Source organism: Hippoglossus hippoglossus, chromosome 4, assembly GCF_009819705.1.
Source record: "Hippoglossus hippoglossus isolate fHipHip1 chromosome 4, fHipHip1.pri, whole genome shotgun sequence".
NCBI classification, from domain to species: domain Eukaryota; kingdom Metazoa; phylum Chordata; class Actinopteri; order Pleuronectiformes; family Pleuronectidae; genus Hippoglossus; species Hippoglossus hippoglossus.
Genome location: NC_047154.1, coordinates 19,165,553 through 19,435,265, shown reverse-complemented (window position 1 = coordinate 19,435,265; position 269,713 = coordinate 19,165,553). Strand labels below are relative to the sequence as shown.

At 40.7% G+C, this 269,713-nt stretch overlaps 21 protein-coding genes and 2 pseudogenes across 34 annotated transcripts; 4 read left to right on the top strand and 19 right to left on the bottom strand.

The window, feature by feature from the left end:
• Positions 1–3,137: 3,137 nt before the first annotated feature.
• On the top strand, positions 3,138–7,584 carry gamt (guanidinoacetate N-methyltransferase). Its single transcript, XM_034582021.1, has 6 exons — positions 3,138–3,427; positions 5,207–5,352; positions 5,483–5,546; positions 5,838–5,905; positions 6,305–6,415; positions 7,334–7,584. The coding sequence occupies exons 1-6, from the start codon at positions 3,250–3,252 to the stop codon at positions 7,472–7,474; spliced, it is 708 nt and encodes a 235-aa protein (XP_034437912.1). The 5' UTR covers positions 3,138–3,249; the 3' UTR covers positions 7,475–7,584.
• A 2,172-nt stretch (positions 7,585–9,756) lies between these two features.
• Positions 9,757–14,147, bottom strand: ndufs7 (NADH:ubiquinone oxidoreductase core subunit S7). The gene is made up of 8 exons (XM_034583489.1): positions 14,079–14,147; positions 13,132–13,168; positions 12,494–12,565; positions 12,267–12,396; positions 11,136–11,315; positions 10,798–10,844; positions 10,482–10,570; positions 9,757–10,029 (listed from the first exon to the last, which is right to left on the bottom strand). The coding sequence occupies exons 1-8, from the start codon at positions 14,092–14,094 to the stop codon at positions 9,932–9,934; spliced, it is 669 nt and encodes a 222-aa protein (XP_034439380.1). The 5' UTR covers positions 14,095–14,147; the 3' UTR covers positions 9,757–9,931.
• A 2,684-nt stretch (positions 14,148–16,831) lies between these two features.
• On the bottom strand, positions 16,832–24,919 carry LOC117760453 (transmembrane protein 79-like). The gene is made up of 5 exons (XM_034583486.1): positions 24,697–24,919; positions 21,593–21,877; positions 19,460–20,026; positions 18,642–18,855; positions 16,832–17,538 (listed from the first exon to the last, which is right to left on the bottom strand). The coding sequence occupies exons 2-5, from the start codon at positions 21,864–21,866 to the stop codon at positions 17,283–17,285; spliced, it is 1,311 nt and encodes a 436-aa protein (XP_034439377.1). The 5' UTR covers positions 21,867–21,877; positions 24,697–24,919; the 3' UTR covers positions 16,832–17,282.
• Positions 24,920–26,438: 1,519 nt separating this feature from the next.
• On the bottom strand, positions 26,439–33,944 carry ctdspl3 (CTD (carboxy-terminal domain, RNA polymerase II, polypeptide A) small phosphatase like 3). Its single transcript, XM_034583488.1, has 11 exons — positions 33,642–33,944; positions 31,321–31,444; positions 31,093–31,233; positions 30,030–30,141; positions 29,634–29,745; positions 29,042–29,128; positions 28,650–28,712; positions 28,381–28,460; positions 27,998–28,124; positions 27,697–27,792; positions 26,439–26,975 (listed from the first exon to the last, which is right to left on the bottom strand). Exons 1-11 carry the CDS (start codon positions 33,762–33,764, stop codon positions 26,910–26,912), a joined length of 1,131 nt encoding a protein of 376 aa, XP_034439379.1. The 5' UTR covers positions 33,765–33,944; the 3' UTR covers positions 26,439–26,909.
• Positions 33,945–35,921: 1,977 nt separating this feature from the next.
• Positions 35,922–79,258, bottom strand: arid3a (AT rich interactive domain 3A (BRIGHT-like)). 2 transcript variants are annotated; one of them, XM_034583484.1, is made up of 9 exons: positions 78,907–79,258; positions 64,947–65,720; positions 64,569–64,851; positions 47,392–47,464; positions 45,904–46,087; positions 45,451–45,698; positions 44,500–44,787; positions 43,735–43,824; positions 35,922–43,129 (listed from the first exon to the last, which is right to left on the bottom strand). In XM_034583484.1, exons 2-9 carry the CDS (start codon positions 65,285–65,287, stop codon positions 43,008–43,010), a joined length of 1,629 nt encoding a protein of 542 aa, XP_034439375.1. In that variant the 5' UTR covers positions 65,288–65,720; positions 78,907–79,258; the 3' UTR covers positions 35,922–43,007. The 2 variants fall into 2 exon arrangements, with proteins under 2 accessions (XP_034439375.1, XP_034439376.1); XM_034583485.1 differs by having other exon boundaries at positions 39,040–43,129; positions 44,500–44,784.
• A 4,448-nt stretch (positions 79,259–83,706) lies between these two features.
• Positions 83,707–91,711, bottom strand: r3hdm4 (R3H domain containing 4). The gene is made up of 8 exons (XM_034583482.1): positions 91,521–91,711; positions 89,541–89,698; positions 89,172–89,293; positions 88,796–88,913; positions 88,626–88,711; positions 88,180–88,265; positions 87,121–87,176; positions 83,707–86,735 (listed from the first exon to the last, which is right to left on the bottom strand). Exons 1-8 carry the CDS (start codon positions 91,559–91,561, stop codon positions 86,632–86,634), a joined length of 771 nt encoding a protein of 256 aa, XP_034439373.1. The 5' UTR covers positions 91,562–91,711; the 3' UTR covers positions 83,707–86,631.
• A 907-nt stretch (positions 91,712–92,618) lies between these two features.
• On the top strand, positions 92,619–94,723 carry LOC117760449. The gene is made up of 3 exons (XM_034583481.1): positions 92,619–93,566; positions 94,122–94,330; positions 94,568–94,723. The coding sequence occupies exons 1-3, from the start codon at positions 92,928–92,930 to the stop codon at positions 94,692–94,694; spliced, it is 975 nt and encodes a 324-aa protein (XP_034439372.1). The 5' UTR covers positions 92,619–92,927; the 3' UTR covers positions 94,695–94,723.
• A 9-nt stretch (positions 94,724–94,732) lies between these two features.
• Positions 94,733–120,561, bottom strand: zgc:172302 (phospholipid-transporting ATPase ABCA1). Of its 2 annotated transcripts, XM_034583472.1 has the most exons (50): positions 120,449–120,561; positions 118,881–118,979; positions 118,554–118,647; positions 117,915–118,056; positions 117,505–117,629; positions 116,064–116,182; positions 115,467–115,664; positions 115,263–115,355; positions 114,316–114,553; positions 113,920–114,059; positions 113,233–113,349; positions 112,961–113,158; positions 112,567–112,772; positions 112,240–112,416; positions 111,799–112,021; positions 111,486–111,707; positions 111,143–111,347; positions 110,174–110,287; positions 109,476–109,647; positions 109,124–109,255; positions 108,812–108,951; positions 108,547–108,684; positions 107,769–108,010; positions 107,564–107,621; positions 107,178–107,380; positions 105,945–106,074; positions 105,812–105,835; positions 105,364–105,509; positions 105,025–105,149; positions 104,759–104,866; positions 104,311–104,503; positions 104,065–104,159; positions 103,453–103,485; positions 103,191–103,296; positions 103,033–103,107; positions 102,760–102,929; positions 102,387–102,564; positions 102,037–102,152; positions 101,638–101,782; positions 101,203–101,326; positions 100,747–100,876; positions 100,425–100,551; positions 100,044–100,106; positions 99,559–99,665; positions 99,152–99,293; positions 98,377–98,511; positions 97,928–98,031; positions 97,599–97,691; positions 96,874–97,123; positions 94,733–96,604 (listed from the first exon to the last, which is right to left on the bottom strand). In XM_034583472.1, the coding sequence occupies exons 2-50, from the start codon at positions 118,944–118,946 to the stop codon at positions 96,107–96,109; spliced, it is 7,179 nt and encodes a 2,392-aa protein (XP_034439363.1). In that variant the 5' UTR covers positions 118,947–118,979; positions 120,449–120,561; the 3' UTR covers positions 94,733–96,106. The 2 variants fall into 2 exon arrangements, with proteins under 2 accessions (XP_034439363.1, XP_034439364.1); XM_034583473.1 differs by lacking the exon at positions 105,812–105,835.
• Positions 120,562–120,759: 198 nt separating this feature from the next.
• Positions 120,760–129,738, bottom strand: si:ch73-40i7.5 (amyloid-beta A4 precursor protein-binding family A member 3). 2 transcript variants are annotated; one of them, XM_034583474.1, is made up of 11 exons: positions 129,420–129,738; positions 127,148–128,141; positions 126,968–127,001; positions 126,735–126,880; positions 126,334–126,420; positions 124,980–125,171; positions 123,968–124,147; positions 123,481–123,693; positions 122,798–122,917; positions 122,152–122,292; positions 120,760–122,056 (listed from the first exon to the last, which is right to left on the bottom strand). In XM_034583474.1, exons 2-11 carry the CDS (start codon positions 128,126–128,128, stop codon positions 121,985–121,987), a joined length of 2,166 nt encoding a protein of 721 aa, XP_034439365.1. In that variant the 5' UTR covers positions 128,129–128,141; positions 129,420–129,738; the 3' UTR covers positions 120,760–121,984. The 2 variants fall into 2 exon arrangements, with proteins under 2 accessions (XP_034439365.1, XP_034439366.1); XM_034583475.1 differs by having other exon boundaries at positions 126,968–126,998; positions 129,420–129,687.
• Positions 129,739–130,254: 516 nt separating this feature from the next.
• On the bottom strand, positions 130,255–133,779 carry pex11g (peroxisomal biogenesis factor 11 gamma). Its single transcript, XM_034583483.1, has 5 exons — positions 133,445–133,779; positions 132,397–132,594; positions 131,996–132,174; positions 131,651–131,719; positions 130,255–131,548 (listed from the first exon to the last, which is right to left on the bottom strand). The coding sequence occupies exons 1-5, from the start codon at positions 133,505–133,507 to the stop codon at positions 131,356–131,358; spliced, it is 702 nt and encodes a 233-aa protein (XP_034439374.1). The 5' UTR covers positions 133,508–133,779; the 3' UTR covers positions 130,255–131,355.
• Positions 133,780–135,446: 1,667 nt separating this feature from the next.
• On the bottom strand, positions 135,447–146,910 carry si:ch73-40i7.2 (FYN-binding protein 1). Of its 3 annotated transcripts, none has more exons than XM_034583476.1 (17): positions 146,848–146,910; positions 146,618–146,696; positions 142,184–142,823; positions 141,539–141,650; positions 141,268–141,323; positions 141,084–141,121; positions 140,882–140,913; positions 139,909–140,041; positions 139,396–139,558; positions 138,183–138,324; positions 137,916–137,932; positions 137,616–137,676; positions 137,453–137,495; positions 137,045–137,207; positions 136,752–136,785; positions 136,052–136,089; positions 135,447–135,915 (listed from the first exon to the last, which is right to left on the bottom strand). In XM_034583476.1, the coding sequence occupies exons 2-17, from the start codon at positions 146,618–146,620 to the stop codon at positions 135,878–135,880; spliced, it is 1,713 nt and encodes a 570-aa protein (XP_034439367.1). In that variant the 5' UTR covers positions 146,621–146,696; positions 146,848–146,910; the 3' UTR covers positions 135,447–135,877. The 3 variants fall into 3 exon arrangements, with proteins under 3 accessions (XP_034439367.1, XP_034439368.1, XP_034439369.1); XM_034583477.1 differs by lacking the exon at positions 146,848–146,910 and having other exon boundaries at positions 135,447–135,810; positions 135,841–135,915; positions 146,618–146,792; XM_034583478.1 differs by lacking the exon at positions 146,848–146,910 and having other exon boundaries at positions 135,447–135,836; positions 135,867–135,915; positions 146,618–146,792.
• A 1,104-nt stretch (positions 146,911–148,014) lies between these two features.
• On the bottom strand, positions 148,015–155,191 carry LOC117760448 (disabled homolog 1-like). Its single transcript, XM_034583480.1, has 9 exons — positions 154,863–155,191; positions 152,336–152,475; positions 151,577–151,675; positions 150,980–151,111; positions 150,663–150,756; positions 150,525–150,568; positions 150,357–150,419; positions 149,865–149,958; positions 148,015–148,577 (listed from the first exon to the last, which is right to left on the bottom strand). The coding sequence occupies exons 1-9, from the start codon at positions 154,945–154,947 to the stop codon at positions 148,171–148,173; spliced, it is 1,158 nt and encodes a 385-aa protein (XP_034439371.1). The 5' UTR covers positions 154,948–155,191; the 3' UTR covers positions 148,015–148,170.
• A 15,207-nt stretch (positions 155,192–170,398) lies between these two features.
• LOC117760271 (prostaglandin E2 receptor EP4 subtype-like) lies at positions 170,399–174,323 on the top strand. Its single transcript, XM_034583163.1, has 2 exons — positions 170,399–171,434; positions 173,478–174,323. Exons 1-2 carry the CDS (start codon positions 170,583–170,585, stop codon positions 173,829–173,831), a joined length of 1,206 nt encoding a protein of 401 aa, XP_034439054.1. The 5' UTR covers positions 170,399–170,582; the 3' UTR covers positions 173,832–174,323.
• Positions 174,324–175,635: 1,312 nt separating this feature from the next.
• On the bottom strand, positions 175,636–187,236 carry slc35e1 (solute carrier family 35 member E1). The gene is made up of 6 exons (XM_034583164.1): positions 186,546–187,236; positions 184,509–184,579; positions 180,912–181,049; positions 180,583–180,708; positions 180,116–180,361; positions 175,636–179,888 (listed from the first exon to the last, which is right to left on the bottom strand). The coding sequence occupies exons 1-6, from the start codon at positions 186,871–186,873 to the stop codon at positions 179,655–179,657; spliced, it is 1,143 nt and encodes a 380-aa protein (XP_034439055.1). The 5' UTR covers positions 186,874–187,236; the 3' UTR covers positions 175,636–179,654.
• A 2,223-nt stretch (positions 187,237–189,459) lies between these two features.
• On the bottom strand, positions 189,460–193,728 carry LOC117760270 (mediator of RNA polymerase II transcription subunit 26-like). Of its 2 annotated transcripts, none has more exons than XM_034583160.1 (3): positions 193,372–193,728; positions 191,622–191,699; positions 189,460–191,506 (listed from the first exon to the last, which is right to left on the bottom strand). In XM_034583160.1, exons 1-3 carry the CDS (start codon positions 193,441–193,443, stop codon positions 189,953–189,955), a joined length of 1,704 nt encoding a protein of 567 aa, XP_034439051.1. In that variant the 5' UTR covers positions 193,444–193,728; the 3' UTR covers positions 189,460–189,952. The 2 variants fall into 2 exon arrangements, with proteins under 2 accessions (XP_034439051.1, XP_034439052.1); XM_034583161.1 differs by having other exon boundaries at positions 191,622–191,696.
• A 562-nt stretch (positions 193,729–194,290) lies between these two features.
• On the bottom strand, positions 194,291–199,571 carry cluap1 (clusterin associated protein 1). 3 transcript variants are annotated; one of them, XM_034583157.1, is made up of 13 exons: positions 199,447–199,571; positions 198,972–199,147; positions 198,777–198,888; positions 198,340–198,424; positions 198,074–198,253; positions 197,675–197,770; positions 197,256–197,339; positions 196,998–197,131; positions 196,679–196,820; positions 196,062–196,134; positions 195,865–195,975; positions 195,619–195,665; positions 194,369–194,646 (listed from the first exon to the last, which is right to left on the bottom strand). In XM_034583157.1, exons 2-13 carry the CDS (start codon positions 198,991–198,993, stop codon positions 194,467–194,469), a joined length of 1,266 nt encoding a protein of 421 aa, XP_034439048.1. In that variant the 5' UTR covers positions 198,994–199,147; positions 199,447–199,571; the 3' UTR covers positions 194,369–194,466. The 3 variants fall into 3 exon arrangements, with proteins under 3 accessions (XP_034439049.1, XP_034439048.1, XP_034439050.1); XM_034583159.1 differs by lacking the exon at positions 199,447–199,571 and adding an exon at positions 195,286–195,343 and having other exon boundaries at positions 194,471–194,646; positions 198,972–199,169; XM_034583158.1 differs by lacking the exon at positions 199,447–199,571 and having other exon boundaries at positions 194,291–194,646; positions 198,972–199,169.
• A 4,229-nt stretch (positions 199,572–203,800) lies between these two features.
• slc5a5 (solute carrier family 5 member 5) lies at positions 203,801–215,245 on the bottom strand. Of its 2 annotated transcripts, none has more exons than XM_034583153.1 (17): positions 215,213–215,245; positions 213,080–213,490; positions 212,017–212,082; positions 211,754–211,805; positions 210,570–210,637; positions 209,788–209,942; positions 209,245–209,385; positions 208,884–209,013; positions 208,016–208,104; positions 207,380–207,492; positions 207,181–207,251; positions 206,767–206,853; positions 206,210–206,412; positions 206,028–206,125; positions 205,665–205,750; positions 204,973–205,065; positions 203,801–204,667 (listed from the first exon to the last, which is right to left on the bottom strand). In XM_034583153.1, the coding sequence occupies exons 2-17, from the start codon at positions 213,431–213,433 to the stop codon at positions 204,554–204,556; spliced, it is 1,920 nt and encodes a 639-aa protein (XP_034439044.1). In that variant the 5' UTR covers positions 213,434–213,490; positions 215,213–215,245; the 3' UTR covers positions 203,801–204,553. The 2 variants fall into 2 exon arrangements, with proteins under 2 accessions (XP_034439044.1, XP_034439045.1); XM_034583154.1 differs by having other exon boundaries at positions 209,245–209,388; positions 209,791–209,942.
• Positions 215,246–217,388: 2,143 nt separating this feature from the next.
• On the top strand, positions 217,389–232,885 carry jak3 (Janus kinase 3 (a protein tyrosine kinase, leukocyte)). Its single transcript, XM_034583156.1, is given in 27 exon segments — positions 217,389–218,090; positions 219,092–219,154; positions 219,428–219,638; positions 220,617–220,734; positions 220,917–221,034; positions 221,336–221,481; positions 221,653–221,912; positions 221,915–221,955; positions 222,247–222,376; positions 222,464–222,623; positions 222,708–222,775; positions 222,778–222,818; positions 223,097–223,277; positions 225,512–225,636; positions 225,802–225,933; positions 226,033–226,120; positions 226,662–226,786; positions 226,905–227,034; positions 227,260–227,411; positions 227,688–227,838; positions 228,304–228,428; positions 228,554–228,743; positions 229,589–229,713; positions 230,509–230,681; positions 231,138–231,255; positions 231,346–231,459; positions 231,892–232,885. Coding segments are annotated over 25 exon segments (3,330 nt in total). The 5' UTR covers positions 217,389–218,090; positions 219,092–219,154; positions 219,428–219,439; the 3' UTR covers positions 232,012–232,885.
• A 1,613-nt stretch (positions 232,886–234,498) lies between these two features.
• LOC117760577 (N-acetyllactosaminide beta-1,3-N-acetylglucosaminyltransferase 3-like) lies at positions 234,499–246,789 on the bottom strand. Its single transcript, XM_034583698.1, has 2 exons — positions 246,785–246,789; positions 234,499–236,142 (listed from the first exon to the last, which is right to left on the bottom strand). The coding sequence occupies exon 2, from the start codon at positions 235,678–235,680 to the stop codon at positions 234,499–234,501; it is 1,182 nt and encodes a 393-aa protein (XP_034439589.1). The 5' UTR covers positions 235,681–236,142; positions 246,785–246,789.
• LOC117760576 lies at positions 240,875–244,771 on the bottom strand (annotated as a pseudogene).
• A 972-nt stretch (positions 246,790–247,761) lies between the features above and the next one.
• LOC117760265 lies at positions 247,762–251,071 on the bottom strand (annotated as a pseudogene).
• Positions 251,072–252,906: 1,835 nt separating this feature from the next.
• Positions 252,907–264,903, bottom strand: LOC117760263 (low-density lipoprotein receptor-like). 4 transcript variants are annotated; one of them, XM_034583152.1, is made up of 15 exons: positions 264,651–264,903; positions 263,953–264,087; positions 261,972–262,349; positions 260,586–260,705; positions 260,383–260,508; positions 260,079–260,250; positions 258,205–258,420; positions 257,434–257,552; positions 257,063–257,196; positions 256,705–256,846; positions 256,363–256,560; positions 255,787–255,919; positions 255,635–255,647; positions 255,290–255,297; positions 252,907–254,907 (listed from the first exon to the last, which is right to left on the bottom strand). In XM_034583152.1, the coding sequence occupies exons 1-15, from the start codon at positions 264,709–264,711 to the stop codon at positions 254,886–254,888; spliced, it is 1,977 nt and encodes a 658-aa protein (XP_034439043.1). In that variant the 5' UTR covers positions 264,712–264,903; the 3' UTR covers positions 252,907–254,885. The 4 variants fall into 4 exon arrangements, with proteins under 4 accessions (XP_034439043.1, XP_034439040.1, XP_034439039.1 ...); XM_034583149.1 differs by lacking the exon at positions 255,290–255,297 and having other exon boundaries at positions 252,907–254,920; positions 255,636–255,647; XM_034583148.1 differs by lacking the exon at positions 255,290–255,297 and having other exon boundaries at positions 252,907–254,924; positions 255,637–255,647.
• Positions 264,904–266,120: 1,217 nt separating this feature from the next.
• ndufa7 (NADH:ubiquinone oxidoreductase subunit A7) lies at positions 266,121–267,982 on the bottom strand. 2 transcript variants are annotated; one of them, XR_004613649.1, is made up of 5 exons: positions 267,859–267,982; positions 267,591–267,640; positions 267,057–267,194; positions 266,422–266,562; positions 266,121–266,275 (listed from the first exon to the last, which is right to left on the bottom strand). XR_004613649.1 is itself a non-coding variant. In XM_034583155.1 (4 exons), exons 1-4 carry the CDS (start codon positions 267,907–267,909, stop codon positions 266,475–266,477), a joined length of 327 nt encoding a protein of 108 aa, XP_034439046.1. In that variant the 5' UTR covers positions 267,910–267,980; the 3' UTR covers positions 266,344–266,474. The 2 variants fall into 2 exon arrangements, 1 of the variants encoding a protein (XP_034439046.1); XM_034583155.1 differs by lacking the exon at positions 266,121–266,275 and having other exon boundaries at positions 266,344–266,562; positions 267,859–267,980.
• Between the last annotated feature and the right edge of the window lie 1,731 nt (positions 267,983–269,713).

The window sequence follows — 269,713 nt, the reverse complement described above, 5'->3', positions numbered from 1 at the left end:
AACTGCTTTCTGTCTGCAGGTCTGACACTGTGAACATGGGTCACTGCACCGGCTATAAATCAACAACAGGGTTATAAAGTAACTTTCTGATGGAGGCACTATCACGTACATGCTGGAATCAATTTCTCAGATGTACTTTACACTTTTTCATAACTTGTTTTCCTGTGAATTGATATTCGAGTGACAAACCACCCACACACGACTTAGCATTAAGTACCACTAGGGGGTTTGAGTGCATGGTTTTCCAATTGGAAAAACCTAATTTCAGGAAATTGAGTGTGACGTAACAATGTGTTGCGTTATTTAAGTCAAACTAATTTGTCAGAAACCTGATGAAATGAGTCAAACCAGTTACCATCAGACATCAAACTATCGGACATCAGACTATCGGACCTCATAAAGCAGATGCTATAACAGTTTTACAGGAAACAGAATATATCAATAACTAAAAGGATGATATACTGATTTGTGTTAAGATTTTTTCTATATTAAGAGCATATTGTTCACCACAGTTTTATTTGTCATGCTGCCTCTGATTTTGGGCCCACCACATTCTGTAAAATTTAAGTCACATTCTTGATGTAATGTCTATCTTCTGGAATGTGAACTGAATAACACCAGGGACCTCTGTCCTGACAGATAGTGAAATGAGAGATTATCTTGCTGACTTGTGGAAGCAGTGCCTCCTCTGCCCTTTGACCTTTAATGTGACACTGCTGGAGAATTTCAGAGGGCAGCACTGTGTTAAATATCAGTGACAAAACGGTGAAAGAGCAAAGCAGGAGACCTGTGATGAAATATGTCACTGAATAAAACCAGTAGTCGCATATTGACACAGCATTGTTCGGAAAAATAGGGTAAGAGTAAAACAAAGAGGGAGTAAGATAAAGCACATTTAGTTTGTTCCTTTCTGATGATGTTAAATGTAAATGTAAACACTACAATTCAACCGCATCACAAACTGCAGCCTGCAAAATGACCATAAAGTTCAATTAAAACTTCCCTAACACAGCTTCAGCACAAACTGAAGCCTTCACGTTGGGAGGAACTCTTCTAATGCTGGTGTAGCACACTGCATACGTTTTAGCTAGGTGTACCTAATAAACTGCTAACTGAGTATATTCACATGCACAACAATGGAATGAGATTCTTGAGATGCTTTTTAAATGTTTTGCTGTGCTTAAGTCGTCATGTGACTTAAAGAAAGGAATCCCCTTTTGGGTTTAGGCCTGTTCTGAGCACAAGAGGGTCTTAACTTCGGTGTGAAGAATCAATAATGTTTTGCAAGTCATATGATGCATTGGATACAACAGAGATCTTTCAAACTGCTGTAGCTGAAATCCGTGGAAATGATCCTCGTCATGTTTGACTCTCGTGTGCCAGAGTGGTGCAGAAATTCAATATCAACCTTTACCAAAGTGAGACATTTCCTGCGACTACAACAGAATTTTGAGGTTCATGGTTTATTGTTTCCTGCTTCAGGCAGCATGCGGTTGCTGCATGAATGACTTTCTGTGGAAACAAGTGTGAGAGAAGAGCCTTGTATAAGAGTGGTAGGTGGATGAAAACCAGCAGTTTGATGAGGACCCTCACCGAGGAGCGGGCCCCACTCAGCTTCACCTAATGGGAGTGAAGTGGATGATGGGTAACCAGGGCAGAGGCACTGTGGAAATGATCGGATGATACATTTTTGACTGTCACGCCTTCTCACCGCGCTGGGAGTCATGTAACACACAAATAAAGGCTGAGTGATGGTCAAAAGTACAGACATTCAGGGTTTAATGAGGGATTGTGTCTGTCAGTTTAAGTAAAACATTGGATTCTATGGATACATGTTTATTTAAAAACACATTACTTTGTCTTTGTATTATTCAGGACAAAACTACATCCAGTGCTATTGGGGCTGCAACTAATCATAAATAAATATACAGATGAATTTATAATGTCTCAGAGTTAATTTGTTCAAATATCCTGTCAACACCTCCTCCTGTGATACACGTAGAGAAATATCCAGTGTCTGTGTTCATCAGAAGTAAATGTATTGGGACATTATTGATCCGTATTGTCCCAACAGGAATCATACCAAAATGAAAGAGCTTTACATGAATGTGCATGTTTTTACTCATAAAAACTCCATATCCAGTTAATCAGGCTGCTCAGATTACGTTTTACAACAGGAGCAAATGCATAACATGCCTGAATGACATACAGTGCTGTGGTTGACTTCAGCTGTTCGTGCCAAGACTCAGAGCAGGAAAAAACAAAGAGCTCTCACTCTGCTGCGAGCTCTGGGCACCACACAAATCCTCCAGAGTCTATGGCTGAAGCACTAACCTTTAGATGCAGTTTTAAGGAGAGATGATAACACTCAAGATTCTCTCAGCATTATATTTTACAGCCGGCAACTTCACGGTTTTATTCACTCTCACCACTTGAATCAACCTTGTTTCCAGTCGCAATAAAATAAAATAATCCTGGTTGTCTAAATGTAACCCTAACCCTAACATTTCTTTGTCATAAGGACATAACAACATCTTAGGAATCACCACTACATTTTAGATAAAGCCTATATATTGGTCATTATATAGGTCATTTTCTTAATCCCTTGAATTTGTATCTGCATTGACCATATCGGCCCCGCTCTAGAACAAAGTATTGTTCACTGTTACATAACAATATCACCAAAATTAAGTTGAATTCAAAGTCAATGTCTAATTCAAAGTCAACTCTATTTTCAGTTCAGCCATATGTCGAGGACATAGGTGGGATAGAAATGTAATTTCTCTCTAATCCCGTATAAATAGACAGAACATATAAGTACATATACAAGAACTCAAGTGATATAAGTACATAACATAGTACACAGTCAAAAGGCACAGGGTAAATAGGATGAGTATAGCTTGAAGGGATAGTTCCCCGAAAAATTTAAATTCACTCATGATCTACTCACCACTACTTTAATGGTGTTTTTAAGTTTTCCTCAAAGCAAAACCAAAGGCGATAAAACATTTCTAGGACTTGATTGACCGGATCGATCCAGTGCAGAGGAAACATGAGAGAAGAAACTGCCTGAGCTTTATGCCCGCAGAGTGAGGCCTCCTGTCTGCAGAGGTCCACTCTCGGTATGTTTGTCCGGTGCAGTCTCGCGGTGTCAGCACCTTTGCTCCTCATATAAACCGCGGCCTCCTCCTCCGGAGTCTCTCCCTCTTCTGTCTCCAGGACACTCCGCTCCTCCACCCACAGCTCAGCATGACCTCCGCCGCCCAGCCCATCTTCTCCCAGGGGGAGGACTGTAAGGCCGCCTGGCACGACGCGAGCGCCGGCTACAACGAGGCCGACACGCACCTGGAGATCATGGGCAAGCCCGTCATGGAGCGCTGGGAGACCCCGTACATGCACTCCCTCGCCACGGTCGCTGCCTCAAAAGGTAACGCGAGCGGGTTGAGGGGCTGCATCCATTATCGGACGCGTTCTCTTTGGATGATGTGTCCGAAAATAGGCTCATAGGCTACTTCTTGTTTGTTTTTTTGAGGATTTGCATTCGCAACAACATGCTAATGTGATTTACTTTTATAAATGACTGATGATCATTTTGCAAACAGCTATATGCCATTCATATATATTATTTAATGTGTTGCCGGCAGGTGAATTACACACAAATTAAAAATTTGAAATGAGTATTAGTGTACATTAATGTTGAATCTCACTGTTGCATTTATATAGATACAATTTAGATCATTTAAAAAAAGTACAAGGGGAATAAATTTACAATGTTGAATCACACATTTGAACTACTATCATACTTTGGTCTACTTTATACGATTATAGAATTTGAAAAATCCCACAAGCAATCTTTGATGTGGATTTGTGTATGTATATATTGATATAAATATAACACGTGTGTACACACATACAATAATAATAATAAATTTCCCTCGGGATCAATATAGTATGTTTTGAGTGTTGGCACACTTATTTGGCTTCCTCTGCTATTTCATGCTGAGCTGTGTTGAGGACACGTGTGCGCGGTGTGAGGGGCATGGTGGAGCTGAGAGCAGCTGTTCCACTACTCCAAAGAAATCTGCAGGGGGGGAAACGTCTCATCTGCTTGTAATGTGAAAATAGACTGATCCACACCCTCGCAGACGTACGAAAAAAGAACAGGCATGTGCACCAAAAACTGTGTGCACAACATTGCAAAAATGCACATTTCACCTGCAATTTTGCATTTACATTGATGTAGTAGTTTTGACAATGAAAATGTATTTTCTTTCCTTAATATTTATTCTGTCCACTAAGATACAGCATTTGTACAGGTGTATCCAAGATACATTCCTGTTTTCTCATGTTTGTCAGCAAATGCATGTTTGAATTCATAATTTGATTCCAGACGTCCCTTAAAATACTGACACAAGGCAATTTAAAGCATTTTAGACGGATTTATACATTTTAAGAGATTTTATTTTTTAAGTTACTTCAAAGACGGTACTTCATGTGACACTTTACTTGATGCGTTTTCTATTCGATTTTTTTGTCTTAATGCAAAAAAAGTTATTATGCACACTGATGATGTAAACTTTATTTTCACATGTGACATGTCATATTTTCCCTTTGAGCTTCTATACAAAATAAACATATTAGCGTGTGCAGCTGACTATAGGCCCAATAAATCGATATGAAGGCTTGAAGTAATAACAATTAACCTTTATCCCTCATCTATGTATATGCCTCTAAGCAACTAAACACTTTGGCCTCTCGGTTCAACCAGATTGCGAACAACTGGCTTTCCCTCACGCAGCAAAGGGAGAAAACTTGAACTAGTAAAAGTCACAGTTATATCAAAAGCAATACATCCAGTCAGTAATAGCTCAAAAGTAATGCTCCTCTTGTCCACCAGTTTCAGTGTAGGTGTGATTGTAGCACTGGAACCAGATCGACTTTGGTAGAACCAAACCATGTTTTATTTGTATGTGCTGAGATACCGGATGCTGGAAATTTGATGGACAAAAAATGCCACAGACAGTTTCACAGACATGTAACAGTTGTACAAATATGTCACAAATGATTTAAATACACAAATGTCCTAATGCTGAGAATGTTCTAACATAATCACACCTGCTCACAGTAGAAAGTAGAAAGATATTCTGACTCCAAAAACCTGGAAAGCTCCAGCAGATTTTAGTTTCTGCTCTGATCTGAATTGCAGGTGGTCGGGTTCTGGAGATCGGTTTCGGCATGGCCATCGCCGCCACTAAAATCGAGTCTTTCCCCATCGAGGAGCACTGGATCATCGAGTGTAACGACGGTGTGTTCGCCAGACTGGAGAACTGGGCCAAATCTCAGCCACATAAGGTCAGTAGGCTGATATCATCTACCTGTGCTGGTTGAAATCTGGTGTAACTGCTTGTTTCCACAGTGTTTATCTGCTCTTGTCCTTCAATATGAAGATGCTAATTATTGGAGCTGGTGTTTGTTACTGCAGGTCGTCCCTCTGAAGGGTCTTTGGGAAAACGTTGTCCCTACCCTGCCAGACAACCACTTCGATGGTAAGAACTTGTGAAGACATGCAGATAATACTGTTTCACTTAATGCACAATCCTGGATTTACAGTTTGAAAAATCTGTCTTGATGACCTTTGTGACACGCAATAATCACATGAAACATCCCGTGAAGTTGTCATCACCTCACCCTGACAACACGGTGTGAAGATGTATCATCCATGTTGACTTAGAGGGACAGATGGGTGCAGCTCAGGGCATTTTCAGATTCACTGCAATTTAAAAAAAACGGTACCTTGTTTTAAATAGAGTACTAACACTGTGTCTCTGCTCTCTCAGGTATCCTGTATGACACATACCCTCTGTCAGAGGACACATGGCACACTCACCAGTTTGACTTCATCAAGGTGAGTAGCTCAAATCCACACACAGTAAGTAGCATTAGCATTATTGTTTTTACATATTTCATAACTAAAATAATTGATTTCAATTGACTTCTTATACAGTATGTTCAATTCAGCACAAAGGAAGCACCAAGAATCTAAGGGCAGGAAGAACATCTTCGATATATGGACATTTATGTTAAATCGTGCCAGTGAGACTCCAGATGGTTAAAGTTCTGAATACCTGGAAATGTTTGCAAGAAAATTGGATTAAATGTAAATGAATATTGGTACAAGACATGACATGAATTGAATTAAATTTGGTTCACACACCGGACCAGTTTGTCTTCTTTAGCTCATATCACAACGGGACTTGAAGGATTGATTATTGTTTGATTTGCTGACGTGTGCGTTCTGCTGCAGGCTCACGCTCACAGGATGCTGAAACCAGGCGGCGTCCTCACCTACTGCAACCTGACCTCCTGGGGCGAGCTGCTCAAGACCAAATTCGACAACATTGAAAAGATGTTCGAGGTTCGTCCCCTTCACTACTAATCCAACTGAACCTATTAAAACCATATTAGACGTACTAGCCTGTAAAAGCCATTTTCAGACATGAAGACACATGAACATGATCTTGCTTTTCACATATGAAGAACGCAGCAGTAGACACGGGTCAGACACGTTCACAAAGGAAAATGTCCAGAACATTTAGACTAAGGGTGGCACTTGTGTAGAGCATGCAGGAGGCGGGACATAACATAGACATTCCACTATGTAAATTAAATGTTTTTATCATCAAAAGCTCTCAAATCTCATTGTCTTTCCAAGTTGACATCTTTGTCAGCGTCGTCTACTACTACTTCTAAACCTCTTTTTCTTCCTGAGGTGTTTGTATTCTTTTTGTTTTTTTTGTTTTTCATCATCAACATAACCAACTCAGACATTTTCACGACATTTTACATGAGGGCTTGCAGGAAAAGTTCCAGAAAATGTCTGCAGCAACTGACTGACTGTTACATCCTCAATGTTCCGAGTTCAGGGCCTGTCTGAAAGCAGCTCTAGTGCTGCTTTAGATACCTGCTAACTGTAATTAGTTTGATTTCAGTATTAGTCACCTGTGGTGCCATAAATAAAGTAGTTTGCAGTTCTGGCAGTAGAAAGGTTCAAGTTACTGAGAAGTGATATCAGTATAATCACCTAATTCCTGGAGTTGTTTGAAGTGGATCTATTCTCTCTGTCCTGCAACATGTGTTTCGACAGAACTGTTCAAAATGTGACTGTATTTATCTGTGAGCCACATGGTGCTAAGTGCACACGTTGGTTGAGTGGAGGGCAACGTTTAAAATAACGCACAGCAGTAATTCCGAGGCTAATGATAAACTGGGCCAGGTTGATAAAGCTGTGAGCCGCCCCTCAGACCGATCAACTCTGTCTGTCAATGATTTCCAGGAATCTCAGGTGCCTCATCTGCTCCAGGCTGGATTCAAGAAGGAGAAGATTAGCACCACCACCATGGACATCGCCCCCCCCAGTGAATGCAAATACTACTCCTTCAAGAAGATGATCACTCCCACAATTGTCAAGGAGTAAAGTCTGAACACACACTTTTTTTTAACTCATGTGCCTTCTCAGCTGAACCTCCTTACCTCTCACTGTGCTTCACTGACATTTCTCAATAAAGCCAAGTCCCTCCCAACTCACTTCTGAGCTGGTTGTTTTGTATTTTATACATTTATTTTGACATCAGTTCATTCTGCTGTGTGATTTCAGTTTCATAATAACAGCCTGTATCTTATTGATTTGAGGTGATTTTCTTCAGTGAGCTCCTGCAGCTTCTGTCCCAGCAGACTTGTGTTCATCTCTTCACTGATAAAGTTTATTCTTCCCAGTAACAAATATGGAACAGCAGCAGACTGAAAGCACATAGAGATTTGTCATGCATGACCCAGTTTTAGACCAAGCAGCAGATTTATCTCTACATGTTTCAATGCAGCCGTTGTCATGCACCTCAGAAAGTTTAGTCTCTTCTCCATGTTCACGGTTCAACTCTGCAGAATCACGTTACTCCAGCCAGAATGTAACGACAAATCAGAAGTGTGGTTTCCTAAATTAAATGTCCAGTTTTCACAATTAACAATAAAATAAATAAAATGTAAGGAATCATGTATGAATTATTCTGAAAACTGGTCAAAATCTGAACCTGCAAAAATCTTTAATTTCACGAATTTTTGTGAAACACCAGTAAACTGAGAATTCTACTACTGACACTATGTGTAGTTGTGTAATGCATTGGTTACATACGTGTTAAACAAGTGCTTAACTTCCTGCATAATAGCAATATGTGTTGGAATAGTCTAGGGAGGTGGAAACAGGACAGTATCTTCATTAACAGCTGCAGAAAAAGCTGCATGTTATCTGAACACGTGGGCACAAGTTCCCACCTGGTGAGGACACATTAATCATTAGATGGATGATGCAACACTCAGCTGCAGTAAAGAGGGAAACTACAGCAGCTGGCGCTGCTCGGATCTGAACCCTGAGCACGTGACCCTTTTATTTTAGGAAGTGAGACGTCGCACTTAGAGAAACATGAAGAGGCAAAAGCAAGAGACTGGAACTGCAATAATCAGTCAGTTGTTTTTTAGGCAAAAAAAATCCAAATCTTTTCTGGTTTCAGCCTCTCGAACGTGACGATTTGTTGTTTTTCTTCACATGACGCATACAACTGAGTAACTGGGATCTTCGGGTTGTTGGTCCAATGGTTGTCAGGGTGACTCATTGTGCTCTGGGAAATTAGAATTCACACTAGTTTCTGACAGTTGGGGACAAAACAGTGGATCAATAAAAAAATCAGTGGACTGAATAATGAAAACTGTTCAGCCACCAACATCCACCAGTTTTCTCCTAATGTGATCTGCAGGGATGGGACACATTTTTATACAGTAGGGATATCTCTTTGGTGGTATATGGTCTTTTGTGATATACTGACTGGCACTGCAGATATTTGACTCATCAGTGAGTCTAAAAGTACTTGAAACACAGTAAATATGTTTTTTTGGATTGATCCCTGCTTTATGGAGAGCAGACATCCTGCTGAATCTTTAATGTGTGAGAGAATCCCAGTAACTGTTTTAAAACCCGTCACAACATCTAACTTGTATGATAATTATCAACATGTGTTTTATTTCAACCTTTTAGAAGCTGCACAACCAGGGAGTCTCCCACTCAAAAACTTTGCTGTTGCAGTGTTGAACCCGTTTTTAATGTTGATTCAGACAAAGCTGCATAACAGCAACTCTTAATAGGAAGTAATGGGGAGTGCTATAGTAGATATGTGTAGCCACAGATACTGAAGTGCTAATGCAGCATACACAATGTACATGATTAAAAAATTCCACATGGCATAGTTCACAGAGATTCACCCCTCACTTGAATACCTGGCATTTGATGACCTCAGTAAACATTCCATCTGATCACTGCTGAACGTGGAGATAGAGCAGTCAAGGTCAGAGTTGGTCACAGGAGCCACCTAGTGGCTGAAACCTGTGTGTGGGAGTGTGAAGTTGCATATTGCCACTGAATCCTCCTCGCCTCACCCTGCTCTTTAAAGCACGAAGGAGAAACTACGTTGGCCTTCAGGAAAGTCAGTGTTTGGTTTGTTTCTACTGGGCTGTAGAAACATTGCGGACTCTGTGAAAGAGGACCTGCGCCAGAAGCAAATATAAAGGGGTCGTCCTAACAAGGATTATTGGTTTCAAATAATGATCTACTAATGAAAACATAATTATAAATATTATATTAAATTTCTGCTGATACACTTCCCCCAAATCATAAACTGGACCTTTATTGACAGAACAGATGTTACGAGAATCCATTTTCATGTAAGCCAACTTTATTGAAAATTATGTTCATTGAACTGTCTCTAAATTACAACAATGATTTAATTGAAGTTAGTTCTTGCAGCTCTACTTGAAGGAGGAGCAGAGCTCCAAATGAAGCCAGGAATACAGCATTTACATAGGAGATACACTCATTTAATTTACACATTCACTTCCGATACCAGATCCTCATCTTCTTCTCACGTTTGATTTTCTTCTGCAGCTGTAAAGTCCCATAGAGGAGAGCCTCTGCAGTGGGAGGACAACCTGAGGACAGACGGGATGAAAACAGATTCACTCTTACATGTTGTTTGGAGGAGATTTTAACCAATAATAACGTATTTGAGGTAATAATTATATTAAATATACTGCAGCTTCATTACAGCTACCCAAAAAAATAACTACTGCATCTTTCACTGATTTATTACTACTGGTACTACAAATATTGTCTCTACTGTCAAATGTACTACTTTTCCTAAGCTACTGACCAGAGCTACCATGAGTGCTGTATTACAGCTACAAGGAAACTGCTAACTTAACCTAGCTAGTAAAGATAAAAGTTAACCCGAGAGCATGAACAAACTGTGACCAAAAGAGTCAGGTATGAGCATGTATGTGTGTTGAGAAGTCGATATTTTAACAAACAGCACTTCTATCACTATTCATAAGGATTTTCTTTTTTTTTATTTGATCATTTCCACATTATGCTGTTTGTTTACCTGGAACATAAATATCCACTGGTACAATTCTGTCGCAGCCTCTGACGACAGCGTAGGAGTAGTGGTAGTAGCCTCCTCCATTAGCACAGCTGAGAGAGGGACACAGGGACATTTCTGAAGTTATTACACTTGCTGTAAAGGTTTAGACCGTAACCCTCAACTCATAAAGTAGGAACTACGGCCATGAAAGTACAAACAAATTGATTTGCATTAGTTAATGACTAAACTAATAATGGGTAAAACTTTCATATATGATAGTATAAACTATCATATGGAGAATATATATAATAAGAAATCTCTTCAGGAGGTAACTCACCTTCCCATAGAAATGACGTATCTGGGCTCAGGCATCTGGTCGTACACCTGTAAGAGAGAGGGAGTTCAGTCGCTGTTACATAAAGTCTGACTAAGAACTAATCCGTCCTTTGAGCTCGATGGAGGCTTCATTCAACTCCACCGATCCACCAGCAGATGGGTGATAATCCAGCCAGCATTTACACAGATATACTGTTCTCAGCGTTGTCAAACAGAAACATCTGAACGAGAAAGTACCACAGTGTCTCTGAAAAAGAACAGCTTCTTCCTCCGTTACAGAGATCACACACACACAACTTCCTTCACTGATGTTACATCCCCCTCTTTCACTACTCTCACCTTCCGCAGAGCCGGAGCCATCTTATTGGTCAGCGTTCCTGCCACGATCATGACGTCAGACTGCCGGGGGCTCGCTCTGAACACGACTCCGAAGCGGTCCATGTCGTAACGGGGCGCCGCCATGTGCATCATCTCCACCGCGCAACACGCCAGCCCAAAGGTCATAGGCCACAGAGAGCTCTGAGGGGGAAACACAGCGACGATTAGCTCACACAAGCCTGATAGAGCAGACACAAGGACACAGTTACTCATGGTGCGGCGCAAAAAACACAATACCGCCAAATAACAGGGTGATGGAGGGTCGATTAATTGGCTCTGGCCTTCAGTCACCATATTTTGAACTTTAGTTTTTCACCGCTCTGTATATTGATTTTATTCTCTCTGCTGATATTTGGCATGTTGTGATTTTTGTAAAGATTAGATTGTTTTTTCCAATGGAAAAAGGGGATATGAGCAAAATGAGAACTGAAAACACAACAGCTGAGCGACAGATACTTTATTCAGAATGATGTTTTGTCTGGTTGTCCAGCAAACAGCCCATAACTGGGGAGGCCTCAGTCAGTTGTTGATGAGACATTTGAGACGTCCCTTGTTTCCATGTGGTATAGTCATGCTGTGAATGTTACAAATGTTCATTCAAGCAACAACTCCGGTCTGTTTTTGTCTCTCAATCTGCATTTTGACGCCTTGAAAATTGAAATGTGTGACGGTCAGGCCACAGTGATGACTGACTGTACAATGAAGTTTAACATAATGAGTCATGTGTTTAGCTGCCTTTACTATTATTGCCTTAATTAGAGGTTTAAAATAACAATCATACTGCACCAGCAAACAATTAATATAAAAAGTACTTTTTCAACAGTCTCTAGTAAATAAACTGAGCAGCTAGAAGGTTGACTTAAATAACAAGCTCAGAAAAGATTCACCTACACATGACTAAAAGATCAAATAATGGTAATTCAAGTGAAAGAAAAATCACCAACCATGTGATATTTTAGACCAAACTGCCACATATAATGCTAGATTCACATCTTACGTCTCTAGACAAAAAACAAACAAGGATCCAGACATTCATTCATCTGCTCCACACAGGCTGGACGTTAACGCCGCCGCCGCCGCCGACCGACTCACCCTGCGTGCCCAGTTGACCAGATCATCCAGCTTGGTGATAACATACTCCCCCTTGCTGCTGGCTACAGCCGCTGGTTGGGCTGCTGCTACTGCTGCCACCGCCGTGCTCTTCTCTCTGACTGGAACCAGACTGCAACAGAAGGACAGCTTTACCGTGTGCAGAGTGTTTACAGGATGTCTGTTCTTCATTCTAATATTTACAGCAGGGCCGCGTTTGGAAATCTCACCTCGTGCAGGTTTTGTCACTTTTAGCCCAGCTGTGCAGACTCTTCTGTTGAACAGCAAACACCGAGATGGATCTGTTGGCAGGTCAGAGAAGGAAGTTACGAATGATGGGAAGAAAGAGCTGAAACTATTATCATAGCATATTTATGTTATAATGTTTAAAAAGAATGAAAAGCACCAACAGAACAATAAACACAGATCACCTGGTAACTGGTTTAAATGTTGCGGCTGATTAGTGTTTAGATGTGAAATCTAAATCATTAAAAACACTGAACAATGTGTGATGGACATATTTTATTTTGAAAGATGCTGTTTTCGTCTTAGCCTCCTGAACTTGATGCTTTAACAGCAAATGTTTCAGCCCGAGGTTTTGATTGGAACAGTTTCAATAGACATCAACACAGTAACTGATAAATTGTGAACAAAACTAAATTTGGATGAGTTGGTTACTTGTTGATGTGTCAGATGTGTAAATATATCTAATTTTGAGAGACTGAAGGAAACTAGCTGGAATATAAAAAATGAAGAATAAACCCAACTCCTGCAAAGGATCTGGATACTGAAGCAGAGACAGGACCAATAGGACTGAGCTGGATTGAATTAGGTTTGGAAACAAGGACCAGGATTAGTAGGTGCTTACCTTGTTGAAAAGGAGCCAAACATGGCCAGGCGAGGCGCTGCAAAACAAAACAACAGACCAACTGAGGAAAACATTATAACCACAGCCATTAACTGAGTATATCAGAGGTTTGATATCATGCATTGTCCAAGTGGGGATCTTCTTTGGACAATTGATTCAGAAGTGATAGAAATCAGTCCTTTGCTTTGCTAGAATAAAAGACAACATTGGATTGTCAGTGGGATGACATCATGCAAACACTTCTACAAAGTTTGGTCAAACTATTTTCTATGAAGCCTGAGACTTGTCAATGTAAACATATAACAAGCCTGAATAATCTATATATTCATGATCGAATGATGCAGCAGGAGACCTCTTCTAACACTGTCCACACTGCACTCCCATGTTTGATATGCACTCATTCTAACGGTATTAAATGGAGTATTGTGTGTTTAAAATGTGCCGAATTATGGATCAGAGCCTAATGTATTTATAAAAGCAGTTAAATGATACTTCAATTGTCATAATGTGTGTAAATACGGGTGTTGACACTAAAACCAGTCTGTTTCAATGAGGAGTTTGGTTTGACGAGGTGTTCTTTGCTGATGGATCACACTGGACCACACGACACTTCTCGTGTATTAGTCCACGAACAAGACAGATTCAATAAGTAAGTGACCGAGACTCTGAGATGTTTAAATACAGCGAACATCGTTAAATATGTCCGCTGATGCTCCTGCTAACATCCCAGTTCGTGTTAGCTAACCCGGTTAGCCGCTGTGCTAATGCAGACGGAGCAAGGTCAGCGTGCGCATTCACTAAAAGTCCCTGGTTCGAGCCCGGAAACAGTCGCAACACCGACAGGTGCGTGGCCACGTGTCTGTTGTTTGAGGTCTGTGAACATCGTGAGTCTGGAAACACAGGAACGTTCATTAAAAACGAGTCTTTTAGGTCAAAACATCACTCACCGACCAACGCCGCCATCTTTGGAATTCTGGTTACGTCAAACTGGTTCCTGTGCGTTTCAGAGGTCGAACGGTTGGTGGCGCTGTTGTAACCAAAGTTCGAATATTATACTTTCATAATACATTTTTTTTTCTGTGCACGATGGCGTCGATTTGTATTTTCTTGGTTAAAGTTTTAGTTGAAGCAGAAACAACTTTCTTCAGCGTTTATGGGACATTGATGTGAAATGATGGGGAGAATGTATTTGTGTGAGTGTTGTCCAGATGATGTCCAGATCATCAGGTGATGTCCAGAGAAAACTATTGTTGAAATGTTTTTACCAAATATAAAACTAGTTGGAAAATAAACACTGGCCCGTGAAACAGACATAACAACGACTGTCAAGTGATTTAAATTCTACTTTTAAACCACAATTATACATTGAATTTCATAAAATATATCAAATATTATGTAGCCTGTAATTGTTAACATTTGTTGTGTATATAATTATGTTGTTGTGTTTTGTTATATTATGTTGTTATGTTGTGTTATGTTTTGTTAAGTAATGTTGTATGTTATATTATATATTATGTTGTATTATGTTGTGTTATCTTATGTTATTTTGTGTTGTGTTATGTTGTTGTGTTGTGTTGTGTTGTGTTGTGTTGTTGTGTTATGTTGTTATGCTTTGTTATGTTTTGTTATGTTATGTTATGTTATGCTATGCTATGCTATGCTATGCTATGCTATGCTATGCTATGCTATGCTGTGTTATGTTGTGTTGTGTTGTGTTGTTATGTTATTTTATGTTGTTGACAGATAGAAAGTCTTCATTGTCCCTTTACAAGAGAAGACAATACAACGAAATCAGAGGTGCTTCTTCTGAAAACAGCGCAGATTGTATCTTATGTTGCTGTTTGGTTCTGAATTCTCACAATGACCTTTATAAGAAATGATTTAATGACTTGATATAAATGTCAGAACTTGAGTTTGACCCAGAAAATCAATCTGGAGCCTGCTCTGCTAGTCGAGCTGCATTCAGTCGTGTGGTGTCATAAAACTGATCATGTCACGTAGAGAATATGAGCTATGACCCATTATGTGAAACATCTTAACATGTTAGGACTGGTTTTTATTTTCGTGTGCTGTTAATGTGTTCAAACTGTTTTTGATCACAGTTCCAGTAATCCAGTGGTTATCTGAAACATTTTCTATGTAGTGCAGAATTTGTTTTGTATTAGTAACTATTGAATGTTCAAAAAACCACACAGGCAGCAGTGATGTGTTCACGGCCCTACAGACACTGACAGCTCAGTTTCCAGAGCAGAGCACTGATGAATGTGAAGTGATGATCATCTGTCTTTCTATGGATTTAGATTATATCCTAAATCCCATTAAGCCGTAGCGACACAGTGTTACCAGCATGGAGAAGAGGACTCAAATAATCCAACAGTTATTTTTTATGATCCATTTAGTCCAACACAGGAGTTTCAGGTAAAATAATCTGGTGGAAAAAAATAAAACTCTAGTCGAAAGTCAGGTTTTGACTGCAGAGCTTTCACCTTTATCGCACAATCTAAATCAGCAGATATTCGTAAAAATGAGACGTTCAAATTTCAATCTAGAGACAATGTTGTTTGTATATTTTTGTACATATATCAGCAGCATGTCTTTTCCATCATGTGCCCTCATACCTGTCACATTGCTCTGTATGATGCAATGCTTTATGGACCATACTGTTTGTAATCAGTCCTCTCTTTACACTCTGTCCCACAGGTCGACCTGTGTGCTGCAGTAAATCTGAGTAAAGTCCTTCTGCTGATTTCTATTGATTACTTTTTATTACTTTATTGTTTTTTCTTTGCTGTTATATTTTTGTGCTGGTTCAATCCCTGTATTCAGCACAGACCAAATCAATTCCCTCTTATGTGTAATAAGCTGATTTCAGTGCATGTGTCTGAATAATAAGCTGCATGTTCAGGTTCAGATTGTTAAATGTACTTTTTTTTTTTTAAATAACTCAGATTCACCATTTTGCCTAAAGATTAGATGATTGAAATAAAGAGAAATTATCTGAGAGATGAAGCATCTAAATTGGATCATTTGTACGATTGCAAAATAATTTAAAAATAGATTATCTCATAGGCCACGTAAGATATATAATAAGATATAAAATATATAATAACATATATAAGATTTAAAATTAAATCATTCAGTGTTTTTGCTGTGACTCCGAAGTTATGAGGTCAACTTTTAAAACGGATGAACTAATTTGACCTGCAGCCAAAACCACCTATAACAATATTGTTTCTCTCATCTATTGCACACCTGAAAAAAAAGTGAAGAGGAAAATATTATAAAGACAGAAAACGGTCAGTTTTGGTCATGGCCTTCGGTCGGGGATCTCAGAAAGTAAAACCTGACATTTGAGGCTGAAAAATCTCTATTTTTACTTGATAAATGCCCTTTTGTCCTACAACCTCCCTGTAATTACAGTCATTTGAATCGCTCATTAATCTTTCTCTCAACATGCTGTTTTTGTGTTGGCCTGGTTTCGCTGTCACAGACGGAGCGAGCAGCAGCAGCAGCAGCAGCAGCAGCAGCGTGGACGCCAGCAGGGTGGAGATGGAGAGCGAGCAGAGATCATGGAGAGCATGGTATCATATAATGACAGCCCCGGCGCTGTAAACACACGCTGCCCTTTCTCCAGGAATAGCTGCTCAGTCAAAGCAAGAAGCATCAACGGGTCAAAACAAATGGAACAGATGAGAAGGGATTTTTTACAAATGGCTTTAATTCTTCCTTCATCATGTACAATCCTTTAGGACAGTTAAAATAATAATAACGTCTCAGCTTTGAAGTTGCTTTGCTCGTGGTTTTTTAGGGTCAAACCTAATTCAGCCATATATAGTACATATATATAGCAGAGTTTTTAAGTACTTGGGAGTTTAAAACATTAAATATAGGCACTGGAATAGCTTAAAAGGACACGCGTCTTAAGACTACAGCATTGTTCAAAGGCTTCGTCCACCACTAGAGCTCTTACATTACAGATAATAAGCATGAATCCACATAAAAAACAGTCCTGTATAGGAGGAGCAAAAGTAGAAGTTGAGCCGTCACACACTTGGAGGTTATAGTGGCAGCGTGCTGAACTACAGACCACAGGAATGGCCTATTTTTGGAAGGATCTCCTCCTCTGGAAGAAGAAAGCGCAGCTCGCCTCCTCACTGAGAGTCCAGGATGTCTGTGGGTAGGATGTCTGGTTTGCCACTCGCGCTCTGTGATGTCTCCCCTGACCAGGAAGAGGGGGTGACCTGATTATAGAGGACGTCCTGCGAGCCAAAGAGGGGCTCTTTGAGATTCTGCATGTACATGAGGAACAGATTGAGAGCCACCATGGCGAGGAGCGGGAAGACGGTCAGGCCGGAGCCGAAGCCCCGCCAGGAGCTGCACACGTTCAGGCTGACCCAGTAAACGAGCCTGCAGAGGATCAAAGGAAACCAAGACAGCAAATCAGAACAAGGTCAAAAACCTCAGAGCGGCTCTGATGGTGATGTTTCAGAAAGCAAGCACCAGTTAGACCAGACTCAAACCACTCAGTTAGGCTTAATATCAGGAAACGTTGCTTCAGAAAGGAGGTTTAGTTTAGTCTGACTAGTTTATAGGTTTAACTTTGCTTGTTCCTTATGTTGTTGCTTTTACAGGGAAAGGTGTTGATATTGTGACTTCATCTATTTAGGGTTAGGGTTAGTATCTGCACTGGGTTAGGGTTAGGGTTAGGGTTAGGGTTAGTGAACAGCTCCAATATCTGCAATTAAAATACATGCACTTGTACAGAAAATGCTAACTGTCACTAAAATAGAATTAAAGAAAGAGTTTCATTTGTTGGGAAATACAGCTGAACGTGTCTTAGCATAGTTTAGCATAAATACTATGAACAGAAGGAAACCGTCAGCCTCTTTGAAGGCAACTTGAACTCACTTCTTATCAACACATTACATCGAGTTTTCTTAATCCATAAAACCCAGTCAAGCTAAATTAAAGAAACAGAAACACAGAAACCTGCCACATGTTTGTTGTGTCTCTTTCTCAAACGGATAGAAAACTTCTGTTTTAATAAAATTGGATTCTATATTTCTCATGGGCCAGTTGTTTGTTCTTTCAAGTTAAAGTGCTATGTTGTATTTCATTGTTAAACCAAACTCACATGGCTCATACTGGACTTGAATGCACAGTGACTGAGTAAAAGAATAAGAAGAATATAGAGTAGAAGCAGAGCTCGGAGACAGAATGAGAAACCAGAGGCATGTGAAGGAGCTGAGTTCATCTCAACTTGTGTCAAACTCTGCGATATGCTGCCAAAACTCCCTTCGGCTGTGCTAATGACAGTGGCTGTGTTTGTTTTTAGCCATGTGAGCGGCACGGCTGTGTTGGCCTGTCACTCCACCACTTTTAAAATATCTAAACATCCACTGGACGCTGTAACTTGTGCAGAAACGTAAGGTCCTCAGAGCAGGAGGCCTAATGACTTCAATGATCCTCTTCTCAACAACTCACTCCTCTGCTCCACTTGTAGGCCTCACCTTCCAAAGATAAACATGGCAACCAGTATGGGAACCAACTGCAGCTGGTCTTGAGGCAGTAAAGTGGCCATAACGACGAGGTTGAGGACATAGAGGAGTAACTGCTCCAAGGAGGCTGTGACGAACAGCTGCTGAACGGCCCGTCTTCTTGGGAAAGACTCCTGCAGGCCGAAGGAGCCGGTGCAGAACTGGCACACCGCGCCCATGAGCATCGCTGCGAGGGAGTAAAGAGCAGTACGTCAGTTAGCAAATTGAATCTGAGCCATTTTTCCACAAACAAGTCTCTGCTTTCAGCAACTTCTAGCTGCACTTGATCTCATCTGACAGTCTGCTTTGTCTTCCCTAATTTCCTCATTTGAATACAGCAACTGCCAGCAGAGTGGCCCACATGCAAGATACTCCTCACTGTCATCAGCCTGACAAATAGTTGAGAGGAAAATGATCTGGATGAGCCTCGGTTCTGGATGTGTTTGCCACCTGCCCTCTGGTTCTGGTTGCCCAGGTTGGGAAGTGATTAAAATATTCTGAAACAATTAGGTCAAAGCCTGGGAGACAGGACACACAGCCAACCCCTTATTGTAGTTTCCATTTAAAGCTATGCACAGGAGAAGGAAATTATGCTTCTCTCCAGAGGCCTGAGGAGACGTCTGCTGCACGGAGGTTGAAAGCGCATGAAATTAAAGGGGACAGGAGACATTGAAACATTCCGAGACGAGGCGGCCAGACAAACCAAATCCTCTCTTAATCTGTATCTTTCATTTGTGGTGCACACACAGCTGCTGCTAGAAGTCAGAGGAGTGCAGGTGGTTGAAGCCTACCGAGCAGGATGGGGACGGCGGCCACCACGCAGCAGCAGAGGGTGAAAATGATGCGGCTGGCCACGTCGGGGCAGTCGGGGGGCTTGATGGGGACATAGAAATAGAGTGCATAGAGGATCCCGGTTGCACACAGCAGAGAGGCCACGACTGAGACGAAAGCAGGGACTCGGCCACTCTGGCAGCATTTACACTGGCAGCAGCGGCAGCAGCATGGCCCCCGCGCCGCAGCCTCCGCCGTGGCCTCGCAAGTCTCTCCCCGCCCCTGCGAGCTCCACACTGTCAGCTCCACGCTCTCCGGTGGAGGGCCTATCAGAGGTCGGCCCTCGTCCGCAGTGCAGTCCAGATTGGTGGACTCCGGACTCCATCTCGGGGCGTCTGTGCCGTTGGGGAGGTCTCCCTGGGAGGCCGGGGTTGGAGTGCTGATGCAGTTTTCCGTGGCGGCGTCCAAGTTGTGCTCTGTGATGATGGGACTGGAAAGAGTTTGATCCGGTTCCCCCCCCTCCGTCTGATCCGCTTGTGGCTCCTCTGGGAGGCCCTCGCTGGGGGGCTGGTGGCAGGGAGCAGAGCCTGTTCAAAGCAGAGCAGAGGTTTTAATACCAGATGCCACTGTCTGGGCCCCAGTTACATCAGGGGGTTACTAACTCTGTATGCTCAACCTACACTTGCTAGTAGCTCCATAAGGCTGGTTACTGAGGGTGACTACCAGGGCCTCAAGGCTCTGGAACCTGCATGTACATACCTTTTAATGTCTGATTTTTAAATGTGTTGTTTGTTTTTCACACATTTTCTTTATATATATTCTTTCCTTTTTTTGTTTTGTCTTGTTTTGTTCTGAGTTGTTTTATTCCCATGTATTTCGTAAAGCACTTTGTAAATAAGTGCTATAGAAATAGAGTTTTCCCAATCATTATTATCATTATTATACTTACAACCTTCAGCTGCAGGTTTACTCTAACCCCTCATCTACTTCTTTGTGTTCCCCGTGCAAAGCAGACACCTGAGTCTCATGTAACCTCTCAGAGACTTTTGTACGAGGCTTTGTTAAAGATTAGTGTGACCACATCATATATGTATCTTCTAAAATACCATCGAAAGACCCAAACCAGCAATGAATGGATTCCAGTATCTGTGGCCAAAACCTAATTCCTCCTCGGTGACTCTGAGCTTCAGTGGTTTGTTGACGTGTCCCTTCATTAAGAGGAGTACGTTCCCTCTTTTTTGTTTTTATTGATTCAGACCCATGCACAACATCCTGCCGCTGTAAACACTGCACCAAATGTGTATTAATCCACAGCTGGTTGAGTAATATTTGAAAAGTTACAGTGTCCTGTGGTTTTAGGAAACTGCTGAGAAACTACTGGAAAAAGAAATAAAAGTGTATTGGTGATCTGTTTGTTTAGATTTACGTCTTCAGGGGGAGCGAGTGGGCTCAGAGCTGCAAGACAGAGACAGACAGAGAAGTCGAGAGAATAACACGCTGCTGGTGTTTCGTGGCATTTGTTTGAGTAAGACAAATATAAAACATTATCAGCCTCATCCTAAATTCATAAAATCCTTTTTCATCTTTAGGTTTATCATTCATTTCAGTTAATTATTACATTTATCATCAAGCAAAAAAGACCAGATCATCATCGATGCCCACAGCAGGAACTAAAGCTCCTTAAAGTCCAGATAGAAATAAAATGTTTGACTTCCAATATAAAGATAACGCTGATTTCAACGATTCGTGGTGGAGCGTCTGCAGATGTTGTCTCACCTCTCACCCAGGTGATCAACAACATCAGCATCCAAACATCTGCATCTCTTCTCTAGCATAAACTATCAGGAATATTTGTGTTGAGGTCACAAACATTCACCCACTTCAGATTATAGATGAGGTTCCCTCCTGCAGGACAGTAGATCTTCTGACTCTGCCTCTAAACACGTCTCTGCCTCTTAAACTTTGTCTCTGCCTCTTAAACTTTGTCTCTGCCTCACGTCTTGACTTGAAACCAATAAACAACCTTTTTCTAAGTAAATCACTTAGTTAGTTGTCCCCACACTTGCAACTCCAGTTGGACTCTTTGCAAATTTGCTCTGGACTCAGATCCTACAGCTCCATCAGACAGTAAACAAGTCCCAGTAATAACTCACTCTTTGGCTGAAGCGTCGCTGGTGGTGGTTCAAGGGAGCGCTGGGAGCCGGAGACGGAGTGGGAGGACGAGTGCAGCTCCTCCATGGAGGACTCGGGGCTGTCTGACACAGGCGCCAAAGAGATCTGAGTGTCCAGGTCCAGGAAGGGGGAGAAGGAGAGCCTGGCCGGGTCGATGTCCTGGAGCTGGTTGATGATGTCGCTGATGGACTCCTTCATGCTGTCGAGCTCCTTCACGTTCTCCCGGTTGGTGTCCTGAAGCCCTGAGGTGCTCATAGTCACTCAGCCTGGTGGTCGCAGGGAGAAAGGAGAATCAAAGTTACAGTCACCTAACCAGAGAAATGTGGCCAGTGACATGAACACAGGGATCATACACGCCTTAAAAGCCCCTTTCTGTAAAACCCCCATATGCTTTATATAAATAGAGCCATTTACTACAGCCACTGGTGGCACAGAGAGATGCCACATCACCATAGATCCTGACAAAACTTCTAAGGTCATTCATTAAGAATACTGGAAAACTGTTAAAGTATTATTCTAATCCTGATTTCATGGAGCAACAGTGGAAGTCTCTAGAAGTTGCAGATATTTTTTTTCTTTTTACAAATTGCCATCTCTCTCTCTCTCCTTTATTCCCATTTTCTTCGACCACTTTACAACCTCTGTTCTGACAAATGTGGCTTGCTTTTTTTGTTTTCTTGAGACTTTTTCTAAAATCTAGACCTTTGTTTTTGTCCTCTGTTAAGGCTTCTGTGAATCTGTGAGTTAAACAACCTGCTTCAGAGCTGCTGGTGGGTTTTTCAGCGACAAGAGACAGACCCAAGCTAGCTGTTCCCCTCTGTTTCCAGTCTGTATGCTAAGCTAACAGAGTCCTGGCCCTGCTTCAGATATGAGAGTGAGGAGCAATCAGTCGCGTCAGGAAAGCTAATAAACGTATACCCCAACATGTCAAACCTTTTCTTAAACGAATCAGACTGATCAGTGAGTCAGTGTTCAATTAAAAAAACACAAAAAACTTTGCCTGAATGATCAGTGAGTTAAAGTTAGAAAAGTTTCCTGCTTCAAAGCCAAGAATCTGACCAAACATTCAATAGCTGTCAGGTCTCGATACCTGATGCAACAAACACATTGAGGAACATATTGAGGCTCAATACAGAGTCTGGTAAATTATAATTTCCTATCAATGTGTTGAAGGGTTTAAATCAGAAGGTTTTCCCTCATTACTCAAGTAAAATACAGAAAAATATCATTCAACCAATAAATATAATATGTGAAAAACAGATCCAGGAGGGTTTCACTGAGGAGGAACATCTGCTCTCAGTATTTTTTCAATCTTGACTTCTGCCCTGGATACAATGGTGGCACACTATTAGCACTACATTTATAGCTGGCCTGATAGCAGACTGGCTCATGACCTTTTTGACCTTTGACCCCTTATCTCAGGCTATGGCCTTGCAGGCTTGTGCCACATATTATTAAACAAAGTAAGAAATCCTTCTGTCACAGATGTTTTCCATTGTTTCTTTAATCATCTGGTGACCAATCCGATTTATCCAAGGACCAGTTTGTGTGGCTGGGAGTCACTGTGATGTCATATTCAGTAGCAGATACATGTTGGTCAGACATGACACGAGGCGACGTCAGGTTGGGGACGTCAGTGATAATAGTAGAAAAAAAAAAACTAAAGTCCCAGAGACGCATTCCACCAGTGCTGGAAAGTAACTAACTACATGTACTCAAGTACTGTACTTAAGCACAATTTACTTTACTTGCAACCCTTTGATACTCCTTTATACTCAGAGGGAAATATTTCACTTCTTAACTCCACTGACATTACACAACAGCTGATATGATTTTTCTTTTTGAAAAAACAAAAAGAGTAATGATCCAAATTAGTGTCTTTCTGCATAATGAGGACTTTTATAAACTACTTTTAGAGTTTTGTACATTTTTAGTATAGGTTTGATTTCAGGACATTAGAATAGAATAGAATAGCTCTTTATTGTCATGTTTTTAAAAAAAATTAATCTGTTTAGCAGCTCTTCAAGAATTGTACAGTAAAATGAAACCTACAAATAAAGAGCAGGAGAAAATACAGATAATAAACATAAACACATATTTAAGGCACATAAAAGGTTGCAGATACATAAATAGTACTCAGTAGCTGCTTGAGTGTGTATGGGTGAATGTACTCAGTAGTCCGTTCTTTAGTAATTGATTTATATTATTAAATGTATTTGTAATTAGTGAACTATTCTTTAACAACGTGGTATTTCTGTTTTTTGTCTCCTGCACGATCTGAATCTGTGTTTTTCAATCACTTGTAGCTGAATCCCACTGACGGTCTGTCGCTGTGAGTCTCTGGGAGCTGTGAGTGTAGAATAACACCAGTGACGCGTCTTTCTTTTGTTGCTCCGCCGTTATCTGAGCCGCGAGGTGATTTTCTCTGATGATCATGTGCAGTCTGGAGCTGGAGCGTTTCCTTCTGCGCTCTTTTTTTTGGGGGGGGGGGGGATTTTTATGTTTTTGGCGCACATCCAGCTGTGGCGCACGCAATAAAAAAGAAGCAAAAGAAATCAGCGTCGAGGATCTTTCTCCAAACACCGAGGACTTCTCCATGTATAGAGCGCAACGGTGACGGGGGGGGGGGGGGGGGGGGGTGTAAATCGGCGCTTCTCGGGGACTGGCGTGGATGTGGAAACGCGCGTATGGAGGCAACGTGCTTCTCCAGAGCCCCCGAGGCTAAAGAGCCCCTCTCCCGCTGCGGAGCCAATCTCTCAGATACAAAAAAAAAAAGAAAAAAGCCTTTTGAATTCCATCCCCCCCCCCCCCCCCCCCAGAAACCACATGGACTTTTACCTTGACTGGTTTAGTACAAAGGCTGCAGGAGAATGCGTAACTTGGTCCTAAATGCGCCAGAACCCGCACGAATCTGTGCGTAAAAGTCCTTCTGTGTTTGATCTTATATTCTGCGGCCACTCAGCAGCAGCTCCAGCAGCTCACTGGTTTAACTGCAGAGACCCTGAGGTTTTGTGTTTGGCTCCAATAAATGCACAGATGAGAGTTTTCATGCAATGAGATGCATTAGTTGTATAAATGAACTTACTTTGGTCGGAGGCTGCAGAGTATTTGGTGCCTTTACTCCTCTGGCAGTAGAGAAAAAAAAAACCCTGCACTCCGTCCGTCTGAGCCTTTCTGCCCTCCCCCTCCGTTTGCTTTTTGTCTTCCAGGATCCTGAACTTCTGAATCAAATTTCAGGACGGACAAAATACGAGGCTTTTCCTCCGCCCACACAGGATTTTTTTTTTCTTTTCTCCCTGGGTACCATGTCAAACACCATATGGAGCAAATAAAACCAGGGGAGCAGGAGGAGGAGCAGGGGGGAGCAGCAGCAGGAGGGGGAGGCTCGTGCTGCAGTTTACCTTCACTTTCAACAGGAACAATCACATCAGCAACAGGACTTGGTCTAAACACGACAGTAAACATTTACACTGAAGCTGAGCCTAATGTTCATCCTCACTCTGCTTTGTTATCATAACATCATTCATTGATAACCAACTCTCTCCTTAGTACAGACTCAGTGGTATATAACTTTACTCTAGGATTATTAATAAACAGTAATCTTATATACTTAAAAAAAGCTTTTATATTATACACTTTTAATAATTGCATAATTGTTTAACATATATATGAAGCTCAAATACCAAACACTTGAAACTTGAAGATTGAATCTTCTTTATTGTGAAAGGTTGCTTTTTTTTCTTCTTTTAAATCATTGTAAAATTAATATCTGGTCTATTTGTTCAACAAAAAAATATTTCCACTTTGAAGACATCCCCTTTGCTATTTTCCACATTATTATAACTATTTATAAACTGGAATCAAATATCTGTTCCAAAGACAGAATCTGTTATTTCCCCTTAACATTTTTGGAAAGTTTCCTGGAAAGAAACAGTTTGAAATAAATTACAAGGAAAATAGAGACAAACTCTGATACTGTTGATTCGTTGGTTCAATAAGTTGTGCGGACCACTAAAACATTGGTTAATATATATTACTCGTCCATTTGTTATCAACTTTATCCATCCAACCTGAGTCGCTTGTTTGTGGACACAATTCAAAAGTCAGGTTCACCTGTTAATTAAAGTCTCACAGTTGTTCCAGCTTATCACATTTAGAGAAAGTGTAACAACTGATCAATGTGCATTTCACCTGGAATAATTAGAACCAGATTGTTTATTTTCTCCAGGAAACTTTTGAAATTTGGAAATAAATGGAAATTTATCAGATCAGTTAAAGTGTTTTTGAAATGAAACTTTCTCACACTCATGTTTGTATGGGACCTAAAATGTCCCACCAACTCAATATGCTGTGAAATCAGGTAGGTTTTTGTACTCGTAGTATTCTCATATTATTACACCGTCTCACTCTTCCTCTTACACCGTATTACCCCAAATCTTTCCAATTGTTCTTCTGTATGTTTGATTTCCTGCAGCACAGGAAGGGATGAGTTTTGTAATAACAGCAGGAACCTTTTTGAGGATGAGCCTGTAGTTATCACCAAAGAGACTTATTAAAAAAGAGAAGATTAAAACAAACTGCCTATTACTCATCAGTTTGATCAAACACACCAGCGTGGAATCTGTGTAAAATCATGATTCTACCAGACGATGACACAGACATGAAGCTGGATTCTGCCGTATCACTGTTGCCTCAGTGACGATATTAACAGCTGTCAAGTTAACATCCTCCTCAGTCTGACCTGCAGCAGATTTCAAGACTAATTTCTCAGCTCACACTTTTCAAAATTCCACCATTCAGCTCAAAGCTGAAACACAAAAGTCACAATGACGACTTCAGTGTTTAATTCTCCCGTTAATATTAGGGTAATTTTATTGCATAAAAAAAAAAGCATATCTGAAATATACAGAGATAACAGCTGTTGATTAGTAATTTAATCAATAAATAAAAGATAATTTCTATAAACATATTTCAAGTTTTTTCTCATGAATAAACAAACATTGGGTGGCATTTTACTTCCCTGTGGAATGAGACTTGGACAAAAGAGTTCGAGGTGATGAACGATCAGCAGACATGTTTGAAATACCGATGTCGCGTCCTTTTAAGTCATCAGGGAGGACAGAGGAGGACGAGTGTGTCCACCACAACACAGCACAATACAAAAGGGCCTCAGGTCGGCCAATTCAAAATGGATTCTGCTTTTTTTAAACCAAAGCACAACACGAATGCAAACACAAGCTGTGAAAGTCACGTAAAGTAGTTGAAAGTGAGGGGCGGGGTGGACGAGAGGCGGTTGTGTCAGTCCTCCGACAGCAGCCTGTGGAAATGATCCTTCCTCTTCTTCAGCACCTCCCGACAATCCTCCTGAAAAAACACAGCCAGAGATATTGGGCCAGAACGATGGAACCGGGGGAGGAAAGAGAGCGGGCAGATGCTGCTGCAGATAAGCAGCTGTTTTATTCACAGCTGCACTTTGACTGGAAGAGTGAGAGTGACCCACAAAAACTGTCTCTTCAAACAGTGATAATGAAACCATGTTGAAGTCAGAATTTACAGTAAAAAACCTCCAAACCTCTTTTTAGATAAAGAGCATTGATTCAATGCTGATCAGATAATGAATAACTTAAATCAGTGTCATGGAGGTAATGTGAGGACAGTGATATCTGTGGCATTCACCAGTACGACCGCTGTGACTGGATGAAGGAGACTGATGGCGTCAACACTAAATATTAGAAGTCCCATCCACACCTGATCTACTTGTTAGGGTTTGGGGCGTCTGTATAACTTAAAGCTAAAGTATATAATTTGTTAAAAATATATATCTTTTAGTTGAAATATGCTCCAAAATATGTGGTGATAGAGAGAAGTTGTGAGCTGGACTCTTTGAACAGCCTGTCAGCAGTGTACATGTTCCCTCAGAGTTCATGAGCAAGCTCTGTCCCATTAACCAACCAGAGAAACCTCAGCCAAGGAAGGAGGTTCAATACCTGAAGGCATCTGCTCTTTCTGCACAGAGGCTTCAAACTAAACTTGTGTGTGTGTGTGTGTGTGTGTGTGTGTGTGTGTGATGATGTGACAGACGTACCGCTGCAGACAGTTTCTCCATGTAAGAGATGAGTTTGTGGAGCTCTCTGTCCGCTGACTCTCCCGACCAGCTCTTAATGGGAATCGTGTTCATCAGCTGTGGAAACACCAAAAACCTGTTAATTACATCACCTTTCACTGTGAAGAGGTGAGATGACACGGGGGCTTCAGAACTTCACCTTCAAAAAACAATCTATAATATATTCAGTGGTATTTTAAGTGTATGACTGGTGATGTATTTTTGTCAATAAATACCAGGATAATGTCTAATGTAGCCAAAGTCACAGCTCTGCAGTGCTTACGTGGTACGGGTAAGTGTGTGGTGCGTTATCCAGGACCACGGTCTTAGCCAGGTCCCTCCCCAGGATGCTGAGATCTTTGATGTAGTGGCCGAGGATGCAGGCGCAGTCGTCCTGAAACAGTCGATGTCTACAAGAATAAAAAATTACAAGGTTATAAACATTTACACTCGTTTCGGTGAACCACAGTCGCACTCTAACATGAAAGCCACAAACTAATGGTCCGAACACAAACGGAGCATGTGACGCTCACGAGTGCCGTCCACAGGTCAGTGCACTGCTCACAGTCGGGTCGGCAGCAGACTGACACGTGCCGGCCCAGTCAGATAAACCCAGAGCAAATAGTTTATGAAACACAAGTGGAGGAAGACGTCAGGGAGACATACCGAAACAGTTTCCTCTGCGGGTCCAGGACGTCCAGAATCTTCTCAGCATATTCCTTCTTTGCACATGTGTAAACAACCAGCTGGAAGAGAACACAAACAGCAGCTGGAACCGACTCCACACAAACCAGAGCTCAGTGGGCATCAGGGCAACATGGAAACTACATACACACTTCAATTTATTTTAATGTTCAAAGAAAAATAAGAAAGTAGTGGAGTTAAATTGATTGAGCTGAATTAAATGAAAATAAAAGGGGGAGTTCAACACAAACCTCATAGACTTTTGACATGGACTGAAGAAACTCTTTCAAATGTGGTCGAAGGATCATGTGCACCTGACGAGAACAAAGAAAGATGAAAGTATAAATCAACTTGTAAATATTTGTTTTCTCACTTTCTTCCCTCGTTTCTTTTTGAATATCTAAACCTCTTTTAGACAAAGCATTTTAAATAATCAAATTTCATGCTGTGAATGTAATTCTTCTTTTTTTTATCTGGTTTAATGAATATTAATCTGAATACGCCACAGAAAATTTCAAAACTGTCTTGTTGTCAATCTTTATGTACAGCCAATGTTTTATAATGTTTAATCCAACTGATTACAGAATAAAATTCTGTTAAACTATAATAGTAACAAAAATTGTGAGCAGCAGCGTGCAGTCACCTTGTATTGATTGTCCTGGAACGCCGTGTGGAAGGTGTACGCCGCGTCTTCGATCACGCTCAGAGAGCTGAACATCAGCGTCTCCTCCTGGAAGGACAAAGATCAATCTGACTTAGTCTACTTTACTTCTTTTAAGACTGCTTTCTCCTTGTGTGTGCAATGGTGACAGTGCACAGACACACAAAGAAAACTGCCAGTCTGACCATGCCACAGTAAACTTGCCAGGCCCCCACTTGATGGAAAAAGACCCAAGGTTTACTCTGGTCTGAATCCGGGTTATATCCATACCACTTAAGTTATTTCACGAAACAAACCAGTTGCACTAGTTTTATTATCACTATCTTAGCTCCACCTTTGGTCATGCAGTGTGACAGATGATGTTCTCTATAATTTCTGGATTATACAGCAAAAGGGGGAAAAACTGATTTAAGACACATGGACATAAAAAAAGAAACAACCATGTGTGTTCAGAAAACAATACGCAGCTTTTGTGGGGGAACTGGTTTACCACTTATTGCATGATGATATTCATGTGTGGGACTTATTTTGTCCATGTCCCGAGAGTAAGAATCCACACAGAAAGTCAACTCACCAGGTCGAGCACCAGCGTGGCCTCTGGAGTGCTCCTGGTCTTGGGGGGAATGACTCTGAGTCGCGGTGGGGAATACTCAGACTGTGACGGTATGTTCTTGATGAAGGTAAATCTGGAAATAAAATAACACTCTTAGGAACAGAAACAAACACCGATACCGGGAGAGTTGTGTGCAAAATGGTGTTGAGTTCTACAGAAGTCAATTATAATAGTTAAACTCACACATGACAAAATACCTGTGACATTTTTAATTGAAAGAACTAGGTTTCTATTAATTTTCCACCCAGGTGTTTGCTTTCTTTGATGAAGAAAAGTCCTTACTCATTTTATTAACTATAACTTCAATATCAGTTGTGTGGTATGAAGTTGTAGAAACAGTAAGAGACATTTACTCACGGGTTGAAGATGTCGTCCTCGTCCTCATCTCCGGCCAGAAGTTCACCGGAGCCGAAACCAAATACACCTTGTTCTGGACTCAACAAAATGCTCTTTCCAGTACCATTCGAATCTGGACAGAGAAAAACAACATGTATAAAAAGTGAGACGCAAAAGAATGTGAGCAGACTGAACAAACAGGGAAACTTGATACTTTGATCTTGTAGCTGCAACACAACACAACACAGATGCAAGTAAAGCCTCTCAAGTGCACAGTGAGAATCATATATTAAATCTGTTTACAGCATCAACATTGATTCTGACTTCTGCAGAAGGGAGTGGTTATGACTCGTACTGGCTCTGACAATGAGGCTGTTTTATAACAACTCCCTCACGCAACCAGATATGGTCGTTGTCATGTTTGTTCTCAGCTGCTGGAAATTTGGCTTTTGAACGAGGTGGCACTTTGTCTGCAGGAGAAATTATTGAACATGTCCCGTCACTCAATGTGAATTCTCAAGACAGTTACCATCTTTCCTCACATTGTCTCAAGTGAACATTACACAAAGTTTAAGTTCCGGGGCTAACAGGGTAAATATCCAGTTGCCCTGATTCAGATATTCGTATTCATACATACAGAGCTCCTCCAAGCAATGTCTAGAAAAGTCCAGAGTTGCAGTGCACGTGTGAAAGCAGCTCGAGTCTGTCACCAGTAAAGTAGAGACAAACTGTCAGCTTACCACATTAATACGAGCTGAGCGGTTCAAGAGTCTCACGCTGTTCTTTTTTATTTGATGCACTTACAGTGGGAATTTGCCACCATCCACCAGAAAGATGCTGACACATTTAAGCCGTGGTCAGTTTACACCACCGATCTCTTTCATCACGAGGAGGAAAGAAAACAAACAAACTCAGACGTGAGGTGGTCAGGACCTTTCCCAAAGTGGATCAAAGAGCAGTTTAAGTGCAAAGTGAATTGTTAATGTCCCAGAACACTCAAAGTGTTGATGATGACAGCTTTTCCTTTTTTTTGTGTTTTCATCAAGTCCAGATTGTTGAAACTCATAACAGAAGCTGCACTCACTCTCTTTGCTGGGTGTGAGGAAACGCACAATGGGCGAGTAAATGTTTCTGGTTGTTGAGTTGCTTGGAGACGCCGGGTCGATCTCGGACAGTATGCGCTCTTGGCGCAGGACGGGTCTGACCGGAGTCTTGAAGGCCAAATCTAGACCACAAAAAGACGATCAGTCAGAGAAACACAAGAGCAGAAAATGAAAGGGATCATCCTTGAGAAAATCTGGGCGCTGCGAACCAGTTTCTCTGTCCTCAACAGCGATGGCCCTCTTCCTTGGTCGGCCGCGAGGGAGCCGCCGCCTCATCATTAGGGGAACTTCATCATCTGAGTGGTGGGATTCTTTATCCAAAGTTTCTTCAACCTACAAAGTAAAAGAGCATTTCCTTATAAAAACATGAGTCAATTCCATTTAAGTGTTTCAATTTGGATGTGAAATTGTGAAGATTAACACAATTCGGATCTTTTACTAGGAGTTAACACCAGTATGCCAGTAGATATGCTGTGGATATGGCAGAAGATAAACTGTTATGATGTGTCGATGTTCATGATGTGCAACTATTCCAGCCTCAAAACAGACGAGAGAAAATCATTAGTAATCATGTTGAGGCCTTTACTGTTTTGTTTTTTTTTGGAGTCAGATAAGTCAGAAGTTGAAATCCCTCAATGATTGTGCAGCTTTTAACATTCAAGCTCTATTAAACCCCAATCACCCGAATACCATTTTATAATTATTTACAACTGATTATTTGGTTTCAAGTCCTCTGTTGGGGTCAAATTCAAATCACATCAAGGCCAGGTTTCAAACTGTTAAACTCATGAAAACTAGACAAGTGCGATTGTTTGGATGGTTTCACACCAAAATACCACAAACGTTGCCCTCAAAAGGTCTTTTATCCTGGAGAGCAATGAGCATTGAGGTCGCCCTACTTCTCTACAGCTGTGGAAATGGTCAGAACCACTCACAACAGGATACTTTTAAAACAGACAAAAAACAAAATGCATACAAGATTGAGCCATTATTTTAAATTCAAAGCAGACACAAAAGACAAAGGTGTAACCAAACAAAGCAGAACCAGTTTGGAGTTGAAAGTCTGCTGGAAGGAAAGGAGGCAAACAGGAAGGTTGGTTCAGCCCTGATTCACTAACAGAAAAACACAGGCTTACATTATATATCTATTTATTGTATTTAACTTGCTGTTGCACAAAAGGAAATTGCCCACTATGAGCCATAAACCAAACTATAGAGATTCACAGCTCCGGTCTGAATGTTAACAGTCAGGGTGCTTGTGTCTTGGTGACCTACTTTTAACTGGGACCCTCTCTCATATGGAACTGGTCTATTTAACCCCCAGCTTCCAACCCACGTCACAGCGTTGTATACTCTGAACCTCACAAACCCATACAGGGATGTACTGCAGCCATAAACACAGGCACAGCTTAAACACTGAAGGCTGATTTGTAGCCTAGTGATGAGCAAGACTGGTTTACTTCATACTTCATTTCCAAAAATCCCCCACTGCTAAAGTAAAACTGTTAATTTTACATTTAAGATCCAATAGAGATAGTAGTCCCTAGATTAAATCAGGAAGAGCTGTGATCTCTAGTTGATTTAAAGATTGAATAAACAGGGTCAGTGTATTGTTAATGAATTCTTTTGAAGTTACTTTTCCAAGCATAAATACATAAAACCCTTGTTTATATAAATATTATTGTACATAGAGCATCAGTCCATTAAAGATTGTTGCTTAGAAACATCTGAAGTTTCCACTTTGGAAACAGGTCTCTGATATTTTACAGAGTAGCACAGTACATCAGTTGAAGTAAAACAAGTAAATGTGCAATTTAAACGCAGGTAAATATTAAAAGAATATAAACAACACATACATCGTTAGCAGGAAATACACAGAGCAACAGGATTGCACATTAGCCATTAAATTGCACAGATAGAAATGAGTATCTCACAGTTACATGAGTTAAACCTGCAATTCTACAGCACCACGAGTTACGACGTTCAAAATGACAACAAACCTTCAGGGAAGTAGCATTTCATGTTAGCTACATTAGCAATTAGCCAACTATGCTTCATTATATATTAATATATATAAAAATAAGACCAGTACAACCATGCAGGCACAGAGTAACGTTATGATTAGATGAGAAGTAAAGTATGATTGTTATGGATTAAACGCTATTTGAGAACAGGAATCTAAGAAGCATATGGAACCTGGTACTTTATTTAACTCTAATTCAACATTCAGTTTCTGTGGATTAAATCATGAATTTGTAAAAACACACAACAACACATAAAGTTGTGTTGTTGTTGTATCAGTGGTGGAAAAGCCTCCTTCAGTCCAGACACTGCTCCATCACAACAACAGCGAGCTAACGCTAGCTGCCTCCGTGATGGGGGCGCTAGCTAGCTAACGTCCGGCTAACTAGCATCTTAGCACCCAGGCGACCGTGTACACCCCCGAATCTGAGGCTAACACGGCGGACACCGTTCACAATGACCCGGTGAGCGATGGATGAAACAACCGTAACACCCAGTCGGTCGGTACCTTGGTCGGCAGCGGGCTCTCGGGCACCGCCGCGCGGGCTCGTCTCGGCGTCGCTTTGACGGACGGACGGCGGTTGGTCCTCGGAGTGTCCGGAGAGGTCGTTTTGTGAGACCTGAGTCTCATCTTATTTCTTCATACGAGACTGGAAACTATTTAAAACCCAAACCTCCTCCAACGTGTCGGTGATGCCACGTCTGTCTCTGTCTCTTTTGGTTTTGTTTTGTTCCACTCCACCAGGCTTCAGCGCTTTCAAGAGTTGACTCCGCCCTCCCCGATCAGCCCCGCGTCCTCTCGAACCGCTGTTTAAATCTGCCGGGTGCGATAGGTTCGCGACTGCGGACACGCTCAGTGGGCGGTGCTTCACGCAGTTCAAGCGTCAACGTGAGACTCGAGTCACGTTCACAGGTCACGTTGCGAGACAAAAACCAATGTAGGTCAATTTATAATCAAGTGTGCGGATGGTTTTCATTCAGTTTAGAGCTTTTACACGTTAATTCCCATTTCAATTCAAAGATATAACAAACTGTCATGTCAGTTTTTAAAATACAATAATGTCTAAAGCCTAAAACCAGGGGGGTGTTAACAGAAACCTTATTTAATTGCCATTTCCCATTAAAAGGTTCAGTGTGTAGAATTTAGTGACCTCTAGTGGTGAAGTGTCATGTTGCAGCTGAATACCCCCTCACCTCACCCTCCCCTTCCAAACATGACAGAGAACCTGTGGTATCCTTCAGTTGTCATAAAAACGCAAAAGGTGTTTAGTTTGTCCAGTCTGGGCTACTGTAAAATAAACCTGGCTGCCTCCGTAGAGAGGACCCGCTCCTAATGTAAGTATAAAGTATTTAAATATAAAGGACACATTCCAGGGTGAAGAAAACAAGAATTTAGATGAAACACACCAGTGAAAACATCACTAGGATTATTTTATAGATCCCTTTCACCTAAATCTTACACACTGAACCTTTAAACCATTTTAAATTTCAAATACATAAGATCACGTTTTTTTAATACAGTGTAAAACCTTAGGCCCAAGACAAGACATTTTTATTTTACAGTAACAAAATTCTATTTTCCCTGAAAAACCTTTTTTAAATCAAATGTATAGGAAGATAGCATGCCAGTCTTGAAATATTGTATCATATCTAAGGCCTTAAACAAGACATTTTATTTTCACATTTATTTAGAGCAACACATAAACCTTATCTAAATGCTGTTTCCCCTCAAAACGAAACTTAAATATCAAATAAATAATACGATTCCCCCCCAAAATACCTTTTTTTATATTTAAAAGTACTAGATAACACGTCAGTTTACAGACTGGTTAAAAACTAGGCCTGAAACAATGAGATTTTGTCATATTTGAGTCTCGAAGGCTAGAAGAAGAACACAATAATTCAGAAATCCGAGAAACCAGAGCAGGGAGCAGTGTCAACTGGATTCAGATTCAGGTAAAGTAAAATGTTCTGATATGTAAAACACATCAAGGAGAATCCTCTGGAAGCTTCACCACTCTTGTTCCTCTGTCATAATCACAGACAGCCCCTGTCAGGGTTAAATTATTATATTGCTGATCTTGATGCATTAACATGTTGCAGTGCTTTAATGTTGACATTGTTGTAACCTCCAACAAATAGGTTATGTTTTCACCCCTGTCCATTGGTCTCGTTTGTTTACCAGTATGATTTCGCAAAAACTACTTATCTACACAACTTGGTGAAAGGATGCAACACGGGCCAGGAAAGAACTCATCACATTTTCCACAGATCCGGACAAACAGTAACACTGAGATCCCATCTGTCTGTTTAGCAGAGCTATGTGCTGAACAGTGGATGTGTTGATTTTTTAAAATTCTTAAAATTCTGTTAAAGCAAAGCATTATACATTTATAAATTGATCATATTGTTTTGTATGAAACATTTTAATTTGAAAAGTAAAAGTATAAAGTCATACACGAGTAATTGCACTGAATTCTGACCAACTACTTCCATTTCCTAACCCTTACTTAATACTTCTACTATATGATGATATGATGATTTTATAAAACATGATTTTTTGTTTGTTATAGATTATAAGAGACTGCGGACATAAGCTGCTGTTAACTATAAATGGTAATAAGACTGATGAGGTTTAAGTGCTTAGTTACTTTGTGGAGACGACATAAATGTGAACAATAACAGATCAGCTAATGAATTCAAATGGAGGGAATATGTTTTTGAATGTACTGATAAACAGGTTTACCAACTTACCTCAACATGAATAATAACACATCCGAAGCTCTGCTGACATTTAAGAAAGGTGATATTTTATTAATATCAGATTCAAAATAAAAGTATTCACACAAACACATATTGAGTAAATATATGTGTAGAAGAATAGCTCTTCACCCTTCAAAAAATCAGAAAGAAACAAAAGAATAAAACAAAACAGTTGCATTGCCCGTCGCCACTTCACTGTTACCATGGTTACCGGGACACATCCCATTCATCAAAGAAAATAAAATAAAAGTAATTTAAAAGTATTTATAGAAAAAGGAGGAATAAACACACATTAACAGACTGAGAAATGACTTGCAGTACTAACAGTGGTACTAGAAGCAGTACTTGTTGCAGCACTAGTAGTATTTAGCTGTTGAGCTGGAGGTTCCCTGTTGTTGGTGCTTAATTAAACGGAACAGCAGAAGTGTTAAGAACCTGTAACACAGAGAGAAGGAGAGGGACAGAGGAAAACACCTCAGGGTCCAAAATGAGCCTTTTATTCACCAACCAGGGTGAAACAAATATCCACTGAGGATATTTAGATATTCATATTCAGCCAATGTAACATTATAAATACACCAGAGTTTTTTCCCCCCCAATCCATGTTACAGTTCATTTCGGACCCTGGCGTTGACCCTCGTGCCCTCATTGGGTGTACCCACTACACTGTAACTGGAGCCCTCACTGGGTTAAATGCATCAAACTGGAGGCAGAGGTAGATTTTCCTGAGAAGTTGTAAGAGACAAAAAGACAGAGCCTTGTTTCAGTTCTGAAGTTGACGCAGAGACACACGAAGCACGCACACACACACACACACGATTACGTCACACGCTTCCCTAAAATAATGACTTTGTTATCATCATGATTATCGCTATATTAATAAATCTGCTCTAAATGTAATCTCTGTGTGCCACGGTGGCTACAGCATATCAAGAAAACAAAAAGCAAAGACAGCAAAAACAAACAAACAATATAAACATGATATAATCCAGAGCCCTAAAAAGCCATATTTCAGAAATAATCTATTAAATGAATCTCGGTAATACAGGTTAATAAATTCATATTACAATTGTCACAGCAGAAGGCATCTTGTTATTTTCTCAACATCATCCTTTTCCCTTCCTCCACCTTCCACCTGACGGAGGTGAAGTCAGTGGCGAAGTCCAGTCCAAAAGCCCCTGAACCCACAGACACCCACACACACCCGTAAAATGCTCTGGCTAAAGTTCAACGCCTGCAGCGAGTGGGACCTGGTAAGAGGTTGTTTTAGCTACAGCTCCGGTGGGAGTGAAAGCAGCAATATTTCAAGAAGAACAGACCAGAAGCTTTGATGTGTGAGATTTGGGGATCAACTCCTGAACAGCACAACGTTTACTACTTATATTGTCGAGAAAATCAAGCTCCAAGACAAACAAAAAATGCAATTTGCATTAAGACAATAAGTCCGGCTGCGAGGCATTGATCTGATCTGTGGCCTCAAACAAAGCAGACTGAAACGGAAATCAATCCAAGCTTTTAACTGCATTACCACAACAACAACAACAATAATGTAACCATGACAAACAGAGACATGGCCCGAGAACTGCAGATGCAAAGTCTTTGCGCTGATCTAATGAGGAGAACCACCTGCAAACAGACACATGACGCAGCTGGGAGCATTCAGACAAAACACAGCGGGGCGAGCCAGAGTCTGCTCCGACCTCAACACTCACTTGGTGCCAACAGAGTTAAGGCTGACTCCGTTTTCACAGCTGCACTGTCCCAACGTTTCTTCACATATAAGCTCCCTCTGATACACGGGGAAACCTGCCTGAGCGCAGATCCAGAGAAACAGACAAGACCGGAGATCTGATTATTGATTATTCACCGATTGTGTCTTTGATTTCTGAAAGAATCCTGATTATTTAAGTGTCGCTTGATGATTGAAAGAAAACTCTGGAAACACTGGAAGGAAATTAAGACATGAACACTTAAAATATGTCATTTGTTTTGCTGCATATGAATCATCCAGCCTTCAATTAAAACCATGTCATTCCATTTAGGAGATCTAAATTGATTGTGCGTCGTAACAAAAAACCACCACTGAGGGGAGCTCTTACTGCAGAGGTTGAAGCATCTCGAGGATACTGACTTCCCTTGATTCCCCCTCCACCTTCGATTAAAAGGTGATTGTCTGCGGTCTCTACAATCTCTTTCATAGTCAACGATTAATAACCCAGCATCAACTACATCTGGATTCGTTTCCTTGTGTGAACACAGCCCTCAACAGGATCCTCTGTTGCGGCTGGTGCAGAGAAATCTGCCAAAGCTTTTTCGTCTTTGAGGTAGAAATGGGGCGTGATTGTGTTTGAAGGGATGTCAAAGTGTTTGGAGGTAAACTGTGTTTTCATAGCATCTCCTGATTGTCGCTACCACGCAATTAAATACATGCCAGCTTCCCCTGAGGACGCTGCCGAGCACACACAGAGAGAGAGAGAGAGAGAAAGAGAGAGAGAGACATACAGAGAGCTGCAGTACCTCCGCTTTTCAAATGCAAATATCCCACAGGTCAATAGATATACGATAAACATGGATCTGCTGAAGTGTGTGTGTGGGGGGGGCAGGTGCTTGAGTGTTGCCTCAGGGGCCAAAGGGTCAAGGGGTCAAATCTTAAGAAGAAATGTTGATCCTTTAGATTTAGATTGATTGAAGTTTGGCTTTCTCTAGCAGCCCCCCCCCCCCTCTCCTCCGACCTGAAGCTCTGCAGCCACGACAGGCCTTTATGTGATTGTCAGTCATTACAAGCAAATGTGACATCTGATCCTCAGGAAGAGGCAGAGAGACAAATGCAGGGCTCTCAGCGAGTCACTAAACTGACCAACAAGAATGAACACATCCTTTTATACTGTAATATGTGACACTGTTTACAGCAGCTTCTGTTAAACAGAGGTGACTGAATTTCCTTCTTTCTGTTTGTTCAGGCTGTGACTGAAGGTTAGCATAGCATGTAAACACCAACTTTACTGTAGAGACTACGCTGCCCTACGACGACACCACGCAATAACGAAATACTTGGTCAGATTTGAGTTCAAAACCTGAATCTGATTTTCGGACATTTTACATTCTCAAAGTAATTATAACATCGTCTAATCTATACTTACTGAGTAACATAAATAAGATGATAGCTAAATGTTTTATCATCAGGGAAAAATCATGTGATTTCATTGGTTAAACTATGTTTGAATCACAAATTCAAAAGGTCTTTTGTAAATATTAATTTACTAAACTACTTGGTTAGTACAAATGTACAGGGGGGCTGTAGTAAAACTTTTGTATCTTCTATGTTTTTCATTATATTATTACATTTCAAGATATTTATGTACACTGCATGATTATTTGAATAATGAAACGTTTTTCATTGTAGAACGGACCTCTGTAAGTAGTCTTATCAATATTTCTAACAGGGTTCTGAGTCTTTACGTCAGGCTCCATCATATGAATCACAACTGCATAAAAATCATTCACATGTTAAAAGGCAAAATGGTTTCGGGCTGATTGATGTGCGAGTTGTTCACAAATAAGGAACCAGGTATTGTATCATCTCTATGTAAAGCTGTAACCCTGCACAAACTGGACTTTCACTTCTGCAAAATACCCCAAAATGTTTTTGTTGTTTAAAATAAACCTCTGCTGTCAAAGAGTCACTGTTTTTAAATAAGCATCAGGCTGATTTCCAGAGAGAATATGTAGAGGTAGGAGAGGAGGAAACTTTTATCTCTGTTTCCTGCTCGGCGTCGATATGATCGTACATCAAACTAGCTTCAAGACGTCTGGCTGGCCTGCTGGTTTTCCATTCATTAGCAGTAACTGTAACTCAGTCTTCTGAAGAAGAACACACAGTGTCACTGATGTGAAGCAAATGAAACCAGGCCCAGTGTTCAGTCACAGCAGCAGCAGCAGTTTCAAACCTGCAGGTGCAGTTCAAGCTGCAGCAGCTTTAAGAGCTGCGGTTCAGGCTGCGTTAATCTCAATGGGATTCACAATTAATAACTAACTGCACAATTAATAATTAACACACGTGGTGGGGCTGAAGAATCCTCTCACCACAAGGTCCAATTTTACAGTTTTTCTGGAGCTTTCAACTGTGTCTCATGATCTCGTTCATTGGTAAAATAATTAACATGAAAGGTTAGTGTGAAACAATGATTCTCCACGTTTATCCTTGTCTACCTGAGTGAAATGTTCTGCCTCTGATCACAAGTTATTTTAACTGGCATGTTGTATAATTGTCCAAACTACACACAAATACAACAGCAGCTACACAAACTGCTGCTGTTGAGTCTTTGCCTGCAGGTAGTGTCCATCTGCGCATCTAAACTGTTGCTGCTGCTATATTTCTTGCCTGTAGGTGGCGCAGGCTGGTATGCATTGAGCCGGTCTGTGAGTAAGTGAGTCGATGATAGTTTTGTTTGCATCTTTGAATCTATAACGAATTGATGATGATTGGTATTTAAACTTTCTGTCATTATTTTGTTTCTTAAGTAAACTTGCCCTGACACACTATGAAAAACTGAGGCTCTGTGTCTCTTTAAGATGGAACACGACCAATGAGAAGCTGTTTCTGGAAAACATTTAGTAAAATACAACTTAAGCTCAGATTTTCATTTTTTTCTTCTCTTAACTTTCACTTTCTCTTCACTTAAACACCAGTGTTTGATGACTGGGTTTCTGAATGGGAGTTGTTGGTTATCTGAGCATAAAGAGAACTTTCCAGAACTGACCAGTGTTTGTGCAGCAGCTGGTGGTGATTTCCCACCGAGAGCCGCGTCCAGAATCAAAGCCTCGACAGCCATCTGGTGATTTTTGACTGTAACAGTAAAACGTGATTAGATGGAGGTACTGTTCGCTCTCTGGTCATCTCATGCTGCGTTAAGGCCTCAGAACAGAACCCACGTACAAAGCCTGATTTAGTTCCTAACGTCGGTAGGAATGAGGCTGCTTTGCGTCGGGGGTCGGGGGTGGGGTTGCGTAACAATCTTTAACAGCCAACAAACCAGTGAAGTAACACGGGTTAAAGTTCAAAAAGCTAAATGATTGATCCACTTCAAAATGTGGAGACACGGTGAGGTGATGCGGCGTCTCCACGGTGGAAGATTGAACCTTTTATAAATCTAACTGCAGAGAGTGTTTATGCAAACACTAAGACACAAGCGAGTGCTCAGCCACAGCTATGATTATCTCTGATCATTCATTATCAAAAGCCCCAATTAAGCAAAATCTCAACAAAAAAACTGTCCGAGGATCACAAGACATTCTCTGTGTTATCCTTAATGGATGGCGAGCCAGTATCCAGAGGACCCCGCCCTCGTCACAGCACAGGATAAGAAGCACTTGGATCAGAATAAGCACTAAGTCATGCAAAAACACAAAGCTGAAACAAACAAGCGAAAGCATTTGTAATCTATGATACAAGAAAAACAAAAAAAAACATCAGATATGAGCTGAACTAATTGTCAGGATAAGTTTTTCCTGAAGATCAGATTGTTTCTCCTGACACCTGATTGTCCGTTGTGAGTGTCTCCACAATAACAGGGATTAAGCAGACACTCAACTCCTTTAAATCCTGGACAGGAAATCAAGAATTTTCCTGCACGCTGACGGACTTTTATCTACAAACACATGCATGCATCTGACCTTAAGACAATCACTCAACTAGAAGGCCAAGTATCATAAAAAAGATAAAAACAAATCTTTCCGCAGGGAAAGACATTGAAAAGCATTACTCTGTCAAGTGTAATAGAAGACTGCGGGATATTATACAAAGCAATGAGCAAGGGGGTGGGGCGGGGGGTGGGGAGGTTCACCTGAGAACAATGGAAAACGTGATATTCACAAAAAACGTCTGAACCCTGAACGGCACCAGGAACGGTCGGTGTGGACGCCGCCCGGGGCTCAGAAGATCCAGCATGTAACGAAAGGCTTCAGTTCATTTTCCCACCTGCTCAACAGACCTTATTCGTACAAACAGCCACTTTGAACATATACCTGCATACAGCCGCTTGACAATAAACCTGCATGATTGGCATAGATATGTATTGAACTGGCCTTATGTCAACAAACAGGTGAGCCGGGGGGGGGGGGGGGTTATATATCGTGCTGTTTCAGGAAGAGCAACAACACGACAACTGCATGAATTCAGCAAGGGCTGTCAGCCACGTAGCATTCCCACTAACTAGCCACTGCAGAAACTCTCTTTGTCGCAATCGATAATGGACCAAATATATTCAACAGTCGACCAACATCCTTGCAGATTCTTGAGATCCAGGCGTTTCTTATTTTGCGTTTCCCTGAAAAATCTGTGGCATAGATATGACGTGTGTCTCTACACAACACGAGTGCAGACCTGCACCAGACGCGCTCTTCCACATAGATATCCAAACTGGCTGCCATGTGAATAAGGTTATAAGGTTTTACACAAAATGAGGTCACAGCGGTACATTGTTATATGCCCTGAAGAAACAACATATACCTTTAAAGCTTTTCTGATTAAAAATAGAAGATATTCATTTTTTTTTTTTTATAGAATTCTAAATATATATACTTTTTTTCCTGCAGTGAGAGGATTGTAAAGATTTAAATGATAAACACAATAGAGAATAACAATAATTATAATAATTGACAATGAAAAGATAAAATAAAATAAAAAAAAATCTCTCCCCTAGAGGATCAAACATTACTGTCAGTCAGTAGCTGTGTTTGTATGTGTAAACAGTGCATTGCCCTTCCTGGTTATTACCTTCTCTTTTGTTCTCCGATAATCTGTACATTTATGCAGAAATAAATAATTCACAAGTTGTGCATTGTTAAGCATATACTGACTCTCAGTGGGGATAATTTTCTTTCAAAATTATTTTGGCTACGAAGAACAAAAGAGTGAGTTTGTGAGAGAAAACCTGAGATAGTGTACTTCAAGTGATCCGAGTTTCAGTTGGTGTCTTCTGTACGGTGTATGGGTCTTCTCTTTTTTGGCATAGATGATGTAGAAAATGAGGTTGGTTTTTGGCTTTACTTAGCGTGGTAATTTTTTTAAAAAGAGTAGAGGGGAAAGGCTGGGTGGGGGGGTGGGGGTTTGTTAAGACAACAGGCTGTTGGAGTTTGAGGTAGGTGTGTTCTGAGGGCCGACACGAGCGCCGGTGGCGGACAATCCAGACGCACCAGAAGAGGCTGAGCCTGCTGCCTGAGCAAAAAGAACGCCTGGAGAGGAAAAGACACACGCAGCACAGAAATTAAAGTTAGAACACAGAGGGATCCTGATTATCGTCATATCTATTGAAAAAGAAGCTTGAGCTGCTTTTAGACAGGAACTCCGGAAAATGTCCAGAGCAACTGACTCGGGCATTCGCGTTCTCACATACAGCGGGAAATCTGGAAATCTGTAAAATTTACTGTAAATGTCTGGACTTCAGATCATGTCTGAAAACATCTTCAAATGAACATTTTAGAAGATACTCTCTAGGGGTGGCACCTGGGTAGAGCGAGCAGGAGGGACAACATGACGTATGAATTCCACTGCAGAAATCAAATGTTTTAGTTTACAGCACATCGACCCGGACGTCGGCCCTCATCACTAAGAGCTCTAGAGTCTCTTTGTCTTCCCAAGTGGACATATCTTTGGAATTTCAGGAGAATATCCGGAGTTCAGTGAAAACAGCTCAAGACTCTGGAAAGCAACTGCACGTGACTTTTGTTAAACAAGAAGCTGTTCATTTACTTATCATTGGTTTATCTGTAATCTGCAGTTGTTACAATGTCACCCTGACAAAAAAGGTCCCATCCCGTGACAGGACAGCGACACTCACCAGTGTACACCACTCCGTTGAGCTCCACTGACATGCTGATGCTGCTCGTGCCATTGGTGGTGAGGTTCAGGGCGGAGTTCTGCCTGCTCTCTGTGAGACAAACAGAAAGTAAAGCTGACCAATCGTTTTAACTCACACTAGTTTTCTTTAATATAAACACTGTGCAAATTGCCTTTTTAACACTTTTCCAAAGTTGACTCTTCCTTTAATTTATCATATAAAGTCCACAAAATTATCTCTCAGGAAAATCTACTTAGTTTGTGAATTTTGCAGAAACGTCCAGTCTGTCCAGTGACTTTCTCTGAAGTCACCTGGATTATCAGTGTTGAGAAACAGTTTGCGTGTTCAATCAGATAGAGATAAGATCAAAGTGCACAGCTGCATTAGAGAATCCCCGTGCAGACAAACACACACATGTTCAGTATGAGCGGGTGCATGAAGGGCGCTTCTTTAAACTAAACAGGCCAACCTACAGGCCAACCTACAGGGCCACTGTGAATTACTTCCTGGTGGTGTGGTTTGTGGCAAGATTACAAGAAAGTCTCAAGATACTAGCTGCCAGGAAGCGGGAGAATGTGTGAAATTCACCTCATATTAATTTGAGAATTATGATGACATATAAGTCTATTTTTAGTTGGTTAAGATTCTTAACAAGAAGGAAGAACACATTTGGTTTTGTTCCTCCATTTGAACATGAAAATCTAATCTAGTTGTTTTGTTTTCCTCGTATTAGCTGATTGTAAAACTCCCCTGTGTGTTCAGTACCTTGGTTATTGATTCGGATGTTCATGGGTAGCTGGGCAGTCATGGCCAGAAGGTTGTGTTGCAGCGCTCTCTGCAAAAGTCGGTGGTGATCCTCAGGCGGCAGCGCCATCTTCTTCTCCGGAGGCTCGCCAGCCTCCAGCTTGTCCCTCAGCTGCTCCAGAGCAGCCACCTGAGCAGCCATTGCTGCCTGGGCTGCCGCTGCCTGCACAGCAGCCAACGAGTGACCCGCCAGGGCCCCCGATGACAAACGAGCCATGCTAAGCCCCGGCAGCAGGTGGACTCCATCTTCTTTTGGTCAGAGAGCACAGAGAGGGAAAGAAGGTGGAACTGAGTATATTGTGTTATCAATATAAATTGTGTTCTTCTCTGGCAAATATGACAGTTTGTCTAAGATGCACATGATGTTACGGTTATATCAGTTTAAGATCTGACAGCAAATCCATTTATTCATTCAGATTAATTGGGAGACAGATTCATATTTTGTCACTGTTAACTAGGGGTTTGTGGTTTAGCTAGTTGAGGCTAACGTGCCATCTTTTTGGATCAGTTTGTCTTTTCCTACAGAATCTCAAATGACATTGAGATTGTTTTTTTAGTGTACAAACTTATATTTTGTTTAATACTTCATCATATATGTACTTTGGCAGGATTGGGATTCAGGTCTTGTTACTATGGCAACAGCACCCAGTGAATTTTAAAGCAGCTTCCTGAACAACTCTGTGAACCACAAATGAAGAACATGGCCCTGGTGTGTTTTATCATTAACACAATATTACACTGTAATGTTGAGGACAACCCATCTGCTCGTTGTATTTGTCATTTCTGTGTTTGAAGTTTTGAAAAATTTTAAAAAACAAATCAAAATCTTCAGCCATTTAAACTTCTGATGACTCAAAATGCCCAACATGACCTCGCTCTAACAATTATCAGCAGCATGATAAACAAAGTCACCTTTCTTGATCTTCTGGATAGGCGTCAGCGAGGCGCCGTTGGTGCCCAGAGTCAGGCCCATACTGGATGTGTGGAGCTTCGGCGAGGACAGCATGGTGGGTGTCCCGTTGGGCGAGTAGGTGAAGAGGGAGCTTCCAAAGCTCTGTCGTCGGCCCTCCCGCCGATTGCTGTCAATGGCTGCCTGGAGCTCGTTGGGGTTGCTCAGACCCCTCTTATCACATTCATATGGGTACAGGTACTTCATGTATCTGAGAGGAACACAATGGATTTATTCACACAGTGATCACCTGAACTCAGTCTATGAGACATTTGAATACAACGTTTTGAGAGTCGAGTTTGATAGACAGTTACCAGACAGTGAAACCTGACAGCTCTCAATCATGCATGAAATCAACTGATTAGCTTTATATGACTGGTGTGTGAGGGTGTGTGTGAATGTGTGTGTGTACTGACTGTGTGCGTAGGGTGAAGGCTGCACTGGTGATTGAGGTAGGCAGGTTGAGTCCCTTGGTGATCTCCCTCCACAGCTTCTTGTTGATGACCTCCACCAGGCCGCCCTTCTCTGTCACCAGCCTGTAGAGCATGTGCAGATCCAGGACCTGTTTGGCCATGATGGGAATACGATTCACCGGGGTTCCTAAAACCACACACACACACATAGACAGATACAGATGGGCAATGTCAACAGAGAAATAACAAACAGTCATAAGAAGAAACTGCTTTCTTGCATGCATCGTCCTGCACAGTGGCAGCAGAGAGAAAAGACAAGTAAATGTTTTCCTACATAAAATCGGTATTGGCATCGGTCCCCAAAATCCATATCAGTCAGGCTTTAATTTCAACTTTATATTATCTTTTAATTTACTTAACTTAATATAATATTGTTTAAATGTTTCTCAAACCATATACTAACCAGCATTTGTTTGCCATGACGAAACCTGACCAGGCTGGTTTCTTGTCTTTAAAATGGAGGTGATGTGAGTGCAGATAAATAAAAGACTATAATAATAAATTATAATATATAATAAAACACCTTAGGACAACATCCGTCAGTACTTACAGTTTTATATTAATCCATGACAAATTATTTTCCCAGCAGAGAAAAATTAAGCTTTTAATACTGTGATCATCATATTACATGACTTCAAATAATGAGTGATCCTAGATACAGTCCCCAGGCCCCACATGTAACATAAAATATGATTAATCCTTGATTTGCCTTTTAAGGAGCAATGCATCATTTATGAATATGGCCTGCAGATGGCACTCTCACATTCTCACAGAGGACTTGGGAGACCCGCCCATTGTTGGTGGCTCTGACAGTGTAAACATCTAGTGCTGGTTTTTCAGTTGTGAGGGCATGCCTGTTGTCTCCCGCCCTCTGATCTGATTAAATCAGCCATGAGTCCCCTAACCCTTCTTGGTACTTATGAGAGAATCATCTGGAATGAGCTACTGGCCATTAATGTACCTAATACACAAAAATACAACATTACACAATCCATGTTTCCAAAGTGTGACAATAAGTTTGCAGTTTTGGCGTTATGTGTGTGTCATCAGTGTGAAGATCCTGCACGACGGCTGAGTCAGTGTTTCTGAGTGTGTGTGTGTGCGGTAATTGAAGTGTGGGCAGGGCCATTCCCAGGCATTGATACGATGTGTTCCCTCTAGTTATAGCCTGGGAACGACGAGGGTCTGCAAGACCATAAAGCAATCGTCTCCAAAATGAATGAAGACCCCCCCACCCCTCTGCGTGTAAGATGAGAAGACAGCAGTGTGTCGTATGTCAGGGAGAGATGGGGGAGACCATCCTGTCTATGTCCAACTATTAAAAGCCTCTATATGACACAATGAGGAGATATAATATGACACGATAGGAAACTGAATGGAAAGAGGAAGCAGTGTTCATGGATGTAAAAATATTCATGCACAGTTACAAACCTCTTTTTTGCATGAAGCTGAAGAGGTCATCCAGGAACTCCTTTCTCTTTGGGTCTCCGTCCAGTTCATACAGCTGCGAAGCAGAAGAAGAGGGAAACTCATGAAGACAAGAGATGTTTTCGTATCTAACATGTTTGAGATCTGACATTGGAAAACCAAAACCAGCACAGCTGTCACATGTGCTATGACAGCGAGATGCTCCAGCTAAATAAACTAATAAGATCTGGCCACTTCTAAATGGACAGAAACCAAACAGTTGCCTCCTTCTGATCACCAGAGGAGACGACGGATGGGGGAAATAGAGAAATGCAGTGGACCAGTCTGGCATGATGAGAACCTGATGTGGGTCCAGCTGCTAGCAGGGCCCCAGGATCTGGAAAGTTCAGTGAAAGTTAGCAGTAAAAATTGGGGCACCCACTCGGGGGAGTACAGTGAGACCATTGAGCCCGTGGTTTTTTTTCCAGCCCAGTTTGCCAGCGTGATAGTGAAATCTCCCCTTCGATGCATTTCTATTTATGCGTCACACACTTCAATCTAACAGTGACTTGTATGCTGCATGAAGGTTTTACCAAGTACACCTCATCCATTTGAGGTCATGCAGTTTCACCATGTGTTATTGAAGATGGCAGGTTGTGAAAAACAATGTACCTGAGTGAGCATCAAACCAAACCACAGAGGATTGAACCAAGACGACTGACACAACAGCCCACAGTGAGCAAGCAGGCCATTACTAGCTTTTGGTGATAAGGCGCCACACTTGTGTCGAGTGATTTCCGCAGTGGAATTTATACATCATGTTCTGCCTCCTGCAGGATCTACCCAGGCGCCACCGCTTATCTGAATGATCTAGACATGTTTCTGTTGGTGTGAACACGTCTGACGCTGCTGCCGTCTTCATACGTGAAAGACAAACTGCGGAGAAATTCTTTTTAAAACTCACACATGTTTTTTCACAGAGTTCATTTCTGAAAACAACTTTGCTTAGACTCAAAAAGCACTTGGAGGTGTTTTTCACTACTTTCCCAACAACACAAAAGACCATCGAAAGATTTTCCAAAATTCAATCTGTGCCGACGAGGAACCTTTGACGTTTTATTCAGTTTTTCACCATGTCCCTCTTCATGCATGGTATAAATGTTGCCTTCGTGGAGCCTCTTTCACATTTTAGTCAGCGTGTGGGTAGCTTATCTATGAATGGGGCTTTTACATTTTGGCCGTGCTCTCTGACACAATCTTTTCAAATGCCTGGATTCAAACCCTGAAACAAACACACTGATTCAAGCACTTTATAGCGAAAAACTGCAAATTACTGAGTGGTGAAGCTGAACCCATAGAATGTTACCCATATAAATTAATAAATAGCTACTTATTCCTTTTCTGTTTATTCTTCATTGAATGATTTATTTATGATATTTAAATAGTATCATATGAGCTGTGAGCTGCATGACTAGTAACATCATGAGCAAACAAACCTGAAAGTCAAACAAGACGTCTGGTAGAAGAAACTATATGTTCATTTGACATTTGGATTGTGCACACAGGGATTAATCCTGACTCTGGAAAACACTGAAGCTACTCTGCCACCTCATCGATGAAAGGGAATGATGCGACGTTCCCCACCCACCTACAGGATGAGCTGACAGAAAAAGAAAAAAAAACTGTTGTCACTCCGTAGAAGATTTCGGTGTTTACTTTAGGCGCCAGCTCGGAGCAAATTAAAATGAAAGGCTCCTCCAGATGAAGTTTGGTGACAGTCGTGGTTTCTAACGACTAACAGACTGTCCCTCATTGTGGCATTCAGCCCTCATTAGTGATGCCAAGCTGCCATAAGATCTTATTATCTAGTGGGTGGGGACTGTTAAACTGAAGAGAGCTGAGGTGGACGGGGGGATGTCAGTAATGTACAGGACTGCTAGAGGCAAGGGGGAGTTTTAATTACAGGATGCATGCGTTTCGTGAAGTGCCGCGCCATAAATCTCGGAAATTGCCCCCCCCCCCCCCCCCCTTAACTCCCATCCCCCAATGTTGCTTTATTCCCCCTCTATCCCTTTCTGTCCTAAACATACAAACATCTCCTCTGGTGGGTGTGAATAAGGTCCAATGCTCAGCTCCCAATGCCTCCAGATGTGTTAAGACAGCTGGATACTAAAGTTCATAAAATGAAAAATTTGTGCAGTTATCACATCAAACAACAGCAGCTGTCATTTAAATTGTCGCTGGTGTCGGCGTTGACACAAGTCACAGGAAATGCAAAATGTGACTTATGGTAAACAGGCGGAATTTCCAGTTCGGTTACTGTTTCTGTGTTAACTCCGCCCCCAGCCGTTGCCGTGAGGTCTTGAAGGTGCAGCTGCAGGCTACCTGTAAGCTGCTATTTGCTAATGCTACATTCAGTGTTTACTTCTAAGTGCTTTTTCTATGTCTTCGGACGCATGCTGGATGCAACCAAGTAGGATCCATTTTCGATTTAGAATCATCATCATCAATTTGTTGGCATTTTTTAGACCAAAAGATAAAATCGATTGAGAACATTATCAGCAGATTACTTGATGGTGAAAATAACAGTTAGTTGCAGCTCTGAGGGAGAAAAGTGTCTGAAAACCACTCAACAGTCATGGAAAGAGGTGAAATCATGAAAGTGGGAGGCCTGTTTGACTAAAGCCACTGACACCACAAGAGCCAGCCAATCAGGATCCTGTCCAACCGGCAAGACCACTGCCCTGCCCACCCACCCAACCCTCCTCTCATGATATCCTTTCTCGTGGTCTGTTTGTCTTTATCTGTTTTTCCCTTCATTGTTTTCCTCCACACAATTGTCTCTTTTAGACTCTCTCCATTTGTCCCTCAACTTCTATCAGATTGTCTCTTTGTTTTTTTTCTCTTGCCCTCCCTCAGCTCCATGTATATAACCCTTATATACACATTATAACTCCCCTGCCACTACCCCCCCAACACACGCACACACACATTACATACAGACCTTATCAGGCGGAGGTGGGTGTGGTTGTTGGAGGCTCATATATGTTTTCAAGTCTATAGTATGAAGGGCTGGGGCAGGGGCCCCTCCTGGATTAAAGCTCTGTTATTCAGATAAACAAGAAACGAGATAAACTAGAAACTGGGCCAACTAGTTACGCTGGGAGCCTGTTCCAACCCCTTCACCAAACCCCTGCTACAAAAAGGAGACTGCCGAGCTGATCAGAAGGCAGCAACTGTCAGGACCCTTTATAAATAAGATGCTGGGTTTTCAAAATTGAACAAACAAAAGAGGAATAGTTCTACGATTTGGTGAAGATCAAGTTTGATCTTTTTGAAGCATCAAAGAGATCCGTTTGTTCTGGTGTCTGAGTTAAGTCACAACATGCTGTTTAAAGCATAACAACTTCAGAGCCACATTAAAGCAAGTATTTAGGGTTTGTTCATTGATCATTTCTCACTGTGTCTGTGTATGTAGGTCAGCGACAGCCTGTCTGCAGAACAATTATACACAGAAGAAAAAGCAGTTTTGTGTAGCAAATCAGCAGTGACCAAAGAGCAGCCTGTTGCTGCAGCTTCACAGCCATTGAAGCAGTGGTGGTGTTAGTAGGTAAAACTGTATTTGTGTGTGTGTGTGTGTGTGTGTGTGGGGGGGGAGGGGTTCACTCCACTGTTAATGCAAATGGCAGTTAGTGAGCCAGTGGCACACGAGTGTCACATAGCACATAATAGAGGCTTTGCAACTGAAAACCAAAACTGAGAGGAGGCCGGGGTATCGTCTGCATGTTCCTTTACACCTGCTGATCACCTCGAGGTGAAGGGGACACAAACAAACAAACATTCACACACACACACACACACACACACACACACACACACACACACACACACACACACACACACACACACACACACACACACACACACACACACACACACACACACACACACACACACACACACACACACACACACACACAGTATAAAAATGTGCTTTCATTTTATGTGCAAATTTAAATTTTAGGATTGGACATATCCTTCTGAATGTTTGACCTAAATCCTGTTGCTATACAAATGGTTTTTCCAGTGCGAGCCGACCTCTCAGAGGAAGTGACACAGCACACAGCTGCACATATATGTACCTGGGTACTTGTGCATGTATGTGCACTGGTACATCTAACACTAACACCTGGTATCAACATATGTTTTGAGGGATTGAATTGTAGTCGGATATAGAGCCTGACCACATAAAAGTTAGTGTTTAAATGTACCAAAAACACTCTGAGGATGGATTGTGATCTGATTGTATTGTGACCACATTCACCAACATGAATGCAAATGTGTTGCCAATTCACATGTGGCAGCTAAGTGGGCTGAAATAGTGGGATTGTTCCAAACCAGCGAGGTTGCAGCAACTATACTGTTAGTCCTCATTTTTAAAACACCTGTGGATGGAGTGAAGTGGAGACTTTTGAAAAGCAAGTGTACACAGTAGCTGTGAGACCAATAAGTGGCTGCATCTATGATTGAGCAACATGTCCATATAAGCATATATTTAAGTTGGGGGGGAATCACCTTCACCCAGACGTGCCTCACATCCTTTATGCTATATATAAGACAGTAAAGTGGGTTGTGAGTGTATCTACGTCTGCCTGGTTAAAATGAGTGGATATAATTGGTTAAGTTTTTACAGGTTGCTACTATACAGATCCAAGTTGAGTGATTACAACACTTTTATAGAATGTGGTAACCGTTTTTTATCCTCCCCTTTTAAATAGTGTGTGTTTATTTTAGGCAAAGCCTGCATGTTATTTTTTGTAGACAGCCGAAACCCAGTTACACTGAGACTAAATCCCCTTTAATCCAATGCTGAAGGACCAGTTTCACAACTTCATATTAATCTGTGTCCCTGAGTTATTTCTTCTCATGAAAGAGATTAGTATGAACGTGTTTTCTTCATATCCTCCTGTCGGACTCGAATGGAAACACGCAGCCGTCTCATTTATGTAAGGTTGCTGTGTGCAACACTTGTAAGCGTGACTAGATCAAATTAAATCTGCTTATCTGGGGTAGGGGCCAAACAAAAAGAAGAGCCTGATGACGGAGGACTGTCTCACAAAACTAATTTATAAACATGAATACAGCTGATAAGAATGTAAACACACACGTACACATGCAGTATATATATGAGAGGGGGAGGGGAGGCTATAGCCAGCAGGGAGAGGAGGTTGACGGAGGGGGGGTGGTGGTGAGGAGGGGGGTCTTGATACGGCTCCTGAACACATGATCAGCAATATTCAAACACTGCATTGTTCCAGGCCAAAGCCCCTCTCTGAGTGTCATTAATGTACCAAAGCCAACACACAGCGTCGCTTCACTGTTCTTCACAAAGAAAATACACACACTTTGATCGCACAATGCAATGTCACGCCTTTATTTCCTCCATGTCACAATTATGTATCTGCAAAATGTCAGTGGTGACATAGAATTATGTAGGATTGATTAGTGTCACACTTAATTTATGGCTCGCTACAAAGCAAATTGTTGGCTATCTATCATATTATTCATTAATTGGGCGCAACATCCACAAACAGTCAGAAACACCCACCACAGTTGCCCGTCATGAGGTTTCTTATCCTGTTCAGTCCAACTTTCCAAAAAAAACTTAAATGAAATATTATGTGATGTCAGGAAGAGCAACAAATGTTTGGCACTTTTGTTTACACAATAACAAAGAAATGGCAACAAATATAACTGCTGATTAATTCTCTGTCAATTTCTTTCGTTTTCGTAAACCATGTTCAATCCCAATAAAAAAATATTTCTATTCCCTTTAAAATAAATTTGAATGTTCTAGCTGAAGGCTGGATGTGACAAGTCTCCGCTGGATACCAGATGAGGTCCAGGCTAAATTTAATCCTGGATTGTTAATGTGCTCCATCAGCTTTGGCTTCATGTATTTGGCCTCAGTTAAAACACAGTTTCTTCTGTGTACAGAAGGAATTTCATGGAGGAGGTTTACATGCAAGCCCTTAATTCAATGTCACCGCAACGAATGCAATATACCAATGATTGAAGCTATTACGTGATTACCTTCAACACAGTGAGGTCGTGAACAGAATTGGCAGAGAACTGCATCTCTGTAGCCAAATGTCGTTTTTTGTTTTCTTCTGCTAAAGATTTGGTCTGGGATGCATTTGGCCAAATTCTTTTACCTGTGTGAACCATACACTGTATATAAAGATGGAAGACATGACTTTCCCCCAAAAGTGAAGCCGAAGCATCTCAATCCCCCATCAAATATAATATATATAAAAATATTTTTTACACTTTTCAGTTTTGCTGATATACTGATTTATTTGTGGCCACTGCTACATATTGATTTTCTTTTCTTTCAATTAGATCACACCTAATTTCACTGTAAAGTGCATAGTGCATTGATTCACGACAAATGATGTGTGTTGTGTATTTGCATATAGATCAGGAGAGACAGATCCGATAGTAAATGGTGAACTGAGAAGCAGGTGGAGATGCAGTCTAATGTCAGGTGTGAACCGATGTACTCTGTCGACTCGTGTTTAGATCACAAACAACACATGTTAGTTCCAGGTATGAACAGGGCCTTTGTTTCCTCTACACCCCACCCTGCCCTTCCCCTTCCATCCCCCACATGCACACAATTAATCACAATAGAGCTGTCCAATTACAGATGCATTGAACGGTGTTATATTGACAGGCAGGATCAAATGCATCATAATCCTAACTGATCGGCTGACCTCTATTGACTGAGGATGAGGAGCAAACATCCTGCTGAGACAAACAACCCTGCTGAGTGTGATTTCCTATCTATTTATTACATTACATATAATTTAGCTGAAGCTTTTATCCCAAGCAACTTAAAATAAGTGCATTCAACCATGAGGGTACAAACCCAAATCAGCAAGAATCATGTACAATTAGCTTAAAAAAGCCAAACTACAAGTGCTACATTTAAGTGCAATTTTTTAAGTAAACACCAGAGTTGACGATGGTTATTAGACATTATTATCTTAACCAAGGTGTAGTGGAAAGAGGTGTGTCTTTAGCCTGGGGGGGAGATATGTAGACTTTCTGCTGTCCTGATGTCAATGGGGAGCTCATTCCACCATTTGAGAGCAAACCGTCGTGATTTTGTTGAGTGGCTCTTGTGTCGCTGGCACAATGTGCAACTGGCACATTCAACCCCAGGTGATAAAAGACGAGTGAGCCAGTGAAAGAACCAGATAGTTTGCATGTGTTTGAATGTGTAAACCTTGGCACGAAACCAAGCAGGACTGATTCGTAAAACCCCTGCAGCTGTATGTTCTTTAAGCTGCCAAAGATTTGATTGGACTTGATTTATGATTTCCCACGGATACAAAAAAAAAAATCTTGTCCTGATGTTTTTTCACTCCAGTTAGACCGAATCCTTTTCATTTCCTGGTGCTGGTACATACTGTACCTCTGGAAATTCAAGGATCTTTGAGGACGTGCTTTCCTTTTTGGTGTGAGAGGTTGTAAGTTGGGCCTCAGCCTGCAGCGCTGCGCTAAAGGATTTTTTATGCTTGGCTTCAGTTGGGTTTACTCGGATAAACAGTATCTCCTGCTGACATGAGGAAAAAGGTGAAAATCTGTTGATGTAGACGAGACATTAAACCAGAATGAGCACTATCCCGTGGTTACATGCACATCATTCCTGTCTGCTTCTGTCAGCTGCCAGGGCTTTGGATAAGAATCAGAAATAACAGCCAGCTTTCCCAGGGCCAGTTTTATGTTGCAGTTAGCCAGCTAAAACCGCTCTGCTCTTGAATGCTATCACAACGATGGCCACCTGATCTGGGAAGGGCGAAGCTGAGCGGACCGAAGGAGGGGAAGTGGGTGGGGCAGGAATTCAGCATCATAAAATTATGTGTTGGAAGGGAGCAGCCCAACAAATGATAAAGTGCTATTACGTATTTGGTAATTGTCACTGGTTCAAAGGCTTTTTCACTGGTATTTCCCTCACAACGCGTTTCTTCAAACCAGACTTTTCTGAAAATGTTAAAAAAAGTCTGACCATGACAATAATCTAATGAGCGCTTGTTTGAAAAGCTGAAGTTATTTATTCAGTAGCAGTGCAGATGCCATGATAAGGGTCTCGTCTCAAGGCAGAAAGATGGAGACAGAGATAGAGGAGAGGTTGAAGGTTCAGTGGAAGGTCTGTAATCTGTAATCTGGCCTAGAAAGGCTAAGAAGAGCTACACTGCTGCATCTCAGCCCCTCGCTGGGCGGATCGGAGCAGACACATGGCCGGGCGCTCGCTCCGTCAATCAGAGTGATGGATGGGCAGGGGATGAATTTACTGCTTGACAACGTGGCCTTAAAAACATATCTGGTTCGCCCAGCCCCGTGGAGGGCAGATATCCTGTGGCCATGTGGCCAATCCCGCCCAAATCAATAGGTGGACAGGCTGCAGTTTGACCTCAAGCAATTTCTGGGTTTGTCCTCTGCATGGAGCGGCAAGAGCAGTGTTCAAATTTGGATGAGAGCACAAAATGAAACCTTAAGACAAGCAGCTGACATGGGACTCAAAGGTACCCAGAGGAGTTTGTTATCCTGTAAACAAAGTGACGGTTAAAATCACTGTTTCCACTCAACATTCATTATGTGTGAATGCATGTCCTTTCTCATGAAACAAAGGCTTGGGAGTCCTTTGTGGAAAAACCAAAACTACACTGTTTAAGTCCATGTTTGCTTATTTGCAGACATAAATGTAAAGAGTGGAAATGTTTTTATACATCCAGTTTTTACAAGTAGAAAAAGACATCTCTACTGTTACAGATCTTCTTGCGGACCTTCACCGAGCGTCTCTATCTCTTTTCCCTCTTCTTTGTTGGTGCATTACCATATTTACTGACCTCTATCAACTGTCACTCAATTCAAATCAATGTCAAAATAACAACTGGCCTGAGACGGTTTCTGTCTTGAAACGTTAATTCTACACACTGACAAAAAATGTGTCGCAATCAGCAGCCTCCACAAAGTACATTGTCGCTCTTTCCCTCTATCCATCACACAAACACATTGACAAAGAACCTTCTGTGAACTCTGGCTCAAAAAATCCTAATTTGTTCATCCCAAACAGAAAGGACATGTGACTATTTACCTACAGAGTGGTGAAGTGAGATCCAGTCACAAGTGGTCACAGGGCACAGATGTGGAGGCAATTTCTAATACCAGGTGTGAACTGACGAACTCAGACCTGTCCACTTGTCATGGGCTCTCTCAGGACGGATGTTAACAACAGGTCTGAACGAAGCCACGGCCACGAAAGGGCAGCGAGTGTCACCTCAGGGGGCAAATGTGCCTCGAAGATTATGGATGAAAACACTTACAGACTCTTTCAGACGAGTGTGCCCTGCTCTGCATAATGTTTGACCTATAAGCTGCACAGCCTCCTGCATCCAACATTTCAAAACATGCATATTTGATTTGCAATCCACTTCCATGCAGTCGAGTTTCATCTCACATGGGGACAAAGAGCGAGTCAGACCTTGGAAATGTGTAGCTAAAGAATCTTTATCTATGTTTGACCTATTTCTTAATTGATTCTTTCAAGAAAGCAAGCTTTCAACACACGCTACCTTTTCAGAAGCATCTGAAGGTTAAATCACACATGCAATGCTTTTGTAGAAATGAATGCCTCCCACTGGCTCATTGTATGAAAAAATGTGAGTGAGGGTTTTGTTTGCTGCCAACCATTCAGTGCAGATCAACACAGTGCAGTTGACAGTGTAGCTAACACTAATGCAGGCTACTTCAAATGCCTTGCTATAAATTCTGCCTAAATGAATGTTTTTTACCTGCGCCAAGGAGGATAGGTTATCACCCCTGACTGTCTGTTTGTTTGTAAGCAAGATTACACAAAAACCTATTAGACACATTACCACACAACTTGGTTTCAGATGCAGTATGGGTCTGGGAAGAACCCATCAAATTTTTGTGTTTAATACAGAGAGATATTTCTGTTATTTAGCCTTCCCTCAATGAAAACACCTCAGTGTAATAACATAAAAATCATCAGCACCACAAACTCGGCCTAAAATAAGTCCTTATAAACGCCTCTAATAAACTGCAGACTGAGTGTTTCTGAGTTTAAATTTAGAAATTGGCCTAAAGGGAAGAGTTCCTTATGCAGGGACAAAGAGGCAGGAAACAGATGAAGCAGGATTCACATATTTCCTTTGGAAAGCAAGAAGAAAGCGTTCAAAAATAACATTCACACATAACAGTGACAATCATTGCCGTGGGTCTTATTTCTCCCCAGCCAACAATAATCATTTCCCCTTTCTATATTAAGGTGCTGACATTTTATAGTCAGGAGGAAGCTGGAGGGTTTTGCTGACAAGTTATCAGCGAATGTGCCAAAATAAAATGAATACTGTTCAAATAAAAAAACAAAAGCCAAAGAAAAAGTCAGAATAAAAGAGCTGGCCTCAGCCTTTACGCAATCTTTGTTTACATTCCTGCTTCAACCCCCTTTTCCTCTTCCATACTGAGCCGCTGCCAATTTCTAGAATCCCCGTGGCTGTACAGTTTCTGACATCAGCTCCATGCCGCACGCTTAGTGTTGGACACAATTCAAATGCTCGGCATTGCTTCAGACAAAATGAGCATGTACTAACACTCCACTTGGCAGTGGTTCAAAGCCCAGCGCCAACTGAATGGCTTTTTTCTCTTCCCTCAGTCACACCTACCCTTTCCCCCTCCCGCACGGCTCCTCCTGACAGGAAGACTTGCAGAGGCCTTCCCTTACTGCCTCAGCCTTTGTTTTTGGCCTTTTGTTTTCATGACATGAACAAGGCCCATTAACCCCTCGTTTTCTTTTTGTTAATCATAGACCACTGCACACAGAGCTCACTCCTGGCACAAAGTCATAAATTAAATAAGAACTCCTCCGCGCTGATTAATCCAACCCCGATGACTCGCTTTACAGAAGTTCAAATATCATTTCTTGGTGCTCTGAAATGAAGGAATTGAAACCAAGCAAATGGACTAGTGTGAAAACTGGAGAGAGGTGTGTAAAACACAGCCTGAATAATGACCAAATCATGCAGGGACACAGCTTGACATAGTTTCACATGTATTATTATATTATATTTTGTCTTTGTTGCTTCATTATCAGAAAGGGGTATTTAACCTAGATTAAATTGATATTGAACACCACAACAGTAGTTTGAAAAGAGGGTGGGTGCACAACGACCCATGAACAAATTTTAGGAATTTGAAATACCTGCCTGAGCAGACAGACAAATCTTCAGCTGCGAAAAATGTGAGAAACGACATGATCCAACCTGTTTATACAACCTGGAGGCAGATCAAAAGGCCTCACGGTGGAATATAAACCCAACAAGCACTTATCAGACAGCTGTATCAGCAGAAACCTGACGGCAATCCCAATAAGTGTCGCTCCCAATTGGCTCTCGTTCCAGCTACACTTCCTGTAGTCACTAACAGCACCCTCCCCCCACTCCTAGTGTGTGTGTGTGTGTGTGTGTGTGTGTGTGTGTGTGTGTGTGTGTGTGTGTGTGTGTGTGAGAGCAATTTAATGTTTAATGCCAACTCCCCCCATTCACCCTGATCATGGTGAGTGCCATGAATTTTTAAAGACGTCCCTGCTTTACTGTCCATCTGGGCTCCATCTGCCCAGCTGCTGGTGTTTAAAGGCGGCAGAGACACAGGAGAGGAGACTTCAAAGCCTCTGCATGGCCTCTGGACAATTTCTGGCCTGAGGACGATATTGTTTATAAAGGGGGGGCAGGGGCGCGGGGGCAGTTATATTAGATATATTCCATAGCATTGCACAGACCACACATTCATGAAGCCAGGTTGTAAAACTACTTCCACAAACATATCTTGAATACAGAGGCAAATAACTGAAACAAGGGAGGTCCTGTGAAGTTAAGTAAGAAATTACGTTAATACAGTTTGTTGGTTACTAATTTCTTCACATCTTCAAATTTTTGGAGTTCAGTAGATAACCAATGCAGATATCTAAATAGTGAGTAATATGTAGCCAATATGCTACAAACACGCGCAACATAAAATGGCTGGATCAACACCTGGAATTATAATGTATTATAATCCTGCTTAACTGTGTATTTAAAGCCTGCTGAGAGTTGTGTATATAATCATTTTATAATGGGCATATATTAAATGTATATTATATACATATATAAGTACATATACACATAAATATACACACCCACATTTGGTCAGATCTGCTGTAAGCCTATTGGCTGAGGGACAACACTTATATGATTAACTTTAAATGAATAAGCATAAACGTTTCCTGGAAACGTTTATGCTTCATAATCTAGAGAGTGATATTGATATGGATCTTTAAAAGGGTAGATGGTTATTGGGGGGGGGGCCTCGTGGTATATGAAGGACACCTCGAATGGAATCACTGAAATAGGCACTGCACCAGCAGCACAAATCAGTTTCAATAACAAAATAATCCAATGACGCTGCAATAATTTGATATCTGTGTAAATCCCTGACCTGTATTTATTTCTGCTGCTCTCTGCCAGAGCCAGATATGACACCACTGGCATAGTGCCTCGAATATTTTTGATTAATTCACTTAAAACCACAGTGTAATCAGACATCCGAACAGACAGCACCTCCTGGCTTGATTTAGTCTGACCTTTCAGCTGAGAGACGGAGAAAGGACAGAGGCCGACAGATCCAACAGGAATGCAGTTTGGGCCTTGGCATGATATATCTTAGCCAGACACATCCTGAGGCAAACCTGAACAAAAAGTAAGAGTTTGCCTGGATATTTCCCCACTTGCATGGAACCTTAAACCTGGACTTGTGTCAGGAATTGACTTAATTGTGGACTTTCCTGGATATTACTTTACTGGACCCATTCTTTGGATTTAGTATGCTGTTCTTATGGTGTATTCAGAACATAGTACCAGTTTTAAGCCTGTGTATTTTGTATTTCTTCAAACTGCTTAAACTTTCTGCTCAAATTGACATTATTCAAACGAATAGAGCCTATTGAATGCACAATTACACGAGGAGGGGGAATGCAGAGGTCTTTCCTCAGGCTGATTCTTGAACCATTGCTGTTATGGGCCCGTGATCACTGAGACACAGTTTGTGACATTGGGGCGAAAACAATTGATACGACATAAACACAAAGAAGAAAAAGACAGTTTTCAGTTTGGAAGAGCTCCAGCTGCTGCAGACTGATAGAGGCACACAAGGTTTCTGCTGAGAATCTGGGGTTCCTAGTGGCCACATTATCACCCTCCCTCAGGCACATTCCAACAGCCTCCACCCACCTGCTTAAAATAAACTGTACAGCCTTAACCCCTTCCTTCCCAGCCAAAGCCATCGAAAAAAACACTCAAGTCGACTCCAGAACACGTGTATGTGTGTAAGTTACAGGGTTTCCCACCCACAATTTTTTCAACAGATACCTCATAAGAACCTGTATAAAGGCCTCATCTGCACCGGGTTTGCTCGTGTTGAATGCAGCTTTAAAAAGGTGCCGTATATGAGGCTTCTCTGCCGCCGAATGTGGTTTCTTGCTGTGGCACGTGGTGATGGTCACTTGCCAACTTCAGCCATTGAAGCTACTTCATTGGGGCAGACTGGACAGTACAACAGTCCAATTAAATTAAGCCGATCAACAATATGCATGAATCCATGAATTGAAATTGGTGAAAATGACTTGCAATGTTAAGGAAGGTGAAAAGAATACCTGGATCCACACAAAAAGTTAACGAGTTCTTCCCAAACCCATAATGCATCCTACCACCAAGTATAGTGGAAATCCGTCCAATAGATTTTGTGGACAGGGGCAAAATCATAACCTCCTTGGTGGAGGTAAAAGGAGCTTTTGTCTTGTATATGTAACATCAGCTGGTTGTTTGGCAGGATGATGATCCCTGGCGGACTTAAATCACAGCCCCTGAAGTCTGGCTTTTCCTGGTTTTCATCAGGTTTTGCAGTAAACTGTGCACCAATCAGCTACAACATTAAAACCAGTCTCCAGTTTTAGATGCATTTGTGGTCTGGTGACATGGTCTTTGAGAGGCGCATCAAATTTAATTTATTGGTGATGTTTCAGACACATGTTCTTGTGTGCAGCACTCTTAATTTATATAATTTCTTTTCCAAAGATCTTTATGACTGTTGTGAAAACTCAAGTGTGCTCAAATCACCACTATTAAAGATAAAATATATGTATATATGTAAACCTGCTAATCAAGCAAAGAAAAACTAAGTTTGCAGTGAAAATACATTTCAAATAGTGGTCTGCAGATTTAACTACTGCCTCTTTCTCCAATAACAAGGAGAAACCACAAATGGCAGGTTCTGGTAAGAAAAGAAGAAGCGCAGTAAAACCAGCTCACGCCAAATATAAATTAAGGCTGAAATCATTGAGTTTGATTTTCATGGGGTTGGAATTATCAAGGGACAGACTGTGCTCATCATAACAGGTCGGTCATATTTACATTACTCACTGCAGACACAGCAGATTTACTGAGGATTATAATTAGAGGCCAGAGCGGCAATTATTACTAATCACTGTAATCATCCGAGGGCAAAATTTGTCCTGTATGAATGATGTGCAGGACTAAAACCCTGGATTCGTATATAAACTATCAGCAGCGAGGGAAGAGGCCGAACAAACAGATGTGAGCGTTGTTGCTGTGTCTATCTGACATGTTAAATTCAGAAGGTTTTTAAGGACAGTTTGGTTTGCCGTCCTCTCTCCAGTCTCCACAGTGAGAGCCTGGGAGGAGTTGGACATTAGGCGTGACAACAGATTGGGTAACACAGACATGATATTGGCTGTCGTATATAACCGTCAGCTACAGCCCATTCATGCTTGCATGATCTACCGCTGACTAGCTTGTCATGATAGAAATGTCCAGTATTTCCTACCTCACATACCACATGCTGCAGAGAGTATCAATTCAATTCATTCACACAAAACTTTACAGAGGGAGGTTCGGGCTATTTTGAGATGCAGCAGAGAGGTTTAAAGGGAGTTGTGTTCCTCACTCTCTGTAATTAAAAGAAATAGGCCTTAAATTACTAAATCCATGGTTAGGTTAAAAAATGAAGCGCATGCAGACTGCGTGCAGTGCGCTGGAGTTAATTTACTTCCAACGCATCAATAAAGAAATCTAAAATACCCCCCCACTCGCCTAACAACTCCTGAACCATCTCCCTCTTCTCAAAGAGTTTAATAATCTCTGCACAGATAAAAGATGAGCTGCTGCTCATATTGTCAAACATTGTTTTATGGCTTGAAACGTTGCTACAGGCCACAAGCCTGTTTGCATTTCAATGTGTCTCAGTGGCTTTCATACAGGCTGCATTTGCATGAAATGGTGGCTCGGAACAGGCCACCGTGAGATCTTCACAGATAAATGTATCCAATTATAGACCTCTTTATATCTTTGTCTTTTCTTTATTGGTTTATTTAAAGCAGGGACACTGTGATCTACAGCACCAGATTAGCACAGTGCTAATTTACATCTTGTCCCTGGGCCTGTATACAAAATGATAATTTTGTATAACACTAATAAACACACCTGAGGGACAGATCCGTATACATTCAGAGAGCATCATCAGACTGTAACATGACTTTATATGGTTACATGTCTTTCAACCATGTTTTAAAGCATTAGTGGGGGGGGGGGGGTGGTCGGGGACACGTGGCCACGTTCTTTTAGCTGCGTGGACAAAAAATCAAATATCCTGGTCCACATTGAAGGGCTACTCTGATGTCCTTTGACCCGCTACAGTTTCATAATAACCCCAAATTATGTTTATATTTCTCAGTAATTCTCGTACATTTCTTTGTAGCCACTGCCACAATTTTCCATTTTTGTCTACCGTTTAAAATGAGTAAAATTATATTTCATAGAGCTGCGCGCTGCATGTTTATTCTCTCTCTCTCTCTCTCTCTCTCTCTCTCTCTCTCTCTCTCTCTCTCTCTCTCTCTCTCTCTCTCTCTCTCTCTCTCTCTCTCTCTCTCTCTCTCTCTCTCTCTCTCTGACACACAGATACACGCAACACAACCCCATCTGTATAACCACACTGGCTTAAGAACATCATCACTTAGTCTTTGCGAACAGAAATGACGTACGTGTTTATTTCCATAGAAGGCAGGGAAGTGGGATCTGATCACAACTGGTCACTTGAGACACATATGGAGACTTACTCTAATACCAGAGCTGTCCACCTTTGAGCCGCTCACCTGAGACAGATGGTTATTATACCAGCTTTGAACAAGGCCTCGGAGTATTTTATCTTTTTTTTTTTCCACTGCTGATCCAATTTTACCCGAATAAACTTTTAAATCTCATTTTACACTGGACTGATGTCAATTTAAACAGCTAAATGTCATCACCTTGTGGAGCAAATATCATTAAGTGATTTAGTTATTTATAATCAGTGCTGAATTGATACATCATTCCTCACTTGGAGTCTTTTTTATCGACAGCAGCCCTCGATCTAAATTTGGCTGTTGACAGATTCAAATCTCTTTGCGTAAGCAGCCCGTCTTATTCCACTGAGGCCTCCCTCATCATATCCAGCCCACCAACATGTTTACAGTAAACGCCAGCATGGTAAAGCTATTAAAAAGCTCCCTATCCCCTCCTCCTCTTTCTCCTAGCTGCCCTCAGCCTCTCTTCCTCAGCTCACAGGAACTATTCATGACAGGAAACAACTATTTTCTTACTCGAAGGCCTCAGTTTGAAGCTGCTCCACCAGAAAAACTGACCAGATCCTAAACAACAGGCACCCGTCCAAAGTGTCTGCTGGCTCAGTTAAAGTTTTAAAGCCTCATCAACATTTATCCAGTGACTGGTGTAAAATTCCCACCCTGGTTGGATTACGTGTTGTACTTCTTAGAAAGTGTCATACAGTTTGATGTGAGGAGGGTGTGAAGGCCAGAAGTGGCTCCCTCGTCAGCATACAGCATTTCTGATGAATGTACTTTCTCAGAAAGAGACAGCAGCTGACTTTAGATTATGTAAGGATTTAGCTGATATGAGGGAAATTATATTTCACATGACTGTATCTGTAGTTGTGGGGTTAATTTATATGCAATTCTCTTTCAACAGAGAAGTACAGCCTCTAAGACACCAAGATACAACAGATCCTACCTGTCTAAACTGCTCCTCGTAGGTCCATTCTCCGTGGTCCTGCCCGCCCAGATGGCTGTGCGTGGCGTGGGGAGGCAAGATAGCTACACGGGGCTCCTGGTCGACACTAGGGCGCGCCTTCAGAACCTGGGAGTGGGGATGGAGCTGGCGGTGGGGCAACAGGAGGATGCCTTTCCCTGGGGCCACAGCATCATGGCCTGTTGGCAGATTTTCCTCTGCCAGGTCATCGTCAAAGTCTTCTTCCATCTCGCCTTCAAAGTCCTCCTCATCCCATTTCCGTTTGCTGTGTGTGTTAAAAACAGAATGAAATAGTTTAAAAGACATAAAAGAAATAAAAGAAGCTTTAAGACGACCAGAACAGAGACATTGGATACTTACATCTGTTCCTCCTCATCTGAGCCCATCATATCTTTGTATTGTTCCTCCCCTTCGTCATTGTCATCATCATCAACGTCATCCTCGCCGCCGCTGCTGCGCTCCGACATGGGGCTGTCAGACACTCTTTGCAGCCCGGCCGCCACGGCACGCATGGCCGCTAACGCCGCCATCTGGGCCTGCTCTGACTCAGGGGCCGGGCTCCCCATTGGCTCGTCCCTCCCTCCTCCACCTGTGCGCACCTGAGTGTGTTGAGCAGCAGCTTGCTGCTGTAGCTGCTGCTCCATCAGCAGCTTGGCCCTCTGCTGCCTGTGCAGGTTCTCCATGACGGCCTGCAGCTTCATCTCCAGGGAAAGCGGCACAGCGTTCAGCTGCTCTCCTTCCCCTCCCTCCCCCACTGAAGGAGCACCAGTTGGGGGCCAGTCGTGGGACAGTGGTCGATCCTTCTGCTCAGGCAGCGAAATCAACAACTGCGCCTGCGATGAAGCAGCTAGCAGCTGGATGGGGGTTTATAGGTTATGGCTATGTGGAAATGTGGGTCCTCGTGGAGACGTGGAAGGAGGAGGAGAACAGGGGTCGGTCAGAGCTCTGAGACATGCAGTCAGAGAGAGGCTTCACTTCTGGAGACAGAGGCCTCTCGCTTGTCTCGATGGTTTTTCCTGCAGCTGAGGGGGAAACCAAAGTTGTCGGCTGAGCTGAGTCGCACAGGGTTCAATGAGGCACAAGCAGTGGAAGAGAAGGTGGGAGTATGAGAGTACGCTGACAGACTACAAAGACCTGAGGGACAGAAAGAAAAACAGAGTGTCAGCCTGCTACTTCCCCACTGTCTGCTAACATCAGTAACTTCAGTTAAAAGGCAAAACCGTTTTGTTGTGGCTGCGACCAAACTGTGAAACAACTTTTCTCGAAGCATCAGATCAGAAAAACGTGTTTCTATTTTCAAACTTTCCCTTTGTTGGCCTTTCACTAAAGTGGACATATTCAGCTCGATCTGATTTCAAGCTATAAGGTACGCATGGTTAAAATCAAAACTATTTTGTGCATGTTTCATTCTTGTTGTTTGAGGAACTTGACCAATAATTTTGAATCAACTGCAGGACTTCTCAAAACCCTAACCGCTCTCAAATCACGTGTTGAGACAATGTGAAAGAGGAAATGCCCAATTTCACATAGCAAGCCTAAAATCAACATGAAGCATAAACACAGTGTCACTGAGTTCATGTTCACTATATAGCGTGGGCAGGATTAATCACACAACACACACACACACAACACACACAACACACACACACACACACACACACACACACACACACACACACACACACACACACACACACACACACACACACACACACACACACACACACACACACACACACACACACACACACACACACACACACACACACACACACCGGACAGGCACACTGCTCACATGGGACAAAATGTTTTAACCGCAATAACAACAGGAAGTGAAATCAAAGGGAGAACCGTCACTTTCTTTACCTGGTTGGCTCCAAGCCAGAGAGAACTTGAGCGCGACAGCAAACACAAGTACTACGAGTCAACACTGTTAAAACCCACACAATGTATATTCGGATCTGTGACTCCACTGAGGTATGACTGGTGTGTTTCTACCCCCCCTATTTTAAATGTCTGTAAGCGATAATGGTTCTCCTACATACCTGTTCCATGGAAGTGCTCAGGTATGCAGCGCAGTCTCGGTTTATCAGAAATAAGCTTCGAAGTCTGTTCTCTATTAATGAGTGTGGGGAGGTTGTGGCTCAGATCAGTCGCGCAGAGATAAGAGCTGCGAGCCAAGTCAACAGCACGTGGGGAAACTAAATTTGAGTGCAGGTGCTGGATATGTCGAAGCAGCAGTCATGACATGAGGCAGCAGTGACTGTGCACCACCACTCATTCAGCTACTCTGACTAATACATGAATAGACAGACCTCGCTAATCACTACCTGCCCTGATGCTTTCAGAAACTATAGGTTTTACATAGGACTTTTACACTGGGTACATTCTGGATGAATGCACGAATGACTCTCTCGTTAAAAAATCCATCGCATGAGTTACTTTTTAAGGGAAATGGGAATATTTGCTGGTTTTACTTGGGTTTTTTCAACTTGAGTCGGTCAACTTTGAAATTCTGAGATTTCGTAATATTAGGAAAATAAAGTCCGAATTTTAGGGTGAATATCAGACAATCAACTTGTCACCAGTATTGAAATAAGGAATGAAGCATCTTGTTAAGTTATACTCGAGTCAAGGTTTCACAAATAACAAAATACTTCATCATAACCTGACATCATCATAAGTATCAGGACTTTAAAAAGATTGTGCAAGAAACTGTCTAAGAATCATCACCCAACTCATCTAAAATGGCTGACATTGTAGACACAGTTGGAAAGTGTGAAGACAAGAAACAAGACAAATGCCTTGAGTCGTCACTTTCCTCAGCCACATACCCAACATGCAGTCAGCCTGCAGCTCCTCACTGTAGCTTAACTGGTCCGATTCCTCAGCTATAAAATGTATTTAAAAGCACCAAGTTCTGCCATGACTATTAAAAACTATAGAGAACTATAAGAAAGGCAAATATTGGTCAGTGATATAACCGCTGACAAGCAAAATGTTACGGGAAATAAAAGTAATCCTGCAGAAGTTTGTACGTCAGCATGGACAGGGGAAAAAAAAATCATCTGTCACCCTACACTACGTCTGTGTGTTAGAGAAATGTTGCGCAAGGAAACAAGAGCTGTGAAACTTGTATTTCTTCAGCGGGTGAAGGAAGTGACAACTGACGGAGCAGATAGAGCGAGGCAGCCGACAGATACTCAATATTGATTCATTACATTCTTTATATGCGACAGAGGCACGAATGAACAGCAGCAGTTGTCAGACGACGAATAGCAGCAGTGTAAGCAGGATTAAATCTGGTTTGACTTAGACAACTTGTCCTGTCGTGTCCTACGTGGAAAGACACAAATATTTACTGGTGGCACCTCTTGACAATCCAGTTGCATGAAGTGACACAGCAAATTCATGTCAGAACAGCCTGTGCATGCAGTGTTGGCATGTTTGCACACTATTATTTAGACTATCCATTACTCAACATGTCAAAAAGCCATGAGAACAGAGTGAGCCAAAGAGAAACAATGCGGCATCAGACAGCGCCTCCCTCCATGTGTCATACATGTAATTTCAAAGACAGAAGTGTCCATCAGAACAAAGCTGCTCGGATGACTATTCCTGTGCAGAGGGAAGGAGAAGTGGTCACTTCGTTTCATACCAGTGCTTTTTCACAAACCATCATGATTTCCTACATGTTGGATGGTGCAAATTACATTGCATCACTGTATGTGTTCGCCGCTTCCCCAAACAATGAGGCACGTTTTGCGAAAGCTTTTTATGCGGCTGTGATGTTGATCATGAGACGACAAAAATACTTGAATACATGGCATGCAACAATAAAATGAAGAGTCAAATGTTTACAGGGAGGATAGTCAGCTGTGGGTGCCTGAGTCTCATGTGGCCCAAACGTCTGCTGTTTTTTTACTTCCAACCAAACACTGCAGCAGCTGATCTCACCCTTTAACACTTGCGCTGAATAAATTCAAGCAACAGATGAACGCAGCCACCAAATGGTTTATGGTTCTCGCTCTTCGCTCAGTCTAAGTGGCACCTTACTGGTGACACATGTTGTAACATGTGTGTAAGGTTTTTTTCTGTCTGTGTTTGTTTGTTTGCCTGTTAATTACCAGGATTAAGCATTAACTACTGAACGGATTACCATGACACTAGGCCAAAGGATACAGAATAAGTCAGGGAAGAGCCATTTACTTTAAGATTGTGAGACAGGATGTTCTTGACATTTTCATCGATTTCTCAGAGAATAACTCAGGGATCTGAATGTTAAAGAACCAGTTATAGGTACAGAACTTTATCTTTTAAGCGAAATATTGACTTATACAATGTTCTAGGGTACAAACAGTTCTTTAGGAAGCTGGTAGAGCTCTGCGTTAACCCTTTCTGATTGGAACTCTACTCTGCAGATTGGCTGGTGGTTGCCTTTGGTATCTCGTTCTTACACATTACATTTAACCAGACCATGGCCAAAGTGATAAGGCCTTTAATATCTTAAACACAACTCTCTGTGAAACCGAGCACTCTCAAGAGGGAAAGGGCCAAATCCCCTAAAAAAACCCTGCTGGGTCGCATTTACACTGCAGCAGTGGTGGGAAAAACCACGTCCGTACATTTTCTGGACATTTCTTTACATTGACCCCTCGGGACAGTGACCAGCTGTTTTATGGAAGTCCTGCTTTATTCTCAAACTGCTGCATGGCTGACGAATTCTGAGAGGAAGTTGCTTTATGACCAAGGAGTAAACAGGTTTCACAGCATGTGTGCCACCCCCCCCCCCCCCCCCCCTTTTTCTTCCAGTCTCAAAAATGTTGTTAAAACTAAATTACAGAAACCTACTTCCTTCATGGTTTTGCTGCATTACTGGGTAAAATTCTAAATGTATGTATAGCTGCAGTAAAGGTCAGGGAAGATTTAGCAAACTAACTAATGATTTCCTCCACATTCAGAGCTTTATGAAGGTTTTCTGAATGTAGGCTGTCTCCGGATCAATATGACTTCTGCATCTTGCATTTGCAATTGACCAAAGGACAAATGTAAATCTTTGCGCGGTGGCTGACGTATGCTGATTTTCTGTCAATGGTCTGTTTCAGAGACCATTTTTCATGCAAAACAAAAACGTAGCTACTTCGAAGCAGAGTTTGATTAAATGTGTCCCTTATCTGCCTGCCGTTAACTGCTCCACCTCGACACTGCCTGTTCATCGGTTTGCTGTCTTCTTTTATTGTCTTTTCTTTCACACCCTCACATTCATATTTTCGCTCCCGGTCTATTGTCACAACTCTAGACTTAAATTTGCATTTAAAAAAACGAATGTGTGAGTACACAGAATTTGCTGTGTACACTGTGAGCTCAGGGTGAAGGAGTAATTGCCACAAGCTAAATTTCGCACAACATAACAGACAATCCCTTAAACTGCACAGCTAAAGTAAAGACACTTAGGGCCCATTTAACACCATAATTGGCTAAAGGAAGGCCGGCCTGCTGGTATAGGTGACGGTCGCCCATGTGGGGGTCAGAGAGGAGTGGCCGGGAAAGAAACTTTAACAGTTGGCAGAATGAGGGATCAAGTAGAAAAGATGAGAGCTAACGGGTTAATCCTCTTTCCTTTTTTTTTTAAACCCACATTTGTGAGGTGGAAGACTACAAGGTCTGAGCAAACACGACGGAGTGATAAGAACAAGAGCTACGGGTCTAATTCCAACTAGATAAAGGGACCTGCCCCACATACATGAACATATATACATACATACTGATAATGTACTCTGGTGAAAGCATCAAAGCATTCTCACACCACAAAAATATGGGATTCCATTTTCTTTTTTCAGAGAACTGCTGGTGTAACTCACACATGGCATTTCCGACAAGTGTGTAAAGAAGATAGTTTTGATATTTCATTAAAAAAGGTTAAATTCACCAGGGTTTTTCCTCAGTAGGTGGTTTTATTCTCATGTACCAACATCAGCACAGATACACATCTGGCTTTTTAATTCAAAGTCTTAAAAATACAAACCATCTCTTGCCTGATAAAGCCGAGTGGTTTCGAGATGAACTGGGTGAGGTCTTGTGAGACTTGAAACTGGCTATTAAAATCAAAAAGGTCTGTCTGTTCTGCATGACTGGAAATTCACAGAGAACTAGATTCTTAAAGTGGTAAGCCACAAGATTTATGTTTTTCTCTTTGTTAGTGCTCACTCTCCTAAAGACCACATATAAATCATAGTGGGTGGCACTGTGATGTCACCCTTGGTTTTCTGACAATGCAGGTTGGAGTCTCTGTGCTGCGTTTTCTTTATCACATCACCATGATGCTCATGCTACACTTGTTTTAAATAAAAGACTGTGTGCAACCAATGTGTCTACTGGAGTTTTCTATTTATACCAGCTTGAACGTGTGCAGTTTACGGGTTGACAGAAGCCTGTTGTTGGGCTTTATCGTATCATTACCGTGTCTGGTCATGTACCATGTATCAACGGGCTTTTACAGGAAAACTGGCTTTTTGATGATGCTATCTATACCAGCATTCCTGGACATATACTATACTGCAGCACAACTACAAAGTTTGTATCTTTTTATATATTTATCTTTCACAATTCGTTATTCGTTACCTTTATCTATAGCTGTAAATCATCATTGTTTACTGTGGGACAGCCCGTCTTATTTGAATAGCACAAATCAAACTTTGTTTAAAGATTATTTAGTCTTTGTTTGTACTTTACTCCCTAGAAATAACGTGAATACATAAAAGATGCTTACGACACACAACCACACCTCTCCTAATTCAAACTGTCAGTCCATTTCTGTTTACATGTGTTTACCTATGTTTGTAAATGGCAGCAGGACATACATTTACATAAACAAGCAAACTGCACGGCTTTCAAGGTATGAGATAAGAACCAGGAAGAAGCTACAGTCAAATTTTTTTGGCTTCAATTAAAAAGCTTGGAGGGTGCAGCCAAAATCAGAAAGGTGAGCTTCTAAATCTTAGAATAAATAAATAGGAGAATAAATAGTATGTGAGGTAAAAAAAAAAACTCACATACTGGCACTGTCCACTTTCTGGATAGTGAATAAATAATAAATGAATTCAACTATCTTAATCATCATGTCGTAACATTTTAATTGAGTAATGAATTAAATAAAAACCTAATCTCATTTTTAAATTATATTTCATTTGACCTAATGTCATGATAAAGAACATGTCCTTTTAAAAGCTTTGTTTGTTTACAGCACTCATCTCATCATGTCGACAGTTTTTCATTTAGTATCGAAGTGAAAGAGTAATTGTGAACAGAGAAATGAAACAGTTGCCATTCATGATGCTTTCTCCATAAAAAAGGAGAGAAAAAGGGATAAAACAAAAATTCAGTGGTGCTGGTCTTGATTAAGAGTCCCTCTCTCACATTCCTTGCACTATTACCTCGCGAGGCAATAACACAGGCTCCATTGAGCCCCGCTGCACCAACAACAAGATCATTGAGGAAGTGTCGCACAGGCTGGTCACGCACTTTCCACTGACCTCTTCCAGTGAGCTGGAGAAATGCAGCGAACCAAATCTGATTAGCCCCAGCTATGCCATAAATTAAGTGGGTATATAGCAAAAATAATCCAGTGATCTACTTCTCAGCAGTGAAACCTGTGGTTATCTATCAACCCACAGGACTCACCCGCCGGACAGAGAGGCGGATACATGTACGATCTGCTATGTGGTATAAAATATCTGGATTTATGAGTTTATTTTATTGTGAAAATAATCAAATGAAAGCAAGCAAAAGTCTTTTTCCTAGTAGGTGTGCATCTTGCATGTATTTATTTGGTCAATGCTCTTACTTGAAGTGTTTTAAACAAAGTGTAATATTAGATAAAGCTCAATCTTACTTTTCATTTGTCATTTCCAGTACTATTTTTTTCTATTCCGATATTCTTATGTTGTTTTTAGACTTATCTTATTTGTATTGTTATATATTTAGGTACTGGTCCTCTCTTACTCCTGATTACATTGGAAATTTCCATACTTCACTTATTTTCTAATTCTTTTGTATTATTCTTTGTTATTGTAACTTTGGAGCCAGATCTGGCACAAACATGTCCTTTGGGATTAATAAAGTTCAATCTCATCTTTTCTTATTCCCTCATTCAACAGCATTACTAGCAAGCAACACCAAGCAGAGCTGAATATATTTCAGTTAAATATTGATATATTGGAGATTCAGACAGCGCTGCGGGCCCATGATGATCAATGCCTCTGGGGATTTTCCACTCTGAAAACAGGGCGACGGGGAATGAAACAGATATGACACTTAATCATTCTTGATGTCTTGACTGAAAAGGGTGCTCTAAACATTCCTATGTGGGCTGAAAATAATCAAACTTATATATTAGATGTATTATACCAAAAAACCTTTAAACTCTGCTACATGGATGTCTTCTCACAGGGACAGTCATCAGACGAATAGTTCAAATAAAAGAAGAAAACAAAGTCTCTGCTGATTCTGCTGAAATGTTTGCACTCCTTCATGTCCACTGGTGGATATTGACCTCGCCATGTAACAGCCCTGCCTGTGGATTCACGTGGAGACTGCAGTATTATGACAGCAAACATAACTGATGACAGCTCTGGTTGAGAAACAGCTAAACACAGTCACTACCCAAGTAAAACAACGACCCTTGATGTCAGGTTTCCTTATAATTTTTGACTTGCATGTATTTGTTCCTTTTGTGGAGCTCAAGACAAAGTTCAATCAAAACCAAATAGACACAATCGTGACTTATGTTGCTCCACAATGAAGAAGTCGTACATGGCTTTTGGACTGGAATGCATTGCAACACTTATCAAGTACATTACTTGAACATGTACATTTCTATCCATTCCTTTATTACTCAATTCCATAGTTTCGTATTATGTAATAAGTCAGTTTTTACCAGAAAACCAACTATGGCTCAACAGGAGAAACGCATTTCTTAAAATGCACTTGTAACTTAAATAACTATAACTCCCCCAACATTAACATTTTTGCATTAACTATTTACTATTTTCATTTTAATGTGACATCCAGAAACAGCCTACCGAGTCAAATACCCGTGTTTAACACAACTATGCCATAAACAGTGAGGATTCAGGGGGCTGGGTCGTGTCGCTGCTTGCAGAGCTCAATGAATTTGCTATTGTAACTCTAGAACGATGGTGTGATGACAGTTCCTCTAGTGCAGGAGGTGGGTGGGGGTGATGGGAAGGGGAGGGGGTCGAATTTTCATTAAATGGCACGAACGTCCCAAACTGGATTAACTTGTTGGTTTATATTGTAAATGTGTGGTCATGTCATTGCATGTCTTTTGTCTGCAGAGAGGCGACAGACGAGTGGAAATCTTACATAAAGCGCTCTGTGAATTGTACGCGTAAAATTGCCACTGTGCTTAATCTGTGGTTGTTGGTTCACGTGCAGGTGCCCGGCCTAATAAAACCATAAAGGCTGCTCTGTCTGCTCATTAACTATGTGTATATCTATTGTCAGGAATCTGATTAGATGAGCTCTTGATTGCTTGGGAAGGCTGCCAGGAACCAGCGGACGCAAATATGAAAGACAAATGCTTCGGGTTTCACGGACATGTCAGCATGTTGCAGCTGTGTGCTGGTATCCAGGCAGAAAAGTACTAGGATAGATCACGGTGGCTGGCACAGCGTCAGCTGCTGACTGAATACACAGAACCTACAACAGCCTTGTTGAGAAACTGTAGGGCATCCCAAAACGTAAGACCCTTCCTTACTCCACTCTCCGGCTGCGTCACCGTCAGCCCTGCTGGGATTCCCCCATGGCTCCAGCCCAAGCAGTGAAGTAACTTGTGAGTTTTTTTTCCTGCATTTTTTGGCAGGATAACAAAGTTAAAGCCCCACGTGCTGCACAGGCCCTTCAGAAATGTAGTTTTTGGCACAGGAACAGCTGAAAGCCAGCCAAGCCACGCTGCTTCCCACTTCTGTAATGGCAGGAAAACTTGTGGTGTGAGAATGACAGTGGCATTCAGTGATACAATTCATGCTGATATTCACAGGTGGGTTATTACTGAAGCATTCGGATGACTCAATGTAGGCCCTCAGCACACGCCCTTAAGCTGTCAGGGAGATCTGAATGTATAGACAGCATAACAGCAGCCTTTATAAACCTGTAGAGGATTACAGGTTGAGAATCTGAAAACAAACTGACTCGTTTGTCTTGTCTGTGCATGCTTTTCTGTCATTAATCTACAGCCAGTAACCAGTTCAGTGGCTGACTGCGAGTGACTGGTGTTCACGCTGCCAAGACAAGACATGGGGGCAAACTGAGCACACACTTTGCATATTACACTTACTGCTTCCAAATGTTGTTCAAATACCTTTGGGCTGAGATCACATCTATGTGATGACAGGAAGCTTGTAAACGTTTGAATGATAACAAGGCCCGCCTCACATCTTGATATGTACATTTAACCGACTTGAACACGTTACCCAGTGAACTCCCAAAGCATCGCTAACCACTTGGAACACAAACTAAATTCTCTCTCTAATACACTGGACTTTATGTGAAGCTGAGTTAGTTGCAATACAGATCACAACATACACTTGATTTAGAGACATGGTCACAGGCAACAGTTTTCATGTCAAGAGAACGATGGCACAACGAATGTCAGGACAACATGACAGAAAGTAGACAAACTGCTTTAACCAAATCAATGATAAGACTGATTCATCACAGGTAAACTTCAGACATGACGCTTTCTCCCTGGATAGAAAGGCCAGAAAGAAAGGAGGAATTGGAGCTGCATTTATATTGTCTAATCTTTTGATTATTTTCTTTTTAAATCATCCATTAATTTAGCTTTTACATTGCCAGACAAAAGACCAAAATGCATATAAAAGATTTAAAATTCAAAGACTATTACTTCAAATTCACAATTTTATCTAATCAACAGTCAAAAACCCAAAGATATTTATGATGATCCTATTAAATAATTTCCTATTGACCAACTTTTACAGCACTAGAACAACTTGATTTTATGACATCAATAATAGGAGGTAATAGGTAGACACCGATAATATCGACTGATATGAGCCTTTCACAGACATATCAGTGTTTGTTTGCCCAAACACTGCGGCGGCGGCGGTTCAATCATCAGTCTTCGCTATCTGCATGCCCAAGTGTCCTGGGCAAGATACTGAATGGGCAAGATACTAAATCCCTAAATGGATAAAAGCGTCCGCCAAATGTAATGTAGTGTAATATTGACTCTCTGAAATGTTTACAAGCATTACTGAGGCTTGTAATAAGATGGTATCTATAGACAGATGTTCATGTCCATCAGCTTTAACAGACTAATATATGTAGAAACCTGCTTTGCATAACAACTGCAGCTTGATAACCAACTTCCTATTTAAGTCAGAATATCAGTTTCATAATGGCAGGTAAAGGTTTACCCCTATAGCATCATGCCGCGTTGATGGGAAGTAACAACACAAGCGCCAGTTATCCAAAGCAAGAGAAAAAACAAGCATCTTTATGTAAATGTGGTTGCATTACAAAGTGTGTTTCTCATTAGGGCCAACCTACATTATATGGAGACCTTTTAAGACCTGAGCGTCATCACTGGCCATACGTTTCTAATCCACAATGGGCCAATAACATTGTAAACACACACACACCCCACACACACAGCAGCCGTACTTTACTCCATTGGAAACACTGCGCTGATGCAGTTAGCTGGAGTTGGTCAAAGGAAACCATATGCCAGATTGGTCCAATCAGATTAGTGTGGCAATTTCTAGGCAAGCCTCTAATGTGATTGGAGGCTGGTGGGGTGCAAGTTGTAATAAGGCCTTGGGACTATCGCTGAAGATTTTCAGTGCTGAATAATCACACCGGGACACCACAGGTGGCACGTTCTCAAACATTTCACACCTCCTTTCCAATGGTCGACCACAACTTTAGAGAGTCGGTTTGTGTAGAAGAGCAACGTGCCAAGTCAAACATATTATCAAATTCGACTATCAGCTGAGTGGTTCCTCGCTGAAATGGCTGGTTTAGGAAACCCGGTGCAGTAAATCCTGACCAGTTTGCCACCAATGGCTGGTGGTAAATCCTCTCACAGAGTGAAAAGCCTCTTCTCAAATTCCTTTGCCATAAAGATCCACATGTGAACGTCCAAGTGAAAAGACGGCTGTTTAACCTGTCATACGCGTTTCTTCTTCATGTTTTCAGGTTTCAAAATCACATTTCCTCATCAATTGGTGATGTTACAGCAAACCGCAGATGTCTGTCTGAGACCTCATGTTAAATACATTTCTTCACGCCAAGGAAATTTCACAACGGTGTTACTGTCACTTCAGTTACACAGTAGATTGAAACATACGGGCCAAGGTCTTTCAATTTCACCATTTTTACATGATCAAATATTCTGCATTTTCACAAATATTTTCTGGATAGTGTGGGAAAAAACCCCTGAAACCAAATTTACATGACGCCAAGACATCTAAGATCTCCACTGAAACCAGGCAGTTAAACATGTGATTTCCAGAACAACACTGTATATGTTTAAGGTCATTATGACAAAGCACTATACACATGGCTTCAAAATACAACCGGCTTCCTGTGCCTGTTCTCCCCCACCCCCAATACTTTGTGAGAAACTACATCAACCACAAATCAAATGCCAGTCAGTTTCGGTTGTGGCTGTAAGTTTTGATCAGCTTGCGCCGACCAACCAGACTCCTGAAACACCCAATACAAAGACCTTTTGAACTCTTTTATTTTTTAATCCACTGCGGATAAAAAACGTTCTGTCTGTCTTTAGTGTCTGCTGACGTCATTGAGACGAATATGCAGCCGGTTGCAGACAGAGGATTCTCCCACCAGGCCTCTGTGCTACTGAAGGCATCTCATTGTGTACACGTCGGACTTGTGGAAGCTTTGACTTGACTTGTCCTGATCTCAGCCGCTAACAGACGCTGACAGACTCTTTTATCCACCTACTCCACCTTGGTTTTTCACTCCCCACAAAACAATTCAAGGGTTTTTACGTGAGAGAGTGAGATTATTACAGGGCCCCATAGTAACTCCTCTGGGGTCTCTTGAAAGGAGCTATATATAAATTTGAGGTTCTTATTATTAACCTTTATCTTATAACCCCATCTGCCAAAACCAATAACACCAAACTGTTGCATCTTTATCACTCTGCTTCTGGTGTTTACGTTGAATATGGCTGCTGCTAACAATTATTTCCACTACTGGTTAGTCTGCAGATTATAGTCTTGGTTAATCATTTAGACTAGAATACGTCGTAAAGCAGAAAAATAAATATCTATGACGGTTTCTTCAAATGTCTTGTTTTGACCAACGATCTAAAACCTGTCAACGTTCTCAGGACTATGACAACGAGCAGGAATAAGTACACGGACATTTGTTTGTTTGTTTATTTCATTCCGACCCTGAATGTGGGAATAATACTGATAAACCCCCTTAAATCAAGCTACTGTCACTAACCCGAGCCCCAGGGTGACATTTTGACAGAGCAGTCGTAGATGCTGTCACGTGCACTGACTTTATATCCAACTTGTCAATAGGATGTGCTGAAGTCATGCAACCAAACTGTAAATTCCAGAATGGTTTATTCATATTGTACAAGAGGGGCCATTTAAAAAATTAAAAAAAAGAAGAAATGACTTTAACAGGCTGTTGTAACTGCACATGTCTCACAGCTGGTTTCTTCTTCTTCTTCTACACTGAACGGGGACAGAACTGACGTAGCTCAGATGAAGTGAAGAAGCTAGCTAACTCCTGCTAGCACATTTGGAACGTTGGCAATTAAAAGCTGTTTGAAGTTAACGGCTCAAAAGTCGAAGGTTTTTTGGTTTTTTTTGCAGTTTGCCGCTATTTCCACAGCTGACAGCAAAACAGCATCACGTCATCGTTTCTGTTTCTTATCCCTTATGTCGCTGCTAAATTTGATTAAACCAACAAAAACCCACTAAAAACAAGGCGCAGGAATTAAATCACAGGCTCCTCCGTTTGGTTCCACTGCAGGAAATAGTGCCATGACACTCCGCGGACGTTGTTGGGTGACATGTAACCCTCCGCTGCCTCAGCTATGGCCAATTGATCAGTCGATGCGATAACGTATCGATAAAATTAAAAAAAAACCCGCTGCGTCCTGGAAGTGACGATTAAAAAAAGAGAAACACACACACAAACAACACACACACACACACACACACGCGGAAATTCTTCACGAGCGTGTACACATGTAAACAACGCAAAAATAAAAACGTCAACGTAAACTTACCACGTTGGCTTCCGTTGGCTTTTTTACGCTCTTTGGAACCGGAAGACACATTCCCCGTCTTCTGCCCCCTCCAGAGCTCCGGGGTCCGGGCTGCGCCTCCGGTCACACGCCGAGGAAAACACAGCGAGAAGAGGAGGAGGAAGAGGAGGAAGAAGAGGAGCAGCGGCGGAGGCGGCGGCGGCGGCTCGTGTGTTTATCAGCTCGGATTAACGCGGGTTTCATGTGACTGCATGATATCCACGCATTCGGCGTTTGCGTGTGATTGTGTTTTCACAGTTTGAGAGACCGCACCGCTCAGACTGAGGGGGGGCGGGCGGGGGGGGGGGGGAGCAGAGGCGTGGACAGCTCACTCACATCATTGGTTGACAAACAGCGATCAGATGCAAATTCCTAACCTCTGAATCAGCAGGGGCCGCCCCCCCCCCCCCCCCCCCCCCCCGGTACCCCCCACCACCACCTCCTCCTCCTCCTCCTCCTCCACCCGGAGCAGGGGCTGTCGGTAAATGCAAGAAGAGCAGAAGCAGCCAATGGGCGCAGAGAAGAGGCTTTATTTGCATCGTTTATTTGAATTTAATTAACTTAAAGAACACGGCTGGTGGCAGCTTTCTTTACCAAACAGAACAAAAGGGACCTGGGATCGAGTATAGTCAATGTTTTTTATAGTGCAGTGAATGTCTTTAACGTGCCAGTCTATGGTTCAGAGTGAATGTAGAACAAATTGTGTTCATCCTACCTGGTTTATCTGCAAGAAATATTTAAATGTCAATGTTGTGCAGTGCCTGTCCTTAACATGCAGTCTGGTGAAAGTCAACTTTATCTTCAATTCTGCTATATACAGGACATAGACGCGGTTGAAATGCAGTTTCTCTGTAATCCCCAGGGAAAACGTATAAGCAGACAGAACCTATAAGTACGCAACCTATTAAATACTCAAAACATAGTACATAGTACAAGGTAGTATGCAGTCAAAAGGCACACGGTGGATAGGATGAGAGTAGTGAAAACCGGAATAGTGCAAAAATGGATTGAGAGTGCAAAAATAGCAGTTAAGATAGCAGCAGTTGTAGTACAATGTGTCAATGGTGCAGAGTGAAGATAGAAAACTTTGTGTTCATTCTTCCTGGAGATTCTGAAATCAAGAATTTGTAGTAAATGTTTTACATAAAATATCAGCTATTTCAGCGGTCTGTTAAGCATTCAACACAGCAATCTTCAGACCAAAGTTCACAACTTTTCAAAAATAATTGGTCTGTAATTCCACTCAGTACAAAGGTTTACAGCAAGGAAATGAACATTGTTCTTTTACTCTGAAGATAACTTTTCTGAAAGAAACTTAGGAGGATTGTAGAAGCCGGCTCTTCGGTTTCACTTTCTCAACTGGCTGCAGAACATTCACATCCACAGTTTCATGGGAATATTATTCCATGGAATGTATTAGTCCCTCTATCCATGCAATGTTTTCTGGAGTAGAAATATACTGTGGTGTAGAGAGTAATTAAGTGTTCACATGATTATTAAGGGGTTAAGAAAGAAACGTAGGTACATAATTAGAGCTGAAACCGTCTTGTTGATTAAACAAGTTCCTTAGGGGCATTTCTCTATTTTTGGGACAATACGGAGCAAACCATTAAAAGAAACAAAATATGCTGATCTTTCTGGATTTCTTTTTAAATAATGTTTTGTTTTGTCTGTTGACCAGAGTATGACCTTAAGGGGCCACTGAAATATGTTAGAAGGTCAGGGCATCTTTATGAAGCTTCCTTAAAACCAAAACATTTAGAAATTTCAGTTGGTGAAATCCTGAAAAAAGAAAACACTTTTCACCATGAGGTTTGCATTATAAAGGACATATATTTTGTGTTTTCATGTCCTGTCAGTGTTGATTTTCATTGACAGTCCCTTGGTGGAGAGCCACTTTACAGCGGGGGGGGGGGGGAGTTTGGTGAATTAGTAATGTTTGATGTGAAAACTGCATAAAATAAACTGAAAAACAACTCATCTTATTTGATTTCAAACAAATATTACTGACTCATACTATTATGTCTAATTTAGTTTTATCAAAAATAATGAATTAAGTGACCTTTATCTCTATCAGCTTCACAAAACTCATGAAGATTTGAAGGTGGTTTATTTTAGGGGAAACTCACTAAAACTGACTTAGACCAACTTTTTACTCAGAGTTAACAGGAGCCCTGAAAACTAAAAGAAGAAGTAAGACAGAGATAAGTTGATTTTCAGTGCTGTTTGAATTTAACACAGAATGTAAGACAGACCAGTGTTTAACATCTTTATGAAGCCGTCTGCTCTTGTTGTTCTGTCAAAGTTTACCCATCAACAAATGCAAAACATCATGTACCATGATCAGTCATTAAGGCTGGATTAGCACCAAGGCCACCAGACACTCAGAGACCCCCCCCCCCCCCCAAAACTCAAGATATGTCCTCGACATTATTTGGGTCTACATCATTTGATCACAATTTTTTTAAGAGATACAAAATCTACAAGTAGTTACGTCTTCCATCTAATGTCCCTTCTTTGAGTTTGTTGCAAATTGTGTTTCCTTGAATTGTATCATTGTGTCTGTGTGTCGAGATTCACCCACAATAAATCATGGGGCAAGTTAGAATTAAATCATAGGAGTAGTGTAATGCTACAAAACTGTTTTTATTATTAATACATCTTAAAAAATGTTTCTTAATAACCAACTGTGCAAATCTATAGAATGTAAAAGAAAAAATATTTCTCTGACCAACTGTCAAAAAGTGAATTTTACCATCATAGACAAAAGGGAAAAGTGGCAAATATTCACACCAAAGAAATAAAAATGGTTCCATAGATTTTTTTTTTTTACAATGGTTTTACAATCAATCACTGATGTGCTGCTTTTTAATTTTTCTGTCAATCAACTAATTGATTATTCATCTCATCATTTAGATCTAAAGTGCTTCTTGGTCTCTGGGTGCCGGGGATATAAAGAACCCATCATATACCGTGAGAATCAACAGATAAACAACAAGGAAGTATAATTCTACACAAACAAAAACTATATAATTTATCAAGGTAAATAAAGGACTAGTGCATTCACACATAGACCGAACCCTGTGGTTAAAACTGTACATTTTAAGACAAGAAAAGAAAAACATTTGTTCAGCCACAGTTACATAAACTTCTCTCTGCCCTCATTCCATAATTGACAGCCTCCAACAGTCACCTGCCACGTTACATGTCTCCTCATATACAGTGAGTGCTGAGTGGCTACAGCTGTTTACTAAAATAAAGAGCTGGAAGATATTTAAAAGAGTAAACGATCCTCCCTCTGCCTCATCATGTGTAACAGGATCCCTGAGAGAAGCGCGTTCATGGCCCTGACGCAGTGACAGATGAGAATACATTCAAACAGGTCTCTGTGGGGAGGAAAACTATAATTTCACATGTGATACCAAAATAATTAAAGAGGGCTGATGTGCTTGAGCTGGAGCGAGTCTCTGCTGCAGGGTGTGGTCCCACACAGGACATGATGCATCAAAAAACAAGACAAGAACTGTCTATGACAGCAGGACAATGTGCAAAATAGATAAATTCACCTTGAGAAATAATCAAAAAGAACAAGTGTCTCCATACATTCATGCATTTATATTGCATATGTAGCCTATGTTTGATAAAATATAATATATCAAATATATTTTTGAATAATCAGACTTGTCTCTGATAAATGATGTCATGATAATTTTGAATAAATGCAGGTGAATGTTTCAGTATATATTTCAATAAGGAGCCAAATTCCTGTGAATACAAGACCTGAGGTCACATTCAGTTAAATACCAATCAGCAGCCTTTGTCAGACGCTACGAGTTCTCTACCGTTGTGAGATTCATGTGAGCTATAGTTGATCTTATTACTGCTACTTCTCTTTTTTCTATGCGGTTTCAGTTTGGTTTATACTAACGTCTTTTTTAGGGTTCTCCTCCACATTTTACAGTTTTTTTGTCATTTGGACAATGATGCCACTATTGACCTCTGATGACTGTTTGACTATCAATCAAATAGCAGATTTCCCTTCTTCTTAAACAGCTGAAAACATGTGATTATTGCCATTTATCCCAACTGTTGCATCCAACCTGAATAACTGGGTTTTTACATTATCTGTATATCTACCACCTGAAATAAACCATGTTTTAAAGCTGCTTCTTTGAAAAGCTGACAAAAGAAACTACACATACAAATAGTTGATACACGTTTTTATAAGATGATCACATTGGCTCTGTGATAAATTCAAAACCTTGTGGGAACTCTTGACCTGTATTTCTTGGCACTAGTGCGCCATCTACTGGTGAGAGGTGGCACAAACCCACAGGGCTTTCCTGTTACCAGTCAATCTGTCAGTGAGCTTTTTTAGAAACAGGGAAATTAGGTGCTGACTTTCACCAGCAGAGTTTACAAAAACAAAGAATCATCTTTTTACCAGGGATTTGTTTTTCAATCTAATATTTACAACATGATAATATAGTGTAAAACATATAATACTAAATACTGGAGGGAGCCAGTCTTACTTTAATTTTAAATGTACTTTACATACTTTCAGTACATTTTATATAATATGTGTGCACTTCAATGCAGGACTTGTATGACTGTTCAATTTATGTAGTGAGGTATTAGTACTTTAAGTCAAGTAGTAGATCTGTGAACTTCTCCCTGATATCTATACATATGTATGAAGCTAAGTCAGACAGCTGAAGACCATATTTAAAGACATGATTTCCAGTATATAAAGTAAAAAGTACACAGTGAAATGAAAGAAAAGAAGATCTTGAATCCTTTAATAGAAGCAGTGATACCTATAAATAGTGAAGATACTATTGCACACAACATTATATACACACAGAAGTTACAGTTGAGTGTAGAAAGCTTTTGTTTTTTTTTGTTGGCACAATTACGTCAGTTCATTATTTACAGCAGTACTACGTCTACAAGTATTTAAAAAGTTGGCAGCACCCCGGGGTTCTGGGGTGAACACGATCTAGATAAGTTCATCTTGATGAGTTTACAGTACACAGAAAAATGACACCATGTGAAATCACTACATGACATTCAGAGTGAGAAATTCAAAGCCTGAGAAGTTGAGAACAAACGCACAAACTTTGGTTGTTGACAAAATGCACCAATAAGTCAAGTTTTCTTGCACTGCAGGCAGCATCATAAAAGGAAATCTGGGATCAGATATTTTTATTTAAATAACCCGGATACCTCTTTCCTACATCCAGTCAAGTATAAATGTATAAATATCTATATACACCGAAGGAAACATGTGTACATAAGGCAGAAGTGCTTCTCTGGTGTAGTAACTGTTCAGACAGAAATGACTCGTATAGGAGAGTCAAACCTCTGCAGGTCTTTGCCATCAAAACATCTCAAATCTAGTTATTTCAGTCGAATTCATATCATTGGAATATACCTACTAAAGTAGGTACACACAGTTTACCCTCACACTCCATTATCAGCTCATATAAGAGGGAAGTTGTGTGTTTAGGTGTAAACTGAGTAAACGTTGTGCGTGTTGTAAAAATCCATCAGTAAATCTAAAAGTACATCTTTACTATATGATGGAGTATTAGGGCCATATTGAAGAAGAAATAACTGAGACCTTGAGAAAAACGTTGAAATTTAATGTCCTAACTTACAAGAATGATGAGAAAACATATTTAGCATAACCAGAACCATTGCTCGCTGGAGTTTTACTCTTTCTGGATCCAAAATCTTGATAATCAATCTCATTGTTACCAAACATTTCCTCCTCCACAAAAGAGACAATTTCCTCCAAGTCTGTGTTGTTCTTTCTTTGGAACAGACACAGTTTCTTACACAATCTTTTCAAAGTCCTGATACTTATGATAATGTGTATTTTGTTATTTGTGAAACCTTTGTACTTGTGCATTACTTAATAAGATGCTGCAGATATTAAAACCTTATTCTCAAATCAATTTTTTTTCCTCTTCAAGTGGCCCATATGCTCCATCCTATGGCTTTGCAGCTGCAGCCGTCTGCCTGTGTCTACACTGTTCCTCCACAGTGCTGCTGGGCTTTCATTAATTGAATCTTAAATGGGGAAAAAACTAAAAGAGATATTGTTTTATGTAACACTTATTATGCATGCTGTGCTTGGCTGTTTCAATATTGACCCTTTGGTTGAAAGAAAAGTGAGTGTACCCCTCAGATGATAACCATAAACCATAGCGGTGTGGACCAGGGTAGACAAAGCTATCAGAGAAAGATAAATAGAAAAGAAAAAAATCCCCCAAAAGCACATCCCGAAGAAATCGTACCCAAAGAGCAAACAGAGATGATTATGCAAACGAATCAGTTTACATGCCAAGATTATAAGAGTTTGTTATTTTACACTCCTGATGACAGACATTATTTACCTACGATGTTGAGTGACGAATCTGTGCATATAGAGACGATAAATATTCATGCTTCTTACTTCACTACTTACACAAATCCGACAGGCTAATCCAGTGATGCAGCAGAGCACTTGCTCCGTCTGAGCCCCTTTACGCAGCGTCAGACATTACGGGCCCTGCAGTGTCCAACAGCCTCAACAGAGACTTCACACATAGAAATGGGTTCAGAGTAAACTTTCAATTAATTTGTTTTTAATAGTAGTTATTTGCTATTATGAAATTGTGCATAATTGCAATAAATATAAAATATGAGCTCGCAAGACAGTTCTAACCAATCAGTGGGGGGAGATTGTTAAGGCATGACTTGAATGCGAGTCCCACTTTGTCTCAAGTTGTATCAAGTTGTATCAGACTGATATCAGTATCAACACGGTGAATCCTAGCACCGCGCCATGTAAACAGAAAGAACTGTATCTGAGAGAAGAGGCACGTCATCAGCTCAACGCCACGCTTACGCTCTGAAAACGTGACTCTGTCGTTTTATTCTGTGCCAGAGTCACAGACTTTTTCCTTTCTGCCACTTCCTTTGTTTTGGTTTCTGTGCACGCAAGCCTGTTTTCCTACATTTTGTTTTCCTTCTTGTGTTTTGTGAGACCAGTAGTCCATTTGCTCTTAAAGAAAATAAATTCATGATGCCATGAATTACACCAGAAAACAAAAATCTAAACATTTAGGACCATAGACTGTATGTAAATATGGACGACATGACTGCTCGACACCTTATCAACCCCCGCCTCACCCATGTTAGCAGATGGGACATTGACCAGACTAAAAAGTCAAAGTAAACATCAAATACATTTCGTCAAAGATGATTTTGTTTTTTTAGGTCGTTCTTATAGCACTGATATATGCACAAGTGCTCATTTATCCAATTAGTTGTTTTAATGAGTGAACCCCATGATTGACAGTTGGGACTGATTGGTGATATCGGTGTATCGGTGGGACCTCGCTGCCCCAGATCACTACTGCACAGACTCAAATACTTTTTTTCTTCATTTCTGGATTGTGCGAGAAGGTGGAGATGCGGCATCCGTCTTTATACACAGTCTATGGATATAGTCTTAGGATATATATATATATGCATATGCAGGTGTCAATGAAATATGGATCTATTAGTCAATCAAATTAATTGAAAGAAATTACCAGACCATCCATAAGGAAGCAGGTATCGTTCAGCACTGTTTGAGGACATTACACATTGCGCCCCTCATCTACATCTCCCGCCTGCAGCAGAGCCATGCAGGGGAAAGCGGGCGCGGCCCTGGTCTCAGCTCATCTGCTCCAGGTAGGCAGACAGCAGAAGTGCGGGAGGAAGAAACTCGTCTTGTTTGTTCACCACTTCAGTCTGACGCGACCCGTTGTGGTCGGTGCCTGAGGGTCCGACAAACAGCAAACAGACTTTATCTCTTTCAGGTGACTCAAAACACAAACAGGCTGAAACTGAAGAGTTAATGTAAACAAAAGATACATTTGCATGTTAAAAGTCTGTTGTATACAGACGTTAATGTGCTACAGTTGTGTCAATAACCCTTTAATGGCCAGTACATTAACTGATGTTTTCTGCTAGTAGCTTCATTAATGCATAAATACCTGTAAACTGTTATTTACAATATAAGGCAATGAACAAAAGAAGCAAAAACAGACTGAAGAATTGTTGCCTGATGTTCAGACAGGATTCTCTGTTGTATTTAAGGGGGGGAAAAAAATGACTGAACTAATATGATATACATGTGTGTTGGTTTGTGTTTCCACTCACTTGCAGAGACGAGGTCCATGTACTGGCAGACAGCGTGAAGCAGCAGCCTCTCAAAGCTGATTCACAAACAACAAACAGAGAGATTACTTTCCTCTCCCCAGTGTCCTCGTTCATTTGTTCACCACACAGATCCATAAATACACCGTATGTTTGTCTATTTTCTCTCACATCCTGTTTGTGATTGCTGCAATAAAGGTTTTGTGTAGTGTAATGTAATATGACTCCAGGTGGGGAGACTGTGTTTTGTTAGGAGCTGAGGGGGAGAGTAAGGTGTGTTAAAAGCATCCAAGAGGCTTTGGAAGTGGAGTCGTGTTGTTTCAGGCTCTGGTGAGATGTGAAATATGATCCAGGAAGCTCAATCAAACATTTATGAGTTTGAGAGCTTATCAGAACGAACCCCTGCACGGTCATTTATAAGACTCTGAGGCAGGATTTTATATCTCGTGATCGTGGCCTGGTAAATGCATCAGCAGCAGCCCCCCCCCCCCCACTGCGTCGCCACACAGTGGATTGACAGGGGCTGATGGTGAGGACGTGAACACAAACATTTAGAACGTTGCTGACAGAGCTAGATATTTAGGGCGACTCAAAACAACAACTGGTAATTATACATTTTTTTCCTACTAGAAACCTGTAAATGAATGTACAAGGGTTATTTTTCAGGGTTCAGATTCAATGTAGGAGAAAAGAGCTTTTAATACCATGTGGAACATAAGCTTTATGGTCAAACCAGCTAGGTCAAACACAATCAACAATACAGCCTAGATTAATTTCAGACCATTTTTTAAACCACTTTCCAGTAATATATGCCAATATTTCCGAATGATGTAATTGTTTCAATTAGTAGTAAAACAGTTAAAGCTGAATTCACCAATGAAAAATGTATACATTTTGCTTAAATCCACTCTCACCTATTGTGAAATGATGAACCTCCTTCATTAACAGATGATGGCGCTGACAGAATATTGCAATAATCTTTTGTTGAGGAAACTTGGTGAATATATATCACAGAAGACAAATCTTTGCATTAACATATTTATATATATGAAGGATTTCTACCTGCTGGCGAGGTTGGTTGTGTAAACTAAGCGAGGTTGAGTGTTGAAGAAGCTCAGGAGATTTTCCTCAAGTACTTCAAGAATTCCCTGTGAAGAGGAATAAACAACACAGTGGGTGTCAAGTGGGAAGAGACGCTAGAGGTTCCATCTACACAACAATCATATTACGGTTATTTTTATAATTGATAATCTCCTGATTAATCTGCTGGTTATTATCTCCAATCTAAAATTATGAAAAATACTAATTACCGAACACATCTGAAAATGTTTTTTTGGTCTAATAAACAAACGAGAGGATAACATCTCTTCATCGTGACCTGATGGAAAGAACGCTGACAAGAGATCGGATCACAATTCTGATTAGGTCTGAAGCTGCTGTACACGACACACACTCAAACCATTGCAACATTTAGTTTCCGAGCCCAATGAGAAGAAGACATTACCCACCATGGGGATCTGCTTCCTCTTCAGAGTGGCTCGCAGCCTGCGGTCGATTCTCTGGAAGCTGTCCTGAGCAGTGAAGGCAGGATTTACTGTGGAGAGATGAGTGATGGTCAAACAAAGGACTTTCCTTTCAACAACCGACTGACAGCCACAACACAAACTGAGACACTCACCATCCCTCTGGTCTTTGAGGAGCGGGTTGGGGTTTTTCTTCTTGGCCTCCTCCTGCTCGAGCAGAGACAGCAGCCTCTCCTGCTCCTCACCGGAGCAATTCATGAAGTCGCTCCATGGCTAGAAGAACAAGACAGGAAGTGACACTACTCAGTACAGAATCAGGCCTCACAATAGAGCAGTGCTGGATAAAAGTGAAAGAACTAATCTTTTCTACTGGTATTTTGTGAGTTCAGTCAGAATTGACTTTACATTGGTAAATAAAGCCTCCAAGAAATAGTCAGTGACATAATATAAAACCTTTTACATGTTACCGTACAAACTCCCTAAATAAAAGCCTAGTTTACCTGTAAGATGAGCAGGAGGGGACTATTTTACCTCTACGTAGTTTCTGTTGGTGCAGGCCTCGGTGAAGATGGAGGGGATGGCCGGGTTACTGCAAACCTCCAGATCATCTTTGGACCAATCATCCCTCTCGAGAAGATTTGCAAGAAAGCGTGCTGGTTTCCAGAGAAGGGGAGAAGAGGCAAATAGAGATTGATGATGCAAAACTTCACTGACAGATTTACATATTCAAAGTGTTAATTCTTCAGATAAAAACCAACAGAGAACTCAATGTAAATGCTCTTTTCACACATTTTTTTGCAGGTGAATAATTCCACTAATGGCATTTGAGACTAAACGGATCTTCTGGTGTAGTTCTTCCTGCAGCATCTTCTAATCGGATCATATGAAAAGAGAGCTCACTGTTCTCCTGGCGGCGGAGGCTCTTCTTCCCTTTGGCTCGAGGAGTGAGGTCCGAGTTGCGGATGGCTTGGTTGATAAAAAAAAGCTTCTTTTTGGTGGGAGACACTCGCTTGGCGGGAGAGCTAGGCAGAGAGGAGCATTTACGCTCCTCTATCAGGCTGAGGAGACAGAGAACAGGATGTCAATTCAGACAGTTTAATCACAATTATATCCTGAAGGGATGTAGCTGAATACCTTCTTCACATTGTTTTAAGTCAGTGATTTTTTATTTCTATTTCCAAAAATCATTCACCTGTATGTTACATAAACAGGTACACAGGGTGATTTGAGTGAGAATTAAAATACTGTAGCAGAGACTATTAGGAGATTATTATCCAAAGCTTGTTGGGAATAGGCTCAGCATATTGTGAGGTCATGGGACTCCCTTGATTCTATGTCATGTAGCCAAGAGGGCCAGTGCAAGACCGTGACAAGTAGAACTAATCTTTAACTGACAGGCAACCACTGTACAGACTGGTGTTGTTTGTTCTCTACCTTATCAGCATTCAAGCAGCAGAGCGCTTAATCAATAAAAACATATTTATAACTGTTTGGTTTAGATAGGATGGCATTATTAATCTATACTACTGGATATAAAAAGCGGGCATTAGTCTCTCTGTGTTGGTCTGAGAGAAATGGATGTTTATCTGCTGTATTACTAAGATGCTAAAAAGCAGATTTGGTGACATGGTTAAACTCCTCAAGTTTCAGGAGTCAAAATGAACACCTATCTTTCTTGCCTGCAGGCTCAGGACAAGTCCTGGAGAATAGAATTTTGTTGTCAGTTCTTCTCTGTGAGCCGTGTAACCTTTACATATATTTTAACATCAAAAACTAGAGCAAAATATATTTTGTTTCTTCCCTGACTCATACCACATAATTTCCACCGAGTTTCATGGAAATCCACTAATTTGTTTTAGTGTAACTTTGCTTACAATCAAACAAACCAACTCAGCAACTAGAATGGCACTCGGTTAAGTACCTCGGCAAAGGCCCCTTATGAAACCACATCTCAATTCACTACAGGTGTATGTTTGGATCTGCACCAAATTGCAAACACTCATAGATGCCAGTCCCCTGAATATGCCTGATGCTTATCACCAAGGTGGATGAATTATTCTCTGAGAAATCAAGGAAAATGTAGGAAAACGCTCCATCTTGCAATGTTACAGAAGGCGATAAAAATAGGGATCAACGTTATGTTCTCTCTCCGTCCTGTTATTTGTGCGTAACCCTGAAATCTCTGTGGTTGAGCATATGAATTGTTCCAGTGTCACCGGGAGACTCTGCAGTGTCTGAATGGATCAGAGCAGCATCCTGCAGCAGCTCCAGATGTAGGTCAGTGTTGTGTGAGGACTGTCTCATCATCTTCAGCCGAAAGGCCATTTTCAGGCTGCAGGTTATAAATCCCACTGCAGTGAGTAATAACCTCTGCCTGGATTATTCACGTTTCCCCACAACAATAATAAAACCCATAGTTCCACTCTGACATGTTCTTGACAGACAGATGGAGGTTTTAAACCGGTAGTAGATCTGTTTAGCCACCCTGTCCCCCTGCTGTCACTTCTCATGCTAACGAGGAAACCACCTGAATGTGACATGTTGTGGGAAACGCCCGGGATCCAGGATTTATTAGTAGAAACACAGATTTCACTGAATTCAATGCAAACCTCAACACACCCTGCTAGTTAGCTACACTACAAGTACACTGCTAACACAGGGACGAGGGGTTTCAACACGACTTGAACCTTCAATCTGAATATTAGCATCAAACCGAACTAAACAGGAGTTTGTGGAGTTTTGTTTATTGGAAGAACACCAGACAGGGTCTGAGCTGCTGTCGCCGCCCACAGCCCCTGACTTTAAAGCTCTCGAGCTATTTAAAGCCCGGCTAATGCTAACTAGCGTGCTAGCGTGTTATGACTCGTAATGGAGACTCACATATAATCCTGCTCTTCGTTGCTGTTGGACAGAACGACCATTGTTCTGGAGCGGAGCCACGCGGACAGGGCGGGTCAGCGTGAGGACGTGTTGGAGACAAATAGAGATAAATACTAATTTAAACAGGGACTGAGTTTAGCAGCTAACAGCACTCAGGCTCCTCCCACCACTGGCAAAGACAGGAGGAAGAGGCAGAGTCATCACTCCGTCTCCGCTGAGATTTTAAACATCTGTCACAAAGCCCCTCATTTTATTACTTTTAATCAAAGATAAGACGAGTTAAGTTGAGTAAAGTTGAGTTAAGTTTAGATATAATAAGATAAGACAAGTTAAGTTAAGTTAAGTTAAGTTAAGTTTGGATAAGATAAGATGTGGTAAGATAAGATAGATAAGATACATAAGACAGAAGGCAATCATAAGAATATATATGTAATATATATACAGGGCAGTATATAGAAAAAGAGGATGTGTAACAACAACTATACATAAGGATGTTTGTACGATAAGTGTCCAACATCTCTACTTCCTCCCTCTGCACAGATGCTTCCTGCCTCCACAGATATCACCAAATATTAACCCCTAGTAATCACCTTATAAATATAGCACCTATGGATCAATATTATCCTTTAATAGCGGTGCTTTTGATGGGGATCCTACATAAACTCTATTCTCAGCTCTGTTTTTAGTCTCTACCAACTGCAGAACCCTCGGAGACAAGGCTGAGAGGAGCAGCGAGCTCAAACCCTGTAAATGCCACAAAGCTCAATTACTTTTAAGCTCTCTCAGTGATTCATCGTTGACATACAACTCACCCTCCCCTTCCAAACATGTAAGAGAACCTGTTTTAGCTTTCAGTTGTTATAAAAACTCAAAAGGTGTTTAGTTTGTCCAGTCTGGGCTACTGTAAATAACATGGCAGCCTCCGTAGAGAGGACCCGCTCCTGATGTAAATATAAAGTATTTAAATATAAAGGGCCCATTCTCGGGTAAAGAAAACAACAATTAGTACAATTTAGATGAAACACACTAGTGAAAACATCACTTGGATTATTTTATATTCAGGTTCTGCCAACGGGTCCCTTCACCTAAATCTTACACACTGGACCTTTAAGCATTGATGTAAAATCTAAAATAACATTGTCTTGTTTCCACTCGTGCAATCAGTGAATGGAGTTTGTGTTCATGTTACCATAACAGCCAGTTTAATAGGCGGCCGCATCTGATTGTTCTGAGACTTCTCTCACTGCTGCCGGACTGAAAAGGAGCTGAGACGTTTCTGCCACTAAAACTAAATCCTGTTGAGTCTGAACAGTATTTTTAGAATCATTTCAAGAGCCTTTTTTGGGGGGGAGATGAGTGGACGACATCAAAGAAGATTCCCTGAGGTGGTTTCCTCCAGATTCTGTGATGGGGAAAGAAAGGAAAACAGTAAGACTGGAAACGTACGAAGCAGACACGCCTCTGATCATCGTGGGTGAAGTGAAGATATCCCCTCCCAGGATGAGAGATGTGAAGTCAAAGGAGAGGATTAAGAAAGTTACCACTTCAAACAAGGGCACGACTACATGTGAGACATCGGGGAATGTAATGAAGCTTTGTGTCAACTTAATGCCTGTTTTAGCTGCAGCCAGGGAGGAGGAAGAGGAGGAGGAGGAGGAGGAGGAGAAAGAGGAAGAAACCAGCTGCACAAGGGCAGAGGAACCAAAAACCAGTAACACAAAAGATCCAACCGTCACCAAATTAAAGCAACAAGCATTCACCACGAGTGATTCTTACGCAGGATTAACCAACGAAAGCAAACAATCACTCAATCCTCTGTTTGTGCTGCCTCCTATAACGGAACCTGCACCAGCTCCTGAGTGTTGTGACCATCACAGGGCCAAGAGGTTCCCCACACCTCTACCTCCCATCGGTTCATCTGAGAAAACAACAACCACCATCTCTCCACAGGGCTGCACAAGTGAAGCCTGTGGAGGTGATTCAACAGCTACAGGACAGGTGTCAGACAGCAGGCCCTGGATAGATAATGTCCTGTTCTCCAAAAGTGTGAGTGAAACCACACAAATGTCTAATCTAAATCATTTGAAACCTGAGCTTCACAGGCAAAAGTGTCACATTTTCCGTTAAAGTGGGATTTATATGAATTGGCAGCCTGGAGAATCTGCATCAACACGAGTTAAGAGGAAATGTTGAAGTCACAGTTTTGCACAAGAGACATTTCTAAAGCCAGAAGTTACAGCAACTTCCTAAAACAATGGTATGAAAGGGTCATACTGTATTATACAACAATATTGTAAAATAGAAATGAAATGTCTTAATTTGAGTATTTAGACAGATATTGAGACATATTTCATGTATTTGAAAAAAAAAGTTATATTATAAAGTACATAAGTATTACTATAACTTAAAAAATAATTTGTATATGTCTTTTAAAGTTTTTAAAGATATGTAGTCAAGTAAAAAAACACAATGGCATTGAAACAATAAAGAGATTAGAGAAATCTAAAACAATAGTTGAGTTTGGTCAGATAATCTGCAGACATGTACCATCTTCCACCTCTACGCAAAAAAGTGAAGGAATGATTTGACTTTTTTTCCCAGAGATCTGCTGAGTTTCGTCTTCCTGACATCTCCCTGTCCAGTCTGGATGCTCTGCTGCAGACTGTCACGCTGAAGCTGGCGAGGAAGAGGAGAGGATTAGGTAATGAAGAAGGAGGACCATTGAGACGAGTCCAGTCTGATCACCTCCTCATGACTGTTAGTGAACAACGTTTGAGAGAGAAGAGGGTCGGGCAGCAGATTGACGAAGGGTAAAACGCAGCCTATACTGTGGAGTATGAAAGGGTCCATTTGGATGTTGTCTTTATAAACAATTACTAAGGAATTCTAATTAATTTTAAGACCTCGTCCTTTACTATTGTGTCCTTAAGAGACACTTATACTACATGATGGTCTAAGATCGGCCCCATTAAATGTTTCTGATCTGCTTCAGTGAATGCTGAGCAGGAGACTATAAAATGAAGATTCATTTTTCTCTCTATAAACAGTGGATCAGCAACAGAGACATCGGTGATCGGACACAGTGTGAACAGACAGAGGAGGCTCCCTCCACAACCCGCACTCATCCTCACTATGACGAAGAAAAACTTCCCGACTTACACCATGATGCAGTGAACTGGAAACACAACATACGACACAGTGTTTTAAAAAATACAATACAGGAAACAATATAGGTTTTATTTTCCTTCAAGACAAAACATTCACAGCACAAGCATACCTGTTGTTTCTCTACACTAGTATATTATCATTATATAATGTACATCTTACAGTATATAATCCTAAACTACAATTCAAGTAGAACTGTTCAAGCTTCATATGTTTAAAGTACATTTGGTTGTAAAGACTTTCATTCCAAAATGTGACAAACTCCATTTCAATTTTGCATAATTTCAGCCTTTTTCAATACATTTTAACTTCATGTAACAGTTTGAATTTTGGAATGAAACCCTTCATATACGTAATGTTTGTCTCATGCCTATACTGTTGTTACTATTGTACGAATAGAAATAAATATGTAACAGTGCATCACAGTGCAATAACAACCTGCTTCGGACATTCAGTTGTCTTTTTTTGATAGAAAAAAGTAAAGTAAAGATTCGATTAAAATAAACATTTAAAAAATGATTGAAAAAATAACTGTTGACCAAAGGCATTGTTGTTGTTGTTGTTTCTGGTGTTTACAACGCTAACGTTTTTGATTAATTAAACTCGATTCTTTTTTTTACTAACTTTGGATCAATTGCCATACACATTTTTGAAAACATTGTAATAATAATTAAATGAGGTTTCCCAACACTGTTACACGATGACAATCACAGAAAATAAAATATATTTTTTTTACAGTATTTGGACAAATAAACTTCTTGATTAACATAAAAATAACATTTGCACATTTTATCGTTAAATACCAACAGTGAACAGAAAGAATTCCCTCCACGTAAGCGATACTGTATATTCTTCAGAAAGCATTTACAACCATGTAAACACCTTCTGGTATATAAAACAATCTTGATAATCACATGTAACACATTTATTTAAGCTCCTGTTTGAGTGTCTGCAGCATTTAATCTTTTTTAAAGTGCATTCTGAAAAATAAAGGTCAGATTGTAAGAGGTATAAAGACGAAGCCCTGAGGAACGCCTCCCATTGGTTTTATATTGAACCTTGCATAATATTCGTTCAGGATCAAAATACTTCAACTTTGGACTGATGAGACTGATGCAGAAAGAGAAGACACAGTGTAAGATTCATGAGCCTGAATAAAGAGTGTAAAGCCACTGAACTGTTAGCGGGAGAACAAGGCACCAAAGCCATTATTAGGAAACAATAACATTTGGTTCTGTCATCACAGGAGGCCGAGGAGATACATGTAAATAAGCCAAGTCCAGTTCAGTTGTCCTATGTTGCATACCCAGATTGCCGCCAACAATGAGAAACATTCAAATGAACATAAAAGAGTAATAAAAGTTTTGAGTCTGTAGTTGGTCCTGTCAAACTGCGTCCTCTGCTCGTGTTCACCAGTAACTTCACAGCTCACTGTCCTGTGAGTTGCTGCCCACTATAAAAAGTGCAGATGGATCTTTACTGGAGCTCTGTACTCTATGTTTGGACTTTCTGGATTTACTGGATTGTCCCTGAACTCCATTGTTGCTGCTGTCTGATCCACTGCTGCCCCTGCGGCTTGTCCGAGGCATCTCCTGGTCCTTCTCCACAGCCTGAGGTAATTTGGTCATTGCCATACTGTTGCTTTTTTCTCCGTTAGATTTGCCTTCTTTAGATTTACCCTTGCTGGATTTGGCTTTTTTGGATTTTCCCTCTTTCGGTTTGCTGTCAGATGATATCGTCTGCGGCTGTGGGGTCTTGCTTTGCTGAGGGGGTGTGACTGGGGGGTGCGGTGGGATGGTGGGAGGATTAATCCTCAAGGGCAGTACAGTCAGGTTGGTCTGTACTGTCCCGTTGCTGATGACCACATCCGTGAGGCCATCATCATCATCAGTTTGCTCTTTGGCAAAGTTGACAAACACCTACAGCAATGAACTAGTTTTAGTGTTTCGCAATTAATTCATTATGGAAGTTCATATTAGAATAGTACATGTGAGTGGGTGAGGATTAATTTTGGTGGGTCAGGGTGATGATGTGAGATTTCTGACACCATTTGTTATGTTCTCCTTTTTTAGCGTGATAATAGTAAACTGAGTAACAGTAAGTTCACTGTTCGTCTGTATAAAATCCAAACTGCTATATACAAATATGTTTGACCACGAGTTGAGAGTAGTTGCATCATCACGCTCACCTGGTCCAGTGTGGTCTGTGAAACAGAGAAGTCCGAGATGCCCAGCTCCTCGTAGTTGTTGGCCAACACGTCGAACACGCGAGCCAGGCAGCAGGCGTGTGAGGGCAGCTGGTACTGCAGCACGTTGTGGTGACGCTCCTTCAGCTCGATGCTGGGGAAAGAGCTTTTCATGTAGCTGCTGACAGGACACAAGTCCGGGCTGGGTTTAGTGTCTGCCAGACGAAGAACGATGGTGTAGCCATCACCGAACCTGAAAGATGAAGGACGGGAAGAAAAAATATTCAAGATTTAAATAAGTTCAAATCATTTCTTGACTGTTCGGGTTTGAAATTAGGATCTGGATGAGGTGTCATTCTGTTTATTTATCAATATATCAGAGATAAACAGTGCATGTGTCTGTTGATACTCTCTTTGGCGATTCCCTTAATTCAGAACTGTTAGGGCCCTGACCACCGCAGTCAACTCATGATCACAAATCTCATCAAGTGACGCAGTCAGGTGCTCCACTGTGACATCAATCTCCACAGAAATATAAACACAGAGAGGATCCTTCACAGATCGCTTCACCGCAATGAGAGTTCAACTCAAAACTATATTTCAAACTTTAATGTCAATGCCTCTGAACTGAGCCGTGTTAATTTAGTAAATGATACTGAAGAGGGGCGACAGAATGCTTTGGGTTTTGGCTTTGATGTTGATCTGTGGTACTGGAGAGACGTGTTTACCTGTTCTTCAGGTGCTGAACAGATCCCAGACACTGGAACCTGCCATTGACCATGATGGCCATTCTGGTGCAGAGAGCCTCACATTCCTCCATACTGACATAAAGACACAGGAGTAAACACGTTAGCATTTACACTGCAAGTCGATCTTCAGCAGTTAAACAGAGATTATCAAATTTCTGTGTAATTCTCACAATAACTGATTTTATTTGACACCACTCGATGTCTCTGTGTTTTCCAGAGCTCCAATGACCTTTTCCATTACAGCCTTGTGTTAGATTATCATCCCCTTTTAATGGCTACATTATATATTATTTTACATCTCCTCCTACCTGTGGGAGGTGAGAACTACAGCTCTCCCCTCTTTGGTGACGCTGAGGATGCAGTTCCACAAAAACCGTTTGGCCTTTGGGTCCATTCCAGTGGTGGGCTCATCCTGACATGAATTACAAAAATAAAAGCATGAGGGAAACAGATGGTGTCTCTGATGCCTATGTCTCTGATGATGTCTGTTTGTATTACAGATACAAAAAAAACAAAAAACTAATATATTAAATGGTGGTCTACAAAGAGTGATGTACGTGTGTATGTTTTTTGCTACAATTACATGTGATATGTACAGTTTGGGGTAATTTTGTGGTTCAACATGCTTTATATTTATAATTAGGATACACTGGATTATCCTTTATCACAGAAAAGGAGATTATGCCATCCCATCATTTCTTATACTTTGAATTCAGTAGGTAATATGATGATATGTTGACAGTAAATTGATCCTCACCAGGAATATAACAGGCGGAGCTCCAATAAGGGAGATGGCAGTGGAGAGTTTCCTCTTGTTGCCGCCGCTGTAGCCTCCAGCCTCTCGTTCAGCGTACTGTGTCAGCCCCAGCTTCTTCACCCCCCACTGCGCCACCTTCAGGACAAAAGAGATCAGGTCACTGTGACATCCTGCAGCTGTAAAAACCTGTCACTCCACCAGAACTACACTGGACATGTAGGAATTGGCAACATCCTACTGCAATACGTTCAGTGCAACGCTGGATTCATGTAATGACAGCAGCAGGAGAAAAAAGCCCCCAATCCCGATTTGGGAGTCATTGTGGATTACGGTGGTTAGCCATTATGTCAACATGGTCACAACAGAGAAACAAATTAGCTTATTATGAGCTTAGTCGGGTTTTGTTTTTGTAGCCATTAATTACCAACTGTAACCAGATAGAAACAAATTGTATTAAATGTAGTAAACCGACTGTATTAGTGGATTCTAAGACAGACTTTATTTTGACGGAACTGCCAGCAGGGGGGCATCTTTCCCCCACATGGCTGCTCTAAATTGAATTACATTGACCTTCACCAATTTAAGGGAAAACTGCGTCTTTAGATCCACTTTTTCAAATATAATAACTTATCGTTTTTTATAACCTTGTCTGACAAACTCAGATACGAGTGTTGTTTAATTTGTACAAGGAACTACAACTCTAAGAACCAGATGGAAGGACATCTTCTTCTTATGTGTTCATTCATTTCAGTTCTGGGGTGAACTGTTCCTTTACCTTGGGGACAGATTCCTCCTGAACCCCCCGCAGACGGGCGTACAGCTCCAGATGTTCCCGACCTGTCAGCAGGTCGCTGATGGCGTCAAACTGTGGACAGTAACCCATCAGCTGGTGGACCTGCTCCATCTCTGTCAGCACACTGAGAACCACATAAACATACAGTTTATCACTTCTAATTCTAATGCTGATGATTTTACTAACTACTTATAATATGACTGCTGCTGCAATTTCTTTTATTGTACTGCTACTACTGTCATGACTTCCAGTTTAGGGACCGTGCTGTTATCTTGCAAATTCAGTCTTATTATAATATCTAAGTAATTCCTGACAAACAAAAAAGTTCACAATATAACCAAATTTTCATAGCCATGTATTTGAGGGATGTTTCATGTGTACACTTGTACCTGTAATGGTTGAGGGAAGCTTCTCCATAGGTGATGGGTGTGTCTCCAGTCAGCATGCGAAATGTCGAGGTCTTCCCTGCTCCGTTCACCCCCAGCAGCCCGAAACACTGGAGGACAAACACAACAACACAAAGGCAACTTGGGATCAGAAAATGTAATTGATGCCTATGAAGCAGGAGAGACTGTAAGAACATATCAAAGGACTTCTAGACTGAAATTTCTGAAAGTTAAGGTGGAACTGTGGAAGTCAAGACAAGGATGAATCTACGACCGGTAGTCCTAGATTCATAATCAGCAATAATTGCTGTGATATCATCTCTTTAGGCTTAAAAAAGTACTTTGTCAATAAATCTGTGACAACTATTAATGATTTCAGACAATGACTGTATCTGCAGGAGGTGATCGGAACAAAACTTAGACACCGTCTCTGATTTCACTTTAATATGACATCATGAGTTCTTGCATGTGGTGTGAAAACGTCTCACCTCTCCCCGTGGGATCCCGAGGCAGAGACGATCCACCGCTGGCTTCCTGCCCGCTTTGTAAACCTGAAAAACACAATGAACAATGCTGCGAGGAAAATTGATATTATCTTGCTCATAGGGGAAATTACACGTGAATGCAGAAACTTCCTTGTTAGAAACAGAACTCAAATAACAAGAATATATTTAGGCTTCACAGGGAGCTGATTAGTGGATGACCCTTTCTACTTCCAGGTTCACAGCTGCTTATGATATGGTCATGCTAAGAGTGTTTAATATTGTGATATGTGCAATGGAACAGTACAAGTTCACGTCCCATTCTCTTTGTATTAACTTAAAAACCCAGCTTTAGTTTTACTTGTTAGATGTGTATGCTGGTTGTACCTTGCTCAGGTCGGTCATGGTGAGGATGTCTGACTGGGCTTTGCCACTTTTGACCCTCTCTCTTTCCCTGGCCACGTCCTCATCTTCTGGACCCAGAGGAGGCGTCTCATGCTCAGTCCACCACGGCCTGAACAGAGATAAAAGCACAGAGAATCTGATTTACTTATATTTTGAACTAAAGTGGAATGACCTAGCTATGCGATGTGGGTTATGTTTCTGAAAAGACATTCGCTGCTCCACATCCCCACAATTAGTTAATGTTTCAGTCAGAATGACGATAACCTTAAACCAAGCAGCCATTACTGTTAAAGTTTAATCCTACCTGAAGTTTATGAAAAACTTGTATTGCAGCAGTATGGTGAAAATGAAGAAGATAACGCCTTGAGCTGCCATTGCAAACAAGTTCTTCCCAATAAAATCCCAGTGCAGCGGATCCAGATTCGGTCTGCTGCCTGGAGAAGGAAGAAACACACAGACACATACTGTATATTTAGTCCTGTGTGTTTGACTGCATGTGTGAAAGTGCGTAATCACTTTCTGTAGGACAGTGATGAAAATACCCCACGTAGGAGAGTCCAACAATATAATATGCAATTTAAAGTACAGTACAACAATCCAGACAAAGTTACAAAACAAGGAACAAAATGTATTTTAATGCTATCTAATGACGGTTGATATATTTCTGATGTCACAGAGTACAGAGAGTCTACCTGGTACATATATGTCGAGGTACAAATGTATAGAGCAGGAAATAAAACCCTCCTCCCTGGCTTCATACCCAGTCTCTGGAAGGCATCTGCCATGGCCTGATTTTTGGCCATGTCGATGAGACCTCGTCCCAGACAGAAATGAGGAAAGATGAGGAAGACTTTCTTTAGGATCCGATTCACCTCGTTCAGATGCTGGAACAAAATGTGGAATATTCAAAGAAACACAATGTAAATGTTTTTTTTTGTCTCGTAACACATGATCAGATTAATAGATTTTTGGCTTTCCCGTCTCACTTTTAAAACATAAACAATTAATTGGGGAAATTCTCAAATCATACACAGTTTAGTGAGATTTAATTCAAGCTTTAAATGATTGAGACTAAGCCTCATTTTCTTTTGTTCATATTATTGTGATGTAGCTGAGAGAATAAAGCTATTTAACTTATTAGCTCATGTCGTATCACATACTATCCCCTGTCTGTCCCGACAGTCACAGTTTGTACCTCGTCTACAAACAGCTCCAGGACGAAGGTGGCGATGCTGCCGTTGATTCCAATGAACAGGTTGATGGAAGTCAGAACCACATAAGCTGTGCTTGGTACGCTGAACACAAAGGATGCTGGGTACATGAGAGGGGTAATGGACCACCTAAAAAGGATAATTAAATTATGTAGTAAGTACAGGAAGAGACATTACTGTTGTTATAGACCATGATCCAAGTGGAAAATTACACAACAGTAAATTTATGGAAGTAGTTTAATCTTTTATAATTTGATTGGAGTGTTTATTTCATTATAACAGATATTCCACTCTGATCATGTTAGTCTGGTCTGATTTAATGATTGATGATTTTGAGAGAGCAACACTATGGACTGAAGTGAGTGGATTCTGCTTCAACGTACCCATAAAAGAGGAGCAGCAGGACGAGAGCCGGCAGGTTTGTCGCTGAAACGTACGACTGCTGCTGGAAAGCAATGAAGATCAGCACCACCATGGTGGCTGGAACCGTGTAGTTCAGCTGAAAATGAACATTTCATTAGAGGAAGTCATTCTCCTAGTAGTATGTGCACTAAAATAATGGTACAATACATCAGTGACTATTATTTTCCATTGACAATCATGTTAACCAGATTAGATTTTGATTGTAAGACCTTGACTCTGCAAAGTGCCTTGAAATAACGTAGATTGTGGGTTGTATAAATGAATAAATCTCACAATATGACAAGTGTGCCTCTTTCTCCTGAGTACTGACCATGTCCCAGCTGAAGTTGGCGAGCCAGTAGAGGATCGGTTTGACCCCGCTGACAAACTGAAGGTGTTTGGCTTTGCTGACTCGCTCCTCGATCAGAAAAAGGACAAAACTGGCCGGCACAAAGGACATGGCGAAGATGACGCAGATGGAAACCAGAACGTCCACTGATGTCGTCATCCTGAAGGAGTGACACACAACAAACAAAAAGCAACAAATCAGTCCAATCCTGCTCAATGCAGACATCCTGACAATCTTAAAACTTCCTTCAAAAAGACGATCACTCAGGGATGTAGTGCCCTGATTGAGATTAATTACATCTTTACAACCACAGGGGGCAGTATAACATCTACCAACATCCACCTGAATATCTTACATGGCCATTTCTGTGAGTTGCTCTTTGGTGAGGTTGAGCGGGTGGTTGTAGGCAGTGATGCCGTGTCTCCTCCTCTCTGGACCTGGTGGTAGACTCGCTCTCAGCAGACCATTGTTCATAACGTTGACAAATGACACCATGGCGTGCCAGCCTTTGTTATTGAACCACACCTAAGTACAACAAAGAGAAACAAGTATTTATATCCTGATTTGTCCTCTTAAGACCCACAACAGACAATGAAGAGAAGAGATTAACACACAGACACACATTTACCTTAACGTTGTTTTGACTGTTCAGTACTCCGAGAACATCCGGCAGCCGGTTAAGAAGATTATTCAATGAACTGTTCTGTGATGAACCGACAAACATTGTAAAATATAAGAAGAGTCAGACAGCAGGATTTATTGAACAAGCTCGAGACCTCACTGTACCTGTGGAACTCTGTAGCGACTCCTGATTGCCATGACTGAGTCCTGGACATGATGGACCTGAGGTAAAGTCTGGGTGGCACCGCCCCCGAGGGAGAAGCCTCCATATCTGCAAAACAGAAATGAAACTTTAGGTGCCTTTTGAAAATTATAAAGTGTTCTTTTCTTTTTCAGTCCTTTAGAAAAGTACTTTGAATAAGAGACACCGACTGTGGACACTGGAGATAATTTGCTTTCATTATGGTGTTTTATTCCTGCAGCTTACCTGAATTCATTCACCCACTTCTTGGTTTTCAGGCTGTAATTGAAACAGTGGAAAAGAGTCAGTGTAAGAGGAAGATGAAGACAGAACAATAACACATTATCTTATCTAGAGCCCAACTGATTTTGGAATATGAGCTTTTCACAGACAATATCAATATCAACACTTATATTTTACAGAGTAAACGGTGCAGAAAATATAGGCATTTATGTTGACTTTATTAATTCAAGTTCTATATATTTGGCTGAATTTGTGTTTTCTTGTAATTGAGAGTTATTTATAATTAAGTTTATAGTTAAATTGTAAAATACCAAGCCTCAATTAGGGGTGTATAATGACATCTTAAGAATCATCGCTATTTTTGAAAATACATGTATAAATCAGCCAATATATTGGTATCAGAAATGTTTGACACGCTACTATCGAAAATCTGAATCAGGCCCTAAAAATCTGTAACAGTAAAATGTTTGACACTTGAATTTATCATCAATAATTTGGAGATGTAAGCTTTAACGTTGACCAATAATCACAACTGAAGACCTTAAGTAGAGAAGAAAAATAATAGAAGCCCTTTAAAAGAAAATCAATGTTACTGTATCATCGTTACTGAAGTACCTTTTCTTGAGGATCTGAGAGTAAGTTTTCACCAGATAATCAGAGATATTATAAGTTGTTAGATTTTGGAGGACGTCTCCAGTCAGCCTCCTAATCTGAAAAATAACAAATCAAAAGATGTCAACTAAAGTCAAAGGGAAATGTTACAAGGCTCAAGGACATGTTAGCTTTGTTTTGGATTAAAATCACAACTGAACAAACATCCAAGTGATTTCATCAACACTGCTTTCTGCCCTGAAATCAGACCTGTGGTGGTGGCAGTCCTCCTGCACCCTGCGGACAGTCGGGGAGCATCCGTCGAACGTCCTCTGTGCTGCACTGACATTCAGGAGAGGGTGTGTCTCTGCTCCAGTTTCCTCTGTTGAACAACTGCCAAGTGGAGTAAGACACCTGTGGTCGCATGAACAGACCATCCCGCTCACCTTCACACTGACGACTCCTGCAGGGAGAACAGGGAGTCGACACAGAGTGTGTATTTGCTTTAAACATGGAAATACAGTCAGACTACCAGGAATTAAAAATAAAGTAATATTTAAAAGCATATAGATTCATTCAAACCCAGAAATTTGGACAGGCAGAGATCATTTTACAGATTATATTGACTGAAACACCAGTGAAGATTACTAAATACCCCCTCTACAATGTACATCTACCTCAGTGAGATATACTTGTGTGGTTACAGAGATTCTCTTACGTGATGTTGTCCTCTTCCTCTGTCTCCATGCACTTGGTACCAAAACCCGGTTGGTCAAGTAGAGCTTCCAGTAAGTTCTCCATGGCCGGGTTCCCAGGGGCGTCGTTGCTGTAGGTACCAAACCAGAGGTGACGAAATAACAAGGCATCAAGTGAAGAAAACGACCAGAATTACACCTTCAGTTAGTAGCTGGTTACTTCTGACAGAGTAGAAAAAACTAATTCACAAAATCTTAGAAGATACTAAATATTTGGGTAGAGGCCAACCTGAAGAAGGTGTACTGTTGTCCATACATCCACGGCTGCAGCTGCAGGTTGGGGTACTTCCCAAACGGAGGTACGATTAAACTGAAGAGAAGGGCAACCAGGACAAACACGGCAGGAAGAACAATCTGAAACAGGAAGAAAACTTCAGCTGATTGACTTTACATCATCAAATCAATGTTTCTCTAGTGATGACTAATAGCTAATTCCCCTTCTGGAACCTGTGCAGTCAACAATTTATTTTGTCAAAAGACTAACAGCGGCTTCGTCATCTAATATAAGGGAATACTACATGTTTTCATTATGGAAACACTACGGAGTTTGGCTGGTGTTTGGCATCACCTGAGCGAAGATGCCTCTGCGGCTCCTCCGAGCGTAAAGCCAGCGTTTAACAAAGAGAGCCCTCATCTGCTGCCACGTCAGCCACCAGCCGGTCATGGGGATCCCACCTCGGCCGTCTCCGCTCAGCGGATCGGTCTCCTGGGATTCTGTAAACGGGAGAGACACGAGATGAGAACTCACTCTAATATACTGCAATGAAAAATACATAGACTACTGTCAGTGTCATCAACCTTTGATTCGATGATGACAACTGAGTTACGTTTTATTGTTGTGTTTCTATTTAATTATCTTTCATCAAAAGGCAGTCATGTACCACAGTGTCACTACTACTAATAATGACAAGGGTTCGGTGTGTGGAGGCTCAATCAGGCAGTGTCTACCCCTACAGACACTTGTTGAGACTTGTATGTTGTAGTTTTCAAACAGCGTTTTTTCTGATGAAAGGTACCTTGCTTACGAAGCCTTTTCCTTCCTGGCAGCAGCATGAAAACAAACAATTGGAAACATGTTCTGACTGTACATGGAAACCCTGTGTGGTATGTACATATATCTACTGTGTGTGTCAGAGTGTTAGTGCATACCTGTCTCTGGTTCTTCAGCACATTGTATATCCACTCTTTGTCCTGCTGGGGGCCGTTGGCCGTCGGGGGATTCATCCTGCAGCTCAGATTCAGCATTCACTTCGGTTTCCTCTGCCACTCGCAGGAAAATCTGGAAAAGAACACAAATGCTTCATAAACACAAGAAAAGAGAAGTTCAACTCTTAGGTTTATGACAAAAAGGTAAATCTCCAAGGTCTCATTTTAACATGACATTCTTCTCTGTAGCAGCCCTAAAATACCATTGGATTTAATTCACCAAATTCAACTTTAAATTCAGGTTGACGTATTCATTCAGCTTGTCAGGGTTTAAGATACAACTATATTTCTTGCTTTTGTTAAAGAGACACCCTGGAATTTGTCTGCATGTTCTAAAAGTTGAAGATGTTGCCAGCAGATGGCAGTAAAAGAACATCAAATGGTCAGAGGTCAGAGAGCAAGTACCTTATTCACAGGGAAAACTTATCAGGCTCCAGAAGTCCACTATCAGAGCTAATCTGATGTTAGAGTTAAGCCCATTAAGACCATGGCTGCTCCACAAATATCCAGCCTCCCTGATAAGACCTGGCTGAGCTCATGTAAATCACACCAGTGAGACACTGCCTCACTAATGTGAGACGTCATTTACAGACACTTTACACACATAAAGCCAGGTGAGGTTAGTACGAGAATGTTTTCAGGGCCGCAACAGCAATATTTAATAGAAACTTGATTTCTTTTCAGGGCAGACTTACATTTTGAAATGGTCTCTATGGTAAATGGTCTATATGAATATTTTTTGTTTCTGATTTTTTGTAGTCTTGAAGACCACTCATACAGTGTATCTATGGGCAGCACGTTTTCTATGAGCAAGGCACAGCCGTCAGGGGCAATATGGGGTTCAGTATCTTCAGCATCAACCTGCTCGCCCGCTGAGCCACAGCCACCCCTCTCCTGAATGAAGTGTGAGCCCCCTACATAACCATGGTGTTACGACAGTGGAAGTTTTTCTCAGGAGGAGGGTTCTGGTGGATGGATAAGTCGCTGTTCATTTCTCATGTGAAACTGATCTTTGCTGTTTTTAATAGTAAGTATAGTAAGCCTGCTCCATAGCTGTGTAGATACATGCATAACAACAGGAGAAGAACTCTTAAGACCATTTTACCTTAGTTGACCAATATGAATGTATGTTAAAGGCTTAGGAGGTTTTTATCAATGTAGATGTAAATATTTTACCTCCTCCAGTGAGCTGTCTGAAATGCCGTAGCTGCTGATGCCCAGCTCAGTGCGCCTCTGATCCAGGTCGGACAGGAAGACGGCCAGGCTACTGTTCTTAGCAGCTTCCTGCGGCAGGTTGATCACGGCCTCTCGTCTTGACTCCTCCACCAGCCTCGCTCCCGGGATGTGGTGCTGTGCCAAGGCGAGCAATGCCGCCAGGTCTGCCATGATGATGATGATGATGACGACGAGAGAGGAAAACATTAGTTCTTCATGATGCCTTCGGTATTAAATCATGAATAATAAACTGGTGCTTTTAGAGTGTAAGAGTACCACACTGCACTTAATAACAATAATTTTGTACCACCTCAGTTTAGAGACTCTAACAGCTGTTAAACACTCACATGAGCTGTTCTCTTCACTTCCCAGCCCAGTGTCTTCACTCAGTGACGACTCGCTGTCCTGAAACGACAAACATGGTGTCACAAGATCTACACGATGCAAAATACTTTAAAAACTAATTATAGTGATAATTTAAGTTAAAACCAAATCCAATCTTGGCACATTTAACTTCTCACAGATATTTAAAATTAAGAAAAGAAACCAGACCTTGAGAGGAGGCAGCTTGTTGGTGCTGATGCTGGTACTGGTGCAGATACTGGTGCTGCTGGGAGTGCTGGTGTTCAGTCCTTCCCTCTTCACCACAGTGAGGTAATAACCAGATCCCAGCTTGGATTTCAGGAAGAGCGGTGATCCGCAGCAGGAGAGCTTCCCCTGGGAGATGATGGCAATCCGGTCACCCAACAGCTCGGCCTCATCCATGTAGTGAGTGGACAGGATTATGGTCCGGTCTTAATGGAGAAAACAGCAGAGAAATATAGTCACTCAGTCTTGACATTTTTGTGTGACTCTTTAATGTTTTCAGGCTGATAAACTGTTTACTTGGTAATAATTGTATTTATAGGTTTGAGATTGGTTCGACAGCACTAAGGATGAATGGAGAAAGGAATGAAAGGACTCATTTAAAAAATATAAGAAGCTCCAAGACTGAACCTTTCCAAAACCTTCCTAACCGGACAAAGCTGGTCAGTTTTATTCCTCCCATTCAAATGAAATGTTGTTTTCACCCAGCAGAGGCCAGCATTATATTCAATTTACAGCAGCTGTTCCTAGCTATTAGCTTTTCTTCTCCTCGTTAATATGATTTTGGGGTCACTTACTAAATGCAGTAGCTTGTTGATTCCACACACTAAAAAGTATAATTTTTAAAGAAGGTGTTATGTTTTGGCACAACTAATCATCTTTCCACCTAGAAAAATGATCTCAGGACTTTTTATCCTGACCCCAAAACGCCGCCACAGTTGAGATACAGCTCTTAGTTCCACACCTTTGCGATATTTGAGCAACAGATCCCAGATCCCTCTGCGGGAGTAAGGATCAACTCCAGCTGTTGGCTCATCCAAAACAACCACCTTGGATCCCCCTACAAACGCTATGGCCACAGACAGCTTCCTCTGCATGCCACCTGACACAAACACAGAGGGACAGTTTTCATTTCGGAACAGAAAAAGAGGTTTTCAACATTAAAAAAAGGATTAAACCCTTTACATTAATATAGTTCCACATGTTCAAAGTTTAACTAGTGATTTTACCGGAGAGGTTTTTGGTCTGTTCGTGTCGTTTGTGCAGCAGACCGACGTTGTCCAACAGAGTGTCCAGCTCGGCATTCACCTCCTCTTCAGACAAACCCTTCAGACATCCATAAAACCACACATGCTCCTCCACTGTTAATCTGAGAGAGAGAGAGACCAAGAGACAAAGAGAGACAAAGAGAGAGAGATGCAAACAAAATATGAAAATAAATCTATTTCTTGAAATAAAACTGCTTATTAAACTCTTGTTATTTATTTCAAAATAATGTGACTAATGTGTCCAGATACAGAAATGGGAGACCTGAATCTTACATGTCAAACAGGACATTGTGTTGTGGACAAACTCCCAGCATCTTTCGGATGATGTCCATGTCGTGGCGAATGTCCATCCCCTTGATGTAGACGGTCCCAGAGGTTGGTGGGAACAGGCCCGTCAGAACGGATCTAACATGCAAAAAAAATGGATTACATTTTTTTTAGAAATGATCATTGCTCTACACTAAAAAACACTAAAAAAGTTCTTTTGATCCAGCCACTTAATTTTCACTCAACCACAGAGATTATTTTTACTTTTTTGTAAAAATAAAAATGTAAACTCTAAAAGAGAATAACAGAAGACACTAGTGCTGATAGTCCTGATTTTTCAGTTCTCAGCTGAACTCACATGGTGGTGGTCTTGCCAGCTCCGTTGTGGCCCAGGAACGAGGTGATCTGTCCCTCATAGAACTTCAGGTTGAGGTGGTTAACGGCCAGTTTGGCTCCCTTCTTGTAGATTTTCACCAGGTTTTTGATGCTCACGCCCAGGATCAAGTTACTAGGCTCTGCTTCAATGTGATCTGATGACATACACACAATTTTTTAACTTTGAAGAGACAACATATGTAATTTATCATTAAAGTGAACGGTCTTCCTAAAAAAATCAAATCATGACCCTTTTCCACTGACGATTAATATCTACAATCTGAATCTTCACAATTTTCCAATGTATTGTCGAGAAAATACAGACTCGAATCACCCAATGAACTTTTCCATTTAAAACACAATATTGCTTTAAAGACACAGCTTTGAACGGCACCATATCTTTAGCTAGATCATTAATCACCTCAGTCACCTTCCATCAAACTAGATACAAGAGGAGGAGAAGACGTTGAACAGCCCCCAATCAGGAGGACGGGTTATGAAAACTCTGTCCAATCAACAAACTACTCAGTCATGTGACTTTGTGTACAAACTAAATACTGATCAGACAAAGCCACAGCCAACTGTATGTGTGATTGTACCTTTGGATGACAACGAAAGAAAAGCAGAAAAACATAAAGAGAACAGCTGTGCTGATGTGCAGCCACATGTGGAGTCTCGTACCTTCACCCTGGTCTGCGGGTGCCGGCGGGATCGGCATGCCTGCCTCCAGGGGAACTCCACCCCAGTAGTTAATCTGGAAGATGAAATACCAAGGCCTCGGGATCCCATATTCACCTGGTATTCAGAAAAACAAACAGGACAGGACAGTTTAATCGGAGACTGAATCTGTTTTTTAAAGCCATTTTCAGAAAAGTGCTCATATAGTATCTGCTGTCACTAAAATGACAGTGATTACAATGTTGCACCAACCCACAGTTAAACTGGCCACAACTACAACAACACTGCATTTTACTTTACAAGGTGGAAAATTCACAGAATATAGCAACCCAGGCAAAAATTGTGAAAAATAATTCCTGTCAATAGTTAAGATTTTTCTTTTTAACCAAAAGAAATTGGTGAAACAAAAACTTTAAGAGTTACAATTAATCTTAAGGAATTTAATTTTCTTTCTTTTTAAATTAGGTGACATAATAGCATTGTTCTTGTGTCTTGAAGTCTCACAGATGGATTAAATCTTAACTTTCACATTGCTGCTCCATCTCAAAATCCCTGATGCTCACTCAACCGTTCACTGAGAAGGTGAGTGATTTATTTAACTGTTTGAACTTTTCTCCTTTACAGAGAAGGAGAACTGGTTGGCTGGCATTCATGGTTCCATAACATTGACTCCGAGACGGGAAATAAATGACTTTTCGCATATCAAGCCAGATATCCTCAGGAGTTGCACATGTGTACATGGACTTGTGTTTCTTGAAAGTTCAGTTGCCAAAGTCAACATATAACAACTCTTAAAGATACCATGACCTTCATGACGGAGACTCTTACGAGATTTCCTCGCAAATACAGTTCAAGAAATCTTATGCCTGAGAAAGAACGGGTACAGTCAAAATGTTCGTACAATATAATTTTGGAACTCAAAATTTCCTTCCTTGTCAGATTAAGTTCCCAAAAAAGTGAATGTAGTCGTACCAGGGAACACGGCTTCGATGTACCAGGCTGCAACGGCGTAGATGAAGGCGTCCACGTAAAGCATGATGATAGAGATAGTGAAGCTGTAGGCGTCTCCTTCCACGGGGCTGGAGCGCAGGTTGTGCCACTGGATGCCAACACCTTGCTCCTCGTACTGAGAGAAATACTCACAGCCGAACCCAAACGCCACAGGAGAGAGAAAACTCTGAGGAAAGGAGAACAAACCATTTTAAATCTAGGTGACACCCGTTGAGATAATGCTCAGACCAAAAGCTTCAGACATAATTTTTTTTCCTTTTGTACACACTAAAACTTTGATTGTACCCATATTTAATTGACTTACAGCAAGGATTCTGTGTGTAGTGGTGAGGTGGTCTCTCCAGGCAACACACAGTACATAAGGCAGGTAGAGGCTAAAGTATATGAGCCCCCCACAGGCAGCAGCCAGGTTGGCTTTGGAGAAGAAGGTACTAATGAGAAAACACTGCATGATGGTGGCCGTGGCAAACGCCATGAGGAAGAAAAAGACAACAGACGGGTCGCTGTACGGCAAGATGTCCCCACACTGGAAAGAAATAAGACAAGAAGGTATTTAGCATTAATGTGTATTTATTTGTCTTTTAAATATGTTTGCTGCAGAGTGATGGTCATCTCGCCTTGAGCATAGCAATAAGAAGCGCTGCAGAAACCAGGAAAGGAACCACGCTGCTGATGAACCAGCTGAGCCACAGCGTTCCCGTTCCCAGACCCATAATCCTCATGGTTTCCTTCAGTCTCGCCTCCTTCTCGTACACCACACCTTTTATGATCATGGCGACTGAGTAGATCCAGGCCAAAGTCATGAAGAGTGGCAGGGAGCGGTTCAACACTCGGAGAAAACTGAGGAAAATCAGGATAAAACTGAGAACTAGTACTTAAATTTTGTATTTCTTCCAAATGCTAAAATAATGTAAAAGCTTAAAGAAGGACATTTAGTCATTTTGATTTTTATTATTAGATTTTTTAAATAAAACACTATGATCCCTGAAACAGATTTAAAGAACCACTGGGATTAAGTCAGGGATCCAGATAGGAGATTGTGGATGCATATGACTTACACATCATCCACATAGCAGGAGTAGGGCATCTGCTGGATGTAGATGCCCGTAGTCTGTTTAACTCCGGTCAGGACACGACTCACAGCCTGCTCCACCAGGTCCTGCACGTACACGAAGCCGCCCCAAATGTAGCGCATGTCACTGAATGGGTCAGCTGCTGGGCCAGGATCCCAAAACCTGATGGAAACAAAACAGAGAAGCAGGTCAATTTATACAACTACTCTACTATGATCTAAGTCTTTATTTCTCAGGGCAAAACCAAAACACTATCACTACTTTAATGTGTAGAAGAAGCAGGATAAGAGCCTTTGGGTGTTTTCTCAGTACCTGTCCTTTATCTTGTTGGTCCGAGTCACATCATCAATATCCATTCGGATCTTGTAGGTGACGTGAGGCGGCAGCTCAGCAGATGTAGAGTTGGGCAGCAGGAAAACTACACCGGCCCAAAACTGCCTGTCCTCCAGCAGCTCAAGTGCTCTGTCAATCATGTGACCCTCACTCTCCAACCCCTCCAGTTTGTTCAGAGAGAAACACTGCAGCAGCGGGAAAAAAGCATATGACAGGGAAAAAAACATGAAGTGAAATATTTAAAAACTTTACCAAATACTTTCATAAAAAATTATGTTACAACCATTTACAGATAGGAGTCTGACATTTCAGAATTCATTGCCCGTTTCAAAAGCAGCATGGGAATTTAAAAAAAACTAAACAGAGAAAGAACCTCAGTGACTTGGGCGAGAGTGGTGATGGTGTGGCTGATGTCATTGTAGATGTCCAGCCAGGTCAGGGGTGCTCCAGGATTCCTAGGGGCGTCTGGTGAGGGTGTGGCCAGGAATCGTGAGATCCGTGAGGCCGTCCAGGAGGTGTTTTCCAAACGCAGGTTGACCAGGACCGCAACCTCTGGCCGCCTCAACAAATCCTGCTCACAGATACATTATATAAGAGAATGGTTGATAACAGATTCCTCCCCTAACAGTGGTTGGTGGGTCAGACCTTCAGCAGTTGAATCTGAACGCTGCTCTCCATGTATCTCTTGACTTGAGGTCCCACCTCCATCCAGGCTTCGTTCAGCTGCTGGAGGATCTGCAGGTCCTCAAACGTTTTGTTCACCTTCAGCAGACACAACTTGTAGTTATCTTTCAGGGATGTATTCACCTCATGATGCTTTAAATTGTCTTACAAGAAGTAGAGCAGCAGAAAACACTTAACACAAAAATCATGAAGATTAAATCCTTTATAAATTGTAAAGAAAAACAGTTGCCTTTACTAGTGAAATTCAGTTCTGGGGAGTCCCAAAGCCGGTCTTAACTTGCCACGGCCTAATTAATGCAGGTCACTTATTACAGTTTCAGAAATAAAGCATTACCACAGGCCAAGCTTAAAGCCCATTACACACAGGCATGTTTACAATGGGCAATGCACTAATGCTTTAAATGGTAATGACACATGCTTTGGATACGTAAAATGACAGCAGTGAAAAATGTCTTCTGATTAATGAGTTCCCGTATATTTAGCAGACAAGCATTTGCACAAAGGTGGTAACAAATCTTGCTGCTGTTTTGTCGCCTGCAGACAAAAGTGATTTGTCAAACTTCTTTTTACAAAATTTTTAAACAGGTTAGGTGACAATCCTAAACCTGTTAAAAAATTGAAATCCTCTCTAACACTTTGATGTTGTACCTCTTTCATGACTTGTTTTATTGCAGGTGTGTCTGGTGTGTACAGCAGTTTTCCAATAAAGAGAGGTTTGATTCCTCGCCACACAATGCGAGACAGGGGGTTGGACTCCAGACCCTGGATCAAACTTTTACAGAAAGGAGCTGCAGGGCGGGAAAGAAGAGACCAAGCGGGACAAATGTTTGATGGACAAACCAGGTTAAACAATATAAACAGCGCACACAGAACAGCAGGAAATTAACTGAAAAGCACTGTGCAAGTCATCTCGTCTCCCTGTTCTCCAACACTTGCCAGATTTTGTGTTACACAGCAATTTACCAAGTCTAAAACAGTTACAAAAGAAATTTTGCATGAAATCAAACGAAGACATCATAAACTCTAATCTGCAAAACCTCTTACTGGTGTTGTTGTCCCGGTCCAGGTTGGTGTCCTCAGTGCCGTTTTTTCCTAAGAAGGACTTGATGTCATTGTCTTCATACCAGTTGAGTGAAGGGATGCGTTCACCACCAACCTCAGGGTGACCGCACATGATCCTCGAGAAGGCTCGGAAACTCTCTCTGGGCAGCGCCGTGCGATTCTCTGGTGACAGGAGACGAAGCGCTGCGCTCATCTCCGCAAAACTGGAGAGGGAGGAAAACTGAGGGAAAAGAGAACGCAAGAGGAAAATGTTTGGAGGAAGAGAAAGAGAACACAGCAGAGGGTAAATATACAGGGAGAAACTGCAACAGCAATGACAAACATTGAAGTATACGACCACCAAAAGCTTCTTGAAACCTCTACATGTAAAAGGCAGCAAGGTTGATGACAGCCTATGATATGAAAGAGTCAAAGGCTGAATTTTGTCATACATAAACTGAAGTCCTTGCCATTATCACATTAAATGTGAGAGTCTGCTGGACCACGAGGCGATGAAACCTGCTATGAGACATGATTTCAAGACCTCATGTGTTTCCATGGACATTAACTGAAACTTTCTGACCCTGTAACCCCTTTAAAAGTATTTTTCTAAATGAATCTTAATAGTATTGATATGAATAACTTAGTGCAGAGTAACATCTGCAGTAAGCACAACATTAAACATTAAACCCTCAACAGAGGATTCTGACATCATATATGAACAAAAAACAACCTTTGCTCGCCTATTGTATATATAAATATTCATTCAGCCATACCATTAAAATCAGAGGCCGCAAAAAAATAACAAAGATGCAGCGATGGTCTCATTTGTTTGAGGAGACTTATTGATAATAACGGCAAATGTGCAAAACCGACCGAATTCTGTCCAGTCTTGAGGCCATTAAATTATTGAAATACAGAAAAAGATGGACATCAGATAAATGTCTTACATCATCCATGAGGACAGCCAGCTCCTGGGAAACTGAGGTGACAGCCTGACTGATGTCCCTGAGGTTTGCAGCGTTGGCCATCAGACGGTTTCTCTGACAGGGGGGAGACACAGAACGGTTTATTGCTGGCACCAACAGTGAGGAAATCAGTGTCACAGCAAACTGACTGAATACATTGAATCTAACTTGTCCACTGATTCTTACTGTGAAGAACTTGGTGAAGTCGAGCTGAGAGAGAAAAAGACGTTCGGCCTCTTGCAGGACGTCAGCAGGCAAATCACACAGCTGAGTCTGAAGATCATTCATAGCAGCTTCTCCTCCATCCACCGTCAGGAACTGTCTTAGCATGCTCGCATTACACACCAAGTCCTTCAGCTGCATTTGAGCTCCAGCCACAGAAACCTGAAAGGGATCAGATTCATTACCCACATTCACTTATAAAGGGCTTATAAGAAATAAAACCCAGAAAACTTCTGCTTACCTTTAATTCTTTTTTATGTTATTGGTAGATTTTCTATGCGACATATTCCCATGTTTCAATAATGTTTTTTCCAAGTCTTGGCAAACATTTAGCTGAATTACAAGGTTTTTATCAATTTAAATTTCTATTAAACTTAAATTTAGCCCAGTAAATCAAATAAAAACATATTTCCTATTAGAACAGATTGCACCTATTTTAGCTATCGTGAAGCTGAATTGAAAGTTGGTGCCAGAACAAATAAACTGATTTAACAGAAGTCATATTCTTTATTATTTGAGGGCTATACATTTGTCCTATAAACAAGGATTTACAGCCGATACCTGAAAGTTAAGACGAGCCTTCATCAGCTGGTCCACGGTCACAGGTGACAGAGTGGTGTTGGTGAGGAGGAACGGGGAAAGAGTCTCATTGGCTTTCATGTAATTTTGTACCGTTTCGACTGCAGAGGAAACAGAGACATTAAAATCAATGACAGAATATATCCACAAGCTGTTGGCAGATCCAATACTTATATTCCCCTCATTTAATATTTCATATCTTTATCTGTAATGAAATTGTAATGCAGGAATGACATATAACAGGATAACATGCTGCATTAGTTTTGTTTATCAGTCCTCAGGCAGACACCATGCCGTCTTTTTTAAAAACCTGTGTTGATCTGGTTCCAGTAATGTGTTTTAATTAAAAATTCATAACATTAACATCCACTCAGCTCTAGAGACAGAAATAATACGGCTGAGATGATTGATAATTGCATTCTCCTCATTTATGACGATGACTTTCATCCTGCCTTCTGGTTACTATCTAAGTGCTGTCTTTTTGCAGCTAGATAGAAAGTAGAGGGTCAAACACGCAAATTATATATATTTGTGACATTAAAATCCTCCATTAGGTTGTTACTGAGGGACTTGTTGCAGAAAAAAAAACTGAAGAGCCTGCATTCATTCATCTGATTGTTTGTCTGGAGTAGTCATGTAATCTAATCTGCCCACAGTGAAGAGAAGCTGAACGGTTCTCTGTGCTGCGTTCACAACAGCAGTAAAAGGCCACATTCAGCCGGTCACTCAACACCTGTTCAAAGCCGTTCATGGCTTTACTGTAACCCCGACTGCCGCTGTAACCAATCAGTCCTGCTCAGATAAGTCTGGGAACAGAGCTGGATCAAAACAAAATCCTGGAAACATTTCAGTGCTTTCTAACCCCAACCCTTGATCGCCCACTGCGGCTTAATCCTGTTATACTTGCTTTGACTGTGTTTAATAGAAAAAGGTTGTGCAATTGCAAAAATTAAGCAATTTCAACACTTGAATATGAACCTTAAAATATGAAAACATGCTTTTATATGTACCAGTATAACAGTTCAGCTACATGACAAAGAAACCTTCATTGTCATGTATTCACTGATTGAAACACTATGGTCATCTGTTCTCCCTGTTCTCCAACACACAATGACCTTGTTTACAACTTCACTAACACAAGCCAAGGATGTATCGGATTTCCCAATGTACATCATTTATTCAGATTCCTGGAAAGCAATCTTAAAGGTTAACAATGACATCATGCTCTTGCCCCTTGTGTTTGGCCATACTACGATAACTGGACTCATAAATATATAATGACATCTAACTTTCTGACCAACATTGTCCACTCATGAGGTATTATTTTCTAAGTAAAGTGTGTATAAAAAGTGAACAGTAGTGTGTTGAAGTGTCACTGTGTCAGCATGTCAGTGCTAGAGGATATTCAAACAAGCTGTGTTACTTGGCCAAGCTCCAGGTCTGTCTCCCAGGCTCCGGACGCTCTCCATCAGATCCTGAAAGCCTGAGAAGCTCCAGTTTCCACCGTAGGACAGAATAGTGTGGGCGTCCACGAAGAGACGAGACAGTCTGTGGGAGCAGAGCAAACATTTTTTTGTCATTACTGGAACAAACACAACAGTTAAGTTGTATATACCTGTTGCAGACATTTTTTCAGTTAACCAACTAACACAAACTTGATGGTGATGGTGACTTATTCATAACTATTTATAACATAATTCTTTGTTCCTAATTTTAAATTATTTTGTCTTTTAATCTCATGGATTAGTGCATGAACTATTAATCTTATTGCTGAGAACTCCACCAGTCCTCACACCTGTCCATTCTTACTCTAAAAACCTCTTGTCTACTTACATTGAGTTGTCAAAGTTGCCAAATTGTCCCGGGGTCTCCCCTGGTGTCGGGCTGTGGAAGCAGGGGTTGTTGATGTTGCAGACGATGCCCTGAATCCAGGGCAAGGTGCCTGCGGATGGCAGGGCTTTGTTTGGGAAATGACCTAGAAAAGAAAAGAAAAGAAAAGTAAATCAAACACAAACAGTTCAGCACAAGAAGATTAGCCTGAAAATAAAACAATGAAAATACTGTGGTGCTGACCCGAAACTCAATTCAATAATAATGTAATGATCCTCAACCGGACATGAGCTGCCTTTACATAAAAGACTGATCCGAAGAAGAGAAAAACAAGGAGAGGAAAAAGTGTGTTCTTACTTTTAGTTTCCCCTCCTTTACTTGGAATACATCATGTATACACCTTTACTGTGTCATGGTATATCACGTTATGAAAGTAAAGTTCTAACCGAGCCTATAAGGACATTTTTATTAAAATGAAAAACTTCTAAAATGAGGTCAAGAACTTCACAAGTTAGGAAAACAAATGTGCGTGTCTGGCAGAGGCATCACTCAGAGGGACCTAATCCTCTTTAGCTGGTTGGTAAAGGAACAGTTTTTGACCTGTGTGGGAGTATGTGTGAAAAGACAAATAATATCACTCACATTGCTTCTGTTTGTAAGGAGGGTGTGATTGGCGAACGGAGATGAGGATGACAAAGAGGAAGAGCGGCCAGAGGAGCTCGATGATCAGCTGGAGCTACATGAGGAGAACAATCGGAGCTGTTAATGGTCAATTAAATACTCAAAAACCTTTGACTTCTGTCAAAGAGCAGCAGGACCAGAGTCAACTGGTGTGTTCTACACAAATACAACTTCAGACAGGGCAGCTATTATCGTCAATATAATTTCCAAGCTGTGTCTCATTAAATAGTTTTTTCTTACAGACTCAAAAATCTATTCTTTTTTTCTATGTAAAGTGAATAATGGCACCTTGTTCCTCCTGCGGTATGTGATGTTCTTCCAGAGCAGGAGGAAGAGCTGTCTGAAAAACCCCATGGCTCTGGACAGCTACCTGACCATGATGTGATCCTGGAAAACACAAAACGTGGTAAATCTTATACCATATTATAAATACAATATAAACATACTGTAACAGGATGCACACAGATGATATTGGGGTTGCACAGATATAAAAATGGGTACTGCACAGTTAGTTGAACCCCTGTGTGTTTATTGTTTGGTGCAGTGCTGGTTGTACCTTGTACATTTTATCTTAAAAAAATATTTTTTACTAACCCTTGCCTTCTGATGTTGACTTAAATTAAACTAATATTCGTGATGAATTTCCTGCAAAAGACAAAACTGAGGCGGAGTACAGCTGAGCTTAATCTTTAGCTGAATAAATACATTTTGTTAAACTTTTCCATATTAGAGAAAGTTAACCCTCCGGTGTGTGGCAGATCAAATGGGTTGATGTTGTATTTATTGAGAGAAGGTTGTTTTTTTTCGTGCCCGCTGTGATCTGCTGAAGGCGGACAATCCCCTCCTTTATCCTGAAATCCTCCTGATCCTAACAGCTTACCTGTGTCCCTCTGAGACGTTCACTTTTGCTCTGTCAATGTGAAAGACTTTACGCGATGGCATCTTCCCCGTTGTTTGTGCAGAAGTAAATAGTCTCAGGATCCAGATCGCGATTTGTGCCAGGTTGCAAAGAATGATCGGGCTAATTCCCCTCTACCTGAGACAGTGTGTTACCTTAAAATGACAATAGTTTTGTGCAGTCATCTGTTTACATTTCAACGCTTTGCAGACGTCTGGGACAAAGTGTTGCACACAGGTTATGTAACATCAGTATTTTCAATTTTTCTGTCTATTTTGTCTATGTAAATTAATTTCATTCAAATGTTTCTCTATTCTGAGGCCGTTTATGAAGGTTTACAGTAGGAAAATAAAGGTTATTATTGCAATGTGATATATTTGTCAGTCGATGTAGATTGTTAAGTATTAGTACTTAAGTTAGTTTAATTTAAAGTTATTTCAGTGAGTCTTTTTCAGAAGCAACTTGAGAAGGGGAAAAAAACAATATCAATAATTAGTGCGATGTAATTTTCATCAATAGCAACATAACAAAAGTCCAACACATCGACACATTGTGCACATAACACACATCAGACTTGTGAAATTGTTTCTTTAAACAGAAAAAGAAATAATAACGAATACATTATATTTTTTATCTAATTATTTAACCATAATATCCAACCACAGAAACGACGTATTCAAACAAAATGTAAAGTAAATATACAAATATATAAAACCAATACACCAATATCACTGCTTCCCTTCATTATCACAAGTGTCGCATTTAAAATAGCCGAACTACGAGGGGGGGGAAACTAACAAGCTAACATCCCAGCGTTAGCGACACATTGGTCCACCGCTTCCTGCCTCTAGCATGTTGCAGACCGGGGCTGTTGCTGGCTACAAACAGGCCCTTTTTAAATAAGATGAACAAACCTCACTGGGCTCCAGAGGCTTGTGAGACCGAAGGGAATCATTACCTTCGTGTTTCACAGCTGATAAAAGCTCCTCCGCTCAGAGGCGACGACACATAAACACCCGGGTGCTCGTCATTGACTCGGTCAGGTCGTGATAGCAGGTGAAAGCGGAGGCACGTCCCGCCCGCTCCACACGCTGATTGGCTACGGGGCATTCCAGGGGCGGGGGGGTAAAGGAAGCCGGTGTCGATTCTGATTGGGTTTCCCTCTGTGTTTTGGTAAACGTCGACAGCTGATTGGCCAAGGGCTTGCAGCGCATCCGTTATGTGCACGCGCTCTGTCACTTGGATAATAATAACTGTGTTCTTGCAATGTTTACGTGGTTATAAAATACATTTTTAATCATAATAACAATAACTTTTTTTGGAATAACACTTATCTAAACAAGGGTACAAAGTGCTTCAGAAAACCCAAAGGCAAATAAATGAATGCATTAAAAATCAAAGTTATTCAATTCAGATCCATTTTAAGCAACATATGACATATTAAGGTTAAAATGTATAGAGAAACCCAACAGTTCCCACAATGAGCAGCACTTTGGTGATTGTGAAGAGAGACAAAAAAACAACTCCCTCATCAACTTGAAGAAAAACCTCTAGCAGACTCAGTGTGGGCGGCCATCTGCCTGGACCGGTTGGGGTGAGAGGAGATATTCTTATTATAAACAGCACATTACGACATATTATACCTATCACTTATTAAAATAGTATCAATAATAATCATTTGCAGTTTAATAGTTTCATTTAAATACAGTATGGTGACAGGATGGTCCTATTTAAAATATGATCATGACTCAGCTGCACCTTGTACTAAATTTTTCCATTTTCAAAATGTTTCATTTAATATGTAGTAACTGAAACTTACTCATCAAGCACTGGCTTCTCAATAAATAAAATCAGGAAGACATCTTACAGATCGTTTTAATGAACATCCCCAAAACAGCAATGTCTTAAAAATATATGAATCTCTCTGTCACATAAGGCAGTTACCTTCAGTTGTGCAGGGTGTCTGCTAACTGTCAGGCACAGTCAGAAAAAAGCATTGTATGAATAAAAACAGAGCGTCGCCCCCAGCACCTTCCTCTGAAGCTTGTTGCAGACACTTGATACATGACACTGGAAGCACATTACAATGAAATACACTGACCCTCTGTGATGATTCAATTCAGATTCCCCACATCAAGCATGTTTGCCTCAGGCCCACCAGGCTGGAAGACTCGTGATCACTCAACACTGTTCACCACCATGTAAATTAGTGAATTCAAAAAATATCTTTGCATCTCAGCTATTTCCTGCATTGTTAAATATCTGATAAATAAAAAAATGAGAGCTAACATCTATTCGCACTTTAAAATAAGTTCTTACAAAAAGTCTAATTGACTTTAAATTTAAAATATATAGCTAGACTAATTTGTTGTGTTCAGTAGTGTGACAACAGCTCATGATATGCTGTGCGATCAATTGCATAATATTTTCTGAGTTTGGCAAAGGTTCATGTAGGTTGAATACTGTGAAGTATTTTCGCCCCTTGCAGAAAGGCTCAAATAAACACTGGCTGCTCCTGTCCCGTTAAGAGCCGATATGTTGAGGCAGGCATCGTCTTCAAGTGAATCTGCCCAGAGAGGGAAAAAAAACATGATTCAAACTTTGAGAATATGTAATGATCACCTTTCAAATCCTCCAAATAAATTCCAGCATTTAAATCACCTCTCCAACTGCATTGGTCAGGATCTGGATGATCTTTTCGTGCTGCGTGGCGACAACACTTTGTCCATTTATTTCAATGATGCGGTGCCCGACACGAATGCCTCCTCTCTCTGCTATACCGCCGCGCATCAGACTGCAGATCTGCAACGAGAAAATAGAGACATTTTAAATTCAAGATTTTATTTAAACATGTTTGAAAGCTGGGTTAAAAGAACAGATGATCATGATTATTTTATCAAGTCATTGTTCCCAAGGTCAACTTTAACACAACTTAAAACAAAATACTTAGCGGAGTTGGTGAAGGCTTCCTTGGTGCGTCTGGTTAATATTTGATTACATTCTTTAGATAACCTTAAAAAACAGAGGTGGTCAATTTCCCTTTTATTTACCAAGGCAATACTAACCGACTGCACAGCGGTTTATCATCAAAACAGATTAATAAATGTGTTTTTTCAGTTATCTGGGATTTAAATTGGGTTTAGTGTCATGATCAGAGTCTTGAGGAACAATGCTCAGGGAGGTTGTTTAATTTAATTATTCTCCAATCACATGATTTCCTAAAACAAAACAAAATACAACAATTAGCTGTGTGGGCTTCCACACCCGACTTGATATTGACACAGTAAAAATATGAATATTGACATACAATGCCGTCCTCCACACTGAAGCCGAGCTGAAACTTGGGATCTGGTCTCTTGATAATCGCGCTGGTGACCGGAGGGCAGTGGACGATGCTGAGCTTCAGGTACTTTTGGCTTTTCAGGTCCTGAGATGGAAGAAAATGTCAGGAACAATAAGAGCAAGAGGTTAAAAGGTAATTGTTCCAAGGGGACAACATTACTTTTCATTATGTTGTTTGTGTTATGTGACTTTTAGCCTCATTGTTGGTAGTTGTCTATGGAAACATCCACTTGGATTTACTCTGTTAGTGCAACACAGCCCCTTTAGCATTTTAGCACAGTTGTTGATGTTCTTTTCCATGAGTAATACATGATATTTTATGGTTTTTGTTGTTTTGTTTGAAAAACGCTTCTCATCACTTTGCAGGGACAAACTGTCTTGTTTTCTTTGACCCACTGTTAAAAGCCCAAATCAAATCATTACTGAGACATTCTCGCACTGCATGGAAACACAGTGCCATCTTGTGTGCCTTTAGGATACTACCTGAGCAAGTATATTTAAATGAACACTCGAGGCAGTGTATCTGAAGTGCTATTGAGAAATTCAGCCATTCCAGCATGAACTCAAACCACCACAACTTTTATTATAATTGTTAATAGTGTTGTTGTCATTTCAATGATAAGTCTGTGCAGAATCTTCCCGTCTTACCCGGATGATGTTCTGGCAGGTGGTGATAGGCAGACCCACCATGCTGGTGCCGTTGACGGACATGATGCGGTCACCGATGCTGAGCTCGCCGGAGCGCTCAGCTGCACCTCCGTGAAGTAAGTTGGCCACCACCACAGTGGGCAGGATTGAGCCCCAGCCTGACTCCACCACTGCTACGCCCAGGAGCTCTCCAGCAGCCTTGGTGATGGCCACCTGAACCACACACAGAAATCTAGTTAAGCAATGACTCCCTTACAATTATCTTCAATCTATTTAGTCGTTCACAAAAAAAAAACATATAACACACTTGAGGAAGGAAAACTGCATCTCACAGGGATCTTCTTAAAAGTATACTTTCAATACTTTGTTTTAATGGTCACCTTTAGCTATTAATGACACATGTGGTGTGTACGAATGAGAAACTGATACCACTACAACACAGGACTTCTGTATTTTGATGATGTGAAACCGATATAAAGCTGCTTACATCTCGGAGGTTCTGAGAGTCAGAGAAGTGGGCCAGGTCTCCGTTGTAGAGCTCCTGACTCTCCAGGTAGTCACTGTACTCGCCGGGCCTCAGGTCGCTGGCTTTGAGGCCGTTGGTATGCAGGAACTGCTGATAGGCCACTCCGAACGCCTGACCAATAGCCTGAGCTATCGTCTGAGCCTGGATGGAGAAACACGAGAGGAGAGAAAAGAGGTTTCAAAACTGTCGTTGCATTAACATCTGTGAGAAGACTTTTGGATCTGGACGGCAGGTTTAATAAATATTTCACCTCCTATTTTCATATTGACAAATTAAAACGAATGAGATCATTTGCAAAACACTAAAGAGAACAAATGTCACACCCTAAAAAATGTTCCCATCTTTTCCATAAAAGGTGATACCTTCTTTATACTGTTTCAACAGTTATTTTTTATATTTGCTAATGTATTTAGCCTCACCGACTGTGAAATGTATTTCTGAATAAAAGGTTTCATATGAAATAAGTTAAGCTGGGAAAACCTAGCTGAAGAGGCAGGAGCTTCATGGCCTTTAGTGGCCCATAGCTAATTAAATTTCTAAAAGAAACTCCTCCCGTTGAGTCTTGCCAACTGTGGGAAACTGGGACGACAGCCAGACCTTTTTTACATTCATGAGATCTTGCTGGCTGTCTGGAGGAAGGAAAGCAGGCCAAGCTGAAGCTGAAACTGTTGTCGAGCAGGAAACAACACATTTGATCTGATATATACAAAATTGCATGGAGCAAGATAAACTTTAATAAAGTCAGTTGTTTGCTTAATGTTTGCCTAAATGCGCCAGGCTTGTGCTGAAGAGATTAAGTTGTGGCCACTTTGAAGATCATAGAAACAGATCAGGGAACACTTATTTTTATCGTCTAACCACCACAGCAGATGTTGGGAGTCCAGGGGTTGAAACTTTTTGATGCAATAAGTCAAATAAAAGTTTAGAAAAGAAATGTCGTCCTGCTATAACACTTTTTAAACGACTGACTCACATCCTCAGAGGAGAAGACATGACAGATCATCAAGCACTTCTTCTGAGAACCCGAGGAGGATGACGGAGAGGAGGAGTTGGAGGGAGGGTCACTATCCTGTCCTTTACGTTTCCTTCGTGCCATGAGGACCACGATTTTACCAATGTCGGCAATGTAGGAGATCATCTGCAGAGCGTGATCCATCATCGCTTCCTGACAGAAAGAGGTAATGATGGGGTTAATACAGTTAGAAAAAGAAATGACAGGAAGGTCTGGTTTTCAACTCCACCTGTGGTAACTTGAAATACAAAATTCATGACAAAGAACATGACCCCACCTTTATTTTAAATTTTTGTCAGTCAGGCAATCATTGCCTGGTACTGTACAAATGTCTAAAACTCCTCAAGGCAACAGGAGAAACTAAACAGAAGCAACAAGCTGTCGTTATTTAACAAGTTGCAGTGTCCTTTAAAGCAACAGTTTGAATTAATGAATTGCCAAAAGGTTTTCTTCTTGCATACATAATAATAATAAAAAAGAATAAGTATTATTTTCCTTTAAATGCAACTGTGATATAAATTGTAAGAATATCATTTGTAATCAATAACTGAAACTCAATAACTGAAACTCAATGTGTTGCAGTGAGGCACACCCATGCTAAGGGGGGAGCTGACAGTAAATGACCCACTTTTACTCCCCTGACAATTCAACCACACAGTAGAGGAAAAAATAGACTCTACTATTACTGCAACATTACTGCAGTGCGCTCATATTAAATCCCCATCCAGTTCTATATTAAGGATTCCTGCTGTGAGAGCTCAGTGTGGAGGTGAAAATGAAGAAGCGTACTGCTGCCTTAGAAAACTTAAGTGAAGTAATGTATGTTTTAGAAAAGGAAATCAAACTCTGAATCTAATCATGTTTCATGATAAGAGAGTGAGTAAGAACACTGGACATACAGTATACCAGCAGTTACAGACGTCTAAGCTGTCAAAAAGTGGTCCAAAAACCTTCAATTTCTTTTAGGCTGATTAATTTTCCTTAAAACCTGAAAATTAGGATTCTAATATGATCAAACCTCATAATTTAATCCACTTTACGACCTGTCATCAAATGAGATTCCACTGATCCATCATCAGATTTTGTTGGCTTTAAAGTCCAGGAATGCTACCACTATAAACGGTAGAAAAGGCCTTGACACAACTAATTATAACTAATAATAATAATAATAATAATACTTTATAATGCTACAATCTAAACATTTTAATTGAGAGCAATTGGATAATAGTGCTTTAAAAAAAAGCAAACTAGACAAAAAGGAAGATAACTAAAAAACTACAGGGTAATAACATTGAGACAATGTACAGTGCCGTACCTGTGTGTCAGCAGTGAGCACTTTGATTCGCTGCGTGGAGATGAACAGATCCACTTCCGTCATTGGCTGAGACTCACCCTCTGGGGCCTGAAAGAAACAGTCCAGTCAAAAGAGTGCGGAGCATCAGCTCAATTTCAGAACAACTGTTTGGTTTCTGTTATAGTAGATATGAGTATATGAGGACACCCCAGCAAGTTGGTCTTATGGTAATAGAAAGATCTTAAATGTATACATACATGGAATATTAGTGAGAAAAAGCTTTACTGAAACATTACCTCACAGAAACCCTAAAGCAATATAGCACAGAAACTGCTGTGCTCAATGTTCACTTCTGTTGTGTCGTGCTTCCATTTCAAAGCAGCATCCATGATAAGCCGATGTTTTTGTCATCAGGACTTCACCTTTATTCGGTCCACAGCCTCCTGAGCCTGAGTCATACGAGCGTTGGTAGATGGGTTCTTCTCTGATTTGATCTGAGTGGAGCCCAGATACTTGGACCCAAATATCACCCCATCCAACAGGTCGTCAGGATCACAAGGACCAGGCACTAAGATACAAAACAGCATTGGTTATAAAATGACGTTGCTTCTATTCTTTATTGTGTCAATGAAAGAAGTATAGTGACGTGATTTACCATCTTTGTATGCAGGACGATCGTCAGCACTCCGCTGTGACAGCAAAGAGGAAAATGAAGGATTTATAGCAATGCATTAGCTGATCAAATGAAATTTAAAAGATCCTTATTGTGATATCGTGTCTCATTTTGAAGTTAACAGTCCTTTTACCTTATTATACTATTTTCAACTTGACCTACCTTTTCACTCTCTGCAGCCGCTTCTTCATCCGGAGGCTCCTCACCCAGCTTCATCCACACTGGTTCAGGATACTCTTCGTCGGGCAGAGAGGAGAGGGAGTCCTCTCTGTGCCGCTGATGTTGCCCATTCCCATAATGCCCCCAGAACCTCTGTGCATCATCCTGACTGTAGGAAACTGACACCACTGCATCCACCTCTCCTATGTGGGGCAAAGAGGTGGGACGTGGTCTAGCACCGATCTCTGTGCACTGCAGCAGCCCTAGCACGTCTCTCTGGTGGCTTTCAGAGAACAGCAACCCAGTGGTTTCAGTGCTGTTATCTGTTATTAGGGATGAAGCACAGGCTTCTTGCTCAGACGTGCTGGAGCAGTGATGGTGAGATGGTGTTCGATGATCGGGATGAGGCTCTTCACCCATCAGTTGGAGCTGGCTGAGCAGGGAGTGGATGCGGCTGTGGTCTTCGTCAGCTGATGTTTCCATGTCCCTGAATGTTACCTCCTTCTCGTCCTCCTCCTCCCCAACACCCTCTAAGTCTTCCTGCCTCACCTCTTCTTCCTCATCAACTGCTACATCCTCTTCTTCCGCTTCCACCTCAGTATTCTGCTCTGGTTCTGAATTGTTTTGCACCAGTTCCTGCTGGTTTATGTCAATCTGAGTCACTGTGTCACTAATGTCCGAAGGTACTAATACTGGCTCCTCTGGACTGGCCTTGTCTAAGCTGTCAACAGAAGGAGGGAAGCTTGGGTCATCCAGGTCGTCCGCGGAGCCCGCCTCACTGGAGGAGTCAGACCTCCAGTCTAATGGAGGAGGCTCAATCATGTTGAAGGAGTCCAGATCCTCCACCTCTGAGCCTGGCAGAGCTGCCACAGTCCGTCTAATGACCTCAACCCCGGAGGCTTCATCAACAGGGACAGAGTCAGACCACTGGGTGTCTGAGGATGTGGAGTTGGACTGATCAGCAGGGCAGACGTCTGTGTCCATTCTGTAAGTAAGTCTGTCAGAGGGAGAAATCAGCATTACACACTTACATCTTAGTGAAACCACAATGCAGCAAACTTATGAGGAATTTGGTTCATGAGGTTAATCAAAAATCAATAATTGCTGCCACACTTACAAATCCCCCAATATAAATACCTCTATCTAAACCCAGCACTGAACTACAATCATTTACCCTCTATATTCTCGTTGCACAATGACAATCAAGATAGAAGCAGCAACCTAAAGCTCAAAGTACATGGACATCATGTACAATGTGTGTCACCATGAAAGGATTCACGTGCCTTTCACCTATGAAAGAAATGCTTAATACATATATTGCAATTACATGCAAAATATGAATCAAGTGCCTCGGGAATAATCAACCAATATTGGTTTACATTGCAGCTTTCAAATGAAATTCAAAGTACTTTGCTGGTAATTGACCAAATATAGGAGTTTAGTATGAATTAAAGATTATAATTAACAATAAAAGAAAGTTAAGATAATACTTGAAGAAAGTTAGCTTATTAAAAGATATAGAAATGGAGGTAAGGTCATTCTAATCACACGTGTTGAAGAAGAAGCAAATCAAACTTTTTACAAACCAATGCAGGTTTTCTTAAGGAAATGCAATATTTAAGAGTATTTACAAATAATTCTCAGTTTTGTGACATGTTTACAAATACCCGTTAACACGAATTCATTTGTTTACAACAGGAAAAATCCCATAACAAATAATATTAGAGATGTTTTTTTTACGGATGTACACATTGCTTGTACCTTTTAAAGTTAAAGGATGTAACATTAGACCATTAGATAGCAGATAAAAACTTTATTAGACATGTAGTCAGAGTCAAAGTGAACTTGATTGTCATTCAGACCAAACAACAAGAAGTGCACGAATAAGTACACTTAACACACCAAAAATAGACATAGAAAAAAAGATATACTTATAGACCTAAAGACAAACTAAGCTATAAAATGATAACATGCAGGTCATTTCTCAGTGGTGGGATTATTGCACCAAGTAAATATAATAAACTTGACACTGGTGAATATTAATAAAGTGATGAAACATTGAATTTTTGCACAGACAATTGCAGCATTGCAGAAGACATGTAAACGGACAGTTAATGGGGACTGGCACAGGACGTGGCTAACCGAGGGAAGCTAGTCCAAGGAGCTGGAGGCTAGTTAGCCAATTAGCACAGCGGCATGCTAACGAGGAACCCGTTCCAAACACGGGAAGACAAATAAAAAAAACCCGTTTCGCGTTGAGGGGAGCAGCTCTGACCTGGTGCTGCGGGGCTGCCTCGGTTCCTTTGTGCCCAGACGCGGACTCCTGACGCCGCCACGACAGAGGAGTCGACGCGGTTTGAGTTTCGAGCCTTTTCCCAAACTCCGGCTGTGTTCTCGTCGTCATGCTAACGACAGCAGCAGCGCCGGTGAATGTGCTGAACTCACATCGTCCCCAGAGAAGCTGGGTCAGGGTCCGTGTGAAGCTCAGTTTCCCCGAAGAAGAGGAAGAAGAGGAAGATGAAGATGAAGAAGATGTTGTTGTTAAACCCACTGGTTCTGGAATGGAACTGTGCTGCGTTCACGTGCTCCAGTCCGCCTCTCCGTGCCCACCGCCTACACAGGATTTTACAGCACTTTCCCCACAACACGTTGCGTTTATCATGAACGCTGCTTTGTTTATAATTCAGAATGATAAAAATTATCTTTCATCTGACTTGTCTCTCAAACCTTAAGTGGTTCAATGCTTCGATGTTAATGTGTCCGTGAACACTTGAAGGCAACAGTACCACGTCACTCGATCAATCAAAACGTGACTTCACAAACACGTCATCATCTCAAGCTCTATGAGAATTTTAGATTTCAAACAGCTTCTGTCTCATCTGATCAGAGACACAGTCACAGTCCGTTTCCATGGTAACATCCATTGCTGCCAGAGCAAATCTTCCAAAATCTCAAATTATACCATATTTCCTTAATCGGTGAATATGCTTGTGTCATAGAACAGCACAGAAGAATATTTTGTTGCTGTACTCAGGCAAAACCATCCAGGATATTAATGCTCCATCAGGCATTGCAGTATAATAAAAAAAGAATCTAGTAGAAAATACAAGTTTAATCAAAAATGTTCATTATTTTAAACATGATCTACAATTATTTTACATTTTATTCAGTTACACTTATCTTCCACACAATAGATCATCGTTGTTGTATAAGGCATACGAACCCTGATTCCAAAGTCTCACATTTTGATTCCTCGATTGGAAATCAGATATTTCTGCTGCTAATATCATACAATAATACAATTTAAAAACCTCTGGACAATGAGTTGTATTGCTGTGGTGTAGTTTGAAGAAATCACACAGTTTAAACAAAAACCCGGACTCTGTTTTTACAAAGAAATACACAGTCACAGCAACATTATTTCCATCTGAAAGATCTTAACAGCCCAGTCATCACATTCATAATAAGTCATAACGAGTCCATATACAGATATATGGAGTGTTTGAGGCAACAACTTATCAGCCTTTATCACATCATTATATTTCTCTCAAAATCTGAAAACAGCCATAATATCCCCTTCTTCAACAGTGACCTTCTAAGTTGATTGACTGAGGAGGTGGAGGTTCAGTGTCACGTTGCGTCTCATCTGCGTTTAAATCCAAAGTTAAACATACTTCAGTGAGTCCTCTGCTCCTCAGGCAAAGGAGTTCCAGCCAAAGTGGTTGTATTTAGAAAACGACGCTACCTTAAAGCAGTGTTGGAGGACAATAGGAGGCAATATGTGATAAATACAATAATTATTTCCCTCAAAAGCTGCATCCGATTAACCACAGAGTCATTAAGACATCTAAATCCTCATCTCGGACAAGTTGTACACTATAATAAAATACAATTTAATACTTTATTCTGCATGTGAAGAAAGATGTTCTAAATAAATTTCCAATTTGTGTGATTGCAATGCTGCAGTGGTTAGCTTGGAAATAAGAGCAAAATTAATTGATTGATTAATAACATTGTTCCTCTAACTGTCACAAAGTCCAAAACAATCCAGAGGAATTATTTATGTTTTTAGGTGGATTTCAGTTTGGCTTCAAGACTCTGAAGTTATAACTCCAAATGATTTGGATTTCATACGTTAAGGATCTCCTCCACCTCCTTTCAGTCACTCTGATGTTCACTCAGTGCTGATCTCAGCCTCTCTCAATGTCTGGTCAGTCGCCAGCGCTCGTATGGATCAAACCAATCAGAGAGGAGATGGTGCCCATCAGCCCCACGAACCAGTTGGGGAATCGACCAGCCCAGAGGAAGCCAGGCGGCATCCAGTGAATGGCATTACTGAGGTCAGCCATTTTGCTGAGGATGGAGAGAACCTCCCTTCGCATCCGTTTGTGGAGCTCAGCTTGACTACAGGGATAAAGACAAACAGATTTATTGTTGTATAAAGTCTCAGAGATAAGAGGCCTACATTATTTTAACTGCAAAATGAATATTTGTAATAAACTGCACCTGTTGTCAGCTGCATCCCTCCCACATCTGTTCAGCTTCTTCTTCAGCAGCAGCAGAAGTCGAGCAGACCTGAAAAACAAAAGATTCAAACTCAGACTAAAACTTTTTTATGATTCATATTTGAGCAATAAAATCCAGAAACAATGTGAATAACCAATGTGACAAAGTGATTCACTTTAAGGCATAAAAGCTGCTTGTAGTGTTCGTGGGATTAAGTCAAAGAAACCTCTGCTGTAGTTTTTGATTTGTGCCGGTTATTCTCCAATAAAACTTAGAAATATGTACCAGTATATAAAACATACACTAAAAACATTAAGACCTATAAATAGTTTTTTAAACACTCACCTGAGTATTCCCAGCAGCAGCGAGGTTCCCCACAGCACCGTGCTGAACAGCCACCATTTGTCAGAGTTCACTTTCACCAGCTCAGCGTTGCCGGCCCATGCGATGTGTTCACAGGGGTAATAGAGCTGATCGGCCACATTGTTCAGCACAGAAATCCAACGCACACCTGAGTCCTCCTCCTTTAAGAGACACACGCAAAATAGGTTGATGCTGGATCTCAAAGGGTAAAACCACAACACATAGAAAAACTGTATATTTATGTTGTATATTTTTTACCTCTTTGGGCCTTGAGCAGTTATTCAAATGAAACAAGGCAAGATGTTAAGAGGGGAGAGTCAGAAATTTCAGGAACCAGCTGGATTCATCTTCAAAAAGTATTTCATGCACTGCAGGGGACTCACTTCAGCTCCGAACCCATAGCTGTGGGAGTAAGCCAGCATGGAGAGATCATCGAACAGCCTCAGCACCGTCCTGCACTGACTCAGCTGAGCAGAGAACAGAAGCAGACTTTTCCCGAGTCGCTGGAACGAGACGTCGGTCTCAGCCTTACGGGAGAGAACTCCTCCAACGAGCTGGGAGCCATAACAGACCGTCCTGATCTGAAAAGACAGCAGAGAGAAAACACCAGCAGGAGCTTACAGCATGTTTAGGAGACAGGAGTGTTTCTGAGAGAGGAGGAGCCTTTCATTTATTAAGTGTTTGACAGAAATGTAATCACATATTGGTGTTCGTTTTGTCATCGAGCTCATGGTATTACTCAGATGGAATTTTTAATACACTTTTTTTGTACAGTAAACAGAATATTTTTGGTTTTAAGGAATCGTTGAATTTGAAGACAACATCTTGGGCTCTCGGAAATTTGAAAAGCCCTTTTTGACCATTTTCTTGAATTTTTTTAATAATAGAAAATAATAAGCCAGAAAGCGTTTATTAGGATTTAAGACGATATGGAGGATATGTGATTAATGATTTATCATTTTAGCTCTAAACATATTATATTTGACCATTTATGTGTTTTCAACGTAATCAGCATCAAGGTTATATTTCAACATTTGTGAAAGAATATTATTAATGAATAGCTTTACATACAGTCTATGAGTATTACAAGAACAAATATATATATTCATATTTCAGTACCAATCAAATGAGATTCCCTCTCTATAAGCTTTATATGGGTATAAATAAAGGTTTAGGCATAGAATCAAATGGGTATAAATGCAAGTATCTGTAAGTATTTAGTAAGTAATGGCTTTGTTATGATTATGAACATTAGAATTAGAGGAAATGTTGACTCGACCTTTCACCTACAGTAAACACTGATCCCCTGCTGAACCTACACTCACACTGACGGTATGATATAACTCAAAGTTATGTATAACCCTAATGAAGCTCACACTATAGATGACAGCAGGTGATTGTGTTTGCAGCCATGACTCCACTGGTACTTACAACTCTGTCTCTGCCCCTGTAGGACTCCAGCAGGCGGACCAGCGCCTCCACACTCTGCTGCATGTCTGTACCAAGGGACTCTGAGGAGTGAGGCTGCTGATCAACATCTGCACACAAACAACATCTGCACACAAACTACACGTTTGATTGTGGTTTCGATTCTGCGCTGGACTTTGAAACAGGAAGCTCCCGAATCAGACCCAAGTAGAGGATCACCGAGTGACTGCACAATGATGGTGTTCTGCTGCCCTCCTCAGTTTGAGCAATGTCATTTCTGCGGATGTATGCGTTTCAGTTAATACAATAAAAGAAGTATAGGTTGTATCTATAATTAATTGTTAATTGCTCCAGTGTTTTCTTTGCAGGTTTTGTCGTTATATTATTTGTGGTGTGATAGGCCTTTAAACTATGTGGTTTATATACAACACTACAACACATCTATATCAGATATTCAACACTTTTGTCCAGTTAATCGAAAATGAAATACATATTTACTTATATGATAAAATATGATTAATAAAATATTTTCTATAATCATACTATATCACATATGAGTCCTGTATTTATTTTCAGACCTGGCTCACTCAACACTTACAGCTTAGGATCTAGGCCCCAATTTAATAACAACAATAACAACAATTATTATTATTATTATTATACATGTACTAATTTATAGAGTTTGGAAAACAAGGACAAACAAGAAGACTAAACATGCCATTCATTTTCTTTGCAATCCCATATCTTTATCACACATCTGCATGTGTCAGTGTCTAAAAGAATTCTCTGTATTATATAAATCATTTCTCTGACATATTTCATCCACAAATAGCATAATGTACCACAGCAGATGTTTGGATCAATTTCAGTGCCAAGTTCCATTTCCCTTTTTATACACAGAATACATTAAAATATACTATATTGCTATTAATTTCCAATGTTAAAGGTTCATGAATTTTAACATATTTAACTCTAATAAAAAGACCTTGAAAATGTGATAACCCTATCTGCTCTTGCAGTGTAGCACATCCCCGAATAAACTGTTAAGATTTTTAAACAGAATGTCCAATATGGCAGATGTAGGTTCAATCTATGTGTCGGATTGGTAACTTTATTTTATTAAAACAAGACCATAATGATGAACATAATATATTTATTTCGTGCTCTTTTATTGTTTGCATTCGGCCACAGCTTTGATCCAATGCTATGATCTTAAGCTTTGACAGATTTAGCACAATAATAAATCCTGACTGTACCCACAACCATCTTGCCAAGTTTAATACTAATTGGATAAAAAGCCTGAGCTATCACTGTGAACAGACATAAACAGACAGACAAATGAGACTGATCACAATACACCCGTCCTCTTCTATGCAGCGTGGGTGTAGCAGCTCTGTGCCAGCAGCTGTTGCACCGAGGTGGAGATCCTGAAATGCTTTGGCCAGATAACATCAGGAGACTCAAGAGCTTTCCAACTGTGTAATTTGTCTGGTAATCTAGGCTAATGTGTCCCGTGGGAAGGTGTGAAAGGATAACCTGGGGCATTGATGGGGACACAATTGAGGTGTTAAATCTCATGTATTACCGGTGCAGTGATTAATGAGCCTGACATGGATTGAAAGTTTCACAGTGTCTGAACTCTGTCTGAAATGAAAGAGGATGGCTGTTCTTTATTTTCACGTAACTATAAAGTGCCTGTAAATATTGTGTAATTTTTTTTCTGCACAGTGAGAGCAGAAGAAGAAAAGCTATCTTCCATATTTTTCCAGATTCATTGTTAAACTTAAAAAAAATCTCTCGACAATTTCCGTTCAGATTCAGAGTTGTTGTTTTGGTAATTCAGACTCACCACTTCCTGAATTTCTTCCTTCCAATGTTTGTGTTTGTTCCTCATTTCTATGACTCCATCATCTTCAACACATGTCCATAGTCGACATTTGACTTCACTTAACACAACTTCTTTGAGCAGTTTTTCATTTTATATCAACAAAAAGGGTTCAAAAAGGCAACTTTTAACAAAGACATTTTATTTATTTTAAGATTTATCTCAGAGGTCAAGCAATACACAAAGTCACAGTTATAGTGTATTAATTTTCTATACAAGCAGTTTAACAAACAATACAATGATGACAAGTCTCGGCAAAGGGTTTGTGTGTATTTATCCATGTGCATCAGCCTTTTATTGATTAGTATGTTTTTATGAAGTCTGTGTTACAGCCCAGTTAATTTGCTTGAGATCAGGAAAACCTGTAGCATTTTATCCTGACTGACCTCTTTCTTCACTTCATTTTCAGCTTTTGGTTTCTAGTTTGTTGAAGATATGGTTTTATAAAGTTTAAATCTTTATTTTATTTTTATTTTTTTCTTCAGTGTGTGTGTGTGTGTGTGTGTGTGTGTGTGTGTGTGTGTGTGTGTGTGTGTGTGTTTTTAAATGTTTCAATAATCAGTATTCGGAGAGTCGTTGTCATAGATATCTGAAAAGAGAGACAAAAATTAAATGAGAAATAAAGATAAATAAAGAAATAAACGTATAACGCTGGGCATCACAATTCTAAATGACATTAGCACAGTTTGTTTATTATAGAACATAAGGATCAAAAGATAACTCACCACATGGATAGTGAACATCGTCATATATGTCTCCTTCCCTGCAAAGGAAGGCTGATATTACACTGACTGCAGTTATCATAAGAACAGATTAAACTGAAAGATAAGCTTAGATTTGGGTGCATACAGTACATGGAGTATGTAGCTGGGCTGTAGTTACAATAGTGACAGATGTAGCAATAGCTTAACTTCATTTAATGTAATTCAAAATACTCTGTCTGTGCATAATGTTTATATTTATATTTTAAATATACTATATTTATATAATATACTATACTTTCCATCTATCAATTGTTTTTATAAATCTTCTTATCAATCATTTTCATTCGTTCGGCCAAAACCTTGTATGTTCAAAACTTTTACTTATCAGGAACTGAAAAAGTAGATTGTTTGGTAATAATTTAAAAGTAATTAAACATACTTTTCATTGATTGAATATTAAATATTAGTAAAATCCACAGAGAGACATGTAACTGGAAGTAATAATTTACGGAAAGAATAAAAACCATTCATAAAAATGGAGATTCACAGTTTCCCCCCCCCCCCCCCCCCCATCAATAGATTCAAGTCAAAGAGGAGCTGATACTGGGACAATAACACATATTTAAAGGGCAAATTCATTATTTATTTACACTATAAAGAGGGAGAAATTTAGTTTTGATGGTAGAGTCACAAATGAACCAACAAATATTTAGGTACTTACATTGGAAGAAGAAGAGATCTGGACACGTAACCATCTGTGAGGGGCGAGACAAAAGAGATTTTTTTGTTTATTGATATTTTTAGTGGTTTATTATATTTCTATTATGTATTGTAATACAATCTAACAACAATTAAAGGCTAAAAGTAATTTTTGGAAGCTTAAAACTAACTTAAATCTGTGCCTCTTGTATGAATCCAAATGGTAAAAAACAAACCAGTACATGATTACAGCGCGATGCTGTTGGATAGACTTTGGTGACGCCCTGACTTTAACACCCCCATGTGTTCACGTACATTTTCCCAACCCGTTGCGACACAGAGCTTTCTTGCTGTTGGTGAGCTCGATGATTTCCAGGACTTCTCCCTGAGACACATGGAGATCCTTCCCTTTTGGCCTCTTTATGATGCTGTTAGGATCCACCATCATTATGTGCAGGATACTGAATGGCCCTTCAAACTGTAAAACAACATGTAAAGTGCCATTTTTAAAGTTGTTGCAGTTCTCCCGGTGGAAGATTCAGAGTTTTTATGCATCATATCATAGTTTTGGGCTGTACATGGGGTTCCTCAGGGATCAGTCCTGGGCAATGTTCTTTCCTTGTTGACAAATAATAAAGAAATACATTTCCTTTCACTGCTATGCTGGTGACACTTTGCTTTATCTACCACTAAAACTGGTATGAAAGTGTGAAAAATATTTACCTTGAATCTTTTTCTTAGCTCCTTCTCAGCTTTGGGATCTATGCTGAAAACGAAAGTGATTTCACAGTTTGTTTTGATCAGTTATCTGATTTTTTTTTTTACAAAGCTTTACAACCAGTGACTTCCTGTTTTCTTTCAGTAAATCAGATGTGATGCCAGATACCTTATCTCAGGTGGTGGTAGGGGGAAATCCTCATTTAATGGTTGAACGTCATCATAGTCATCTGTGGATAAAATATACATGTTAACTGATACTTCTGAACCTATATAGATCATAATTGTCAGCATTGTTGAAAGAATCAAATAATAACACATGAATTCAACTATAGATTAAGCTTGTGACTGGGAACTGATATTGATTGTTGATTATTTTTCTTTAAAAAAAAATAATGAAACCAAATATATATATAATACATATTAATCCAAATTTGCCAGTGATGTTCATGCATGGTTTGTTATTTACCTTCATCTTGACTCATGCTGCAGATTTAAGGAAACACAAAGTTCGTGTTAGCTGGAACAGATTCAGGTGAAAGAGAAAAAGCAATGCAACTAAACTAAGTGGCGTGTTGGCAGGTGGAGTAACAGAATTTCAAATTACTGAACTTCATTACTGCCGAACTTCACAAGTTAATAAGTTAATATGGTAGCTGTAGTGAGTTAAGAAGGTGTCCTCTCAATATAACAAGAAAAAGTTTACATAGAGCGGTATGAGCATAATCGACTGTACCTGTTATTGTCCATATTTAACATCTGTGGGGGGTCAGGAGGAGGTGGAGGTAATGCTGATACAACATTTTTTTGGGACTGGAGCACTTTGCGCTTCACTGCTTCATAGTCAATGTCCACACACGTGTTGCTGATATATCCGTCTGCAAGGATACACAATCACACAAGACGCTAATTATCTCATTTCGGTGTGTGAGCCGACACAGATTCATCTCATGGAACAAATAATGATCAGGTTTTCACTGGGTGTCTCTGTGTAAAACAACGTAAAACAATTTTCTGCTTTAGATGACTCGGCTCACAATTACTATACTTGTAAAGTATGAATCAAAATGTAAAATAAATGCATAAAGAATTTAAAATATACAGACTGGAACAATGTTATATGTTTAGGGCTGTTATTTAATCTGCGATAAATCCTAAACACTAGTTAGATTTAAATAAATTATTGTATACAGCAGCCTATATACTATATACAGTATATATAGCAGAAATCTAAAGCATTAGCAAGAGAGACCTTAGTTTGAGTTGACAATTTCATCACTGTCATAATTTATATCAAACGTACATTAACATTATCAACTCTAATTTCATATTACAAAAGAAACCAACGTAACCACACGTGACTTTGAAAAAACTTTACACAGCTTCACTTCAGATCCTACGATGCTTTGCTTTATCGCACTCGTTGATGTTTTCAACCTATGTACTGTCTGTAATCGCTAACTTTGTTACAATGCATTACTGACTAGAAACATTTAATTAACACTAAAGGTGGAAAAGCACATGCCTGAGCCTGAGAGGTCGAAAGAGAGTCGAAGGACTTTTTGTTTTCAAAGATAGAGTTGTGTATCATCTGCGTAACATAATATGTCATATTTTTATTATACAGTTTGAAGTCAAGTAGGAGCCAAGCCAGGACCACAGTAGTTTGAGGAAACAAAACCCGCCAAAACCTCTTCAGCCTCAAAATCTATATGATTTGACACCGAAGAGCACAATAATTAGTTGCTACGAATAAAATGTGTCAACCTTCAATTCATCCTTTGCTCGTATGCCAACTTTTATACCTGAACAAAGTGTAAAAAGTGTTTTACAGTATTTAAAACCAGGTATTTTTGTTTCCTTCGATATTTAATTTGAAAACTATGTTTACAGAAAGCAACAGATCTCTGCAGTTCATGGCTGAATTAGAAATTCAAAGTCAAACTCACAGTTTCCACTCAGAGAACGAGCCAACCATTTGCCTCCTGGATTATTTCTCACTCGTAGGATCTCCACACTCTCGCCTTGTTGTACGCTAAGGTCCAGTTTCCCTCCTCCCTGCCAATCATGACGAACTTTGGCTGTATGAAGAACCTCAATCTCCTCTTGCAACTATAGATGGACAGATTAAAAAAAGGGGATGGAATGTGCAGACTCGTAGAACCTCAATGTTTCAGGTAACGTAGGAATTCATGAATTTGAATTTAAAAGAAGCAACTCTAGTTTAAAATAGAAGTATTGATTTGATAAATGTTATTTCTGCATGATTTGTTTTACTGATTAACGATCATAACATTCATGAAGCTTGAAGCTGAGCAGCATGTCTGCTCGAACTAACCTTGATAACTGAAAGAAGCAAGATTAGATGATTTCTTTTCCAGTGACTACAATATTCTTACTTTCTGTCTTTAGAGCTCAACCTCAGGATGTTTAACGGTGGATGGATGTTGTTGGTTTCTTACCTGAAAGTTCTTCTTCAGCTCGTTCTCTTTTCTCTGACGCTCTATCCATTCTTTCTTCTCTCGTTCCCGTTGCTTTTGAGCTTGTTTCTTGTTCATCTTCACAGGATTTACCTGTTTCTCCTCCAACTGGTCCCTGTTATGAACAAAAATCCAAATCCAAATGAAAAATGACACCGTCACCTATTGACGATGATAACATTTACTAATGACCAACAACAAAATAAGGCTTCACAGCATTTATGATTTCTCATTGTTCCCTATTACAATGCCATTACTTAATAAAAAAATATTTTTCATCACACAATAATCAATAAAAACAGATATCATCATTTATTTTCATCCATGGTAAAAGTTCTAATATCACAGCTGTTATTGTTAGAGATGAATAATAATTAACTGAGAAGAATCCATTCATTCTACATCGAGAATTTCAAACTTAACAGCTTTAATATTTTCAGAACAGATTTTCTTTTCAGTTTTTCCCAATTCGCCCACATTCTGTCTGTAGCTGTGTTTTGTCACATGATTGTTCTCTGACAGGAAATGTGCGAGGAACAGAAACAAGTTATGAGCAAAGGAAATACATACTCCACTGGCTTTAAAACGAAAGGAGCAGATACTGAGGCATTTATTCTTGAGCAATACTTCAAGAAGAGACACATGTGACTTTGAATGGCCCTCATTTCTATAAAAGTGTCTGTAAAATGTGTAAATGTAAATGAACACCTACCACATGCAAATAAAACTATGATTGAGGAAACTATTAATCTCATCACTGTGGTTGTTGAACAGCAGCCTCTGCAGCAGCATTAGCAGCAGATGCAAAAATAACAGCAGCAGTAACAGAAATAACTGAAGCGGCATCCTCCTTCATATCTATTAGCAGTTATAGACACTTTCTACTTTTTGATCTATCAGATGCAGACTCAAACAAATGAATAGTAAGTGGTAGAGGCAGTACGTGTTAACTTACCCATCAATAAACTCATATATATCTTCAATATCCTGCAAGGGAAACATTTATTTGAATACAAAAAAATGTGAATACACTGGGATTATTCCGTTAAAGGGCAATTGTGCCATCAATATTAATGAATACTTAAGCATTACAAATAATAATTTATACTTCATTCTAACTAATTCTTTCATTTCAGTTTCTGGTTTTTTATACCCACCCCGTCCACACAGTGTGAACTGTTGTCACTCCAGGACTCTGCAAAGTCACAAAATAAACAATATAAAAGACAAGTCTTATAAAAAAGTGGCACAGTCTCTCACAAAACCCTTGATAATTAAAAATAAATTAGAATTTAAAATTTGTCAGATGTTGAAAAGCGCTAAAAAATGTATGTATTTTACCGTTCCTCTCAAAACTTGCAATGTCATCATAGGTGTCCTGGTCCTCATCAATGTCTCTGCAATAAATGTGTGCTCGTTAAATTTTCATAATCACTCAAAGTTTTCTCTCACTGGTGTTTAACTATTTTTTCAAACTCTAAAAAATGTATAACTCACGATAATTCCTGAAGGAAATGAGAATATAATTGTATTGTGGCATTTTCAGTTGTTTTCTTATCACTGGTTGTATATTTAAAGATATGATGGAAGTTAAATGATGGTAAATACTCACAAAGAGGGGACCTGGCACGGCAGTCTGCCTGGTTTGCTGGAGCGGGGCGGCAGTGTCAGAGGACTGATCACTCCTGGTAAAGACATTTTTGTGGCTGCTGAAACTGGCGAACCTGCAGACGAGAACCAGAGAGAACGTCTGTACTTACGTGAAGACGTTTATCACAATAACACAGATAAACAACCATGACAGATGTGACATCTACATGAAAAACTGTCAACAACAAGCCAGAAACCTATGTTACCACTGTAGATAGACTTCTGTGTTTTTATTGAGTTTGACTGTTGTTAATTATCACATTTACAGTAACAGGTGAAGCACACTGCAGTTAGTCAGTGTTCTGATGTGTTTAAAGAACATATGAAATACATTTTACAAGATTAATTTTATAAAATTAAATTGTAATCTTCGGTGGAAGACTCTTGTATCTGATATTCTGTCAGTAGTTCATTTTAAATTTTATAAATTTTAATTACTTAACTTAACAATAGCATTTTACATGGAGAAGTAAATTTGACCTTTGTATTTTGATGTGAAATAATAAAATTGCTCTGTTCTATTCAAGTGAATTTCTAGTTTGTCTTCAATACTCAGGTAAAGCACAATCAAGATTCTGTGAGCAAACAATAAAAAACAAAGACTCACTTTCAATTTTCCTCAGAGCGGGAAGGGCAGGTCCTCGGTTGAACCTCATAAAAGGCTCCAGGTTGACACTCGGAGGCCGCTTTGGCTTCAAGGGCAGTGGCCCTTCAGCGGGCAGGGGCCTCCTCAGCGGGGTCACCTCCCCGGCGCTCTTCTGTCTGGGCCGCTGTCTGAACGGTAGGGGGGCGGCGGTGGAAGCTGGTGCAGGGACCGCAGGTGGAACCAGAGCTGGAACCAGAGCTGGAATCTGGGCTGGTTTGGCGCCTGGAGGCCTCTGGTGCCTCAGCATCATGTTCTGGAGCATCTCCCCCTTCTGCTTCACCTTCCCCGTGTCTGATGACGGGACGGGCGCTCTGACCCCAGAACTGAAAGGCGGCCGAGGGAAGGAGGGAGGTGTGGAAGGGATGGAGGAGGCCAACGGCTCTGGCCTGGGGAACCTCACCGGGCCCGGGCCAGTCAAAGGAGGAGGAAAGACAGGAGACGGTCTGTGATGGGCGAGATTGTGCTCCGTCACCGGGAGGGTCGCTCTCCCAAACCCAGGCCGTGGAGACTTTGGGGAGCCGCTGTCTCGGCTGCTGGTGTCCAAGGTGCTGGCCTTGTTGGTGAACCGTACCCTCAGAGCCTTGACATCAACGCTCTCCTCCTGCGAACAACACAGGATCACATAAACTCACAACTGCAGCTGCTCTGTCTCTGACACAGGAAGTTAGCAGCACAGCACACAACGAGACGTTTACCCCCCCCCCCCACTCTCATGAACACACACTGGTTGTTCAAAAAGCCTGCACTGTCTTTATCGAGAGAAAACGCAATAACACAATTTCCTGGTTGTTTTGATCCTCACAGAGATAAATCCCCTCCGCCTACCTGCTGCACACCAAACCTTTCAAAATGCAAAAAAAGGAGCTGAAGGCAGAAAGTAGTAATTCCACATCAGTGTCATTTGAACAGAATTTATAAGCAAATAAACCTGTGGAAACATATGCAAACATTGAATAAATTGTTTATGGCACAAATTCTCTATATCAATACCCACTTAATAATGTCATTTTATCTGTGTACACCTACACACTGTAAACCGTAATCATAGTATTTTTAAAACCTCTGCAGGTATTTTTTACCGGGTGGAAGAAGACTCAGCTGATTCAAATATTACTTCCTGAAAACTCTAACATACATCCAGTGTGTTGTTACATAAATCACACGTTCAGATTGTTTTCTACAAGTCTGGTTTCGTTGCATCTTCTGTATTTGTGTCGTTCAGGGCTCTCAGGGCTGATAACATGCAAACCAGACAAACACACCTGAGCATGTTTACAAGAAGGAGTGCTGGTTTAAAATTTAGCGGCATTGATGTATTCTATGCATCATGAACTCATCTGCTTTCTGTTGGTGTTCAGTTGAGCTTTTTATCTTATTTCTGTGTGATTAGAAGTCATTTCCTGTCAGTTTTTTTTTTTACATTGAACTGCCCCACACTGCTGATAAGTGAAACCAGCAGATATATATAATGCAACCTGATACTACAGCCCTGCCATTAATCCGAATACTTTTCAGTTTCCATTGACACTGTCAGAGAGGTATTGTTTTAACTGTATGTTTGTTTTTAGTTTTTTTGAGGTTGTAGTTTTCAGTGGTGAGAAACTGAACAACATTATTATACTGGGAAATGTTTCTGATCCTTTGTCCACCCCCTTTCACAAACTCATGTCTAACTATGCATGACATCAGTGACACACAGCTGAAATTGACAATGCTATAGTTGCTATATATGACATTTCTCATGTTGCATTAGTTTGTATCAGACACCACTGATAACCAGGGGGATTCAATTTGGTGAAGCAACTTTCTGGAATCAAGCAACAGATTTGGAACAACCCCCCCACTTCATATTATAAATTCATCCTCTGTCAATAAATTAAAAAATTGCTCAAAATGTTTTTATGGTCGTGCATTTAAAGGTTCAGTGTGTATAATATAGTGACCTCTAGTGGTGAAGTTGCAATGTTGCAGCTGAAACCCCGTCACCTCACCCTCTCCTTCCAAACATGAAAGAGAACCTGTGGTAGGTTTCAAACTCAAAAGGTTTTTAGTTTGTCCAGTTTGGACTATTGTAAAAAACATGGCGGCCTCTATAGAGAGGACCCTATACCAATGTAAATATAAAGTATTTAAATATAAAGGGTTCATTCTAGGGTAAAGAAAACAACAATTAGTACAGTTTAGATAAAACACACTAGTGAAAAAATCCCTGGGATTATTTTATATTCAGTTTCTGCCAATACATCAATTTCACCTAAATCTTACACACTGGACCTTTAATTAATTCAACCATGTTCTTTCTTTTATTATAATGTTAATGAAAATTATTTATTATTTTAAGATCCTTTACTGTCTTTTATTATTATTATTACTGTATTATCTTTGTGTCTTGAATGTTTTTATAATATATTTAGATGGATGAAGGTAAAAACTAAAATAATAAAAAAATAAACTAGAATGGTCCTCACTTCTGTGTCTTCCATGACCTTTTCTAATATTTTACTCTTGGACTTGATGAGGTTTATACACACCAGGGACAAAGATGCAAATAAATACAGGACATAATTAATCTATATTCTTGACAAGGTCTGAAAGTTTTTAGATTGTTTTGAGAATCATCAGTAAACCTAAACTTAGGAAAAACCCAGTGCTGACATGAGTAGGTCTGGACTGAAACTCTCGTTTCCAGGCGTCTCTGTGAGGTGATTTAGAGTTTGAATGTTGACAGTTTCACTTTGAAACTGAAGACATCTTTGAAATAAGTTCTCAGAGCAGAAGCAACAGAAACAATCTCCTTGGTTTAGTGTAAATTCAGCAGGTGAGGCATTAAACATCATCATGTAATTGTTAAATGTGACCAGAAACCACAGAAGTGTAGTGGAAAGAGGATTTTGAGAGAGAAGTCAAACAGGATGAACAAATATCTCTGTTACTTTCTTGACAAGAAGAAAATCTCTATGATAACAAAGGAATCATCTCCTTATTTTGTCTGAAGAGCTGTGAGCTTCACAAAGCCCGACCGAGGAGTGTGAAGAGGTGCAGGAAGTGCTCACAACCACACATCTCTGCACCTCAGCCAGCATCCTGCAGCGGTTACCATAGAGACGCTCTCCTGCAACAGTCAGCTGCAAGCTCTGCTCGCTCACTCTGTCGCATCACGAGGAATCAAAGGAGACAAAAAGTTTTGTGCGTAGGGGTTCTACTTTCATTATCTGCAGAGGAAACACAGTGTGCACAAGCATGTGCATGTGTGTGTATTCACATTTTTATTACCTATTCAGGACCTTTAGCAGCATGAATACTCACCCAGTCAGGACATGTTGACCTCATGGGGACCAAAGCCCTGTCCTAAAAAATGTGGTTTCTGGAGTCCTGGTTAAGTCAACGCAAAGTCCGAATAAAGATAGCTGTGCAAATATAAATGTGTGTTTGTGTGTGTGTGGCGTGTTTCCCCTTTGTTGAGACACATTAACTCAGGTGGGTTTTTTTAAATCGTAGCTGTGCAGGTGCAGCAGTGAAAACCACACAACTGCCAGAAAAACTATTAACAACAGAAAACAAAATCAAGACTGTCACATAAAATATGACTTAGATGAATAACTAAAAAAATAAAAGTGATTTAAAACGTTTTTTGAGGGTGAAAGCCTTTTCTAGTATATTGTGTTTCTGTTGATCTCTATTAAGACAAAATTAATAATAAGTAACTAACTATTGACATAAGCTGTCAAACATTTTGAATTGCACATACCTGTAGTAAAGGTCAATACATTTACATAATCCTGTTCTTTTATCACATTTCTTTACCAGACAGTCTTTACTGCAGAAAACACACATCGATGTTGTTGACTTAAAAATACAGTAATTCTGTTTAAAGAGTTAAGAGTAACGAGACCTGAACGAGGAGCAGAATCATTTACGGTTTAAAGATTGAACATCATTTAACACTGAGCTTTTTGTATATAAAACAGTTTTAAAGAGCGAGCACAAGTGAAGCGGTGTTGAGTCCACACTGTGAATCATTAACTTGGGTGATAAAGCTTCTTTTCATCCGCAGCAACAATAACATTTCTTCAATTCTAAATCCTACTTCCCTGTTTTTACTGATGTAACTATTATGACACAAACTGTAACTGAGAGGATTAACTTTCCCCACAGAGTCAGGATTTGCTGTTTCAAATAATTTGCTGTTTCAAATAATCATGGCTTTAAAGTTTTGTAAATTTGGTAAAAAGTTTTAACGCTCATTCAATGTGTATTTAGTGAAAAGGTAGAAGGAAACTGATATTGAAACATTAAAATCTGTTAGTGGTCCTCAGTAGTTATTCATGAACAGCCAGCACAGAAGGAGAAGTGTGAAAGGTGTGGTGATGGAGATCTTATTTAGATAATACTCACCATATTTGCCCTCAGCGATGCTCAGTGGTGCATAAAGTGCTCCATGTCCTGTAATGATTCAGGAGCCAGGCTGACGCCTCTGTACAAACCAGGAAAAGCTCAGTGTGGGTAAATACGGAACGGCTCTGTGTCGGCGAATGTCATGCATTCACTGTTTCCTTTTTATTGTGTTGTCATACTAAAACCTCATGTTACTGCAGTTCCTGTTTGCAAAGAGCTTCATTACTTACCTGGTTCCTGTCACTTCCTGCCCCTGAACTTTCCCAACACACCAGTAAACCCCCCATATTGTCTTATAACACACTTTTTCTTATCCCCTCCGCCAAGAAAATCACGTTTTCACCCATGTCCTTTATCCTTTTACATTTTTTTTCGAGTTTATATAATTATATATCATCATATCAACATAAATGTAAAATATATACAACAACAAAAAATATTTAATATATACATTATACTATGTTAATTATGAATATGTATATAATTGGTGCAGATCCAGATCAGGGAGCAAACCCAGGCCTTTTTTTCATTTTCTTGAATAATTTTTAAGTTTAACTGATTTCCTAGAGAATATTTAATTGACCTTGAGGGAGAAAAATCCAGCGAGTGAATGGGACTGATATTTATGAGTGTCTGTAATTGGTTGCATCTTGATTGACTGTATGTTTCTGAGTTCTTTTATTGGGCTGATGACCTGTGAGTGACTTTTGGAGTCACAGTATTCTACTGAGCTTTTTAACTTCCTCTGATCTCATGTTTCTTTAGATTTGAATCCCGGTTACCTGAATCCTCAACATGAAACATGAAAAGTTGCTGCTTTTATTATGTGTTTGAACTTTTTTGGCCAAGAAGTGAAAGTATTTAAGTTTCAGTGACAAAGTTTGCTTTTATTAATTTCCCTCTTTGTGTGATAGGATCTGTATTTGTGAGTAGAGAGTAATGGATAACACAAAAAGAAAGCAAAGAGAAAGTAAATCATTTCGTAAGAAAACACAAGACAAAGTCTGTAAAATAAAGTAAAAGTGAGGTGAAGTGAGTTGTACTTTACATATTTTATTCAGATCAAGTCAAGTCCATTTTGATCATATTGCCCAATATCGCAAATCTAAAATAGACCCTTGATCTGGACAAGGAAACTGATCCGTCTAAAACCCACAGTACTGAATGTGAGGAACACTGAATAAATGTTTAATATCAAAACAGATGTTTGCAGTGAATTTTATATAGAAAATTCAACATAACACAAATAAAGACACGTAAAGATATTTAGAACCACAAAATATCTTTGTGGTTCTTAAGGAGCAGACATTTTGTGTAAATACTACTAACTCCAATACCTTAGATAATAATAATAATAATAATAATAATAATAATAATAATAATAATAATAATAATAATAATAATAATAATAATAATGAAAAGTCTCCTGTTTTAATGTCCTCTTCTGTATCTTCCAGTAGCCATACATTTACTACTATAATATAATTTATTTAGAGACACTGGACGAGAGCATATCAGTTGCTTCGTGACTGAAGCATTGATGTGAAGTTTCCTCACAGGAGCAGATTTTGGTCCAAACCAGGGGACACTGACTGCATTGATCCTGTAGCTCCAGTTGGGACATTGATGGAGTTTACAGGTGAAGCGTAACCGTTGGCAGTGGTGGGTGAAGCAGGTGTACTGCCTCCCCACATGACCCCTGGCTGAGAGGTCAGCATGCCGTGAGGGCTGCCTGCAGGGGGCGCTGTGATGGCTGCTGGCGGCCATGCAGCCATGTTGCCAGGCATGGTTGGCCAGGGCGCCATAGCTGGTCCTGCCCACTGGTTTCCTGGGAAAACGTTCTGGCCCCAGGGCACGGCAGTGGGAGAGTATGGTGGAGAGGAGTATGGAGAGCCCCCTGGTGGCTGAGTGGGGAACATGGAGAGGATCTGACAGGTGGAGAGTGTTGGCTGAGGAGAATCTATGGAGACAGAGAAGTCTTTAAATCTGAGTTCTGCTCTGGTTTAATGTTAGCTCTCTCTGTTTCCAATTTTTATGCCAAGCTCTTAGTTTGTTTCCTGCTTTATTTCACTGTCAATCAAATAGCTTTGGTTTTCGTCTGTAAATCGGTAAAAAAGAAGAACAAAAAAAGCTATTTGAAGTTTATTCTATTTAATGACATTTTAATGACTTACATCTGATAAATTAAAGTTGAACAGAATAATCAATAAATTAACTTTTCCAACAAAATTCATGCAATTTATTTATTAAGTAAATTCCAAAATAAAGTTTAGAAACAAATTACATTTTAATTGAAAGATGCTCAGCTGTGATTCCACATGGTGGATATAATTGAAACCGAGCAGTAACATTTCTTTAGACTATTTATTCCATCACTGATTAACAAAACACACTCCACATTCCTCTGTCTTTCTCTACAGGGTTTTAAATATATGTGTCTAACTCCGCTCAATATCAGGAGAACCATGGGAAACACAGTATCATGACCTGGTCCATATATCAAAAATTAAATGACTTGTACAGAGTGACCATGGGAAAAAATACATTTATGGAAAACTCTCTTTTATCTTGGATCTGCAGGTCAAAGGTCAGAGGTCAGTTGAGGAGCTGTAGCTCGACAGCTGTTGGGAATAACTATCACTTGTATGTTAATCAAATGATCCAACGCAATGTGGAATTCTTTACCTTATTGAATATCCAGCAGAACGTACTTTGACCTAATGATTATGTATAACTTTAATGAAACTTGAGGATAAAATGTTTTATTTTAAATAGGATGTAAGTTGTTAGTTTATATATTTTTTAAAGTAAAGATAAATAAATGAGGGTTCTATGTGCAGACTCATCCATTCAGTCATGTTATTTATGTAGCCACAGTTTTAACACCGTACGGTTGTATAAACATGAGTGAAGCGATGATGTTTTCAGTCATAATATTTACAAAAGCTAATGTTTTTATCTTGTGTGTGGTTAACTTTGTCGGCCGTTAATAAATATCTTTGATATGACGATGTAAAGAAACAAATAAACAACAAATATGCTTTGAATTTGAAATATTGGGCAAAATATAGAGGAAAAGTCAAATACTAAGCCAGATAATTCTGCCCTGAGTTGGCCTCAGAGGTCGCCCTTCTACCCAGGCTGAGAACTGCCTTCAGATAGCTCTACAATTTAAATGCAGCCTGGCACAGCCTGAGGAAACTCTCTCTGAGAGGACAACAGTTTAAAAGAGCTTCTTTCCACTAACCAGGCTGACTGGTACAGCTGCTGTCAGTGGGTGACATCGGCTCCTCCATCTGGATGGAGAAAACTTCCATCAGCTCATTTCTGGGAGAGACCTGCTGACACAAAAACAGAAAACACGTTCGTTTGTAGCTTTCATTGACCAGCAGCGGGGAACAGTGTTTTCCGACTGCTTTACCGTTTATATATTACGTTGAAAATCTGCGTAAACTCCTCAAATTTTCTCATTGATTTGCTTTGTTCATTATCTTCAGAGGGTGTCAAGCTAATACGCCTATTTTTAATGATACTAATGATAATCCTCCTGTGTCTGATTGGCCTTAAAAATCATAGCCTTAGAAAATAATCAATCATGTATTTTTGCACTTAGTTTCTTCTCTCTGGGACAAATGTATCCATCATTATTTGAAATTAAAACATCAGATCTGTATGTTTAGGTTCCAGTTGTTGTGTGTACAGCAGGGAACTGAACGCTAAACGTTGAGTCGTGGTTTACCTGCTGGGATTGTCCCGGTGAAGACTCCGGTCGTGGACTGAACACACCCTCAAAAGCTGGTGCCTGAAAATAACAGTGGCTATATTTAAACACTGCATAGTTTTCTTCTGCAAATTACTCTTATTTTTTCCAAATTTGAATCTGAACTTTCTTTGTAGTTGGATGTACCTCAGCTGGAGAGGATGAACTGTCATTTAGAACCAGTAAGGAGATCGTCTGGAAATCAAAAAGGAACAAAATTCAAAAATGCAGTGTAGAGACACACACACACACACACATACACACACACAGAAAAGACAAATTAAACCCGGACTTGTGTCGGTGTCTCTGCAGGTTCCTGTGGCGTCTCTTGGTCCTCACACTGACAAACCTCTTTGATGTCGGCCATGACGGGCTCTGCCTGATGAACCAGATGAAACACAACACTGTGTTACAAACACATTCATGCAGGGCGGTAAAATTGCGTCAGAAAAGAGATGCCGGGTCAACAATTAAAAAAACTTTCACTGTGACGATAAAGAGCAAATTAACAGCAGCTGAAAATTCAAATGAGTGCATCTTATTTTCAGAAATGTTTTGCATGTACTAGTCCTCCAAACACTCATATCACAGTGTGTTGTTACCAGGTTAGCCATCTTGATGTAGAAGAGGCTGTAGGTGTCTTGGTGTTGGAAGACGTAGGCCAGAGCTCTGGGGTCTGACTTGTCTTTTGTCAAAGAGCTGATCCGGCTCCTCTCGTGGTCATGAAGTACAGCCTGAAACAAGCAGATGAAGAGAATCAGAGCTTTTAGTCCTGTCACAACATATTTAACCACAAAACCACCATGCAGCACTAATGGCAGCCTCAAATTTCTCCAAAGTGGTCAAGTATATTGAAAATGTATAGTTGTTAACCCAGTGGACCAGAGATGTAGAGCAGGAGATCATCAGCATGTTTGTCTTTAATTACAAAGACATTGTGGCTTCGTTTAGAGTTGGAGGCAAATCAGTGGATATGAAGGTTTCATTGTAGATGTCTCTTAAAATGGAAACAAGAGTTTTCTTTACGTTTCTATAAAATTCAACCAGGATTAAGATTAAAATCTGTGTGTAAACATGGTGTCTGTTCATATTAATCTGGAGAAAGAGAAGTTGCTGGACGTTGCTGATCCAAGTTGAAAACGATTTCAGTGAAGTGCAGGGTTCTGGGTCAGAGCGAGGAATGAGTTGATGTGACGCACCCCGCTCCTCTCATCCAGGATTTTCAGGCCGCTGGAGAAGACTTTCAGCCAAACTCTCTGCTTGTGTTTCCCCTGTTTCCTTGCAGCTGCATCGAAGCCCTGAAACACACACACATACACATACACAAACACGCACACACACACACACAAACGCACACACAAACACACACACGCACTTTTCAGTTTTGCAGGTATGATCCAGTAGAGCTGTTTCACCATTATCCCCAAACATTACTTGAAACAGCTCCATTGAATAATATAACAATCATTAACTTGTGTCAATGAAATGTACCCTGGGAATTGAAGTGAAGTTTTCATTAAAGGTTTTGATTTAAAAGATTTAGTTTAACGGTTTGATTGAACCTGAATCCAAACGGTAGAAACGGTGAAAAACTGTGAGTCATCTACATTGTCTATGAGAAATATTGATGGGACTTTTACCCCCAGAATCAGCCAAAAATGACATTCACCATAAATGTCAGATGACATATTTCAGTTTGGAGCAGTGTTGGCAGGGTGGTAAGAGTCAGTTCTGAGAAAACTGTCCTGTCAGTCACTCCTTGTTATAACAACGACTGATGACAGATTTTAATCTCACTCGTCAAATGATAAAATAAGTCTGGTGTTTATTCCAAATTTTCTCTCTGAGAGAATAACTTTATTAAATAGATGACGAAAAGATCGTCTTATAGATAATTAACCATCGTTAGTCACGATGACACAGAGGTGAGTTTATCTTGGCCGAGGAGGACAGGCTACCTTGAGTTTCATCATGGAGTCCCAGCACATCTTCTCCCCCTGGGAGTCGGGTACCGGGTCCACGCCGATGACCTTTGCTTTGTAGCGAACCCCGTCTCCATGGAAACGGGAGGCAGAGTCACCAGATGACCTGGCGGCGGCTGGGAAACATGAGGTGAAATATGAGGATAAATCTGTGTTAGAGCAAAGGAATGTGTGTCCGTGTATATTTGTGATTATAGTGTTTGTGGTTCATAATTTAATTAAAGTTAATGTGTATTTGTGAATTTAGTGTGTTTGCAGTTATGTATTACTGCAGTGCCTCAGTGTTTGTGTCTCTGCATGTCTGTGTTTGTGTGAATTAGTGTTTGTAAATGGAGAAAGAGGACAAGTATGTGCGTCTTTATGTGTTTTCTGTGTGTGTGTGTCTGTGTGTGTGTGTGTGTGTGTGTCAGTGTGAGTTCAAATTGCTGAGTGAGCATTTGTCTGCTCCTTAGTCAATGTTTCATCTCAATTCCTGTGAAAACAGGTAATTTAGTGGTTATGATAAATGTTGGTAAGTGTTTCTGTGACAAAGGTCGGCTCTTTAGTAGTTTCACATGTGTTGTGTAACAGTTTAATGACTCGTTTTTTAATGTTAAGCCAAAATAAGCAGCACGATAATGCTGTGTCAGGGACAATAAGGTAATGATCGTAACAGTATAATTCTACTGGGGGAAAGTGTTATATTTTCACTTGGGCGTAAACAAATGCTTTATTGTCCTCCTCCGTTACTGCTCTGTTAGGTGTGCAGATTCTATGGGTTATAAATATTTTGCTGACGATGTTCGACTTCAGCCACCTCATGTGACAGATAACTGACGACAAATCTCCTTCCTGTAGGGAGAAGCTGCGGAGAAGTCTGAGCTGGCAAAATAAACTGTAATAAAAGCCCAAAGGACACATGATACAAGTCAAACTGTGGCCTTAGGAAAGCATATCATGTCTCACAAGCTTAAAAAAAACTCCCACAGTGCATTGTTTTGTCAGTTTTCCACTCTTCATTATGTCTGCTGCATTTTCTCTAAAGCATCGTGTGATGTCAGGTCTATTGAGGTGTTCGCTATATATAAACACAGCAACTCTAAACTGAAAAAGCAGCTGAAGTGAGATTCTCGGACGCTTTATTACCTTCTGCAATCATTGCTCCGGTAAATATGACGACTGCAGGAGTTCTGTTGTTTTTATAGACACTGAATTGGAAAATAGCTTCACCCAAAGAGGTCACATTTTCATAAAACCATAATTTCCTATGATGGTTAACACATCTGGGAAGTGCGTAAGAAGCATTACGAAAGTCAGAGATTCACATGTTTCGAGCTCAGAGCTGAGGATCCATCTTCAACAGCTGTTATTGTAATTGTAAATACCAGAGGAGAAGGTGTTTTAAAGAAACATGAGCTGTAATTCGCATCACATAAACTGACATTTATCCACCACACATCAAAGCTTCTCAAGGTTGGGAACGTGTTCAAGGATTTCCAGTAAAAAACTACTGAATACTTCAACAAGTGGCGTCGACAAAATGCTTCTCAAACAGCTGGAACACCTCGACAACCTCCGGTGAAGCAAGTTAGAGGAACAAGGAAGAACAAAACAAACAGTCTACACCTGAGAATGCTGCCATTTCCCATCAGATACTAACAAACTGGCTGTTCCAGAACTGACCAGGGGACAAAGTGCATTTTACCGGCAGTGTTTATAGAAACGCTCAAAGTTATACACCCTACAGGCTGCTTGATCACAGAGGGAATCCACTGAGTGATGGAAGGTCACAATATATTCATCTAATAGATATAAAGAGATGCCTCCGATTTGGTACTGACCTACCATAAAGGAGGGTCAAAATTAAAAAACAATAGGTTCACGAAAGATGTGATGATTGGAAGAAAAGACGCTGCACATGCTGAAAGTGTTTCAACTCGATCAAAGTATTTGTACATGGTATGAGAAGAGAGAGAGAAGAGAGCCACAGTTCAGTCAGACGTAAAAAATGTATGACGGGCAACACTGAAGAAGAAAAAGTCTAAAGTTCCATAATAAAGCTGTAATGTTACGAGAATGATAAAATCATTAAATTACGACTTTATTCTCGAAATCTCAGATTTGTTCCCCCTTTACGTGGCTCTTATACATTATTTTGTACAAATTAATTAAGTTCATAAATAGCTGTTCTGGGTGGATTTAAAATCCCAGATAGAGAAGATGTGCATTTGTCAGTTTTAACAATATGAAAGCAGCACTTATACAGAATAAAAGTGATTTCGATGAGGTAAAATTATCACAATTATGTTGTAACAAATAGAATTGAAGGGAGTGAAGGATTTGAAGCAGCTGCCCATCCATGTCCAAAGAAAATGTAAGAAACTGCACATTCAGCAGGTTTTGAAAATGTTTCACTCAGGTCACTGATCAAAGCCTCGATCGGTCACAGAGGACACATCTCTGTGTTCTTTTCTTTCTTCCTGAGAACAAACCCTGACAGTCAACAGCAGCTAACGTCGTGTACCTCTTGTGCTGGAGGAGAGCCAGGTTCTGACAGCAGTCTGGCCCGGAGCAGGAGAACTTCCAGCCGTTTGCTCCGTCTCCATCATGACGAGGTCTGTTTGGAAATTAAAGGCTGGAGGGGGGGGGGGGGGGGGGGGGACTCAGGAGCCCTGTGAAAACGCGGTTGCCACAGTTGTCTGCTGCAAAAGAGGATGCTTAGTCAGTTCAGCATCTTGACGTAAAGTTAGCAGAGCTGATTTAGAGAAAATCACAGAATATCACATAATGAAAAACAACTGCAAGAACATCAAGTTCTGAGATGAAGGTACAGAAGAGAAGATGTTTGATCCAGCTCACCTGCTGGGAGAGTGTCTCTGCTCTGACCTGGCTGCTTGGCTCGACTCACAGCCGAAACTTCTCAGAGTCAAAGGTCAGGCCTCAGACTCACTGGTGATATATTAACATCCGCTGGGAGGCTCAAGTACATGGGAACTCATGTAGAGGTCTGGAGAGGCTCTAATTGGAGGGGGAGTCAGTGCGTGGTGCTTTTCCCTCTTGGGGGGATGAGAATGAGGTCATGCGTTTCTCCGAGGGACTTTGGGTGGTATTTTCTTAAAATAACAGCAAAACTAAATGCGTGTCTCTTCAGAAATAAAATCAAGTTTGCTGAAAATCTCAGCAGAAAGGATTGAGGTTGCGAGAAGCCATAAAAGTGTAAAGGCAAAAATAATTATTGTTTAAAGATCCTCTCCTGGCACCGATTGAACCCTGAAAAACGGATGGTTGAAGATGAAGTTGAAGATGGTTTCTGTCATTTTAGGTTGATCTTATCACACTGATGTTTGTTCAAGTGTTCGTGTTTTCATTAAGTTTGGTTTTAATTAGTTATTTGACGCTATAAACATTGAAACGTCTTGATTGACAGCTGAGACTGACTCAAATGCACAAGATGGCGGGATTATTATCCGAGATATTTTAGATTCATCACTGGACAGTGGGAGGAATTGAATGCTCATCAAACACGAAACCTCTGCAAGTTTTCTGTTGATCGAGCTAGAATTCGACTCTGAAGACGAACAAGGTCGATGGCTACAGGTCGAAGTGCCAGAATTCTTTACGTATTTTATGTATCGCTCTCTCAAACGTCAGAAAAGTAACAGTAATAGGTAACAAAAGTGTCGCTAATGTTAGATAAATCTCTGTCCTAATCAATATGACTCAGCTAGCTTAGCTAACTTAGCTACTGTAGCTAATTTAGCTTGAAAGATACCAACAATTAGCAAAACACTAACTAACCCTAAACCTCCAAAAACACTGGATCCTATATCACCACAAAGGCTATTTAAATACATCACCGTCTGTCCTCTGCTGTCCTACGTCATACTTCCACCTTGTGATGCAGATGAAGACTCTAAGTGTAATATACAGTAAGTACTTACTCAACAGCAGTACATTGACATTGTGGACATGTGGACACTCAAATAAAAGTATGAACTGTAAATGTATAAGTCATAGCAAAGCAGGCTGTGATTTTGGACAGGGTCCACGTCTGGAGCCGAGCGAGATAACCCTGGACATCACTGTGACATCATCAGGGTTATTTTCTCAGAGTCACAGACGACATTACACAGCTCACACGCCAAGGAGCGTCTCCCAGTAAAGACTAAACTGAACGTCATGTGCAAGATTTGGGGATGTTCACAACTGACGGCACATAAGTCAAGTTAATGAGTCACTTTAATGAGCCAGTGAGAAAAAAAAGGAATTCTGCTCACACTGCAGGGCAATAAAGTTTGTGTTAACTTTGTTTGGTGTTTATGTGACCGGGCAAAGTGATTAGATGTGTCCTTACAAAATATTTAACAGTTCATGTCCTTAATTTCTGGCATTTATAACCTCTGTTGTTTCGGCCTTTGAGTCCACAGAGTTCAGTTTGGTGAACGTAATACCATCATTTTTTTAATTTATGAGATAAACGATAGTGTTTCCTTTAGTTCCTGTTAATATTGTTCTGCTCTGTGGGCGGAGGTGCTGTTTTTATTGGTACCTCTGCTAAGAATGTCTTCGTCTGTGTTTGTTTCGTTGTCAGGATTATGTAAAAACAACTGAACCGATGAAATTCTGTGAAGCGGTTATCTGGATCAGGCGGCAGACCCAGGAATGCTTTTTTAGTTAGTTTTCCAAAATATTCATTGACTTCTCAGAGAAAGGTTAATGGATTCAAGTTTAATGTTTAATGGATTTAATATTTAGTGAATACAAATCTGGATCGAGTGAATTTAAATGTGGTTTAATAAGGAGAATGTTGGACTGTGGCAGAGATATGAACTCTATCTATTTAGTAACATTCTAGTTGCTTATATTCAGTATTAAAGTTTTTGTATAAAAATGCCTTATAAACGAAGTCTGATTGATTGATTGATTTAAAGTATGTGTAAGATAGATAGATAGATAGATAGATAGATAGATAGATAGATAGATAGATAGATAGATAGATAGAGATCTTTATCTCTGGTCTCTTACTTTAAGGGGCTTCCCTGAGAATAAAATATCTATAAAACACATTCCAATGGATAAAAATATTCATAATTTTTAACCTCCTCCTTCATCACTTCCCTGTTGTACATGACAATGATCAATGAAGATCTGAATGTTGAATTTTTAATAGAAAAGCCGCCTCACGAAAGTACTGTTGTGAGATATCAGTAAAGTGTTTATTCGGTTAAACTTCATCCTTTAACATCTTTGCATTAAGAATTTGAACACTTATACTTTAAATCTGAGAGCTATAATTACATGTTTCCGTTTACATAAGATCAGGAGCAGATCAAGCCTTTGGCAGGAACTGGGCTGAAATTGAGCTGTGGGCTACTTGTGACCCCCCCCCCCCCCACCCCCCACCCCCCCTGTCTCTGTGCATTGAGTTTGTTTGTCTTCACCAGCTGCAGAACAAACTACTTACAGCAGCGTTATTATATTTTCCTTACAAACCAACCACAACCAGTAATAACTTCCTGGAATAATACCCTGACCCAGTATGTTTGCTGTGTTTCAGTAACGAGGTATATGCACCATGTATCTACAGCAATAAGACACAGGTCAGCTCTACATAACAGAGCCATAAAATAAAATAAAAACATGTACACTGGACCTTTGTTCAAAATCTTATAATTTCAGTTTATTTAGTTGTTTGGTGATGCATATTTCAACATTTTTAATAAAATCACCACAAAGTTTGGTTTGTCCAGTTTGTAATCCAGCTCTGGATAATGCACATTGTTGCTGTCAGATATAAATCAGATAAATATATATATATATATATATATATATATATATATTGAAATTAAATGTATATGTAGTTTTACTTGAATAATTTTCCAACACTTTTCTTTTCATACATCCTCAGAAATACAGAAAGTTGATAGCAGTTTGTGAAGTTACAGAGAGACTTTCAGCCATGATGCTTTCTCTTTCTAACTGGCTGACCCCCCCACCCTCCACTGCCCCTCTGCTCCCCCCCGGTATAAGGGTCTAGAATGCAGGCGACGCACTTTCTCAAATAAATATTTTGAACCCGACCACTTGTGACACAATATTTACGTTAGCAAAGAGGCTTTCTGCATGCAGAAACATTTTCTCAGGAAGCAAAGCTAATTTGTTGAAAACCCTCAGAAGCAGGAAGGGTTTTATGTCAGATTAAGCACGGCTTTCCCAAAATCTCCCCTAAATGAGAGGGATTCTTTTCAAGTCAAAATAATATGCAAACCCTCAATATGTAGGCCAGAACAGCAGATTTGGCAGAATGGAAGAGACACAAGTAACCTGAGGACATGAAATACCAGATTTAATCCACTTCACCAGGGAATCTGCAGAAAACACCAAGGGCAGGAAAAGGTCACGTATGTTACAGTCATCACAACACAGAGGGGGGTTCAAGTTTCCTTTTTAATAAGAACAACAACTGTGGGATCACAAGATAAAGTATCATTTCCCAACAGTGACAGTGAAGGAGATATGCTCTATATCCCTCCACACACACACACACACACACACACACACACACACACACACACACACACACACACACACACACACACACACACACACACACACACACACACACACACACACACACACACACACACACACACACACACACACACACACACACACACACACACAAACACACACACACACACACACACACACACACACAGTAGCTCTGAGCACTCGGAGTATCCATCAAACGCCCTCTGGGATTTATGTGTGTTGGACGCAGATGGATCATTAGTCTATGGTTCTTTACTGCCAATGAGCTCAAGCTAAACCCGTTCCAAATGGAAGTCGTCTGACAACCTGAACGGTTTATTTGTTATAAAACATAGTGAAAGAAAGTGAAAAATAAAGTTAGAGGATCTGCCCCCAAATCTGCATTTGCACCAAAATGCAATTGGTTGTTCCCAATTTACAAAACCAACAAATCAACCAATCAACCAACCAACAATCAAACCAACCAATTAACCAACCAACCAACCATCAAACCAACCAACAAATAATTTAAAAAAAAACAACAACCAACTAATTGAAAAACCAACCAACCAACCATCCAACCAACCATCCAACCAACCGATCAATGGTATAAAACTAGTAAGATCAAAAAAGTTCAAGTGCCGTCTCAGCTTATAAAATATCTGCTAGTTTTTATCGAATGATGCTACATCTAATGTTAAATTGGCTGAATTCACACCAGGTCTGTGATGAATCATCAGTATAATCACTGACACTGGTCCAACCTTAACCTGAGTGCTACTGACTGGAGCCCATTCTCAGCCTAAACTGGCCCATGCACCAAAGTCCACAATCACAAAACCAGACCTGTCTCCAGAGAGAATATATGAGCCGAAACCATCTTTCATTTCATTCTCCTGCCTTGAAACACAGCTGAGTCCTTTGAGAAGCTTTTACCTGGGACCTCATTTGTTTTATAAACCTGTGAGTACAATGCAGTTTTATTCCACATGTTTTGTTCACATTTCTTGACTTTTAGACGATTCCTTTCTCATGTTGCGTTGAATTATCTCACTAAGGTTGACTGTCATGTGATGTGACGGTGATCAGCTACAGTTCATGTACAAACATTAGTTTCCAACCAAACGAGTTTAGACTTCATCACATACTGAGTGAGTCTCATTCAGATGACTCTAACTAATGTGGCTCAGTGTTTCCCACATTCCACATAATGTGGGACAGCAGATCTGCTGTCGTTGCGTGTTTCACATTTAAACTTAAACTGAAGGATTACATGTTCTGCTGTGCACCGTGGAAACTGAGTGACCTCTGGAGCAGATGAAACAGATTCAGAACCTCATTGGATAAACTAAAAAATATTCTGTAATCAAGCTAAACACCGGACTGGTCCTGTTAGTTTCTGCAAAGTCAAAGTTTGGATGATAAGTTTGTTGGAGTTTAAATGTTAGTTGTTAGCGAAGGCTGTGCTGATACTGTTCTCTTTACCTGTGTGTGCTGTCTGTGAATTTGCTCACATTAATTACACTTTGTCCTGGAGCTAATTCCATTTAGACACCTGTGTGCACTTATTGTTATAAGTGACACTGCATATAATTTAAAAGGAAAATGTTTATATTACTGGCTGCGCTGGCCTTCTGATGACATGTACAAACACCTACATGGCTTTTACTCATGTTAAGAACACCTAAGCAGAGCAAGGTAGCTGTTAAGAACGTGGCTGAACGCCAAACTCCTGGGTTTTTTCAACCATACACAAAGCCTTATATAGGGAGTGTACCGGTTCAGGAAACCATCATAACAATGTACGTTTTAATAGGAAACGCCATAGTGTAAAAGGTGATACCTCTGCGAACATTAGATCAGTGTGTCAATGTCACTTGCCTTTTTGTCAAGTTGGAATAACTTGACAAAATGTAGTACATAGTAAGTAAATATAAAGTAAACATAACATTAAGACTAACAATTACATTTACTGAACTTTAGTTTCCTAGATTTTGTTTTCATGTAAGATCAGCTTGTCAGATGTTACAGTGTAAAACCAGGTAGGACCTCTCTTTGCTCTCAAAACTGCTCAAATTCTTTGAGGCATTGAATCCACAAGATGTTGGAAAACTTCCTGTGAGTTTCTGTTTCAGGTTGAAATGACTGCATCACATAATTTCTGCCAATTTGTCAACTGCACATTTATGCTGTCAAGCTCCTGTTCCACCACATCCCAAAGGTGTTCCACTGGATTCAGCTCTGGTGACAGAGGAGGCCTCTGAAGGTCACTGAACACTGAACTTGAACTGGTGGATTCTTTGCTTTTCGTCACGGTACATTATCTTGTCGTCGGGATTCATTGGAAGATCATAGAAATGGTGATTTATTGGTATAAAGTGTGCCAAGCAAACGTTGCCTCACAACATTACACCACTAGGCTGGACTGTTGACACAAGGCAGGTTGGGTCCAGGGATTCATGTTGTTGACACTGAATTATTACCTTAACATTTGCATGACTCATGCAGGAAAAAGTTGCTCATCTGTCCAGGTTCAGTATTTCCAGTTTTCAACTGTCCAGTGTTGCTGAGTCTGTGTCCATTGCAGCCTCGGGTTTCTGTTCCTGGCTGATGGAAGTGGAACCTGATGTGGTCTTCTGCTGCTGCACCCCAAGGCTCAGATGGTTGCGGATCCTGAGACAAGGTTTCTGGTCACCGCAGTAGTAAACAGTGGTTATCTGAGTCACCGCAGCATTTCTGTCAGTCCCAATCAGTCTGGCCTCCCTCATCAATGTGTTTCTGTCCACAGAGCTTCTGTCCCTGGATGTTTTTGGTATCATTCTGTGAGAACTGTACAGACTGGTGTACATTAGCCTGTATGGTACCAACAATCATACTAAATCATGTCAAACCATTGACTGTATATAAACATGGACAACGCAACTCCACTTCCTCCCACTGTCCAGATATAAAGACAGAATATCCCAGATATGAACGCTGCCATCTCACGCATTTTATAACCCTAACCCTAACCCTCACCAGTAAAATAAACACTTGAACAAACACGTGATTAAAAAAATTACCTAAAATGACAGAAACCAACTTTGAAAATGTATAAAATATGTACTTAGATTTTTAATTTGGTCTCTGTCCCATCCACTGACATGGCAGAGGGGGGATTTAGGACAAATACTGCAGCCCGACACCAGGTGGCAATGAAGATGCTTGGGCTTCACTTTTGGGAGCTGTCATATCATCCATCTTTATATAAAGTCTCTGCATCAAACTAAGAACATAGAATTTTCTTTTCTACTGATGTTGGTAACCTTAACGTTTCCCTTCAAAATAAGAGCTCATCTGTGGCGTTTTTTACAGAAGCTCTGATTTCTAAGTGAATTAATTAATTCCAAGCCTAAAACAAATATATAGTAAATATACAAATATTTGTGTGTAAACAATTATGGAGAAACTGTAATTCATAATCAATCAACTTGTTTTTGTTTGTGCTGGATTAAATTATCACCAACCATGCCGCAGCGTATATATACAGACCACAGGTGAAAGTGCCAGAATGAGTCACATATCCCTGAACTTGCCTCTGAACTCTGAACAAAAGTATCGCTATAAATCCCTGAAACATAAATCATACATCAGATGTAAAGTTTAAATTATCTTCAAGAACAGTTTACAATCTCACTGCAGTAGCAAACATGTTATGTTATCATGTGTAACACTCTGCCTCCTCTGATATATTAGGAAATTAAGTATTGGCTGGTGAACTTCCAGATATAGTAAATTGTTCCATTGTCAGCGTGGATTAATTTCTGTGGATGAAAACACAGAAAAACATCAACAGTACCAGCATCTGTTCCCCAGATGGATTTGGGGTATATGTGTACTCCTCAGAAGGAGTAACTAGTGCTCGGAGTGTTAAGATACTGAAGGTTTACATCAAATAAAACCACGTGACCGAGATTTACCAGATCAACACACGTTTCGGGTCATTTTAGTCACACTAAGGTTGTGTCTCGAGTGTTGATCTCTTGGTCCAGACTGAAATATCTGAGCACATCGGTGTCACAACAGTTTGTACAAATGATCCACAGGCAGCAGCGTTCATTTGTGCACCAAACAGGCACTTGCCCGCGGCTCTGAGCTGAGAGGGGGCGACTGATTATGTTAGTCCACTGCAATGATAATTTTTTGAGAGGCTCCTCAAATGCTATGGGCGATGTGCATGAGACTGCAACAACATCACTGTCAGAAAACCCCAAACGAGGCCCCATGACACTAGTTTTCTGGAAAAAGACTCATCACTTTAGAGGTTTGGTTGAAGACTGGAACGTCTAAATGTGTGTGTATGATGCGCCTGGATGGAGGTGGAGGTTATATGTACGCACAGTCTGACCTCTGCTTATAATTTTTGATAAAATAAGAATTGTTTGAAGATTGGAATGATGTGATTTGCTATCATGTGTTTCTTTTTAGGGAGGGTTGGTTTGGCCCCTCAGGCCATTTTTGGCTTTTTTTGGCCTTGCTTCATTTCACATCTCCCAGAGGAAAAATTCAAGTGATTCTGGTGAATTTACTCCTAAAACCAATATGAGATTCCCATTTATAGTTTTGATCGTCATCATCATCTTCCTGGTTTCTCTGCTGTTCATCTCCTTCTCAGACGTGTGAGGGATTAGTGAGTTTTTGTGCCCTTAACTAAGCTCTTTTACAAGGCCATACCATAATAATATTCCATTCTGTTTTTATTCTATCATTCTACACAGTTCTATCTATTTTATTTGTATCATTGTCCTTTTCCACTTGGAAATTTAACACAGAATTATCCATTTAATTTCTTTTACCTCTTTTCTACTGTTTAATCTTTTATTTTGCTTGAAAATTGTTGTAAATCAACTTTCAGATTTTAAATCCTTTTCTTTTCATCTTGTCTCTGTGTTGTTTTTTAATGTTCCTGTAAAACTCCTTGAATCTACCTCTGTAAGGGGCTTTATAAATAAAATTGACTTGCCTTCTATTTCACACTTTGTGTTTTATGGTATCGTCGTCTCAATTCATATGCGTGATTAGATCTATAGTTTTGCTCCACAACAAACTGTAGCTGTAAAGTGACAATAAAGATCACATGAATCTTCAATCTCTTGATTCTGGTCCTGTCCTGTTCAGAGGTCATGTGACTCACGTCCTGTGTCGGCACCCGGAAGTCGCTCGTTAACAACATCTACATGATTTTCCTCATTATTGTTTACGAGCAATAATTTTTTCATCCGAATTGCAATTCACACACACACACACAAACACACACACACACACACACACACACACACACACACACACACACACACACACACACACACACACACACTCTATTGCATGGAGGAAGTGTCTTCTATATTTTCCTGGATTTAGTTTCTTGTGTTATTCGAGGGTCTAAGGAAAGAGGATCCATGTGCTGCACAGATTTTTAAGCCACTTGAGGCGGAAATGTAAATAAAATTTGACTTGTTTAATACACTAATTTAAGACGTAAACATGGAACTCATTATACCTACCAGCATTGTGATGTAATTTCCAGTATATACTCTGATTCAAATGTGACAATATGTGAAATAAAGCAAATCAAGACTCTGTAATAGTCTCCTTGTGCCGGGCTTGCACTTATAAGTTTTATTGAAATATCTTTGCTATTTTTTACTGTGACTCTCAAAGGAGGGATGGCGGGTGGGTGAGGTAAGGCCATGTGGAAACATCTCAGATCAGATTCAAACCAGGAGTCAGCAGTCACATAATGTGAGCCTCGGCCAATGAAGACTCCTGTTTCCACTCAGGAGAAGTGGCTTTCATTTCAGCCACAGTTGATCCAGTGTGTAGGATTCTATCAGCACAAATGGAAAATGATATTCATCAATATTTTTCCGTCACGTGAAACTAAGAATTGCTGCTTTCATTTGTTTAGAATGAGCCCTTTATATTCACATCAGGGACAGGTCCTCTCTCATGAAATCCTTCTTTTGTGTTTTTACATTTAAGTGGATACATTTGAATGCAAATATGCAAATCGTACCTGTAATCTGACTGGTTTAAAGCCATACACTGTTTATAAAGATGGACAACATGACTGCTCCCCTAAAGTGAAGCCAAAACGTCTCAATCGCCCCCTGGTGGATTTCTCCAGTACATGTCTCCACCATGTTAGTGGATGGCACATGAACCAAACCAAAAAGTCATAAATACATTTAAATACAGATGGTTTCTGTCATTATAGGTAGCTCTTGTCACATTGATAGACGTGCAAGAGTTTATTTTGCTGATAAGTTTGGATTTAATTAGATATTAGATGCCATAAAAACATTGTGAAACGTCATGATTTACAGCTGAGTGTATCGGTGGGATGTCGATAATGCAGCTCCACCCCCCCATCTAACAATGGATAATCAATGAAAGTTTGTACAGATATTGAAAGTCTCTAGAAGATTAATCCTACTGGTCACAGTGATGTTTTTCCTCTGGTACCAGCAGGTTAATATTTAGTGAAATATCTTGACAACTGTTGATTATCTGTCAATATCGATTCCATGAAATAGAACAGACGTTCATGTCGCCCTCAGGGTGAGTTGTAATAACTTTGGTGATCCACTGACTTCTAATTTCTGCTTTAACTCATCGCTCCTTCTGCTGTCACCGTGTGTGTGTGTGCGTGTGTGCGTGTGTGCGTGTGTGTGTGTGTGTGTGTGTGTGTGTGTGTGTGTGTGAGTGCTCTTAATAAATAAAAGGTTATTGGGAGGTGCAGACACACCCTCCCATGACAACTATGACAACAAACGATTAAACAAAAACAGAAACATGACTCTCACGGGTCACCACCTTCCTGTTCTTCAAACATCCGACCAGCTGAATATTTTTAAAGTAAGGTGCTTGTCCCTGGAGGTGGATGGATTCATTCAAAAATATTTCTTTACTCATAATCTGCTAAACAAGAGTCATAGGTGTCACTTTACAGATCTTGATTTTAATCTGTTATATTCTCCAAACAGAAGATGAAAGACATACTGCAAACACAGCCAAGCATGCCATAACAACACAGCCTGGAGAACACGATCACATCACTATTGCAAAAACAACATTTTCAGGTCAGGTTAAAGGGGAATTCTACGATAAGGGTTCTTTTTCTTCAAATAAAAGGCTGAAATTGGTATTCTGGGTCTGAGTCTGATAACATTACATGTGTCTCACTCTCAACCCTGCAGTAGCTTGATGTCCCTCATTTGCTTGTTACCTCTCTCTCTCTCTCTCTCTCTCTCTCTCTCTCTCTCTCTCTCTCTCTCTGTCTCTGTCTCTTTCTCTCTCTCTCACTTTTCCACCTCCGTCTTCTTACAACAACCTGTAGCTGCTTTCAGACGAGCCCTGAACTCTTCTTCTTCTCTGTAGGAGGTGCATGTGTGAACGTATAAAGTCTTACGGTCCGTCTGACTTTTTTTCAATTCCTTTTGATGTTTCATTTCTCTTATTGACTTTCATCTATTCTATTGTACAATATCGGCTCTTCATCTGCTGTTAATTTTGACCAACTTCTTCTTATGTAACTGCCAACCCACTTCACTTTTGATTTCTTCTTGTTTTTGAAGACCCGGGAGATCCCTGCAGGAAAGGAGAGATGTTTTGTTCCTCCCCCTACCTCGAGACTCCTTTTACACCAAAACGTCTTTACATCTGTTTGTGACAGAGCGAAAAATATCATATGGAACTTATTTGTTTGTCTTTTTTTTAGCTCGCTGTCACGGCGTCTCTAAACAATCAAAGACTCGACTGGAGGCCGGAAAAACAATTTAAAATAGGACGCCAAGACTTTGGAGTTTCCAAGAAAACAACCTGCTTTATTTCAAACAAAATAATAAACCAAACTCAAAATGTAAATAATAAGAGTGGGTTGACCAACAAAGGATTGAGAAGCTGCGGAGACAGACACGCAATGGGCCAAACTACAATGAAACCTTTAACGCAAACTAAAATAACAAAACCCCAACACTCTAAAACATGCTGGGAAAAATGATGAAATTTGAAAGGAGGAAAAAATTCCCCACAAACAAGTTGTCGGGCCGATCCTCACTTGATCCCAAATCTCCTCCAGAATCATTCCCAGTGTTTTTGAGCAACACACTGGACCCTCAAACTTTGAATGTGAGCAATGCCAGAATCCTAAAGGAATCCTGCTCCTTGTACAGTGCAGGAGCAGCACAGTGGTGCAGAATTTGTCGCCTCACAACAAAAGTTTCTGGGTTCAAACCTTGCGGCCGACCAGGGTCTTTCTGTGAGGAGTTTGTTTGTTCTCCCCGTGTCTGTGATAGTTTTTCCTCAAGCTGCCTCCCACTGTCCAAACACATGCAGGGTAATTGGAGACTTTACATTACCTGTAGTGTCAATGGCTGTTTGTTTCTATATGCATCTTCTCCACTTATGGTTCATAGAGGTAGCCAGGGGTCAGCGACTCAGGTTGACTTTCCCTTTTCCAATTTCTCCAACCAGGGCAGGGTGGGTACACAAGGCCTCTCGCCCAATGTCAGATGGGATTGGCTTCTCCCATGACCCTCAAAGGATAAGCGATATTGGATGGAAGGATGGATGATGGATGGATATACACACAATGTTGGACACACTTACAGAACTGATATTGATTTCAATGTGTTTAAGAGCCAAGACGAGGACAAGAGCCTCGTTTTCAACGGTGGAATCTAGACCTTGATGGTCGTAACATTTTTTTGGGAAAAAGTAAACTGGCCCCAAAGCTTCATCTCCTTCATGGAGGCAGCACCTGCTCCTGCATCACCAGCATCGGCGGAAAGTCTGAACGAGTGCAGGGAGTACTGATGCATTGGTCATCATTTATATTGGATCACATGCCTCTGTGCATGTTTGATTGCATCAACACCTGTATTTACAACTGCACTGATGTCATCCAACTGGGAACAGGGCTGAGGTAGAGATACAGTTTACAGGAAGTAAATGTTTTGGGATCGTCAAATAAAATCTGATAAAATAGAGATGTTGTAAATATTTTAAGGTTAATTGAGAGCAGGGGATGAAACGGGCTCTTTAAACTGGTGTAGTTTCTGATTCATAAGTTTCGAGATTTACAGACAGAAAAGAACGCTCTTATTTTGCAGCTTAGTCATATTGGAAAAATCTACACACACTTTTTATAGAGACCACAGACGGAGAGAATAGATTTTAAGTGCATTTGAAATAAATGAATTACCTTTACGACATTCAAGAAACTATAAACCACTGCAGAGACAACTTGTACGTGATTCACCTTGAGGACACGCTGGAGTTTCCGAGCCCTGGCATCACTTAAGTGGTTTGTGGTGTTTGGACTGTGCCAACTCTCCTTTGTGAGCAGCAGAGGTGAGAGGTGTTTTGTTTTGTCTTTTAAGGTTGGCCTGCAGACAGAGACGCCTCTCGGCTGCTGCTCTCTGTAAACATCAGTCACACTGTAATGAATGTGTGATGGCTGCAGAGTCGGAGCAGAGTAAGTGCGCTGACGTCCCCCCCATGTGTTCTCGCTGTCCGTCAGCCCTCTACTGTTCCTCACAACCATTTACAGTCATCTCTGTTTGGGACAAAGCTGTGGGGAAAATACCAGCGACAGCAACACACTCGAACACACCACGGACCCTTGTTGCGTACGACCAAGCATTCCTGCGTTTCGTTGAATATTTTGCAGCTTTTCCCACCGATGCCACATCTTTAGTCAGTTTAAAAATCTTTTACACTTGTTGTAAACATCTTTGTCTGATAGTTTCCACCGCTGCCCGAGGGAAGAATCAGAGAGCAACGTACAGAAACGAAAATGTCAACATTGATATTGAAGGCTCAGAACTAGAAGCAGACTGAAAATGATGAAGATCGATGTGGATCCGCAGCTTTGTTTTCCATATGTGTTCTGATGTTGTTTATTAGTTGCAGTCATCGCTGGTTTTATTATAGTATTTGGGGACGTGTGCCAACATTCTCGGCACAAATCCGACGGTGCACCCGCACACAGACGCTGGAGCGAATTAAACCACACATGAAATGCAGTATGAGCTCCACTAATCTGGTGCTGGAGATCCCTCTGCTTCAGATGCACTGGGGTCAAGAGAAGAAATTTGCAAAAGAGAAAAAGACAACCCTGAAAAAGGAAAGACATAAAAGTTTGATCAAAACTTTATATTCAAATGCAAATGTGGTGCTTAACAGTCAGCTGATCTCAAAGTTAGTACACAGGTTCAATAATGGCCATGTTTTAAAAGTTTTAAAACTAACATAATAATGAAAATGCTGAAAATATCACATGGTCAATACAAAGTCCCTCAACATGATACACACAACTAAACAAATCACCTAGTTTGCTTGTTGGCCACGTGTAGTATTGTCACTTTAGAGCTGCACATCCACACCGACGCTTACCCACAAAGCCACAGTCCATTATTCTTGTTCCAAATCCGGGCATGTGACCAAGGTACATTTGTGTCAGTAAAATCCCATAGAAACTTTACAGGAAGTTAAAAAGTTTATGACCATAGATTTTACATTATTTATATCCAATTCACATTTTATTAATCCCATTTAAAGTGCTTCTGAAGCTGTGTAAACTCAAACAACTATGAATACACAAAATAAAACAATGACACTGAGACAGCTACACACAGGCCTGTTTTAAACACTGCAGTGGATTCAGTGCTGCTGATTTGTTGGATTCTTGATTTTACACAGGTTGAAACAAATCCTTAAATTTCTTTTGGGAGAGCTTTGCAGCATGTTCATCACTGCAAGTTACAACACAAAGTGTAAAGGTGAAGCAAGTAGCGGAGGTGTGAATGTGCATGAGTTCATTTGAATGATTTAAGTAAAGAATTTATGCCCTCAAAACTTTCATTGGAAGAAAGTTTTAATAACAGGCCACGTTTGTGCCATGATTAAAACATATATTTATAATCATGCATTGTGATTTGCCTTCTTTGTTGATTTTCATTTGTAATACATATATTATATATTTTGACTAATTGTTTTTTTAATGTTCTTCAATGTTTTGTGGATCACTTCTAATCCATCAGTAGAGCAAATGTTTAATTTCTTTTCCTGTAAAGTTGAAAGAGTAAAGTTTCTGTAATGATGCAGCTAAATTCATTCATGTTCATTATTAATAGTTTATAAAAGTATTATAGGTTTATTAACCCTTATTAAAGCTTGGTGGTAACAGGTTATAAACTTTAACCAAACTCTTTGGATACAGACAGAATGAGACGAGCAGTAGAAACTTTGACACTTGACACAAACCCACATGTCTCAGTGTGTTCACATATGACTCATATCGGGTGAGCAGAGTCTGGAGGAGCCTCTATCTTTACTCACAGACCCCCTGACAAGCTGCCACGAACATTACGCGAAGCTGCGATGACGCCACCAACGCTGTCAGATGAGACATGAAGCGGAAACGGCACGACAGAAAACGTCTATTTCCCTTTTTCTCTGCCCCTTTCCTTCCATCCATCCTGTCAGGCTGCTGCTGGGTGGTTCGGTGGAGACATCCCTCCCCTCTGCGCGTAAACAGCCTCCGTGTGGTTCATTACTGGAAAGCCAAGGGGATGAGTCTTGCAGAGAAGATAACCCGGCTGGCATCTGATCCACTGTCACAGGGGGGTGAAAAGGAAATGCGCTCCCTAATCCTCGCAGACCAGAGGAAATGTCTCCGATAAACGCGAGCCTGTGGATGGTTGTGGCGATGGAGAGCGCGGACTTTACGCACGGATCCCTTTCCGGTAACGAGACGCCGGCGCAGCATTCACAAGCGGCCCCTGTCGAGACAGCGATGGCTTTGCCCATTTTCATGTTTGCAGGAGGCGCCATTGGGAATTTGATCGCAATAATCGTCCTGTCGGTGTCTAAACAGGAGAAGAAGTCCTCCGCCTTCTACACGCTGCTGTGCGGGCTGGCGGTGACGGACCTGCTGGGCACCTGCCTGGCCAGCCCGCTCACCATCGCCAACTACCTGGACCCGCTTGTGCTCGAACACGAGCACGTCTGCGAGTTTCAGTCCTTCCTGCTGCTGTTCTTCGGTTTGACAGGGCTGAGCATCATCTGCGCCATGGCGGCGGAGCGGTACCTGGCCATCTGCTGCCCCTACACCTACCAGCGCTGGGGGGTGGACAGACACTTTGCGCAGAGGTTCCTCTTCTTCATCTACATCAGTCACATCTTCTTCTGCTGCCTCCCGATGATGGGCATGGTGCGGAGCAAGCTGCAGTCCTCCAAAACCTGGTGCTTCATCGACTGGGAGACGCAGAACCAGGTGGCCGCCGCCTACACCATCCTGTACGGCGTGGTGAGCCTGCTGCTCATCCTGGGCACCATCATGCTGAACCTGGCGGTGTGCGGGGCGCTGCTGCTGATGAGCCAGAGGACCGTGCAGCGGCCCACGTCCAGAGCCAGCGTCCGGCAGAGGTGGAAGGCTCTGTCCTCGGCCGCAGAGACGCAGATGATGGCGGTGCTGGTGATGACCTCCGCGGTGGTTCTGGCCTGTTCAGCTCCGCTGGTGGTGAGTCAGTCAATTAACCAATTAGTCTGCACTGAATGGGGAATTTATTGCATGTCCAATTTATCAGCAGCGACTGAGGCACAGGGAGGCTGTTCAATGTGCAGGAGTTTAAAATGGCATTAAAAAGCCCAACTCAAATTAGACAGAACTTGAGTCAATTTACTTCCCACCACTGATCAATCTTTATATTAACCTGCCAACATACTGTATCACCACAGCAGCCCGTTATTTATCATTACAGAGATAAAGAGTGGGGTCACTTGCTTGGTTACACATCAATCCTTCAGTTCAGAAAGAAAAGACACAGGGTGTTCAGATTTAAAAAGTGAACTGAAAAAAGAGGGCATGAAGCTAAAGTAGAACTTGTATCTGATACTGTATCTATTATCTCAATGTTTGAGCAGATTTATGACCTTTTCTTTCTCTGTGTATGTGATATCAGAGCTTTGACCTAGTTACAGCATCGCTTTCGTATACGCCCTCATATTGTTATAGCAGGGACTTGCTAAGTCATTTCATGAATGTAATGTCCATTGGTTTTAAATGTGTGGGTGATTATGGCCTTGATAACAGAAATCTGAGGGCTCACAAGATGATTTGAGAGACAGGAGAAAATTGAAAAACGACTTCCTCCTCAAGAAAAGGGTTTTGTTCTGTCTATTAATCCCATTTCCTCTGATGATTACTTGGTAGAAACACAGTCAGACATTAAAGCTCTGAGAGGGGATCACATGTAGTTGCTCCAACATCAAGTCCATTACTGGATGAGTCGATTGACATATAATGAATCAGTAGCTATTTCTATAATCGTGTAATAACAAAAAGTCTATTCTGGTCAGAAAGTCATTCGTCAGCTTTTTTTTCTACTAATTTCATTTTACACTTTAGGAAAATTGTGAGGTTTTTGATCTACTGGTAAATCTCGCCGTCTTCATTGTCGATCCCCGAACTCTCTGGACTCACTGTCTGTCGTCGCGCCGCAGATCAGCTGTGTGTCGGTTGTCTGTTTTTCACACGCGCTGTGTGTCCGTTACTGGCGGTGGAGCTGCAGGTTTATCTCCTGCATTTCCTTCAAGAACAAGGTGAAGGTGAAACGCTGGAGTGCTTTTACTTTGAAACGGGTTCAGATAAGTGTTGTAATTGTGTTCGCAGCAGAATAAACAGAGAAAATTATCTTTCACCTGAGTTTAAATGTTTATCTGATGAATTTATGTCACAAACAAATGGTTGCAACACTTTCTGTATGCCTTTTCAAAATAAAAGAACTTCAGCGTTTCCCTTGATGGAATCCATTCCCTTGTTTAAAAGTTTTTCTTTATTGTGAAATATTTGCAGGAGCGGAAGATACACGGCTTCATACTGTGTAGTACTGGTACTTATTTGAGTACAAGGGACTTCTTTCATACAGGGCAATAATAGTATTTGTGGCCATATTCAAATCAAAGCCTATATGTAAAAACATTGGGCTGCAGAAGCAGCTCCTCTGCAGAACATGTTGTGGAATTGAGAAGCCATTGTAAATATGTATTGATATTAATTTTAATATTGTGCAGTGAATAGAAAAAGTTGCACAACTGCCCTTCTTTGTGTATATTTATTTCTTGTACATTCAGTCTTTAACAGAAATTGCAAAAAATAATAAGTGTGACCCTCCTAAGTGTGTTTTTTGGAAGATATCAGGGTGGTAGATCTCCGTTTATGTTTGGAATTAAAAAGTGATCTTGGGCTCGAAAAGGTTGGTGACCATTGCTGTAGAGCTAAGGAGTTATATAATTGTGAACTTTACTGAATCAGGAATTGTTCATGGATGTCAGACATAAATTGACCCCTCTGTGTAAATGAGGCCCCCTGCATGGCCCCTTACCTAGAAAAATCCAAGATCCGCCAGTGAATTCTTCATATGAAGTTTAGGAATGATTATCTGTGTTTTATTTTAATTGGGAAACCAAATACAATGAAACAAAAGGACTAAAATTCTGTTTATATCTGACCATGTTATTTACACGATGAAGATCTGAGCTGTAACTTGTTTTTCTCCTTCAGGTCCGAGTGTTCGCAAACCGCTTCATGCTGATGAGTCCAGGTCAGTCCAAAGCTGACCTGGCAGCCATTAGGATCGCCTCTGTCAACCCCATCCTGGACCCCTGGATCTACATCCTCCTCAGAAGGTCTCTGTTCCGACGGCTGCTCAGTTTATCCAGACGAGGCAGCAGCACACGCAGCATCGCCTCTTCGACGCCACAGAGGAATCTGTTTTATCCTGATATCATGAGGGACAACCACGTGTTCACCCAGCTCATGTGCAGCGCAAACATCATCACTCAGCTCCCTGCCACTGTCAAGTTCACTCCCTACGACACGGAGAGCCTCCAACCGACTTCAAACACTGCAGACTGAGGACACGGCCAACATCTGTGAATGTTTGCTGCTCGATGCCGGCGACTCGGTTTCAGAGCTGTCACGTGTGAGATGGAAACACAGTGACGACTTTGTGGCTCACAGCTGGACGGAGCCCCTCAGAGCTCCTGTTGGATTATTTATTCGACAGAAACAGAGGCCGGCGCTGACTTCATCTCTGCAGACGTCTCCTGCAGAGACACGGGACTGATGAGAAAAACTCAGCTGAGACTTTCTTTTCTAACTTTGACTTGTCGTCCACCCTCTCCTCGTTCCACCATGTTCTACAGCTGCAGGTAGATGGACAGCTCATCTCATCTGGAGCCAGTTCTCAAGTGGCCTATGGCTCTTTGGAGGTCCAGAGTTAAAAGTCATGTGCTCATACAATCAGTGCATGAACATGGTAAGAGTCTGTGTTAACCAGAAACTGAGTGAGACCCATCACAAGTGTTTTTATGAGACGTGACTTTGGGAAAACTCCTCAGGAGAAACACTGAGCCGAATAAAGACTTGACCGTGTGATGATGACGTCTGTTTGCAGTAAAGATTCTTATTTGCAATAAAACTCGGACCGAGTTTGTCTTAATCTCTTTTACTTATTAACCACAACTCCTGGTGATCTGGTCCAAGTTGAGGTTTGTCAGTTATTAAATTCTTTCCAGGAATTTTCGTAAACTATTTGAAATCAAATAGGGATTTACCGACTCCTTAAAAAGGCGTTTAGAAAAATACACTCAGAGAGCATAAGTCCACATGTAGGCCCAACAGCTCCCATATGAACACATTTACATTCACTAGATTCAGGTTTTTTTTGTTTGGATCTGCACCAAGTTTCAAACGCTCCCGAATTTCATCTAGATCAGTGAATTCTTTTCTGAGAAATCAACAAAAAATTTGAAAAACACTACATCTCGCACTGTTAAAAACGGTTTAAACAAATAATACTAAATCCACCCCCTGATCCAGATCTGCAAGAAACCTTTAATGGATTTTTCCCTGACTCATACCACAGCTTTCCATCAAATTCTGTGGTGATCCGCCCTGGAGTTTTTGTGTCATCCTGTTAATAGGCAGACAAACAAAACAAAAACAAAAGGCAAACACCAGAGGGGCTCTGGTGCAGGAGGACAGAGTCATTAGGGGGGGGGGGGGGGGGGGGGGGGGGGCTTACATGTCTAAACTACATGCTGACATTTACTACACTTCACATATCCTTATACTGCATTTTCGGTTTTTGGCCTCTAGGGGACATTGACTTATTTCCTGTCTAGCAAACACAAATCAACATTTCATCATTGTGTTTCTGACAGTCACTTTCAGGGTGCGTCACTCTCTCTGTCTCCTTCAATTCCTGAGAAAAGAGGTCTATGAAATCGCTATCTTTTTCCTACTAAACTTGTGTAATGTTTCTCAAGAGGTCAAACATGACAGAACATGTCAAGAAAAACTGAATAAATTAGTTTTTTCTTTTTGTCTTCAGTGTCCATTGTTAACGGAGTTAAGCTAAAATGTCGTCTGGACTTAGAACACCTACAAAAAGTATCACTGTTTGTATTTTGTGTGGACAGAAGAAACCTGTTGGACTATAAACAGCGCACAGCGAATGAAAGACAGATTCCTGGCTCAGGAATCCACCGTCTACACCAGAAGCCCCAGAATATTGGCAGTGGCCCTCATAGTTTAATTCATCATCAGACGACAGCTGATGGGCTCCGAGATTGTTATCGTAGATATATTTTGTATTTACTTGAAATTACTTCTGTGCTTTTACTTAATCACCATTAAAGAGACATTAAAACATTCAGTATTCCATGATGCATTTATTCCCCCCCCGCCCAACATTTAAAAATAGCAATTACTAAACATAAGACGAGACTGTGCTGAGCTGCACTTCTGTACAACATGTTCATACCGTGACACCATAAATAAAAATCTATAAACATCGGTTAAGAAAAGTTCTCTCTCAAGATCCATTAAAGACGCACAAAAATAATAATTATACAACTTTTACAAAGTGTCGTCCTCTTTGTCCACTCGTCTACATTTACATCCCAGTAAGAGGCTTTTTCCGCAGAGAGCCGGCGTCCAAATCAAGAGTTCAAGTCAGGAGGAAATTCATAAACTACAACATGTCTCCCACATGTTGAAGTTTATAAATTTGACGTCTTGTCGACCTGTGAACGGAGCGTCCGCGCTGCACTGCATCAGCATCAGAGGTGACGCTCTTGCTTTCGGAAGCACGAGGACGGACATGAAGAAAACAAAGGAAGAGTCTAAAACAGGAGCTGCAGGAGCGACAAAATGTCCAAATGCTGTTTGCACCATAATTCCTTTCTTTCAATGCATCCAAATGACCACTGGCTTTAGTTGCTGCTTCATTCAAAGCACAACGTTTTGGGAAATGAGTGCAAACTCTGAGATGCAGGTTACACATAAACATTACATTACTACAACATGAAATTATAGTTTTCATTTGGCTGAATGTTATTTGTCAAAGTGATATGTGCAGATTTTTGCTGAATCAACTCACAATCATTGACATTTAAAATTCGAACAGATTGTGTTTTGTCCAGGAGAGCATGATATGTCACATTTCACCTGGTTTGCTATGGAGATGAAGTACGAGACTCGTCACAACACGTGTCTGTACTGAAATGTCTTGATTACTGGTCAATTTGAGTTGATGCAACACGATGTAACTTCAACTGAGCAACAGCGCCCTCTGCAGCCTTATGTGGTGATTAGAGAGAAACCCAAAGCCTGCATCGTCTCTCTTACTGAACTAAAACACAATGGTGGATATTACCCATGATCCCAGAAGAGCTGCTGCTGTAACAAATATTCAGAACTCTGTTCAGGATTCATTATAGTTCGAGTTTCTTCATTGCATATTGTAGCAAAACGCTGGTTTTTAATGACTTCTAAGGCTTTTTAATTGATCCACAGTTCAGCTTTAATCTGATTTTGACAATTGAAGTTGAATTGAAATGACAATCGATTCCTCTTTCAACTCTGTTTCAGTTCTCAACAACTCGTCAGCTGCTGAACGCCCCACTCTGTAAATTTGTCTGTTGTTTTAAGGATATTTCTGCTCATACGTTTAAATTGAATACAGTGCAACAGCCGCAAAGTGCACATCTGTCAACACAAAGAGCTACAGCAGCAGCCTGAACATTAAATGTATCATTGTGTCAGGGCTGTGTAAACCCACATTTCACTACTCAGGTGTTCGCACTTTTCTGTCAGTCAGTGTAAAATGGACAACTTCACGATTTCTTTAAAACAGGACCTGACATTTGGTTTTCTATCAAAGCATTTGAGATTTCTCTCCTTTCTGTAGAAAAACCACCGCAGCTTTGTAATCCCAACACCCCAAAAACAGCATCAGCAGTTACAGGTAATTTCCTCTGCGAATCCAAACAAGAAGTGAAAGTCCCAAAGACTAACAGAATCGTCTCAGAGGCCCAGAACGCAAAAATCCCAGAGAGATCTGTGCAGGATCAGTTTGGGACTAAATACTGTGACAGTGTTTTAAAACTATCGGAGAAGGCAAACACAGTAAACTTTAACAAAAAGAAAAAAGCCATATTAATAAAATATAACTGCACTATGAATTAGGGACTAAAAAAACAAGCTTGCTGGCTACAAATGGCACTTAAAAAAGTAATGTGGTGTTTTCACCAAAACTATACAACGCTGATTTCAAAGTTAAGTTACAGAGGAAAAAAATAAAACCCTTATATTGCTGCAGTGAGATGCTCAGAGTGCATTAGAGACAACAGAAGAAATCATGCTTGGGAGAAAATGTGATAGATTCCTAAATGAAATAGTTCAAGCAGTTAGAAAAAGGCTTTTCAAACATAAATGCTTATCAATTATCAATAATGATAATCAAGCCTCAGGTCCACCTAAAATTATAGCTGGAACTTTAATTGCACAAAGCAAACCTCTGATTTCATGCACGTGTCATTGTAAATCAAAGTCTGTCGCTTTACGTTAAACAGCGAGACTGTGAACCCACATGACAGATGGTCATTGTCTGCATCACACATGTAGTTGTTTCATGATGTGTAAACTTGACATGAACCCCTGTTAAAAAACAAGAAACATGATGGAGCAGCTTTGGTTCAGGCTGAAAAAATTATAATAAATCGCCAGGCAGGAGGAAAAAGATTTCACTGCCTGAGAAGCTTCACAGATCAAAAAATACTAATGATCAATCAAATAAACACTATTCATTGGTTTAAATCAATTCATTTTTACATCCTTTACATTTTACATGGTTAGACTCCTAAGAAAGATGAATCACGAGTATTCTGCAATATGCATATAAGGATGCTTTGTTTTGATCAATCAAATATAAATTTTTACTTTTTACATTAATGGTCCATGAAAACAAACATTTAGTTCCTTGTTAGCATGAAGGAAACTTCTGTGAGAGGCCACCGACTGTTAGAGCAACAGAAACTGTCTCACTGCAGAAACATTTGTCTCAATTCAAAGACAGGGACACTGCATGTTAGGACTGGGCGATAAAACGATAATAACAATTATCACAATAAAATTTCCATAATAGCAAAATAACAAAAGACCAATATATATAGGAGGTGAAATAACAGGTAATTGATCAACCGCAGATTTATAAAATGTTTTGCTGTTTATGAAGTGTTTGTCATTCTTGGCTCATAAAGTAGTTTTAAAAAATCCTTATTTGAACTTGAAATAAATTATTTATCGTCAGATTTATCGTGATAATTATTGATATGAAAGTTTGTATCTTGACCAAGAATGCATGTTCAAATTTCATCAGAAACGTCTCTAATAGTTACCCAGGAGATTCAGTTTTCATCTGCATGTGTTTGTTTGTCTGTTTGCTACCAGGATGACGCACCAGAGTACAGGACGGATTTCCAAGAACACTTGGTGGAAGGATGTAGCATGAAAGAAGAAAGAATTGAGTAAATTTTGATCCAGGAATATTTTTCAGGTTTTTCTCAAGAAATAATTAATGGTTCTTGATGAAAATATAAGACATATTTAGGGAACTTATATCTATGAGTGTGCGCAATTTGGTGCTGCTGGACTGAATTTAAGGGGTCTTGGCGGAGGTATGCGCCTAATTGTTGAAATATTTCAGCCTGATCCAAAGCGCTAAACTGACATTGCATCCAACTTTTTTTAGGTGACCATCCACTTAAAATCCTTCACATTCCACAAACAAATCCCATCTGCCTCTGGAGACTTTGGACAAATTAAATACTTTTCTCCTCACATCATGACAAATGCCTCATGAAGAAAAAGGACAATCTTTAACGTGAAATACATAAAATCAAATCATTATGATCCACTGAAATATTACAGCTGACATCTTTTCCTCTGACAAAAAACAAATAAAACACTGTATGGCTGTTTGTGAAAACAAAACTCTAACATTTCCAAACAGTGAGGTGTAAATCCCTGATCAACCACCATTCAAATTCATCTGCCTGGATCACATGGATTCATTTTTTAACCAAAATGTCTGAAAATGTCCGATACGAGTTTGGTTCTTTCTCAAACTATCCCATACAGTGAGAACTAAATAATAAACAGGCAAAATGAAGCTGTCAGGAAGTGAAGTTTAGACAGGGAGGAGCATGGGAGAGGTCAGGTCACTGGGCCATCAACACCAACTCTTTCCTTCCTCGTTCAGAACAAACGGCACTTGCCTTCACTTTCAAGTGTGAAGCGGGGCAGAGATGACCCGCTGCTGCGGTGGGGGCGGGGCCGGCTATACAGAGTGATGTCTATGACAGCGACCCGGCGCGAGCACAGACTCCTGTGTTACACCACGTACTGCTGGTTGCTGCTGACGTTTGTCGTGTGGGTCTGCCGGCTGTACTGAAAGTGGTCAGTCAGCACGTTGTTCCAGTTGTGCTGCTGCTGCTGTTCTGAGCCGTGGGAGAAAGGCACTGACCCGTTGGCCTGGATCTTTTCCAGCGCCGGGTTGTCAAAGGACGTCAGGTCCTGCTTGGAGCTCGGGAGCAGCTTCTTCTCCTTGTTTGCGTCGTACTTGGCCTGTTAGCAGAGGAGAAGAGAAAATAGATTTTTGATAACTGTGTCTTAGTAGTTGGACTCCTGGCAGTGCACTGAGGCTGCCAACCAAATAGCTTGGCTGGGTCAAATTCAAGAGGATAAATTATGTGCACCTTAACTTCACAATTTACTGAGTGAATGACGTTGAAAGACGTTTATAGACCTCTTTACCGCAACATTACAAACTATCAAGGTTTTCAGGGACTCACCTTATTGTAGAGGAAGACCCCAACTATGGCCGTCATCATACCACAGATGTTAGTAAGGCTGACTGGGTTGCGCAACATTAGCAGTGATATGCTGATGACCATGATCCTCTTGGTGGCGTTGGCGACGGCGTAGCTGAGCGGACTGACGAGGTTGAGCACGCTGAATGCAATGACGTTCTGGGCGAAGTTGCAGAAGCCACTAATGAGGAGGAGGCAAAATGTACCAGTCCATCCTGAGATGTCTGACTGAGGCAAGAAAAAACACGACAACGTGATGCTTTTTGAGGGAACTTGATTTTTGATTCAAACAATTGCTGTGCATAACGGCAAAATATAAACAAATTATTCTTTCTTTCTATTATTTAATTGAACAATTTGATGATTAATGAGAAACACACGTCATCATACGACGTGTATGATCACGATACAGATGTCAGACCCATTCTGGAGCAGTTACTGCAACTCACCATTTCTCCGTTAACAAGAAACACAGAGAGATCCACCAGAACCCAGGTGGGCAGCATGAAGATCACGGCATTAAAGCCCAGGATGTTGAGAAGCCTCAGGTGGTGGACCCGTGTGTCGCGCAGCACCTTAAAAAAAAACCGGTTGAGTCACACAGATTATGTAATGTCCTTGTTAACACGACCACTTCTCCTTTCTCACAGCGTTTCAAACACCTCCACACTCAGCAGGTTATCAGTTTCACGCGTTTCACATCAACAAGAAGTGACATTTCAATTAGCCTCCTCCCTCCAGGGATCATGCGGCACATACCGGCAGGTGGATGGTTTACCTTTTTGGAGAAGATGTTCTGCATAGAGAAGCAGAGCGTGGCAGCCAGAGCACTGATTAATCCTGAAACATGAAAGGACATCTCAGTCGCCGTGGCCAGCAGCACTCCACCAATGATGGGGATGAGTGATGTGTACACCTACAACAAGGAGCACACAGAGCGAGAGGCCAGAGTCAGGAAAGGAAAGAAAGACAATCATCACTTCAGTAATTTATTCAAGGGACTACAATTTAATTTTCTGCTTCAGGCAATCTGCAATCCCAACCTGTAGTCCAGGACCCAAACTCATTAATCCACACAATAATATAAAGGCAACTATCTTGATTTGCTTGTTTTTGTTAGTTTAAAAAAGGGACTATATGCACGTTTCTGCTATTGCTACAAACATTAGCATTAACTTTTGCTAAAACGCTGAGAGTTCTACAACAAACTTTTACATCAAAACCAGTTGGGACATTGACCTTTGACCACTATAGATTAAAAAGGCTTCATGTGAAGTGTTCTTAAAATTTTGATTTCACAAGAGTGGAACCGACTGACTGACAACCTGAAACCATAAAGCATCCACAGCTGTCCCTGGTGTGACAAACAGGCTCTTTCCCAACTGTCTTTTTTTGTTTGGTTACGATCGGTCAGGATGCAGTACAAGGAAGCAGTATAGTTCAGGTAATAACTATTCAAACATGACTCAGTTAACGTTAACGTCATAATCTTAAATCAACAAATAAAGAATGTTTGTTAATCCTTTTAGTGCCAATTTTGTTCTTTAAACACTTCAACAGTAACTGGAAAGTGCTCCTTCCTTTTTGTGTTGTTTCTATTTTGGCAGAGCCCTAGATGTCTGACCCATTTCAGGTGCCCTGAATCATTGAGAAATTCATCCTGAAGAGTTTCTGCGCTCTAAAGGAAAAGTTGCAGGACGATAGGAATGTTACGATTAAGTCACATATTAGTGCTTGTAAGACACAAACCCAGGTTATATTTTATTAAAGAAAACCATTACAGTTGTAATGTTCACTTATTGTTGACACAGTTTAAGAGATGTTAATTAGATTATTTATTAGCATTGAAGTCATGGAAGCAGTGTTGTCCCGGACTAGGTTTTATTAGAGCAGCCACAAGTCAGCAAATAATCTACTAGAAAATCATAAAAAGAAAATCACCATACAATTGTTTGGATAATCGATTAATTGTTTTTAATTAGAAATTTTTCTGGCAAAATTTGTTTGTTTTTTATTGTTGTTTAACAGATTAAATTCAGTCTTATGTGCTGTGTTGCTTCCCTTCCTCCTAGACTTAAACTGGGTTGTAACAGTGAGGAACTGTGTTTTTAAAACAGATTAATCAATAATGCAAATACTCACTTAGTCCGACATCATACTGACGTGTTAAATTTGCATTTACTCATTTAGTACACTTTACTCGAGAACTACATACAACTGTTTCTAATTTCCTGCGTCCTCAGTGTCTATAAATGGGAAGTACAAAAACCACAACTATGAACGTCCGCAATAATACACATATAATCTGACTTACAAAAACATCATCAGCTTCTCACAGATAGACATTGTGACAGGGTTGTTGTATTAAACTGCATTAGGTTATAAAGGTGATAATAAAGTTAATTCAAGAATTTATTTGGTCTCCAGACATCTTGACTCGCCACGGAGGGAAAAATACAGGTTGTCCCAGTAAGATATGTGAGCCAGTAAATATTATATGACACCTTTGCTTTACCTACTGTAACACATCCAAATATCTGCCAAGGAAAGGCCTGTGAGACAGTCTCATGTGTTTCATAAAACTTAGGGTTTCTCGGTACAGTAAAGTACTGTACAGTGTGGCCTGCTCCTCCTCAAACAGGATCTCAGTAAAGTATTATCAAAGCCTACATTCCCCGTCTGTGGCCGGTCTGAATACTCAGCTGCTGGCTGCAAAGTAAACATGACAAGCTGACGTGAGACTGGAGAAATCTCCTGCTCCTGCTGCCTCAAATCCTGGTTCTTTAATAGTAAGTAGAAGCAGACAGTGAATTCTGGTCTGAATTTCTCCAATACTCCACAGCTGCAAAGTGAATACTATGAAAGATAATTACATTATTTGTTTGTAAAACTAATATCATTTAATAGTCGGATACAGTAGCTGTGCGTGAAGAAAACAGTCTTGCCTGCTTTTCAGTTTTCTATAGTAAGGTATTTAGTTTGGTTTATAAGCGGTTTTCTAGGCTAATTTGAGACTATGTCAGGTTTGACTTTGTATACTTAGTTAAGCAATACTTCACAGCGTTACCACAACCAGAAGTCAAGAAAATAAAGTGATGCATTTTGGTTGGTTTTCCTAACCTTCTATGAAAGAGTTGATTACTTTTGGATTTTGAAGCAACAGGCTGACCAAACAAGCCCTGAAAGTTGTGATGGACATTTATACCTATTTTCTCCATTTTATAAAACAGTCGAACAGAGAAAATAATCGGCAAATGAGTTTATATCGGAAATAACCATTAGTTGCACCATGTAAAAAAAGTTTTTTAAATTGAAGTGAAGTTTTTTTTTTTAATCATAGAAACATTGAGCCTGATTCACAAGATTCACAGTGACAATAACTTCAGGATGAACTTAAAGCAACACTATAAAACTTGTTTTTAACTTTAAAATGGCAACTTCAAAATAAGGTAGGCATCTACTCTGACTTGTAATATGGAGAATGGTGCCACTTTCATTCCCACCCTAAACGTCTGTTCTTGCTCTATGTAACTTTGGTGACCAGATTCGATCTCCTGTGAAAAGTGTGTAACTGACCAATAGTCGCAGCTTAAACTTTCAAAAATAAGGTCCAGCAAGTTCAAGGGTGATGCTGAACTGTAGATTAGTTGAAAAGACTTAGAAGTCATTAATAAACACAGATTGGTGCATTTGTCACCGCTGCAGCTCTTCTGGTTCAGGAAGCTGGGGATCATGGGTAGTATCCACCATTCAGTTGTGTTTCAAATAAGTGAGTGGTACTACAAAGTAAGAGCTTCGGTCAAGACATTGATAGGCTTTGTTTTTTCTCTAGGTGAAAACCACTTAGACATGGAGGCAAACAGAATTAATCCCCACATGCGGCTGCAGAGGGCGCAGTAAAAGTTACTATCACTTTGACTCAAGTTGATTTGCCAGTTCACCTAAAATAAATCCCTCCCACAGCTTTTTATTAAAGCTCACAAGCTTATATCAAAGTATTTCACAACCATCACATGATGCTTCCTGTAATCCACACGCAACTCTGCCATCCGGTGACTGCACACCTTTACACCAAGCGTGAAAGAACATGTATGAACCCTATTGGCTCCTAATATTAAAAGTAGTGACAGAATTTGGGGATTTACCGGGTGAATGTGGCCGACTTGTGGAAAATAAATTTAGTTTCCCGTCCCTCACCTCCACCCGAGCACCGAGCACCTGATCATAGTCGGGGACAAAAGCCCCTACAGATGGCCGTAACATGAGATGCAGCACAGGCACAGTACAGTGCCACATCACCACTGCTCTAACACTTGAGGAACAGGCTGCGATAGAGCGGGCCTTGTGTCTTGTTTGCTGTATCAAACCTACTCACCTTTGTGGTTTGCTTCTCTTTCATGAAAATTCTTGATAACAGCACAACCCATATTGGCATTGTGGCTTTGACTGTGAAGGAAACACAAACAGAAAAGAGACGTCAGCAACAACAACGACTAACAGAAACAAGTAGAGCTTAAAAGACTGAAGTTTGGACTATAAATGCTGTGGTGTTCTACCCAGACCCACGCCCCTGTCAAACACTAAACTTGTGTCACTCTGATAGTAAACATGCCTTTGTTATATTGCACCATTTCTTCACTGACTGACGTACTATTACAGCGAGTTTACTCTGGTGTGTCACTAACAATGACAGACTTTTACAGTCGTGATAGCCTGGTTTTGTTTTCAAATGATGGACACTTATTTTAAAAGGTTTAAATAGAAAACTACCATCCACAAGGCGCCTAAATGAAGTTCTGATTCACTGCAGGGCTGTTGTATTAGACTTGCGGGTGGAGACCGGCAGTTAATGACAGAACAAAATTCTGACTTAATTGACAAGGCAGCAATGGCTCTTAAAATGGGTCCAAAGATCATGAAGGATATTTAATGTGGTGCAGAGGAAGTCGGACAAGATTTGACTTCAAAATAGACTCTTTCTGAAATTAACTCTACAATATATGGAGTATATGGTCTGGAAATTGTATGGAGTTTGTCTTTAAGAACGCAGGCGGAGATTCTACGGGTCAGACGCATTCACAGCAGAATCTCCAGAGCGTTCAGGTGACGGGTGGAGCCTGGAACAGAGCATTGAGGGTCCAAGGAAATCAGTGTTTTCATTTACAGCACATCAACAGTGGTGAAATTATTAATTAATTATGTAGTTTAACAACAGAACTGCAACAAATCCCACTTTCATGTTGGCTAAAATTGTTTGATGAAAACTTTTCCGAAGTTGTGATTGTGAAATGAAATAAAGTTTTACCAAGTCCTAATGTTTTAACAAGCTTGTCTTTAAAGACAGTTTGCTGTCATCTGACAGAAGAAGCAAATAATCACGTGAGAATATCAGTAATTTGTACTGAAATTGACCATTTCTGTATATTATGCACTTTAAGTGTTGTATACTTTGGTACTAATACTTCTGCACCTGTAACTATCTACATTTCTAGTACATGACTTTTGAGTATTCTGCATTACTACTATATGCAGATGTGTATGCATTCACATACTCTACAATAGCACCTACATACATGTGTATAACACATACACAACTTATTACATTACTCATTTAATAGTTGCACTCTTCCACACCTTGTTTAACACATTAGCATGTACATGATTGTGTTTCACTAGTGTGTATCTATTACATTTGGTTTTACTCTAACCCACTGGCTCATAATATTCAAATAAAGTTAATTTATCTTTTGCAGCTTTGTTGAGGATCTTCCTGCACAGTTTAAGACACTGAGTGTAAATATAGTGGGTCATAGGAGTCCAGAGGCAGATCTATTGTTAACACGAACATACTTCTAGTTAAACTTCACTGTATTATTGTTGAAGTAAAAGATACGAGTCCTTCTGTCTCAAACACTGAAACTGAAAGCTACTCTCATGTGAGGGCTGCAGCTATAGTTAGAAGTTTGGCTAATTCAATTCCTATGAGAACACTTGGTTTTATTTAGGAGAAGAATCTCAGACACGAGGAGCGGACTGAAGTGTGTTGGTCTCAGATGAAAGTTGGAGGAACACAGAGCAGCATCAGTCCGGGACCCTCCCCCCTCACCTACTACCAGCGTTAACTACGTTAGCTAGCTAGCTCCCCGCAGCCGCTCCGCTACTCTCCAGGGCTGCTTACAACGGGTAAATGTGGAGCCAGGAGGCCGCTGCTGGGTGGACTAGTCTGCCCGTTCACGACGCCGACAGTTCCCGGGGCCCACAAGCGGGTTAACTGCCGGTGCCGCCGAGTTGTCCCCGGCGCTAGCCACGAAGCTAACATCAGCTGACGACACACACAGAGCTACAGCTGAGGAGCCGCTCCGGGTGGCCTCACGTTTACCCAGAAACATGCACATAAATCGGCTTTACTCACCCGTGTGTGCGTATGAAACCGGTACCTTCCATATGCTGAAGTGCGCCGACACGGATGCAAAGTATTTCCCGAAGGCTAAAGGCAAGATGTACCACCGGTAGTACCTGCTCGGCAGTTCTGTTTTGGGGACTCCCCATGCCCGCAAGAGCGGCGGGAGGAAGACGACGATGGAGATGATGTGGAACAGAGACACGGTGACCGGGTACGGGAACGAGTTCAGGATGATTTTGTTGATGACGTTGCCCCCCGAGCTGACCGTGTACCAGCACGCACACAGAGAAGCTATCCGGATCCCTTCCTTGACCGGAGTCCGCTCCACCGCAGCCATCTTCCAGCGCGGAGTGACGAGGCACCGGCGGAGAGTGAGTGTCTGCACCGGGGGAGGGACGCGCTGCTCGGCCTCAAGCTGCCGTCAGTGCACCCACCACCGGAAGTGACACCGTTTCTGGCCACAGCCTTCGAAATAATACACCCAGAGACGTGTTTGTAAAAGTAAAAGTCTAAATCAGGGGTCAGCAACCTAAGGCACGCGTGCAATCATTGGCACGCGGCGTCATAATGATTGGCACACAGGCGATTTCTTATTAAAGAAAAGTTCAAAGGTTTCTGCGTCACGCGGCCTGTATTATTTAGCTTGACTGATGTTAACACCTCCCAGCCACTAGGTGCCAGTAATGCACCTAGGATGCCAATCTGGCTGGATGTCAATCGCCATTAAATAATAAGAGAAGAAGCCGTGCAGCCGTTCAGGTGTACTGGTGATGGCATGCCCGCTAGCTAAAGAAAACAAAGACACGGGCATTTCAGCCCTCGTGGGCAGAAGACTGTGGCTTTGTTTTTAATAAAGGACCGTGCTGTGTGCACGTTGTGTTTTGAAAATGTTGTTTGCCGAACGTCCAGTGTTAAGCGCCACTTTGAGACAAGGCACGAAATAAGTTTCAAGTTAAGTTTCAAAGATCAGGCAGACAAGGGAGAATCAATCAAACGTGCAGTGTCCAGGTATGAGAAGCCAACTCTCTCAAAGTCTTTGCCGCTGCCAAAAACCATGCGACTGAAGCAAGCTTTCGCAAATCTGAATATGAGTGTGGTTGGTGGGGTTAATGACAAACTTATTATTGCAATCATAATGAGATAAACATGTTTCTTTAAAGTGTTGCTCTATATATAGCCAATATGGCTGGAATAAAATGACATGTCTGTTGGAAATATTAATGTGGTTCAATAATTAAACTTAATATAAAAAATGTTGATTATGGCACACTGATTAACAAGAAAATGTCACATTGGCACTTATTGTCAAAAAGGTTGCCGACCCCTGCTCTACCCAGTGGCGATTCTAGAGTCTATTAGGGCCCCATGCACAAGATTCCCAGGGGGCCCCTCAAACAGCGTTCGTCAACATTATGTTATAAATAATCTTACACCAACGAAAGGTAACATTTTTTCAAATTTTCAAAATATAAAGAACAATAAAAACATCAATAAACGTCATGAATCTAATGCTAGCGTAAATTCAAATATCTCCCCGATTAATGGGAATCAAAGACAGCATTCAGATATACTGTTATACCTAATTGTCATTATCTGCTTTCTGTTTTCCTCTTTTCTTTTTTGACTTCCAGGTAGATAACTCTTTATTTTCCTCTACTTTCATTTTCAATTCAAACTCTGAGTATGATACAGAACTGTAGCTCTGACAGGAATCACATTTTTACTACTGAGATGTCTTGAATGAATACTCCATTGGTTGTGCAGTAAAGTTTGTCAGCCCTCAGGGGGCCCCCCCTCGTGGCCTCGTGCCCCCCAAGCAGTTGCCTGCCTTGCCTGTTCACATGAGGCGCCTCTGCCCCTACCAGGCTGTCGTGGCTATGAAACAACATTACAAACCACTAAATCAAGATATTTATTTGCATCTGCACCAAATTGCACACACTCGTAAATATTAGTCCCCTAAACAGGAATGAATTTTTCTAAATAATTAATCTCTGAGAAATTGAGGAAATGCAGGGTCAACTGTAACTGCATTCCAAGAGAAGTTGAATCAAAACATTTGTAATGTAATTTTCAAAAGTTGGGGGTATCTTTGAATGAATGAAAATTCAGCTGAGAGCGATGTGTTATAACCCTGCACTGTGGAAACACATTTGTCTGTAAGAATAATGCAAATACATTTTATAAACCAGTAAAAAAAAAAGGGAAGTTAAAGAAACATAAAGAGAAGACAAGCAATCACAGTTCCTCATTTTTTATTAACAGATATCAACACGTCCATTTAAAAAAGGACAAAGTAGCAAATATGTTCTCTTCTGCATTCGAATGAACACAAAAGGCTAATTTCTGTACATTCACTAAGGCTCTGTCTTTAGGGAAACACAGGTTTCCATAAGGCAAACAATATCGAAAAGGAATGATATTAAGTACTTTATCCAGCATTTCAATATATATTTAAATTATTCCTGACAGTACAAAGATGCAAGCAAGCTGCAAAAGCTCCTGTTGCTATTTCAATTCATATTTTAAAAGCTAAATATACAGTAAAGGGAAAAGCAAGTATAAAATATTAGTTCACATTATCAAAACGTGTCATTTGAGAAATTTCCTGTGTAAGGTAGGTTGGTGTTTCAGCAGGGAAAGTCTGGAATGTCATTGCTGCATCACTGACCAAATTCTAAATAAAAAATAACATGATTCAGTATCATCTGAACATGTATATAAATGTTAATTAATATTATAAATGACAGCCACATTTCTCTGTCAGTTTTCTTTTCTGCACAGTCAGATCGTCAGTTTCATGTCACTTTATCTAACAGCGACCAAAAAACAAAACATTTCTAAAAACTGATTTGTGATTTATGCTTTCTGTTTCATAAGACACTCATGCAATGGGGGGGGGGGGGGGGGGGTGTAATATGAAATACCTATGGATATGAAGGTAGCTACTTTAAGATTTATTTCAACCACAATTTAACTTAACTTTAAAATGAAAAAGCATACTGCACTATGAAATAAATGTGATAAATGCAGAACATTCGGTCACATTCCACAAGGCATGTGGACTAACATAGGATGAATAGAATACACCTCCGCAGTATGATGTGCTGGTCCTCTCCCATACAAAGAACGACAGGAATTGGAAACTCAATCTGTACAGAAAACCAACAACTAAATGGGCAGATGATACATATCCATATCTCTTCATGCTGTCCAAACACAATGTTCACAAACTCATAAAAACACTGATTACACCCGCTGTGCTCTAACAAACACAAGCAGGCAGCATATTTATTCCATTTTGTACCTACAGTGCAGAAAACAGCAGCATACTCCAACAGAAGTGCCTTCACACATCCTTAGCCCCTACCCTGTATGATGACTCCAGCTTTCAAGTCAGATTCCTGACATTGGTTTTAATCCAGACAGATGTATGGCAGTATGTTCAACCTGCTCTCATCTCCATGTGGGTCTAAGGAGATGCACTCGGTCCAGTCGTACCAGGTACCCTTTGTGTCATAGCAGCCGTTAACCCCGGACCAGTGCTGTGCATGTAATTTGCTGAGGTCTTCGTTGTTGATCGCTCTGCTAACCCCTGGTAAATCCTGGGCCGGCTGTTCTGGTGCCAACGTGAGTGTGTTCTTGTTCTCTTTGCTTCTGTGTTCCTCTTTTTTCAAGAACTCTGTCATGAGAAAATGTGCACCAGGATTGTGGGTGCCCGACGATGTAAGCACGTTGCTTTGTTGGCTAAGGTACGACTGGATGATATCGCTTCTCGACAGCTCTTTCCAGTCTGTCTGCTGAAAGGGACTGCGAGGAACTGGTGGATTCTGCTTCGGCTGTTCTGGCCCCTGAGGTTCAAGTCTTTGCACAAGTTGAGCCTCTTTCTCCTGGCAAAGTTCCTTATGGAAGGAGGACTTGATCTGCCCTGTCAGGGGGTCAAACGTCAGTCTCCTATCTTTTAACCTGACTGGTTTAGTGCCGTCTTCAACAGTCTGTCCATTGTCCTTAGGCTTGTATTTCTGTCTTTTCCTTTTCCCTGTATTGCTTAAAGAACCATCGTCTTCAGAACTGACCCTGTCATTGAAGGAGGAGTTGGTTGGGTAGTGGAGAGATGTATCGGGAGGCCTGCCTTGAGCAGACCTCAAACTATCATTATGAAAACCCTGAACACAAACATTTGAAGGCTGAGGAGAAGGCCCCAGCACAAAAGTATCCACAGACCCAGACTTCACAGTGGGACTCGAAAGACTCCCACTCTGTGCTTGTGTGGTTTTTCTGACAACAGCTTCCTGCTTTGGAGTTTGAGGACTGTGCAAGGAACAGCGGGGGCTTCTAGGTCGATACTGACCCCCAGAGGCAGCTTGCTCCTTACTCTCTTGCTGCTGCAGAACTGCTGCTTGTGACAAAGAAGTGCTAAGAGGTTTGCTGTGTCCCAGGGAACTTGGATGAGGTTTTACGGCATTGACAGGGATTTTATTCAGCCTGTCATTTTCCAAAGGCTCAGAAATCTCCCTGTCTATAGGCTGACATGTAAGAGAATCTGTAAAAAATTCAGAGCTACTGCCAATTCCATTGGCTGGCAGCTGTTTGGAGTTTTGTATTTTATCATTAAGGGTCGTTTTGGATATCTTGGCTGGTAAAATCTGTCCCTCCTTCTGGTCACCCTTACGTTTCCTGTTTCCTGGTTTTTCCACCCGTGGGGAAGAGCAGTTGTTGAAGTCAGTTCTATTCTTCAACTCTGGGCCTGTTTTACCTGATGTTGTGGTGGCAGCTGGTGCAGAGATGCAGGGATGAGCACCGCCATTGGAAGACCATGATGCACCAGTGCGTTCTTTGGACAACACTTCACCCTTCCCTGGTTCAATTAGCTTCTGCCAGTTTCGCAGCAGCTTCTTTGCTCTTTTTGCAAGGTCCTCGTTCTTGGTTTTCTTCCGGACATCGTTGATGAGCTTGCCAAGACGGGTTTCCTTCAAGGAGATGAGATTGGAGTGAAACAGTGCCTATGACTCGACTTTTGAGAAGTGGGATTTAGCTGCATCTTATTTAGAATGTTCATATTTTGAAGGTCTAAATGTCACCTACCTCCAGTGCTTCTTTGGTGATGGGATGTTTCTCCAAAAAAGAGACAACCTCCATAACTACCACCATGTTGCATATCTGCTGAAAAGACACATGTTTATACATCACAATCCAGAAACATTATTGTGTTATTTCAATTACAACAACGGCATTCAAATGCAGCTATTTATGTGTAGATGTGACAGTTTGTGATTCAGAATGATACAGGAACATAGGCTTGTTCTACAGAAAGAAGAGGGGCTATTAAAAGGTCGGGCATCATTTGAATAGACTTTCAAACATGCACCTGTATGTCGAGAAGACGATGCACTCGCACTGGTTTCAGGCTCAATATGACAAACTGAGAGTGCATGCAAATGTCTCTGTGGTGGACCACTGTAATAAATGTGGTTTAGAAAACTAAATCTGAGACAGTTGTTTGTCTCCATGGTTTATACTAGAGCTGCAAAGATTAGTCAATTGAAATAAATGAATTGATAACTATTTCTATAGTGATTTTTTAATGCAAAAATGTTAAACATTGGATATCTCCGGGTTCTCAATCGCAAGAATTTGGTCAGTTTTTTTGGGTTGAACATTGTCAAATTTAATATGATAGGTTTTGAACAATCGCTTGGAAGTCGGCTTTTGCTTGAATATATTGTGACAGGCGTATTTTCACTCCTGTCAGTTTTTCTGTCCACAAAATCTGGTGTAATGGGCCAAAGCAGGACCCATTATATTTTGGCATAGATCTAAATAAAAGGGATGGATCCAGGAATATGTTATCCCAATAACATAGGGAGATGGGGTTGGTTTATTATTTTGACATTTTCAATGATTTCCCGGGAAGAAAATTCATGGATATTGATGAAAATAGTCAGGCACTTTAAGGACATTTGACTTAAAACTTAAAATATCTTTTGGGTGTTTGACTGCGATGGTATTTTCAGGAGAACTGGACAGTTAAAACAATATCAGTGGTTATCGCAATTTAATTTTCATTAAATAGCAATATAACAAAAGGTTCAATTCATATCAATATAATGCTTATGCATTGTGCACAGTGAGGGGGTGCAACACATCATTGATCTACCTCAGATAAGTAGAATGTTTTACTGTTTATTGAGTGTTTGTCATTCTCTGCAAATAAAAGGAGTTTAAAACCACAACCTTCAATCAGGAGCAAAAATCTGTCTCTAAATATAAGATAATCATGTGACATTTATCACGATGATCATCAATATCGACTGATATTAAATTTGTATGTATATATATTTTTATTCTACATCATTTTTGGCCATATCGTCCAGCCCTGAGTCTGTATATTAACATGATGTCATCTAGTCTGATTGTATAATCGTATGTGTTGTAACAATAGTAATTCACCAGCTGTATAAGGTGTGGGGGGAGATGTTTGTATATAAATCTTTAAACTGTCTTAATCCCATAATAATCTACAGTTCTGTCACTTACCTGCAGATCTACACTTCCTACGGAGCAGCTCGGTCTAAACGGTGGTTCTGAGGCACAGTGTGACTCAGTGAACAGAACTAAAGCCCACTAGCCAGCAGCGGTGTGTTAGCCGGGCTCCTGTGTTCATGTGTCGGTTACTTGCGCTAACACGAGATGTTTACCAGCTAATTAACAAGCAGATAATAAGTCTCCGCACACACACCGAGCGCCTGTGCTCTCCCCACCCCCGCCTGCTGGGACCTGAAGCCGGCTCATTGTTCACCTTTGTCCCCCTGGAGGAACCATCGCTCATACTCACATTGCTCTGGCCGTCGATGGCCTGTAGCAGCCGGTCTCTCATCACCTGCGGAGTGACCGGAGCCGCTGTCATCGCCTGGCGGTGTCGCGGGTCGGTCAGGACGGACTGGAGACCGCGGAGGGTCCGCTCCTCACCGGTGGAAGCCTGCCGACACGCTCACAGGCCCGGCGGAGGGTTTCCTGAAGGAGCGGGCATCATGTTTTTATGACGCTTTACGCTTCGTCTTCGTTCGCCAGCGGCATGTGCTGCTTATATTCAGGCGACGACGACGGAAAATCCTCTCCGAGAATCGGCCACCGTCCTCGGCTGGTAGCCTCCTCCTCCTCGGCCTCCGCAGCCGCGTCGCACACATATATATGGTGCGTAGACACCGCATTGGCCACTGGGTCCTGCTACGTCAACGTCGCCGCCATATTGGACCGAACAACACTGTCAACAAATACATGTAAAGGACATAAAGAGCTGCAGAGTTCAGACCACCTGTGATAACCACTTGTTTTAATTTGAATTATAACAGCTCTGTGACTCTAATAACATTATATCACCTCTTGGGAAAATACTTTGTAATAATAACATTTTATTTTTGATTTAATCTTTGATTTGAAGAGGGACAATGATCATTAATCAACATTCATACACATGTAAATGCAGACAGGCTAATTTCATCAGCAGTGCCATTTGTTGATAGGCATCCTACAGTGATATAAACAAAGTGAAATCATAATAGTACAAACACTACATAACTAGCAGGTTCCTTAGTGACAAAGAAAACATGTATGTCATATAGCTACAAATGTAAAATACACAAGTATGTAGTATTTAAAAGAAAGTAATATTTTTAATCACAACTTTAGTATAAACTTTAATTTCACAATATTGAAATATGATATGATACAATTAAGAGACAGGCGAGATATGAAATTGTTGATATTTTAATAAGAAAACCAGTTTTCACAAATATTGAAAAATATGAATTTTATGTTGCAATAATAACACAATGGAAAATAATATTTAATGCATATTCCTGAGAAGAAATGAGATGTTCTCATTTCAGCTGGAATGCGGAAAAAGCTGGAACATGAGTGTGTTCATGATTCAGAAGTCATTGTCACTCTCCTCCAACAGAGGGGGTCTCACGGGCCCCCTGGGGGTGTGAGCAACCTTGGACACCGGATCCTCCAAACTGTCATCCTCCAAATCCTTGCTTTCCTCTTCCTCCTCGCCCTCCTCGTCTTCTTCATCATCCTCATCCACGTCGATCTCGCTGTCCTCGGTCTGAAACAGGAGGCCACAAGGCCACAAGGCCACAAGTGGATCAAATTGCATGATTCAAATAGGATAACAATTTCAAAACACTGAGTGGAGCTACATTGGGGATGTGCACATTTTCTATCAACGCTAAATCAGTTCAACCCAACTAATCAGACAGGGGGGATCTAACCACAGAGTCACTTCCTCAGGTTGGATGAAAACATGCAGAGTCCAGGACTGAATTAACAGTGAACTGCTGAATGCAACATCTGGAGTCGACAACTACAGGGACAAGATATGCATGTTTCTGGTTTAAAGGAAAAATCCAATTCAAATCCAAAAGTCCATCCTGAACACTTGAGGACAGTGAACATTTGCACTAATGTTCAGAACTTCAACAGAGGCATTGAAGAAAAGAGAAAAATATTAAAATATGCACTTACAGCTACATATCTTATCTGTAGGAAGATAATAGCGTTGTGTGTGTGTTTGTGTGTACACTCCTGCCAATTACTACACAAGGGCCAAGATGGTCTATACGGGCAGTGTGGACAATGCCTACAATGTCAGAGGATTTGAGATTGGATTTTTCCCTTTAATAATTAAGATAAGATTAATACACAGATGCAGGAGGAGAGAACTGAATCCTTGCCCTCGACAAACCTTTAGTTTCCGTTGTTTTTTTGGCAGAATGAACTGGCTTTCTGGAAACAGCCGAGGGCTTTTTAGAATAGAAGTGACAGAGAAAGGTGAAGATACTGAACAGAGGAAGATGAAAACCAAAATCAAGATGAAACTGATCACGGATGGCGGACATGACACTTGGTTACAAATGACAAATAAAAGTAAACAGTAAGTTGTTTCCGTAGTGAGAGAGATAAAACAATCAACGGCCACTGTGAGCAAAATCAGCAAAGAAGTATTTAGATTAGCGAGGTTTAGCGAACATATTAAGAGGTGGGAGGAAGAAAGCAGTCTTGTTTTCAAGGTACGAACCTCGTCGCTGTCACCCTGCATGGTCCCGATGAAACGAGCTCCTGATCCTACGGTGAAAAATAGGTGATGTTCAGTTTACATGAAAGGAAGCAAAGTTTTCGTGGGTCAATTATTTATTTTGGAGAACCTCAGACATAACTCATATAAAAGAAGAAAATTATGAATTTGTTTATAATCAACTTCAGTTTTTGCAACTGTTTCCTATCCATTACAAAGACGTGGCTTTCCCGTGTCTGTTTTGTGTACCTGCCATGATGCTGTTTCGTGTGGGCCGGGGCTTCGCGGGTCGACTCTCTTCTATGTCGCTGTCTGAGCCGTCATCTTCTGGGACGTCCATGTCCGAATCCTCATCTTTCACTGGAGAAAACATAATAACAACATGTTGTGATCACGTAAAGATTGATGTTGTTACTTTTTGCTTTTAATTTGTGTGTTTGTCTTACGGGAGCTCCTCATCATATCTTTCTCCTCCTCCCTCAGTTTGTGCTGCATCATCCTCATGTTGTTTTCAGCCTCCTGCAGGGGGGACAACACAAACATTCCTACATCTGTCAGATTCGGAATCCAAGATCTTTCCACCTGAATGTCTCCAGTCTCTTCTATTTACTGCATTCATATCTGACTTTTAACTTTAATGCCAATGTTTGTGAGCTGTATAGATTTACATCTCATTACCACAGGCCTGCCAGTGAACGATAGGAAGAGGAAGAAAGCATGCTGCTTTTAATCATGCCTATGTTGTTCATTGGATTTGCCCAGAATGTATGCAGCAGTATAAAAACATTTTAAGCTAATTCAAAACATGCAAGAAGTATAAATATTCTCTCTTTATGACCAAAAGTGGATGATAAGTAACATAATTTATAACTTTTTCAAAATTTCTAGTAACTTTTAACTGACTACCCCCCGTATTTTCTATTTTTGTACATTTTTGAATCCATAAGAGCAAACTTAAACATGTCTCTCATGCTGAGCATTCCTGATATAAAGTACCAAAGGATCCACTGTGATTCCATCTGGAAAACAATCCCCGTACTACATATCATACATACTCACACACCTCAAACCTCTCCTGCTCCAGTCTGTGGTACTCATCCAGCTGAGCCTCCAGAAAGCTGAGGTTCCTGAACTTCTCCACATAGATGACATAAGTCTTTTGCAGATCCTCCTCTATCTTCTCATATTCGTCCATGAATGCTGGTCTGAAACATTGAGAGAGGAACATAAAAATGTATTTTGCACATGTACAAGCTGCTGAAAATTATGCTCAAATATTTTCTACAAGTTGAAGAAAGAAAATAATACATATAATGAATGAGGCAGCGGGGAAACATTCCCATCGTTTTGCCTCTCCACTACCCGTCTGGTCATACACTCACCTGACACTCTGAAGCGTCTGAAGTCTCTTTCGATTCCTCTCCAGCTCCTGCTTCTTCTTCTCTATTTTGGCGTCCAGAGAGGTCACATCCGACCCAACATTTCTCAGCATTTCTTTGGTCTTCTCCACACTTTCCTTGAAAATGAACACAGAGGCATGGAGGCGGATTAAGTTCCATTTCATGACTAAAATCAGGTCATGTGTGAGTTTAAAAAAAATGAAGATTGTATAAAGGCTGAATGGATAATTAAATACAAACCAAAACCTCCTTGATGGCAGCTCTCAGGGCCTTCTCGGTCTCATTGACCTCCAGAGGTCTGGCAATGGCCGCAGTTCTCATTTCCTGTCAGGACAATGAAAACAAAGACAGATTGATCTCCTGCATCACTGACACCGTTTTTTAAACAGACATCATCATTGTACAGCTGTTATCATCAGAGAGCACAGCCTGGGTTCACTGCAGGAAAAGAAAGGAACATCAACAGAGTAATTACATATAAATAGTATTAAGTATTGATGGTTGAACAATATACCTAGTCTGTGGCTAATGCATGAAAAAAGACAGATTAAAGGGACATCTGTTATTTTTTTATCTTTCCACGTGAACTTTTCTTATTCTCAAGGATTGTGTGGACTCAGGATCAAGGAAAGTGAGTGCGTCAGTGTGCTTTTCCTCACCCGCAGTTCCACCTCTTTCCCCAGTAAATCATAGAGAGATGCTCCTTTAGAAGTGACCTCGGATGCCAGCTGTCGAGCTGTTTTGAGATCAGAAATCTGCAGTGAAGACAGTGAGACGCATTCAGAAACTTACAGTTTTCTCTTCTACAAAAGATTTGATATAACATAAGTTAAGGGATGAAAATATACAAAGGAAATGGCACCATGATAGTAAATACTCTGGGTGTTAAGAAAAACAAATTGTAGGCAAAGTAATGCAACAAACGTTATTGAAAACCAACTTGAGCTGTAGTTTCAACTTAAATTTTACATTAAAATACATTCTTATTGCACAGACTCCTTACAGCTGACAGATCTTAAACTCAGACAAGACTGAAGATAAACAAACTGTCATTTCACCCGTGAGCCGAGGTCAAACTTGAACTTGTTGTTATCCTCCTCAACTGTTTCTCCAAAGGCCATCTGCTTAGTCTTCATAGCGTTGTACAGCACCGAGGTGATCTTCAGCAACTCTTTCACAGCATAGCCATCAGCCTGGTAGAGGTGCTTCATGTTGAGTTTTATGTGAGCCTTCGTTGCCTGCAAACAAGTGAGATGCTGCTTTAGACAGATGAAGGGTAGACCCTTTAATGGCTACAATGAACTGTACATGAAATAGACTTCACCATGAACTGGGCCACGGCCTTAATGAAGAACACCCTGTCTGACTCTGTATCCACATCAGTGGGAATATCCATGTGAGGCTCATATCTTTGTGAGAAGGAAAGAGAGAGGGGGTTGGGAAGGACCAAAAACTAAATATATCACAGATACCCAATATAACCAATATAACCAATAGCAAATTCAGTATTTTCAAAGTTGGTGTTATCATGGCTGCAAGAATCGTATCACAAAACAGGAAACATCCTAGATGTCCCATGGCCAAAGAATGGATTGTTGAAATGATTAAGATTTCATCACATGAACATTTGTTGGGTAGAATTAATAATGGAGGAAATGCATTTCAGGAACACACACACAAAACACAGAGGGGATATACAGTACACTGGATGGATCAGTGGGTGAGAGAAACACAACTTCCCTGTGTGGAGCTCAGTCATACCTCTTTATGAGCCATATCAATATCTCCGCCACCAAGGTGAAGTTTGGTGTTTTGAAGTTCTGCACGGATATCAACCTGGGATATCCCAAGGCCCTCATCATCTCAGTGAAATCTGCCAAACGAGGAGCAGCTCCAGGTGTCAACATCACACAGACACACAACAACACATCTCAGATTACGACGAGCATCGCTTACTTCTCAGTTCTCTGAAGGACATCTTGGTGATGTTGCGGCAACGGAACCTGTGGTGGTTCCTCCACTGGACACAGGAAGTGAGGATGAGAGATGTTATCACAGAGGAAGCTTCTGACCAACACAGCCCACAGAGATGAGGCTGGATTGTGTCGTCGGTTTAACTGAAGCGAACAGTCCTGTTAGATAGTAAGAAAAACAGCAGCTACACGTGTAACATCGTCCATCACTGCGGACGTGGAACTAAAACCCTTAATGTGATGTAACAGAGTTGGGTCACTGGTGTTAGCCTGTGTTTTAGCATCGATCGGCTGTGTGAAGCTAACGCCTACAGAGATGTATCCTCTTAAGAACTAGCTGGTGGCTAAAAGGAAGTGAGATGGCGAAGCTAACGCCCGGTGTCTCTTTCTGAACGTCCTGATCAGCAGCTACAAACACAACACGAGGTGTTTTACTGTCAGAATAAGGATGGAGGTACCTGCCGGAGCTATTTGTGAGCTAGCTTCGCCTTTTCCGTAGATGGTTTCTATGGAAACACATACTTGTACTACGGAAGCTCAACGCGGCCAAAGAAAAGCAGCAGCGTTTTTTCTTCTTCTTCTTCGTGGTAACAGGCGCGTCGGGTCCATGTGCTTTTTGTCACATGAGGATTTGAATAAAGAAAAGAAAGATTTTCTAAAGCTTGTGTGCAAAGTGATAAAAAAAAAACAATAAGGTGTGAATCACTGTATTTGTAGAAAATACTGATTTTGTGAATTTAAAAGTCTACATTTGCTCACTATCCTTTAAAACATATTTATTCAAATGTGTTTCAGAAAATGTCCTTATTAATATAGATCTTAAATGTTTAGGAATTTGTCCTATAGTTATTAAAGCTTAAGCGCTTAAAATTGAACTCAATTTGTAGTGACTTCCAGAAAACAAACATGTCGCTAATCAAAAAGTCACCGAAATCTGTAAAAAAAATGCATTTAAACTTTTATTAGAGAAAAAGATGATCAACTTCCTGGGACGTGCACAAACTCATAGATTAAAGCAATCACAGTGATCAAAGGAAAAAATAGCGTAGCAGTCAACAAAAAAAATATGGCGTCCCCACTCACCCGTCTGTCCCTCCCACAAAGGTGAACAGGTCATATAAACTACAACCATATGTACTACATACTACAACTATAACCTTTGTGACCTACTTCCTGACAAATTAAAATGATCACAAATAAACAATAAATTACAAATAATTCAAATAATAACCCCAAAATACAAACCCATTCATTACACCTTGTATCATGACCAAAATATCGTTGACTTATTCATGGCTCCTACACCATTTATTTAGTTCATTCCTCTTTTTGCCATGGGTTTTGTGAAGCACTTTGTAGCCTTGTAAGTGCTATACAAATCAAATGTATCATGATTATTATTATCATTATTATTAGTATTAGTAGTAGTAGTAGTAGTAGTATCTCATGTAACACTGTGCTTGCAGGACTCATATACCTTTGTGTTTTAAAATGATATCTAGCTGTCAGTAGTCCTTGGGGCGGCCACAGGGGGCGACACCTCTCAGTCAGCGCCGCAGAAGGGTCTTTATATCTCCGGGCTGTTCTCCTGACGCAGAGCGTGATGGAGCCGGGGATCGAACCACCTCACAACAACAACACGCCGACTGGAAACGATCCTCCCGCCCACGGCCTCCACAGCAAGCGGCTGAAGGAGCTGGAGAATGCCGCCCTGCAGACCACTCTAATCTCACAGATGGAGACGGAATCCGGGGCGGACGCCGGGAGCTGGACGGAGCAGCAGCCCGGGCGGGACGAGCAGTCCAACGGCGTGTCCTTGAACCAGCGGTCGGAGCCTCCGCAGCAGCAGCAGCAGCCCGGCGCGGCGGACACCGAGGCGGCTGCGGCGGCGGCGGAGGAGGAGGAGGAAGCGGAGCGAAATGTTTCCAAGCAGCGCGCGGAAGAGGAGCGGACCCTGACGGACCATTTGAACAAACGCCTGCTCTCCTCGTTTCTGGAGAAGCTGAACGAAAGGGACCTGGCGCTTCCCGGTGTCCAGCGCCTGGACTGCGCTGTAGCCGACGAGGACTCGAACAGGGCCGCGGATGAGTGGTGAAGCACCGGGCTGGGGGCGCAGAGCGGCAGCGGTGCCACGGAAGGGTTGAGGACGGCGGCGTGCACAGGAAGCACAACCCTGCCACTTCCAAGACAGACTTCCATTTAGTCCTGTGTATCTACCCTGCAAGGTGTGTGTGGAGAGGTTGCTGTTTTTCAATGGTGAGAATGGGTGAAAAAGAATTAAGAAAATGCAATAAATGACCATGATATGAAGTGTGTTGTACTCACTGGTTACTCACATCTGGCTGCTGTGGGCACATCTGGATTTTCAAGTGACATGCAATCCACAGCAGATGTCTCTACACACCAACATATACACCTAGCCTCTAAAGACTGAATACATTTTATTAATCCTCAAGTCCCATTTGTAGGTCCTTTAAAATAAACTATATTTAGATTGAAGAATGGTGATAGTGAGGAACTTCAACAAAAGTGTTCATAAGTCCAAAGATAAATACATTTACTGAAATTGTTTCACCTAGTCAAGTAAATATCAATTTGAAATTTACAAAAGTAAGATCTTGTATATAAAAGCTACTCTTTACCCACTTTTTTTTTTACTGCAGAGTCAAATGACTGTAGTAAACTTAGCCAATTTCTTTATTTCTTTATGTTGGCACTCTAGACGCTGCCTCGATAGTTTATACGGATGTGGGCCACTTCAGGTAATGATGATGCACTTCCGGCTTTCTTGTGGCCCTGAACAAAGAGTATGTAAGCCTGAAGTGGCCCACTTGTAAAATCGGAAACGTGGCCTAATTATCCCCAAACAAATGTAGGCCTTTTGTTTGGCGAACATGCGGTGCTCTCTGCACGGTGTTATCTGGATTTGAACCTTAAGTGGCCCAAGAACTGAAAGGTCAAACTCCTCTACTGGCAGTGGGAAAGTAGAAAGGTTTACATTTAAAAACCCAAGTACACCCAGTAATTTTGGAGTAAAAGAGATTTGTAAACTATTTGTAAAGTAACAGCTAAAGCTTTTACATGCAACTTTCTCCTGACACAGGAAATGTGTTGCTGCACTACACTGCAGACAAACTCACAAAAGTGGATCCTCCCCCGCTGATCACATACCTGACCCACAATGCACCAGTTATCTTGATGAGCTGTCTACTCGTGGAGGCGTCACCAACGCCTCCACAGGCTTCTGAGGAGTTAGAAAGACTTTTGACTGGGGATCAACATCTAGGAACCGCTATTTTACTGCATCATCACATCCACAGGAAATGATTTATAATCCAGAACATTAACAAAATGAACTGCATATTTCCAGTATAGTGCGAAGTTTAATCATGAAGGTGGTCACAGACAGAGAAAGTTGTAACATATATTTTACAGGTTCTATAAAACTTATGTAAAATACAGAAGAGCCAGTTCATGTTGAACAGAGGCGACAATTAGAAATGATGAGATAGTGTCAACATTAAAACCTTTGTAAAATAAACACAAAGTCACTTAACTAAGCAGCTAAACTTCAGAAGGTACCGAACCCATCAAGCGTGTCATTGTTTTCTCTGTCTGTTTACAAGGTTATGCAAAAACCACTGAACCGATTTCACTGAAACTTGGTGGCAGGATGCAACATGGGCTGAGGAAGAGGAGCGGATTCAATTAAGTATCAAGGATTTTTCTCTCTTTCTTTAACATTACGAGATAGGATTATTAGAAAAAAAAACATCAGACATTTTTGGAGGACTGATATCTATGAGTCTGTGCAAGTTGGTGCAGCTTATTTTAAATTTAAGGTGAGTGTTGGGGTATGGGGGGGTAGGGCGCTCTCCTGAGTGTTTTCCTTTTAGTTTTCTCCCTGTGCATCCACCCTGAGAGTTGTTGAGTTTGCTCTCATGTTGCTGACATTTGTGGTGATCTAGGTTAAATACCGGTAATCGTCCACTAGGAGTCTCACGCTGCCTTCTATCTTATCTCCTTTAGCAAAGGAAACATCGGACCATCCTTTGACGTAAGAAAAGGACGAAATGCCCGTCACATCTGCCCAGGCAGGAGTCACATTGAACAACAAGCGTACTGAACATACAGTTCACAAAATCATCAACAGAAGCAAATACAAATATAAAAGATATTTAGATCCCTCGATTGCAGAATGCACACAAAGAATTTTCTCCACTTGTATAAGGTTTACTCCACGTTTATTGCAACGTTTCACTCCTTTTGTTTTATTTTTATTTTCAATAAAATGCATTTTTTTGGTTAATTTCCCTGAGTAACTTATGGTTAATGGACTGGTAGTGATTTCCTTCATCATCCATCGAAGCTACAGCAGAGATGGAGAAATCCACGGGTATCGCGGATATGACACAAGGCACTTGAAATGAAACCATGCATAAATTTGGAGATTTTTGGGAATTGAACATTGTTTGAAATATTTTGGATAATATAAGTACACAAGTCAATTGATATATAACATAGGTCTCGTCATTGTTTAAGATTTCAATCAAGAATTGTTAGACCTACATATTATATCATCCGACAGTTTGCTGTGTTGACTGCAGTGACCTCTGACCTCATTAGATATTTTAAAGATGTCTGTCAATGCCTCTGACAGCGTCACTGTGTTTCCTGCTGTTCAGATTTATGTTGAAAAGCCATAACTGGCCAAGAGATCTCACATTTACAGGAGCTTCACAAGCAAATAGTATTACCTGATCCATAAAAAGAGGAAGCTTGAAGAGGATTTTGATAACAATGTTGAGTTGAATTACAATAAATGTGTCTGAATCAATTTTTTATATAAAGATGGACGACATGTCAGCTGCCCAAAAATGAAGCCAGAGCATCTCAATCGCCACCTGGTGGTTGGTCGCAGTATAGGTAATAAACCCTGTCTACTCCATGTTAATGGATGGAACATAGACCAAACAAAAGGTCTAATTAATTTTTTTGAAGTTTCTGTGATTTTAGATGGTTCTTGTCACACTGATGTGAGTCTAAGTGTTAATATGTCAATTAGGAATTTGCAAAATGAGTGACGGATGAGACTGATTCTGAAATGGTTGAGTGTGGGTATCGGCGCTAAAGCACAAACTCTGGCTCCTAATGCACAAAATGAGGGCGTTCGTATCCGAGCTATTTTGGCTTGATATCTGGACATTGGGAGGAAGTGGAGACGCGTCGTCCATCTTTATTTTCAGTCTGTGGTCTGTTCACAAACCAGACTCTGTTTACCTCAGACTGTCTGTCACATATCCAGTAACCAAGCAAGATATGGAGCATTCCTGAATGAACGTCCTGATGAAAGACACTTTCAACATTAAAGGAATTTAAACAACACCTGAGGATATTTGATTACAGTCGATATGTTCCTCGGCACAATAATTAAATAGCTCCAAACACGGGGCAGATGTCAAACCTTCAAAAAGATTCAGAGCAGAAAAATAGGCCACCGCTATAAATGATTACTGCTTCTTGCGAGGAAATACTACTACTTGGATTAAATGATCTTCAGTACTTTTATGCTTTAAGTGGTGAAGAATTATTCCCATCATCTGTCAGTTCTTTTTCATTGGCATCGTCTTTGTGCAGGTTCCTCAAAGGCACGAGCTGTGATTCAGCTGCTTTGTCTCCCTGGAAAAAAAGACCAAAATACTGATTTCATGATACACTTTAAATTTACATCTTAAAATCCGAATCCTTGACATATTCTTAATTTTGCTTGTCTACACTAAACAGTGTGTTTGCTTTTAGGCAGATGAGTCTAAGTTCAAGTGGAGACTCGGAGTGTTTGTTTAAATGCGTGTGGATTTGCTGTATAGGTGATGCTATATATGCATCATATGTATATTACATTCATACATTTAGTAAGCAGCTAAAAAAGTGACAGCTAGACCTGTGATATCTCATTGATCTATAATAATCATTAATTGCTTTACCCTGTTATCCCTGTTCAGGCTCACAGGCGTCATCAGCATATCTGAAGATGCATCACGCAGAAGACAGGGACACACTCTGGACATTGTTCCAGTCTTAGGACAGACATCCAACACATTCACATTTATACATCAGTGTCATGATAATTGTGTTCCAAAATGATAAATTCATACATTTAATAGCTGACATGGAGGAGAAACATGTGAAACATGAGTTTAGTTACATTTATGTTTTTATGTTTATTTATATTACCTCTTTCACGGAGGTGGTTTTCAATCCTGTGCATTTTATTGTTTGTTTGTTTGTTTGAAAGCAAGATACAAAACAATAACTCAAAAACAACGGAACAGATTTCCATGAAACTCAATGGAAGGATGCGATAGAATGACACTCAGTAGAGCACAAACCACCACCAAGGCCCAACTGTCCCCTTATATCCATGAATTATTCTCTGGGGAAACTCGATCTGGCAAAAATCCAGAATCCTCCCAATGATCCGGATCCACATTAAAAACTGATGTGGTTCTTCTTTGACCCAAACCACATCCTTACACTGTGCAAAATTAAAATCAGTTCAATAACTATGATGTAACCCTGCTTACAAACAAACCAACCCACAAGGAAACAGACAGTGAAAACATAACCTCCTTGGTTGAGCACTTGCATCAACTACAGCTGTTATCACAGTACTCACTCTGGGCTCTGAATGAAGCTCCACTTGCTTTTTATTCAGGTCCCACCACAATAAACCCTCTTGAATATCACTCCTCTGTGTCGCTCCTGTGTGGAGAGAGAAACATCTTCTTATTCTTATCATTGCTTGTTAATGATAAAGTAATACAATTTCATTATTAACTCTCTAGTACAATATATGAACAAAGCTGTATTTTCATGGCACAGCAGGTGTACTGGATTGTATGTAAATAAATTTCTGAACTGGCAGCTCAGTGTATTTTATTGGCTCTAATTCAAACAGCAGATCTAAAGTTTCAACCTCAATCAGCAGTTTTCACTTCAGCCAAACTCAACAGTAGTTCATTGGCCTTTATCTCCTCACCTGTTGCATAACTCACTATCACCCCGACTAGAATAACCGAACTCGTCGCCATAGCACCAAAGTAGAGGTAGGACATGGAGTAGAAGTTCAGCAGGCCCCTAGTTTTGGAAAAAGGCAGGGTGAAAAGTAATTATTAAAAAAAGGACAGTTGTGTGTCAGTCGTTGCCGGATAACTCACTGACCCCTGATCATCCGGCTGTAGTGGTATGGAGATTGAGTGCTGGTCCTGGTCGGGGCTGCTGTTCAGGGTGATGTTGACACGTGGGCACTCGCCGGTGAAGCTTGGCAAGACACCCATCGTCTCTTCACTGGGAGGGTAAAGAGTTGAACCAACAGCCAGCCACATAGAGACGCAGAAGCCCGATATCATTCCTGCGAATGCCCCCTGAGAGACAAGATCACAGCATCGTGTATTGATCACCGTGGGGAAATTCGGCCCAAGTACAGAATGAATACGGGTTTAAAAGAAATTGATAAAATTAGAATAAAATATAATTAAGTATATAAGAACAATTAGACACCAAAAAACAGATTGTGATAATAGATGGTTGTATCAACAAGAGGTTCTTCCTCTAAGATGGGGCATTTCTGGGGACATGATAATGAAGCGTTGTTTGGTTCAGCTCAGGATTTTTGATTCTGCTGCTTTCATCCACAGGGACTTCAAACAACACAATTCAACGTGTGTGAAAAAGAATGTACTATGTTTTTCTGATAAACTGGATCACCAGCCACTCACCGGCCGGTTTGTCGCCGGAACAAACATCCCCAAAATGAATACACCGAGTAATGGCCCGCTGACCACACCCATGATGGTAAATGATCCCTGAGGAGAGAAAATAAATGAAACTAATGAAACAAACAGTGGAGATTCAGGTTAGAAATATGTAAATAATGAGTACAAATCTCATTGTGCAGTTCATCATCACCGTTTGCCAATATTTTTAAATGATGGTGTCTTTGATTTTAGATTTTGTGTTATATCACTTGCTGTCTCTGACTTCAAAGGACACTGCATTTATTGACTTCTTGTCTTTTCTTGTTTGATCGGCTGTGAGGAGGCATATTGTCTTCTTGTTATGAAGCGTTTGTAAAATGGCCGTTACAGGTTGGATTATATATGATGTGATATGGCTATATTCATATATTACACCTGCAGAACTCCCCAGTCCAGCAGGGAGGAGAGAGCCGCCACAGTGATACAACCAACTCCATACAAGAGAGCTTGAAGAAAAACAGAAGAGCAAACACAGAAGTAATGTAGCAGAGGTGTGGACAATACCAACTTTAGATTCCCACAATATTAGCAGTGGTTATGTGAATTGTTACACGGTCAGTGAGAATTAACCTACACAGTCCTTTGGAAATAAGAATTTGTTTCTTCTGGCTGATGTTGACAAGATGAGGTCGCAGCAGATCCTCCATCGTCACCGCTGCCATGGCATTGATACTGGTGGAAACTGTGCTATTGAAAAGACATTTGTTATCACACATCAGCCCCCTACTGGCCATGTTTATATACTGCTACGACCATCTTAATCGCACCCTGGTGGCTGACTGCTGTATACACCATAAACCTTTCCTCCTCCCCACTTTAAAGGACAGTTTCTAAACAAGTGATACTAATCATTGTGAAGAATAGTGGCTAGCTGCAGCAAAAGTTAGAAAACTCAACTTCTCCATGTTAGTACACGTCAAATACATATATTCTCAAAGATGGTTTCTGTAATTTCAGGTAGTTCTTATCACACTGATGTTTTTTCAAGTTATTTGATGCTATAAAAACAGGGTGAAACTTCATGATTGACAGTTGAGACTGACTTGTAATTGGTCAGAGACGAGCCTTATTTGTTTTGGTTCCAAAGACTCTATATTTATCACAATAAGTATTCATTGTGATAATGCACCAAACATAGGGTCAAAACAATATAGTTGGTACTAACTCTACATAATGGGACTTTAATGGGGAGATGATAAGATTCAAATACCTCAGAGTGCCGCTGTATGCACTGGCAAGGAAAAGACCTGGGAAGCCTGGATGATTTCTGAATATGTCCAAAACAAAGTACGGCATGTACTTCATCAGACCAGTGAGAGGGGTAAAAGAGAAAAGTTAATATCAGTGTTAGAAAAAAATCAATATTATTCTGTTGCTCTTCATTAATTGTAATCAAAATGGGAAAATAATGACTCATAACCAGAGTCACGGCGGTGAAGTTAGTTTTATATAATATATATAATTTTGATAGTTTCCATGTCACATGACCTACTTACTCGAAACAAATGCCAAATTTTATTGATACCTCAGATCAGTGGTTCTCAAATGGGGGAACGCACACATATGTTTAATATCTTTCTAAAACATGTCTCTCCTGTTGTTCTTACTAAGTAGAAGTGTATAAAAAAGGTTATCTCAAATTATTCCAAGAAACATAGCGGGGTTCCTGGAATATTTTCTATCTTGAAGGGGGTCCTTGGCTGAGAAAATATTGAGAACATCTGGCCTAGCCAAACAGGACACACTTCTTTTTAATATATTTTAGTGCTTCTTACATTTTGTATGAATTTGAATATTTTTTAAATAACGTACTTGTTGTGTCAGGAGTTGTGTCATGTTTATCTCAGGTAATAAAATGAATAATAGAACAATTCAGTGATTGATAGAAGTAAATCTTAAGGGGCAAATGTTTCCAGTGAGAAAAGATGAATGTAAAATCATGAATGAATGTGTTGTGTCAACGTCACCCTGAATTAGGATTAAAGTTATGATATCAGTATCAGAGTGAAGCTTTCACACTGGATCAGCTACACAGATGCAATCAATATGTAGATTTTTTTCTGGTGTGTCATTGTTACCAGATCAGGAGAAGATATTTTCCCAGACTTCAGTGGATCACAGTGGATGTAATATGCAAACAAGACGATGCCACAGGTCGCTGCACTGCCCACAACGAGGAACAGACCCACTTGGTTCACAAACAGGGCCCTGCATCAAAAGTACACGTCCAGGTCACACCTGGTCTTCATGTTTTACTGACAACAAACAGGCCTCCATCAGTGACTATTTATAAAGGTGGACGACATTTCGACAGTTCCCAAAAAAGTGAAACTAAATCACCTTGATTGCCCCTAGTGGCTGGCTGCAGAAGAAGTTAGAAACCTCCCCTCCTCCATGTTAGTAGTCCATCTTTACTAATAGTCTATGGTCTCCACTCACCACTGGGCGTCCCTCTCTGTCCTGCAGGAGATGTAACGCTGCACTTGAGCTTGGTTCACTCCGTACATGGACAGCCAAACCATTGCACCACCAACAGAGAGGCTCCAGAAGGAATAGCGCTGCCGCGGGTCAACATCAAAGCTGGAGAAAAACATTATCGAACAGAATCAGTCACACTCCAAACACCAGCAGTTCACACTAACATTCTGGAAACGTGTTCCAGGACCAGAGCAACTGAAACCCGGTTGCAAATTGTTCATATTTTTGCACTTGACTGTGGTGACGTTTTTACCAAAAAGTACAAAATCTATAAGTATCTGTAGTTATGCAGTACCTCAAGGTCAACTTATTAACTTTCTTCTGCAACTTTTGACCACACCTCACTGATGCAAAGACAGATCTTTGATCAAAGGATCTGTTCTCATATAAAGCCATTATCAGTCTGAAATAACGTTAACCATCATGTAGCTAAACTATGATTATATGATGAGAGCATCGTGTGGTTGTTCAAATATTTATGTGCTGAATTGAACATTTTTTTACTTATTGAAATTAATGCGTGAGCCGTTCCTGGCGATCTCCAGCACCATTGCAGGACCACCAACTAGAACTGTGCCGTAGATGAAAATGGCCACAAAGCCGGACAACATGACAATGATCTGGAAGACGTCAGTCCAGATCACAGCTTTAATCCCACCCTGTGAAAAACACACACAGACAGAGAGTGAGACAACAACTGAGACTTTTCATTTAAAATCTGGACACTTTTCTTTATACCAGAATCAGAGTTTATTGCCGAGTAGGTTTACACATGCAAAGAAAGTGCTGTGGTGTATTAGAACGAGCACAAATATAAAAAACAGTTTGAAAATATTATAAACAATAGAAACTTAGGAAAACATATGTATGATATGAACGGTAGATATTTAAAATCTCATGTATTTTCAGTGTGCAGGTTAATGGCCACGTAAAGTTCAAGTGTAAATATACATTTGTCTAAGTCAGGTTCGAAATAACAAAATATTTTGGCTCTTCCACAAGAAATACAGTGCAGCTCATTACATGTGAAATTACGTTTAAAGCTATGAAACTAGCTGCCTGTCATCCTTGAATCCTTTCTGCAGAAGAGGAAGCTAAACTCAAGTCAGTTTCTATGTCATCATGTGAAGCTTCCGGTTCGAATCCCGGTTCAGTTGTGGTCTTTCTGGTCGCCTTGACCTTTGACCTTTGACTAATCAGCTCCATCTGGAGATGCCCTCTCATGTAATAACACACACACACAAACATACATAATTTTGAGTACATGGAAAACAATATGTTCTCACCATTGTGGTGTACAGGGTGCAAATGAACCCAGTCGAAAAAAGAGATGCCCACATATTGAATCCAGTAGCTGAAAGAAGAACAAAGGTTTCTTAGTGTTTGTTCACATGGAATGTGTACTTTAAATGAAGTGTAGTCACTGCTCACTGACGGTGTCACTATACACTGTTTGTTTTAGTTCCATTAAAAGACACGTTATATAAACCGTGATTATCTAACATGATCAGAATTCAGATGAAGATGTTAAATTTGGCTTTAGTGTGGTTGTTTGCATTGCATCACCTGTCAACGCCAGGGGACAAAAAGTAAACTGCATAAACCGTTTTATGCCGATTAGCAAACAGTAGTTTGCTAATCCTGCACGGTTTATGAAGATGATTTTTAAATAATGTTTTCAAATCTTCTTTGCTCTTGCAGTCTTGCATGTGATGGTTTCAACCTGGGGTGATATGGCTTTCCTGAAGAAGCAACTTGAGAAGCAACTTTTTAGATTCTACAGAGCACCCAGACAACCTGAGTGCTGAGAGAGGCCTTTGTCACGCTTTAATACCGACATGTAAAGTTTTCCTGTAAGTCCCTGATCCTACGTAAACAAAATACTATTTTTAATAATACTATTTCTACACTTCAACAAAATTAAATGAATGTCATGAGAAAATGGGCGACTGACCAAATATACCTACCCATCTATTTAATGGGCTGACTGTAAAATAGAGACCATATTGCTCAAACACACAAACAAAAAGAAGCTAGCTCATACCGTAAGCTTATGAGATTCTATATCAGGGAACATCAGCTTTCTTTTAAAAAGAAGCTAAAGTCAAGGTTAGCTTGACTGTCTGCAGTTTACCTAGCTAGCCAGCTAATATCAGCTGATGAGAAGATAAAAGACATTATTGTGCGATGTTATCCAGACGGGCCGAGCTGAGGATTGTTTGGCAACGTGACATTTTTATTCAATGATTATACAATTCATTGAATCGTTTCCACAACTTGCACAACAAGCTTAACCAGACTCAGCCACCTGTAAACTTAAGTTTGGACAAGTATCACATTCAGATCTTTTTTTCAAGCATCTGTGATATTTTCTTTTAGTCCAGAGGGACAGCTGAGTCAAAGAAGGTAAACAGGCAGTATCTTTAGCCCTGAGCTGTATGCGTGGATGGCCTCAGGGGATCTCTCCTACCTTGGTTGAGGATCAAGGCGGGTGCATAGATGACGATCCCAGTGTAAAGCAGCTGCGAAAAGGAAACACACAATAAATCTGCAAACACTGAGACGCGATTAGAATTTACGTTTGTTTATTGACAAATGAATGAACTGGCCTGGAGTCTGATTCTGAGCCATGGCTAATCTTTGTATTTATAAAGCTTTTGGGAACGTGACACCGTTTAAATACAACTTAGTCTTTGACAACACTGAGTAACAGAGAGCATGAGGTCTTCTTACCGTTGCAATGAGAAACTGGATGCTTCCCAACAGCTGCATCCCTCTGCCAAATCTCATCTTCAGATACTGTGACAGGCAGATGACCGGAGTTAAAACACATCTCTGCACACGTCCCTCCTCACCTCCTATATTCACATCCTCTGACGACCCTCAGGTGAATTTCTACATTTTGTCGGAGAATCCTGTTTTGACTTCAACACTGTGATTGGTCAGAAACATTTACTCTTACTGGAGGTATTTGATTCCTTATTAGTTTGTGTTTAGTTTGTTAAAATCTTTAAAACAACCCCTTTACTTTGTTATATTTTTCCACCGCCTTCTTAAAATGAATTATCTTAATCCTCTGATAATTTTGTCTAAATTAGTTTGCAGTCTTAATGGTTAAAATGCTTCATGCAGCCTTAAAATGCAATTTCTTGTGAGCACAATGATGATTTCATGACTTTATCAGCATTGATATTTTCTTGGTCATGAGATTTAATGAATTAAACGATCAAAATCATGATTGACATTTAAACCGATCATGATCGTGATCATAATTGATTTATATTCATTTCTGCTTTTGACATGCCATTTGTGCATGCCATATTCATAGTCCTGACTCTGAACATCAGATCTTTAGATCAAACCATGACAAATGATAACATCTGTATCTTCTCTTATCTCAGAGTGTAGTCTCTCAGTTTAAGAGACTAATAATTTATGTCACCTTCAGATGTTGAAGTGCTTTCACCTGTATTCGCACTCAAACAGCCTCCGCTTCTGCTTTGATTTGCTCTGCTTGTGCTCAAACTTTGCATTTGCACTCAGATATTTTGTTGCTAAGACAGATTCCCTGGGCCCCAGCTTTAGGTCTTCTTCAGCAGAAGGAGAGAAAATCTGAGCACAAATAGGGTCTATTTGAGTGTGGCTGCAGGCTTTTGAGTGAAAGCATTGCAAAATCTGAACATGAAATCAGTAAGTCCTGCTCCCAAGCTGAAAGACTCTCTAATAAAGATCGTTAAAAACATATTCTTTGAAATATTTAGTGACAGTGTGACAATAACTGCAAGCTCATGAAGACCTGATTGGTGCTGGTGATGCCCAGTCGAAAGAAAACGGGCAGGAAGAGGTACGCCGTCAGCAGGGAGTTGATGCTCTGTCCAAGGCACATGTAGAGGAACCTGAAGCCATAGCGGGACGCCTCGGCAGGGACACCCAGAACCTGGACCGCTGACATAAAACTGGCGCAGAGTGACAGCCCCACAGGCACGGCTGGCATACTCCGACCACCGGTGAAGAACTCATCAGCACTCGTCGACCTCTTCCTCAAGGCCTGAAAGAGACCTATGGCCATAGAGATGAGCAACATGGTGGCAAAGACAGCGTAGTCCGCCAGGACAAAGCTGGCAGGTTCACTGGCAGACTGATCCTCCATTTGATGCCCTCTGCTTTGTTGTGTCGGTTTGCAGGTGAATTCAGATGTTTGGTGGATCTGTAAGAGGGCATTAAAATCACCAAACGATCAATAGAGACACATGACACAAGCATATCCAGGTGATATTTGTCATTTAGATTTACATTACACATGGTTCAGTGTGTAAAATGTAGTGAACTCTAGTTGTGAGGTTACATGTTGCAGCTGAAAACCCCTTAATTCAACCCCCCCCCCTTTCTAAACATGACCACAGCACCTGTGGTAGTGTCGTGGCAATTTCTGCAATCCCACTTTGACAACGAGGAACGAGACACAATTCTCTTACAGTATTGTCACACTTTAATGCTCAGAGCAAGGTGCATAAGACAAAGGTTAGTTTGTAATATGCACACCAATGGAAAGCTGTTCTTTCTCTTTATACATTTGGCTCATCCCTCCCACTCTGGTTGGGGTTGTTACAAAGTCAAAGGTCAGGATCTTCTGATGACATCAAGGCAACAATGCCTTAGTTAAAGCATCAGGCCAAGATTCATTCAGTTGTACAGGATACAGCACGATCAAGGTTACATTGTATGAGATTCAATCATGATCAATCAAAGGGGAAATTAACATGATTATATTGTGATCAAAATGTTACATTCCCCTTACAGTAGCCTTCAGTTGTCATAAAATATCGTTTGTCCAGTTTGTACAATTGTAAAAACATGGCGGACTCAGTAGAGAGGACCCGCTGCTGATGTAAATATAAAGTATTTGAAAATAAAGGGCCCATTCTAGTGTAAAGAAAACATCTTGTACTATTTAGAGGATTATACACTATTGCAAACTCACTAGGATTATTTTATATTCAATTTCTTCCAATAGATCCCTTTTCACCTAAATCTTACACACTGGACCTTTTAAAAAACAGCAACTGCAGAGGTCTTTTTTTAATTTAAAAGATTGATAGCTTTCTAGTCAGTTTCAACCAGGCACAGACATAGAAGTGGAATTTTTACTCTAACTACAAAATTAGTCAAGTTGATTCTGTGCCATATTAATCAGACAATCACGTTTATTCAATTTCCTGATTTCTATATTGCTGGTTGGACATAAGGCGGGGTTTGAATGAACCAATATTGATTCATAAAAAGGACGGATTGATCAAACTCAGGTCCCCGGGGGGAAAAATACATTTTATTTTTGGTGCTGCCTTCAGGTGCTGTCGAAAAAAACAAAACACTTCACAGAGGACACACCAAGCCAAAGTCCGTCAGGTGTTACAGTTTTATAATGAAGCAACCAATGAGGCTGAACTTGTGTTTTTACATATGTTTAATTGCAGCATCATCCGTTTACAGCTTCCTTATTGGAACTCATGTAAAAAAGTTGGGCTGTGTTAGTCTGTCCATGGCAAGTGTAAAAAATTATAATGAAATAATAAAAACAACAATAATAAATATTATTATTATACCACAGCTTGGTTAAATTTTCAATCGTGACACATTCTTTAAAACCTGGAAAAACTCTCAACACCGTGTGAAAAGTTGCCCCCACCCCCCCAATCTGAGCAGTTTAGATCTGGTCCTGGTATCAACACAGTTTTGTGCTACTATATCACTGTCTGTTCGGTAGATGAGAATTGAGGTACTGCAGTTACACATCAGGTTTTTACAGATTATAACAAACTTTTGTGATTAAAATATAAGAAGTGAAATTTACCAGTTGCCAACAGTGAATCAAAAGAAATAATCTTTGTTTGTTTTTTATGAGCCGAAAATTGTAAAATATCTCACTCACCACCGCAGCTGCTTCTTCATTCAGCCAAGTCAGAAAGTGAGAGAGGAATGTGCTGACATACAGTACAGTACAGCAGCGGGGTGTGCGATCAGTCGATGACCCCACCCCCACCCACTTCACCCAGGTATGCATTCATTAACACTGTCTACAATTGCGTGCTCACAAAGAATATGTTTAACATTGCGTTTGTACTTATGATTCTTTTATTGGTTTATCAAATTGCTCCATCTTCTTCTGCAACAGCTTAAAGGCACCAAAACGGAGAATTAGCTTGAAGAATCAACTTCTAATATTTGCATAGAGGTGATGGACAGAAATGCTAAATCATTCAATTATATTCTGTTTGATTTCTAACAACAATTTTAAAACATTTTCCACAAAATAATTCATGGATCTTGATGAAAAAAAACAGGCATGTTTCATGGACCTATATTTATGAGTATGTGAAATTTGGTGCAAAGATTCTAAAGAACACTGTTTGCACATCTTGTGTCAACTGTACAAATGTCAAATGTAGGGTTAGTGTAAAAGCCTCATCTCGTGACTTTTCTCGTTTACTTACTGCGGTGCCTGCTGTTTCCCACATTGAAGGAATAGTTCAACATTTTAGGGAATACACTTATTTTTGTTTCTGGTAAAGAGTGAGAGGAGAAGATATTTCATTTCTGCTAAGGCTACAGCCAGCAGCCAGTTTGCGTGTCTTTGCTAAAGATATGTATATAAAAAGGAGATATCTGCATAGGATGTGGAATCAATGGCTGCTTCACAACCTAACAAGCTAGCAAAGAAACAGCTGTTACCTCAGTGCTCTAAGGTCTGCAATCGGAAACTGCTATCACAACTAGAGATTGATGAAGTACAACAACGATGCTACCTTCAGAAAGTCTGCTATGCAGCACAAAGCACTATCCCTACTGTGAACACCACTGATACCAACAGGCGAATGTAGACGACAGCATCAGTAATCGTAGAGATGCTTCTCTACAAGATAGACACCATAGATTTTGCATGATCTCGTCCAGCTCTGACAAGGTAAGGCAAAATCAAAGAATAACTTACAATTTGTAACTTACCGGCTCTGGGCAGGAACCCAGGAACGCCTTTACTGTCCATAGCCCTCCCAGTCCACCAGGTACTGAAAGCCTCTCCCACGGCGTCTAGGCCTAATGAGACGGAGGACCGTGTAGACGGGTCGCCCTCGATGAGTTGGGGGGGGGCGGTGGGAGTATGGAGGAGGTCATGAGTGGAGAGCCAGACACTCTGTCCTGGAGCGTATTAGGGTGCAGGGCGACTGCACCGGTTGGAGTTGCGTAGCGCAGTCTCCATCTCCTGGTTCATATGTTCTGTTTGACCTTTGGACTGAGGGTGAAACCCAGAGGACAGACTGACGGATACTTCCAGGAGCCTGCAAAACTCAGACTAGAAATGAGAGGTAAAGTGGGGCCCCCTATCAGAGACATCATCCCTGGGGAGACCATGCAGACGAAACACATAAAGGAGCATAATCTCAGCAGTTTCTTTGGCAGAAGGTAGTTTGGGTAAGGGAATGAATTGGGCAGTCTTGGAAAAGCGTTCTACAACAGCGAGGACGACTGGGTTACCAACAGAGGGGGGGAAGTCCAGTGACAAAATCCAGGGAGATGTGCGACCAGGTACGACGAGGCACAGGGAAGCGAGAAGGAGACCTAAGGCGTTCTTCTGCTGGGCGCCGGTGCGACAGGCTGCAATGAACTCCCCTGAGTCTTCTTCCATGGAAGGCCACCAGAACCGCTGGCACAGCAGGGCTAGGGTGAGTTGAGCAGGTGAGTGTGTGGGTGGGGAGACTCAGGTGAAAGGAATGAGGTTATCTGGATGTGACTGGATCTGGAATGACAGAACAGAGACAGGATCAAATCAAGGCATGGTAGACTAGGTTGTGACACAAACTCCCACCATGTAGGGTGCTTTAAAAATAAAGAAATAAATAAAACAACATGAATAAAAGAATTAAACCTCAACTCGAACCTTTTACAGTCACTGACGGTGGCTCACTTAAATATATGTGCAAAAAAAATGTCAGCATGCTCCTTTAACATTATATAGAAAAACTAAAACATGGTAAGAATCAACGTAAAGGACTAGATTGTGGGACAAAAATGTGCAAGATTGATAAAAGCAGAGTATCAGTAATTAGAAGAACACATACAGTGGTGCAGTTTCTGCAGTTCAAACCGAGTGGTTTTCTTAGAGCTACAAGAGGAAACTGATAAAAACCTGAGCGCTGAACAGGGAAACCACAGTTGTCAGCTGCTTCTCTTTTCCTGTCAGCATTCGCTTTCACTTTACCAACAATCTATCAATTTAATGTGAATTGATGATTACATTTAATTCACAAAATCATAATAACTTCTGCCAAGGAAGTTATGTTGGTTCGTTAGTTTGTTAGTAAGCAGAATTACACAAAGACTACAAAACACATTTCCAGTTAAATGTTTAATAGGTCCAGTTATAATTTCGAGTAGCTGATGTGTAGCATTTTGTAAAGTTCATTTTAAAATGAAAATAAGGGAAAATGTGTAGAAGACAATTAAAACCCTGACAGTTGGAAAACAATAATTTCAGAAGAGTGAAGTATTTTGTTTAACACTTAATTTTTCAGGTGTTTGTTCTGTAACTGTGCATCAGTTCAGTCTGTGGGATGAAAACAGTTGAACAGCGACGACAGTAAACTGATGATGTTGTTACATCTGCTTGTCTAAATCAGGAAATTGAACTTCCTGTCAACAGACACACACACACACACACACACACACACACACAGCGCAAACGCAGAAGTAAAAGAAATGCCTGGTTTACAGGAACAAATGATCGAGAGGACTTTCACTGTTCAGATGTAAAGGTAACTGTACAACTTATTGAAATCAATTACCCTTGATATTGATATATTGTTTAAAAACTTTTTATACATTAACTGCTGAGATATGTCGGTGTTTGATTTTATATTGACAAGAGCCACAATGCAATGTGGTGAATTTGTCGCTTCCATGTTTGAGTGACAGGATGTGTTTTTAAAACTATGATCAAACGATTGTTTCATAAAGGGTTAGTTAAACCTAGTGATAGATTATATCCTTAACTGAGTTTTGTTTATATATATGATCATTTTCTTAGTGAAAATAAACAGATCGTCAGTGTTATCAAAGCAAACAAGGCAAAGAATTCTAAAATCAAATATTGAAATGTGGATTGTGTATCATTACGTATAGCTTACGTGTTCCTCTGCCTGGTGTAGCTACAGCAGAACATGGTGAGCAGTTCTGTGACACATCATGGAAATCCCCACAAATCTTCATTTGGCATTTCCCAAGCATCATTTAGTGTCACAGTGGGAGTTCTACTCAATACAAACTTTGCTGAAATAAGTTATACTTCATCATGTATACATACAATTTAACTTGTCACAAAAAAAAACTTGCTTGTCATGCTCTAGAGTTGTTATGACCTTATAACTAGCTTATTATGCATTTATATCTAATTACAGTTTTACATTTCATTTTATTGGTCTAAAGACAATTTATTTTATAATAAACCACTTAACTAAATAAAAGTACATCAAACAAATGTTCAATGTGGTGCCTATAGATAAAATACATTTATCTTCTTATAACAGCATATTTCCAAATATACTGATGACATACGTTTTTATATATTATAAATATATTTTATATAAAACTTCTGTGAGTATTTATGTTAATGCATTTGCTGTTGTTAATTTGGTTTAAAATGAGAAATAAATGTATCTGTATTAAGAGTAATTAACATAAAGCAATGGATCAAGAGAAATGACATTATATTTGTCAAGATAATCTTAAAAATGAATTTTGATTTTACACTGTTTAGTTCCTGTAGTGTCACTGGAGCAGCGTACGAGATGATCTGAGAGGAGCTGACAAACTCACTTATGTTCTTATGTTGTATCATTATTATTTATCTTATTAAATTTAGCTTTACTAAAAGTGTATTGTTGATTATATATATTCTATTATCTTAACCATTTTTTGTTGTTGTTTTTTCTATTATTGAATGTTTATGTTTACATTTTTATCCATCTTTAACATTCTATGTTTTGTCGATCACCTAAAACGCATTTTCCATTGCCTTTGATTTGTTTGAAAGCTGCTATTTAAATAAGATTAATAATACTTCCTCTTGTTGTTGCACGTGTTGCTGTCGTCATCAGGAGTAACCATGGATCTCAGTGAGGAGGAGTCAGCTCCTCTGGTGAACAGTGACCGCGGAGGCAGCCACAAGTCCAGTACGAGCACTGGGCCCAGTTTACACGTGAACCTCTACTTCTTCCCTGCAACAAAGGACGCAACAACAATACACATTTCCTGTGGCCAAATCTCTGCTGAACATGTCTGCATCCAAGCAGGAAAGAAATGTGGTAAGGTGATCATAATGGAGAATCATGACTTTGACCGTGTGCAAGATAAACTGTGATTTCTACGTCTATTCTCTTTGTACATTCCTTTCATTTCTGCTCATTCAGTTTTGATTCAGATTGATCAATTTGGATTTGACTCTCGCTGGGTATGAAGAAAAAAGAAAAAACAACAGGCGACTGCGCACACATACTGGCCTTAGATTGTTTTGTTTATTTACTAACTTTCAATTTGCAACTTACCATTTCTTTGCTGTGTTGAGAACCTGTTCGTGACGCCAATTTGTGATGGAATTTTTCCGGAAGCTGGTGAAAGGAGAACTCAGGCAGCAGCTGATGTCTTATGCAGAAGATTTTAATGTAGACTTGATGCATCAAGGAGACCAGAAGGTGGAACAATGTACAAACACTAACAGAGTAACATGAGCAACTGTCACCCCCAAGTCTGAAGATGTCTCCCACAGCCTCCGCATATATCTTCCTCTACTTACGTCACCCATTCCAACAGCACATCCACGAATGTCTAGAATTGCTGTCACTCTCTATGTTACATGTAGGTGTTGGCATCCTATTGGCTAGTAAAGCCTAAAGTATGCATTCCTAAATCAAGTTGTGTCCTCACTTCTTGCCACTGGGGAAATATTCAAAAGAACTGAAGTGGGTGCCTCTCTGTGTGGGGCATCTGAGTTAGATATGAAAGTCCATGAGCGTAGACACCACAAAGCACTGTTGGTTGGTCCTTTATCTATGACCTGACGTTGAGTATTGCTTGGAGAGTAGTGAGTGTGTGTGGAGTTAGACCGGCTCTATTCTCATAATTTATTGTAAGTCACTTTGGATAAAAGCGTCAGCTCAATGAAATGTAATCTAATAATGGCATTGTGCAGATGTAATGTGTGAGGATGGTCAAAAATTCTTCAACAGAGCCCATTACCCACACTAGGCCAGAGATGAGACGCTGATTTTAATGTCCTTCTCCAGGAATCCTACCAGTGTACCTGGGTCTTTTTGGGTTGGCGTCGTCCGACTTCTCATTTTGGTATCCTCCATCGCACATGTTCAACACAGATGAAAAGCTACAGGTCCACTTCAGAGTCAGGTAGGACGAAAACTCCCTGAGGAATCATACAGTCACTCATTTACTTCAGAAAACTACACGTTAACGTCAACGTATTTCATGGAATCAAATGATTCAAAGTTTAAAACAGGGACTTTGTGAATTCTTAGCATTATGGTTGTCTGCATAAGATGATGAGTGATGGATTTCTTTTTGGTTTGCAGATTTTTCTTTGGAAACTGGTTTGGTAAAGGACCAAGAACATCGTACCGCTACGGTCTGAGCAGAGACAGCAACACTCCGGTGCTCGACTGCAGTGTCATTGACTATCTCTTCGCTCAGGTAAAGCAGAAAATGTGTAATTGATCAAAAATCAATTTCATTCATTCACTCAGAGACAAAATGCTGGTTTTATATTCTATTTTATTTGAATATTGCATGATACACTTGAATCAAATATATATATATTTATAAAAAAATATTTTATTCTGTGAATGTTATCAATATATATATTTTTTGGGTTGTGCCAACTTTTACTGTTGTAAAAATGCAAATGGTGAATATTGCAGATTGTTGCAAGGTTTGCAGCCAGAAACAATTGCATGCATTAAATACAGTGTCACTCATTTCTTTTGTCTCCCAGTTGCGAAGTGACTTTATTGCTAGTGAGGCAGGGGTTTCTCCTCCTCTGAGCACTCAGGAGGAATGTCTCGGCCTTGCAGTACTGGACCTATGGAGAATGGTTAAAGAGCGACACCAGACTGTTAGAGAGCTCTGCAAAACAGTCAGGTATCTATATTTGCATAACATTTCATTTTTTGGCCAACACCTGAGCTGAATCCTTGTGGGATTTTCCATTCATACATACAAGATATTCATATTTCAGCAGTTTTTGAAAGGGAGTTGTCCCTTTTGAGTTTGCCAACCAACGTCGCCACATCCTCTACTCTAACTTTTCAGCTACAAATCCTGCTACCAAAGTCACATCGACCATGACATCCAGAGACGAAACCGCCTGGATCGTTATCGAATCCGAAACACCCTCAAGCGTTTCTTAAAGAAGCTTGGAAACTGCTCTGTGGATGCGTGCAGCTTGAAAGTCAAGTACCTGATTGAACTGGCTTGCATCGAGCCCTCTCTGGGGAGCGAAACCTTCAAAGTGGGTCCTGCTGCCTCCCAGGAAAAGTCACCTTTCAGTCTGGTGCGGGTGACTGGGGAAAGTGAATTCAAACCAGTGGAAGTTCCCATTCTGATGGTTCCCTGGTAAGAACAAGATCAATCAGATGACACATATTGGTTTGGTTATGCTACTCTCTGCAGTTTAATCTGGATTATTTAGATCTAGGTCAGGTTGTCTTGTAAAGCTCTTTTGGCCTCACATGTGTGATAACTTAACTTGACTTAAAATGTCAAGGAGATTTGAATAAATAATCAGTATTCATTCAATAAAATGTAATTTGTATAGCGCCTAATCATAAAGTACATTATTTCAAGGCAATTTACATACTAAGGTCGAAACTTAGTTATAAACCTGGCATATATCTTCTTTTTTAGGAGTGGCAGACCTTCTGTGATTTCCAAGAAATCATTGACATCAGTATTAAAGAGGGTGTGTCCGGAGCAGCTTCCCAAGACAGTAGGATGGTGACAATAACCCGCAAAGATGATAGACACTTGGTAAACCGCCACATTCTTCATTTCCCTGTTAATTGTCAATGTTAATGTTTTCATAATATATTTATTTGTTGCAAAATATGCATTCCCACCACAGGAAGTCAAGGTTCCAGGGTCTAAGAGAAAGCACTTTCGTTTGTGTCACTTGTCGATGGCTACTTCAGACTGACCACGGACTCTAGCCATTACTTCTGCCAGGACATTGCTCCCCGAGTATTCTGGAGGGTGTGAAAAAACCATTGCCACGGCCCAATCACGTGAGTCATTGTGAGAAAGTCTGAACCAATGGAAACATTCCCCAGCATCTGTTTTTAGATGTTATTTTATATCTTGTTGATCAGATCTGAGTTCGCAGTCAACAAATTGAAGAAATCTGGATTTAAAGGAGGTAAATTCCTGGTCCGGCAGAGTCGAAGAACTATGACAGCTTCTTCCTCACTGTGTGTGTTCAGGTAAAGGTTCCGGTTGAGGCCACATAACTGACATATAGACATAGATTAAGACTGATTACTAAGCTGCTCTGAAGAGTTTAGTCTTTAAACTATAGGCCTCTGTCTGCGAGTTTATCTCTATGCAGATGATGTGCTCATGTCACAATCGAAATAAATGGTAACATCTTCACCCAGTAAAGGTTGAGGGGTTGGGGCTTAAAAATAGTGAAACTTAGATGTTTGCAAAAGTAAATCCATCTCTCTATGTCACATTGTTCATGCAGTGTATATTTCTACAGACCCCACTTGGACTCGACTATAAAGACTGTCTCATCATTAAGAATGTGCACTTCAGTCTTCCTGGTGTCCAGAAATCCTTTGCCAGCTTGAGAGAGATCACCAGTCATTACCAACACACCAAGCTGCTGCTGGCTGAAAGTTCCTGTCAAGTTGGGCACTGCTGTCCACCCAGACCCAAAGGTTTGATTCCCAAATTAACCCATGAGCACCAGGATATTACTGAACATATACTACAATACATTAGAGAACAAAAACACTTGATGACGCTATGGTGCACAACTGAAGCTATGTCCCTAACATCCGCTGGTGGCCACTAACACCTGTTAACATCTACTGGTAGTTGGTAGCTTAAATTGGGCAGAAGACCTTTAACCAAACAAGGGATATTCAACATCTTGTCCGATATTCTAAAACAAAGTGGATACATAACTCTATTAATTGGTGTTGTCCTTTGTTTTCTCATTTTTTTGCTATTGCCACAATGTGCTGGTTGAAACTGTCTTCAAAGATTTATGAGGTGCTTTGTCGTAGTAACACCTAGTGCATGCTGCGTTTGTCTTATCCACTGTGAGCATACAGCACGTGCTTGATTATTTGCTCAATTTAAACAGGCAAAGCGGGCAAAAGTCAAATCTACCTGTATTAACATGCACTCCAGAATCACATTCAAACTGTTGAAGAATAACAATTTTTTTTTGCTGTGCATGTACACATCAGGTTATAGCCACCTCTTATATTCATGTTTTGAGAATATTAGTAGGAAAAAACAGCATTCTGATGCAATCGTCTTATAACCGTCTCATGCAGGGGTGTGATCGCTCTGTTCATCTTAATTTTAAGTCATGTAACAGTTAGTCAGCTAAGCAGAGAGATGACAAAACAAACTAAAGTCTACATGTTTAAGCAACTTTTAATCTGATGTTGTGCAATAATACATTAAACGTGACACCATTAAATGGTGTGCCTTTGGGCATTCAACAAATTTGGTTCGCAGAACAAATATTGAATATTAATATTTAAAATATTAAATTCACACTTATGCAACATTAATGAAAACAACATTTGTGAAAGAAAAACATTTATTATGAAGATAATAAAGTATAAAAACACAAATTACTAAAGGTGTACTTACTATATAAATATGTGTATGTGAGTATGCGTGTGTGTGTCTGTGTGAGTGAGTGTGCTTTCAAAATGGCGGCAGGCCACTATGAGGGCAATAAACCATCCCCCCTGGTATGTTTACGACATGTGGCGGGGGTCAGAGAGACGTGTGGGGAGATATGCGTGTGTGTGTGTTGGTGCCAAGTTAGAGAAAGTAGCTAGTTGCATGCAGAGAAAGACTGTGAAGAGCATAACATAACTAACATTAACTTTCAAATAACTTATAACCAAAATATCAAAGCAACACAAATCAAACTTATAAACATCACACAGAATCGAATAAACTGTCTTTGCTTAGCCTAGTATAATTATTAAGCCCAGTTGTATTACCCGTCCATGAAAAGGAAAAAAACGTTGATGTGCAGTGATGTGCAAGTCCAGTGAAGTCGTCTTGCTGGTTTGTGGCTCCTGTTTTTGTGGTTCAGTTGTGCGATGCAGCTGTTTGCTGAAGTTCTTAGGCAGGCTCTCGCGTCGCTGCCTTTTGGAAGGTTTTAGCAGTCTGCTCCAGTCAGGCCTGCTTGAAGGTTGGTAGAGCTTGGATTGGGAGGAGGTTTCCCTGGTGAGGTGAGCTGCAGAGCTGCACCTCTCCTCCATGGAAGTTGAGCAGAAAGAGTCGAGTCGAAAGAGTGAGAAAGTGAGCTGGACAGCCACACTTCTCCTCTCGGAGAGTTCAGTAGAAAGAGCGTGAAGGAAGGGAGAACTGAGCTTATATTGGCCTGGTGACCTCATGGGTGATGGGGCCCAGAGTGACCAATTGTGGTTGAAACTTGCGTCCCTGGTCAGTTTTCACACCTCTGTGTGACATTGAAGCACCCTGGGAGACTGAGTTATGGAGGATCTGGTTTGTCTCCAGAACTAAGAACATGTGGTCAAGCTTTGACTACACATGTAGGCCGAACTGTAGTTCACAAATACCCGGTCCCAACACTGAACAGCATGAAAACTATAACTACGATATACGTAAATTTTAATCTACTAACTGATTTAGGTGTTCAAATGCATCTCACTTGCATAATATTATCTTTATCCTGATTACATTCGGACCTTGTGGTGGTTTGACTGATTGGACCAAAATCCATCCTCAATGTGTCTCTGGGGCCTTCACACCTGTACTTTCATGCGGTGAAACACTGCTTAAACCACCCAACACCCAACACCTCAACCTCCTGCTTGGACTGGACTATGTTCCTTCATGTTTTCATCTTGTGTCGACTAACTGGCAGTATAAATGTACGTTGCTGTTTCCACAGAGCTCACAAATCTCATCATCATACGCAGCAGCAACTCTGTGGAAACTCAAGGCTCCCCGTCACCTGAGAGGAACAAACTCAATCACATCCAGTTCCACATAATCAAATATGAAGACCTGAAATGCGTGAGTGTGTAGACACGACTTCAACTGTATCTCCCATTATGATTGTTACGAATACTGTGATTGTGCTAAAACTGCTCCTATGACGAATGCAGTATTATTAAAATGAAAGGTAGGTAGTTCTTTACGATGGAGGGAATGTAATTTTGTTTTGTGTTTTCTTATAAGGAGGCAAGCCTTGGACAGGGATCCTTCACGCGGATTTTTAAAGGCCACAAAACTGACATTCACGAGGGGGAGAAACACGTGACAGAAGTCCTACTGAAAGAGCTTGATGGCGCTGACAAGAATTGCTGGGAGGTTTGTCTTCTAAGATTTAAACACACAGAAAATATGAATAGTTTTGTCAGTTATTCTTATTGATTAACCAGATGTGTTCTTGTCCTTTCTTTCTCTCAGTCATTCTTTGAAGCTGCCAGCTTGATGAGTCAGATTTCACACAAACACATCCTCCACGTTTATGGCATCAGTGTTCATGGAGTAAAAAGTATGTTTTATCCAAACTGCACGTTCCTCTTATGTATGACTATCACTTCATTTGCAGATTGTTTGCCTATATGCGTTAGTGTGCTGTGACCTGTATATAAAGATGGTCAACATGACTGTTCCCGGAAAGTGAAGCCAAAGTGCCTTGATCGCCACATGGTGGCTGGCTGCAGCATAGATCGTCAATCTTCATCAATCTCCGTGTCCTTGGATGGGACATGGACCAAAATAGAAAGTCAAAGTAAACATCAAATACATTTTTCTCAAAGATGGTTTCTGTCATTTTAGGTCATTCTTATCACACTGGTGTATGTGTTATTAGTGATGTAAGTGTCATTAGTTATTTGATGCTATTAAAATAGGCTGAAATGTCATAATTTAGAAAGAGATACTGAATGAAAACATGAATTCATATTTAACAAAAAAAAACAATGTTACCTCAATTGACCCCAGCTCAGTCCCTGCGATGTGGGTGAGTACTTCTGAGTCCATGCTTGCTTTTGAAGAACAGCTGTTGAAACAAACCTCATTGTGCCTCGCAGACATCATGGTGCAGGAGTTTGTCAAGCACGGGGCCCTTGACCTTTACTTGAAGAGAGGGAGATCTGTGTCAGTGAGCTGGAAACTCGACGTAGCCAAACAGCTCGCATCTGCCCTCAACTTTCTGGTGAGAGACTTTCTGATGTGGTCACACAAGTAATGACTGCATCACGATCCACAGCATCTATCTATCTATCTATCTATCAATCACAATGAGCAGACAGTAACATGTAAGTTTCCCACAGGAAGAGAAAAACATTGTTCATGGAAACATATGTGCTAAAAACCTGCTGCTGGCCAGAGAGGGCGACCCGTCACAGGGCTCCTCCCCTTTCATCAAGCTGAGCGACCCGGGCATCATGCTGGGCAAAGATGGTAAAACAAAACAGTTCTATAATCCCAACGTTAACATGCCCAGTGAAGTTTAAAATGTAATACAGGGATAAAGTGGTGATGTTGTTGTCTAACATTAATTATCCATATAGAAGATTTATCCATGACAAAAACGTAACTATATAAATAAGCATGAATAAGTATTCTTTACTCTTTTCACACTATGATAATCAGTGCCTTTGCATTAATGCATTTCTGTGTGTTCAGTTATCCTGGACAGGATCCCATGGGTGGCCCCTGAGGTGCTGGAGAGCCCAGACAACCTGACGCAGGAGTGTGATAAGTGGAGCTTTGGTGCCACTGTGTGGGAAATCTTCAACAATGGGACCGCTCCCCTGCGAGGCTGGGACCTGGAACAGGTACGTCCACTTCTCTCCTGATGAGTCGAACAAAATGCACATTGAATGCTGATCTGGTAGCATGTTGGATGTGCTGCACATCCAATAACCTGCTTGTGCTCACTTGTTTCGACTGGGGGCAGGAAGAGCATTCACCTGACAAACAGGTCAAATAGCAAACAAAATAATAATAATAATGAACCAAATACAACAATTACATTGAAGCAAATAAGAATAAAGAGAAGAGAATATACCTATTCCAGTCATTAATGTATGTGACCGCTGTGTTTTCTGTAGAAGCGTCAGTTTTATGACGGGTTCCAGCAGCTGCCACCTTCCCAGTGGACGGAGCTGGCGGATCTGATCAGTCAGTGCATGTCGTACCAGGCGGACTTCAGACCTTCCTGTCGCAGTATTATCCGTCAACTCAACAGTCTGATCACTTCAGGTAATGATGTGCATACATACCTACCTCAAATTCACATTTGATCCGTTGAATCCGTTCATCAGTGTTGCTACTGATCCAACAGGAGGAAAAATAAAATGTAAAAGTTGGCAGGCACAGTTGTCAACAGTTTGGGGGGTTTGCCTCCTTCTTTTTCATTTTAACTTGTAGAGCACCTTATAACTTAATAAAGTTTATTATTATTATTATCTGCGCCAAGGCCAAACAATCAAGGGATCCCCGGCGATAATCAGCATCAATGATGAGCAGCAGGCACCCACTAATAAGTGCACAGTAAACAAATACGAATAATGTGGAAACACCAAATTGCACACACTCATGGATATCAGTCCCGTAAATATGTCTAATTTATTAATTAAGATACATTAATTATTACCTGTGAAACAGGTGATTGCTGCCCCCCACATCCCCAGTGACCACTGACTAGTTCTTCTTGTTTCCTGGCAGATTATGTGATTTTGCGCGCCACTGAGCCTGTCACACAGAGCCCAGTGTGGAGAGCCCTCAGCACTCAACATGACCAGACACTGTTTGAGGAAAGACACCTACGCTACATCACCCCTCTGGGAAAAGTAAGTATGAGACACCAGAGCAGCCACAGGACCATATCTCTATGCAATGTTACATACTAAGATCATATGGTTCATACTTAATTTCTGGGTATGACAAACAAATGCGTGACTCAAAACTTTTCCAGGGAAACTTCGGCAGTGTTGAACTCTGTCGTTACGACCCGCTGGGTGACAACACGGGCGAGCTGGTCGCTGTGAAAAAGCTGCAGCCCAACCAGCAGTCGACTCAGGAGGACTTCCAGAAGGAAGTCAAAACCCTCAGCGTGTTGCACTGCGACTACATCGTCAAATACAGAGGAGTCTGCTACAGTATGGGTAATGAAAACATGCAACATAAACACACAACCCTTTTCAAAACGAGCAAACTAGATCAACAGCTTTGAGCCGTTCGCTGCTGAGAATATGCATACTGTGAAATCTCAGTCCATTTCAACAATTCCACTTATCTTTTATGACCACCTATCTGTTTGAGGTGAGGTGTAGTTATGATTTGGAGTTACTATATGCAGCAGCTTTGCAGAACCATGGTGGAGACCATAGACTCTCACTATCCAGAAATGAAGCTAAAGTATCCTGGATATGAGCGTAGCCATCTTGCATATTCAGAACCAGAGTCTACACAGTAGTGATTAGAGGATGGAGCCACTTTATCAAGATCCTGTCGATACACCGACTCGACCAATCACCAGTCAGTTTGAGCTGTAAATCACGATATTTTACCTCAAATTAACAATCTAATACAAAATGTGCTAGTAAACTAAAAACTTGAACAAACACCAGTATGATAAGAACTACCTTAAGTGAGAGAAACCATCTTGAAGAAAATATTTCTATTTTCTATTTGGTCCATGTCCCCTCCTCAAACATGGTGGAGACATGGATTAATGACTTGTACTGCAGTATACTTTTGGGTAGCTGTCATGTCGTCCATCTTTAAATACAGTCTGTGATGGAGATTTATTATGACAAATTTCAAATGATTCCCATGTTTTCCCTCCTATGGCAGCATATGAAAGCTGTAATGTTGATGTGACTTCAAAGTGCTTGTTTGGATCAAGACTAGAAACTCTTAGGATTTACAGTGGAAGATTTAGCTCAAACTGATGGGACAGCCTTGTCAGATCTTGTGCGTAATGACTTTAATGTTTGCATGTTCACAGGTCGCCTCAGTATGAGCTTGGTGATGGAGTACCTGCCGTACGGTAGCCTTATTGGCTACATGGAGAATAACCAACATAAAGTCAACACTAGGCGGATGCTGCTCTTTGCTTCGCAGATATGTAAGGTAAGAGTCAGCTACCTGTAGATCAGACACTAATCTGTATATTAAGATTGACAGCTCCCCAAAAGTGAAGCCAGTGTCTTGATCACCCCCTGGTGGCTGGCTGCAGTATAGATCATAAACCCATCATAGACTCCTGCTCCAAATGACGTCATCGGTGCAAGATGGTAGCGTTCTGTAAATGGTTGTCAATCAAGTTCAAAAGCTTGGTTCGAGCCAAATGGGATTTTATTATTTGAAAAAAAAAAATCTCTAACCTGGTAACTAGTCGTCAATTTACAGTGACTTGGATTCTTTTCCTATACATTTACTAATTTTGCAATGTTTGGTTGCTTTGTTTTGTAATGTTGCATTGATTTTGCATTTGTCCAGTACAAAAATATTCCACAGGAATGCTCCAAAAAAATCTAAAGGTCATTCCACCAAGAAGATTGACAGAAATTCTTTCAGAGATGTAAACCTGCTGGACTAATAATTGTTTATTCTGGAGAAATGCAGGAGGAATTCTGCAGAAAAGGAAAAACTGCTTTCCGAATCCCTGCATTATGTGACTCTTGAGAGGAATCTGAAACCCCCCTCATGCATTAGTATTACAGTTAAAACTTTCAAAGCAACAGTGAAAGAACATAAAATTAAAGTATGCTGCAAATGTTTTATTGTTTAATGCAAAACTAAGACTCATCTTAGCCTCTATCTTACTTGTGGTTTCACAGATCAAATTCACGTTCACGGATTAAACAATGACGTGGACAAAAAGAGATGTTTGTTTCATTTTCTTCCGTTTCATTATTTCCCCAGGGGATGGAGTACCTGCAGACTCTGCGTTTCGTTCACAGAGACCTTGCAGCCAGAAATATCCTCGTGGCCAGTGAGACGCTGGTGAAAATCGCTGATTTTGGGCTGACCAAGATTATTCCTGTTGACAAGGAGTACTATCGTGTCAAACAGCTTGGCGAGAGCCCCATCTTCTGGTAGATTTCTTTTAAATCATGTTTGGAATCTATGCTTTTTAATCAGAAGTAATAAAGCAGAAATCTATCAAATTATGCAGGTTTTTTTTTTTACACCTGCTGTGAAATATCTATCAGCAGCTCAGTGGAAAGGTTTGAGGAAGCCTGCTGTGTGTTTGAAGTGGAGACGAGACAACTTGGCTGGTAGTTTCCAGTCTTTGTGCTACGCTAAGCTAACGGAATGCTTTTTTTTTTTTCATATTTAACAGACAGATGTGAGAGAGCATCAATATAAGGAATCGAAAAACAGAAAACATAGTTTTTTGAAAATTTTTTAAAAGACAAATGAAAGTTATTACATTTAAAACCGGATCAGGCCTTTAAGATCATTCTGTAGGTTAGCTTTCATATCTTTAAATTGAAGATTACATTGGGTTCAGGAAACTTGAATGGTCTAACACTGCTCATCTAATGCAGGTACTCTCCAGAGTCCATCAACGAGTCCAAATTCTCACACAAATCAGACGTCTGGAGTTTTGGAGTCGTTCTTCACGAGCTTTTCTCCAACTGCAACATGAACTGCAGCCCAAAAAGAGTAAGACACATGGGCGATATTTCAACAGTTTAGTCAAACCCCTACTCCTTACTATCTTTACCTATTTAAAAATCTGTGCTACTATTTCAGCTGTACATGCAGGAGATTGGACACAACGTGCAAGGTCAATCCATTTCAATGCATGTGGAGAATATTCTAAAGACTGACTGGAGGTTACCGGCTCCTCCGCACTGCCCACCCAAGGTACGTTGACTCTGCTGTATGGTTTATTAGGTGAAATGCAATAGTCTTTTATTTTTATTTTTGAAGACCCTCATTGTCACGACTGGTGATAGCAGCACAGGCAGGGAAGATCCAAGCACAGACAGGCTGGTGAAGTTACTTTAACAGAACAAATGATGAGTACCAAGCTTATAGGCAGACAGTTGAGCAAGCAGGCAACAGACAAAAGCAAGCATGGTGGTGGCATTCAAAGGTAAGAAGAAAAATAATCCCTAACACCGGGACTGATAAAGGATTTCTTAATCTTAAATAAGGACCACATGTGACACATGCCAAAAATATTATTTTTCCTAAACGTTTTTTTTTTTTTTAAACGGATAATCTTTAACACTGTTGTCCCATCTTTCACGCTCAGCAAAATCACATTTCATATTCTTCTCGTTGTACCACCAGGTGTACCGTTTGATGAAGGAGTGCTGGGCGTACAACTTCGACGAGCGGCCATGTTTCTACAGCCTGGGAAACCAGATTGAAACGATCATGCAGGATGACAGAGAGAACCCTAAAGGCTGAGAAGGAGCCGCTTCGCACCTCACAGCAGTGCTCAGTATGAAATGACAAAGTGTCCTTCACTGTTGTGGAAATTCATTTTTTAATGCAACATTTCCTGGTCCAATAAGAAACAAGCTGCTGAGGAAAAAGCATCATGAATTCCAAACTGTTGCATAGTAGGTACAGAGACATTAACATTTTTATTGCTTGTTTGTTTTTATTGTATTGTTGTTTTGGAGGGGTTGTTTGTTATGGTCTGTTGTTGAGATGCTGAGCAAGACAAAAGGTTTGACCAGTCACTCCTCTGCCTCTTGACCGACACATCATCAAAGTAAAAGTTACAACTTATTATGCTACATTTCATCATAATTTCCAACAATTGAGTTTATAAAAATATCCTTTTATCAAAAGATTGTTTTGTTTCTCTAGGTCCTTTTTCCTATAAAAATCTTTTTCAACTCCAGAAGATTTGACCACTAAGTTCATAACCATTTAAGATTGAAAATGAGAAAATTAAAGTCTAATAAGGTATTTGTTATGTTGTTTTAGTACATTGTTTTAAAATAATAACTGAAAAATATTAAACTTTCTGTATTGCTGATAGATTTGCTTATACAATATTATATTGCGTGTAGTAAAAAATTCCCACGCACTTATTTTAAGCATACACCTGCAAAGGCCCAAACCAACGAGCCAACAAACGAACAGAGGTTAAAACATAGCCTCCTTGGCAGAGGTAACCATTGTGTAACTAGTGTGAACGCCCTATACAGCTGACCAATCACACAAGTCAGTAACTTTTCATTCTTACCTAAGTGAAGAACATTTCATATTATTTTAGCAGTGTCTCTAAAGGCTGTAGTTCAGGTTAGGTACATACATCATAGAACTGGAGGGAAATAAAATATTTGAGGGATTGAATATTTGGAAAAGTCCTGCTGTGACCAGACACATCCCCATTGTTGTGGACATTTGTAACACGTCAATAGGAAGCATGGTAAAGCACTGGGACATTTTGTATGTGACCAAAGCTGTATGATCATCCAACCTTTCTTGGATCTCTTTAGTGAAGAATGGGAGGCAGAGACCTTTGCTACCAGGCTCCTCTCCTGGGAAACCAGCTCTCAATTGTTTTCAGATCAGACGTAAATCTTCCTTCTTCTAAAGCTTATAATTAGGTTCGTCAAACAATGAATAAATCTCATCTATTAGTGATGCTGCTGTAGGCTGAGACTGCTGGGGGAACTCCCATCATGCATTGAGCACCCACCCCCTCATGTATTTTTACCTCAGATATTTCCAAAATGCATTTTTTAACTATGCTATGGGTCATTTCCTGACTTCTTCGTGACGTCACTTCTCATATGATGGGATTAATTTCATGATCAATATAAAGTTATCTTAGAAAACGTTTTTTTTTAAAAAAACGTATTTTTGTTGACTTAGTCCAATCAATTACAAAAGAATCTAGAGATACCGTCTCAAATAATGATTACACCAAGTTTGGTGAAAATCTGTCCTACACTGGGTAACAGTTCTATCAACCAGCTGTAGAAAAGTGAAAACAATTATTTATGTGTATTCAAATTTTCTTTAAAGAATTGTGATCGTAAATTCTACCGTTGGAGCATCAGTGATGTACCAATACGTTGAAAAACAGTCAACTTTTTAGAGGATTTTAGACAGACCATGTGCATTTTGTGCCACATGCAGATAGCAAAGGATTTTCAAAAATGTTAGTTTGCTCAAAAATATGAAATATGGGACAGTTCATGATAATATTCATACATTTTTTATTTAGTATACATACACACACATATATATATATATATATATATATATATATATATATATATATATATATATATATATAGACAAACTTTCATATAACCAGCAATCTTAACATTAACATTTTCTCTCCTAATATTGCTCCAGGTGCATATTCCACAAAATTGGGCAGTGAAAACTCGACAAAAATACTAAATTTGCCTTTCTCCCACGGCTGCAGTGGAATTTCTATCAATCCATAAAAGAAATGCTTGTCCATGCATTGAACACAGAGGAGTGGAGTCTGTATATGATATAGAATTACAGACACAAAACAAAACTGGAAATGAGCTGTGAACCTACTTTGAAATCACTCAATAGGGGTCACCACCAGTCCCAAACATGTGGATGTCCCTGGTGCTAAATGGGCAATAAATCAATGAGTTTACAATTATCCCACGTTATATTTTCTTCTACAAAATGTATGGCCTCACCACAGGGGGTAGGAGCCTTTTTCCTATCAAGGGCCAGTGTCATTCACATAATGTCCTCCATGGGCCATAGTGAATTATTAAACACATATTTTGTACTTGTTTTTGTGACATCATGCAAAATGGCAGAAAACAGTCTGAATCTTTTTCTGCGAGGCAAGTAAGACGATCACATCTGCACTCACAACTTAAAAACTGATGATGGAAGCAAAGTGTGAACACGTACATTACCACCAATAAATTAAACCTCTTACTCCCCCGGTGATTTCTTTGTGTGTTCACAATTCAGATTGGGGTCGTGTATTCTGTGCCACATAAGATAAATCTGAAAAGGCAGGAATCTGTGCACCAATAAAATCTCTTTGTAAAAGCAAGGATCGCTATCATCTAGCTGTTTGGAGGGAATGTACATTCCTAAACTCTTCACGCCTATATGGGAAAAAACATCAAGTCTTGCGTAATCCAGACACATCCCCATATAAGCATCATCAATAGGAATAAGGACAACGAACGTGGACATTTTGTATATGACCATAGCTGTATAGCCAGACAGGAGGAAGCCTCCACCACTACAGTAAGGGGGATAATAATTCCTCTGCAGGATCTGAACTGGTACATAGTACTTGCTGTCTACACTTCGATCTAGCTTTGTGTCCTTTACCAAAAAACCAGTAAAGAGGTGCTTGCGTCCATTATTGTCCCTGGGACCTTGGAGATACTCAACCATGTTGTCTGTGTTGGCAAAAACATCATCATCACCATTTAGCAAGAAGCGAGCTTTTGGACAGTTTCTTTCCATCCACTCTAGGAAGAGTACCTGCTTTAAGGTGAGGTTGTAGAACGTGTCTCTAAAGTCCCATTGAAGAATGTCATTGTGCTCATTTTGTTCCAGTTCAAGAAGTCTGTTCTGTCTCCCTCTTTCAAAACCAGAACCCGTCACTCCTGAGATGAAGATCCTCCGGATCTGCACACCGTTGTGCAACCTCTCTTGAGCCCAGGTTTTGCGCAGTACCTCTCGACGTTCGTAGTTCACAGGGGAGCTTTTAATGACCAGGAGAAGGAAGACTTCTGCAGATTTATTAGCTCCTCCGCATTTGTCAGGAACGTCCAGTATCATGGGAAAATGTCGACAGTGGCGATAGTAGAGAAAGTCTTGAATAAGAAGAGGAAGAGAGCTGAAGTTTTCAACTTTGGCAGCAGAAGTGTTCCGTTCGCATTTCGGCCAGGAGTATACATACTTGTTTGTGGCTGGTTTTCTTACTTCACTGTCCTCCTCGCTCACCTTTCTGTCGAGGCTGATGGTTACTTGATAGTTAAAATCTTTACAGAGTTGAAGGAACAACAGACCAAGAGATACCGCCAGCAATAATGTTCTTACTCTGATGTTTGTCATCCTTGAAACTCTGCAGTGACAAAACAAAAGGGTTCTCATTAAAATATCTCAGTCAACACTGTTTATGTCAGATAAAATGGTCTGTAATGAACAAATAAAGGTCATAATAAAGGTTTATTTCTTCACAAGAATCAGTGCTGTATTGCTTTTCAAAGCCATCTTTCAGATTTTGCTGTGTAGGCCATGTTTATTTAGCCACCCAGCAGTTAAAGAGCAAATCTATCATTCATTTTGAGTCATCCATTATTCACGCCGTCTTTTAGCTCTGCTTTTGATCCCAACCGATTTCTGAGAGAAATATCTCCCCTTTGTTAGCCTGCACATCAAGAACGTTGTCTGTGTGTACTTAAGTAACAACATACAAGGCAGAGAGAGGCTAATTATATGAAGCTTGTGGTAGTGCCAACATAAACTCTCTCTGAGGCCTTGCTCTGAACAGCAAGCAGAGAGAGAGCAGAAGGAGCTTCAGGGGTACGGTGGTTTGCAAAGTTAAATGCTGTACTTTTACATGGGGTGGGGGTTGCAACAAGTCAAATGTTGTCATGTCACCTCGCTATCATCAGTTAAATAAATTATTTAATGACAAAGTACATTAGGGGAAACTCAACGTGACTTTACATTTTTACACAATTACCCTATAATTATGGAAATGAGCAAAACCTGACACTAACCCCACCCTGTTATGAGCATGAAGAAAACATGCAGCAAACCCCACAACTAATGTACAATATATTTTAAGCCATTGCTGGGATCTGATTTGTTGTCACCCTCCACCACATGTTAAAATACAGAATTTGCTAAACAGCTCATTTCTGCTCTCTCATGTGTGATCCACTACATTTCTCACAACCTTATCCCTTATCACAAAATAAATTTTAATTAAAGTATCTCAACTTTCATTTGGTGCTTGTCTGACACTAAAGGAATTTTTTTTTTCTAAGAAATGTATGACTGTGTAGCTATTTCCAGAGAACTACTGAGTTTTGTTGCTTATAAATGTACTACTTTAATGTCATAAAATACTCGGTCTTTGGGGGGGGGGGGGTAGTTCAACTTTAATGGTTTTCAGATTGATGTACAATAAAATGGACTTAATGTTAAGTAAATAGCAACCTAGCTTGTTTTGCCACATTCCATTATACCTCGGGGAATAACCGAGGAATGACCTCAAACCCGAATAACCAGAGTTGGTAGCTACTGCAGCGTTGTCCAGTGAGCCATTGAATTCCACACATACCAACACTAAAGTAAAACGTGCACAGACAATATTTGCATAAAAATGTGAGTGCGACACATTTAATGACAGAAGTGCTAATAAACAGCTTTTCACCAGTGTTGATATATTGGATTTCGAAGTCGGGGTTCGTGAGGTTCCTCCGACCTTCGGAGTCAAAACTCCGGTTCAATCTACTACTTTTCTCACAACATTACCCCCCCTCTTTACACAAACGAAATTTACACAAAAGTATTTCAACTTGCGTTAAATATATGTTAGTCTGACACTAAAGAAAATAAATAACCGTGAGCTAAGTAGCTAGCCGGAGAAGTCCCCTGATGGCACCGAGCTACCTGGCGTCATGATGGACGCTCAGTGTTTAACGTCGCCGGTGGTGAGATGATAAAAGTCTCTGAAGTACAAGAGACGTCAGACAGTGAAGTTCTCTGCTTACCTGTCTCACGCTGCGTCCTCAGCTCTCTGTGTCTCTGTCTCTGTCCGTCCGGCCGCTTTATTGCACGGAGCGACCACCGTGACGTCACCCGTCGGTTCTCAAACGTCAGGAGAGGGAGGGGCTTGAAACGTGACGACACGACGCGCGGCCACCTGCAGCCTGACGCCCCGCCCTCCTGACTGCTCCATCCTGTTGGAATGGGTGACGCAAGTAGAGGAATGTAGTACTTAAAAACAGCGGATGCTGTGGGAGACATCGTCAGACTTGGGGTTGACAACTGCTCATGTAACTCTGATAGTGTTTGTATATTGTTCCACCTTCTGGTCTCTGATGCATCAAGTCTACATTAAAATATTCTGCATAAGACATCAGCTGCTGCCCGAGTTCTCCTTTCACCAGCTTCCAGAAAACGTCCATAACAATGACGACACAGTAAACGCCACAACTGAGTATTGGGGGCTACTCGCAAGGGAACACTATCGAAGGTTTCGAGAACACAGTCAGGATAAAGTCAGGGTGTTACCAGAATAAACCTAAGCTTAAACTATTTATAATTTCCATTTTAATTATACTTTTTATGCTCAGTAAACTCAAATGAATTATGTACATTCAGATCTATATTATGGTTTCGTTGTACGTACTTAGAATAAGTATGCAGGTTGGCAAGGAGGTTCCAGTGATCAGGATTATTGGGCAACAGGTGGATGTAGGAACAGGATGAAAGTCAGAGGACCTCTGGTTGGTGAGAAGAATATATCAGGAGACACAGTGGTCAATATAAACAGGGTTCAGACTGGAGTCGGACAGGTTTTTTTTTTTACATTCACAAATCCATGATGTGTAAGCTGTGATGATAATTTGACTGTCCGTCAATGAGACCACGGGGGAGATGATTGTAGAAATGACTAACAATGGAAGCATCAGTTTTTCTCAAAATAAGGACCGTGTGTGACACCTGCAAAAAATACTAGTTTTCCTTATTTCTCCACGTTTATTTATTTACAGACAATCTTTAACACTGTTGTCCCATCTTTCACGCTCAGCAAAATCACATTTCAGATTCTACTCGTTGTACCACCAGGTGTACCGTTTGATGAAGGAGTGCTGGGCGTACAACTTCGACGAGCGGGCAATGTTTCTACAGCCTGGGAAACCAGATTGAAACGATCATGCAGGATGACAGAGAGAACCCTAAAGGCTGAGAAGGAGCTGCTTCGCACCTCACAGCAATGCTCAGTATGAAATGACAAAGTGTCCTTCACTGTTGTGGAAATTCAGTTCAAATATTGAGTCTTCGATAGGCTACTTCCGTAACTCTCAGGTAAAGCTCTTTCAATGCAACATTTCCTCGTCCGTTAAGAAACAAGCTGTTCAGGAAAAGGCATCATAAATTCCAAACTGTTGCAAAGTAGGTACAGTTGTTTGTTATGGTCTGTTGTTGAGATGCTGAGCAAGACAGGTTTGACCAGTCACTCCTCTGCCTCTTGACCGACACATCAGCAAAGTAAAAGTTACAACTTATTATGCTACATTTCATCATATTTTCTTACGATTGAGTTAATAAAAATATCCCCACAATGCCAGATGCAGATTTCTTCATCTGACTCAAAACTAATCTTGAACCACGAATCATATTTACCTGGATCTCTCACATCAGGATTATGCCAATATAAAATGTGAATCATAGGGTTACACTGGCAAACATTTGTATTAAAGACAAGATGTATGACTTTCTTATGCAGCTGTGGCCAATGTTTCATTCTTACCTAAGTGAAGAACATTTCATTTATTTTAGTAGTGTCTCTAAGGCTGTAGTTCAGGTTAGGTTCATACATCATAGAGCTGGAGGGAGATAAAATCTTTGAGGGATTGAATATTCATATTGGAAAAGTCCTGCTGTGACCAGACACATCCCCATTGTTGTGGACATTTGTAACACGTCAATAGGAAGCATGGTAAAAGCACTGGGACATTTTGTATGTGACCAAAGCTGTATGATTAGACAGGTGGATGCACCCGCCCATAGGGGGCAGTATGAACCTTTCTTGGATGCTAAATATCTTTAGTGAAGAAAAGGAGGTAGAGCACTCCCATCATGCATTGAGCACCCACCCCCTCATGTATTTTTTTTAAATCACAGAGATATTTCCAAAATGCATTATGAACTATGCTATGGTTCATTTCCTGACTTCTTCGTGACATCACTTCTCATATGATATCATTTGATGGGATTAATTTCATGATCAATGTAAAGTTATCTTAGAAAACATTTTTTTCTAAACTGTATTTTTGTTGACTTCTAACTAATCTAGAGATACCGTCTCAAATAATGATTACACCAAGTTTGGTGAAAATCTGTCCTACACTGGGTAACAGTTCTATCAACCAGCTGTAGAAAAGACAAAATGATTTATGTGAATTTTTATTTTTTTTAAGAATTGTGATTGTAAATTCTAGACAGTCTCCCAGTTCTGCGTTGGAGCATCAGTGATGTACCAATACATTGAAAAACAGTCAACTTTTAGAGGATTTTAGACAGACATGTGCATTTTGTGCCACGTTCAGATAGCAAAGGATTTTCAAAAATGTTAGTTGCTCAAAAAACTAAATCAAAGTTTAATATGGGACAGTTTCATAATATTCATACACACTTTTATTTAGTGTATATATATATATATATATGACAATATAAATCGACAAACTGTCCTTTACCCAGCAATCTTAACATTTTCTCTCCCAATATTGCTCCAGGTGCATATTCCACAAAATTGGGCAGTGAAAACCAGACAAAATACTAAATTTGCCTTTCTCCCACGGCTGCAGTGGAATTTCTATCAATCCATAAAAGAAATGCTTGTCCATGCATTGAACACAGAGGAGTGGAGTCTGTATATGATATAGAATTACAGACACAAAAGAAAACTGTGTGGAAATGAGCTGTGAACCTACTTTGAAATCACTCAATAGGGGGCACCACCAGTCCCAAACATGTGGATGTCCCTGGTGCTAAATGGGCAATAAATCAATGAGTTTACAATTATCCCACGTTATATTTTCTTCTACAAAATGTATGGCCTCACCACAGGGGATAGGAGCCTTTTTCCTATCAAGGGCCAGTGTCATTCACATAATGTCCTCCATGGGCCATAGTGAATTATTAAACACATATTTTGTACTTGTTTTTGTGACATCATGCAAAATGGCAGAAAACAGTCTGAATCTTTTTTCTGGCGAGGCAAGTAAGACGATCACAATCTGCACCCACAACTTAAATAACTGAGATGGAAGCAAAGTGTGAACACGTACATTACCACCAATAAACTTCTTACTTCTCCAGTGATTACTGTGTTTTTCACACCTCAGATTGGGGTCGTGTATTCTGTGCCACATAAGATAAATCTGGAAAGGCAGGAATCTGTGAGACAATAAAATCTCTTTGTAAAAGCAAAGGATCGCGTTCATCTAGCTGTTTGGAGGGAATGTACATTCCTAAACTCTTCAACGCCTATATGGAAAAAACATCAAGTCTTGCGTAATACAGACACATCCCCATATAAGCATCATCAATAGGATAAGACAACGAACGTGGACATTTTGTATATGACCATAGCTGTATAGCAGACAGGAGGAAGCCCCCACCACTACAGTAAGGGGATAATAATTCCTCTGCAGGATCTGAACTGGTACATAGTACTTGCTGTCTACCCTTCGATCTAGCTTTGTGTCATTTACTAGCAACCCAGTAATATGTGCTTGCTGCCATTATTGTCCCTGAGGCCTTGGAGATACTCAACCATGTTGTCTGTGTTGGCAAAAACATCATCATCACCATTTAGCAAGAAGCGAGCTTTTGGACAGTTTCTTTCCATCCACTCTAGGAAGAGTACCTGCTTTAAGGTGAGGTTGTAGAAACGTGTCTCTAAAGTCCCATTGAAGAATGTCATTGTACTCATTTTGTTCAGTTCAAGAAGTCTGTTCTTTCTCTCTCTTTCAAAACCAGAACCTGTCGCTCCTGAGATGAAGATCCTCCGGATCTGCACACCGTTGTGCAACCTCTCTTGAGCCCAGGTTTTGCGCAAGTACCTCTCTGCGTTCGTAGTTCATAGGGGAGCTTTTAATGACCAGGAGAAGGAAGACGTCTGCAGATTCATCAGCTCCTCCACATTTGTCAGGAACGTCCAGTAGCATGGGAAAATGTCGACAGTGGCGATAGTAGAAAAAGTTTTGAATAAGAAGAGGAAGAGAGCTGAAGTTTTCAACTTTGGCAGCAGAAGTGTTTCCGTTCGCATTTCGGCCAGGAGTATACATACTGTTTGTGGCTGGTTTTCTTACTTCACTGTCCTCCTCGCTCACCTTTCTGTCGAGGCTGATGGTTACTTGATAGTTAAAATCTTTACAGAGTTGAAGGAACAACAGACCAAGAGATACCGCCAGCAATAATGTTCTTACTCTGATGTTTGTCATCCTTGAAACTCTGCAGTGACAAAACAAAAGGGTTCTTATTAAATATCTCAGTCAACACTGTTTATGTCAGATAAAATGGTCTGTAATGAACAAATAAAGGTCATAATAAAGGTTTATTTCTTCACAAGAATCAGTGCTGTATTGATTTTCAAAGCCAGCTTTCAGATTTTGCTGTGTAGGCCATGTTTATTTAGCCACCCAGCAGTTACAGAGCAAATCTATCATTCATTTTGAGTCAGCCATTATTCACGCCGTCTTTTAGCTCTGCTTTTGATCCCAACCGATTTCTGAGATATATACACTACCGTTTCAAAAGTTTGGGGTCACTTAGAAATGTCCTTATTTTTCAAAGAAAAGCACTGTTTTTTTCAATGAAGATATCATTAAATTAATCAGAATACACTCTATACATTGTAATGTGGTAAATGACTATTCTAGGTGGAAACGTCTGGTTTTTTAATGAAATATCTACATAGGTGTCATAGAGGCCCATTTCCAGCAACTATCACTCCCAGTGTTCTAATGGTACATTGTGTTTGCTAATCGCCTTAGAAGCCTAATGGATGATTAGGAAAACCCCTTGAAAACCCTTGTGCAATTATGTTAGCACAGCTGAAAACTGTTTTTGCTGGTGAGAGAAGCTATAAAAACTGGCCTTCCTTTGAGCTAGTTGGAGTATCTGGAGCATCACATTTGTGGGTTCGATTATACTCTCAAAATGGCCAGAAAAAAGAAGAACTTTCATCTGAAACTCGCCAGTCTGTTCTTGTTCTTAGAAATGAAGGCTATTCCATGCGAGAAATTGCGAAGAAACTGAAAATTTCCTACAACGGTGTGTACTACTCCCTTCAGAGAACAGCACAAACGGGCTCTAACCAGAGTAGAAAGAGAAGTGGGAGGCCCCGGTGCACAACTCAGGCAAGAAGACAAGTATATTAAAGTCTCTAGTTTGAGAAATAGACGCCTCACAGGTCCTCAACTGGCAGCTCTTTAAATGGTACCCGCAAAAACGCCAGTGTCAACGTCTACAGTGAAGAGGCGACTCCGGGATGCTGGCCTTCTAGGCAGAGTGGCAAAGAAAAGCCATATCTGAGACTGGCCAATAAAAAGAAAAAGATTGATATGGGCAAAAGAACACAGACATTGGACAGAGGAAGATTGGAAAAAAGTGTTATGGACAGACGAATCAAAGTTTGAGGTGTTTGGATCACACAGAAGAACATTTGTGAGACGCAGAACAGGTGAAAAGATGCTGGAAGAGTGCCTGACGCCATCTGTCAAGCATGGTGGAGGTCATGTGATGGTCTGGGGCTGCTTTGGTGCTGGTAAAGTGGGAGATTTGTACAAGGTAAAAGGGATTTTAAATAAGGAAGGCTATCACTCCATTTTGCAACGCCATGCCATACCCTTTGGACAGCGCTTGATTGGAGCCAATTTCCTCCTATAACAGGACAATGACCCAAAGCACACCTCCAAATTATGCAAGAACTATTTAGGGAAGAAGCAGGCAGCTGGTATGCTGTCTGTAATGGAGTGGCCAGCGCAGTCACCAGATCTCAACCCCATTGAGCTGTTGTGGGAGCAGCTTGACCGTATGGTGCGCAAGAGTGCCCATCAAGCCAATCCAACTTGTGGGAGGTGCTTCAGGAAGCGTGGGGTGAAATTTCTACAGATTACCTCAACAAATTAACAGCTAGAATGCCAAAGGTCTGCAATGCTGTAATTGCTGCAAATGGAGGCATTCTTTGACGAAAGCAAAGTTTGAAGAACAAAATTAATATTTCAAATAAAATCATTATTTCTAACCTTGTCAATGTCTTGACTATATTTTCTATTCATTTTGCAACTCATTTGATAAATAAAAGTGTGAGTTTTCATGGAAAACACAAAATTGTCTGGGTGACCCCAAACTTTTGAACGGTAGTGTATATATATATATATATATATATTATGACATTGTGGAAAACTACTAAACTATACTGTTTAGTTTTTTTTATTCAGCCTGTCAATAGTCTTAACATTACAGTTTTTCAATTAATGTTGGGGCCTACAATGAGTATTTGACTTTAATGATTTCAAGTCTAACATCACATGTACAATATATTTTAAGCCATGATGGAATCTGATTTGTTGTCACCCTCCACACATGTTAAAATACCGAAATTGCTAAACAGCTCCTGCCTGCTCTCTTATGCGCGATCCTTTACGTTTTAACGCATTCCATTATACCTCTTGGCTTAACCGAGGAATATGACATCAAAATCAAATAACTGAGTTGGTAGCGTTGCAGTTACACAGGAACGTTAGCTAGTGAGTCATTGTTAGCAAAAGTAGTTCATAATAACGCATTGCGTGGCATTTCACGCATACTAACACCGCAGTAAAACGTGCACAGACAATATTTGCACAGAACTGTGCTAATAAACAGCTTTTCACCAGTGTTGATATATTGATTTCGAAGTCGGGGTTCGTGAGGTTCCTCCGACCTTCGGAGTCAAAACTCCGGTTCAATCTACTACTTTTCTCAAAACATTACCCCCCCTCTTTACACAAACTAAATTTACACAAAAGTATTTCAACTTGCGTTAAATATATGTTAGTCTGACACTAAAGAAAATAAATACCGTGAGCTAAGTAGCTAGCCGGAGAAGTCCCCTGATGGCACCGAGCTACCTGGCGTCATGATGGACGCTCAGTGTTTAACGTCGCCGTGGTGAGATGATAAAAGTCTCTGAAGTACAAGAGACGTCAGACAGTGACGTTCTCTGCTTACCTGTCTCACGCTGCGGCCTCAGCTCTCTGTGTCTCTGTCTCTGTCCGTCCGGCCGCTTTATTGCACGGAGCGACCACCGTGACGTCACCCGCCGTTTCTCGAACGCAGTTGCGACGTCACGAAAGGGAGGGGCTTGAAACGTGACGACACGACGCGCGACCACCTGCAGCCTGACGCCCCGCCCTCCTGACTGCTCCGTCAAGTAGCCACAGTCAGAGTGCATCGTTTGAGCAGGGACGCTGGAGGTCACAGTTGTTGATGTCATGACTGTTGAGGACTTTTGACCAATCCTGACTAAGGCCACACACACACACACTCCCTTCTGTCTCCAAGCAGTGACCAAGGTCAGGTCAAAGATAAGAGGACCAACCAACAGTGCTTTGCAGTGTCTACGCTCATGGACTTTCATGTCTAACTCAGATGCCCCACACAGAGAGGGCACCCACTTCAACTCTTTTGCGTATTTCACCAGTTGCAAGATGTAAGGTACAACACGATTTAGGAATGCATACTTTAGGGTTAACCAGCCAATAGGATGCCAACACCTACATGTAACATAGAGAGTTACAGCAACTCTAGCCCTTCATGGATGTGCTGTTGGAATGCAAGTAGAGGAAGATATATGCGGATGCTGTGGGAGCCACAACTGAGTATTGGGGCTACTCACAGCGGAACACTAACGGAGGTTTCGAGAAATAAGTCGTAATATTACAAGGATAAGTCAGGGCGTCAGGGTGTTTCATTGATAGCTGATGGAAATTACATAACATAAATTGCATAAACCCACCGCTACCATCACTGTTTTAATACAATGACAGTTTTGGTAACTTTTGACTAGGACACAAAAAAACCTACAATATAAACCCCTGTATAATAGTACCACGCATGGCAGCTTTATTCCTGAACCCTGAGTTATTTTACTCTGTAAGAAGTTATTTTTAACATGTATTTACAACAATATTTAACATTTGCGTTGACATAATTTGGTCGAGGCACGGTGGTACGAGTGGTTGTTAGGCTCCTACCCAATCAGTTAAGTTACACTTTACACCCATGACTAAGTCGACTTGTATAATAGATGTTGCAAAGACCTTTGAGGAACTTTGATAAAAGTAGTGAGTTATCTCGCTCCGCCATACTTCGACTAAACTCTACTGTGGAAATTCTAGTGATGACGTTAGAAGTAGAACAGAGCTCGACTTTTTCATGTGACAACAGAGGCACGTGCCAATCAATCAATGTTTAATTAAATACTGAATTGCATATGCGAGCCAACCAAAACCTGTTTAATGCAAAAGAGAAGCCGAGGTAATTGACTAACATGGAGTGTTGTTGTTCATCTGGATATTTCCTGTGTACTTCCCTCTAGAATAGCATTGATAGCTAGCATGGCACGTTAGCTTGAAAGCCAGCTATCCCGAGCATGAAACCGTGATTGTTGTCATTATGACAGTCGTGCCAGAGTCAAGCATGAAGCGAGTGTTTGGGGTGAATATAGGATAGAGAGCGAGTCGTCCACTAACTAGAAGACCGGTGGTTCAATCCCAGGCTCTTCTGGTCTGCATGTTCTTGGGCAACACACTAAACCCTTGATTGCCCCTGACGCCTGTGCTGTTGGTGTGTGAACGATGGATGATAGAAAAAGTGCTTTGATAATAGGACTTTACTCTCAAAAGTATTTTATACCAGTGTTGTCAAATATTTCATCTGGAGCATCCTGTATGATCTGAGGATTAGAAGCTATCACTTGAGATGTTCAATTGAACTTCATCCGTCTTCTAGAGATTCTTGGCTTCATCCATTCATCCATATATACTACTGTATATAACACTTATGCTTTTGAGGGTGGCGGGGGGAGCTGGAACCAAACCCAGCTGACATTGGGCAAGAGACGGGGTACACCCTGGACAGGTCCTTCTTGGGTTTATGCAACAATTATGTTACTTCGTTCTCACAGTACAAACCTCCAAGCTATGCTATACTCCCTTCAGGTTTAATTCGTGACATTACTTTCACTTCTTCATAGTCTGCTGAGGATCTTAAGCTGAGTTTTACTTGAGACTAATTCCCAGTCAGCTCTGAGCCAACAGTATGTGCATCACAGTGGAACTTGAAATACAGCATTGTCTATATAAAAAATATCTACCGGTTTTGTGCCCAGATTTCTAAATTATCTAGAGTTAAAACTGTAGTGACATGTTAAGCATGAGGAGGTTGCAGAAGAGTGGATTGTAACTATTTCTCTAGAAGGGCCCTCAGTAGAGCCGTACAGCAGTCCCCTTATAAAACCACATTTAAATTCACTATATCAAGAAATTTATTTGGATCTGCACCACATTAAACAACACTCATAAACATCATTGCACAATCAGATTGTTTCATCGAGATTCATGAGTTATTCTCTGAGAAATCAAGGAAAACGTTGAAAAACTCTTCATCTCACAACTTTAAGAAAGTGAGAAACAATTCTGGATCCACCCCCTGATTTAAAACCGATAGCAACATTTAATGGGTTCTTCACTGGCACATGTCCCATCCTTCTACCAACAGATATACAGTAGGGGCGGCTGTGCCTCAGGAAGTAAGCCACAGATGTCCACAAACCAGAAGGAGTTTGATTCCAGTGTGCTGACAGTTTGTTGTTGTAAGATACTGAACCCCACCGTTGTCTCTGACTGCTGTGCCAGAGATAAATGAGTGATGTATGATAGAAAAAGTACTTCATGAATATGTGGGTTAAAAACTGCTCTGTAAAGTGCTTTAACTGGTCATCAAGACTAAAAAAAGTGTATATTAACTAAAGACCATTAACATTTAACAGACAAACGATCATGGATGAGAACATTTCCCCCTTGGCAGAGGTAAACAACAGCAAAAATGTACATTCATCATTCAGTGACCTACACGATCTTGGAAAAGAGAACTCTCTCTTGCTGAAACTAACAAGAAACACACACTTCACTTGTTGGACACTGATGTTACAGAGTGGAGGTTCTTACACAGCACCATGCAGACAGCACACAAACTTACAGCCACGTTTTATTCTGTTACTCACAGAATTCACTGAGATGAATTACAGCTGATTTGACCCAAAAGTGTCAGTCAGCGCTGACTGAAAACGAGAAGTTGTGAGCTGAATGTGTCCTGCTGTAAGTTGCTAATGATTATTTAGTGTCTGCGTCTCGTTCATACGCCAATTTCAACAAACACTGCATCAGTGTAACCTCAGTGTACCTCAAGTTCCTCTTGAGGAACAGGTCATGCATAAAGTTTACCAAGCAACACACTTAAGACAAATAACTTACACACTTTATCACACCAATTTAAAAAGTCACTTTATGTGGACACTCGCAGCAGCTGTCTAAATAATGTTGTCCTCCACAGAGTGATGGAAACACGTGTCCATTCTGTGTCGGAGGCGCTTCTTAAGATGAAAGTGTCGCTTCACTAAGGTAGTGTTGTACTCCTGGGACTTTAGCTTGGCATAGTAATCAGAGAACTTGTTGAAGAGGAAGGAGATAGGCATGCATTCAGAATGATACCAAAGGAGATGCAGCCAAAGGCCACGATACGGCCCAGGACGGTGACAGGAACCACGTCCCCGTAGCCCACAGTCGAGATGCTGACCTGAGAGAGAAAAGTGGACATGAGAATCCGTTTCATGAACATTTTACTGTTCTGTACAAAATGAAACCTATTGTCTATTGTCAGGTGACCTGTTGCTGCTGTTGTCATGATGAAGGAAAACAAAGGAGGAAATTAGTTATTTAGTATAAAGAGTTGTTATGTTAGGAGGAAGACTTTCACTCATAGTCCCTCTGTTTATTTGAAACCAGTAGTCAAAGGTTGTCTTTATCCATGACCGCTCCACAACCGTAACCTCCTCCTATTGTTGTAACCATGGAAGACGAAGGTCCTATAATCTCAGGGAAGTACTTATTTGAACATGTCTGGTACACCTGTCTTTGTGTCTGTGGGTACCTCAGGGAACCTAATACGTTAAGTTGGAGAACTTGTTCCTTTTCATTCCACAACTTCAAGATCAACTGGTAAGACAATGCAGCTAAGGCAGCATAGCAGACAGGATTTTATTATTAGTTTATAGGGCAATCCAAGCAGGTGATTCATGTTGCTCCAACTGAGTTTGATCCCGGTTTTTAATAATAAGCAGAAGGATTTACTCACATACAGCAACTTGTTCGGACTTGTGAGAAAGATGCAAAGGTTTAGGGTATTGAAAACTGAGACTTGGTTTTACAGCAGTGATTGTATTTCTTTGCTTCTGGTATTGTCTACATTTTTATTGGTTAATATTAATACATGAGCTGTGTATTTTTGGAAGACAACACTGTTGGACGGAGAGTTTCCCAGAAAAATACAGGGTCTGGTATGATTATGCAAAGGGCTCCAGAATGCTACCCTGCACACAGATGTACCTTAAGTATGTGGACCCCCCCAGACACCCATACACATACACATACACACACACACACACACACACACACACACACACACAACATTAGCTTGCTAAAGCTAGTTATCTAGACTGTTAAGCGATTCAGTAGCTACACACACACTCTTGCGACAGAAATGTCGTATGAAGTAGGTAAAGTAGTAAAGAGGTAATGGCTTTTATTTTTAACAATGTTATTATTATTATTATTATTATTTTGTCGGTTTATTTTTGCAAAGGTCTTTATGTTCTCATTAACTGACAGGCAAGATCACTGTCATCGGGAGCCGCTTGAACTGTCGACACAGGCGATGTGCCGAGACAGCTGGAGCTAAACCATGTCTGAGGACCATGTTGGTCCTGAGCCATTTCAACTGTGTTCCACTCAAAGATGTGTAATTTTTTATATATGTGTAATAAATGTGATATTGAAACCAGCATTGATGTATTACATCAAAGAATAGTCATTTAATTTAGTTTACAGCTCATAACACAATTATGAGTCCAGTATCTCTTTAAAGACTTTTATCCATCATCTTTCCATGTAGGTGATCCAGCACAACAAATGGAGTCCACCAGGCAGCAACAAAGCACAGACTTAGGTCAAATTTAAAAAAGTTGGAGTATGACATTGGGTTATTAGCAACTGATACTCACTGCAGCCCACCACCAGGCATATGGGATACTGCTGATGGGAGATCCCTCAGTCTCCCTCTCGGCTGAATGCAGAAGAGCAGAGAAAGTGAAGATTCCCATGGCGATAAAAAGTAAAATGCAAGAGGCCTGCTGGTAACACTGCCGCAGAGTGAACCCAAACGCTCTCATGCCCGTTGAGTGTCGAGCCAACTTTAAGATCCGAAAGACCCTCAGCAGCTTGACCACTTTGAAGACATGGCTGAGTCTGCTGACTCGAGCCATTGCCCTGACCTCTTTCTGTGCGCCTGCATCCTCGTAGCTAGTGAAGGCTGCGAAGATGATCTGGAAGAAATAAGGCATCACTGCCACCATGTCCACAATGTTAAGTCCACTCTTCAAAAACATTTTGATGTCTGGAGTGCTTACGAGGCGAGTTAAATATTCAAAGGTAAAGAAGACAATGGTGATGATCTCCACCCATTCCATGTGTGTTTTGCCATTAATTTTATACTTTTGAATTTCCTCCACAGTGTTGAGAGCCATTGCCATGATAGAGAAGAGCACAAAAACATTGGAGAGCACGTTGAAAGCCTTCGCCAGAGTTGAAGAGTACGGATCCTCTACAATGTTCCACAGAGTCTTTCCTCACATCCCCAAACATCATGCCCTTGAAAGACTCATCGTTGTACTTCACCTCAATCTCAGCCATCAGCTCCTTGTCCACCTTTAGGTTGTCCTTCACCTCATCCACCTTCTCCTCAAACATCATCCAGCAGCAGCGCTGAGTGTCCTTCAGGCTCAGACCCCAGTATGTCATTTCCTCCTCAAAGTTGATGGGGCACATTTCCTGTATGACCCACAGCACTCCACTTGTGTAGAAATGGCAGATGTGGTGGAAGAAGGCAGGGTCCCGATCGAAGAAGAACTCGTTCTTAGCGTACGGAGTAGTCGTCGCACAGTGTGCGGAGTTTGCTCGGTCTAATGCATAGAGCCAAGGAGCCGATGCGGGTATTAGGGTATTTGATGACACACTGTGTGGGGATGTGAAAAACTTTCCCTCCAACGTTAACCCTGATGCTCTGCTGCAGCTGAGGTCTGTCCTCAGCTTGAGGACACTCTGCTTTGATACCAGGACTGTCCAGATCCTCCAGCGAGCTCCATGCTTTGACCGTTTGCTCCTGAGAAAATGGGAATGTTTTGTTGTTGTCTGCACCCTTTGAGAAATAATTAATAGTAGACCGGCGGTTTTGTAAACATCTCTGAAGGTGAGCTTGTGCCGAAGCCATAGCAACTGTCAGCACAGGAAATTAGTGAAATTGAGCAAAAAGAAACGAGCAAACACTCCAGAAAACGTATTCTAGCAACACATAGTATCTTGCTGAATCATCAGAAAGACTGCATCAGGTCCTGCAGGAAGTGATACCCCAAGATCATCCTGTTTTGCTGCTTTGCTGTGATCCAGGTGGAGAGAAAAGACTTTATGTTACTGCAGAGACTAAATGAAGGCATCTGATTCTTCAGAGTAGGAGAGCAAGGACAAGCAGGAGGGATTTCATCCATTTAATCTCACTGGTGCCCTTCCAAGTCTCCTTAAGCAGTTGTAGGGGGTGGTGTGTGCATTAGGAAACAAAGTTGATTTAGGATTTCTCAGTGACGGTGGGCAATGAGCCAACTGAGGCCTTATGTTGTATCTGTTCTTCTTATTCCTCTTTTAAATCACTTTTTTCTATTCTTGTCTTCTTTCCTTTCTTCATACTGTTCTTCTCACTCTTGTGATAAATTTGATTCATAACTGATATTTTTGATCTTGTGAAATGGGGAAGTATAAGCTGCTTACAAATGTGTCTTCTCGTAAAAGAACGTGTGTCATGTGTAATTGTCTTTGCGGTTCTCTACTACCTGCAGTATTTGCTATTTAACCCATGAGGTCAAATATGAAATATAATGTAGCTGTATACAGTGCTAACATACAGTGGGAATTGGCAATTACATTCAACCATGGGGCCATTTTTTCCCCTTGTATGTAGTTTTAAATGTGAGCCTATCAGACATATAAAACAGCTTGATGGGGGTAATGTGCTCTATGTACAACCTAACATACGTTCTGTGGCAGTGCCTTTGCAGTTCAAGATAAATACTGTAGGATTAGTGTCGGGGGATCGAGGTGGTCCCGGGGACCCGAGCAACACATTCATCAAGTTTGAAGTTCATCAAATGAGCAGTTGTTGACGAAAATTAAGAACAAACTATGATTTATAACTATTATGGTGGAGATGCAGACCTGTATGGCTTAAATTTTTGTAGTGCTATTTTAATGGTAGATACTCTCTTACTATCTAGCATGAAAGCAGGTCTAGTGTTTTGAGTAATTGCAAACGTTTCCACCACAGTGTCCTCAGAGTGCAGACAGTGTGTCAAACTAAAGCTCATTATAGAGCCGACATCATGTGATTAAGTGAAATGTTTCACCTCTCAGCAAGAGGCTTCTTCACCTCAGTTCCACAGGTCTGGTTAGTAAAGAACAGATTCATAGCTCGTGGTCCAGAGTTACTTATCTCATCCCACACGTTATTATATCGTGGTTTGCATTATATGTTTTTTACCAAATGTCACCAGGGGCTCCGTAACTTACACAATCAGAGCTTTTTTTTTTTATCAACTGTTCTTCCTGCATTAAGCAGCTGTAACTGTGTTTCCTTTACTCTGGATTATGTGTTTGTTCTCCTCTTAATTTTCTAATATAACAGTTTGATCCTCGTTGTGTAATATCTCTGCTGCCAGTCAAACTTGTCCATGTCTGTCATTGGTCATATGCATGTATATGTTGAATTCATAGTACAGAACCCTGCAGTAATTGGGCAGCGGCGAGTAAAGACAGGACTCAGTGCACAGAACTGATACTGCTTATAAATCCTACATATTAGATTTACTGTGTAATGCTGTTTAGAACACACAAATAAATATATTTGCTGATGCTATAGGTGATGCAAACACTGGGACAGTGACTGAGGTCAAGAGACCATGGTGGCTCCCTATGTGCACGATTTAACTAACAGTCTGCTCTGGTCAATCAAGTACTTGTTCATTCTTCTTTGGTAGCAAAAAAATATGATGATTTAATGTTTTAAATGATTAATTAAAGACAAACCCCTGCAGTGTTAGGTTAGTGTGTTAAATAATGAAGATTAAAATGATAAGTTGATGTTTCTCCATCTTTCTATGATTTGATACAAGATTTTACTGTTTATAAATAGACAAACTTACAGGAAAAAACATGAAATACTTTTGATATTTATTTCATGTGCATTTCATCATTCAAGTGCATTTCATCATTCAAGCGAATCCCATGTGGCGCAAACACAGTTCAACAATGACTGTGAAGCCGCCCAAATATAAATAAAACTCTTCCTTAGAAATAAATACCAACAGCGAAACTCACACAGTTTGAGAACTCATACAGAATCATCTGAGAAAAAAAAGAACAAGGAGACTGGACATCCGACAAGGCAAGTCCATCAAACATTCACGAGCAAATCCAAACCTCTAGGAGACATTTAACAAAACACACACATTCTTTCCCATGGTAGAAATCCTCTTGGTCTCTTTACTCACACTCCTAACACTGACTACATGTACAGTGTTATTGTCTCTGAACAAGCTACATTTCATTTTATTTTTTATTTCTTTAAAATCAATAGTTTGAAATGTGGGGAAAGACACTGATTTACTATCTTACAGTTAGAAAAGAAGATTGTTACCACTCTCATGTCTGCACAGTAGATATGAAGCTACAGAGGCCGAGCTGTAGAGATGCTGGAAGGTGGATTTTCTTTCCTCTGGACAGAGTCAGGATCATTGTTTCAACCCTTTCTGTGATAAAGCTGAGATAACCAGCTGCTGGCTTCCTGTTAATATCAGCATCAATCATTTCCCGACATTCAAAGACAGTTTCAGTAGTATTCAGTAAAAACTATAAGAAAAGCCGTATCAGAACCTCCTCTGATGGATAAATTGAACCGAAGGATGCTATTCTGCCACGACTCCAGATGAGGAAACCCCAGTGAGAGTCAAACCCAGGGCTTTCATCTGTTCATTAACCTTTCAAAGGCCATTTTAACTTCAGTTTGCATAAATCACTGTGAATTGATGAATGAATATTGTACAAAGGCAGCAGTTTGCACATATAATATCAAGGCCATGTGTGGAATAAATACAAAGTATTCTTACACTGTAATAAAAATAAAAATCATTTTCTCAGTCCAGTGCACTTTTGGGAGTTTTTAAACTGAGAGTGTAGAATGGTTTTCCTTCGTTAGATTTGGCTGAAGTGCGCAAAGTTTTTAAAACAATATCTTTTTTACAGATCACAGTATCTTAGAATTTCCCTCCGGGGACAAATAAAGTTGTTTTGTATTGAATACTGACAAACCTGAAGGCCAAGAATTAACATATTTGTTGGAAGGAGATTCTACTATTCACAACACCTCCAATCCATCGTTAATACTGGAAAAGTAAAGTGACTAAAAATAAACTGGAATTGTAAAGAGTCATTATTTTCTTCGATGATTCTTTCCCTCTATGAAATTCTAGATAACAGTGAAATGAATTTGTCACCACTCCCCACAGAACACAAATTGCTTGTTTTGTCTCATGCACAGTGCAAAACCCAAAGATATTTTCATTTTACTCTCAAATTTGAAAGAAAAGCAGAAATAAATCTCATCTGAAACCAGCTAATCAGTCATGAAAATATGCAAATTCATTTCAGTTTGTTGGAGATCTATTGATCAGTCAACTAATAATTTAATCTCTAATCTGAACAGATTATCTTTCCATTGGTCGTTTTGGGAGATTTTTATGCTTTAAAAATTAAGCAAAATATCTTATCCATATTAATATTTAACATAAAAAAATAAATAGATGAATGCTTGTTGAGCTGTTTCCGCATCAAAATTGACAATGGCCTTCAACAACAACGATAATCTACTGTAGAGGTAAAAGGGCTGAATGCAATACTCCTCCAGAACTGAAGGTACAACAGGAATGAGTGTTCAAAGGCCCTTTCTCCTCTCTGATCTCACTCATCTACCACAAGTCACCTCTCCGGAGATTTAACCTCCAGGGGGAGTTGTGATCAGCCGAGTTTGCCGTCATGTCGTTCAGATCCGGGGGGTTGAGAAGCACCAGGTGAAGCCCGGTCAGCTGGCCGTCTGTGTCACACTTTCTTCGTTCCCAGACCAAGTCCAGCTTATGCCGAGTTTCCTGGCAGCGGAGAAAACACACGGCTTAGTCGACATGCTGCAAACTGTAAGCCTTTAACCTGAGGAGAGCCGGTCAAGCTGTGTTTATCTGCAGAGCGCCCAGAGTGCTTTTTAAGAAAAGCTGACCCGCATTTAGAACCAAGAGATCTAAATAAACAACAAACAGACCTGATACTGGACTATTGACGCCAATATTCATATGCAAAAACAACAATGAACAAACGAAGAAAAGCAGCAAATTAAAAAAAAAATTGAAACTGGAACCAGAGAACGTCATCTTGACAAAAAAAAAAAAAGACAGACGATTTTAACAATTATCAAACTAGTTGCCAATATATTTTCTTTCAATCGCTGAAGATTAATCTACAAAATGCAGCGTTGAAAACAATAAACAAATCTAACAATTTTTCGGTGTTTTCCAGAAACAACAGTTTACTGACACATTAAAAATGATTATATCTTATCTTAAGTTTAAGAAGCCATAACCAATTATTTTCTGCATAAAATTGACTATCATCTAAAAGGTTTTGGGTTAATTTTCTGTAAATTGACAAAACAATAAACTGATAAATGAATCATTCATATATAAATATATCCTATAGTTTTCTCCACACACACACACCACACACACACACACACACACACACACAGCACACACGCACACAACGCACTGCGCGCTGCGCGTGCACGCGCACACACACACGCGCGGCGCGCGTGCACGCGCGCACGCGCACGCGCCTCCACTCCAGCTGGTCACGGCCACAGTTTCAGAGAAGGAGAGATTGACGACAGGTGAGGACGCATGCAGCTGGATGAATGGTGTCTCCTCTCGGGAGGTGAAGAACATGCCGGTCTTTGAGTGTTTGTGTGTTTACTGACTTCTCTCACCTTGGCCCCTGGTTGATGAGCGGGTCCTGAGATTCTTTGAGGTAGAAACTCTGCACAGTGAGAGGCCTGGATGGACTGAACTCCTCTCTCCACCACCACACAGCAATCCCCACCAGCAGCAAACTGAGACAAACTGGGAAGTGTACACAGACACAGACAGACAGACACAGAGGGCAAGTTCAGATGCTGCTGATGCTCCTGTATGAAACCTCCACCCTCGCCTCCTCTGAGCAGACGAACAAGTGGCCGCTACGACCGAATTAATGAGGAAATTACAAGATTTTGAAAAACATGTAACAAGTTAAATAATATATTTACTGGTTAAGTCTCCTGCATTCAAACTCAAACACTTCACGTGATACACATGTCATAATCAAGCTCATGTAAACACATTTTTTTTTAAAACTGAGGACAGAGACTGGTCCTATTTGCTGGTGTATTTGTATTTTCTTGTGTTTATTTAGCAACGCTGTTGTCAGGAATGTCAGCTCTGCTGACATTCCTGTCCTGTCACACAGGACAGGAATGTATTTTTCTTCATCAAAACTAAAGACGGAAAGAACAAAGGATTCTTACTGATGAGAGAGAGGATTCCAGTGAATGTGGGATCAGATAAACTCGAGGCAGGAACAGAGCGAGAGACAGCAGGAGTTTCTTGAGAATTATTTTGTCCGGTGTCTGGAAAAACACAGCTGAACTCTGGACTCTCAGACAGCAGGTCGACCACACACCCGTGCCGGCACTCCGCCCCGGGACGTCCACACACAGATGACCCTGAGAACAAGCAGCATGTCGTCACGAATCGGCGATTACGAGGTGACCATATATACCCAGTTTTTATTAATCACACCTAAACACAAACCTTAACATATCATGAAATCTGAGACTTATCATGAACAGAAATGTCCTTGACCATACCATCGGGCTGAAGGACGGGCTGAACGACGACCACACCACCCGGTGACGCTACATTTGTCAGCAGTGCTTGAAGTTGGCTGCCATTGTGCTTGTTTGCTCTGCAGATGGAGTGCGTGACTTCTTCACTCCAATATACAAAACCCTGTGTGGATACAGAGACAGAGCAAGCAGGAGCTGTTTCACAACAGAAATGGGAGAAAGGATTTGATAACTCTCAGTTAAAGGTTGAGTGATATACTGTATCGTGGGTTTTCTTAGGCTTCTTCCTACAGTTCAAATACATGCAGATCAGGGTTACTGTAGGTTGATTGCAGCCTCTAAATTGACTGTCACTGTGAGTGTGGATGTTTTTTTTTACCTCAAACACAGCCAGTCCGAAGGGTCGGTCCAGATAACCATTAGACTCTACCACTGTTTTACGATCACGGCCTTCAAAATTTACTCTGGAGATGCTTCTCTGGTCAGCCCAGTACAGCAGCTGACGAGGCATATCTAGGAACCATGGACACAGTAAACAGTATTGTTGAGGGACTCAAACATGTTCAAATACACTCAACTTACCTGAGACATACTGTTTTAAAGTAGAGGCTGGGGTTTATTTTGTAATTTTTACTTTCCACAACAATTCAGATAGATTTAAAAATGAAAAAGTATGGAGAATAGAGATTTAAAACCTTCTGCAAGTTCCACAGAGATTGAAAACTTTCTGTGATATGTATCACAACCTACCTACAGAGAGGGCAGCAGGGCAGCGTATCGAGGAAGTGACTAGGGCCACAGTGTCTCGGCCGTCCAAGCCAGATCTCTCAATCTTTGGGAAGCTGCCACATTGAGCCCAGAAGAGAAACCTGAGAAAACAAAATGCAGCCGAGTTCTCTGATAAGATTCTTGCCTCATCCCATTTAATCGTTCTCTATTAAATTTGTACTCCTTTCATTGTCCCTTTTCCCAATTTTGTGAAAATTGCAATTTTGGCAATTAAACACAAAGCTGACGATTTTCTATTTATTTTTTAGGTGTTGTAATTTAAATTTTGTTACAAAAAAAGTTTAACAGCCGGGTTTGGTTTAGTAAATGAACCTGGAGACTCTGAGAATAGTTTTTTGAAACCCCAACCTACGTCCAACCTGCAATTCAGAAATCAGGAAATTCTGACGGGGCGAATGAAATACACGTGATTGGCAGATTCAAATGGCGCAGAATAAAGTTGAACAATTGGGTGGGCAGAGTAGAAACTTGGGTGGGTATTGCCCACCCCTGCCCACTTCTAGTTCTGGGCCCGGTTAACAAACTGTTAAAGAAAGTGAAGAAATAATTTTCTATTAGCACCCTGATGCGAAATTTATTGACTTATTTTCTGACCCATAATGCATCCTTCCACCAGGTTTTGTGGTAATCTGTCCAGTAGTTTATGCGTAATCCTGCGAAGTAACAGACTGACGGATGAAAACATAACCTCCGTGTTGAAGGTTAAAAATGTAAATGTGTGTGTAGCTCTACCCTCTGAGAGGATCCACAGCCACAGCAGAAGGTTTGTCCAGCCCTGTGATGAGCGGACGCTGTGTCGAACCATCCAGCAGGCCGACGTTCACGGAACCACTCTCCACGCCGGACCAGTAGAGGAGCTGGTGGATCCAGTCCACGGCCAGGCCCGACACCGAACCTTTTACTTTCAGCAGCAATGTGGCATCCTGTGGTTTTCCATTCATGGAGACCCTGAGAAACAACCACAGATGAAAAGACAGAACACTCACAATCCATAAAACGAACTGTGTTCAGATCTCTCCCCATAATAAAGATAGACAGGGTGTTTATAAGTAAAATACAACCTAAGAATGATGGTTTACAGACAGACTTCGTATAAGGAGGGAGGGTGAAGTTGGCTGATCCACCACTTAGGTCCAGACTGAAATTTCTCATGAAATACTGAAGGTAGACATTCATGCTCCCCAGAGGATTCATCCCTCTGACTGTGTTGATCCCCTTGACCCATCATTCAGCACAACAAGCAGGTTGACATTTTAGTTTATAAAGGAAATAAAACACAATAATGACGATCACCTGACTCTTCAACCTGTGACATCACCACATCAACTGTTTCCTTTGTCCTTTGTTTAGTGCTAATTTGCGCATGTTAGCATAGTAATACGCCAAACCAAGATAGTGAACATTATAGCTGCTAAACATGTGCATGGTCTTGTCTTTGTGAGCATGTTAGCCTGCTAATGTTGACATATATCAACCGTTAACTGGCAGGAAATTATCCCTTTTTTCTAATTAACTGATGACCTGTTTATTTCGAGTTTTCTCCCTGAAATCCATTGGACTCTATTTGAAATCAGCCTGTATATTCAGCACAGGGACTTAAATGCCCTTATGCAAATCTAAATATCTTCCGCACAGTGGTAGAGTGACATTCTTTCAGTTCATTAAACTCTGTATGATGTTATCTCCCCATCCTTTATGCACCGAATGTGGACTGAATTTCACCAAACTGGATCAAGCTCATGCCACAAAGTTCTTTGATTAAAAATGACAGGGGAAGCAACTGATGTAAAGGTATTGTAGTGAAGTAAAGGTTAGCACAGTTTGAACACATGGGAATGTTGAGGAACGACTTATATAAGTCATAGAATGGTAGTGCACATACCCACCCACCCACCAAATCTATGCTATGTTTAGCTCCGTCATTAGTTTCACTCAACTCCACCTCAATTATAAATCTTGTTTTACGATGAGCAGTGTCAAGAGGTGACAGCTCAGGTGTGTCTGCTGCAAGAAAAATGTTCAGATGAGGAGTCGGACTGTTTGTAGTGTTTTACTTACGCTGCACGTTGCTGTTCTACCTGTTCTTTAAATAGCTCGTAGCCTTCATTGTGTAACATTTCTTTTAGAGCACTGATAGTACAGATTTGTTCATCTTCATCGTAACTTAAACTAAAAGACTTTCAGCTGCATTTTATGTAAGGTGCTATAGAAACTAAATGTATTATTATTATCTTGAAAAGTTTATATTTGGATCAGAGTGAATCAATTTTGCTTTGATAAAAGCGTCAATAAAACATCCTGGAAAGCAAAGCATGGAATTTCCAAATCTGATCATTGTGATCTAGATGAACCATTGAGCCCTGGAGACCATGAATGTGTGTGAACAACACTTCCTGGCGATCCATCCAAACTTTGGGATATTTTGGTGTGGACACAAGTGGTGGGCTGACCCGAGAGCCATGTTGCTATTATGGCAAACAGAATTGTGGGTGGAGTGTAAGACTGAATTTACTTTGGGATCGCAGATTGTTTATTGACTTTCCTCTTGGCTTTGGTCAATGACGACGTGTGTTGTGGCTGCAGATGCTACAACTTCACTCTGGTACCTGTATATAGCGCCTCGTCCTCGCCGGGCCCAGTACAGTGTGTGGTTTGATGCCAAAGCCGCCACAGGCCCCTGTCCTGATAAATGTGGGGCCAGTTCCCTGTGCGCTGTGCCAGTCACGCTCATCCATTGTGCTCCTTTAGAGGAGGTGAAAACCACCTCAGCCTGATTTCCTGGAAAAGCCAACAACAAAATAAATCCAAAAATGTCCTCACACTGTAAGGTCTGTGCTTAAAATGGTCCAGGTAGTACAGGAGCACACACACACATACACATACAGACACACACACACACCGGTTTTTCACCTTTGGCTTTGCACTCTCTGGTGGCTGGATTCATGCTGTAGCCCTCGAGGCAGTCACAGGCGAAGCTGCCGTTCACGTGAACACACAGTTGATCGCACACATCTTTCTTCAGGCATGTGTCCACCTCTACATGAAAGAACAGATACTAGTTTCTATATTTTCTTTTGGTGATATAAACTTCCCTCCTTCAGGCGGCCGCTCACCCTCGCAATGACTGTCCCCGACCAGCCTCGTGTTCTCTGGGCAGTGGCAGACGAAACCCATCTTCAGGTCCTCACAGCCATGAGAGCAGCCGCCGTTGTTTACCAGACACTCATTCTGATCTGCAGGAGCAAAAACAGACAGAAACCCTTAAATCCTTCAGTGCAGTGCAAATTTGAACATCTGTCAGTAAGGAGCATAAGGTCAGAAGCTGCTGAGCGGCTGCTACAGGGACCTGTTTCGCCACGTGAATATCTCTGTGTACTTTTCCTGTTTTTTACAGTTGATGGTAGATTTCATCATTCATCTGAACCAGAGCATCTAGGCCACGCCTCCACAGACTGACACCTTGTCACTTGTCTAAAACCCTTTGAGGGTGGATTTGCTGTTTGAGGCATTAAGACATGCAGACACACTGGCAGGCAGATAGTAGCTTTTGTGAGTCAGTGGTTCGATCCCCAGCTCCTCCAGACTGCATGCCGATGTGTCCATGAGCAAGACACCCTACTCCCACATGACGGCAGTGTGTGAATGGTGTGTGATCGAAAAAGAGCTGTACATAAAAGTATGAATGTGTATATGAATGGGTGAATGTGACATGTACTTTGGTCGATAAGGCTTAAAAAGTGAAATATAAACACAGCTCATTCAGCATTTACAAAGAACAGCAGCACACAGGAATAAAAGGAGGCCACCACAGAAGAGCTACACAAATAGTAAGACAAACATAAAGAGAAGCAAGAATATGTGAAAAACACTACAAACAAGAGTAAATATTAAGGCTCGGCGAAAATACAGTATATAAAGTTTTAAATGTTCATACCAGTCAATAAAGATAATTATGATGATAAATGTCACTTTATTATTACCCATGCTAATGTTTGTGTTCGTTTTTGGCAGGATTATACAAAAACTACTCATCCCAGTTCCATGAAATATTGTGGAGATTTGGGTCATGACCCAGGGAAGAACCCAATACATTTTAGAGCGGATCCTTGTTTTTTACTTTCTTTAAAATTGTGATAAAGTGCATTTTTCTATATTTTCTCCGAAAGAAATCCAATGGAAAAAAAAAAGTATTAGAGGAATGCACTCGATCAAAGACTGAGTTTTGCTCCTGAGTGAAGGTTGTGGTTTTAAACTCTTCTTTATGAGCAGAGAATGACAAACTCTTGATAAACAACAAAACATTTTACAGATCTGAAGTCGATCAATCATGTGTTTACCTCCTGCTTGAAATATATTGTGTTGGCATTCTCAGACATTCACAACACATTCAAATACGTGAGATGGGACGATGAGCACAGGGGAAAGGGAATGTTTTAAACCTGCTGCTGAGGTCACTGGTGGTGGTGGCAGAAATGAAAGAGTCAGATCACATCACTCACCACAGTTGTCCTCGTCGCTGCCGTCAGAGCAGTCGGGTGCGTGGTCACACCTCCAGGCCTGGCGGATACACTGCCCGTCTCCACACGGAAACTCAGAAGCTGCACATGTGTGAGAGCTCTGTGGCCGAGGCTGGGTCCGACCACAGAGCTCCGGGGTCTCATCCCGTCCGTCCTTGCAGTCGGTCCGTCCATCACACAGCTTGTCTCTGGCCAGGCAAACGTCAAATGGGCCGCAGGAGAAGAGGCCAGTGGTGCAGATCTGGCAGGATGCCTCGTCGCTGCCGTCGCCACAGTCGTCGACGCCGTTGCATAAGAAACTTGTGGATATGCACCGTTTGCTGCGGCATGTGAATTCATCTTTCTTACACCACACATGACCTGGGAAGACAGAGCGGTGCAGCATTAATTAAATCTGAGCAAGAAACTCTTCACTGCCAATACAACCTCAAGGACTTTGACAAACGAGTGTTACCACAACACGTGTTTCAACTTTTAACTAGAAATTCTTGGCAACATGTTGGAGTTTGAACTGATTCAGGAGTCTAATCCGTCAGGGCTTTGAAAGCTTAAAGGGTTTAAACCGATTTCAATCAGTTCAATCATTTCAACAAGGGCTGCTGTAGCTGAGGGGTAGAGTGTTCGTCCTCCAACCAGAAGGTCGGCAGTTCGATCCCCAGTCTTCCCCATCTGAATGCCGAAAAGTGCTGTATGCCGAAAAGTGCTGATGTAATTTAAAGCACTTTGAGTGGTCATCAAGACTAGAAACGCGCTTTATAAAACCAAAACCATTTTCCGCTTCTCATAGACTGTCAAGGGCAACACACACACAAGTCCTATATTTAAATCTTTCTGCATTTTCCTGGCAGATAGTCAAAGCAGCGACTTTCAGGTCTAAATCTCCAATCTGTAAGTAACCCCTACTAATAATTACTCCTTCAGCCACATTAACAATGTTAACGTTTAACACATTAAATCCTTTTAAATAAAATTTCCTCCGCAGGGTTTTTCTTTGTGACTCAAAGGTTGTTCTGAACAGTAAGTCGCTCTGGAATGTATCCCTAATGATTTCAACAGGAACAAAACTCCACTTTGTGTGTATATTTTTATAACACAGAAATGCATAAAGGCTTAAGTAGAATTAAGATTTAACAAAAACAATAAGTTTATAATGAACTTAAAACGGTGCAACTTTTTACCTTGAAAACAGCTTCAAAATGAGTTTGACTTGGAATAGGGGGAATGTTTCCTCTCTCAGAATCAGAACCACAAGTTCAGGAGTAGTACTCAACTGAGAGTTAAAAAGACTAAGAAGTCTTTAAAAACCAGAGTTTATCTCCAATATTTCGAGAGGAAACATGTAAAATATGAAGAATTCTGAACAGAGTTTGGTGGATTTGTTACAAGCGCAGCTCTTCTGAGTCAGGAAGGATCATGGGTAATATCCACTCTTCTGTTGTTGTGGGGCTTTGTTTTTCTCTACATGAAAACCCCTTCATTGCTCGGACAAGGAGCCCAACAGATTGAAATCACACTGCCTGGCTGCAGAGGGCGCTGTTGCTACTAACAACAGTTACAAGTTGTTGATTAACACGTGTCATTCAGGATGTTCTGCTTTGAAACAGTCCTGTTGTTTTTTTATATTTGAAGCATCGGTCACTACTTACGTCAATTGTATTGGATTTTGAACACTGTTTACCCCTGAAACTCCAAAAGTGTTTTTAGACTCCAACACTTTACCCACCCCTCCATCTGCAAAGTGGTGAGTACATAATGAGTGAATTTTCATTTTTCTGTGAACTATCCCTTTAACATTTGATCTGTGCTGCAGGCGCAGACCTTTCTGTGTACTGTGTGTACTTTTGGGACAATATGTGTAATTGTATGAATGGTGCGGTGCTTATGATGGCGTCATCTTCATGCACATACACTTCACCATCACCTGTGTGTCAGGACGGGTGAACGTGGCCAGCGTGGTACTCACTGCAGTGTTGTTCGTCTGAACCATCCTCACAGTCTGCACGTCCATCACACAACGTCGACCTCGGGATGCACGAACCATCGCCGCACTTAAACTCCAGCTGCAAGAGGCAGCCGGGCACAGAGTGGCCTGCAGCACCTGATACACGTGGAAAGGTACAGTTCACTATCAGAGTGTAATCACACAAAATCAAGTACTCAACAATATCATCTAACGGCTTCACAAGTAAGGAATCAGGAAACAGGAGAGGTGAAGCCTTCAGAAGCAGGACGCACCTAGAAATAATGATAAACGATGAAAAATAAATGATGACTTTGAATTTACAGTCATGTGATGCCTGTCAGGTGGGACTGAAGATGAGATGTATTGTCACTGCAGCTTTTCTTCATTCAATCCATGAAATATTATTTGTAAAGCCCATATTCACAAATTAGAATTTTGCCTCATGGGGGCTTCACTCATGTTTACAAACATTTATGACGTAAAAACCACCAAAATTGCAATAATATAATAATACGAATAATAATAATGATACTAATGGACTTATATTGAAGCACCTGCATTAAGATTAGTACATGTGTGCACAGACACTGTCAAAGTCCCCTGATCACGTTGACTTTAGTCTCTCGGTGCAAACAGAGGTGAGCTCCTGTCCTCTTCGCTCTCCTCCCACACAACACGGGACACGAGGGGCCTCTTACCGCGGCTGTGATGCCACCGCACCGAGCCGAGCAGGAGGAACCAGACTCCGAGGTGCACCATGCTGGACGTGTCCTCCACGCTGACTCTGAATGGAAGGTCCTCCACCTCCAGCTCCACCGCCGCCGCCGCTGCTGCTGCTGAGGAGATACACGCTGTCGCACATATATGACGTCAGAGGCGCTCCCGTCAATGTGCAGGCCTGTGAATGAAAGACGGTGCATTTCCCTCACTACTTTAAACACATACAAAAATATTGAACCTTTTTTAATGTACGAATTCATTAGCAACAGGAAATCAGTTATATAAAATATATGTATATTAACAAGACAAGAAAGAGTGAGTGGAGCAGATAACATAATGTTATTTTATAAATATTTCATTTCAAGATAATGAGGGTGGGGGCATTTGACTTATACATTTTATATACAAATACCGACATAGATATTACTTAAGAATTTACATTGTATATTTTTTAAGGAAAAATTAAACTTACTGATGAACAACATGTTAATATTGTTGAGAAAGTCATGAATTACTCAATGTGGATGCAGAGCAGCAGACGACGAATGTTTTGTATGTAAGAAGAGTTCATTCATCTGAATAGAAATCATGAAGACATGATGTGTCCTCTCTCTTTATTGTAGCTGCTGTGATTTCACATGGAAAAGCTCCACTCAGAAAAATATTCAAAACTATTAAAAAGCAATATCACAAGACCTCCAATGAACTTGTCTACCATAGAGACACATGATATATGAGCACTTTCTCTCTTTTACACATTTTTTGACCTCATAAACACTAGTTGTAATGATAGTGAGATTTTATACCAAGAGCTTTTTTACTAATAGGTTTCCCAACTGGCCTCCAATTGACAGACAGGTTTTCTATTAATATACCAAATGTCCCTCCATGGCAGTCTTCAAGTGAACTAAATTCCAGGCATTTTAAAATATCTTCTTGAGTAAGTTTCTTTGTCCTCTGAACACAGGAATGGTAAGAGACAGAGTTGCTTCAGAAAGACACTGTTGTTGTATGTGTTTGGTTTAATCTCCACACAATAATAACAGGTATAGGGAAATGGAATATTATATGTTTCTTTGATGAAAATGAATTAACTTGGCACCTGGAGGAACTCCCATCATGCACCGAGCACTCTGTGTCTCTGCCCCACCCCCTCAGTTATTTACGTGGCACTATTTTTTCACTCCCATATTTTGTGAAACCAATGAAACTTGACATGCAGACAGTGGGGGTCACCATGAACAAGAGTGAGGTGAAATATCTGTGTCACCTTTCAAGACTTTTTCAAAAATATTATTTAATATGTGCAATTTATGAGTGCCATAATAAAAAGTAGAAAGATTTGCTTTAAATTTTCTCAGAACTTCTAAAGTAAAGTGTTCTGAGACAGACAGTGAGGGTCACCATGAACAAGAGAGAGCAGAAATATCTGTGCCACCACTCAAGGATCTTTTTATAAAAAATATTTAATATGAGGTCCTCACCTCTTTCAACCACAACCCCACAGAGGATCAAACTGTTGATCTGGCAAACATCTATTGAGTCCTCAACTTTTCCACATTCTTTACACCCAGTAAGTCTATTTGCACAATTGACACTGATGCTTTATCATCCATTACATATTTGATCAGTTCATAATGAAACCAGAATAACCCGTTGGACGAAAAAACTAACAAAGGACACATTTTATTCACACTTTCTATTGTACAGGATACAGACACCATGTGCTGTGGTTTAGGCCTCTACAGCAGCACCGGATGGAGAAATGAGGCTGTTGGCGCTGAAGGAGTTTGTCCTGCTGTTCAGAGGTACGGCTCGTCTGTGGAGAGTGGTGGATCTATATATACAGCACCTGGGGTAACTGGAGGCTTTGGGGCTTCAGCAACTTGGCTAGAAGAGATTTAAAAAAAAATACATTTACAAAGATTCAGCTAAAACTGCAAATACACATTTTTTTATAGAGGAGGGGAAAACAGACACTGTAGTTTCTCATTATTTGCAGCAGGATGCAAAGGCTCATGTTAAAAAAATTGGGTAGAAAGGTCACACTAATTGTTTTATTTAAATGTTCTACTACAGGTCTACCATGGCTATAAACTCTACATATCTCACGTCAGGGCCAGGGGGCCGATTCAGGAATTTTTTTTCATTTTCTTGTTCGTTTTCACCAATTTCTCAGGTACATTTTATGGATTTTGATGAAAGAAATCAGGCATATTAACGTATCTGATATCTTTGTCTTGGTCACCAGTGATGCTTCCTCTGCTATTTACTTTAATCAGTCCAAGGTAAAATGTTCACTATCTTTCAATCAGAATAACATCCTTATACAGTTACAAACACATTATTACTGCATACAGAAAGGCAGAGATTAAGTAATTTACCTGCCAGCAGTGAGAGCCTTCTGTGATGACATGATGACTGTGGCAGGTACTGACAGTCTGCGTCCGTCTCTGGTGAAGTAGTAGTTGCTGGCGTACCTGTGGCTCGGGCCAACAGGCAGTTTGGGCGGCGGCTGTGTCCTACAGAAAATATAGTACTTTCAACTTGTAGCTACAGCAAATAACAGAACAGGGGGAAAACATGCATATAAATTACATTTCATGTTTGGAAGAGGAGGGTGAGGGGTATTCAGCTTAAGATGCAACTTCACCACTAGATGTCACAAAATTCTACACACTGGACCTTTAAATGTTGGGGTGGTAATGACCCTCTAAGAAGCACTGCTCATTCTTGATTTCTGCTCCGTCAGAGCTATTTTTAATGCAGCAGTTGTGTATTTTTCGAACCAGATAAAAGCACAACAGTGTTTCTTCAGACAAGGCAACTCCTGATTCACCTACAGCCCAGGTATCAGTATTGATTAGCATCCATTAGTTCTCCCAGGGTCAAATACCACAGCTGTCGGAGGGTCTTACCTCTTTGCGATCTCCTCATATCGCAGCTGGAGTTTGGTTTGCAGCTCCCGCTGAAAAAGTTTAAAAGTTATTTAATTTACAGAGCAGACTCATCACATGAACAGTGTGCACAGCCCTCCAGCTAGCTCGACCAGCTAGCCCCTCAATGCTACATGCTAACTAACACTGGCAGGTTCAATTATGCCTGTGGGGAAAGTTTCCCCAGCGGTGATAAACCTGTGTAACATTCACACAACGTCCTGACTTCCGTTTAAAGTCTGTTTCTTACCCCTGCTAAGAAATTCCGCAGCCTCTGGACGATTTTGGTGGCAGTCGCCATGTTTGCTGTTGTGAAGGACACGGAGCTTCGTCTGTGGTGTTGAGGGGAGTCTCTCGGCACGTTGCTGCCCCCTGCAGGATTCGGAGGAGAACTGCAGCATTACTCTCTCGTTCCATGCGAGTCATTTACATCCTCAGCAGGCTGTCAAATCTTGTTGCCCTTCCAAGGTGACATCTTTGTCTCTGTCTTCTACGTGGATGGCTCCTCTTTTTCATCCTGAGATATTTGTATTCAGTTTTCGTGTTTGTCCCGTGTTAGAAACGTCATCAACAGCCTGCGCTCTGTGAATCTTCCGGACATTTTCCTGCAGTATTCTCACATGGGCTCACTCTGACATTTCCCGGACATTTTACCAGAGGGCTGGAACTAAAAAGTTTCCCTCAAAATGTTCTTAGAAACAGACTCGGACATCTGTGCTCTCACATAAAGCCCCTCTGGGAAATGTCAGGACTTCAGTGCATGTTTTTTTCATTCTTGTGTTCAAACTGGATTGATGTTGACTTTTTAATAAGATTTACTCCAACGAGGCTTTCGAAAAGCTGAGTCAAATCTAAAAATGTTTTATCAAAACTGAAGCAGCACAGGCCCAAACTGTTTAATTGTCCACTCACTGAAGAGCCAGCAGAGGGCAGTAGAGCAGCGCTTCCTTTTATGTAATAGTGCATCTTGGCGCTCACATCCTCATCCTCCTCTCTCTGTTGACATGTGGAACAGGCTCATGAACTGGTCTCTGTCCTGCTTCATCAGTGACCAGCGGGAACTGTGACAAAGTAGCGTGTGTAAATTTTTATCAACTTTGACTATTGTCTTGATAAATCATTGTTTTAGTAATTAATAAGCAATTAATGAAAATGTAGATTCTCTGGTTTTGGATTGTTGGTCGCACACAAGAAAACAAGTTGTGGGATCCCGGTTTGGATGGGGCCTTTCTGTGTGGAGTCTGCATGTTCTCACTGTGTCTGTGTGGGTTTTCTCCAGGTACTGCCGCTTCCTCCCACAGTTATAAAACACATGCAGATTGGGGTTAGGTTAATTGGAGACTCTAAATTATCCATAGTTGTGAATGGGTGTTTGTCTCTGTGTGTTGGCCGTGTAATATGCCGGCGACATTTCCAAGGTGTACCCCGCCTCTTAGCTAGGATTGGCCCCAGCTCCTTTTCTTTGTTTGTTTGTTAGGTTTTTTTTGGACATTTTTGTTGATTTCCCAGGGAATGATTCATGAATCTTGGTGAAAACAATCAGGGGAATTTAGAGAACTGATTTCTATTAGTGTGTCAAATTTGGTACAGATTGAATTTAAGGGACTGTTGAGCCTTGGGGCAGGTATGTGCACTACCATTCTATGACTTACATAAGTCGTTCCTCAACATTCCCATGTGTTCAAACTGTGCTAACCTTTACTTCACTAAAATACATTTACCTCAGTTGCTTCCCCTGTCATTTCTAATGAAAGAACTTTGTGGCATGAGCTTGATCCAGTTTGGTGAAAACTGAATGATTTCAAATAGTCTAATGGATTTCAGGGAGAAAACTTGAAATATACAGGTCATCAGTCAATTAGAAGAAAAAAAAGGCTCATTAGTAAAAAGATGCTTCTGATCCTTTCCTGCCAGTTAACGGTTGATATATGTCAACATTAGCAGGCTAACATGCTCACAAAGACAAGACCTACATGCGCATGTTTAGCAGCTATAATGTTCACCATGTTCACTATCTTGGTTTAGCGTATTACAATGCTAAACATTACATTACATTACATGTCATTTAGCTGATGCTCTCATCCAAAGCGACTTACAATTAGCAT

What these genes read in the sequence shown, in the direction of transcription:
- gamt (XM_034582021.1), top strand. Translation starts at nt 3,250, where the DNA reads ATGACCTCCGCCGCCCAGCCCATCTTCTCCCAGGGGGAGGACTGTAAG. An exon ending in CACGGTCGCTGCCTCAAAAG is followed by an intron (nt 3,428 to 5,206) that starts GTAACGCGAGCG and finishes TCTGAATTGCAG; the next exon opens with GTGGTCGGGTTCTGGAGATC. An exon ending in GCCAGACAACCACTTCGATG is followed by an intron (nt 5,547 to 5,837) that starts GTAAGAACTTGT and finishes CTGCTCTCTCAG; the next exon opens with GTATCCTGTATGACACATAC.
- ndufs7 (XM_034583489.1), bottom strand. An exon ending in TGGTCAACTGGGCACGCAGG is followed by an intron (nt 11,316 to 12,266) that starts GTGAGTCGGTCG and finishes TTTCCCCCTCAG; the next exon opens with AGCTCTCTGTGGCCTATGAC. An exon ending in TACGTCATTTCTATGGGAAG is followed by an intron (nt 10,571 to 10,797) that starts GTGAGTTACCTC and finishes TCCCTCTCTCAG; the next exon opens with CTGTGCTAATGGAGGAGGCT.
- LOC117760453 (XM_034583486.1), bottom strand. Translation starts at nt 21,866, where the DNA reads ATGAGCACCTCAGGGCTTCAGGACACCAACCGGGAGAACGTGAAGGAG. An exon ending in AGCGACGCTTCAGCCAAAGA is followed by an intron (nt 20,027 to 21,592) that starts GTGAGTTATTAC and finishes TGCTTTGAACAG; the next exon opens with GCTCTGCTCCCTGCCACCAG. An exon ending in GCCATGTTTATCTTTGGAAG is followed by an intron (nt 17,539 to 18,641) that starts GTGAGGCCTACA and finishes GATCCTCTGCAG; the next exon opens with GCTCGTTTACTGGGTCAGCC.
- ctdspl3 (XM_034583488.1), bottom strand. Translation starts at nt 33,764, where the DNA reads ATGAGACTCAGGTCTCACAAAACGACCTCTCCGGACACTCCGAGGACC. An exon ending in TCCAGGACAATCAATACAAG is followed by an intron (nt 28,713 to 29,041) that starts GTGACTGCACGC and finishes TGTTCTCGTCAG; the next exon opens with GTGCACATGATCCTTCGACC. An exon ending in TGGAGAAACTGTCTGCAGCG is followed by an intron (nt 26,976 to 27,696) that starts GTACGTCTGTCA and finishes GTGTTTTTTCAG; the next exon opens with GAGGATTGTCGGGAGGTGCT.
- arid3a (XM_034583484.1), bottom strand. Translation starts at nt 65,287, where the DNA reads ATGAAGCTGCAGGCCGTCATGGAGAACCTGCACAGGCAGCAGAGGGCC. An exon ending in TCAGATGAGGAGGAACAGAT is followed by an intron (nt 64,852 to 64,946) that starts GTAAGTATCCAA and finishes TAACACACACAG; the next exon opens with CAAACGGAAATGGGATGAGG. An exon ending in GCCTTCACCCTACGCACACA is followed by an intron (nt 45,699 to 45,903) that starts GTCAGTACACAC and finishes TGTTCCTCTCAG; the next exon opens with ATACATGAAGTACCTGTACC.
- r3hdm4 (XM_034583482.1), bottom strand. Translation starts at nt 91,561, where the DNA reads ATGGTCGTTCTGTCCAACAGCAACGAAGAGCAGGATTATAT. An exon ending in CCTCAAAGACCAGAGGGATG is followed by an intron (nt 88,712 to 88,795) that starts GTGAGTGTCTCA and finishes ATCTCTCCACAG; the next exon opens with TAAATCCTGCCTTCACTGCT. An exon ending in CATGGACCTCGTCTCTGCAA is followed by an intron (nt 86,736 to 87,120) that starts GTGAGTGGAAAC and finishes TCGGACCCTCAG; the next exon opens with GCACCGACCACAACGGGTCG.
- LOC117760449 (XM_034583481.1), top strand. Translation starts at nt 92,928, where the DNA reads ATGGGGAAAGAAAGGAAAACAGTAAGACTGGAAACGTACGAAGCAGAC. An exon ending in ATGTCCTGTTCTCCAAAAGT is followed by an intron (nt 93,567 to 94,121) that starts GTGAGTGAAACC and finishes TTTTTTTCCCAG; the next exon opens with AGATCTGCTGAGTTTCGTCT. An exon ending in GGGCAGCAGATTGACGAAGG is followed by an intron (nt 94,331 to 94,567) that starts GTAAAACGCAGC and finishes CTCTATAAACAG; the next exon opens with TGGATCAGCAACAGAGACAT.
- zgc:172302 (XM_034583472.1), bottom strand. Translation starts at nt 118,946, where the DNA reads ATGGGGTTTTTCAGACAGCTCTTCCTCCTGCTCTGGAAGAACATCACA. An exon ending in CTCTCGCCCAAGTCACTGAG is followed by an intron (nt 112,773 to 112,960) that starts GTTCTTTCTCTG and finishes CCGCTGCTGCAG; the next exon opens with TGTTTCTCTCTGAACAAACT. An exon ending in ACCAACAAGATAAAGGACAG is followed by an intron (nt 112,417 to 112,566) that starts GTACTGAGAAAA and finishes TGTTTCCATCAG; the next exon opens with GTTTTGGGATCCTGGCCCAG.
- si:ch73-40i7.5 (XM_034583474.1), bottom strand. Translation starts at nt 128,128, where the DNA reads ATGGACACAGACGTCTGCCCTGCTGATCAGTCCAACTCCACATCCTCA. An exon ending in CGGCTGCAGAGAGTGAAAAG is followed by an intron (nt 127,002 to 127,147) that starts GTAGGTCAAGTT and finishes TTGCTGTCACAG; the next exon opens with CGGAGTGCTGACGATCGTCC. An exon ending in TGCTCACTGCTGACACACAG is followed by an intron (nt 125,172 to 126,333) that starts GTACGGCACTGT and finishes TCTTTCTGTCAG; the next exon opens with GAAGCGATGATGGATCACGC.
- pex11g (XM_034583483.1), bottom strand. Translation starts at nt 133,507, where the DNA reads ATGCAGCAGAGTGTGGAGGCGCTGGTCCGCCTGCTGGAGTCCTACAGG. An exon ending in GCTATGGGTTCGGAGCTGAA is followed by an intron (nt 132,175 to 132,396) that starts GTGAGTCCCCTG and finishes TGTCTCTTAAAG; the next exon opens with GAGGAGGACTCAGGTGTGCG. An exon ending in AGGGATGCAGCTGACAACAG is followed by an intron (nt 131,549 to 131,650) that starts GTGCAGTTTATT and finishes TTATCCCTGTAG; the next exon opens with TCAAGCTGAGCTCCACAAAC.
- si:ch73-40i7.2 (XM_034583476.1), bottom strand. An exon ending in TGCAAGTTTTGAGAGGAACG is followed by an intron (nt 141,122 to 141,267) that starts GTAAAATACATA and finishes GTGACTTTGCAG; the next exon opens with AGTCCTGGAGTGACAACAGT. An exon ending in AGCTAAGAAAAAGATTCAAG is followed by an intron (nt 137,208 to 137,452) that starts GTAAATATTTTT and finishes GTTGTTTTACAG; the next exon opens with TTTGAAGGGCCATTCAGTAT.
- LOC117760448 (XM_034583480.1), bottom strand. Translation starts at nt 154,947, where the DNA reads ATGATGGAGACGGAGCAAACGGCTGGAAGTTCTCCTGCTCCGGGCCAG. An exon ending in GCTCTCCTCCAGCACAAGAG is followed by an intron (nt 152,476 to 154,862) that starts GTACACGACGTT and finishes CATGTTTCCCAG; the next exon opens with CCGCCGCCAGGTCATCTGGT. An exon ending in GTTCATCCTCTCCAGCTGAG is followed by an intron (nt 150,420 to 150,524) that starts GTACATCCAACT and finishes TGTTATTTTCAG; the next exon opens with GCACCAGCTTTTGAGGGTGT.
- LOC117760271 (XM_034583163.1), top strand. Translation starts at nt 170,583, where the DNA reads ATGTCTCCGATAAACGCGAGCCTGTGGATGGTTGTGGCGATGGAGAGC. An exon ending in CCTGTTCAGCTCCGCTGGTG is followed by an intron (nt 171,435 to 173,477) that starts GTGAGTCAGTCA and finishes TTTCTCCTTCAG; the next exon opens with GTCCGAGTGTTCGCAAACCG.
- slc35e1 (XM_034583164.1), bottom strand. Translation starts at nt 186,873, where the DNA reads ATGGCTGCGGTGGAGCGGACTCCGGTCAAGGAAGGGATCCGGATAGCT. An exon ending in GGTTTCATACGCACACACGG is followed by an intron (nt 184,580 to 186,545) that starts GTGAGTAAAGCC and finishes TTTCCTTCACAG; the next exon opens with TCAAAGCCACAATGCCAATA. An exon ending in GGGTCTTCCTCTACAATAAG is followed by an intron (nt 179,889 to 180,115) that starts GTGAGTCCCTGA and finishes CTCTGCTAACAG; the next exon opens with GCCAAGTACGACGCAAACAA.
- LOC117760270 (XM_034583160.1), bottom strand. Translation starts at nt 193,443, where the DNA reads ATGACAGCGGCTCCGGTCACTCCGCAGGTGATGAGAGACCGGCTGCTA. An exon ending in CCATCGACGGCCAGAGCAAT is followed by an intron (nt 191,700 to 193,371) that starts GTGAGTATGAGC and finishes GTGTCTTTTCAG; the next exon opens with CAGATATGCAACATGGTGGT. An exon ending in TCACCAAAGAAGCACTGGAG is followed by an intron (nt 191,507 to 191,621) that starts GTAGGTGACATT and finishes ATCTCCTTGAAG; the next exon opens with GAAACCCGTCTTGGCAAGCT.
- cluap1 (XM_034583157.1), bottom strand. Translation starts at nt 198,993, where the DNA reads ATGTCCTTCAGAGAACTGAGAA. An exon ending in GTCCTTCAGAGAACTGAGAA is followed by an intron (nt 198,889 to 198,971) that starts GTAAGCGATGCT and finishes CTCGTTTGGCAG; the next exon opens with ATTTCACTGAGATGATGAGG. An exon ending in AGTTTGACCTCGGCTCACGG is followed by an intron (nt 197,771 to 198,073) that starts GTGAAATGACAG and finishes TCTTCACTGCAG; the next exon opens with ATTTCTGATCTCAAAACAGC.
- slc5a5 (XM_034583153.1), bottom strand. Translation starts at nt 213,433, where the DNA reads ATGGAGGATCAGTCTGCCAGTGAACCTGCCAGCTTTGTCCTGGCGGAC. An exon ending in CTACAGCCGGATGATCAGGG is followed by an intron (nt 206,126 to 206,209) that starts GTCAGTGAGTTA and finishes TTCCAAAACTAG; the next exon opens with GGGCCTGCTGAACTTCTACT. An exon ending in GATAGTGAGTTATGCAACAG is followed by an intron (nt 205,751 to 206,027) that starts GTGAGGAGATAA and finishes CTCTCCACACAG; the next exon opens with GAGCGACACAGAGGAGTGAT.
- LOC117760577 (XM_034583698.1), bottom strand. Translation starts at nt 235,680, where the DNA reads ATGAGAACCCTTTTGTTTTGTCACTGCAGAGTTTCAAGGATGACAAAC.
- LOC117760263 (XM_034583148.1), bottom strand. Translation starts at nt 264,711, where the DNA reads ATGGTGCACCTCGGAGTCTGGTTCCTCCTGCTCGGCTCGGTGCGGTGG. An exon ending in TTCAGACGAACAACACTGCA is followed by an intron (nt 262,350 to 263,952) that starts GTGAGTACCACG and finishes CTGTCTTCCCAG; the next exon opens with GTCATGTGTGGTGTAAGAAA. An exon ending in GCCCGTCCTTCAGCCCGATG is followed by an intron (nt 256,561 to 256,704) that starts GTATGGTCAAGG and finishes GCTTGTTCTCAG; the next exon opens with GGTCATCTGTGTGTGGACGT.
- ndufa7 (XM_034583155.1), bottom strand. Translation starts at nt 267,909, where the DNA reads ATGGCGACTGCCACCAAAATCGTCCAGAGGCTGCGGAATTTCTTAGCA. An exon ending in TGCGGAATTTCTTAGCAGGG is followed by an intron (nt 267,641 to 267,858) that starts GTAAGAAACAGA and finishes AAACTTTTTCAG; the next exon opens with CGGGAGCTGCAAACCAAACT. An exon ending in TATGAGGAGATCGCAAAGAG is followed by an intron (nt 267,195 to 267,590) that starts GTAAGACCCTCC and finishes TATTTTCTGTAG; the next exon opens with GACACAGCCGCCGCCCAAAC.